This window comes from Pteropus medius, unplaced genomic scaffold, assembly GCF_902729225.1.
Source record: "Pteropus medius unplaced genomic scaffold, Ma_sr-lr_union100, whole genome shotgun sequence".
NCBI lineage: Eukaryota > Metazoa > Chordata > Mammalia > Chiroptera > Pteropodidae > Pteropus > Pteropus medius.
Genome location: NW_024345481.1, coordinates 672,451 through 937,626, shown reverse-complemented (window position 1 = coordinate 937,626; position 265,176 = coordinate 672,451). Strand labels below are relative to the sequence as shown.

Here is a 265,176-nt window from a genome sequence, read left to right as displayed (position 1 = left end):
AGTCTTAACTATAGGCAGCGCCCAGCTTAAATTCCTTAAATTCCGATACAGATGGGTATTCTTCAGACTGTTCCCCGATGCCCTGGTGCCGGGGGGGGTTGGAGGGCGGGCAGCGAAGTTTCTGGGCTTTCTACCTTCAGTCAGCCTCCACAGCTTCTTGTTTATTTTTGTTTGGAATTTTCTTCTCAATTGTGTTTGAGAAATAGATTGCTGCTTAAAAAAAAAGTTTATATATCACTCTACTGTCGAGATAATAAGTAATAGTTTCATGCTAATTTCTTGGAAACTAATGGAGGCTGCTTGCCTCAACTGCACCCCAGGCTTAACGGCGGATGTGTGTTAACGTGTGAAGATGCAGAGTGACACTTTTTGACGTGATACTTCCAAACAGTGATTTCAAAAATACTACCAGACCCAATCGACACACGTCCCTTTTTATAAGAAGCATTTTATAACATCACTGCAATTATCAAATGAAAACCAATGACGATAAAACCTACCTTTGCATATAAAAGTGTCATCCCCAAATTGACTATTCTAAAATGAAGTTAATAGGGAATGTAACCGTCCTCTATACACATATATCAATTTAAGGTCCTCATTGAAATATAAATATATAAGTATCTTATAATGGAATAATTATTTTAATGTGTAAATGCTCTAGCATTGTTATATTACACAATGTAGTGAAATAACTTGTATCTCTATGTAAAATCACCATGAACGTGGTGTTTATAAATGCAGACCAATACAGGCCAGCTATGTTGATAGCTCGACACCAGAAACAGATTGATGTCAGCAATATGATTTTCTAAAATGCAGCCAATTCTTAATAGAAACCTAGACAAAACAGAGGTTTATACTAGCAACACACATGGAGTGCTTATTGGGTACCTGGCATTGTTCTAAATACAGCTTTATGAGGTGGGTGCCACTGTCACTCACATGTCACGCACCAGGAGTTATCCAAGGGTATGCAGCTGATAACAGCAGAGCTGGGATTAAATTTGAAGCAATCAAGCTCAGGTGTCCTTGTTATAACCACTTTGCTGGGCAGGCTTCTCTCAACAGATAGAACGCTCTAATCGCATTCCTAAAAAATCCAATGCATGTTAAAACTGGGCTAAGAATTCCCTGTGTGTTTATAGATAAAATAAGATTCAGAGCCTCAAGTAATTACCTAGGTTTCCATCCATGTGAATATATTATGAGGAAATTGAAAGTCGTGCTTACGGGGACCTCTTCGTTGTGAGGGGTCTTACCCGTGGGGCTTACGTGGCCCCCCTCGTCGTTGGCACCTTAAAAGCCCTCACATTTCCAAAACTGCCCGTAGGGAGCGGGACCATAGCTTTGAGACCAAGTGATTTAAAAAAAAACCCTGTATCATCATTAAGTAGCGTTCGTTCAGTCTTTAAGTATTTATCCATTTCCTCTCTCTGTGTCTCTCTCCTTAGTTCTCTCCTCACTAAACTGGAGGTTTTAGATTCAGCTTTGTGGGTTGTTTTTGTTATTGTTTTCTTCCCCCACTTGAAAGTCAAGCAGTTGTTGGTTCCTCTGGCCCAAAGACCATGAAATATTTCCAAATTTCAGTTTGCTAGCCCTTGGAGAACCCTGTAAGGTATTTACGCACATACCTTTTCATACCCTAAAGAGCTTGAGGAAGTAAATCACATTGACGTTTGTATATTACTGGCAAAGAATAACCATCATGTTGCTTTATTTTGACCACATGGTGTGAATGGGATGGCCATGCAGACCTCATGTGGATGTTTTCACCTAGCGTATCTGGCATTAGTCTTTACAGACAAGTGGTTCCCTTTTTGCTCCCACTTGTGTGAATAGAATCACTGCATCATTTCCTGTGGGGTAAGACTACTGCGAGCTACTTCCTTGGAGATTATGTGGAAGGTAGACACCTTGAAAAGGAATCAGCTACTTCTGGTATGGCCGCTTTTTGGCTTGGAAAATGACATTTGATTTTCTTTTCTGAGTTACTCTGCTGATGTAATTTTTTTTGTACGCTCATGCTAATCACTTGGAAGGTGAGTATTTAAAAATCTGTTGATTAAAAAGTGGCTTAAAGAGCCCACAGAAGCTGACTTTTCTGCTGTTTCTTCAAATTGTGGTGAACTCTAGTAGGACCTAAAGGGACTAAAAAATAAATTTTATAACCTAACCTGTAGGACATGGGATTAAGAAATATTAATCTTCTTATATTCTAAAATTCACTTTATAATTTTCTGGAAATTTCTCAACTGTTAAGTTTTACCTTAGGGGGCTTCTTTATTTTTGGAGAGAATTAATGCTGGAAGTGTGCTAGTTTGATGAAGGTTTAACAAATGTGAGGTTTAACATAAGTAAAAGTAAAGATTATATCAAATTCAGGTTTGCCAGAGTTATTCTCTAGTTTTAGGGATGTGAGGCCTGCCCCCAAACTCTGTGTGTATGTGTGTGTGCGTGTGTGTGCGTAGAAGAGAATCTTCTTACTACAAAAGTCCTTCTGTGATCATGGCCTATGGCTTACTAATTTGGAAATAAGAGATTTGTCCACAATCAACAAAATAACGTCACTCACCAGGAGGCTATCAGGAGTCTTTCAGAACCTTGGGGCACCTACTCTGCTCCCCTTACATTGAAACGCACATGGTGTCCGGTTGTAGGAATGAGATCCTGCTCGTAACCTGATCATCCCTGGGCATACTCTGAAGTTTTATGACAATGTTTATGACGCTTATCTTCTGAGTTGGTCAACTGTTCACACGCTGCCATCTGCCATAGATTTCGGGGATTAAAACATGTGAGGCTACATCTGAAGAAGGTGGGTTTTAATCCTACATTCTTTCCTGGGGCCCCACTGACCACTCAAGAGTCACTGCTCCCAGGAAGACAGTTCATGGCCTGAACGTCCATGTCAGGCTTGCACCAATATCACACACTCTCTCTTTTACCGAGCTACTTGTTTCTCTGAAAAGGTGTGAAACTGAATATGTGGGGGAAAATGAGGATATAAACCTCAGGGTATTTTAAGAAGAAGGGATACGGCCCTCCTGAAATCCAGGTAGCCAGGGAAATAAATATTCTCATCATTTTCTCTCCCTTGGCCCAGAGAATTATAAGCATTCAAATATTTGTGAAGGAATAATTAAAAGGAGAGAAAACAGGAAAAAATCATTTTCCCTGTTCTTTCACAGACTAGACCCATTAAAAGGGATGTAACTTTAATTTTAGGGCGACAGAGACTGGATTTTAAGATATTCTATCACCATGTTGACATATCTTGGTCTGACTATTTTGATTTATTTTAAACACGAAAGCTTTAAAAATTAAGTTTAAAATAATATTGTCTTCGAAGTAAGAAATCATCCTTTTAATTTTGTGGATGTTGGGTTTTGTTTTCTTACTCATATGTACCTGTCATTTCAGCTGAGGCTGTGCCAAGATAAGAGTGGATGGATTTCAGGAATTAGTACTAATTTAGAAGTCTTTGACTTTTGGATATTGGCTTGGAGAAGTTACACACAGCTGGGGGCTCAGCTTTTGAAGTCAGATAATCCAGCTCTCCCACTTTACCACTTTATAAGCTTTGTGACTTGAAGCAAGTTACTTATCTCTCTGCTCCCCAGTTATCTATGAAATGGGGATAATAATAGAATCTACTTCATAGGCTTGCGGGGATTAAAGGAGATAATGTTTGCAAGGCCTGCGCATAGCCTAGCACACAACACTTGATAGATGTTGACTCTTGTTGGAATATACTAGTAGTAGTGTTTATCCATCTCAAACTTTAGTAAATAAGGCATTCAAAGCTGGTCAATAGGGAATCGCTCATTCTTTTGTCCATAACCAGCAAAGTAATGGCATTGTCAAGCTGTCAAAAGGCCTGGAAATGTGGTTTTTAGTGGTACAAATCTGACCTACTCAGAGGTTTTGGCTGAGTCAGAACTCAGGAAATGATAAAAGTCTATAATTGGACACACTCGGAATAATAGAGTATTATTTTCACATTGGCTCGATTTATCTTCTCTCTTTAATCCAACTTTCTTCAACAAAATGATGTATGAAAAGAGCGGAAATCTAAGTATTTCATGGCTGAATGACTTTTGCCTCACACCCGTGGCTTGAAGTGGTACCCTCAAAACTCACTTCTGTGTTTCGATTGGTTAGAAAAAAAGGACTTGTGTAGGATGGTACTTATCTTGAAAATCCTCATGAAAAAGAATACTGACATAAATATAAAATGAATAGATCATGTTGTCTTTGCAGAAACTGAAAATGACACTTCTTGGATGTCTTCCCCAACTAATGCTTTGGTAGGTCCAGGGAGGAATAGGGAGAGAAGCGATGGGAAGGAAAGAGGAACTGGAAAATAGTTGCTGAGTTTGGCTTTCATTTGGTTTATTGAATTGTGCCTGACTTTCAACCATCTGGGCCTGTGCAGTGTATCAGCCAGACTGAGACCAACAGATGCTCAGTGAATGCGGACACAGTAGTCACAAACGTTTCTGGAAAGGCTTTGTGAACAGAGTCTGGTTCTGACTTCCCATGAGCTGCTGTTTATTTATCTGTGCCACGGAAATAGGGTAGAACCACAGCTACACTGTTTAAGGTGGATTTCCCAGCTTTTACCTCATGTGAGCTTTTGTTTGCCTCTCTCCCCTGTTGGGCGGAACCATCCAAATGTGTGGATATTTGGCTGTATTAAAATACAAATCTACATAATCAGCAGGCTGCATAATTCAGCTTAGTAGATTACGAATACCCTAAGGACAGAGGTCATATTTTGTTCCTCCTTATTCCTTCCAGCAAAACTCAATTCTGTTCTGTGCTGTGTGTCTCAGTTGTATTTTGCACTAATTGCCTCTCTCCCTGGATCTTTCTCACTTCCCTGAAGACCTAATGATAACCCCCACATTTGATTTTATCCATCTGTTTATTTCCTAGGAAATAATCTGTTTAATTCCTAGGAAAAAAGACAAACATGGCGGTTTGACTGAATCAGCATTTTCTACTATGTGTGCTCATGACAATGTCAAGTATAGGCAATGGTTGGTTGTGGGCATGCAGATCAGAAGAGCAATAAAAAACAAACGAACAAAAAACTAGACCCTGATTTTTGGAGAAGAAAAGAATTAAACCAAGACCTTTCAAAATGTGCTTCTTTTGCTCTCAGGCATTTAAATGAGTGGAAGAACATTTACCTAATCTCATCTAGAAGCCTGTATTTTACTTGGAAGTGGCAGATTTTCAGATTTCTCCCTCATGAAGGAAGACCACTAAAGCCCCCTTAGAGTATACTCTATTAAATGATGTTAATTGAATTACACTCTTTAGACAACATAAAATACAAATGCCAGAGTGCAAGATTTGGTTTGTGTTAGTTTTAACTAACGACTAGTTAATTTTAGATAATGCTCTTCTCATTACTTAGCATTTAGATCTGGATTCTTAAATCTTGGGGATGGACTTGTCCTTCGAAGTCCCGTCACCAAGGTGACTCCCAAGGTCATCCCTATGAGGCTTTCTTTGACTCTACTCTGGACAGAATTAATTGATCTCTCCTGTTTTTCTATAGCATTGACTCACGCTGCTAGTTAGAAGTTTGGCTGTCCAACTTGGATTATGAGCTTTTCTAAAGCTGTTCTGTGTAACTCACATGGTAGGTAGAGCAAATATTATTGAAGTAACTAGATGGTAAAATTAATGACCGTGCAGTCGGAAAATAATTAGAAAAAAATTTCGAGTTTTCTGTGAAAAAAATTTTATATTAAGGGTTTGTTTTTTTTTTCCCCCAGACTTCTACATATAGAATTTTATTGCATTGGCTCTCATTTCTAAAGAAAAACATTATACCAGGTGTCAGAACTCAATCATATTTATAGGAAGAATGAAACTTGGCCGTCAACAACAGCTTCTCTAGTTACAGAATTACAGTAACTGCTGAGAATATAAGCACTTTCAGAAGTCTATAGAGGACTCATTTAAGACATACAGGCAGTTTCAAATTAGGCATAGAAAAATTAATAGTGGAGAGAAAGCTCCTATAAATTTAGGCAAGATAGAGAACCATTCCAGTTGTACGATGTTTGGTTGAAGGAGAATAATTTGGTCCTGAGAAAACCAAGTGTATAAATACTAAGGCTGTTGACTAGGTAGTGAAATATTGCTAAGAACCTTCATCCCAAGGGGTTGAGTAATGGAACCATTGAGAATATTGTTGCTGTGTTTTAGAGACAACAAACAAGTTTGCTGATACGTAAGAGCCTGAGACATGAGAGTCTAGTTTTAAAATAATGTCCTTTGCTCATTGCTGCATTGGGCTCACGTAAGTCTGGGATTCTACTTTGTTGATATATTATGAAAACAAGCAGAACTTTTGCTCCCTCAGGTACCCTGTACTCAAAAAAAAAAAAAAAAAAAGACGAAGGAACAGGAAACCTTTAACTATGATGCAGTTCAATAAAGAAACAAAAGATTAAATGAAAGAAACATCAGATGATTATATAAAGAAACTCCTTTGTAAATTGCAGTTAATGATAATAACAATACTGGATCTTATGGTTGCTTTTCCCTGATGAATCTGGGTACTTCTATCAAGAGCACTCTTATAGAATTAACTAAAGATGTGCACTACACTTATTTTATGAGAAATGGGATTGAATTCTATTCTTGGAGATGGAAAATACATGGTGCATTCAATGACAACACTCTCTTTTGTCTTCTCTCCTTGCCCGGGGAGCATGTGTCCTCCATGCCCCCCGAGACCCTGCTCCCCTGCCGTGTGCCTTTCTTCCTCTTGCCCCTGTTCACCTTTACTCTCTGACGTGGCCTCTTGCTCTGCTCTTTTGCCTTTGTGTTTTCTTGGTGCAGCTCAAACCACAGTCACTCCTGTTCCCCAGCACATCTCCCACTTTTGGTTCCTGAGATGGGAGAAAATACAGCACATTTATTTGACAACTGGAGGAATAAGCAACAAATAGTCTAGACCTTCAAGCTTCATATCCATAGGCTGTCAATGAGTTCTTCTTTTGGGCAGCGTGAGGAGACGAAAACACTTTTGGCAGGGCTTCTAAGAACAGAGTTGGAGGGTTATCTGATGACATTTCTAAAGTTCAGGAAGGAACAGCTGTCCCTTTGTTGAGCCTTTCTGCTGCTTCTTTGTTTTCCATTTCTTTGATTTCTGCTTTTTATTTTCTCCTTCCTTCTATTTCCTTTGGGTTTATTATGTGGATTATTATTATTATTAGACTTCTTGTATTAGGTTCATGCTGTAACAACCCCAATATCTCAGTGATATGACACACCGAGAGTTTGTGTTACGTAAACAACATGACCTAGAAATGACAATCGTGGCAACAGTAACCGCAAGCGAGTTTGGGAAAGGGATGGGAGAGAACTAATGTCTCTGCCATGTTTCCTAAGTCGGATACTTAGCCCATTAATACACGTTTCCTTTTCTAATATCAACACCTAAGGTTATATAGTTCCCTAGAGACATTACTTTTGCTATAATTCACAAGGTTTAATAGGTAGTCTTTTCATTATCATTTATTTTTCATTAAATTTTCATTAATTTTAATTTTTGATATGATTTATTCTTTCATTATGATTTGTTCTTATGATTCATTAATTTTTGTTAATTTAAATTTTTATTATGATTTATTCTTATTTCTCACACAAGACAGTAGAAGGGCCAACTACTTCTATCTATCAAAAGACTGTAAAGAAAATAAAAAGAAGGCTATAAATTGAGAGAAGATAACAAATCCTATGGATTAGCATCAAGAATATATAAACAACATCACACATTGGCTAGAGAAAGACAAATCAATGTAAAAATAAGCAAAAAGCATTTTACAAAAGGGAATGCAAATGACCCATATGCACACGAAAAGATACATATTATTAGTTATCATGAAACTCTAAATCAAAATCACAGGGAGATACTCTTCGATACCTAATTGGCAAAAATGAAGCCACTAGAAAATAGTAGGAGGATGTACCAGGAGGATCATTAGGACTTCTTCTGCATTGCTGGTGTGAGGTTTAATTAGTATGGCACATTCGTAGTTGGCAGTGTCAGTCAGCTGCGGACACATCTGCTGGTCATGCACGCGGCAAGGGTCTGAGACCTTGCGGGTGCTGAGCAGTTGGGAGGAGGCGCACGAGATTCAGGACTGGTCAGTAATATTCTAGCTCTTGGCTGGGATAGTGAGTACATAGGTATTCATTTTATTATGTTTAAAATGAAATAGAATAAGTAAAAGAAGGACAAGCATGGACCAATGATGATGATGGTGATGATGATGATGATGATGATGATGATGTTTAAAGAATCAAAGATCAAATTATGATATGTTCAATTCTGTGTTCCTGAGTTTGTTTTTCTATAGAAAAGGAAATAGCAGTTGCTTTTCAATTCTGAGAAACCCTTACTTTTCCTTACACTCAGGAAATTAGCTGGTTATTTGAAAAGCTAATTTAAACCTGTTCGGGAGAGAGAAAGAATAAAATCTCCTATAAAAATTCAACTATTACATTTCTAACCAGTTTTATTCATAAGCTATTATTTCAGATATTAAAAAATAATGCACAATACGTTGGATTATAGAAAAAGTTTCTTTTAAAATAAGGCCAAATACAGTAATTGAAAATGTATGTTTCTGATTTCCAAGGCTTACTAGTTTCTTATGTTTTATTAAAAGTGAAATTATTACATATGTATGTTTGTATCCATTGTGAATTACTCACATGGCTACAATGTGCAGCAGTCTCTGCTTATCATGGACCCTGAACTTGACAAACATTCTTGCTTTTCTAACATTCCTTTCCTATTGCCTCAATTAAGTAATGTACACAATAAAACATCTTTCTTTAATTTTCTTTGCAGCAATGCCTACATTATTTTATTAGTTATGTAAAGTTGTACACCCTGTGACTGGCTTTCCTTCTGTAATTTACTTTTCATTGGAAAAAGAGTGAAATGCTTCATGCATTGATATGGACGCTAAAAATGTCAGTCACACAATGTATTTGTCATGGTCACTGCAGGAAACAGATGGCACCCTCTAAAGGGGTCATCGATGAAGTTCTCATGAATGGGTAATTTACAGAAGTGTTAGCAGAATCAGAGATTCCACAAGTGATGATGAGGCCTTCCAGGATCATCAAGAAGGACTGAAGGTTAGGGGAGGGAGAGGTCTCTGGAACTCAGGGAGGATGTGGCAGTTGGAGAGGGGAAGAGATGCCCATTAGGAGCCATGATCTTTTTATTTTTTGCACTGTTTTTTAATTTTTAATAATTTTTATTTCTCAATTATAGTTGACATACAATATTATTTTGGTTTCAGGTGTAGAACATACAATTAGACATTTATATAACTTAGGAAGTAATTATCCCGATAAACCTAGTACCCATCTGATGTACAGTTATTACAGTATTATTGACTATAGTCTTCCCTACACTTTACTTTACATCCGTATGACTATTTTGTATTTACCAATTTGTACTTCTTAATCCCGTCTCCTTTTTCACTCAAGCTCCCAATCCCCCTTGCGTTTAGCAACCATCAATATGTTCTTTGTATTTATGAATTTGTTTCTGTTTGTTTATTTTGTTCTTTAGATCCCGCATATAAGTGAAATCAAATGGCATTTATCTATCTCTATCTGACTTACTCCACTCAGCACAGAATCCTCTAGGTCCATCCATGTTGTTGCAAATGGCAAGATTTTATTCTTTTTTTTTTTTATTACTGAGTAATATTCCATTGTTTATATGTACCACGTATTCTTTATTCATTCATCTATTGATGGTAACTTAAGTTGTTTCCAAATGTTGGCTATTGTAAATAATGCTGCAATGAACATATGGATGCGTAGGTCTTTTCGAGTGAGTATTTTGGATTTCTTCAGACAAATATCCAAAAGTGAAATTACTCAGTCTTTCTTGGTTAAAACAAAGGTTTATAACCTTTGTTTTAAAGCCTATGTTGTCTGGTATAAGTCTTGCTACCCTAGCTTTTTGTTTGTTTGTTTCCATATTCATGAAATATCTTTTTTTATCCTTTTACTTTCTGTATGTGTCTTTCAATCTGAAGTGTGTCTCTTGTAGGTAGCATATGTAAGGAAGGGTCTGATTTTCATATCCATTCAGCTACCCTATGTCTTTTGATTGGAGCATTTAACCTATTTACACTTAAAGTAATTGTTGATATGTAGTTAGTGTCGTTTTATTATTCATATTTTTGATTTTTTTCATCCTTCTTAAAGAAGTACCTCTAAAATATTTTGAGATAGTAGTTTAATGGTGATGAATTACTTTAGATTTTTCTTGTCTGGGAAGCTCTTATCTGTTCCTTGGTTCTAAATGATAGCTTTGCTGGGTAGAGTAATCTTGGTTGTAGGTCCTAGCTTTTCATCACTGAATATTTTACGTCAATCTCTTCCGGCCTGAAAAGTTTCTGTTGAGAAATCAGCTCACAGTATTATAAGAGCTCCCTTGTAGATAATTAACTGCCTTTCTCCTGCCGCTTTTAGGATTCCCTCTTTGTCTTTAAATTTGGACATTTTAAGTATAATGTGTCTTCTTGTGGACCTCTTCTCCTTGATCTTGTTTAGGACTCTCTGCACTTCTTGAGCTTGTATGTCTATTTCCTTTGCCAGGTCAAGGAATTTTTCTGTTGTTATTTCTTCAAATAGGTTTTCAATTTCTTGCTCTTTCTCTTCTCCTTCTTGTCCTGCTATGATGTGAATATTGGTATGCTTGATGTTTTTCCAGAAGCCCCTTAAAGCAGGGGTCCTCTATCCCTGGGCTGCAGACCAGTACCAGTCCATGGTCTGTTAGGAACTAGGCTACACAGCAGGAGTTGACCAGCAAGCAAGGGAGTGAAGCTCCATCTGTATCTGCAGCCGCTCCCCAGTGCTAGCATCACTCTCTCGGCTCTACATCAGATGATCAGGCATTAGATTCTCAGAGGAGCACCAGTCCCTGTGCCACAAAAGTTGGGAACCATTGTCTTAAACTATCTTCATTTTTTTGGATTATTTTTTTCTTATTGCTATTCTGATTGAATGTTTCTGCTACATTATCTTCCAAATCACTGATTCGATGTCTTGCTTCATCTAACCTACTATTGATTCCCTCTAATGTGTTTTTCATTTTAGTTATTGTATTTTTCATTTCTGACTGGTTCTTTTATGTATATTCTATCTCCCTTTTTATGTTTCTCATCTCTTTGTTGAAGTTCTCACTAAGATCAGTGAGTAGTCTCATAACCAGTGTCTTGAACTCTGCATCTGGTAGATTGCTTGTCTCCGTTTTGTCTAGTTCTTTTTCTGGAGCTTTGTTCTGTTCTTTCATTTGGGACATGTTTCTATGTCTCCCCATTTTGGCTGCCTCCTTTTTTTTTTCTATGTATTAAGTAGAGCTGCTATCTCTTAGAGCGGCCTTATTTAGTAGGTATCCTGTGGGGCCTAGTGGAACAGTCTCTCTGGTCACCTGAGCTGAGTGCTCCAGGTGTGTCCCTTGTGTAGGTGACCTCCTGTTGTAGTTGAACTTTGGTTGCTGTTTACATGTCAATGGGAGGGATTGACCCTCAGACTTATTAATTGTGAGGACTGGCCATGACTATAGTGGAAGAGCTATTGTGCAGGGGCTGACCTTACAGAGCAGGATTTCCTTTAGCGGGGCTCTAGTGTCTGCCCAGCCTGCCCTTTGGGTGTGTCATTTGTGAAGGTGGTTGGGAAGTGTTCTGGTGTGGTCCAAAGATGACCAATGGGTATGTTGGTTTGGGGGCCTCTTGGGAGGGGCTCTGTTGCAGGCCATAATCAGTTGCTGCCTGTGCCCTGCTTGGGGCCACTTGATATGAACTACAAAGTGATCCACAGATGATTTTCACTTGTGTTGGGCTTGGAGGTGACTGGGAGAGGCTAAGCTGCAAACTAAGGTTGCCTGCCACTAGTGCCAGGCTTGGGGTTCCTTAGTAAAAGGTACAGGGTACGCCGAGGCCAGGTGCTGCTTGTTTGGCCTTTGTGAACCTTTGAGAGATTTAAGGAAAGTCTGTAGCATGAGCCAAGATAGGCCGTTTGTATGGAAAAGTGCCCAGAAGTGGATTGGGTGGGCCTGCAAGTTGAGTGGGGCAGGGTCTCAAGGAATCACCAAGGCTAGGTTGATGGAGACTCAGATATGGTGGCCAACCACCTCTGCATGCTGGGAGGGGGAGGGCTCAACAAAGGAACAATAGCTTCTGCTAGCATTCTGTCTGGGAGAAATCCTGCCCCTCCAGTCCTTGCCCTGAAGAATCCAGACAATTCAGTTCCTCCTAGTATATCCCTGGCACCTCTCAAACTGCAGTCTCAGCACTGGAGCTCAGAGTGAGTGAATCAGTGAGTGAGTGAGTTCATGCGTGGGCCCTTTAAGTAGAATGCCTGGGACTCCAGCTGCTCTCTATCTCACTCAGCTATAATCTCCACTGGTTTTCACAGCCAGAAATTGTGGAGACTCCTCTTTCCAACACTAGAGACCTGGGCTGAGGAGTCTAGTGCAGCACTGGGACCCCTCACTCCTCTGAGGGGAACTCTGTAGCCAAGATATCCCACCCAATTTTTAACTGCCATAAGTGGACGTGAGACTGGCCCATTACGTATCTCTGCCCCTCCTGCCAGTCTCAATGTGGCTTCTTCTGTGTGTCCTCAGTTGGAGGACTGCTGGTTAATTAGACTTCAGGTGATTCTCAATGATGGTTCTTTTGTAATTTAGTTGTAATTTTGATGTGATTGTGAGAGGAGGCAAGCACAGCTTTTACCTACTCTGTCATCATGACTGGAAGCTACCAGGAGCCATGATCTTTGTTAGAAGATCTCTGACAACCCAGAGCAGGGAGGGAAGAAGGGAGGGAGGGAGAAAGAGAGAGAGAGAGAGACAGAGACAGAGAGAGACAGAGAGAGACAGAAGACAGAGAGACAGAGACAGAGACAGAGAGACAGAGACAGAGACAGAGAGAGATAGAGAGAGAATGAGAATGAATGTGTCCTGACCTTCCTCTCCTTCTTTCCCTCCATTGTCAGACCCCAGCCAGAAGCCAGAGGGCAGGAGAGCCCCCTTCCATGGGGTGGTCTATGAAGAGCAGCTACCTGGGACCCAAAGCCGGGGGCCAGGATATGAGGAGCTTAGGGGAAGTGATGAGATCTTAAGGAAGAAAGAGAAAAAATCTGACACATTCACAGGGCAATTGCTACAGTGGTAAGCACATTTTTAATCATTCTTTTGCAAATGAAATATAATACCTCACCCTCCATGCTTTTATAATTGTCATATTTGTTCAGAGACTTTCTTTTTTTCCTTTAAAATTTTAAGTCTTGATAATTTAGTCCCATTTCAAAAGTGAAGTGTTCCACAGAGGAAACTTGCTCTTGGACCTCGGGGGATGTCCGTTGTCATTTGTGATCCTAGGGGCTGACAGGGGAAAGAATGGTGTAGGAAATGTGTATGCCTTGTTAGGGAAGAGGGACAAAGGAGAGAGAAATGTTAATAATTTTGTGTGAATCTTTGTATTTATGTAATTCATAAGTGCTTTAAATTGCTTTTAAATGGAAGATTTTAGAATTGTTAGTTTTTAACATAGAAAGGTATCTTTGACAAATAACATATGATCTCACCTAAATGTGGAATCTTAAAACTGAGCTCATAGATATAGAGAACAAATTGGTGGTTGCCAGAGGCAGGAGCAGAGGTGAGTGAGTCAAAAACGTACAAACTTCCAGTTATACAATAAGTGAGTCCAGAGATGTAATGCACAGCATAGTGACTACAATTAATACTGTATTGTATATCTGAGAGTTGCTAAGAGAGTGGATTTTAAAAGATCTCATCACAAGAAAAAAATTTGTAACTATGTGAGGTGATGGATGTTAACTAGACTTATTGTGGTGATGATTTCGCAATATAAACAACTATCGAATCGTAATGTTGTGGATTTGAAACTAATATGTTATATGTCAATTATATCTCAATTTAAAAAAAGGATGTCTTTAGAAAATTTAGATATTTCAAGATGGAATAGCCTAGGTGCTCTATTTCATAAACTGAGCTGCTTTTGCATTTTTAAAAAAATCTGAGTGCTTTGAGGGATAAATAAGAGAAGTTGATGGATATAAATAGGATAAAAAATTGATTGAGTCTTTAGTTTGGATGGAGTAGGATTCTTTTTTTCTTCCTCAGGAAAAGAAGAAAGTTCCTAGGCTGTATGTCAACTCAAAGAGTCCATTTGAAAAAGCTGTCGTTTCTGCTACTCCTGCTCCCCTTTCCTGGGAAGATTGTTCTTTTTTGTCACTAGGACAGACACACCCCTTCTGTGTGAATCACCAGGGCCTCTTAGAAATCTAGAACTATATCTGGCACATTCTGGTGGTAGATTCTCTCATAAACATTTCTCGAATTTGATTATTTAGGAAGAGAGGGCTTAGAAATATTACTTTGTGATGTTGATGCACCTTGTGGAAAAATTCACCGGTTCTTCAGGGGTTTGGCAACTAAACAAAGTTTTACTATATATAAATATTTTAAGCCACTGCTTTGTTGAACACTGCCAGATTTCTGGCTTGCTAACCTAGCAGTGACAAGGCTAACATTGTTTTATAATTAGACTTATGGCTTTCTACCTTTTTCAAAGATTATAAGGAAATTCCAGAAACTCTGTGGGTACTGTCATAGCAAGCATTCCAAAAAGCAAGGCAAAACAGAACAAAACGTAGTCTACCATTATTTTATGATGACAGTTACTGTCAGAAGTAGAAGGGCAAGAAAAAAATTTTCATTGAATAGAGTTTATTATTCTGTGGAAAATAACTAAGCCTAATGACTCTCAAGAGGAATACTTAGGAACTTTTGAATAACGACTTTCTGCCATGACCCCATGCATTGTTTCTATCCACTCTGCTGCTCTTCACTCTTTAATCATGAAATGTAATTTCATCTTTGGAATCTCAAAAAAGACATGATAATAAGCCCCAAAGTTATGAGATTATTTTGGAGAAAAAAAAAAAAGCGAAATAATTTTCTTCTGCCCTGGTAATGTAGGTAATGTAAAAGCTTACTTTTGCTCTTTACTCGGCATGTTGGAATAGTTTACAAACTGTCAAGCTTCAGACTTTGGGGCTTTTGACTTTACACTTCTTTTGAAGGAAAAATATTTGCCAAGCACAGTAGTCAACCTACAGGAAGACTTCCAATGCTCTTCATCACCAAGTGTTCATTCCCTGTGTAATTTCCTCCCATGCTGAATAGAGGACCTGTGATATCAACAATGACATTGTGGAAATGACAGTGTGTGACTTTTGAAGTAGATTATAGAAGATGTCCAGGCTTCCACCTTCCTCTCTCTTGGACCACTTAATGTGGGGGAAACCTGCTGCCGTGTTGTGAGGACACTCAAAGAGTCTTATGGAGAGGATCATGTACCAAGACACTGAAGTTTCCTGCAGCACTCAGCATTGACTTGCCAGCCACGTGAGTGAGCCATTTGGGTGGCGGACACTCTATCCTGTCAGTCTTCAGATGGCTGCAGCCCTGGCCAACATCCTGATAGTAACTTTGTATGAGATCCTTGATCACCCACTGACCACCCCCAAATTTCTGACTAATAGAAGCGGGGTGAGAAGAGAAATCTTTATTGTTTTTTTAAATTGTTAAATTTTAGAAGATTTGTTACACAGCAATAGATAACTAATATACCAAGTGATGATTTTTAATGAGGAATCAGAATTAACCACTGAGAATGATCAGAAGAGGACCTGAGATGAGGCACAAGTTTGGATAATGAAGTGTTTCTTTGCTGCCTCATTTCTGCTAGGATTTGGGAAATCAAGGCGATGCAAGGAGCTTGAGCTTGGAGAGGCTGGTTTGTGAGGAGTGCATGAGTTACAGCTGGGCACGAATGAATAAAAGATGAGATAATAAATGGGGTAGGGAGGGAAAATATTTGTTTTTAAAATTCCTACAACCTTATTAATGATGAGGGCTCAGAAGGCAGATGTAGGTGATCAAGGACTAATCCTTGAAGAGTAAAATACCAATATATACTCACTTGAAAAATGCAGAGGTTGGACCTTAAGCAGTTAAGACTAAGTTATTTTTAGGCTGTCACTCATCGCTTGCCTACCCACAGTAAAACCTGAGCATGCATTCCTGAAGAGTTTAGACAAAAATCTTAAGTTCTTCAAGACAGAATTTCAGGTAACTACTACCAACTTTGGAACTGCCACAGATAATCAACCTCTTAAAAGATAGTAGCACTTGAAATAGGATCTGTCAAAATCCTTCTTTGGACTATAGCAAGGAAGGGAGATACTATCGCAAGATCAGACGCAAGAGTTATGAAACCACAGACTTCCACTCACAGTAGTTTGGACTTCAAGTTTCTATGAAGAGCCCTCCTGCTATACTACAATGAAATCTCGCATTAATCACTGTGAAGATATTTTATAAGGCATTGCTGGATTTCTAAGAATGTGTGGGACCTCCTACATTGATCTGATAGAGTCAAAAATGGACAGGAAAGTGTACTTGAGGGCAAATTCTAACATCAGCCCTGGGATGTGAAAACTAAGTCTTGCTCACACAAGATGAAGTCTCACCACTTAGATCTCAAAGGAGGCAAACGTGGCCCACTTACTCACCCAGCTCTCAACAAATGCAAATACTTATCCTCTTCAGAAGAGGCTTGGGGAGACGAAAGAGATGTGGTCAGAAACACATGTGGCTTCAAGGACGTTGTAGTATTCTAGTTTTCAAGTCGCAGGGTGATTGTGTTGATATCATTACTTACATACAATTTGCATACATAATGTAGCATTTTTATTTAAACCAAAATGGAAAAATAAATAAAACGACACAATCTGCCTCCCTGAACTGTCCCCATAAAGAACCCCAGAAAATGGATTTAGGGGTTTGGGCAGGTGAAATTACGCATAGGAGTGGAATTACTTGATTCCAATTGCAGTTTCGAAGTGACCCTGCTGCCCTACTTCCCTTTTAGAGAAAACCAGGACCCCAGAGTTGGGTGAAAGCAGGAATGAGTGTGATAGAGATCTAATGGAGGGCAAATGTCATGAAAACTCCTCGAGTGGAGAAAGTTGGTTGTTGTGAAATTTACTTGAATGGAAAAATGGCATTGGAGAACAGAGGAACCTTGAATTATTAACAATGGGTAATATACTCTTAATCCTTTCCATTCCCCCTCACTTGATAGATTCTTACTTCCCCACAGTTTTCAGAAGAGGTGGTGTATTTGTTTTGTTCTGTTGCATGACAAAAGTAGTAAGAAACCTTGTTTATTCTTCTGCCTCTCATTATCCATTTAAATAGATGTTCTGATTTTATAATTCTGCCTCTTCAGCTGTGACTTTCTAGTGCTTTACATTTTTTTTTTAACACTGTCTTTTCTCATGGAGGCTGCTAGAGTACAGTTCTGAGACCAGAATTTTTTCATCACCTTAAAAATAATCTTTTTCTAATTTGCCTTTCAATGACATACATTGCTCATGAGAATGCAAAAGGACTCAACCCCCGTGGAGGACAGCTTGTCGATATTTAGCATAATTACATCTGCATTAACCTTTGATCCAGCAATCACATTTCTAAGAATTTATTCCAAAGTTAGAAATGGTAAAAATACAAAATGCAACAAATACGCATGATGCCATTCATGGTAACATCAGTTATGATAGTAGAGATTAAGACTGGAGATATCACCATTAATGTCCATCAATAGGAAACCAGTTGAACAAACGCTAGTGTGTCCACATAGCAAAGCTGTCAGTTGTGAGGAAGTGCTCTCTGTCTTGCCAGGGTGTCGCCTTCCTTTGTACTAAGTATCCCAATGTATTGAGTATATGAAAATCAGGTATGCCTTCCTGCTTCCTCTTTCTTTGGTGGGTAGATTCTTACTCATCCTTAAGAAATGATGAATGGGGCCATGGCAGAAAGTCATTGGTCACTGATCATGATGTGCATCTTTTATTTATAGAGTCATTCGGGGACTGAAAAGCTTGAGGTGGAGTTTGTATGTAGTGCAATTTCTCACAGTTAACATATTTTGGTAAATGCAATTTACACCATGTTGCGTTACTGCTGTTATTTATCTAAACAGTAGGAACCAAAGTTTATGAGTATTGGAACACTTGCAGGACATTTGTCCTGTCCAAAATGTCTATGGAGACATTTGTTCTATGCCAAAATGTCCTTGAAATTTGGTCCCATCAAAAATGTCCACACTTAAAGAACATCCTTGGGTAACCTCTCTTGTATGTGGGGATCTCTGACTCTCATGTTTGTGGGGTTCCCATTTATATGTATGCATTAGGTTTGGCTATATTCTCTTGCAAAAAATAGTCCTTGGGTTCAAATAGCCCATAATGTTTATTTCTACTTTTAGCTTTCAGAATTAACATATAAAAAATACTGTTACATTTCTTTGGTTCAATAATTTTGTGTTTCAGCTGTATCGCCAATAATAACCCTTCTTGCCTTGGCAGCCTAGCTGGTAATGGCACATGGGGTTAGATAGGTGGCTCAGGGTTTGACCCTTGCAGAAGAGCGAGATTAACTATGTGGACCAAATGTCTCCATACATGTTTTGGACAGGACCAAATGCCAGCTAATCTATTGGAACTATGCAAAGCTTGGACCACCTGTAGAAAGATTGCAATAGGTTCAATTGCAACTGTCTGGGTGGGTTTTATTTCTTAGTTTTTGTTTCGTACAGGACTAAATGTCCACTAATCTATTGGAACTATATAAAGTGTGGATTACATGTAAAGATTGTAGCGGGTGGCAAGTACAGCTGTCTGGATGGGTTTTATTTCTTAATTTTTGATAATGACAATCATTTAATAAAGCCACCTCCATATGATCATTCTAATGTAAACATTTTTTAAGTTTATTTGCAAAAAGCTATTGTTACAGATAAAGTTAATTACTCTCTGACACAATTTCTCGCCAAACTTGTTCTTTCTCTAGGTCAAAAATGATCCCAATAGCATTTTTCTTCCCATACTCTTAATTTCAAAAACCGAGGTGAAACTTACAGATGTGATCTTGAATTTCGCATTCAACTTTATGTTAACTTATCCCTAAATGCACTTTGCTGCCAGTCATGGCCTTTTAGTTCTAATCTTAGTTTGGACTCAGTCTTTCAAACAGAGCCAGGGTTTTTAGCTTTTGTTTTCCTTCTCCCAGTGCCTGTGAGGGTCTCTTTGTAAACTCCTGTCAGGAGCAGGATCCACAGATTCCAGAGAGAAATATTCGGACCACCCTGTAGGCGGGCCATCTGCCGTTGGCCACACAGATCTGGGGAGCTCATACACCCTTTGGTGGGAACAGAGATTTAGCCTCTTGCTAATTGGTGATGCTTGGTGTGCATTAGTGAGTTTTGCATGTGTCTGGTTGCTTCTCCCTTCTTGTCTGGAAGGATGTCAGAGCCGTGTGGCCCAGGGGTCATGCAAAGCTCAGGGCAGTGAGCCTTCGGGAAGATGCTCTGGTAATTTTCCTCCTTAAAATGCAGAACTTAGAGCAACAATCAAATCTGTAGGAAAGTCAGATTAGATTGTCCCATAGCAAGGATGTTGATGGTAAAAAGAGAAACTTTTCTGAAGAGATTTCATTATAGGCATTGCTGACAATTAACTTGAGAGTTGACTTTAAGTCCCCGGTGTTTTTTGCCCAACCTGCAGAGTGCTGTCCTTCGATCCTTCCAGTCTCTTTGGGGTTTGTGTTTCTTTTGCTTCTCTACTCTCTGGATGATGCAACATGAGCCCTAAACCTGACTAGTTTGGTTCTGATTCTCATTTTTTCCGCTGATTATTGTCAACATGTAAAAATGTTCTCTACTTTACTTGGCTTGCAAAAATTTATGTCAGAAATGTCATGTCAAAAAACAAACAAACAAACATAACTCAGCTGCATTTTAGCTCATTTCAATTTTTGCTGCTCCCTGGTTTTCTTGGCCTCTTAACAACCCATTTAAGACATATTTGAGGCAGTAACAGCGTAATCATTGAAAGGTCATAGGGGAATATTTGGAGCTTCAGAAATTTCCTGAAATTTCCAGAAATTTCCTGAGTTACTAGCTATGTCGCAAACAAAATTGAGAGTAGACGTTTTGCCAAGAATTATAATCCAAATAACCATAATATTATTATAAATATTTTAAAGATCTCTAAATAGACCCAAACAATAGAAAAGCAAAGAGACAAAAAAATAATGGACAGTGCCTGTGTAAAAGAGAAAGTGAACCATGTTGTGGTTCTGACACTATGCCCATTAGTTCAGTCGGTTTATGCAAGGTGTGTATTAGCAACTCTTTATATCAGTTATTTCCAAGTAGCTTACAGAGGCTATTGCATGATGATTTCTTTAGGAATCACATTTTCTATCCTGCATTTTAAATGTCAGAATTAGAATATGGAATCAGAGTCATTTAGTTTTCTAAACAAGACCCCTAAGTATGTCTTAAGCAACAACTGACACATTGGTTTTATAGACGGAAACATAATAAGAGCAATTTGTTTATACTTGGCATAATTAGACATAATTTAGCTCCAGAGGCTATTATTTATGTTTGATGCCAGGGAACATAAGCAATAAAATCTACACATCAAATACAGACCTTATTCTTTAGTTCCATATTACTGCCTTGTTAACTAATTACTGCAAATCTCAACTTATGTATTCAGAGCACAGGAGTAGATTCTCAGAGACCTGGCAACTGGTTTTCATTCTGTCACTGATTCTGCAAGTTTACGCAAGATGTTTAATCTGTGTTTGCATTTCCCTATCTGTTAATAATACACTGTCTTTATCAATTCCATCATTGCATTAACCTCATGTCAGTAGCCACAATTTTCAATAGTCACCAGATTGGATGATGCAGATCATAAAACATTTCCATCATTGCAAGAAGTTCTGTTGAACAGCGCTGGGCCTGGAGGTAGATTTATCTTCAAGTAGAGCTGAATTCTGGGGTTGGAACGAAGACTTCCGGACTCTTGCTTCTTTCTACCTCTCAACTATTTTTCCTATTGTGTTGTTTCCATTTTCAGTCTAGCAAGGTGGCCATAGCAGCTCTAATCTAACGTCTTCATAAATTTAAGTTCAGCATGAAAGAGATTCTCCTCCCGAGAGCTTCTGTATGAATGCTGGTATCACGGCTGATTGGATCAGCTCAAATCACGTGGCATCCTCTGATTGGTTTAGATCTATCACATGCTCTATCTAGCCTTGGAATCTGAAGTGTCAATGGAGCACAAACGAGCTAAAGGCACAAAACAAGCTAACAGAGAGCAAACAGCCCTTTTAATAAACACAAGTAGATACAAAGTCTTGAAGTTTGTAGTATAGTGCCAAACGCTGTACTACAAACAACGAAAAACACTAAAAATAAAATTAGAGGTGTTAAAAAAAAAAAAGGTAGGCAAAGATTAGTTATGCAGACAAAAGAAAACAGGGAGTAGCAATATTAATTTCAGGTAAGATAAATTCCAAGGCAAAAGGATTAGATAAGAGCGTTATTTTAGATAAAAGGTACAAACTATTAGAGAGATTCAATGGTCAAAAACCTGTCTAAGCCCAAGTTCATTAAAACCTCTCTACTGGAAATGTAAAGAGAAATTGACAAATATCCAAATGTCATAGAGGTTAACCCACCTTCCCCAGTCTTTGACAGATCAAATAAAGAAAAGGAAATAAGGATTTAGTTAAGAGCAGTGACATAATTTCAAAATTGAGTTAATAGATATAAATTATTTGCAACATAGAGAATTGACCTTTTCCAAAGTGTTCATTGAAAATGATTAATACACTTGGACATTAAGAATATGTGAATCTATTTTACAAAGCAGAAGTGATACAGCTTACATTCTCTTACTATTTTGTCATAAAATTAGAAGTGAAGAGTGAAAATTTAAACAATAACAAAAATGTGCCAAAGCTCCAAACTTAAAAACAAACGTAAAAAAAAAAAACAAATCCAAGCACCATCCTCAATGGCTCTCGTGTTTGATAGTATTTTTAGCTCATCCCTTTGTTCTCAAGAAATAAAGACTCGTGCAATTTACCTCAGCAAAAGAGGGCTCAGTGCTGAGCATCACAAACTAGAACAGGAACAGAAACGAAGTCAGAACCAGCTCTCCGCTTCTCAGTTAGGACTCCGCTGTCTCCTCCCCCTCCTTCCTCCTGCCCCCACCCCAAACCCTCATACAGCTACGGAAAAGAGTAGTCAGGCTAACGGCAATGTGGCAATATATAATGTGTCACATCTCTTCCCTCAAACGAATGCATCTGCTTTCAGGTGTTTGTGTGTGGCTTAGTTAGGACACGTTAGCATCCCTGGGACCAAGAAACTCCAAGACAGGGACAAATGGGGTTTCTGTGCCTGCGAGGCGGGGCCTGACTCTGGACAGTGGTGAATTTACACTGCGACACAGCTGAGCCAGCCTCTTGGCAGCCAGGGGCTTTTCAGGACGGCACCAAGACAAACAGGCACATCATTTTGTTTGAACTTCTACTGCATTTGGGCATGCCCTTTGTATATGGTTAAAATGCAACTAAGTCTTCATTCTTAAAGATGTAAGCTTGAACTACCTTGAAAATAACCTTCCAGATTGTCAGGTAAACAAGGTATTTTTGTGTTTTGTAAAGTTGATTATGAAAGTAAAAGGAAAAAAAAACCTAATTTTTACGGCAAAGCTCACAAGTATTTTTTTTTTCCGTTTTTCCCCTTCTTTGATATAAAAATCCTGCAACTTTCTGTTCTAAACTTTAGTTTTGAGAGACATATCTTGGCCTTCCTTGTTCATCTAAGGCTGTAACAGAACAAATGAATGAAGAGGCAGCTGTATTCCTGGGCTTGCTTGTTCCAATGACAACATTTGCCACTTGGTGGCAGTGATCAGTTTAGTCCAGACTGAGGAGTCAATGACAAAGTCCTGTGATTTACTTTCTGAATCTTGGAAATCTAATGTGATAAATATGACTCATATAGATTACGCGTGAACTAAGTGACCAGAGTAGTGGCTGTCTTATAAAAGTGACACATGAATTAGAAGCATGTGAAACCCAACAAAAATAATCTCTGACAAATAAGGACCGATGTAGCAGATATCAGATTATAGGAACTATTTTTTGAACATTTCACCCCTCCCCCCCCCAAATCAATATCCACTATCACCAGTGCTGTTCAGTAAATATTTTAGCAATGTTCTTGAGGCCCCACGAGCAGCTCCTGGGGAGGGATCACTCAGAATCAGAGAGGATGGCTTGGGGACATTCACTTGGAGATGAGGAGACCGGCTGGAATTATATTGCAATTCTGCCGAGGATGAATTCTGAAGATGGAGGGAGGTGGCAGGATTGGAGGAAGGGTGTGGAGAAATATTAGAAGGAAAGTTAAAGTAATAAGTTGGTGATTTACTTGTGAGGACCAAGAGGGATCTGGAAAATCTAATGTCTCCCCGACTTGGGCTCAGTTGGTGTCATTCACTGAACATTATTATATCTCTCATTCAGGATGAAGACTAGCTGCTAATGGAGTGTACAAACAGCTGTGTGTTACAAACTCTTAGAATTAGGTGAGAGGACAAAAGTCTACCCCAGTAGACCGCTGGTAGGTTGGCGCCCACATTCTAATCCCTCGAATCTGTGAATATGTTATTTAACGTGGCAAAGAGACTTTGCAGAAGTGATTAAGTTAAGGGTTTTGAAATGAGGATTATCCCGGTGGGCCCAATGCAATCACAAGGGTCTTTATAAGAGAGAGGTAGGAGGTCAGAGTCCACACATCTCCAAAGTGTCCCATCAGGAATGGTACCAGCTTTCCTGTCAAGATTTCAGCTGTGCTTCAAGGACCAGAGCATAGGCTGTCTCCTCTGTAGACAGAAGCTGGTCCATGTAGATCCAACCATTCTTTCCTTCCTTCTCCCACCTCTCATAGTCCTCCTAGTCGACATCGGTCTCATGCATGAATCCTATGCTGCCTTTTATTCTCCTTGTTGGCTGGGTCTCCGAGCTCTCCTCTTGTTCTAGCTACACAGCCCTGTTCCTCGCACCGTGTTTTGCATATCATCGCTTAAGAAACATCTTCTATAAATACACTGAATAGTGTACAAACAGTTAAGGGTTTTCATACTGATTAGTGGAAAAGGTGAAAAGATGTTTAAGGCATAAATTAGAGATGATGCTATAGGTCTTGGGACAATCTATATATTTTTTAAAAAACTTGAGTATTCATATATTTTCATGTATAACACTAAAACTTTTACTTCACTGATTTGCAATGGCTGAGGCTCAGGAAGCTATTTGAGTTATTTGTACACCAACGTATGTTTTACCAACATAGTCCCAAACCAGTAACATAGCTGTGTGGTATGTGTTCAAAGTGAGAACTTAAAATTAATTTACTGCTTTTCAGAGAGGATTGGTTTTGTCTGAACTGAAAGGATTTGACAAATATCTCTTAGTTAAGGTTCACTAGTGAAGCTTAAAGTCTGCCTCTCCCAGAAGGATTGACAACACGAGAGACGGAAACAGCTTAAAAAGAAAGAAAGAAAACTGTAATTATGGCATTTCAGGCATCAGAGAGAGTCAGAGATGTTTTATAGATGGTGGTGGAGTGACTTCTGGCAAAGTACAAATCATAGCTTTTCTGAAAGATGAATTGTGTTCTTGGATCGTAGAGTATAAAATTATAGCCCTCACAAGTAAAGTATATATTAGTTAGGCAAACAGTCGTTCTACTAGTTCTTTGGGATACGAATTTCAGAAACAATCCATCCTCACTTTCAAAGAGCTGACAGTCCATTTAGGCGCCAAACAGGGCAGCTGCATAAGTTGCAGGGCCAAGTTCAAAATAAAAACATGGGACCCTTGTTCATAGATTAAGAATTTTGAAAGGGTAGCACCAGAGCTAAACCAAGCACAGATCCTTCTAAGGACAGGGATGTGAGAAGTCACATGTGGCACATTGCTTATAAACATAATAAAATATGATAATGTTCCTGTAGAGATACATATGAATACTGTGCAAGCAGAGGAGGGAGGAGCTTAGTCTGAGGGCTGAGGAATGCTTCCCCAAAAAGGACAAACAGCTGGGCGAACTGGGGTGATCCAGGCAAGGGAGGCTAAGGGAAAAACAGCTTCCTGCTGCCACCCTCTCCAATCCAACCCGACCACAGCTTCCCACGTAGCTCCTCCGTCTTTAATCCCTCTCATGATTTCTATACACCGTGTGTAGGCTCTTCTTTCTTTGTCAGTTTCAGACGTTATCTATTGACCTCAGGGAGCAAGAGATGAGGATCTGGCTCCCTCATCTCCACCCTCTTGCAATTATAACTAAGTCTTCAGTTTCAGTGCTTCTGTCAGTTGCTTGGGTGACTTTGTAAACAATATGCTTACACTTTAGTTTCTTGCTTATACATCTCCCAATTCCTCAGCTAGTCAGTTAGTACCTTAAAACGCTCCTTCCACTTCCCAGATGCTCCCATGCTCTCCAACAGAAGTGGAACTAACTGTTCCTTGTCTGTGCTGTCCGATAGGGTAGCCCCTGGACACGAGTGATATTGAGCACACTCGAAGTGTGGCTAGCGTGACTGAAGAACTGAACTTTTGAATTTCATTTCATTTTTATTAACTAAAATTTAAAATTCAATAGTTAGCGGCTTCCATATTATGCAGCCCCGCCTACTTTAACTTTTATAACATCAAGGTTTACTTACAGTTTTTTAATTTCATAGGTTTTTCTCCACACTTTGATTCTCGATGTTGAAAATCAGTTGTGAATATTGCAGTTATGACTACATAATTCTTGCTTACTTACAGCCCAACTAACATAGGGTAACCGCATTTTAGTTCTTTTACTGTTTTTATTTTAAATGTTTGGTGTTTTCTAATTACTTTACAATTTTTCTTGCCTTTATTGTCCCTTTAGATTACTTCATATTTTCAAGGATGGTACCACACTCTGTGACCCAATTTCCCCCCAGAAACCTTGCTTCTGGAACCTGCTCCTTTCATGCTCCAGTCTGATGCTTTGCTGTGTAGGCCCTTTGCCTTATCTCATCTTTTCCCCACATTCTTGGCCTGAATCTTCTCTCTTCTGAATTCCACCCATTTCATCGATTTGTTTACTTCTGATTTTGCTAGGGAACATCATCAAGTATCTTCCTAAGAAAGGGTTTGTAAGAGGTCATCCTTCTGAGTCAGTTCCTCTGTGTCTGAAAATAGGCATGCTCCTCTTTCGGAACTAATCTATACCTTAGGATCAGGAAGCTCCTGCCCATGGGCCAAATCTGGATGCTGCCCGTTTTTTGTATGGCTCATAAGTTTAAAAGTTTTTTTTTTTTTTTTAAGTGAATGGAAAAAAAAAATCAAAAGAAGAAGACTATTTCATGACACATGAAAATTATATGCAATTCAAATTCCAGTGACCATAAATAACGTTTTATTGGAACACAGTCTTGTCCATTCCTTTGCGTGTCGTCGATGGCGGCTTTCACGCTATAGTGGTAGAGTTGAGTACTTACACTGTGACTATTTACTACTTAAATATTTACTATCTAATTCTTTACAAAAAAAATTTTCTGACTCCTGTTTTAATTGGTCAGACCAAACACCCAAATTCTCACTATGACCCTGCGTGATCGATCCATAACTATGTTTGGCTTCCCTTTACCTTTCTGACCCCTTCTTCTCTGCTCCAGCCAGACCCACCTCCTCGCTGTTCCTCTGGCGTCCCAGTCAGGCATTTGCTGTCCCCTCTGCCTGCTATGCTCTTTCCTAAGATGTCGGCTGGCTCACTCCACTTCCTTCTGATCATTACTCAGAGGTCACCTTTTCTTTGGGTCCTTCTTTGGCCGTGAGTCTAATTTTCACCCTAGATGCTACATAATTCTTATCTTGCTTTATTTTTTGCCTCCTGGGCACTTATTACTACGTAACACATTAGATGTATGTGGATTTCCTCATTTAGAGAGCGCGGCGTCCTGAGTGGAGCCTGAGAACAGAGGGCTCCCAAGGGGAGGATTTTCCTCTTTGTTCATTTTCTGTTATATGCCCAGTGCCTAGGACAGTCCTGCAAAATATTTGCTGGCTAAATGAATGTAGAACTTTAGTGTGACGACATTAAGGTCCTGCAGAGTTTTGGAGGTTTTGCTTCACTGCCTTCTATTAATGTTCAGTGCTCTTTCAAGAATAATCTGGAGGGCTTCAGTTCCTTGTTTCTGTAGAAGCAAATTTTCTCTATTTGGGAGATTTTATCATTTTCTCTTTGTCTTTTGTGTTTAACAATTTTACATGAACTCGAAATTCTTCATCTTGGACATTCGGTAAAACCTTTTAATCCAAATACTCATGGATTTCACTTAAGGAAAATCTTTTATGTTCTTTCTTTGATGAAGTCATTGAATAATATATTCTGAAAGGTTTACTTGAATTTATCATCCAAAGGTTGCATTAAAATCTTTATTTGGCAACCATATTTCTAATACCCAAGGGTTCTTTCTTGTTCTCAGACTATTTATCTTTCTTAGGCTCTGTTCTTTTCTTTTCTTTTTTTTTATGGATATAACATCTTCATTAACTTCTGTAAGGATAACAATTTAGAAGGCCATCTTTCCTTTTTTCTATAACATTTCATGGGGACTCAACAGGGAGATGGTGTTACCCCAGGACAAGCTAAGCGACACTTTCATACCAGAATATGTCATTTTTACTCTGGAGTGCCCATATCCACATACATTGACTATTTTCTCTGCACAACTTCAATTCCTTTAGAGCAGAATCCTCTATAATATTGCTTGGGTTGGGGTGAAACAGCTGCCTGCAGGATGGTGTGTGTTGGCTGTGTAAAGGCTGGGATGATAGAGATATTTGAAAGAGGGGTCAAGGAGGGGACTAGGTTCTTACAGACTTTCAATTAATCTTCCGACTTTCAGCCTCCTCACTTATTTAAATTTTCTGACTTCCCTTGGCTTTTGGAGTCCCGATTCTCCCAGGATGCTGCATCGCAGATGGCCTGGTTGAATGTCGTGATTCCCTGCTGTCCTTCATCTCTTGCTCCTCCTCCATCATCCCATCTTCCAGAAATCTGTTGAGATCTCTCAAACTCTAATGCTCTTCCTCCATCTTTGCTTTTGTTATTGTGGGTTTATATAGTTTTTATACATTTCCTATCATTTTAATAGAATCTTGGGAGGGAGGATAAGGGGCAAAAAAGAATCTGTGATCAGTTCATCTTGAACCGAAAATCCAGCCACCTTGAGGATTATTTCACTCCTATAAATCAGGTTATTATGCTCCAAGAATTTAAGTGGTTCCAACCCAGGCCCCATAATTATAAATTATATGTCCTTCGAGGATGTCTTTGATCAAGGCATCTAAAAGCCCGATGAGAAACAAGCCCCCGCTATTGATGTCACTAAATAGTTTTAATGTCATCTATTACTTTTGGATGCTCCTAATGCAGAGAACTAGCGGACAACGCAATGGAGGGATAAGATCAAGCAGCACTTTCCAGAAACAGCAGTTTACACAAACAAGAAGCCACTGAGAGAACTTTTACTTTATTTCTGGTCAAAATGTACAGCATCTCCTTTTAATCCTTTCACTCCTCTACAGATTTAATTTAGTTCTTATTTTCTCATGAAATGAATATAAAGAAAATGAGAGGAAGTGTAAGACCAGAGACTGAAGTCATTTTCAAACTATTATTTATTCTACAAAGGAAAGCTTTTAACAACCAGTAACTTTGTTATATATTCTCTCTTTCTTTGCTCCCCCAACAGCATTGTTTATTTTTAACACGGTTTTTATTGACATTCGGATTGTGAGGTATGGGGTGTGTTGGGATGTAGGCTGTGTTTAAACCGTAAATCAAAAATCTTCTGAAAAAGCAGGGACACAAAACAGGTCCTACAGAGGATTTTTACTTTGCTTTTGAAAATGTTGCCCTTAATCTATTGCCAGTTAAACTGCAGAATCAAGCGACGCTGGTTTCTGTCTGCTGTTATCAGCACATCTTCAAATTAAGAAGATCTAAAATCAACTGAATTATTTATTTCTCTACCCAGAATAGCCCGTTTCTCCTTACCTGCAGTGGTTGCAGACTAGGAAACGGGCCATCTCTCTGCCCTGCTCTAAGCAGGCCATGCTTACAAAGGAGTGATCTGCGTTTGTACCTGTGGGGTTGGCGGGGGTGACAGGCAATGAAGCCCCGCCTGCTCATTCTTAGGAAGGAGCAGAGTCATTGAGTGTTAAGAGCTGAAAGGCTAGATGTCAGGAAATTCTTATTCTAAAGGGAAAAATGATTAAGGCGACTATATACTCCCCTGAGAAAAGTCCAACTCTGCGCTTGTTTTAAGACTTTCTTATGCTTGTGGTTAGGTGAGAAGTTTTTTTTATCGAAATTGTTTCAGCCATCTTCCAGATTCTGGCTCATTTTACAGTGTAGTTTAGGCTTTTGCTTATATGTTCATTTGTCTGCTTTCTGGCGATGGAATGATGAGGGTTATTAGGTTATCAGCTCTGAGCAGTGTGCTCTTGGTAACGACTAGCGTGAGCTGTGGTCTAATAGAATGCCTGGATGTAGGTCTCACATATTCTTTTAGTGGGTCGACTATATTTATGATTTTATTCTTAGATGAGTCTTTATTTGTTAATATTTGGCTGGACAGGGGCAACTTGAGTTTAGATAAAATTTTATATGTGAAATATAAATCTGTAACATAGCCCTCTCTGATCCTCACCTCCTGGAATACATGCTTCATATAACCCCCTCCTCTTGAGTGTAGACTGGATCAAGTGACTCGCTTCTAACAAACAGAATGTGGCAAAAGTGATGTGATATCTCTTCTGAGAATAGGTTACAAAAGATTGACTTCTATCTTGCACACACTGTCTTTCTGATAGGAGATCAGCTAAGCTGGGCAAGGGTGAGCTGAGCCGTCAGGTGTTAGAGTAGCTGATTCCAGCAACCAGCCAAAAATGAGAGTTAAGCCTTTGATCACTTACTGTGAGAACATAAGCAAGAGTCTACAGCTAGAGGAAGTGAGGTCTCCCCTTTTTTCGTTTTCTCCATACAATCATGCCCTTGTGGGGAGTCTGATGCATAAGCACCCATGTGAGGTTGTCTCAGTGTTTAGGAATTCCCCAACAAAAGGCTCTGGCAGTTTTATGGACCCCAAAGTGTGTGGGAAGGAGACTAGAAAAAGAAAAGTATTATCTGAGTAGAGGGGAAAAGTGTCTTTAAGGTTTCTTCCTCCTTCCTTCATAAGAGGGCCTCAGCAGAGGCACCTGAAGATGAACTTGGCCCAAAGTCTCAGATAAAGAGATCTAGGAAATCGCTGTGCTTTTGATATCAATGTGCAAAAGAGCACGATGACCAGGCGGCCCTGACGTTGACTGCAACTCTCCTCAGACGCTGCAGGGTGCTGGTTGCCGCCAAGTCTGGTGTGAGGAGGGCGGCTTTCCCCTCGAGGCCCACTGGGGGAAAGCCTTTGTAATGGCCTATGTTCAGGCCTGAAAACCACACATACTATTTTAACTAGAAGCTGGACTCCTCATTCTTATTCTCTTTCACTCTTGCTTTTTTTTTCCCTGATGAAGCCAGCTGCCATGTTGTGAGCTGCCCTAAGGAGAGACCCACATAGTAAGGAACAGAGGGTGGCTTCAGGTCACCAGCTAGCGTTGAACTAAAGCCTTTAGTCCCACAGTCCTTGAGAGACTGAATCCTGCCAACAACTATGTGAGCTTGGAAGAGTATTCCAGTGATGGCTGCGGTCCCAGCTGACCCTTTGACTGTAGCCTTGTGGGAGACTCGTCGTTGGAGAACCCAGCTAAGCTGTGCCCAAATTCCTGACACACAGAAGCTATGAGGTAACAGATGGTAGTTGGTCTAAGCCTCTACGTGTAGGCGGTAACCTGCTTTGCAGCGACAGATAACTAATACACGTCATTGTGACCCACTGACCACGTTTTGGAAAGAGTTCCTTTACAGTGCTGTGTTTCTTTCCTTTGAAAACAGAGTATAAGTATAGTGAGACTGTATTTTTTCCCAAGCAGGTGCAAAGAAACGAGATGCTGGTATTAAAAAGGAAAGGGGAGAATACAGAAATTTACTGGTGATGAGTTCCAGTATCTCTAACCCTCAGTCTGTCATGTTTCTTTTCTAGTGTGTGAAAAACACGTTTTGAAATTAGAGAACTTTTTATGTGTACTGCAAAAGAATGGCAGGCTGACTTATTTTTATCCTAAAACAGTTTTTATAAATTTCCCTGTACCCCCTATTTCATAGTGTATAATGAACTATTAGGAGAAGAGAAAGAAGGGAAATTTGAAAGAAGATTGAGCCTATAAGAGGTTGATGATAAAAAAAGTGGCATCTCCACTAAACACACTGAGAACAGCTCTACAAATGATCTCACCCTCGGTACCTATGAATAAACATCTTAGCCTCCAAAACAGGAAAGCAAAACCACGCAGTGACATATACACGTGTCCTGGAAATGAATGCAGTGGGTTGTGTTTAGTGATCACTGACATCAGACAGATGGTACATACCTGCTTTGCATGTATTAGGTCCTGGACTTTGGAATTAGGGCAGATTCGATAACAATAAGAAGGAAGAACAATGAAATTGGGGAAGTAGAGATGAAACTTCCTCTTCTTTCGAAAGAGCTTTACTTTCTGGTCAGCTTCTAATGGTAGTCTTGTGTAGACTGAGCCTCCAGAGCTGCTTAGAGTGGAACCTTCAGCCTTTGCCTCAGAGTATTATGAGTTTTCTGAATTCAGCGATAAAGAGCCCGTTGTTGGATTTATTGTCTTTTTATTGCATGTAAGTAAAATCACTCGCTGGTTGATGTATGAGACGTCCTTGCTTGGCATTTCAAAATGATAAGGCAACTGGTACCCTTGCAGTCTCTTTAGAACAGTGAGTTCTAAAACATGACACTTGAGATACAGTGTTTGTGCAGCTCTTCATAAACCTGCTGTTGTGAAGTCCAGGGCTAAAGGCATTCTTTAAAGCTGTTAGAGCCTTGAAGAAGAGAGTTAAGTGCTTGCTTTGCTTTTCTCTGTTTCTTAAATGGATGTTGTATTGATAGCCCCTTGGATTGCAGACCGTGGAAAAGAACAATTCACTGTTTGTTTGGGTCCTGTAGAATTCATGTGGGGCAACACTCTGTGGCCACCCTTTTTTGAGAAAGTGTGAACCCCCTTTTGTATGCAGGCAGCTGGAGGGGATTTTGCTTGTAGATAAAAGTCACAGACTTGACAAAGTTTTCTGTATGAAAATGAGAAATTAGGTGACATCGGTTCAGAGATTTTTTTCCTCAGGGCGCCTACAGCATTTGTTTGTTTGCTTGCTTGCTTGTGTATATATGTGAAAAGAGTCAGAGTTATAACCCACTGAGGCATCTTTGACTATAATCATGAACTATTATTAGTTTCTCTGGCCCATAGGGTATGTCTCTTCTACTGTCCCCGGCATTGTATTGTCACACAAAGATTCTGATTCCTCTACAGCTATTTATTTTACATAGAAAATAGAAATAGAAAGAACACAGATCTCCTCTTGCTCACATCATACAAGTGAGGAGGAAAAGGACTTCAGTTTGCCTATTTGTTGGTGTATGCATTCTTTCATGTATTTTTAAATTTCCTTTCTTTCCTCTTTTTATATATCAGTGTCATTTCTGGAGAGGGTCCATGTGTGAACTATTGCATGCCAGCTGCATTAGGCAAATACACATCGTCTGAGCATGGAAACAGGAAGTTCTTTCCTGTGGTAGCTTGCTGTGGCAATAAGAGATAAGAAATTACTTCACGAGTATTGCCTGAGACTTTCCTTTTGACTCGCGTATCCTTCTTAAACAGCTCACTTCTGCTTTCCATCCCGCGTGGAGGCTAGGCAGTGTGAGTGGGCAACCCGAGCACAGGTTGACAATTTGCAAGCAGGTTCATATGAGAAATGGTGTTGGAGAGTAACAAAAAATCCTAAAGCTTTTTGAAAAAAAAAAAATCCTGCAAATGGAGGAAATACTGTATTTAGAGCACTCAGAATGGTGCCTGCCACGTAGTATGCTCTCAGCGGATACTTGTTGAATGAATGAATAATTGAGATTGTTTCTTAAAATTAATGTGGTAGGGTAGCTTTTCCTTTATCTCTGTTGCCCAGACGCTTAAGGGAATGCGGGTTGGAGAAGCTCAGAGTGAAGCAAGAGAGGAGGAGAACATGAAGGTGGGAAGAAATGAAAGGGATGATGAGAAGCCCTAAGGGTGGCAGTATGGTGGTGAAGGTGGAGGTGGAATGGAGTTGAAATTGAGGGTGAACGTGATGGTGAAGGTGGTGGTGGTGGTGGTGGAGGTGGTGGCAGAGGTGACGGTGTTAGAAGCGGTGGTGACAAAGGTGTTGGAGAAGCAGAGATGATGATGGGGAGAGGACTGTGCTGGAGTCAGGAGAAAGCATAGTTTTGGAGTTAGACGCATCCATTTATAATCTATTTACCACTCCCAGCTCTATGACCTCTGAGCCTGTAAAGCAGTGATTATAATCAACTGATCTTCTTGTGTTATTATACGAGGGTTAGAAATAGTAGAAATATGATTATTTAGTGACTACCACCTATTGGATGTTCATTCGATGGCAGTTATCAATATATTTTCTTTAGTTTTCAAATCACACTGACGCAATTCAAAATTTAACTATCAATTTATCTTTTCTTCTTTCTTTCTTTCTTTCTTTTTTTTGGTATTATCTAAAGTTTACAAAATGAGCATAATTTTTTAAAAAGAATCATTTGGTAAAAATAAATGTTATAAACCTAGTTATCAGGACAGTTAAGCCCATAGTGGTATATCTATGTAAAGGAATACCATTAATAAAATGATGTTTATGGAAATATTATTTGTACTAATGCTAAGTAAGAAAAGCAGGAACCCAGCATTTTCAACTATGTAAAAAATACTGCAGAGAAGCAAGATTGAGGTAACTATGTTAAAAATGTTAATATATAATCAGTGGATTTATAGCTGATACTTATATTTCTCTTTATACTTTCCTATTTAAAAAAATATTTAATCAATGGCACATATCTGGACTGCCTTAATAATCTGAAAACAAAATAAAGTTGAATTAAAATAAACGAACTAAAATTTAACCACCTTTTAATTTTCCACCAAAAATATAACAAAAGTAGTTTTTTAGTTATAGTATGTTAACGTTCATTGCAGTCTAAGAAATGACATGATGTATGTTATTTTATCTTTGGGGGATCCCTTTTGAAATTAAGACTAGTACAGAATCATGTGGCAGCTCAAAAGAAAAAACATGCGAATGAGGTCTCATCTGGGGCTGACTGGTCTAATTACTTCCTAGAATCACATGAACATGGGTTATTTCTCTGATGATGTGTAACTGCCTCTATACCTAGATTGGTTGACTTTCTAGCAAGTTCAACCATGAATTTAATAGTTCATAATTTTCAATTAAGTCTAGATTTGCCAGTAGAAGAATAATAAAATTTTTAGGAAGTGTTCACTTATTTTTATCATCTTGGTAAACATGGGGAGAGATCAGAAAAACCATTTTTGTGGAGTTAGTAAATAATTCTTGTTGTTAAGACCTTGTCATCCTACCCAAGAGTCCCAGCCTGTCGTCATGAGGGAGTCTCAATACCTCTAAGCCAAAAATCAAATAGTTTGGCTTATATGTATTGAAACGAATCTCCTGTCTTTGTTTCAGATATGATTAAGTGAGGGACGGTTGGCAGAGAAAGAGGCAAAAAATAAACAAATGTGAGCAGAAGACGGGCCTCCTAAACTGACACAGGTGTTAAAATAGAAGTGGTCGAAAGTGAAAAATTAGCTAGCTTAAACTCACCCTAAGATTACTAGAATGTGGATGAACGCTTTCAAAAAGGTCTGAATAATAAAAAAGAAAAGACCAGCTCTTTGATGAAAATTTGTTAAGATCAGAAATGAAAGAATTAATTAAAACAGAGAACAAACCTTATTCCCAGTGGTAAAAACCAAATAACCTAATGTGGAATATGAATTAAACTAGAAACATCAGCTCAATAGACTTTTGAATAGATAGTCCATAGCATTTTCTGAATATTTCACATGTGGAGCATTGAATAAAAACCAATGATACCATTGAATACTTGCTGTCTTCCAGGCACTGTAATCAGCACTTTTATTTTTACATGAATAATTCTCAAAACAGTCCTGAGAAAGCGTGCTATCATTACTTCCATGAAGCTGAATCTCAGAGAGGTCAAGGGCCCTTTGTAAAACCAGCCCACTCTGCAGGGGCAGAGATAAGATTTAAACCCAGATCTTGGTGTGTCTCTGAGCCTGCGGCCTAACTATTATCTAGAGGGCACTATGTTTTCATTTAGGTTAAAGATTTTCTTATACAAGATAGTGATTTGAGGCCCAGAATTGAGAGACAAAGGATGAGTATGAGCAGGTTTGCTTTCTACTTTGAAATCTCCTTGAGCGAAGTTCCTTTGTATTTCCTTATTGAAGAGACAGTGGAAAGGAAATTTTTTCTTATTTTCAAGAAGCTACCTGTGCCCTGACAGGATTGCACACGTGCGGCTGTCAATATAGCCTTCAGGTGGCCCGGCGGTGTTCCATAGGGTGTGCTTCTCAACCAGCGGAACAAAAGGGGCCTGGAGGTAAGTGGCATTCATGGCAAGTTGGAGAACATCAGAGCAAAGCAAGAAAGGAGGAGACTATGAAGATGGGAAGAGATAAAATAGATGATAAGAAGCCCTAAGGGTGGTAGTAAGGGTGGTGAAGGTGGAGGTGGAGGTGGAGGTCATGGTGGAAATGGTGGCGATGGAGGTGGTCGTTGTGGAGTTGGAACGGATGGTGGAGGTGATAGTGGACCGTCCATCCCTGGAGAGTTCAGAACCTCAGCCAAGATACACAATAGCTCTCTCACCCTACTGGTGCCCTTTCATAGCCATATGCTAATAAATATGAAAACATCCAGTTTCTATGTTGAGTGTCAATGGACCCACATCGATGGCCTTGGTAATAGGCTCTAGTTACTGGAGGGAGCAGCGTAGCCCTAGAGGTTAGGAAACGGGCATGCTCTGCCTGTGGCATATAATAGCCATGTGCTACCAAGAAAGGCTCTTAACTTCTTAATTTTTTCATCTATAAAAGCTGAGATAAAAATACACAACCAGTATGTCTTGCCACTGAGATTAAGTGTCAAGACTTCGAAGAAAGTAAAAATATTATAAATGACTGGGGCTTTCTGTCTCTGTTCATATTCCATTTTCTTACCAGGTAGAAATTCAGTTGGCATAGAAGAGCTTTACCTGCAGGCGAAGATGAAATTGAGTGTTGTAGGCGGTGTTATGTGTTGACTCGTGCCTCCTCCCCAAATGCTGAAGTCCTAACCACCAGAACTTCAGAATGTGACTTTATTTAACAATACAGTAGTTGTGGATGTAGTTAGTTAAATTAGGATGAGGTCATAATGGAGCGAGTCTCTACTCCAATGTGGCCGATATGAGGACAGACACACAAGGAGAATGCCATGTGATGATGAAGATAGAAACTGGAGTTATGCAGCTCTAGCCAATAAATACCAAGGAATTGCCAGCCCCACCAGAAGCCTAGGAGAAGGCAAGGAAGGGTTCTCTCCTACAGGTTTCAGAGGGAGCACGGCTCTCCCAACACTTTGATTTCAGACCTCCGGTCTCCAGAACTGTGAGAGAATACATTCCTGTGGTTTTAAGCCACTCAGTGTGTGGCATTTTGTTACTGCAGCCCTAAGAAAGTAATACAGAGAGTGAAAAATAAATCATTTAAAATGCTAGTAATAGACTCATCTATACCACTGACAAGCACTTTTAGGGACCAAATCCAATATGACTCATTTCTCTGACTTTAACCTGTGGCACTGGGGCTTAAACAGTAGAGTCACTTCATTGAATAGGGATGAATAACAACACTAAATGATGAAACACATTTACAAAATGAAAATCAGGCTATTGTGAAATCTATAAAAAGGCATCCTGTCATAAATGGAGTCTAGCTAGGGATTCCAGATTATTATCATACTGATGTGGTCATTTGCTGGATATGGAACATTAGTGTCTATTGGGGGAAATAGTTACTTCTTCAAGTTGTATATTGAAAGAAAAGTCCAAATATTCTGAGTTGGAAAATGATGCAATGTGATGACACTCTGGCATAAATATAAACTCTAAGGCTCCAATCGAAGCATATAGCAAATGGAAACTACCCAGTTAATAGAAACCTAGGTCACTTCAGTGGTTTCATCTATAATTGTTGATTCTTCTGATGGATAAGGTTAGTCTGGTACCTGCATACCTATTTTAATGACAGCATAAACAGCCAGGATTTCAAGCATATTCTTAGGTTTCTCTGCACCATAAGAATCTCTTAAATCCCCCTTTCAATAGAATTTAAATTACCCCAGTTCCTATTACCATAATTATCTCTAGAAAACAGCATTCTTCTAGCAGGAAAACATCATTGTAGTAAAGATAATTCATTTAATTTGCTCAAAACTAAAAACACCTTTTTTCTCCTCTTAATTGATCCACATTCAATTTCCTTTAGATTTGCTATTAATTTATATAATCTCTTTCAAAATTTCAGTAGAAATTTGTGACTAGATAGATTCTTTTAAATTTGAACAGAGTAGGATTCCTTTTTTTCCTATCATAAAGGAAAATGCTTTCTCAGGAGTCTTGTGCACTGATCTATAATGTCAGAGAGGAATACAACATTTAACTATTTATAGGCACATTTACTTATTGGTACTGAACCTTGGTCTAAAATAGGAAAATACAGACCCCTTGGAAAGAAAGAAATGAATCTGACTCAAAATTTTTCCCAGGAGCTTCAATTTAATAGTGTTCACGTCTATCGACTATAATTTGGTGTCAGGTGTCATGATTCACCCAGAAGACATTTGGCTACACTTCCGCTAAGTCATATTTTCAGGAAGAATCCTTTAATTATTTTCAAAAACTGAGCAGATGGCTATGAACATGTAAACCATACGTTTTTGGCTATTTGTTTATGATTATTCTGTTCGGACAGCTCAGAGTATGGAACAATGTTGGGCAAGTTTGCCATAGTTTTTTATGGTCTGATGACCATATGCAGTCTCATTACTTTTTTGAACATGTTTGGAGATTCTGCTACTTTAGCAAAGTAATGGTTACATCAGAAATATTTTCTTAATCTATTAAAGTGCATGTCAGTTATAACAACCTTGTTCTTTCTACCTGTTAAAAGCCTGAAGCAAAGTATGCTAAAGGCCTTTTCTCTTGGTTCCTCATTGGACCCAGAGAATTCTGCCTCTCTTACCATCCTGACCAAACAGGCAAAGAATTGTTTCTTTCAGTTCTGAGTGTGAATGTTAATCATATAATATGATGCATGCCCATTTTTGAATATTTAACATTCAACAAATTATTGAATACCAAATATTTTCTAGGTATTTCATTGCAAGAGAACAAATAACATCACCCTTTAAGATTTCTTATAATCATATGAACTGATTCATTTACAGCCATGCTCTCAAAGAGAAGGACCTGAACTTGAACTCAGTCAAACATGGCCAAGGTTTTCCAGCTAGAGCTGGATTTCACCCTAGAACACAAGCGACTAAGATTTCTTGCACTTGGATTTTCAACTTGATTAATCAACTGGAGCTGCTTTTGCGTAGGTAACAGAGACTGAAGAGGGAATTGTCGAGCAAGGTTTGAGCTAGGTACTAGAAGACTATTTAGTTTTATTTTGTGAACACTCATAAACATTCCGAAGTTGCCTTGACGGGAACACCAGCTATTCTGAGCCCAGATGCCAGCAAGAAAAGACACCAAAGCATTCGTCAAAGCTGAGTAAGTGAGCAGAGCATTGTGGCTCAGCGAATCCCTCCAAAGTGACTTTGATTTCAAGTTTTTGTGTTCCCGGTAGTAGCAGAATCCTAGACGTGGGGTATGGGTATGGTCATTTCCGCTTTGCATTAAATACTTACTCCTGTGTGCTCTGCATTGGGAGCAAATTAGCAAGGGAGTCTCCTCTCAATCCTGGACCGAGTTCAGGCTCCAAGCACTACTGCCTACTCCCCACAGGCTCGTGTTTCTTGCCATATGGACATGAGCCTTTTGCCAACGGATGGAGGCCCCTGGCCAGTGAGGTGTCCTGAACAATGCTTGGAACATTCTGGGCGGGGAGAGCCACTGAGGCAAGCTTCGGGTGAAGGTAGAAAAGAGAGTTCAAGAGGGCTCCTTGTTTCTGATTGTAATCTCTCAAACAGGCTGCATTGCTTTCTATGTCCCCAGTGACTGTGTAGCACATGTAGTTAGTGCTACTGTTATTACTGAGAGTTAACATATACTGTCCTCTCACTGTCTGCCGGGGAAGATATGAAAGGCTGTCTGTTCATTGTCTAATTTCTTAATCAAATAGCTCTTAAGCAACGCTGTTATTAACTAGCTCTCCTTTTACTGATAAAGAAACAGGCTCAGAGAGTTTAAGAACCTGGCTCAAGGTCACACAGTAAGTTGTATAGTCAGGATCCTAACCCTGCAATTTCATTCTGGAATCAGAAGTTAAACCTGGGCTTGTTTGACCTGAGAGTCCAATAATATACGGCTGCCTTGAGGACATAAGAAAAAGGATGCCACATGGCATCTTATTTTTAGATAAGGCTGCTTTGTGCATGTCCACCTTTCTTCCCCTTCCTGCAGCTGAGAGTGTGTATTTACTCCAACTCCATTTAGTCCAGAGGAAGCTTGTTTGAGTGAATAATAAAATGTTAGGAGTGCTTGTCACGGATCTGCCTGAGCAATGAGGAAATTCTCATTCCTAAAGACATTTCCAGATCAATGCTGAGCAGGATTGGGGCAGAGAGATGGGACATTTGCTTCTAGGTATTCAGATTTAAAAGGAGAAGCAAATGGAGATTAAAAAAAAAAAGGAAGGCAGGATTTTGAGAGAATGTGTTCAAATATCTCCATTCATTCTTTCTATTTTATTATGAGGCTAGAAAAAGTTCTTAAAAAAAGAAAAGATTGGTAAGAAAGAATCTCTTTAGGCAAATACTTTGAACTTGAATTCAACCTCCTACTAAATTTACATTATCAACTATCTTGTTTTTTACTGCCTAAGTTTTTCAAAATAATTTTTTTCTTTAGTCCACATATAATGCATGCTTATTGCCAATAATGCATAGCAGCAAGGAGAAGATACTTTTAATACTTATTTATTTTTCTTTATAGATGTGTGTATTTAACAAAAATGAGATAAATGCATCCTTTGACATAGTAAATCATGTTCCTAACACATTACATATTTTAGATACACTACTTTACCATATAGGAGTGCAGTAGCCAAATTTTGTGAATGGACAATGGTGAATCAGAGAGCTTTTTCTTCATGATAACTGACCCTAAAAAGGTTCAGATATTCAGAATGAACAAATACTGCAAGGAATTGACAAATTTAACAAGTTTTCAACTAAAAAAAAAATAATGGTTAGCAGTCATGTAAAACAAAGAAAGCAGAAGACAACAAAAGAGCAAAATGGAGCAGAGGGAGGACCCCGGTGTAAATTTGAGTAGACAAGTTTTGGGGATGTCGTAGCAGGTGGCAGTAGCTATCTTTTGGAAGGAGGGTTATCCTTAATTGACTCGTTTTTTTGCAACTTTGTTTTTGTGACTGGAGGTCCTGAAGACTAGTTTAGAGCCCTGATTCCATGTGTTTTTAAGCCTGTTGGTATCATCACTCATGTGAATTTTTGAGTTACTGGACCATAGTGATATTAAAAGCTAATTTCTTAAACATAAATATTCTCTTATGTTTTCTGAAAAAGTTACCCCAATTTGTATTAGGCATTGTGGAAAACATAAACTAAATATTAAAAAATGAGAGTTTCTAAAACACTTTACTAACGTAGGGGCAACCAAACCTACACATGAAACATTAAACAAAATGACCCCAAATGATACATGATTATCCTAATGAACGGAGTAGAGAGTAAGTACTGTAAAAGCTGGAGACAACATGATCCAGCAGACTTTAATGGTGGTAGAAGAAGTTGAACATAATATGAAAGCGGGGCTAGATTGCAGGTGGTTGGAGAGAAGAGAGATGACTACTGAGTCAGGAGGAAAAATTTGAAGAGAGCCTTCCCCCTGGAGCCAAGACAAAATGGCACTCGCGCTCCTGTACACCGGACAGCTGTATAATGCGAAGAGTCTTGGACCACGAGCCACAAGCTTTGTTCTTCCAGATACTAAGTAGCTGAACTTGGGGTTGTTACTTCCTCACGTCTCAGTTTCTCTCTTTGGGAAATGGGTAGCATCATCGTTTTATATGTCTCTAAGAGTTATCAGGGTCTCCAGTGGGATGATGTGCGTAAATATGCTTTGCAAACTGAAAAAGGAGGCTATAAATATCACTCGTGATGGTGACTTACCAGACATATGGACAGAAGAAAAGCACAAATCCAGAGCAGAGAAGGACAGTAGAGGAGTTATAACACGCTTCAAGCTAATATGAGTATTTTAAAGGCAGAGTGAGTACAGGATTGGGTCAAATGTGGCGGGAGAAAGGGACAGGCAGAGCGCTGACAGGTTGAGGTCACTGCCCTGTCTCCCCTGTTTGATCAATATGGGGAAATGAGTGGGGGGGGGGATGGTGAGAAGACTTGAGAAGAAAAGATTTGACAGGGAAATGGGATGCTTTGGAGAAAAAGTTTGATAATAGGGGTGGGTGTTCATACATTTGTATTTACCCTAATGATAGAACTTTCTTGAGTCTTATGGGCAAACATAATGTCAGGTCTTTTAACATGTTTTCTCCACTAATTAAATGAGAGGGAAAAGTAATTTCTTCTTCTTTTCTCTTTATTTCACTTATTTTTCTTTTGTATCCCTAGAAGCATGATACAATGCTCAACAAATAGGTGAAATAGTTTTGAGAAAATACTATAAATCCAACAGTGTAGTAGCTAGATCTTGGGCAGTGGTCCTAGGCTTACACATTATACTTCTCTTTTTAGATCAAGGCATAGAGGTGTTATAACTTATTAAGGATTAATATAATCAACTCAAAATGACTTATGATGAGAATCAGAAAAAGCATGAATGAATCTGCACAGTCTATAAAGGTACATTTCAACTTTTGTATTTGTATCTTTCCTTTCCTAAACATTTTATAAATTTTAACAATTAGTGTCATCTTCCCTTGTGTGTTGAACCTTCTGGTGGACACAAAGAAAAAAAACAAAAGTCATACGGCAGGAAGAAGGAGAAAAAGCAGAGAGCTTGAGGATTCACACACTCTATACAAGGCTCAATTGACAGAGCCTGGCAAATTTCCTGCCTTTTTTGCTCCATTATACTCTATTCATTCTGCTTGCAAAGGCTCCACTTTGGTTATATCTAGGGCCTTTCCCAGGGCCTGTCTTCTTGGATTCAGCATCCCTTTCCGTATTGATCACATCCCCAAATTAACCCTTCTATAGACTTCAAGACTCGGCTTTCTGCTTTGCCTCAGTGACCTGTATCCATCTCTCTCAGATTTCTCCTTAAACCTTTGAACTACAGCATCGTATGTGACTGACTTCTTGGCTCTCTGTCTTGCTGTCTCTAGAGTTTCTCTCTTGGGAAGTTCCCTGACCTTGATTCTTTTCAACTGTTATCCCACAATATGATTTGAACACTCATCTTTCCAGTTTTGATTTGACTCTGGTTCCTCACTCAGTTTCCTGCTGTTAGCAAGGTTTTCCCCTCATTTGTCCCGAGATTATTGCAATTCACCCTTATTTAAAATTGAATTATTTCCCAGTCTCCTCTGGATGTTTTCCTTCTATTCTTTTGAGAGTTCATGGAGAGTTGATCAAAACAAATGAATTTGGTTAGGTAGAATTGAAAAAACTATTAGGTTTTTTTTCCCTCCCTCATTGAGGGATTAACATTGCTTTATATAATCACTCTGTGCATTGATATCAAATACTTGTTCTTGGGTCCAGGTAGATTTGTTGTCTAATACTTCCCGTCCTGGTCAAGCTGGTCATTCAGGTAAGAAAAGCTTTCTTCATTTTCCACTTCTGTTCACCCCAATCAGTCTTGGTAGTGGCCAAATCTCAGGTTTCTGTACCTTTTCTTCTTGCTCACCTGGGCATGTTGGTCCAAACCCCCTGCCTTATATTCTGCCTTCCCTCTGAGCATGTGTCCTGTGTCCTGGTGTAAAGGAGAGTTTCTGCGAATCTTTTGCTTACTTAAACGTCATTGCATGCTCTGTGGCTTTTGGTGTGACAAAACCTCAGGCTTAGCCATCTTTCTATCATGCAGACATTTCCATTGAAAGTCTGCTCTCTGTTCTCTTGAGGAGTCTAGAGAAGTTTTACCTATCAACATTTCAGTGTCTATATCTTACAAGTGGGAAAATAAGACGCTGTTTTCTCAAAAGTCCTTTTCTAGCTGTTTGTTTGTTTTTGTTCTTTGAAAAAGGGACTTTCTTCTAAATCCTGAATGCCCATTCACATGGAACCTCTGACTATGACTGCTTACAATCAATCTACCGAGTACATTTGTGCATTTTCTTTTATCGATACAAAGACTTTGTGCTGTTTGTGTTTGGGGCAGATAGTGAGTGATACATGCATTGAGGAAACTGAGGCTCAGAATGGTTAAGTGCCTGTCCGAGGCCACATTACTCGTGAATGGCTGAACTGAGGCTTTATTCTAGTTTACTATCTCTTACAGAAGTTTTTTCCCCTTTACAGCATTCCGTTGCTTGACCTTTACCAGTAAGTTTGTCTCTATTGATTTATCATCTAGGTAAAGTTTGAATTCGAGTCTAATCTTTTTCTGTTCCTTAGTGTCTCCCAGCCTGAGACATCCCATCGGGCACATATTCTTAGTCTTACAGTTGAATGGGTCGGGAAGCCTGTACTCACCTGTCTTGGATGCCTGATGCCACTGCTGATTCCATAGAATCAGATGCCAAACCTATTTTAGTGAGGTAGGACTTGAGACTTTATTTTCTCCAACTCTGCCTCTGTATGGAAAGGGACCTGAGGTCCAAAAAGACTTTGTGATTTTTCCAAATGTGTACAACTTGTTAGAGGTCATGCTCAGTTCCCCATCTAGATTTTCTAAGTCCAAGACCCTTTATACTGTTAAATCTGGGTTAAAGTGAACACATTCTTGGGAAGGAAAGACATTTCGGTTGTTATGAGCTACTGACACCACTGCGTGTGAATTAGCCAGTCAGAACTTTCTGAAAGCTGATTCAGACTGCCAAGCCATCTGGCCCCCCTGTCTCACCACTTCAAGCTGATAAGCACCTAACTAATCTAGACTCTCTAACTATTAGCTGCCCAACAACAAAGACGGCATCACTGGTTTTTGAAGATTCTTTCAACTTTTCTCATCTAAAACGTCTTTCTATATAATGAGGTATTGCCCTCTGTGTATAAAGATGGGAGTGATTTACTTGATTTCATCCTTCCTCTCTCTTAATACTTTTTTCTGTCAAGGCTTTAAAGGCATGCACAAGATGCTAAGATCGAGGGTGCAGTCTGTGGCTGAGGAAAAAAATCTAAATGAATTGGCTTGTGTGAGGATCCAATCCATGACTTTAGTTTCAGTAACATGCTGAAGACTATAGGGAAATGAAGTTGATCTAGCTTTGGGGGCTTCGAGTAAAAGACAGGCCTGTGTTTGCACAGGCAGCAGTAAGTGCCGGCTTTTCCATTAGATCAAGTTCCTTTCAAGTCTTCCAAACTGCAATCCTCTCCAGGGTCTCCACTAGGCTTGCTTCAAGATCAGCTGAACATCGAGATGCTGTAAGACATTTGAGGGACCTCTTGGTCACACATATGTTTACTGACAACTTGTCCTGACCCTGTAATGCACCTCTTTTACAACAGATTCCCTACCCAGTCTCCCTTTTTCTCTCGAGTCTCCCTCATTAAGAGATAACTTCTTTAAGGCTCAGAAGGTATTTGTTCTGACTTCCTATCTGGTGGTTTCTCCAGTGATTTAGAAGTCTGCAGAAGATGGGGAAGGGGGAGGATGCTCTTCATTGGCACAGAAGACATGGGGATTCAAGCAGAACAAAATGCTTGAGTCTCAAGTTCCATTTACCAAAGAAGAGAATCTCTTTAAAGTTTTTCAAGATTTGTTTAATAAAAATGTTTTTAAACACACACACACACACACACACACAATGACCAATTTTAACTTCCTGATGTATTAAACTTAGACCCTCAGATAAATATTTGTCGTTCCTGGGCTTTCACCAGAAGATAAATTTGCCTCATAAAAAGTTACTAATAGGTCAAATGTCTCACATGGTATGAGTCATGGTCCCTGATTTTTCACTGGCATTTATTCTACATAGCGAGATTGTAGCAGGCTTTTCTTGGGGGGAACTGTACCTTTTAAATATGGAAACAAAAGATTCCTTTGTAAAGGCTCACATTTAGCTGGTAGACTGTAGAAAATGCCGTGTCAAACTTCAGGACTAAACAATGCTATCAGTGCCTCCTGGAAGCCTTGAAAGCCATGTGTAGTGATAAAAGTCAAGATGTAAGCAGAAGTTAAAAAGACTCAGTTCCATGGCTGAACAAATTTGTGAGGGGCATTGTAAGAGAAAATTCTTAGACTGGTTCAGAAGTTGCAGCTAATACAAGTTTCTTGGGCAGAGTGTTAGTTGAAAGAGAGGCTATAATTTTAAAAGTCCTCTTGGCATCCAAAAGGAAGGTAGTTTCCTAACAGCTTTTGATTGGGAGGTGTGGTTTGAATTGGAGATCCTTTGTCTCATGCTTAAAAAGCATTGGATTCTGCATTTGTTGTTATTGGTTATCGTTGTGTTCTATCAGAGAGGATTGTCCTTATGAGGAAGTAATCTGGTGGGTAATATTGCATTTCGATTGTTCTAAACTCACACATACTTAGTCTTTTCATTTTCTTCTTGCCAGGGGAGGAGAGTGTGCTCCTTGTGACTGAGGTATGTTGCGCTGTAATTCTCACATATGGAAGCTTCAGGTTAGTTGTGAGCTAAATAGAAGTTTTTATAGCATGAATTCCGGAGTGGGGCCAGGAAGGACTCTGAATTTACTGAGAGGAAAACGAAGATTCAGAACTGAAACTTGTCCTGATTTGAGCTCAGATTATAATCTCCCCTGATGTCAGGAGATCTATTTTTTTCATCATTTGTTTCCTCAGTCTTTCGTAACAAAGACCGGTACTGAACTTTCTTAACACAGATCTGTTTCGTGGACAAATGAGTAGGACTCCATGAAAAAATAATCTATTTTCATTTTTGCATGCCTGATCTAAGAAATCATGACAGAGTTATTTATGTGAATAGTTACTTAAAAATATTACTCTTAGTTGATTTTTAAAATGGTAATTTTTAACCTTTCCCCCCTGTTTCCTGGAAAAATTAGAACATAAACTAACTTTGTGTGTGTGTGTGTGTGTGTGTGTGTGTGTGTGAGTCTGTTGTCTAGGATTATTTCTCTGTGCCATCTTCTAAGACTTATGCTTAGTAATCTTGAAAAAGAATTCGAAATACTTTTCTTATCATTCATAATGCAACGGTTAGTGTTTTAGGTTGAGTTGCACTCTGTATCACATTAATCAATCATAGTGCATATATTGGAATTCAGTAATAGCTGACTATTATTTATTTGGCTGTGTTCCAAAGCCATGACATTAAATGCTTAAATTGCTTAATTTTTCTAAAGTGAGACCAAGAATCTAAAATAATAAAGTAAAATAGAATAAGGTAAAATATCACCTGGTCTTAAGTCTTAGATTTTTGACATTAGAACATGAAGGCTGAAGAGAATTTGGGTCTTAAATGAAGTCTCAGGGCTAACTCGTGGCAGAGAGAAGGAAGAAAGAGAGGTTCAAAAGTTAAGCAAAATTCTTCATTGAAGGATTTCTTAGGGCTGCTAATATGCTAATGTAATATAATATTGTAATATTGCAATGGTAACATGCATTGTAAATATCCAACATGGGAAAGTTTTTAATTATGGGGAATTTTAATAAGCAACATTTCCCAATTTATTGGCCAAGTAAGCCCTTTCCGACAGAGTGTTGAGCAAGTCTAGTGCTCATCATACTTTAAAAATATTGTTCTTTAGCCTACCCAAAGATTCTTTAACCAACTATTGTGTATTTTATAAGTGAAACAAAGGCTTAACAGCTATAAATTTACATCTTCTTTGGGTAGTTGTTCCTTGGATGCAATAGAGATAAGAACTTAAGACACTGATGAGAATTATATGTATATGAGTGACAGTAAAAATTTTGGGGGTTGTTTTTGTCCTGAATCTTCAGGACATAAGTTAGATTTGATTCCTGAAATAATTAAATGGTAAGGGAGAGAGAGGCTTAATTCTCAATAGGTAAATCATAAAAAAAAAAAAAAAAAGGCAGAGCGATAGAAACATTTTGTTTCAAGAACAAAATTTTTAATTATATGAATATAATTAAGGCATGAACCATGAACCTCTTTTTGCTTCTTCTTATTCAACAAGGCCTATGCAAATTATGATGATGACAATTGTCAGTTCCAAATAACGTGTTTCTATAGTTACTATTTTACATAAAACTAAATATATTCACTTATATTAAAAAAAAGTCACATCCAACAAAAACATCATCAGGTTACTGTCAAGACTGTACAGACGGAATAGCATTCGTTTGAGACTTTTATTATTCTCCCCCCAGGAGTGCGTTAGAGCTGTGAGGACAGAGATTTATATTGGTCACCCGAGCTGTATTCTCAGCACTTAAAATAGTGATTGGCACAAAGTAGATGCTCAGTACATATCTGTTGACTAACGTACTTTAGTTTATTTTATCAACTAGTTATTTTTTATTGAAAAGGTAATGCAGACATACATTTACATTTTTAAACTTTGTATAAGAACACGCGATGGAAAATTATGTTTACTCCTCACTCAAGATGTCCAGGTTCCCACCAGCGAAGCAACCAGTTTGTACAATGTTCTTCTGGAATGTTCTGTGCACATTTAAACATGTATACATATATATGTATATATAAATGTGCATATATACATACATAGTTATTTTTACAAAGGTAGAGACCCACAATGTATATTGTTCAGCATTTTAATTTTTTTCCACTTAAATATCTGTCTTAATGACATGTATCTTAAGAATTGTCTTCTGGTAAATGAAATATATCTCATTGATATTTTACTTTTCATCTCTTTAGGACTGAGGTTGACTATATTTTCATATGTTTTAAACCATTCGTGTTTCCCTTCTATGAATTGCCTCTAAATTCTTTGTTGAGTTTTCTATTGGTTTAATGGTCTTTTATAACTGATTTGTAAGAGGTCTTTATTTATTAAGGAAATGAGCTCATTGTTATATGTTGAAATATTTTTCCCAGTTGATCATTTGTCTTTTGATTTTGTATGGTATTTTTTCTGTGCAGAGAAAAACTTTTTTAATGTAGTCACATTCACTAATCTTTCTGGAATTTGGGTTTTGTGTATTGCTTAGAAAAGCCTTTTTATCTCCTCAAATAAATAAATTTTCCTATATTTACTTCTTATAATTCTATTATTTTATATATTAAAATCTTCGATTCACCTAAAATTTATTTTAATGAGAGACAGCTTTATTAGATGTTTTTTACATGGCTAGTTAGTTGAATAAGCCACATCGCTCTTATTGATTTCAAATGTCAACTGTTTCATATTCTAAATTTCAATGTATTTAAATATTCATTAAAAAATTAATTTTGTTATTATGGAAAATTTCAAACTTAAAAGCAGATAGTGAATAGTGAGGAAGATGACTCTATAGGTAAGATTTTGACATTTTTGGCTTTAGCTAAGACTAGAAACTCATTTCTTTCAACCTAACAGCTTCACACGTCTAAATTGAAAATATCAAGATTGTTTTATTTAACACCATTTCTCCACATTGATACCAACAAAATAAAAAAGAAAAGACAAAAAAAACCACCTCCAAAAGGAATACTTAAAAATTACTTTAAAAAGGTAATTTTTAAATGATGAAACAGTGATGACTGCAAGGGACAAAATATCAAACAATATAATTTTATTTCCTTTCTTGCTGTCCTACTGTTATTCTGTGCTCCATGATCTTAGGGATTCTTATAACCACCTGGAAAAAGTTGACTTACTAAAGACAATGTCAACAGAAATTATTTAGTCAATTTTCTAAGAGCTTAAATGGATTTCTAATTTTTTTTTTTTTTTAGTATATTTATAGACAGAAGCTATTGCTTGGATGATAGTACACATTAGTATATTTTGTTATTTTGTGGTTCTGGCAATCTTTTTATTTTTATCTTATTCATTTTTCAGTATATACCTAGCTGGATTTGGTGAACCGAAGGCATAGCCAATGTCAAAATATACTGTGTTAAAAATATAATCATTGTCAGAAATGAGAAAACAAGCCACAGACTTAGGAAAAATATTTGCAAAAGATATATTTGATAAGGTACTGTTATCTAAAATATACAAGAAACTCTTAAAGCTCAATGAAAAGAAAATAAACAACACAATTAAAAAATCAGCAAGAGAGCTGAATATCCCCCTCACCAAAGATACAGATGACATATAAGCATATGAAAGATGCTCAACATTTTATGTTGTTAGTGGAATGAAAATTAAAACAATGAGATACCACTACACACATACATTGCTGATGGGAATGCAGAATAGCACAGCCAGTTTTGGAAGGCAGTTTGGTGATTTGTTACAAAACTGAACATGTCCTTACTATACTATCCTTCAATTGCACTCCTTGGTATTTACCCAAAGGAGTTGAAAACTTATGTCCACACAAAAATCTGTACAACAGATGTTTACAGCAACTTTATTCACAATCGCCAAAACTTGGAAGCAACCAAGATGTCCTTTACATGGGAATGGATAAAGAAATGAGCTGTTGAGCCATGAAAAACATGGAGGAAATTCACATGAATATTATTAAGTGCAAGAAGCCAATCGGAGATGCCTATAGACTTCATGATTCAAACTATGCGACATTCTGGAAAAGACAAAACTCTGGAGACAGGAAAAAGATCAGTGGTTGTCAGGGGTTGGGGCGAGGGAAGGATGAATAGGCAGACCACAGTGGATTTTTAGGGTAATGAAAATATTCTTTATGTTACTATACCGGTGGATGTATGCTGTTATAGATTTGTCAAAACTCAGAATAGAATGTACAACACCAAGAGTGAATCATAAGGTAAACTACGGACTTTAGGTTCATGGTAACAATGTACTGCTCCGAAGCAGGAGAGGCCGTATGTGCGTGGGAGCTCTGTACTTTCTGCTCAATTTTGCTGTGAACCTAAAATTGCTCTAACAAACAAAGTCTATTAAAAACGTAATCAGTGAGATTGCATTGGTCTTGATATTATGGTCTTCTTATTGGCAAAATTATTTTAAAGAAAAATTAGGAAATTTGGTAGCTGTCACATAATAGTGATTGAATAAAAGATTGCTGTATAATGTATTTCATGATAGACTATATCAGAAATCTCAGTTCTTCACAAGATTCTCTATGGAATCGGAGAACCCATTTTATGACAGAAATTGCCACGAAGCATCTGCATATACTCAGGATTAGTAAGTACTATTAAAAACAACAGGTATAGCCACCTGATCAGAGGTTCGACTTGGCTGTCTTCCCCTGCTCAAAAAACATTTCGCATAAATGAAGCCATATTACTGCTATGTTTATAATCCTCCACCTAAGCACATTTCAAAAACTTGATCTGAGCCTATAGGATACATGTGGTCTGGCCCGAGCCTGCCTCTGACTTGTCTTTTAACTCTCTCACTCACCCCGTTTTAGTCACGCTAACTTTCTTTTTGTTTCTCAAATTGATGTAGGCTAATCTCATAGTAAGATGTTACCACCCCCAAGAAAAGTTTTATGGAGGTAAATGATGTTTAATAAATACAACACTTTAAAGTGTACAGTTTGATAAGTTTTGACATATGTCTATAATCATGAAGCTATCATCACAGCCAAGAAAACGTAGTCCCTCTCTTCAACCTATCCCTACTTCCCACATCCTCAGGCAATCACTGTTCTGATTTTTTATGACTGTAGATTATTTTGTATTTTCTAGGATTTTTATGTATTCTTTTTTGTCTGGCTTATTTCACTCATAATTATATTAAGACTCATCCATGTTGTTACATGTAGCAATATTCTATTTAATTTATTTATACAATGGAGCAATATTCCATAATATGGATATGCTATCATTTGCTTATCCATTCATCTAAACAATATTAAGCCTTATGATCCATGGACATGACGTATCTTTCCATTTATTTAGGTCTGCTTTAGGTCTTTGTTCAGCAATGCTTGTCAGTGTAGAGATCTTGCATGCTTTTGTTAAAGTTATCCCTAAATATTGTTTGGTGGTATTATGAAGGGAATTGCTTTTAAATATTATTTTCAAATTAAGTTTTTGCTTCACTCAGAAATGTAATTAAATTTTTATATTAATCTTCTATCCTGTTAGGATTTTCTACATGGATTCTTAGAATTTCCTAAATAATGTTTTGGTTTTTAAAAAATAATTTTTAAGCTTTTCTTTCTTTCTTTTTTTTTTTTACTGAGGAAAAAAAGCCGCCTTTAATATTTTGAAGCTGGCCTGGCTTCAGTAAGTTTTTCTTTAGAAGAGCGTTTTACTTCTTCTTTTTCAAGTCTTTAAGTCTTTTAATTTTGTTTCTTCTTAACTTATTGCACTGGCTAGTACTTCCAATACAAGGATAAATAGAAATAGTGAGATAAGACATTCTTCACTTTGTTCCCAACTATAGGGAAGTGTTTAATGTTTTATCATAAATATAGTGTTATTTGGAAGGTTTTTAGTAGATGGCCTTTTATTGAAGTTCCCTTCTACTACCTGCAAGCCTTGAATTTTCTTTATTTGTATGCTTGTTTTAAATCGTGAATGGATATTGAATTTTGGCAAATGCACTTCCCACATCTATTGAAATGATCATATGTTTTTCTCCATTTATTCAGCTAATATAGTGATTGATTTTTATTGATTTTCAAATGTTAAAGTCCCCCTAGTCATTATATAATGTCCTTCTTACATATCACAGGACTCAATTAGCCAGTAGTTTCGTAGAGAATTTTTATATCTTCATGTGCCCATTGAAAAGCCCAGCACTGGCCAAGGTGATGGAATGCTCAGTGCTGTCTCTTGGGGCCCAGGAGTGAAACCAACTTTCCTGGGAACAGGTTGGGCTGAGAGTCGGGAAGAGAAGATTTACCACGACAAACCAGGGAATGTTGCCTAAGAAAGGGAAACCGACACAGGAATCATACGTCCACTTCGTTGTCAGACCGTGTTTTACAGACTTTGACCATTGTGCTCCTCCTCCATAATACTCGTTTTCTTCATGTATCATGTATGTTATTATTCAATTAACTTTTTTTTATTGTTATTTATGCCTATGGCACCTGGTCTTCCTATGTGGTCTCCCATCCAAGTACTAACCAGGCCTGACCCTGCTTAGCTTCCGAGATCAGATGAGATCAGGCTTGTGCAGGGTGGCCTGGCTGTAGACCATGGACCGTGACTCCACTGGGGCACGAACCCAGGACCTTCTGCATGTAGAGCAGACGTGCTAACCACTACAATATGGAACCACGTCCAAACACTTTTTTTTTTTTTTTTTTACACACCTACAGCACCTCTGGTCTTTGTGGTCTCCATCCAAGTACTAACCAGGCCTGACCTTGCTTAGCTTCCGAGATCAGACAGGATCAGGCGTGTTGTTCAGGGTGGCATGGCTGTAGTCAATTATTATTTTTCGCCACTTTTTTTTTTTTTTTTTTTTTTGTATTTAGAGCTTTATTTTAAAACAAATATATTTATATCAGTGCTGTAAAAAAAAGAATTTTTGCATCTATGTTCATGAGGATACTTATCTACAAATTTCTTTTCTTGTAATGTCTACGTCAGGTTATGCTGTTATAAAAAGAGTTGGAGAGTATTCCTTCTCTGCCTTTGGAAAGGTTTTGTAAGTTTCCTTGGGGCTTTTTGGTGTGTATTATGTTTTAATTCTCCAAAAATTGAGAAAAAATGAGATGTACATATTATTCGTTTTCCTGAAATGTTTATCTACTATGTATGTTCATGAGTGAAAAACTGCATCAACTGTAGGTTTTATTTATCCACATATTGTAATTACCTTCTTCTAAAACTAGCATAGATATTTGACGTATCAGAACAGTAGACCAAAGCTAACACTCGTTCATGTATGTGTGTGTGTGTATAATTTGTTTTAGAAAATACATAGTATCCAGGAAGTTCTTCTCTAAGTATACAATGTGATAGCTGGATTTGAGCAACTTTTCTTATTAGTTCTTAAAAATGAATGTCCAAAAACAGTATGTCTAAAAACTACTGTTATTCTTTTTAATCGCTGTGACAGGAGTTAAGAATATTAAAAATTGTTCAAATTCTCATATTCACCAAAAGCTTTAGGAGAGTCAGGTTTCTAGGCATCTTGAAAATAGAGCTTTTCCTCAGAGCTGATGCAGCCAGTTGGACCCATTTTAGTCTCATCAACTTTTATTTTATCCAATCGCATTCTCTGCAGAGTGTAATGAGCTGTGAAGTAGCCAAAAGATAATCAGAGAAAAGAAAAAAAATCAAGATCTTGAGTTAGACCTAAATTGGAAAAAGTCTCACAATAGCTGAAAAGAATTCTGTCTTTTAGTTTTGTTTCTTTGATACACATGAAGTATGGTCAGCTTCTAGGATTTATAATTTGCTCAGCATTCATTTTCGTTTTCTTTAAAATTTTTCTTTGTTATCGCCTATGATAATAACAAATAAAAAGGCGATTTGTGGATTGAAAACCCAAACAACAGAAGGAACGTCTTTTTGAAGACAGTACTCTTATGGTATAACTATGCTTCATATTTCTGGAAGAATGTATGAATTTAAAATATTATTGACTTAGAGGAGGAATGAGAACCAATGTTTGTGCCGTGATTTGAAATTTTGGGAACTTAGGAATGATCACCTCTTGAAAACCAAGGATTTTCTGGTTTTGTATTTGAGAAGCCCATGCTTGAAGCTGTGCACTGGGACGCTGTTTGTATCAGCAGGCCCTTTCTTCAAACGCAGTCTTGCTGACCTTGGAGTTATCACACCCGAAGCCAGTTGTTGCTTTTGGAGTTTTTGTTTTTGTTTTTCTTTTTAATTTAAAAATAGGATATTTTGCCCTTCATATCTGGATTTAATTCTGTGCTTCTCACACACTGATAAAAAGAAGACATGACCCATACTTTGATTTAGCTTGGAAAGTAATGATTGACAGCAAGAGAGAACCCCGAAGCCAGAGGAAGGGACTTGAGAAGGAAGTAGTGCCTGAGAGGGGCCATCTTACATCTGTTTTCTTTACAGAGAAATGTCTCAAGACCAGAGTAGGAAAAATGTTTTGGACAAATATATTAAAAGAATGCTTAGTAGGTACATTTTCCCATCATGTTATGATGAGAAACAGATGTAGATGCTGTTAAATCATATCAAGTATGAACTGCCTGTGTACCCCATGTGTATGTGTAAATATTTAACTAGAAAAACAGTCACATAAGAACTACTCTGGAGTAATCTTGGAAGCAGGAAGCCACAAATTATAGGTCTGAAATTTACCATGCATGGCTTATGAGTCCAGATAAGTAAAACCAAATGAAGAAACAATTAAAGTTTTATAAATAGTTCATGTTTTTTTTTGGTAGGGGGAGGGAAGAGAAAGGATTAGAGAGAATTGTCATATACTTCAAATACAATCAGTACGTTTAATTTTAACCAGAGCACTAAGAATCACATAATAGGAATTTAGTTATACATTGGAATCTGGGGTATATTATCAACTTACATAGGAAAAATTACTGTGGAGACATAGCTTATCCTTAATTACGTTCTAAAGTCAGCACGCAAGAAAAAAATCATATGTAGTCAGACTTATCCTTGAATGTCTCCCAGGAAGGCATCCTGTTGAAGACAGACACTCATAGTCCTAACAGCTAGCGTTGGAACAGATCCCCACATCTTCTGTAGGTTCTGGATGATGAGGTTGGCTTTAGTTTATGAGCCAAATGATGGGGGGTGGGAAGAAAGATAATTATTGACATCAGCAGCGTGTTATATGGAATTATGTATCTTTAAAACCAGAAGCATGCTGTGATTCTAGTCATGTGGAAATGAAAACAGATTTGTGCCTCCATCTCACCCATAATCTTGGGTTTACACTCCTTGAGGAGAAGAGTAGAATGAATTTGCTCTAATTTATTGCTTTATTTGTTTGCAGGTTTAATTTTCATTTCATGAAAATAATATTGTCTCATTACCTCTCATGCTTCAAGTTATTGACATATAGTCTCCATATAGTGAAAGGCACAGGTCATAAGTCCTATAATTCTATGAGTTTTGACAAATGCATGTAGTCACATAACCACACTGTTACCAAGCTACAGAGTATTTTCCTTCATGCCCCGTTACAGTCAATCCCGCCACCCTCGCCTCTCACCAGAGGCAACCGTTGCTCGGATTTCTTTCTCCAAAGGTTAGTTTTGTCGGTTCCAAATCTTCATATCAGTGGCATCATATGGCATGTACTCATATGGATTTGGCTCCTTTTGTTTGGCATAATGTGTGTGAGATTAATTTATGTGGTTGCATGTAGCAATAGCAGTTCGTTTCTGAATAGCAGTTCATAGTGCTGTCTATCCTATCATATGAATATATCACAATTTGTTTACCTCTTTTCCTGTTGATAGATGTTTTGGGTTGTTTCCAGTTTGAGGCAACAAAATTACTATGAATATTCATGTGCAAGTCTCTGTGTGGATATGTTTTCTTTTCTCTTGAATAAATACTGCAGAGTAGGACTGGTAGTCATAGGGTATTAATATTTCACTTTATAAGAAACTGTCAAACATTAGAAAAAAAATGGTTGTAGCTTTTTACATTCCCATCAGTAATGTATGAGAGCTGTGGTTGCTCCACATCTCACCAACATCTTTTAAATTTTTGTCATTATTGTAGTATCTCATTGTGGTTTTGTTGCATTTTCCTAATGATTCACTAATTGGACACTATTTTATGTGCTTATCGTCCATTTGTGGATCTTTTGTGAAGTATCTGTTCAGATCATTTGCCCACTTTTAATTGGCCTATTTGTCCTTTTATTATTGGATTGGAATAATTCTTTAAATGTTCTGGACATAGGTCTTTTGACAGATATATGTTTTGTGAATATTTTATCCTAGTCTGTGGTTTATTTTATTAATGTCATTTTTGATAAACAGACTTCTTTTTTTTTTTTTTAACTTAATGTTTTCTGTGTCCTGGGTATGAAATCTTTGCCTAGCTCAAGATTTTGAAAATATTCCTTTATATTTATATTATATTCTGGAAGCTTGATAGTTTTAACTTTTATGTTTAGTTCTATGAAGTAGGAATTGAGGTTAATTTTTCTTATATGGACAACCACTTGTTCCAGCAGTATTATTGAAAAGTCTTTTCTTTCTGCATCAATTTGCTTTGGTGCTTTTGTTAAAAATCAATTGACATATATTTCTCAATTCTCTCCTTTCTTTCATTGCCAATTTGCATATTGTTATACAAATATCACGCTGTCTTAATAGTTATAACTTTACTGTAGCTCTATTTTAATATTTGTTTTGTAGTTTTTAGTGTAGAGGCGTTAGATATCTTTTGTTAGATTTATCGGTATATACTTTGTGCTTTTTGATGCTATTGTAAAGGGCCTTATTTTTAAATAAAATTTTCCATTTGTTCATTACTATTATATAGAAATAAACACTATTTGTATATTGACATTGTTTCTTCAGGCCTTGCAAAATTCTCATATTAGTTGAGTAGTTGTTTTGCAGATTTCTTTGGATTTTTCTGTGTACATAACCATGTTTTCTTTTTTAAAATTTATACTTTCTATTTATTCTTCTTGCATTATTACACTAACTATATCCACTAAAACAGTTTTGAATAGAAATGGTGAGGGTGAACATCCTGGTGTTGTTTCTGATCTTAACTGGTCAGTGGTCAGTCTTCCACCAAGTGTGTTATTAGCTATTTTTTTGTTCGTGTAATTGTTCAGATCGAAGAAATTTTCTTCATTAATAATTTGCTGACAGTCTTCCATTTTATCATGAATGGGTGTTGAGTTTTGTCAAATGCCTTTTCTGAATCTATGAAGGTGATCATATAATCATTCTCTTTTATTTCATCAATGTGCAGAAATTATAGTTGTTAGTTTTCAAAGTGAAAACAAACTTGAATTCCTGGGATATATTATACTTTTGTATATTTGTGAGTTGTATTTGTTAATATTCTAAGCAGACTTTTGTGTTTATGTGCATGTGGGAGATTTGTGTATAATATTCTTTTTCCATAATTTCCTTCTCTGTTTTGCTAATGAGGTTATGCTAGCCTCATAAAAATAGCTTAGAAGCATTTCCTCTACCCTTTTCTGGAAAATATAGTTAATAATTCTGTCTACATCACAGAGTGATTTTGAGAATTGATTGAATAAATGTATATTAAAATCTTTAAAACACATGTGATATAGTATACAGAAAGAAAATACTATTTTTATCATTTTTGTTAGTTATATTAGTATTCCACATAAGCATTCTATTTAATGAATTTCTGTATTCTAACATTTCCAAGCTGTGGCAACATCCTTTATTTATTTATTTGATATACTTAAATGGAAAACAGCATATTTAGCTCCGGGATAATAAGAAAATATGATCTGCTTTTTATAGAGTTTCTTCATAATTATGAATAGACACATTACAAAATCCAAAGTTTGTTCTGAAATATCAAAAATGTCTCCAATATGGTTTTGTATTAAAATTTAAATGTGCTCTAATTCTTCAAATTGGTAGTCCAAGTATGGGGGGTTTTATGGTAATTATCCACCAACACATTGTCATAATGCCTCATACTCTTTCTCTCATTTGATGGAAAGTAAAGTTCATACTAGCTGTATGGGTAGAATATATGTATTTGATTATATGCACATCTTCTGAAAATATTCTAGAATCATACTGATTCTTTCAAAAAGATAATACTTAAAGTAAAACTATTCATAAGCCAATATACCTATCAATTTTGACCTGCAACCCACTCTTATTTCAATAAAACAAAAAGTATTGTGTTAGAGATCGTGGAGTAATTTTCACAGGGGGTGATGAGGTGGAGACGGTCGTGTTGGCGCCTCACGTGTGAAATACGAATGCATGCTTATTGTTCTGAAATTATTTCTTTCTTCACCTAGAGACACCTTTGAATCAGGTAACAATCTGTTTTCTCACCTAAGGTTCACGAGTGGAGGCACGAGAAGGAGAAAGGCAGGGACCCGCCAAAGGGCAAGTGGGTGGCGCTTCGGTTTAATGCAGGATGGGCAACCCCGTCAGCGTTTTACTCAGGGCCACCGACATTAATGTTAAGAATTTACACGTTTTAATCTTGATTCTATGTTTCTATATTTTGCTTTTCATTAATTTCCCAATAAATATTTACTTTAAAAACTTTAAATGGACTCTGTCTTTCCTATCTGAAGACAGATAAGGCAATCAATATCCTATGGCCAAGTACAGGAGCCCGGGGGACCGAATACCGGCTCTCCAGCTTGGTAGAGAGCTATATGATTGACACAGATAAAATATGGGACTTAGGACAGTGTCATCATCACTGGTGGAGACTAGCCTATTCCCATCCGTGATCCTTGCCACAAGGAAATTGATAAGCCTCGGCCCCTTGTTCTTCACCATGACTTATGTTTTATAGTATAATTACATTTGGAATAAAGATCTTATCATTGATCTCCACACAGGGATTCTGGGCTACTTGTAACTCAGTTTATTCATGTTAATAAAAAAAGCTGTTATTAGAGAAAACCCTTGGCTTTGTAGTATTTAGAAGATTTTCAGATTTCTAAGGATTTCTTAGAATTTTATCTCTGCACCTTTTATGGGCCCTCTCTTTTCCTAGGGAAATGTCATGTCACAGGAATGCTTAGTTCCATGTCCCACAGAAGTGTTGTACAAATATTTACCAAACAACACGACTGTTAAGAGCTTGGGGTATAAGCAAAACCATGTGCTGCTTCTGTTCTTCCGAAGCTTTCTGTCTGATGTGGAGACATGTGTTAATGAAATTACAGACTCTTAAAGGCATAGTTACAAAGTAGGTGAGGCCTGCAGGGAGAAGAACCCTAAGACTGTTAGGTATAAGAAGTATTTTTAAGGATTTCTTTTATAGACTTGCTTTTATCTCATTTTGTCTTTTATAATACTGAAAGCAGCTTTTCAGGATGTATTTTTCATGTAAAGAGTTGAGATCAACTGGTGAGATGATCAACACATATAAGAATTAGAACGACAGCAATTAGTATATTTCTGATATTATATTTCCTTAATAGACATTAAAGGAAAAATAACATTTCCTTTAATGTTAGAAGAGGCAAAGAATTCTGAGGATACTAAGACTAGAGAGAGAAACACAAGAGAAAGGAAAGATTTAAAAAAGTGAGATGTTGAAATATTTTCCAGGTAGCTAGATCTGATCTTTGACTAGTTTGTCCTTAGTATCTCTGTTGGCACTACGCATGGAGGTATATTGATATATTCCTTTGTATTTCTATTTATTGGATCAAACTTATATGTACATTACCATCTCATTCACCTTTCCACCGTGCTGAGCATTCTTTTGGAAGAACAATTGGGCAACATGTCATAATATCTGATTTGATTCTTCTACTGTCATTTACCTAGGCAAGTTCTCCTGACTTTGCTGTTTCTCTAGCTCTAAAATGAGCTGATAATACTCCAGGAATTTGTTTTTATGGTCAAAATAAAATCAGATTAACTTTGTATAGAGTATACAAATGTAAGTGATGTGATTATTAGCACAGGAACAAGAGTCACTTCCTTCTAGATGTCAGAGAAAAGACTGAGGTGAGGTGGCAGAAGCATCCTTGGGGGTTTCAGCTCCTTGGGGCTTTCTGTCTCTTTCATATGTGCACACATACAATTACACATCATTTTGGAACTTATTTGCTTACATCATAAAACAAAAAAACATTAACTGGGAAAGGGTTGGGCTTTAAAGGGACTAGATTTAACTCAAAATACCTTAATAGATAAAATACTATAGACAAATAATAGCGGAAACTGTTTCAAATGTTCAATAGAGCAGAATTTTTGGAGGCACAATTTATACAGTGTTAATTTAAAATACAATCTATTCTTTAGATTCCCTAAAACATGTGTGTGGCATTGATTTGTTGTCATCAGGTAAATAAAAATGCATACTTAAAAGAAATTTAACTAATTTCGTTGAATAATAAGTTATTTTTATATTTAGAAATTAATATATCAATTTATTGATAATATGAAACTAGAGAAAATAAAGAGATGACAGATTAGGGGACAGAGTAGATGGTGGTGCTATTTATTGAGATGAGGACGAAGAACACATTTTTAAGGAAAAACGATGAATTCGTTTATTTTATACATTTAGGAAACTTACATGCAAATGGGGGATTGGGCTATTGGATGAATATTTGCAACTCTCAGAATGAACTTCTGGTTTGAAATGTGAGTTTGGGACCCATCGACACTGGTGATCGTTAAATAAAATGCAGTCTGAGAAAGTAAGAACATGAGCAGGATCCCAGCAAACACCACATTTAAGGGATTAAAGGAGGCAGGAGGGAGCATGGCGTCTGCAGAGAGATGACAGGAAGGTGGAAAGCAGAGTCCCAAAAACCAAGGAAGAGGAGACATGGAGACAGCATGCCATGCTGTGGGGAGGTTAGTTAACATAGAAACTGAAGGTGCGCATTGAATTCAGCAGTGGGAAAATGCCTTCTGGCTTTGACATCAGCTTTCTGACACAGCTGTGAACCTGAAGTCCACTTGCAGTTCTTTGAGAACCAGGTTCATGGTGGTGAGAATTGGGGCAAAAAAAAAAAAAGCAAATTCCTTTCAAGAAGCTTGACCGGAGGGAAGGTTAAAAACAAGCAGTGACTAAACATTACTTGGGCAGAAGGAATTTTTTTAGAGGTAGGTGGGATTTAAAAATGGTTATGTGTCGAGAAGAAAAAGAGTGGGAAGTGATATGTAATATTTAATAAATGTTAGCTTATTTTTCTTTTTTTTGGAAATCATATTATTTGATAGAGATAGTATCTTTTAGCATGCATTAAACTGCTTCCCCATACATCTCTTTACAAAACTTTCCTCATCTAAGATGACTGGATATACTTGTAAGGCAGGCAGTTCCTCATTTCTTAAAAAATAAATGTACATGTTTACACTTTTAAAATGAGAACTAAGAAGAACTTCGTAACCCATTTCTAATGGCTCATCCCTATGTCTACCTGAAAACAAATTAAAACATTCAAAAGTATTATGGATACTTATTGATAATCTAGAAATTACATGTGCATATTACTTCCTCCTTGTGTAATGATAGAGGCTAATACATTTATAATTCTTTCATTAATGCATTTTCTCAGGAAGTCTGAAATTAATATAAAGTATGCTTTATTTTTGGTTGTGTATAAAAATCACCGCTTTGGGAAGGAAGGCTGACTTCAGGATATGTTTTATAAAAAAGAATGAATTAAGTGATAAAACATTAAATTTGGGACCCCCATTAAAATATTTCAGAAAGAAATATAAACACATTCATCATACGTTCTGGCCCCTTCTCATTTTATTCTTTCCATAATTCATCTCTTTCCATAATTCGCTACTCTTTCCTTTCATACCTCTCCCCCTAAAAATGCCCAAGCTTCTGGAGAGCTGTTTATACTTAAGAAGTGGTGATTTTGAGGAACTCCCCTACCTTTCTCCTTTTCAATGGTGAGATCCTTACAAGAAGCTTTTTGTTTGCTTGCTTGTGATATTTGTTAGTGGTTTGGTATGAGGGCGGTGAGCTGGAAAGAGTAACTCTATATCTCATAGTTTAATAGTGCGGTATTTAACACTTAGATGGAATTTAACGCTGTCAGCGGACATTAATTTTTACTCACTGTTTTCGAAGAGTGTTTGAAACAATCAAGATGTGGTAAATGCTTATTTAGATTCTATTCACATTATTAATTATTAAATGTAGATCTGTAAAAGAGTTACCTACTAATTTGTGTGATTTTTATTGTAATTTGGTGAAAGAGATTACTTGGGAGGGGCGTGATATTAAGGATAATGGAAGAAGAAGATATAGTTCTGGAGGATTGCTATGGGCTGAATTGCGTCCCCCAAAATTACACATGTTGAAGACCTAACCCCTAGGATCTCAGAATGTGACTGTATTTGGAGATAGGGCCTTTAAAGAGGTAATTAAGTTAAAATGGGGCTGTTAGAATGGGCCCTAAACCAAACCTGCAGTACCTTGATCTTAGATTTTGGCTTCTAGAACTGGGAGAAAATAAATTTCTGTTGTTAAGTCACCTAGTCAGTGGTATTTTATTACAGCAGCCCTAGCAAACTAATACAACTATCCGTGTGAAATAACATAAAAAGTCACATTTTATGTAGTGTCTATAGGTGGAGGGAACAGTGAGATATAGAAATAAAGTGAGATTTGGGGTGAGTGGTGGGGTTAAACAAACCTATTCTTAAGAACTGAGTTTGGCATTGAGTAGAAGTATGACTCTGATCAAATAAGTTATTTGACCTTTCTGAGTGTCAGATTTGTCCTTCATAAAACAGGCTCATTGTGAAGATCATTGTGAGCACATGTGAAAGCACCTGGCATAGAGCTTGGTATTAATTATTAGGGTAGTCCTCAGTATATGGCATATATATTATACACTATGTCTAGTATATAGTTCAGTGTAGTCCTTAGTATTACTACAGCCCATCGTCCATAATATCATCCTCCTGCCTCTTCCTTGGCCGTGTAAGTGCTGAGAGGAGCTGATAAAGTTAGGTGTCTGAGAGCTTTCTGACAGAAGAATGTCACGAGCCATCTCTGGGTCTTAGTTTCGTGACTGCAAAGAAATGAGGAAATTGCATGGGACTCTAACACCAGGTCATTTTAAACTCTAAACTGTTATATTTTTAAAGAATTGAAGAAAACAAGTTTGGATGGAAAAGTGAGGAAGGAAATTCTGGATAAAAGGCACAGTCTATGCTACAGTGTTATGACATAATGAGAAAAATGAGCACTGATGAGGTTAATTTGGCTGTCATGGAGAATTAGGGTGTCGGAAAGGAGAAAGAAGTTGGGGATGGTTTGACTGGTTGAAAAGGGAAGCTAGAGATAGAGAACCATTGTTGATTTTTTAAAACTAGCAAGATGTAATTTTTGTGAAAGATTATTCTGTGCAAGATGTGCAGGATGGATGGGTGCAGAAAGAGGCAGAAGGCAGAAATGTAGGGAGAAGCGTAAGGATAGGTGGGCCTGGTGATTGTCGTGGAGATGGGAAAATGCCTGGTGCAAGAAGGCACGGTAGAAATTCCTAAGGGGGTGGGTATTTAGGTAAAGGATAAGGGAGCCCAAATAACTGGCAGGCAAGTGTGGTGAACCAGGCCATTTAGGTACAGCTGGCTTTTTCGCCCAAGAAAGACACCCGACTGGGTAAACGTAGAGATGGAGAGGGTTGCGTGGACAGCCAGGAGGCATGAGCCTTCTCGCTTGTCTTCTTATGATTTGAAACAGACAGACTATTTTAGACATAGATTGTCTCTGTGCAGAAATGCAGATGAGTATTTTTTCTTTTCCGAATTGAAGGTACAGTGAGGAATTTCCCCGGTTGTTGGGCTTTCCTGAGCATGGTGCTCGGAGGTCAGAGGGAAACTCAGTAGGTTATTGTAGATGGAGTTGGTCGTCTTGGCCTCTTTTCTTTCAAGATTTTTGGCTTCTAATCCACAGTTTTACTCTACCAGATTAGGAATCTTCTAAGATAAGCAAACTTTTATTCAGGCTATCTAGATAGTGACTCATTCTTTCGTTCATTTCTTAAATGTTTGCTAATATCCTAGGTAGCGGTCCCCAACCTTTTTGGCACCAAAGATGAGTGCTCCTATGAGAATCTAATGCCCGATGATCTGAGGTGGAGCTGAGGCAGTGATGCTAGCGCTGGGGAGCGGCTGCAAATACAGATGAAGCTTAGCTCACTAGCCCGTCGCTCACCTTCTGCTCACCCAGTTCCTGACAGGCCACAGACCGGTACCGGTCCAGGGCCCAGGGGTAGGGGACCTCTATCCTACGTCATGGGCTGAGTTGAGAATGCAAAGATGAATGACATACTCCTCTCCCACTGGCCCCCTCCTCTCCCCCCAAAATTCTGGTGTAACAGCTGACAGATATGTACATAAACATGTTCTTAAGACAATTTGATATGCTATCATACAGCTGCATTCAAAATCTTACGGGGACTTAGAAAGAGTTTCTAAAGCTGTTGGCAGCTGATCAACAATGCCTCTCCAAAGATGATAATTCTATATTTTGAAGGTGATCTATATGTTTGGATGTTTCAGAGTCAATAAATAGAAAAATAAAAGAACTTAGGAATAAATGGGAAACAAATAATTATTCAGCATCTACTAAGTGCCCAACACTAGCTAGGTAAATTCATGGAAATTATGTCTTTTAATCCTTATAAACACCCTGAGTCCTAAGTTATGTTATATTCTCTTTATAAATGAAAAAGCTGAGACTTGAGACAACAGTGACTAGTTGGAGGCAGAAGCAGAATTTCAATGTGTCCACAGTCCTTCCACCACATTGTGTGGTTACAACTAAATGAGACAAATAAAGCATGGGTGAAAGAGGAAGCGGGGAAAATTGGTTTTTCTGCCTCTGTGAAAATGAGTGTATGACTCAGAGATTTCTGACAGCAGGACTAGTGGTTTGTGTACTCAAGATCTGTAAATATTTAGTTTCTGGATTCAGGAGATTTTAACTCAACAACACAGCTTGCTGTCAGCCAAAAACTGGGGTAAGCATTTCTTTGAGTTGATATATAAACATACCTATGAAAGCAATAAGGCCTCTCTGGAAGATATCCATAGAAAACCAACTATCATTGGATCTCATTTATTTGAAAATTATCTGTGCTAAAAACCCACACATTTCACACACAGCGCAGAAGCAACAAATGCATAAAATTCTGTGAACACTTAAATGGATGTCATAAACAACAAATAATAAATCTTATATGCCATACCTTTTATTCCAAAATGCCTTCAAATCCTCAATCTATACATTATTGCATATCTGGTTTCCAAATCTATTGGAAGATAAAAGAAACTCTTCATTAGAATTACTGAAAACTGTTAGAAGTGATATCTGACAAGAAGGGTTAGACAAAAAAACAGAAAAAGTAGCTGTAGGAACTCAAAGACATCAGAGGCAATTCAGATTACAGTCCAAGACCCTCGGTGGCTCCCGGGTCTTATCCTCATAATATGCCCATGCAAGAAAATGGATGTTTTCAATGTTATCAATATAAGATTAAAATCATTTCAGGCTAGTTTTCTAAGTGTGTAGGCAGTCTACGGTATATTTATAATTCATTCAGTTGTCCAAAATAACTGACATGAAAGAAATGTCATTGCTTAAAAGGATAAGAACTCAGTCATCTGAAAAACCTATCAGTTATACAAAGCGGTATACATTCGGGAGATCGTAGAAGAACTGGTGCCTTATCGTTTAACTATGAACTCCAATATCCAGCTATAGTTGTCATTGGAATAGGGGCAGGTGGCCCAGGGATCATATCCTCCCACTGGCCTGAGGAAGAGAGAGGAGAAACTCTGCCACTTAGAGACCCACCTCTCTCCCTTCTTCCTACTGCAGTTGTAGCCCGGGGTGGTGGCAGTGAGAAAATTGGTCCTTACTCTTCTCCTGGTCTTAGGTCGATGAACTTGGGAATTAGGGATACAGGCCTTTGCCCATGGCCTTCTCGGACTGGTCTCATCATAGTATACTGTTCCCCCCAACACACCCACCCACACACACTCCTTTGTACCAGGTCCTAATTGCAAATGTCACAGCACTAACTAAAAATAATTTTTAAGTGCATGTTACATAATCATACTGACAGCCTTTCGTTTTACTTCCTTATTCTTGCCCTATTCCAATTGCGCTCAAAGTGCCAAAGTGTCTGACAAAAATTTAAAAACAAAAAAAAGTCTGACACACAGGAAGCAAAGAAATAAAAGGAGGAGGCTTGGATAATTTGCAAAATAGAGAATGAATCTTTCCATGCTTGAGTCAAATGTGCTGCTTCTTCATAGACATTTTACATAATTTAGAATATTAAGTCAATTGCTTTTTTCTCTCTCAGTGATGGGTTCGCTGACCCAAAATTTCACAAAGCTGTTAAATGCCTTTTCAGAAGTTGCAAATGCAGACTTAAGAAATAGACTTGTATGCGGACTTATTGTGACCTTATATTGTCCAAGGAACCAGAAGATTCATGCAGCTTCTTATATTCCCTTTATTTAAAAGAGAATGCCAATCAAGAGAAATCACCACTCCCAAGTCATAGCATAGATCTCAGTAAGACATTTGCAAATGCTCCGTAAAATGCTACTTAGAGTTTTACCTTCTGTTGTAACCTGGTCACCCTTAGCAATCTGAAGAAGCCTACAGACCCTTTTCCAGAATAATGTTTTAAAATGTATTAAACAAAATGTAAGGGATTGCAAAGAAACCAAATATATAAACATATGATAATCAGAAAATTTGTGATATTCTAGTGTATGTGCTTCTTAATGCATTAAATGACCTTGTAGCAGCAAGTCTAGTGACATTTGAACGGTGACGATGAGTGTAAATGACATTTGGAAATAGTGGCAATAACCATAATGGGAGATGAGAACACCTGGGATTTCTATGGGAAACAAATCATAGATATGCTAATACTTCTGTGTTTTTTTGCCAATACTTACATTCGAAGGAAATGTTAAATTTTAGTTAGAGATCAGTGAATATGAAGATATATTTTTCCCATTAGAGGGTACAGACTCCTTGATCTCTGTCCATAGTCTCCTTGCTGGGTCCTTGAGCCTGAAGTTAGGAACTCCTAGAATAAGGAAATCATTTTCATAGGATTATGAGCATGAGTGAGAGAAAAACTAAGTTTCTTCAAGTAAATATTTGTATAAATTTCAAATGCAGTTATGAACATTTATATTTTTAATTTTTAAATGTTTCTATTTGAGATGGAATGTCATTCATTTATTCATTTATATTCTTACTCATTACCTGCCTTGTTTTTGCAGGGACTTGAGGCAACTTGCATTCATATATACTGCAAAAAATAATAAAATTATAAGTAAATGGATGAGAAAAAAAGGAACAAAAATTAATATGAAAAGTAAGAGGTGTTTAGGAATGAAGTTACTATACGACGTGTATGTGGGAAGATTCGAGACCTTTACTAGAATACGATGACAAATTTGATTCTAAGTTTATGATTCAGTGCAAAGAATCAGTTGTAGACTCATGATCACATTTTCCGTAAAATGAAATGAGATGCCCAGATCTCTCTCTACAGAAATGAGAGAGAATTTTCTTCCACAGGCCTTGCCTATTAGGACTGCCTTAATCAGCTCATGCTGCTATAGCAAAATACCATAGACCAGATGGCTTAAGCAACAGACATTTATTTTTTACAGCTTTGGGAAGTCCCAGATCATGGTGCCAGCACAGTTGGGTTCTGGTGAGGGCTCTCTTCCTGGCTTGCAGACAGCCGTCTTCTGGCTGTGTCCTCATAGTGACATCTCTTGTGTCTCTTCTCTGAGGTCACTAAGCCCATTGTGAGGTTTCTACTCCTGTGACCTATCACCTCTGGAAGGCCCATCTCCAAATACCTTCATGTGGTGGGGCAGGGTTTCCACATATGAATTTGGTGGTGAGGGGGAGGGGGGTGGGCAATACACTGCAATCCAGAGCAGTGATACACTGCGTAACACTTTTAAAAACTTCATTTGTTTCCTGGGGCTATCTCTTATAATTTCTCAGTGTAAATGACATAGGTTTCTGCTGGCCTAGCTTAATACAGACATAGATTTAAAAATATCTAGTGTAAATTTTTTAACCTTTAGGAAGTATAAAGTATTATCATTTATTTTTATTTATTTTTTTAGTACCACCTCCTTGGAAGTGTAAGTTATTAATTTTTACATGTCATGGACCAATTTGAAACTCTAATGAAAGCTATACATGCACTCACATTAAATTCTATCTATAGTTTCAAGGAATCAAGACTTTCTGAAGTCTCAGCACTCTGAGTAGTAAATACTTCTGGGATATAGGGTAATAGATATGCCTTTAAACATATTATATAAATATTGTTTATTGTAACTGAGCATTTGATATGAACTGAGACTCGGACTTAAAGCTCATGGCAAGCGTGGGAATACAGTTATTCTACGCTGCAGATTAAACAAATGCTTTACAAGCTTGGAGAACAGGAAGACTGAAGGAACACTTAATAAAGTACAACGCTAATATTTCAAAGTGGGAGGGGTGCCTGGATCAGACAGCTGCAACACCTGTGCCCGAGATTCTCATGCCTCTTGGAGGACGTCGCAAATCTCTGTCTACCACAATCGCATGGCCCCGGGAGACCACGGTCCAAATGCGCACATATCACTCACCCACCCCAGCCCCATCATTTGCCATAGCCCAGCTGAGGCTAAGCCGTAATGTGAGGAATCAGGAATAAGAGAGTAGATCCAGATTTTGTGGGACTCAAAGCTTATACAACTTGGAGAGTCTTTTTTAGACAAAGTTATGCAGAATTATAAAGAGCGTTGTAAGAAACTTAATATTTAAAAGACATGGTAGAAGTGACAATACACTTCAAATTTTAAAAAGCTGACAAAATACCAGAAACAGCATATTAGTCGGAAAAATAAGATAATTTTAAAATTAACTGCTTGACATAGCTTTACAATATTATTCCCTTACATTTTTAGCTGCATGATATTTGGTTACCTCTTTATATGATCATGATTTTGTAAAGTCATTTTCTCTAGAGAACATAGAAAGATAATCTAGTCTGTCCTCTAGCATAAATTGATTTAAATTGTTTTTCATTTTTATTGATTGCTTAGAAAAACTTCTTTTGGCTTCCCAGTTTACTACTGGCAATGTAAATTTTCAGGATTTCTCTCTCAGATTTCTTTTATCTATGGGCTTTAAAATTTGGAAGGATTGTCCCCAAACTTACTTCTTGTTCTGTACATTAGAAACTTTGTCTCCCTCTGCTTCCTGTAGACACAGGGAGACACAAGACCTGTTCATATTGTAATGTGACCTCTGGCCCTGAGCTGTCATATCACCCCACCAGGTGAATTGTCCAGTAGGCACAGAATGTTACTGGAACTTCTCACAATGCTTAAACAGCTAGTAATAACTTAACTACACAAAGTAGAGACTGCAAGCAACATAAATATATCCCATTAACTACAAAACAAGTATATCCATCTGTAGATATGCCTGCTCTCAGAACTCATGCCAAACTTGGTGCTTTGGTCTCTCCCAGCCTACTTCCAGGGCTGCCTCCATCACTGGCAGCTATCCCTACAGGGCCTCGATAGCGCCCCCTAGTAAGCTTCCCGGGAGTACGGGCTTGGAAGAGCAAAGCCGAGATAGGAGGAGGAAAATTTCTCTTACCAAGTATCAGAGTTCAAGTTTTTCCAAGTTTGTTAACCCTGGGAATGTACACTCTCTTCTGGAAATATCCATTTCCCACTCGCAAGCTGTGGTCTTACAACAGACCCAGATAAGACACAGAACTCAGAGTACACTAGCCTAAAATTAGCACGAGAAAAGGCTACTTGGACCAGTTTGGGATCTATTTCCATTCACAGATGAAAGAGTGTTTAAGTCCATAGACACATAGACCACACTCTGTGATCACAATAATATGAACTTGGAAAATTTAAACTCAGCACGTGGAATATTTTTACTGATTAAGATAACTTTCTGGTGAACGCCCCAAGATCTTTGGTTGCAAAATATATGCTTTGGTAAGTCGCTGAAGTAGCTTGTCAGATTTACGGATTACTAGTCAGTTAAATGTGGTGCTAAACCTAACAAAGATGCTTGCTTTGGGTTTAGAATAGTTGGTTTGTATCTGTTCTTTACAGGGGGCTGGTATCAGGCGGCTTCTCCATCAAAGCCACTTCTAGAAACAATGAAAGCTATTGTTTTTGAATACAAGAATTCTAATTTTATTACCTATGGAAAGGAAGTGTCTTTCAATTTCATCCAAGAGAAGAGTAATATGCTAACTAAGGCATATGAAATGTCTGCCTCTTCGAAGCCCATGGGAAGTTCAGTGTTTATGTGTTTGACTAATACATATATTAGTCTATATATAGGGGTATCTACTTTGTCAAAGAAAAAAAATTCACTTCTCTCAATACCTATGTTCGAATTAATTAAAAATAAATATTTTCAGAGGCTCAGTTAGGAATCGGAGGAAATGGGAATACTCTCTACATTTAACCTAAAATTTTTCTCTGCTTTGACTTTACCGGTAAAGAGTCAAATCTGCATTTTATTTTTAATGGAGACAGAAGGGAGCTGTCCTTCCTTCTGGGAGAGAACACACAACACCATACACATTAGAGGGAGAAATGCCCTCCTTCGTGCATAGAAAACGAGCTTCCGGTGGGGGACGGGAAGCGGTAATGTTTATGTTAGCTTCAATGGGTTGATAACAAATTCTAAAAATGTGTCTTCCTTTTAAAAGCAATAATCAACTGATGACTTTCCTAGATTATTCAGGCATGGCATGACTGAATTTTATAAAAATAGAATAGTATAGATTGACAATTTGCAAAATAATTATTTTTCTTCAAATTTCATAACCTTTCCTTAGATTGAACCCGCGCCCTGAGTCCAAGCTGACGCCAGTAAGTGCGCAGTTGCCCACCTGAGCCAGACTCTCCAGAAACCCTCTCCTAGTCTCTTCTCCCACCTGCATAGAACCCAGCCTGTTTTGGGACACAGAGTAGATACCCAATTTCATAATGCACTTGTGGGAGGACTGATTATTAAAGGTTTTAGGAGGCTAACCATTGAAAACAACATTTTAAGTCACGAATGATTCACAACCTTCCTGTAAAAGTAATAGTATTTCCTGAGAGCTTCTGAGACGAGTACGGTGACAAATAGAAACACTGGCGTCCTTTCTTCCCTTGACTACACACATGTCGTGTGTGTGCGTGCGTGCTGCTGATGTTGGTAAACTTAATGGAAATTACTCATTCTCTATTGAGAGGAGAAGAGATCCTTAACAGTTCTTTATTCTTTAAAGAAAGATTGCTCTCCATTTCCTTTGCTTTCTTTGGGTTTGTGTCATTTTTTTTTTTAGTTGAATTCGTTGGGCACAGTTTGTTTCTTATATGAACAAAAAATATACTTTTGATTTGAGATTATGAAACTGACTATAAAAACTCATGAAATGCTTGGGACGTTAATATTAAGCTGCTGGCTTAAATTGAGTTTAAGTTACTATTAAGAAGTTCTCTGCAACCAATTCTAAAAACAGCTTTGGGGGACAATTTGAGAAGTTCAATCACAGTGATGCATATATCAAGTATCTTTACATTGTATTTTAAATGTCTTTAAATTTTTTTCTGAGAAAATGTTTTTTACAGTTCTCCAAAATTGAGCAAGATAATCCCAAATCCTATGTTTTCCTATTAGCAGTGAATTTTGAATTAAACAATCTTTGCAATCTGCCATTTACGTAGCTCATTCTCTAAAAGAACACAAATGTTAAACAATGAAATATTAGAGGTCGCCCCAGTCATTGAGCCTCAAAAGTATTACTGGTCTTGTTCTCAAAGGCACTTCTGTGTTTTATGTGCTGGTCTTCAAACCCTGAAAATGTACATGTGAACTTTCACATTATTCTGCACCCTAGGGCCTCCTGCTCAACAACTGAGATAAGAAAAAAATGCTCTTCAGAGCATTACGGCTCATTAGAGTGCTGTCCAAAATCTCACACATGCCTGATAAAGTTAGTGGAATGTCAGGGCCTCTGCTGTGATTAAAGGATCTAAATGTGACTTGTTAAGTAGCTCAAATATTAGCTCTAATCCCCATGTGTGCAGAGCTCTAAGATCAGGCCTTGTAGACACAAAGATGCAGGTATCGAATACCCTGTTACACTACAAATTTTCCAAATGAGTAGAAGAAAACTGAGCAGGAAACACACAAAGTAAGAGTGGATATCTCTGGATTTCAGAGTTATGGGTGAATTTTTTTCTTTTGTTAATTATTTCTTTTGCAATTTACCTTTATGACAATGTAAATATGGATTTTTTAATGTCAAAAATGACTTTATTTTCTAAAAAGTAGAATAGATGCTGTAGTTATTGGCAGAGCCACCTTGGAGTAAGAACACGATGAATGAAGGTCCTGAATGTATCCTGTCCCTTCCAACATTGCTCAATAATAGGCACCATTGTTGGATACGAATATCAACCTTGGCTTTAAAGATACGCTCATGGTAGGGGTGGTAAACCAGGAGGCTGTGCTGTGCAAGAAAGAGCATAGAACTAGAAATATAGTGACTTTATACCAACGAGGAAGAGAAGGGGAAAGCTTCATTGTGTAATATACATTTAATACCAGCATCCAATTCACCCCTTCCTCCCACCACTGGGAGGTTAGGGGGAGGGGAGCTGTCAGCCTCTTTCTCTTTAATGTGCTTTGCTTTCCCAAACCACTGACATTAATATTCATGTAAATAGTATTTTATGTAGAATACACATTTTGGTCAAAGAAAGGTAGAAAAAGAGAGTTTTCCTAGGTGTAGGTGGTTGACACAAATGAATGTTCATTTGTGGTTGTTTCTAGGGTATGAAGTGGAGATTTAGGGGGTGCTAATAAGGTTAAAAGTGATATTGGCCTCTGGGAGAAACAGAGCAGGGAGTGACAAAACCGAGAAGTGAATTTTGTTCTTAATAGTCTCCTGTCTTTATGTCCTCTTCTGTGGCAGCTGCCCTCCCCCACGTCCCTCTGCCTGGCTTTATGCAGGCCTCTGGTTGGGTAAACTTCCTGCAATAACACGCCATACACCGCTTACACCAAATGCCTTCTTTTTTTCATTTTCCTTTTCTTCCCTTAGCTTTCTCCCTGTGTTTCCTTTCATCTTTATTATGTATATGTAGAGTTTGCATCATATAAAGAATCAAAATGCTGAAAAGTTTGAAAGGCATGAATTTTTGCCTCCTTCATATAGTTAATAATTTGGAACGTGGTATTTTGAACTGTGTCAGGATGAGCATCTGCTAACACAATCTGCAACACTAAGCTGCATCCAACCAACTAATTGCCAGTGTGCATGTGCGACACAAAGCAGGATCACCTCCTGTCTGCTGGAGAGAGCTCAGTGAACCCCCTAGATGCTTCAGAAAGTTCAAGGATACAGAGGCAAGGCCAGGTGACTTGCACATGGTCCAAGATCCCTGGGGAAGAGAAACTAAACTTTTCTGCAGTGTAGACATTACAGACCGACTATGGATTGGAGTCCCCCAAATGGAGCTGGACTGGAAGGAGAGCCCTGGGAAAAGCTAAGATGAGCAAAGAGGTCTGGCAAGGTGGGAGGTGGCATGGCTGTGGGTACAGAGGTTGTTGATACAGACATTCCCACCAAGTTCCTCTTCTAGAGTGTCTGTGGGTTCTGGAGGGAAAGCTATGGTCATACAGAAGCAGGTGTCCCTGTGGAGGGACCTCATTAAGGTACTGGTCAGAAACAGGTGTGTATGGGAGTGTCTAGAGGAAGTTGGGGGCAGCACAGGCAGCCTCCTATGAGCAGTGGATGGCAGTTGTCCAAAGAGCAGAGGATGCCAGCTGTAATAGCAGATTTCATGGCAGCTGTCTTCATCTGTAAAATGGGGAAAAAAGAGGACCAACTTCATAGGGTTGTTGTGAAAACTAAATGATTAGTGTGTGTATGGCATTTGGCCCATGATGGCACAAATTAAGTCATAATCAGAGGCTAATAAATGTTATCTATTGTTATTTTCATCATTGTTATTTTTGTGAGATCCTTTCTCTCTGCTCGTACTTATTTTCAAGAAGTTAGATAGTTTGATTTTATGTGATTCAATGAAATGAATTTTGGCCATGTTTTTGATTTTAAGCAGAAAAGTTGCTCCTCAAGATGTATTTGAAAAGAGTTAGATTAAACATTAAGTAGATTGAATTTGAGCAAAGTTTTAAAAATAATTGCGACATCTCAAAGTTGGATTTTTACTGAATAAAAAAAAATTGGACTCTAGTGTCATTTTTTGCTCTAGGAAGAGTGTAAGAATAACACTTGGTAGAGGTTAATATAATATTGAAAGTAGTAATTTTAACAGTTTTGAACTAATTTTCAAAGACGTAATTGAAATAATTTTCAATAGACATCAGTCTTTATTTCTTAGCAAATTACAGTGATTAAATTAACTGCAGGAAGCATCTCATTTGAAGATAATAGGAGTCTGTTGAGGATTGGTAGGGAAAAATGAATGATACATGTTCTATTCAAGACTTCACTGCTGAAACATTTTTCATCACTCTTTCTGTCTGCTATAATTTATATAGTCAAGGCATAATCATCAAATGCAGCTTCCTTTACTGTATTTGGGATAAAAAACTAATTTAAATGAAGAATGAGAATAATGCTTTTCCTAAGATTAAAGTATAGATTTTTATTTTAAGGGGGTGCGTAATATGCCAATTCAAAAGAAAATGATGTTACACTTATAGAACTCTGTGAAAGTTGAAAAGAAAGTTTTGTTCCTTCTTTGGGTATTTTCAGGATTATATCTCTGCTTCTTTATGAAATTGAACAGTGGACAAGGATGATAATGTTACACTATTTATTTCAGACATTTGAAATTACTCTTTTTTTGAAATGAGATATTCAAATTGCTGAGTGTTAGGGAAATTGTGCGTGGATGAAAAACGTAAATGGATCTTGATCTGCCATCTCAGCTTGGGGCTTTTTGGAGGTGGTAAAGTGGTTTTTATCAGAGGAAGATAGCATCGTATTTCTTCAAGATCTCTCTAAACTCAAAATGATTTAGATAGTACATCTGAGTCTGAATACTAGAAAAGCATCTGCAGTCACCTTTAGTTGGACATGGAGATATAACTTTTTAAATTTTAGTGTAACTATGAAAGTTGTCTGGTTTTTACTCCATCAGTACTCTTGATTTACAGAATGGGAAAAGCTGTTTCTGTTCTTTCTGGATGGAATGTCTACCTAGAGGTTCATGCTATTGCTTATACATCAATTACATATACTGATAACCAAACTTTTCTTGACTTGATTCTAAATTAAACAATACTGAGATTGTAAGGTTCAAGGCAAAAAGAAAAAATAATTTAAAACTAGCTAATTTAATACTCAGAAATTTTCATACAAATACTAATTATTGCATCATGAAACAATGTTGTTTTCACTGCTTCGGGAAGTAGAAAGAAGTGACATAAAATCTTGTATGGAGAGAAAGGAAGAGCTGCTGTATTACTAGATATACCAAATGCAAAGGCATAGACATGAACGAAAGCCAATGACTTGGCACTCAGTACACCTCACATTCACTTACTTTTACATTATTCCTGGTTTTACTATTATAATTTCAAATTGTTATAGTTGGAAAATGTTTAGATATGACATTACCTTGTAATTTAACATACAAAACTAGAACTGTAAGGAATAAATTTTGGACAATATGGAGTGCAGGTTGTAGAAGAGAAAAATGCCTAGATTTATTTGACATGAAAATGGAGGGCTTCTTACTCTAGTATGATATTTACAGTATTTCTATACTTAAATTTTGGCCACAGAAGTAGTCTTACTGGTTATGTAAACTTGGATAAATTTCCATTGAAAAAGAAAAGATAATTAAAAATATCTATCTCATAGGGTTGTGCAAATTGAATAAATTAATCCTTGTCAAAGCATTTTGTAAAGTGCAAACTGTAACACTAAATTTACTCTATAAGGAGGCAATCGGTTAGTGTTATTAGCTGATTGAAATAAAATATCAACCCAACTTATTTTGTGCTTTTTCAAATATGTAAAAAGAAGGAAAGCGTTCCAATTTCACATTGTGTACTTCTGCCGAAAATGTCTAACCTAGTCTAATTGTGAGGGAACAATTTGACAAATCTAATTTGAGGAACATTATGCAAAGCAACTGGCCAGGATTCTACAAAAATGTCAGTTGTCAAAGACAAAAGGAACTGTATACACATGCCAATATATGCAATGATCCTTAATTGGATCCTGAATTTAAAATAAAATATAAATCCCCTAGACTTAAATGAACATTATTGAGGTAACTGGAAGAAATTGAACTGAATATTAGATAATTATACCATTTAAAATTTTCCAAGTGTGATCATTATTGTGTAATTATAGTAGGATATTTGTTTTTAGAATGTTCATACTAAAGTATTTATGAGTGAAACATCTTTATGTCTACAAGTAACTCTCAAGTGGTTTGGCATTATCTATCATCTGTCTGTCTATCTGTCTGACTGTCTGTCTATCTATCTATCTATCTATCTATCTATCTATCATCTATCTATCTATCTATCATCTATCTATATCTTTCCATCATCCATCCTCTATCTATATTCCATCATTCATCTCTTTCAGAGAACAAAAGCAAAGAGAGTAATTCTTAATTTATTCTATCAGGCCAGCATTACCCCTAAACCAAAACCAGACAGACATTACATAAAAGAAAACTAAAGACCAATATCTCTCATGAATATAAATGCAAAAATCCTTAACAGATATTAGCAAGTCAAATCCAAAAATGTATAAAAAGAAGTATGCACTATGACCAAGTGAGATTTATCTCAGGTATGCAAGGCTGATTCGACATTTGATAATCAATTAATATAATTCATTACATCAACAGACTACAAAATAAAATCATGTGATCATATTAAAAGATAAGGAAAAAACTTTTGACAAAAATCCAATACGCATTCATGATAAAAACTCAAAAAAACTAGGAAGAGAGAGGAAGTTTCTCAAATTTATAAAGGCAACCTACAAAAAACCTACAGCTAACATCATATTTGATAAAAAACTTGAAGCTTTCCTTCTAAGATAGAGTACAAGGCAAAGATGTCTTCTCACTATACCTTTTCAACATGCTAGAAGTTCTAGTTAATTCAATAAGGCAAGAAAAGGAAATAAAAAGTACAGGTTGGGAAGAAAAACATAAAACTCTCTTTGTCTGCAGATGATATGATTATCTATGAAGAAAATCTGAATGATCAATAAAAAACTCCTGAAACTAATAAACTATTATAACATGTTTTCAAGATACAAGGTAAATATACAAAAGTCAATTGCCTTCTTCTATATCAACAATAAACAAGTGGACTTTGAAATACAAAACACAATATATTTATACTAGTGCCCCCTCAAATGAAATTCTTAGGTATAAATCTAACAAAATATATACAAGGTCTATATGAAAAAAACTACACAACTTTGATGAATAAAATCAAAGAACTAAATAAATGAAGAGATATTTTATGTTCATGGATAGGAAGCCTCAACATCGTCAAGATGTCAATTCTTCCCAACTTGACCTACAGATTCAATACAATCCCAATTAAAATCCCAGCAATTTATTATATGATATTGATAAATTGATTATAAAGTTTATATGAAGAGGCTAAAGACCCTGAAGAGCCAACATAATATTGAAGGAGAATAACAAAGTTGGAAGACTGATGTCACCCAATTTCGAGACTTACGACAGAGCTCCAGTAATCAAGACAGTGTGGTGTTGGCAAAAGAACAGACAAATAGTTAAATGAAACCGAATCAAGAGCCTGGAAATAGACCCCTATAAATACAGTCGATTGATCTTCGACAAAAGGCAAAGGCAATACAATAGGGCAAAGATAGTCTCTTCAAGAAATGATGCTGGAACAACTGGACACCCATATGCAAAAAAAAATTAATCTAGACAGACTTCACACTCTTCACAAAAATGGATGAGAGACCTAAATGTAAAACACAAAACTAAAACACTGAGAAGATAATATAGGAGAAAACCTAGATGACCTGGGTATGGTGATGCTTTTTTAGGTGCAACACCAAAGACATGATCAATGAAAGAATAATTGATAAAATTAAAATTAAAATTAAAAACTGCTCTGCAAAAGACAATACAATGACAATGAGAAGACAAACCATGGACTGGGAGAAAATATTTGCAAAAGACACATCTGATAAAGGACTGTTATCCAAAATATACAAAGAATGCTTAAAACTCAACAATAAGAAACCAAACAACCCAATTAAAAATGGGCCAAATAACACACATCACTGAAGAAGATACACAGATGGCAAATAGCATACAAAAGGATGCTCCATATTGTATGTCACCAGGGAAATGCAAATTGAAACAAAACTATATAATACCATGAAACATCTATTAGAATGGCCAAAATTTGGAACACTGACAATTCAAAATACCACTGAGGATGTGGAACAAAAGGAGCTCTCACTCATTGCTGGTGGGAAGATAAAATGGTACAGCTACTTTAGCATATAGTTAATTCATACTCTTACTTTATGGTCCCACAATCATGCTTAGTATTTATGCAGAGGAGTCGAAAACTTATGTTCACGTACAGATCTGCACATGGAGGCTTAACAGCAGCTGTATTCATAATTGCCAAAACTTGGAAGAAACCAAGATGTCCTTCAGTAGTTGAATGGATAATCTGTTGTACATCCAGACAATGGAATATTATTTAGTGCTAAAAGGAAATTAGTTATTAAGCTATGATAAAAACAAAAACAAAAACAAAAACAAAAACAAAAAAACAACAACCTATATGACGTTCTGGAAAAGACAAAACTTTGGAGGAACTAAAAAGATCAGTGACCGCCCCGGGGCAGGGGTGAGGGTAGGGAAAGATGAATAGGCAGAGCCCTGAGGATTTTTAGGATGGAGAAAATACTACATATGGTATTATAATGATGGCTATATGTCATCATGCTTTTGTCCATACATGTATTATGTACAACACCAAAAGTGAACCCAAAGGTAAACTATGGACTTTGAGTAATTATTATGTGTCTGTGTAGCTTCATCTTTGGTAAACATACCATTCGGGTGAGTAATGTTTATAACGAGGGAGGCTATGCATGTGTAGGGGAAGGGGATACATGGGAGATATCTCTAACTTCCTCTCAATTTTATTGTAATCTTAAAATTGCTTTGAAAAATAGTCTTTAAAAAAAAGAATCTGTTTTTTAAACATATGGTTTAAGTGGAGTTGTTATTGCTTATGGGAAACATTTTCCCATGGCAAAATTCCAAGAAAACAGATGGAAGTTCTAAATCCATGTGCATGTCTTTCTAGGTATAGGCACACCTCAGAGATGTTGCGTGTTCAGTCCCAGACCACCATAAAGTGACTATTGCAATAAAGCGAGTCACACAAATTTTTTTGTTTCCTGGTGCATGTGAAAGTTATGCTTACACTATCCCGTAGTTTGTTAAGTTTGCAAATAGCATTATGTCTAAAAAACAATGTACATACTTTAATTGAAAAATACTTTATTGCTAAAAAATGCTAACCTTCATCTGAGCCTGTTAGAAAAATGGTGCCAATAGATTTCCTCAGGGCAGGGGTGCCGCAGACCTTCAATTCATAAAAAAACGCAATGTCCGTGAAGCACGATAAAGCGAAACATGGTAAAGCGAAACACGGTAAAGCGAAGTATGTCTGTATTTAAAAGCAAAGTAAAAATGTATTTTGAGGCGTGTTCAAAGGGATTCTAACGTTATTTTCACGTTATCTTTTAGAAAACATTTAATTCCAGGAGATCTCAGTTTTGTGATTTCCTGCTAGTTCACTACACAGGTCTTCTTTCCTATGATAGAATTCTCTGCCTCATTCTCCAGGAGTGACACTGGATATTTATTACCCTGGCCAAGTTATTATTATTTTTTGCCTCTATTTGGGTTTGACGTGGTAGGATTCTGATTTCTCCTGTGCAGTCGAGTCCAGGTAGAAATCTCATGATCCCCTTTCCTGTCTTTTTTCTTGTACAGATCAGAAGCAACAGAACTGGAAGAAAGAAGCTCATAGCTTTTTGGTATGTAATTGAAAAATTCTTCAAAATTAATTTGTTAATGATATTTATGGTCCCAAGGGCCTGTACTCCACTTTGTTATCCTAATTTGTGAACCAAATTATAATACAATTTTGGTATATTGATCACTTTGTTAGGGTCAATGCAGAGGGAAGCTAATAGTATTGATAAATAACCAACTACATTCAGTCCTCTGGATTCTCCTTGAAAATAGATTCTTGGAAAATAGATACTTTTCAGCGGAAGAGTTGTTTAGTAAAGCGATTTATTTATGAAATTATTTTTTTTTAACCTCGTCAGTGGTTAGGAATATATCATAACTATCGAAGTATCGTAGAACTATAATTATGTGAAAAATCTATTTTGCAAGCAATTGTGTTTTTAGATGCCCAATAGTAAATTGAATGCTTTAGAAATGAGACATTTATTGATCTAAATTTACTAATAATCAAAATAAAACATTTATATTTAACATTATAGTATAAAAGTAAAATAAAGATATTTCTGCTTTTAAAATTCAAAACATGGTCTAGGAGTTCTCTATATGTGTGTAATTCTTTTCATTATTCTTTTGATTTTCTATTTATAAAATGATTTAAAAAGAATTATATGTTTTAGCTCCTGACTGGGACATACATTTCTTGTTGGGTTTAACTCCTTTTAAAGATGAAATACAACCCTAAAGTTGCTGGGGAATGCAAGGGAAACATTCTTTTCACAGCTGTCTGGGAAGGACACAACCTTTTATGACCCAATGGATATAACTGAAATTCTGGTAAAATTTCTAGAAACATTAGTGTATTAATTTAAGTACTGTTTTTCTCTATGAGCCAAATAATAATAATCATGATTTTTTCCCAGAATATACTTCTTACTACTGTTAATTTTCTTGAAACAGTCATTGAAACATTATTACTGCTGACCATTAGTCACCATCATTCTTTTTGGTGACCATTGACCTTCTGCAGTAATTAAAACCCATGGTCCTTGTCGTCCAACTCACTGACAAAAAAAAATTAGTTTTGGTGCATATCACGGCTGTTCAGAAACAAACTCCTATTGTTTCCACATGTGTGAACTAAAAGTACATGTTTATTGATGAGATAGATGTATGACTCAGTCAATAAGGCTCCCGTGTTACTTACCGTAGTAAAGAATACTTTTTTTGCCATCGCATTTGACGCTTCATCAAGGAATTTTGAGTCATATTTGTCATTGAAGATTTACAAAGCTGGTTACCCTAAGATGTTGACAAAAATGGGTGGATTTTACCATCCTGAAAAGTTGTCAAGTACTATTTCTAATAAAATATTCTGATCCTCAGACTAGGTGTGTTTTGAGGGAACCCTGCATTGGTTGAACGACTGGATTAGATAAACTCTATGTTCTCTTGTAATATAAAACTTGATACATCTTATAGAGAATGGTAATTAATTATGCCACTCAAATTAGGTAATTCGAGTCTTGTTAAGCATAGAAATTCTTGCCTCAAACAGACTCAGGGACATAGCATAGTGGTAAAGAGGGCAGGGACTGAACTCGGATGGCCTGGGTTTAAATCTTGTCTCTGACGCTAGCCGTGTGACTTTGGTCACATTACTTAACTCTTAAGTGGCTCACTTTCCTCACTTGTTAAATGGAGACCCTAATAGTACTTCATGAACCTGGTGCAAGGGTCTAATGAGTTAATATGAGTGGAGCTCTTAGAACAATAATTGGTATATAGTTAGGCACTCAATAAATGTTAGTTATGATGGCGATGAATGAATGCTACAGTCATCAGCTGAGGCATCTGTGTATCTGGGAGATTTTATGCATTTGGCACTAATCCTCCTAATTTGTGGCCTTTAAGAATGTGTTGCACCTGGAAATGATTTGTAGAAATTCCCAAGAACTTATTTCTTCAGAGATCCTTCATATTGTCTTGGTTCCACCCAAAGCCAACATGAAGGCAGAACTTGACTCTTCTGCTTTCTACCTACACTTCTACCACCCTGCTTCCCTCCATTTTCAGGGATCCGTCTCTCATCTTCCTCTCATCGCCTCATGCAGGCCTTTCTGCACACACTCAAATGCTCTGGATCTCAATAAAGGGCTTGTTATAGTATTTTTAAAGCAAAGCTAGATGGTTACCCAAGAGAAAGTCTAGAACCAGCTACTAGGACAACCAAATGTTCTCCAACTTAATGCAAAAGCATATTGATAATTTCCAACTTTACCACTGTCATTAAGCAATAGTAAAAGACTACTGCCTACATAGTCACTCTGAGATAAGCATCGTTTTCAGCCCATGTGCAGGTAGTGGGAGTCAACAGTATATATTTAGTTCTCATTCATGTGTGCCTAAATTTCTGGTTCCATGGTTATTTTGAGTTCTGCACAGAGTTATGTTTTCTTTTATATTTAAAAATTTTTTTTACAGTTTACAATCTGCACCTTTTAAAGTGTACAGCCAGTGGCATTAAGTACATTTGTGTTGTTATGCAACCATCGGCCCCATCCGTCCCATAACTTTCCATCCCGGAGAACTGAAATTTTAAACCCGTTAAACAATAAGTCTCCATCTATCCCTCCCCACTGTCCCTGGAAACCACCATTATACTTCCTGCCTTTATGATTTTGACTATTTGAGGTACTTCATATAAGTGGGATTATACAATGTTTGTCTTTTTGTGATTGATTTATTTCATTTAGCACAATGTCCTTATTTCATTTAGCACAATGTATTTCACCTAGACAAACAAATTACACAATGTTTTTTTTTGTGACTGATTTATTTCATTTAGCACATGTTACAACATATTGTAGACTTTCCTTCTTTTTTAAAGCTGTATAATATTCTGTTGTATGTATATGCCACATTTTGCCTCTCCATTCATCCATCGACTGCCAACTCGGGTTACTTTCACGTCTTAGCTATTGTGAATAATGCTGCCATGAACTTGGAGGTACAAATATCTATATGAGACTCTGCTTTCAATACTGTTGGGTTTATACCCAGAGTGAAATTGATAGATCATATGGTAATTCTACTTTTATTTTTTTGTGGAACCATTATACTGTTTATCACAGCAGCTGTACCTGATTTCATTTTCACCAATAATCTTACAGAATTCTGAAGTACAGAATGCTTGTCTAATTATTTTGACATATTCCTACCGGGCAGTGAATATTGTGAATTTTCACATGAATACATTTTGAAAACAAGGTTATATTTTTCCTATTCTTTTTTTCTTGCTGTGCCTATGGGAGTTATGTTCTAAGACCTACTTAATGTTAATTTATGTCACCAGGTGATTCAGAGTGTCACTGGACTTTTTCCAGAACGGAAACAGGTGGGGCCAAGTCTCATACCTCTGATGGAAAAACAACCTGCACTCTAAGGATTTCTTGGCTCGTTTTAAAATAAGCCCTATGTTAAAATCCTGTGTGCTGGCAGAGAAGGAATAAATGACCACATATGTTTTCTTCTTGACTCATAATTTTTTTTTTTTTTTTTTTTTTTGCCTAAAATATACCAAAGTGAACAGAAATGGGGACAACTGGATTACACAGAGAGAATTGGCTAGCTGAAGAAATACTTATTTAGACGTTCTCTGAGACAGAATCTGAAAGCTTTTCAAATTTTCAAGAGGGCAGGTTAACATTTGAGCTATTATTTTTTTCTGGTTCATAATATTTGTGTTTTCTTAAATTTTGGTTTGAAAATGTAAATATAGCTTTCTAAGGGCAGAATCTAAAGCTGATAGGTGTTAGCCGAAAATCTCGAATTATTTTGAGGTTATTTCCACAAATTTTGGGGGCACTTTTCCAGAAAAGTTTCTGCATTTGTTGTTTATAGACAGTGTGAGAAGGGAGGAGGAATAAACTTACTTTAAAAGCAAAAGTTTTGTTGTTGACAGATATCTCACTTTCTCTTAGTTTATTAAACTCAGTAGAAACAACATCTTTCCTAATAAAATTACCATCCAACTACAGAGTTCCAAAAAAGGAACTAACTACCTAGTGTATATATCAGTTTACTTTCCACAAGAAACATTTAAACATAACTTTAAAAGAATTTTTAGAAAAGACTTTTATTCATGATTAGTGAGGCACAAGGAGCTCTTGTCAGTCTAGGCCAGGCTATGCTGTGGCAGCAAATTAACCCTAACATCTCAGTGGCTTAACACAATGAGCTTTTATTTCTTATTCACACTATATGTCCAATGCTGGTTGACATGAGAAGGGGAAGTCTTGTCTGCTCCATATAATTACTCAGGGGTGCAAGCTGACTGAAGCTTCACCACCTTGTGACAACACCACGGCAAAGGGCAGCTTCTGGATCTGCCATGACAGGGGAAGAGAGTGTGGAATGCTCAAACTCTTCTCCAGACTGGAAATTTTGCACAGCCCATTGACCAAACTAATCCTGTGGCTGATCCCTGGGGGCTGAGAGAGGAGAGAAAAACTACCTGATGTCTTCTTTGATGAACTTTCCTGGAAATTCCTGCATTAGGCATCTCTATAAAACAACTTTCTTTCCTAAATCAGTCACTTTTATAATTTCTTATAATTATAAGGTTTTTCTCTGTATATAAGTTATTTTAATCTTTTAAAATTAATTTCACATTTTTTAATTGCTAACTGTAGGTAGGAATAAATAAAAGAAGGTTTACTTAGAAGGAACTCTTGAGAGTATAGATATAATCAACAATAGACGAATATCTGGAAAAATGTCTTTCATACGTCTATCTATCTATAGACTTTATTTGTATTATCAATAGCATTTTATTATTTCTTTCTCTTTTCAATAAAACCATCACTTGAAATTAATGTATCTCCAAATACAGTGAGGATGGATTGCAGAATCAATTCATGAGATATCAAACTAGAAAACAAGCTATGCTTAATCTAATTGCTTTTTGGTAGTGAGATTTATTTCAGACATATAGACTATGTTTTTATTATTAATTTCTATAATTAATGCATTATAGTCAGAAAACATAATCTTATTAAATTAATTTTATGAAATTCATCAAACTTCTCTTTGTATACTACTTTGTCAGTTTTTGACAATGTGCTATGTGTGCTGGAAATGAGCATACGCAGTCTGTTTCTCGAGTATAGACTTCTGTGTATCAGAATTTACTAATTTGTGCCATTTGGGTCATCCCCCTTTCTGTTCACTTATTGTCTGCTTAAGCTACTGATTTCCGAGAGATGTGTGCTATAATCTTCAACTATAATTGCTGAGTTATTTATTTCTCTTTCCAGTTTCGTGAGGTATCGTTGCTTGATATATTTTGAGGCAATATATTTATATGTTTATGAAGATTATATTTTCTGGCTTTATTTTTTGTTATTAATCTAGAATAGCTTTATTATTTTATATATATAATATATATATTTAACATGAATTTTATATTTTCAGATATTAAAATTGTTACCACAGCCTTAGCAGATATTGCCAGATTTCCAAAATGGCTGCCCTAATTTACACTCTCACCAGCAGAGTTTGAGAGTTTTCCTTGGTATCGTCAGCCTTTTAAAATTTGACAATTTTGGTGGGTGTTTAATGGTATTTATTTGCAATTGCCTTGCATGTCCCTCATGGTTAACGAGGTCAAGCACTTTTTCATATGTATGTTGGCTAATTGATATTCTCCTTTGTGAAATGGCTCTTTAGTCTTTTCTCATTTTTCTCTTGGATTTTTTGCCTGTTTCTTATCGATTTATAGTTCTTTAAACATTCTGGTATGTAGCCTTACATAGGTTATATGTATTGCACATATCTTTTCTCATTCGTTTGCTTGCTTTTACAATCCCTATTATTGTCTTTTAGTGAATAGAAATTCTTACTTTTAGTGTGTTCTAACTAATCGAGCTTTCCATTTATGGTTAGAGCTAATGAGAAATGACTATTTCCTATAAATGGGACTGAGACAATTGGTTATTAATTTAAAAACTGAAACTTGACTCTTATTTGAAATCATAGTAAAAAATTAATTACAAGTAGATTATAGATGTAATATGAAAGGCTAAAAAACCCCCTGAAAGTTCTAGAAGAAAAGGTAGGATAATATCCTTATGATCATAGGATGATAAAATTAACAGCAAAGAAAAAGCACTTGCCAGTCATCTTTACAATCTGGAGTCTTTCTATTAGTGAACACTACATCCTTCCATTTATTTAGATCTTTTAATTTCTTTCAATAATATTTTATAGATTTCTTCATAGAAATATTACACATATTTTGTTGGATTCATTCCAATGTATTTGGAATTTTATGATGTTGCTAATATGTATCTTCCTAAAAATTTTATTTTCATGCTATTTGTTGCTAGTATATAGAAACATTGATTTTTACCTATTGACCTGGCATCTAGCAACCTTTCTATGTCCAGTTTTTAGTTTTAATAATTCATGTATAGATTATTTTCTACATGTAAAATCATATCATCTGAAAATATTGACAGTCTTTATCTTTTAATCATTATAATTCTTACTAGTTTTTAATAAGCACTTCTGATATAATGTCATTATAATAAGCATTATTAGTTTATAATAAGTACCTTTGGTTTATCAAAAGAAAATTTTCAACATTTCACCAACAAATGTGTGATAGAAGTAAGAACCACCTTACTTCCTGAAAATGGAGGAGTAAGGACTTCTTTGTTTGGCTCCCAAGAGGAATTTGAGAAGGGCTTGACTTGGCAATTCATCTCTGATGCACGTGATTTCAGCTGGAATGGTTGAAACAGGAGCATTTACTTCCAGGATCACTTGTACATCCTCAAGTCTGGAGCCTTGGTGCTCCTTGGCTTCTTCGCACGACACTTCATTCCCCTGGGGCTGTCCACATGGCTTGGCTTTTACAGTGTGGCAGCCTCAGAGTAAATGGACTTTGTAAGTGTCATCTGACTTCTCTTGGCACGAGCGTTCCTCTTTCTGAGCTAAAATTTCATGAGGTCATAGAAATTGCAATTAAACATATCCATTTAATTAAAAAACAATTTGTAATATAAACATAACCAAATTCCACGAGTATGAAGTATAACAAAATAGATGATTTCTTATTTTTGTGAAGATCAACTTTTGAGGTTAGATGAAGTTATCTAGGGCAGTGGGAGGGGAGCAGGTGCGTGTATGAGCTGAATGTGAAAAGGTAGGCATAACACAGTGTGTAGGTGAAGTGTGAGTAGGAAAGGATGAAATGAAGAGAGTGGGTTGGCCGCAGGAAGTTGGGCAGACCACAGGAAGCTGGCTGGAAAAAAAAAGGTCTTTGCCTCCACTTAATTAAAAGCAAGAATAAAATAACCCAAAGACAAATGGAAAATCTCACACACAAAGTCTATAATGGGATGGAAACAACAACAGAAAAAATAAGCACACATGTGTTCAGAGAAAGGTGAACCAAAGTGGCTGGCCAATTGCGATCTACTCAGTAATTTTTGTATTACTTCTCAGGACTTTATGCAGTAAGAGAGTCTAATTAAAAAAGAGCAAAAAATTGTTTTAGAAATAAATACAAAGTATTGTTTTAAAACTTAGATTTCTGAGTTTATCATTCTAGTAGTTAAAAATATGCTCTATTGAAATCAAACGAGTGCTAAACTAGAGAGTCAAAAGGATATTTGTCTTCAGCCTCAAGCTAAATAGTGTATTTACATTTTTGTCCACCAGGTGTCTCTTTGCTTACGTGTTATGATTCCAGAGAGCTATTCCTGAAGACAGTAGTTTACATGGATTGTGTCAACAAATGTCTCAATTTTGGAGTACTTAAGAATGGCTTTAACTTATGTGTTCCTCCTAAAGAATGAATAGATAAGTTTTGGATACATTTCTCACTTTGACTTTAGAAATTTTGGAGACTTTAACCCAGAATTGTCAGTAGACACAAAATTTAGGTACTTGCGTGAGGATTGTTAGCGGGCTGATACTGATAGAAGCTTTAGATTTAACCACCTGCCCATTGAGGGTTCCAACCAGGAAGTCAGCCCCACATTATTTCTGGATGAAGCCTCAACAAGGATGCTCAATTCCAAAATAAGCTGCGTTTGGCTCTCCAGTGTCTCTTCTAGGAGCTCTATACCTTGGTGCTCAGACTCTTCAAAATCATCCTATGGCTTCTGGTCTGCAGTACAAGGTATCAATTACTGTCAGTCACAGACGGCCCCTCTGAATTGTCGACATTTGGTAATAGTTTACTCACTTTAGCTTGTGTTAAAGCGGAGGCTGTTTCAATACAAGTCGACATATCTATTAGGTGCCTACTATACACCTGGCCTGGAGCATCTATCACAATTATTGGATTCTTTCATTTCATAAGAATGTAATGGGATTTACTGAGAAACTAAGCGTGCTGCTCAGGAGAAGTTGAAAAGGCAAAAGTTATTATAAGAGACAACTTATAATAGGTAATGTTACTTTAGAGTTGATGTGAAGACTGAAAACAGTTTGCAAAAATTCAAAAATTCTGCCAAATATCATTATAAGAGCCTCCAGAGAAGTCACCCTATTCTTGATAAAGGCAGCTCTTCCCCTTTATGCACAGCAGGTTAGCTCCTTTTGGTCTCTACCTCTCTTGTCTGAATAGGCCTGAGGCACTTACTACCTTTGCAAAATTATAAGGCCCATTAAAGTGTTATGTCTCAAGGAAGGAGCTAACCAGACATAAGAGGAATTTTAGCTCCAACTCCAGAGCAATGGGTGCAAACAGGAGTCAGCTTTTATGATAGATTTTTTTTTTTTTCTGGCTTCCTTCCCGTGGCAGAGGCCACTTCTACCTGAGGAATGCCTGTTCACTTTGGCGGAAAGTGTGTTTGGTGGGAGATTGTTTCGCAAAGCTGAGTTAAAGTGATTGGCTGCCTCAGAACGACACATACACAGTCTGGCTTTCCTAAGCAGAAAATACGATTATTATTCATGTGGTGAAATTTGGGGATGTGAATTTAAGAACGGTAAGGGCCATCTGAATTTGCTGTTCTTGTCTGGATTAGTTTGGAGCACTGCATCTGCTCTCACCCCCACAGGCTAGAGTGAAGACAACTAGGCAATCAGGTGTCACATAGGGGCTGCCAGTGTAGGGAGCCAGGGTGTATTCCTGAGACAGACTGTGGTGAACTTTATAATGGATGCTTTGCCAGGGGCTACCAATACTCCCTGTGACCTCATCACTGGCCAAGATGTGTAGCTTCTTGGGGCTAGTACTAACCTTCGAGAAGGCTCTTTGTGTTCTGATCACAAATCCCTTAAATCATCCCTAAGCGTGCAGCTAGTTTGGATCATAGCATGACTGGCTCCTAGAAGTTTCTTGGGTCTTTTACTGAGCTTGGAGAGGAGACAGGTGAACAAGGCATGCAGGTTTTACCTGCGCTGGTGCACAAGGCTGCTGCTAGTGTGCGTGTGTGTGTGTGTGTGCATGCGAGCACGCTTCAGGTATGTGCAAGTATGTTTTGCAGGATCCCGGTCTATGTAATAATTTGAATACCCCAAAGCCAGATTATTAGCCTGATTCTGGAGGGATGGTGGAACCAATCACTCACGGGGCTGGCATAGTGGAATTTAAGACAACCATGGGAACAGAATCAACTGTGTAGAGAGGCTGGTGCTCCTCGAGCAGCTGGTCGACTCCAAGCTCTGGTGAAGAGAGAATGCCTCGGTCGGGAGCAACCACACAGAGTGCACATATACGGGGCCACGCTGTGGCCCGGGAGAGGAATCCGCGAGGCTTGTTTGCCTGAGCTCAAGGGAGTGCTGTGCATGTAGGCATGTGAACCATAATTTCGAATTTCCGGTTCTGGAAGTCTGCAGAAGGGCGGGAGATCTCTCCAGTCCCGAGATGCAAGGGAGCTTCATGCCTCTCAGACGGGCATGGCCAACAGCCATTTGTGTTTGGTACACAGGAGGGAAAAACGGGAAATTGTGTGAGATCTCTTGCAGTTTGCCACCTGCTTGTTACTCTGGTAAAATGTTTTGGGAGCAGAGATTGGGATTATTGGCTGAAAGAGGGTTCCCCCAGCCCCTACATTGTTTGGAGTTTTATGTCTGAGCTTTGCATGTCAGGACTGACAGCTTACGTGGAATTGCAAGAAAGAAAAGTAAGGAGGAGGCCTGCCATCTCCTCAGCTGATGTATCACAGTGTTTAGAAGTGTTGAAAATAATTTTAATCACCATAGTTTCCGTTTTTTAAAAAGCTATGGCTCTTAGAGCCATCTGTCAGTTCATCAACGTGGAGAAACAGCAGAAAAGAATGCAGCGAAATGAGTGGAAAACTTGATAAAAGAAGGGAATATAAATGAAAAAGAAAGAATGAGCATATTTTAAAGCAATAGGGAATGAACTTGAATCAACGTGACAGTAGAGCTCAAATTAAAAAGAAAAAAATTTGAAATAATTTGCATAAAGTCATTTTTCCTTTCATAAATTTTCTGGACAAGATAACAACCATGGACTGTTCCGCTCCTTATGTCACTGTAGGTATGGTCACCAGGTCACCTCGCATTTTACTTGCTTCTCTCCTGCTCTGCCTTGACAAGAGAAATCTTCTGATTGGCAAAACTAATGGATTATTTCATGTCCTTTGTTTTTCTTTATGAGCAAAGATGAATTTTCTCTCCCGCTTCCCATGGCATTACATGGTAGACTATCATTTAACAGAAGATGCTTGCTTACAGTTATCATTGCTAGTTAAGTGTACAGTTTGTTGCCACATGTATTATGTGCTTTTTGGTGACTGAAACTTCTGCCTCAAGAATGACCAGCGTTTTCTGTTTCCTCTTTAGCTCTAGTTTCTGCATTAAGGATAATTCACATTGTTTGTCTGTGATCATGGACTTTCTAGAAATCCATTTGTTGCTCTAAGGATGTCTTGTCAAATGCTAGCATTATAATTTTAAAGGATAAGTGTGTTATGAATTAACCTGTAGGTTTTAAAATTTTTAGTTCAGAGTTATGTTTTTCATATAAAGCTCTGTGAGAAAGAGAATAAATCTAGCCTATAGTTTATTTCAATTGGAAAAATTATCTTGAAATCACAATAAATTGTCTTCTTTAAAAAAAAAAAAAAACCCATTAAAGCGTTGAAGCATTGATACTTTATTTTGCTACATCAGCCCAAAGGTTATAATGTCTATTGGAGAATAATCAAGGCAGGTACTTTTGCATCAGTTGAACCTATAACTCTGTTTAGTGAGTTTGTTTTTGTTCATAAAAGATAATTGTACTAGCATTTACCTTCTTAATCAATAGAGCATTTGTTTCATATTGATATTCTTGGTTTATTTTCTGGTTTTAAAATGATACGAGATCATATTTCTGACTTAACTAACTTACCAAACAGATACTAAAATAATTTCGAGAATAAATTTGCATTTTGTTTGTGCCTAGAACAAAACAGAATGATTCTCCGCCAGCGTCTTAGTTCGGGATGCTAACAAAATTCCATAAAGTAGGTGGCTCATCAACAACAAGAATTTATTTCTCACAGTTCTGGAGGCTGGAAGTCCAAGGTCAAGGTGTCAGCATTGTCAGGTTGTGGTGAGGACCCTCTTTTGGGTTGTGGACTGTTGATTTTTCCTTATATCCTCACATGGAGGAAAGAGTTCTCTGGCATCGTCTTAGGAGGGCTCCCATTTATGAGGGCTCCAACCTTGACCTAATTGCTTTCCCAAAGCCCAGCCACCTAACAGCATCACACTGGGGATTAGATTCAACATATAAATTTTGTGAAGGACACACACATTTAGTCTGTGACAACCAGTATATGTTAAGGAAATTATCTTTATGTTAAAGAAAATCTCTTTTTTGCAATTAACTTTATTATTCATTTGATAATGAAATGTGTTTTCTACTTCTCAATGACAGAGTTTATCAGGAATATATTTGATATCATTTCACAACTTAAAATTAATGACCTCATTGTTTTGGCTAAGTCTCATGGTGCATCATGTTAAGAAACTGTTCTTTAAAGATAACTGTGTCCAATTTGACTGAGAAAGTGATTTCCTTAAACTCTGAAACAAGGCACCAAAACTGTCGCTGGGAGAATAGATTGGGGAGCTTAATCAACCTCAAAGTGTGAAAGCGATTTTATTTGATGAAACCTGTTGTTGCATTTGCTCAAACCCTCCAGTTACGTGCTAATTCCATTAGGAAGAAGAGTTTTCTATAAAAAAGCTATTTCTAAGTAATTGTTCCCATTCTAGGTAATTGTTACCACTCATCGTGCACAGTGCCCTGCATATTCTCCGTATGATAGTTCATTTAATTCTCACAAAAACCCTATGAGTTGGTTGTTATTATTTCTGCTTAACAGAGGAGGCATCTGCTATTCAGAGAAATGAAGTGATTTTTATAAGTTTCCACATTTAACAAGTGACAAAATGAAATCTGTTTGACAGATCTGTGCATGCAGTAGCTTAAAAATATTTCTTTTTGGTCGTGTGGGGTTTGGAAACCCTCCTTATACTTTAAATTGTCACCTAAGGTTTTTATCATATGTTTAAATCATTGTGAAAGATGTAATTTCTGGCATGTTATAAATCTTGACGGTAAAAATGGTTATACTTCTCTTGAAATATATACAATAAAACATCGTATTAATAATGTGTCCCATTATTTTTTTTAAAAAGTAATATTTGGAGTTTTTTTAAATGGAGAATTTCCATTTTACTGTCCCATTGGTTTTTATCCAATTAGATATTTTTATGCTTAAAAATATTTTATGGATTATAATGCATTTCACAAAAAATACATATTTAAATTGAAATTAATTTTTAAAATTTGGGGTGACATAATTATTTATGCCATAAAATATTTTATTTTGAAGAAGTTATCATTACAATTATTATTGATACATAATTTAAAAAACAACATGAATAAGTTACATATTTTGACAATGATGATTATACAATATTTCATTACTTAATGAGATAGATGAGACTTTCTTATTATGTAACATGTACATGGATATTATTTATTGCTAGAATGAGAGTTCAGAAATAATTTTAATCTTATTCTTGATTTTTATGTACGTAATCACTTAAGACTATTTTTCACATAAATAAATGGGAATGTAACACTTTTTAAACTCCTTCCAAATATATACCAAATACCACGTTGTGATCAACCACAACAACTACTTTTAATGATTAACAGACGATTAAAATAGAGTTTTCTTTAATTTTGTTAAAATCAAAGAATTGGAAACCTCTTGATTAATAAAACTTCTTTTTGTTACCCTATCATTAGGCTCTTATATATTTTAATTCCTGAGAATTATGCAAAAATTTTTATCAAGACATATCAAATAACTACTACTTCTTCTTTGAACTCTTTCACTTAAAGTCACCTGGCTTACACTGATATTCTCAGAATAGCTTGAAACTATGGAAAAATTATTACTTTCAAAACATCTTTTCCAGCATCATTATTATTTTTCATAAACTGCTTTTATTGTATGCTTTATAAATATTTGAATCAACATCTTGGAGTATATATTTAATTTATCAATATATAGATACCATCTGCCCTGTAACATGATTAGCTAAGTTGGTTCTCATTGCCCAAATAATAAGAAAATGTATTTACCTGAGTCCCCAGGACCACTATTTCACTTTCTAATCCTTCTGAATTATGGGTACATGCTTTGTATGGAAGAGGATAAACAAGAATTGAGCTTAAGTTATTTTGATGTTTCTTATGCCCCAAATTATCTTTGAATGATTTTGGTGACACTGTAGATTTCATATATGTCAACTACTTCAAGAAATAAGTACTGAAACTCCAAAATCATCAAGTAAACACTCACAGACAGCTCCCATGAAGATACATCTGTCCCCAGGTCCCCTCACTTATTCCTCCCTTCCCTGAACCACTGATTGCATGGTATTTTTTTCCCGCTTTGCTCTTTGACTGAGGGAAATATGACATCAACACAATTTTATTTCCATATCCTGTATATTGAGAAGGAGATTTCTAATGGGATATTCATGACAACACTTCCTACTGAACAAAAATAATTGGAATTCATTGGTTTTCTTTATGAAAATTCATCTATGGTTTAGTGCTTTTGTTGTTTGTATTATTAGTTCGATTACTAAACATATATTTATTGAGTCACCCTGTATACAAAGACTGGGGATACAGCAATAAACAAGTGAACAACATATGACGATAAATGCCTGCTCTCGGGTAACTCATGCTATAGCGAGGAGCCAGATGTTAAAGGATCAATAGTAAAATTAATAATTTGATAAAATTATGGAAATTTCTATGAAGAAAAGATAAAGTGCTATCAGAACACATAAAATGAGATTGATCTCACATAGATCAGAGAAAGCTTTCTTTACTAAATGACATTTGGTCTAAGGGCTAAAAGATTAGACGATCTAAGCCATCTTGGGTGAGGGCTGTTGAAGAAGTGCATTCACAGAAGTTCTGAAATTGGTAGAAACATGTTTAAGAAATTTGAAAAAGCCAGTGAGTCAGGGAGATCAAAGAAAGAGACATGGAAATGATCCAAGATGGGGCTGGAGAGGAGACTGAGGCCAGATAGTACAAAGCCTTCCTTGTAGGAGATGTTCATGATTTTGGTCTTTATCTCAAGGCTCGATGGTCATTGTAGAGATTTAAGAAGAGATGAGTAGTCACATGTGCATTGAACAAACTTCACTCTGGGCAAAACTGAAAGCTGGGACATCAGCTGGATGTTCTTGCAGTGATCTAAGAGGGAGGTACTACTGGTGCCTTGGACCAATGGGCATAGACAGTGTGAACACACTGAAGAGATAGGAAGTAAAGAGGCACAATATATACAAAAGAAATATTCTTCAAGATCCAAAGAAGGCTTAATATCAATGACCAGAGCAGTGTATTGTCAATAAATATAATGCCTAGGGGAAGAATTAAAGATAATTTTTTCCCTTTGTCTTTTGTGAATTCTATGCTTGTTTTACTAGTAAAAAGCTGACTAAGTAAAGGGATTCAGAATTCTACTGAAATAACGTTGTCGGAAGCTGTAATCTATTAGTTTAAAATATCATTTTACCAACTCTTGCCTAAGCTGCGACCTTTATGGGCTCAGCCCTGGGGCAAGAAGAAGACTAGATCTTGGTCTTTACCTTTGGCATTTTCATTATCTAACCACAGAGATCTGTCCACAGCATCATGGTACAATACCACAGACATTAAGGAGTTAGTTATGAACAACATCCTATTGGGGAGCCAGGATGGTACTATGACGGTTAAGAGAGCAGGCTCTGGAGTTTGTGTTTGAATTCAGAAAAATCCATTTACTAACTTCCTTCTCTAAATTGCCTAATTTGTCTCATCTAAGACATGGGACTAGTAATAGATCATTCATAAGGTGGTTCCAACAATGATATGGTATGATACATGAAAATCAATTCTCCAGGCACATAGTAACTGCTTAATAAATGCAATAAACTTAGCTGTCATATTGTTATAGGGGAGGGGCCAATTAGCCATCTGGGTAGAGTCAGGAAAGATTACACAGCAATGCTTTATATCATATTTAAAGGGTATGTATAGTTGACCTTTAATAAATGCTTGATTAAGGAATAAATATATTTTTGTGTGTATGCCAATCTTAAAAAGTTAAAAATAGAATCATGTTGTTGTTTTATTTTGTACTTTTTGTATTACTACTGAAGTTAAACATTAGCCATGTGTATTTTTACTTTTGGAATTTTTCTTTACTCAGTCTATTAGTTTGCTTATTATTTTCTATTGGTGTGTAAGAACTCTTTATAGAATGAATCATATGTATTAAAGGTATATGTAGATATTTTTACCAGCTTGTGATTTGATTTTTTAATTTAAGTTTTAGTGTATTTTTTAAATAAATAAGTTAGTAATTAAGTAAATTATCAATCTTTTTAAGTGTGTTTTTCTTTTTGCCATTTTACAATTGAATGTTTTATTCATATCTATGTAATATAAATATGACATCTTTGACATTAAAAAGGGGTATCCATTCTTCAAAAGTTGGGAACCACTGGTATATGAAATAAAGTCACATGGGGTATGGATCTGCATTTGTGGTGTCACTGGGAAGAGATTGAAAGGCTCTGTGCTTTGAGGACAGTTTCAGTGGCTGGTGGATGTCTAACAAGTTTCTTGCCTGTTAAAGTCTGAAAATATGACATTCTTTTCTTTTTGTTTTCATCTGCTTTTCTTGAAACCACAAAGTGTCTTGTTTTTCAGGTAATCCACTACAAAGTGTAATACATCAAAAGAGATTCATTTTCATCTTAAAGTTGGGACTTCTGAGGCAGAGGAATTAGTTACATTTTTGAAATTGTTTAGTTAATATTGTCAGAATAATAGCAATGGATCCAATAGTTCCACACATTACATTGCATCATTCATCATGAAGAGAAAAATATTTTTACTTTTCAAAGATTATGTTTATGTATAATACAATAATACATACATAAGTAATATACATGTCTTGTAGACTCGAAAGAATACTGACTAATGCATCAATGAAATTCTGGCTTATTTTATGAAATCAATTTTAAACAGTTGGCTCATTGAGTTCTGCATTAAAAGGTCATTTAATGCATTGTTTTTATTGTGAAATTCATTAATTGAAATAGAAATTCTCTCCCCGACATTCGGGTCAAGGAGATGTATGCTTTTATGAACATTTGAATCCCACGTTTAACTGAAGTCTTTTTTTCTCTTCTAGCTTTCATTTCTACCAATTTGATAACATACATGGCTACAGATAGCAATGTTCTCGTAAGTACCCTCTGGAACGCTCTGAACTTTATATATTGATTGTTAGTTTGATGAATGCGTGAGAAGCTAGACAAATTGATCTTATGTTTGGCTAGCTATTTATTGTCCTCCATTTGATTAGCTACAACGGAATTAGATGATCCTTTGTTAATTTTTAAGGTTTTCTTATGGTCACTAAGCATTTTTTAAGACTCCTAGCTATTTGCTTTTAAATATCAAGAAACATAATCGTGATTTTAATATACTGTACATAAATTATTTGTGTATCTTAAGTTAACTACGGTACTAGTAAAGCCTCTCATGCAATCTCTGTGGTAACAAATTCTGTTAATTATTACACTGAAATTGTAGGTTCTTTTTAAAATAATTTTATAATCATAAATTTTCCTACATTAGGTTAAGTCAAGTGTATTATCTCAATTAGAGGAGGAAACTTATACAGGGAAAATTGAGAAGTTGATATGAGCAACATGACATTTTTAATAGAAAGGGTTGTAGGGTAGTGTGAGATTATATGGTGTTCATCTTCTGGCAAAGCCCATGACCACATGATGGATACATAGGTTAGAGTTTTGGAGTAGAGCCCAAAGCAGAATCAGAAGTAAGGTGTTGAGAGGATATAGTATAGATTTCCTGTCATACAGGGAACGTGGACAATGCTTTCCTGACGCAAATTAGAACACGAATGTCAAGGAAGATTGTAGTAATAGTGATGGGGAGATTGAGTGAACTAGACAGCTCCCGGAAAGGACACCTTACTAAAAAGCAGGGCAGATGGTAAATTCTCTGCTTACTTTAACAATTTAGTATTCCAGAAATAGAGAAGGCAACGGGAACACTTGAATTCTGATGCTAATTTTAAATGAGGAGGGATAGCTTGCTAGCGATGAAAAATCATGGAAACTTTGGGAGACAGGACTGCAGAAAACTAAAAATGAAAACGCAAATTATAGTTAGTTATGTACCCTAGGAAATTTGTCATCTAAAACTTGCAGAAAAGGAAGTGTGATCTCTTGGACACAAATAGGTGGGGGTTGTTTGATAATAGAAATGTGAATAATCACAGTGAAGATAAAGAACAACTAAGATAATAAATGTGGCTGTAACGGGAGACCTTTTTTGCTAAAATTAGATATAAAAACATACGTACAGGATGTTAAAGGAAGCTCCTACAGTCAAGGGCAAAAGCAAATGGATATCACAGATCTATAAAAACAGAGTCAGGAGGACTAAAGTTCAGAGCATCCAAAGTTTTAGAAAAAATTTTAAGAAGAAAAATCCTTGTGATTATAAGTACATGTGTTTGTGTTATATAGAAAAAAGAAATGAAAAGGAAGAGTTAAGATTATTGGATCCTTGAGAAATGTAATGCAGTGTTTAATTCTTACATTGCTTCTTTTTTTTCCACTTAAAAGATGTAGTCTTCCAACTGGAAGGAGTTCATCTGATATGCTTAAGAAGAAATGGAGATTAAAATAATAAGAGAGTACCTGAGCACTTTAAATTAATAAATTCATTCACTCATTCACTCATTCACTCATTCATTCATTCATTCAGACATTCATTTAGTGTTTACTGATTAACTCTCCTGATCTTAACATGTATCAGTCACTATACTAGGTAAGAACTGGAGATATAATTGTGACTTGAAACAAGTTAAAATCTCTACATCTGAAAAAAAAAGCATAATGCTGGGTATGGAAACAAAGATTGCAGGTGTGATTACCTAAGGACGAACATATCATCCATGTAAACCCAGCCCAGAGCCATTACCACTGTAACACGTAACCTGCTTCCCCTCAGACCTGGGCACAAGTGGATTCTGTTCTTGTTGGTGGGAACTCTGGCTACTTATGGGTCATTCTCGCTTACTGTTATTTTTTCTCACAGACGTGAGTCTGGGCAGTATTGCTTAATGTCTCTTAAGCATTTCTTCCAGCTGCTTTTCAGTGGTTACCCTACTTTATTTTTCCATTCAGAAAATTAGTTCAATTTTCTGCTGTCATTTGTTCTCTAAGTAAAATGTAGCACAAGAGACCTATTTTTATGCTAGGTAGTTTCAGTAGGCTTGACACATTTGACCTAATCACATCCCGAAGTATTCTTCATTTCCACTAAAGTAACATTTATTGAGCTATATGTGCTGAGAACTGCTTGGTGCTGGGGTTTGAAGATGAGGTGCTTATCATCTGGTGGGGGAAGGGCAATACTTTTAAGGCTCTTTTGTTGATTCTGATCTGATAGTTATCGTTGAGGTTGGTATGGCAAATGGTGCCAATAAAATTGCTCAAGAAACTAGATTCTAAGCATTTGAAATTTTCTTATGTGTGTGGTAGACGAGTGTTGTTCTTTTTTCTTAAGCTGAGTTGTTTGCTATTTGATACTATTCTCTCCTCTGAAGGCAAACAGAATTTTCAAAGCTAGAACTTCACATGGAATCGAAGGTATTAACTCACCAAGTTCTCTTGATTTTACCTCCTAACTGTTTCTCAGTCTTCACAGACACAATACTCACCCTTTCTTATGCCCCCTGGGCTTTTAGTCTCTGCTCCCGCCCCCTTCCAATCCACTTACCACACAGCAGCCAGAGTGAATTTTTCTAAATACAGACCTGATTATGCCACTCACCTGCTGACATCTGTTCAATGGCCTCTGATTGGCTTTCAGATAAACTTTACACTTTCAAACATAACTTACAAGGCCCTGAATGAATGCTATTCGGTATGCTGGACATCATTATCTCCTTAAAGGCCGTGGTTGATCCCTACCTGCTGGGTCACACCTGCATGCTATATCAGAGTCTCTTATGTTCAGGTCTTTATCTTTCAGGTCTTTGTTTTTATCAACTCATGGGGTGCCTTCCCTGGCTCCCCCATTCTGTAACAGGCTACATTACACTACTTATGTGCAGAGAACTTCATTATCTTTAATTTTCTGTCTTCTGTGTTTGACTTGAAGCTGTGTGGGAGCTTGCTTGCCATTGAATCTCTAATCCTTGACATCAAGTAATTGTGGTTGAATACCCATAATTTAACACATTTTTTGGCCTGAAAGAAAGAATTAGCCTAATCACCTTTAGAATCTGAATCATAGCTTGTTGGGAGATTGTCAACATAATAATTAGATTGGTATAATCCCTGAACATCTCTAAGAATCCATTTGTGTAGTTCTTGATATTTATAAGGCTTTCTGTACATCACACTGTGGTGATAACAAAGTATTAAGTGCTAAATCAGTTTTGCTTAGTTTTGTTTTATGATTAGTTTTTCACATAAATAAAACACGTTAATTAATAAAGAGAATAAATAAATGGCAGCTAGCATGTATGAATCTAAAGGCTTGATTAAGAAAGTTCTCTGGCCTCAGAATTTAGCAATGATGTTTTAGCTAAGAAAGGAAAACAATCTTAATTTAGAGATGACAAGGCTCAGAGGGAATGTGACGTATTCTCTCTTTTACATTGTACATAATTTTTTACCTAAAGCTTCTGAGGTTTCTTACTTTTAGCGATGGCTCTTGTGAAGAAGAAATGTCAAAATTATGTTCAATCAAGACTTCATGAGAGTGTTTTCTCAAGAACTCTTTTAAATAAAATTCCTTCGTTAAATATTGCCTGAAAATAAAATGTCAAGTGAACACTTTTTCCGGAAATGAAAGTCTCTGCATATAAATCATGGTTACTTTGCCCAGTTTTCAGGCTGAGGAGGACAAGCTCACTGAATGTGAATGGACATTTATTTTTGGCACTGTGGTTATCTGCTCTTTCCTGGGCTGTCTGTCATCTTGGGAATAATTGGTCTAAGTGCAAACTAGTACGTGTGATTTCTTCACAAGAAAGTTCTGCATTCATTACTCGCAGAATATGTATTGCCTAGTCTTGATGGGTACTGTGTACAATGAACAGCCCAGATATGAATCTGAACCCCATGAGAACCTGTCCCCCCTCCCCTCCCCCCGACTCCATCTCTGTTCCCAAGATGTGTGTCTCAGTGATGCGGCGATATTCAGTATTGAAGGGAGGAATATATTTTTCACATTCTTGATCTCCTAAAAAGAGCTGAAATTTTGGCAGCTTGTGTTTTAGGCTATATCAACATAATTCCATTTTGAAATATTTGTGTTGATGCTGCTGTGCATGAGCCTGACACATGGATCCAACTCAGGATGGTGTTTAACAATCCATTGTTCAAAGTAGGGCTTAAATTGGAGAAGTACATGACAGCTGTCTGGGGACTAGATTACTGAGAAGTTTGTTAGCTGCCACCAGAAAACTTCTGTCCCTTCTCTCAGCCCTCTGCCTGGACCCTGTGCATTCCTAGTTTTGGGTTCTAGGTTTTTAGTATTCAGAGGATAAGGTTAAAACAGGATACTAGAGAAAGCTCCTTGGTGTTTGAGGAAATAGTATTTTAGACAGAAGCAGAGATTCGTTCAGCACAAGTCCATTTTTTCTTCAAGGAAATACCAAGGGTTTACTTTCCAGGTGGGTTCAAATTTAGTGTCAGTCAATCTCAGGGGCTTTCCTCTATATATGTGTTGCTTTAGAACTGAGAAAGGTGTTGGGTCAACTTTTATGTTGCTTAACTCTGTCAATGTTATTTACTACTGAATACTAGTTATTTACTAGTTATTTTCAGCTCTAAGTAATCAAGCGGTAGATGGCTTTCAAGATATGGTTAAATCTCTTGTGCCAGGCACAACTAGTAAGTCATCACAGGAAGTAAGAATTGATATGAGACACAATTAATCTTTTGGTAATATTCACTGAGCTCCCTCTGTGTTAGGCATTGGGCTACCTGCTAGATTTTGAAGTAATGACATGTTTATGGATATCAATTCTGTCCTGACATCTGGGCCAATCATTGAATCTAAACAGAGTTATCGTTATTCAACTACATAGCTGATAAAAGAAATCTGATAAACTTAAAGAAGCAATATGAACGAGATAGTGATTGAGTAAAAGCATGGGACGGGGGGTGGGGCAGGGAGAGGGCCTCTCTGGGATTACAGGTTCTGGGTTGGACCGTTGGATGAATAGTGTTATCACCATGTATGTACCACACAGATGTATAAACAAATAAATGACAACATCCATTTCAGAGGTATTGGCAAAGCATTGTGGGATGACAGAGGACAAAAGAAATAGAGTAACATAAGGGTTAAACAATAGGCTGAAGAGTCTGACTGGCCTGGGTCCCAGGCTTGGCTTTGCTACTAGTTATGTGTCATCTGAACGGAAGTTACTTAACCACACCAAGATGAAGTTCCTCATTTGTGAAAAGGAAGATAGAAATGGTGACTACTATGAGGATCTTCATTCAGGTGATAATATGAATCAATTATTACAGTGACTATAAATAAATCAGCACTGAGTGAATATAGGATTATTATAAGAGCTAATTGCTTCCTTAAGCCAGAGAAGGCTTCATGGTGGAGGTGGCACTTGACTTTGGGTCTAAAAGGGTGAGTAACCACTAACAAGATGAAAAACGAGGGAAGAGAATAATGTATTCAAAAGTATGGAGTTGTTCAAATGCCGGACATTTCTGCAGAATAGAAAAAAGCTGACGATTCTAGAAGAGGAAATGAACAGATGTCTTATTGGCATATTGAGGCTACTATGGGAAGATACTCACTTGTCATCTGGATTGTGATTTCAAGATGGAATCTTATAATTGAAATGACTGACTTCCATTCAATAATGGTCCTGTGAGTTCACACTTTGATATCCTACTTTGCGGCAAAAATAGAACAATAATAGACAAAGAGAAACGTAGAAAACCAAAACAGCCTAGTTAGGCTCAAAAATATAGTTATAATCTCTGTGGATCAGAAATGAATCGAGCATGGACAAAGCAATGAGCCCAATGAGCACCTCTCTGATGGCAGGAAGCAGTTTGCCTCTTGTCCCAGGTTAAGTAATGCTCCACTAATGTAAAGAGAGCTACTTCTTGAAGATACTGGTAAATGAGCTCCCCCGTCCCCCTGCCATGTGTGAAATGGCTAAAGCTGAAAGGAGAAAACAGTCATCAAACCACAGCCTGAAGTGACATAATTAGCTGCCTAAGGGCTTAGAGGGGAGAAGATAGGACACAGCCTCAAAATCAGGAACAGAACCTAGTGGCCAGCTAGATCAGTGACTGAACATGCGAGGTTCTCCATGATCACCTCAGGACATAACCGTAGGACTGATAACACATCCAGTGGAGGCGGCCTCCAGATTGATAAAGAGGGAGCCATAGGCACAATAGGTGAAAGGGAAGTGGGGAAAAGGAGGCTGGGAGGGAGGGGGACAGAGAGAGAGAGAGAGAGAGAGAGAGAGAGAACACAAAGTCCTTCTACTCACAATTCTGCAAACTTTAATTCCAACACAGATTTTAAAAATTCTAAGCAAGATAGAATATAGAATAAAAAATTCAAAGATAACTTTATTTTGCACAAAATTAATTTTTAAACCCTGAACATGAAGATTATTGAAAGAGTAGTCTTCAATGCTGTATTTATCTCTTCAATTCCAATTCATTCCCAACCCACCAGAATTTGTCTTCTAGCTCAACTCGATAATGAAACTGTTTTTGCCAGGATTTCTAATGAACGTTTTCTTTCTCTTTTATATTGGCAGCATTTGATGGTTTAGACCCACCTTTCTCTTAAATCACTCCCTTACATCCATGACAGCCCCTTTCTGGATTTTCTTTATTTTTCCATTGCTGTTCTGCCCAGTCTCTTCTTTTACTGCTTCTGGGTGACATACTGCTCTTCCTTTGGATTCTGTCTTCAGTCCTTTGCCATTCTACACATCCGGGCATCTTGTCCGGTTTCAGTATATGTGCTGCCGAAGCAAGCACGAGGGCAGTTTTATACAAACTCAAGACTTTTATTTTCTATACACTGATGATTCCCCATTTTATATTTTTAGTCCAGATTATCTCCCAATTCCTAGATCCTTAAATACTATATATACTGAATATTTCCACTTGTATGCATATGTACGTGTGTACATCAAATTCAATATGTTTACTACTGAATTTAAATATATTTAAAACCGTGCTCTTTCTAGTGCTGTCATTTATCAACTGTTTAAGCTAGAAAACTAGATTTTCCCTGGCACTTCGCTGCTCTTCGCTGTCTATGTTCTAACCTCCTCCTCCTCCCTTCTTCCTCTCCCTGTCTCTCCTCCCTTCTTTTGCTCCTCTCCTGCAACTCCTTCTCTCCTCTTTCTTCTTCCCCTTCTTCCTAGTCTTCCTTCTTTTATTTCTTCTAATTCTCTTCCGTGTAGAACGTGCCATTACATGCACCTTCCCCTCAAACTCTAGTTCTTGCTTCTCTGTCCGACTCTTTATACAACATCAACAATAAAAGCAAATACCTTAGCAGACTACTACTTTGTGGGTTTTATTCTTGAAAGAAGGATTTGCATTTTACCATTTACGTTTGTGACTTTGGGAAAAATACTAAACCTCCATTTGCTTCAATTTTCTCTTCTGTAAAATGGGAATAAAAATAGCACCTAAGCCATAATAGATTGTGACTTCAGTCCCGATATTTGTGAAAAGACTCCAAGTAGTGCCTGGCACATGGTAAACATTACGTAAATATACATATTTCTTAGCCATCGTTGTTTTCTATTATAGTCTATTATTACTAGAATGTCTATCTTCTGTCTCCATTTTCCACTGCTGGAGATTATTAAAAATGTTAATTTATTAAATAATATTTAAGGTAGGTAGTCTTTGAAAAAAAATTAAGCAGTTTTTATGTATTTCCACAGGTAACATTTTAATAATTAAAAACTTTTAAATTCTTTTTAAAAACTTGAGTTTAATTTTCCAGGATGGAAAAAAGATGTCTGTGGGGGAAAGGCATTTATGAGGAAACATTTCCAACAGTTCAATCAACTGGAATTGGCTCGGCTCTAAAGTATTTAGAAATTTTTATGGCTTGGTTAAAGTATTGAAATTGATAACATTGGGTAGGATGCTACAAATCAGGAACATTTATTAGCATATCACAATATAATTTCACTAAGGACAGGATCACTGTAAAGTTTGATATAATGACAAACTATCTTATCGTACATTTTAATATATCATAAGGGTAAATTGTTCCTGTAAGATTTAACAATTATTATATAGATCAGAAATCAACATAATAATTACTCTGTAACCTAGGTGTTAGTGCCATCATTCAACATGAAAGGAAGTCCCTTTGTATATTTTGTACTGGTTCCTTTGTATGTCTACATGTATTTTTGAGTGATTAGTGACCAAACAAATATTTTTCAACAATTTAAAAATTTCTTTTTCAATCTAAATAAAATATATAATTAAAAGAAAAATTTCCCCCAATTTTAGAACTGAGGGCAAATTCAGAATTAAGAGTAATTCTTCAGTTTTACCTACAATATCCCCAAAGGAAGAAAACAGTTGGAGAAAAATATCTCACAAGGCTCTGGATATTTGTTATGAGAACGAGTTATAATTTCCTTATTGAAAAACTGTCTCAAAATGCTCAACTAGGCACTTGGCTTTTTTTTTTTTTTTTTCACTCACCTAGTGAAAAAAACCACATGTAAGCTCTTTTTTGAAACGGACTAGTTGGCGGGTTCCACTTCCTGTTGTGAGGAGTAAGATGTATCTTAAACTCGCTAAAGTTCTCAAGATTGTTTTCATTCTCTCGTGTAAACCAATGTAGGTTTCAAATCATATATATCAAGTGAAACTGAAACTTCCTATACTTTGTTATTTCTATAATATGTAGTCTGTTCCTGGTTTGGGGAAACAGTTTGAACAGCTATATAGATTTTAAAATAATTTGCTTTGGGAGAAGTGCTATCAGAGGAGAGCTGGCTAAACTCCCTAAGGGCTGGTCTCGGGTGACATTGAGACAGAGGCTGCAGCTTGATTCCGGGCTGTCTCTAGGACCAGCCCAAAGGTTGGATAGTGGAGCTGGAGAGCCCCCAGTTCCACTGGGAGTTCATAAGAGATGAATGAGTGCAGGAGATTCACTGGTTCCCAGTCAGGAGAGATGGTGTGAGTGCTGCTTCCCTGTAGATCCACAGCCTTCTGTCCTCTCTTGACTTCCCTCTCTCTTGTTCTTTTTAAAGCTGTTCTCAGCTCTTTTTGTAATGTGATTTTACCTCGTTCATTTGGGGCCGGAATCCTCTAGGAATGCTTCTGAACAATTTCCTTTTCTCCCTGTTGCTCTGGTTCTTAGTTTGTCTTGAGTGCTCCTTGGGGGTCTCCTGGACCCCGATTTTCTCAAATCGTTCCCACTATTTAAATTTACTTACTCTCTTCATTGCTTTTAGTCCTGGCTCTCAGGTAAGTTTTAGCTGTTCGAATAATATACATATTTGGGCTAAAATAGGTACCTATTTATAGGTACTGATTAATTTTACTGATCTCAGATCTCAATTGCATATAAAAAAAAGACCCCAGGAGACCATTAGAGGGAATGGTGGGGATTTTAGATCAAGATGCAAGTCAGCGTAGGAGATATTTGTGAAGCAGAGCTGAGACTAGGACCCTGCTGTGATAACGTGCCTAAATTTTAGCTATGTGTCATATCTATCGAATGTGATATGTCTATACTTGCCAAAAACTTAGGGAAATTATTGATTTTGTTATGACCTTTTTCACAAGGATGATTAATTTCTTCAGGGATAAATAGAATTCTATTTTCACAAGGACGATTAATTTCTTCAGGGATAAATAGAATTCTATTTTCTCAGAAAATAGAATTTAAGCATTTTAATTCCATCTTTGCTGCTGAAGAAAATACAAGTCCTACTTATCCTAAACAAATTACTATGAAATTTTTTGTTTATTAGATATAAAGTATTTGTTTATATCTAACTATAGAATGTTATGTTACATTTAATCATATAAGTAATGTTTTTTAGTTTTCACAGTTTTCATGTACAATCTTGTTAAATATGTCTGATTCCAACCTATAGGATTGGAATTATTATAAATATCTTGATTTTACAAATGAAGAAGTGGTAAATTGACTTTTTCCTGGGTAACACAGCTACTAATTGTGACAGCTATAAGTTGATTTCAGGCCTCTGGATTTAAAAATTCCATCTTATTTCCACTATAACTCTTTAAACATTTGTAGGACCGTATACAATAGCTATTAGATCAATAATTAGATATGTAGAATAGTAGCCAGGTGCAATTAGATATGTAGAATACTAGCTGGCTGCATCTGTGATAACACTGCAAAATATTGTAATAAGATTGCATACCAACTTTTAGAACTGCTTTTCAATTATGTACAGTGTTTTCACATTCTCTACTTGTATAGAATTTTTATAGGATAAAAAATTGTCATTTAAACCTAAGTAGATTCAGCTTAAATATTGTGGAGAAAAAAGTGAAACTACTTTAATCTAAAATGTCTTTACACACATACACACACACACTCACAGAGGGCTATATGAAAACTTTTTTAACTTTTCTATTTTTGCTGATTGTCTGATTTTATATGAATTGTTTAAAATGTATTGTGAAAAACGTTTATTTCATCTATATTGTCTTATACCTGATTTGAGTATTTGAAGAACTATAATAAAATAGAAGATGATAATTAATTTATCTTTCATAAGACGTCAGAAATGTTCACAGATACTTAAGACAAAGAAATCATTTTCAATTTGGCTGTAAATAAAAATTTCCTGATAAGGAGGCTTGATAGTTATACTTCAAGAGACTGCGGAATTCCTGTTTCTGGGATATTTAATTCATGTGGTTGAGGTGTAATTCTATGTGGTTTAGGAGCATGAATCGAGTAGTCCAGGGTGAACCTGTAATAGTGTGAGACTACAACAGTCATCTTCCAGGTTTATTTAAACAATGTCATTTAGAGATTGCAAGAGCAGGGTCTATTTCTTTTCTTCTCTCTCAAAAAATGAAAGGGAAATATTTTATTTTTTAAAGAACTTCAGCGAACGGTGTGCTGCCCTAAGCGATAGTGGGAAAGCTGCCTGTGGGTGGAAACAGGAAGCATTAGTGATAAATGTTGTTACGTTGTTTTTTTTTTTTTTTCAAGTTCAGCTCAATGTCTATTGATTCTAATTAGTACATTTTGTGCCTCAGCCATAGCTTCCCTCTGCTCTGCTTGGAGAGTTTTTTTTAGCTTCCATCCTGCTCATAAACACTGCCACCTCCTCCCTCCTTCTCTCTTTACAAATGTTACAACACAATCAGAAATTCCTCTTTTCTTTCCTTCCTGCATTTCCAGCAGGTTCCCTTGCGTCAGAAGCCGAGAAAGAAAACTCAAGGTAATTAGATCTCTTTTGTTTCTTTATCCCTTTTGGTGTGCGTGTGTGCGTGTGATTTTTCTCCTGGATGCCTTCTTTGGGATCAGCTTTTTTTGCCTGTCTTAATGCTAATTTGAGGAGGTGGACGGCAGATTAACTTTTGGTTATTTTTGGATTGATTTTGAGAAATGATGGCATGCCGTTCATTTGGATTAATCCCTCGTGGTGTGTCAATAGAGCTTAGAAAACCTGGCACTGAGTCGGAAAGTGGCTGATTTTGGTGGGCATTAACCCTTCTCCACCTATTGCATAACTCGTGCTGTTATTATTGCTGAAAGAAGCTATGTTGGTGCGATGGTGTGCCTGCCAGCCTCGGGATTTTAATTTTTTTTAACTTACTCTTGTCAAATATTATTCTTTGACTAACACTTGCATATTAGTCTCACTGTTTCCGGGGTCCTATCTTGTGCCTTCTGAGCACCAAATGAGTATTTAAAAATAAAATAAATTGCTCTTTTTTTTTTTTGCATACATCTTGGTAAAAAAAAATCCAACTCCCAGGAGATAAACAATTAGCAGTTACCTTCCACCCTTTCACATAAATTAGGGTCATCTGTGACCTACCTTCTCTTGTAATTGTTGTAGGTTTTTTCACAATGAGTCGGAGGAGGATATCATGTAAAGACCTGGGGCATGCTGACTGCCAAGGGTGGCTGTATAAGAAGAAGGAAAAAGGAACTTTCCTAAGCAACAAATGGAAGAAGTTCTGGGTGGTTCTGAAGGGGTCATCGCTATATTGGTACAGCAATCAGATGGTGAGTCCACTTTCCTCCTCCCATCCTCAGCTTCTTTAACCAAGGGTGGATTAAAGATCCTTGTGGAACAGGTGATCTCTAGGGGAAAGTTAGTTTTTATTTCTGGGACTTGGAACGAAGCAAATAAATAAGTTCTAGACACTGTTTCTGGTCCGATCGATATGTTGGCTAGTCCACTGTATTTTTACAAAAGAGAAAACCATCCTGCTTGACTGTGGCTGGAGAGGGGAGTCCAAATAGATCTTCTTACTAAAGGAGGCTTCCAGGGTCTATTAGTGTTACTGTTCCATAAGCAATCTAATCCTTCCAGGATTTATGTGCACAGCACTGGATATGGGAACTTTACATTGATTGTGAAGGTCTCTACATAAAAAGAGACTCGCTTTAAGACCTATTCGGGGTGTAAATTAATTCAGCCCACAGCAGCCATTTCCATGTCTCCTGCTTTGCTATCTTCTTTTCCTCTCGCCTTCTTCATCAGGTGGGGGTTGGTTTCGGAGCCGCTGTGAGCCACTGTCGTCTCTCGTTCCTTGGCGTGTGCCGTGATGGCATTGAACGACTGATGCTTGGCCAACACTCAATAAGAGAGTTGTCTGATTTACCCTTTACGGGCACTACACCCTGTGCTCTGCTGCACAGGCTAGTTTTCTCTTGAAAGGACTGGAAATAAAGTTACTGTTAGCAGGTGCGCTAATCTTCCCTGATTTGAAACACTGGGAAAACGACGATGTTGTCGAATATTGAATGAGTGAAAACTTTTCACCTACGAACGCTCTCCACTAAACTGCAAGTAGCCAACTGCTGATCTCAGCTGAGCTTGAGTTTCTCTTTGGGGTGAAGTGAAGATCAGCAACAGATGTCCTTTGATCGATTAAGGGAAAGTTACTCAGGAATAACCTATAAGCCAGAAGAATTTTTTTTTTCACATGACACCATTCTTTTGAAATGACTTGTGTGTGCCCATTATTCAAGCAACAGAGTTTTAGTGCATGTAACTTTATAAATGTAAAATAAGTGCTGTGTATAGTTTGTGGATTAAGTTTTTAATTGATAAATTTACATTCACCAGTTACTAATTCACTAGCACTCATCCTGTAAGGATCTGGTTAAATTGGACCCAAGTCCAACTCCAGGGCATTGTTCCCTGTGCTCCTCTGTACACTCTCTGTCCCCCACCTGTGCTTCTCTGTACATTCTGTCCTCCACCTCTGTCCCCCACCTCTGTCCCCAAGCTTATTGCTTTGGTTTCACCTCGTGCAGGACATGGCACAAAATTCTTCATCAAATGCCACAAAAATATATTCTCTCAAGCCTTTCTTGATTTTTAACAACTTATCAAAAATTTGGGATGTTCACAAAAAAGAATCACCTGGAAGAGTGTGCAGTCTTCCAGCATCTCCTTTCTCTTTTCTTCTGCCCTCCTGGATAGATTCATCTGTCTGGAGTCATCTTTAATTTAGGGATAGTTTTACCTAAATTAAAGCAAATGGGCTGAGGTCTCACCTTCTATCTTAAGAGATTTTTTTCTAAACAAATACAGCTTTCTTCTTAAGAAGAATTAAGGTTAATACAGATTTCAATCTCTTGTTTCCTATTATTTTAGGCTGTTGCTTTTAGGTAGTTGTGGCAAGTGATAGTCTGTATCTTTTATAAAATGAGAGGACTTACTGATATATCTTTTAATAGCTCCTCAGGAATTTTCTGAGCAGCGCTGTTGGAAGGATTGGGTGCTGGTGGAGTATGGCACATTTGTGGGAAGTGACAAAGCTCAGGTATAAACACGACACTAATTTTCTTATGCAATCGAATTATTCAGCAGGTATGTCCTGGGTACTGTCCTTATCTTCATAGAATTTAAAGGAAGACCACTCTGAACCACAGATAGTCACAGATTGGCTTTATTTGGCTTCATCCGCTCATTTGCCTTAAGCTTCTTTTAGAGGAGCAATGAATTACTCTTTGGAGCATTAGGGATCCCATGCTCCCACGGGCAGCAGCAGCGCTGATTGTGACTAGATCAGAAGGAGGAAAAGGAGAGGATGTCAGACACACAGAAGCACCCCTGCTGTCACTTGTAAATGCATAAAGCAATATTCAGTTAGCAAATTGTGTACTTACATAAATTTAGATTAGCAACATTGAATGGAGAATGAATTTACTGTTATCTGGCCACAGAATTATCCTGTTAAATAGGTGTGACCGAAAGACCCTTCCAGCTGCCTAATTCTATGACTCTGTGTTGTGGAGGAATTCTTTCTCCTCCCCCCTCCCCCTCCCCTAACCCCCCCCACCACACATACAACATACATCCTGACGTGTTAATTATATGTTTGTTATGGGGAAAAAAGGCTACTCAATGAATACGTAATTAAAAGTCATATTCTTGCTTTCTGTGTGAATTTCAGCTGTGATCTAAAAGCCAAACACATACCCTCAAGTTAAGAACATTTATTATTTTCTGCCACTCAAGGAATCAGATTCAACAGAGTAGTTCCCAAGGCACCGAAGTGTAATGAGGAAACCTCTTTCCTCTGCACCATTCCCTGTTCTTTCTTATGTGGCCTGATGCTGAGAGATAATGGGCCCTTAACATCACAGCAAGAGCCGCTTCTTACTGTATACCTACTATGTGCCAAGGGATATTCTAGGTACCTTTCAGACATGTTCTCTTTTACTCCTCAAAAACGCCCTCTAAGGTAGTAATTGTCACCATGTTTGCAAGTTGGGAAGAATGAGACTCAGAGAGATTGTATGCATTGCCCCAGGTGACACAAGTCGTAAGTGGGAGAAAACAGATCACCTTCAGCCTTTAGACGCAGCCCAGGATTGTTGCCATATACCACATGACCGCATGCGGGACTGGAATAAATGATGTGATTAGATCACCCTGTTTTCTACCTTCAGGATTCTGAGGGAACGACTCTAGACATGAAATCTAGGGCAATTCTCATGAGAAGATATAAGTGATCTCATGGGATTCCTTTGCCTGTCTCCACTGTTCCCTGACATTGCCCAAGGAGACCACCTCTCAGTGGTTTTTGTAACTGACTCTAGGTGTACTCTTCCTTCATGATGCTTTGCTGCTTCAAATAGCACTACCCAGATTTCCTTGAGAAAAGTCAAGTCCAGACACTCATCTGTCATTTTTCACACCTTATATTATGTGTTTAGAATGTGATACGGTACACAGGAATGCACGCCACGTCTTACAAAAGCAGATTCAAGTTTAACATCCAGAAAAAATTACGCTGTTTAAAATCTTGGCTTTGAAATCCACACAATTGTTTCCCTTTACCCCTAGGACAAGGTACCAATTCATTTCCTGGCTCATGAGTCTCTGACCTGTGTCTCATACTTCCCCAACCTTCAACTGTAGAACTTCTTTTAATTTCTTGTTAACATTGTATACGATGGCTCTTTCTTTAAGCCTGTTCTACATGCTGTTTCTCTGCTCAGAAAATGCTTTGTCTCCACATCCTAAAGTCTTTTTTCCCACCCAATTCCATCAAGCTTATTCCTCCTCAAAACTCAAATTCGAGTTCAAATAGCCCTTCTTCTAGGTGGTCTTACTTTATCCTCTAAATTAAATTAGGCTGCCTCTGTCTGCTCCCATAGTAGTCTATAATTTTCTTATCATTATGCTCATCTTTCTCCTGTGTGCATGTTTGTTAGACTGTCTCTTTTTCATAATTGATAATAATCTCTGTAGGGCAGGACCACGAGTATGTCTTTAGCACCTTGCACTATGTCTGATACTTACTAGGCACCTGATTAATATTTGTCAATTTTACAAATAAACGAGATTCAGAAATCATCACATTTAAATTACCCGTGGGAATTTTGAGAAACGAGACGGCGAGTAAGGGCTGCTTTTGATAGAAAATAATTTTCCAATCAAGAGATTTCCGCTTCTGTTCATAAAAACAGATACAGGAAAAGCTGTAATTTGAGATTTACTAGAAGGACTCTGTGGTCCCAAGTAGGTCCCCTACAACTGCTCCCATTTTGCTAACATCTTCTTAGGGACTATATTATTAAATTCTCTCTAACCATGGCCCCTGGCTGGAAACAGGGTCTATTGGTCAAGTTCACCAGACTTGGGCAGAAATGTTGAAAGAGATGTGGAAAATTTTCTTGGGAAATTCCCTCCACTCCAGCATTTCACCTGGATCCCACGCACAGCTGGGGATGGAAATTTTAGGATCAATATATTTTTTTCCCTGGTGAAGAAGAAGTGATGTTCTGAATTATTGTCTTCCTTCAGACATGTCACTGTGAAAAAGTGACGAGGTAAGTCCTCAGGGTGTTATTTACTCAATAAAACTGTCTTATAGTTTTAGATTTCCCCTTTTGCTATAACTTCTTATTTCTCTTTTCTAAGAATTCCTTATTCAAATCGTGCTCAGTTCCTTGGGAAATCTATTGTGGATTTTATTTATACCCAAGACAGATCATAAAGTAAATATATATTATACAACCTACTTAAAATTAGTGAGGTTCTTAAATGTTTCTATTCAGAGAGCATTTACTCATCTTACTGATAGGTTTTCTTGCATTATCCAGGAGAGTATGTGGACTCTAGAAATACATCAAGGAAACATACATTATGCTGGTATACAACTTGGAGGCACTGTCTAAACAATTCAGATTTTAATTACAGAGCACAGTTTAATATTAGTTACAGATAAAAGAGTTTTAAAAATCTCTTTTTCAGTGAGCCCAACATGAGAAGTTTATCATCCATCCCTTTATTCATCCACCTACCACCCACCTACATGTCCTTCTATTAGTATTTATTGAGGAATTAAAACTAATTTGGGCTAACTATTGTCATTACTATTATAGGTTTAAAAATGTAAGAGCCTACTTTTTCTACTATTTCTTCTATTAAGAACTTATAGACTGGCAGAGGAGAAAATACATTAATGACATTAATGATGTTAATCAAAGAAAAATGAGTGAAAAAAAGGCTCTGAGTCTGAGCAATACAGATGAATTCTGTAAATTGTGGGGATAAGGAACATGTATTGGGGTGAATGTAAGGAAGTTCTGCCACAGTGACTTTTATCCCTTGACGTTTCTCTTTTCTTTCTACCTAGGAAGCTGTGTTTTTCCCTTTTATCATTTTCAAAGCTGCATGATTTCCTTCAAAGAGGCAAGCTTTTTTTACTAGATAAATATAGTTTTCACCAATCAAAAAACATTTTTTATGTGGTTTGAAGTGAATTTAGAAAGGGGTCAGGAAGCAGATTCTCTTAAGATCAGCCTTGGGAGGCAGTTTTTTTGGGGGGATGGAGTGGGCTGGGATAAACTTTAGAGTGGGGTGGGGCATGGGCATTCCAGTCTGGGGATGAATGTGAATTAAGGAATGACAGTATAAATGAGCCAAAGTCAATCCATTGTGCTAGGAGTTATATTCAATTCTCATTAGAATCTAGCAAGATAGATTTTATTATTCTCATTTTTCAAGGGAGCTTGCTGAAGCTCAGGGAATTTAAGCAACTTGCTCAAAGTCTCATAAGGAAGAAATGGCAGAGCTGGGATTAAAAACATGACCCACCGGTGCCAAAGCCATGTTCCATCCCCTGGGCCGCATGGTGTCCCTATTTAGAGATGAGCCAGGACCAGTATATGAGGGCTGTGAACGCACAGTGCATGGATGTGGACTCGATCTGGTGGGGAGTCAGGAGCCACTGCATAGTCTCGATCAGAATATGATCTATTGAAATGGGCGTGTGAAGGTATTAACCCAGCAAGTAATTCACGGGATGGACTGGAGAATAAAGGCACTTTCAGGAGGCCAGTTAAGAGAGGATGACACGATACGGGCATCAAGTCCTGAACTCCTGGACTAGATTGGAAACAGTGAAAATTTGGGACACACTACACAAAAGGAAAAGGTCAAATATAGTGAGCGCTTGGACATAGGACACAAAACGTTTGAGGCTAAAACAGGAATGAGTCCCAGTTCTGGAGCCTGGGGAAACTGGTTAAATGATATGAGAACTGAAGGAGGAAAAGTTTGTGGCTAAAATGTGGAATTTTATTCAGACTCATTGTTATTGACTTTTTTGGTTTATTTTATGTATAAAATTACGAGAAACTGGTATTGCTTAGCGGTTAGGTAATTAATTGATGCTCTTTGTGCTATTGCATTAACAGTACAAGTGAGCTTTGGGGCCCCCTGGGCGTCCTGTAAAAAGATGAATCACTTAACTCTTTATTTCATAAAAACTTCCAGTAAACTGGTGAGGTTTGTAGATTAAAACTGGGTGTAATATATGTGATGCAGGCTTTTCATTTCTCTGCGAATCCAACCTGACTGCCCCAATGCGCTCGTGTTTCTTCCTCACGGTCTGAGTTGTGCCATGTGTTCATGGATTCGAGTAATCATGTGTTGGTCTTTAGCTGCCTATGTACTTCACGTGAACTTCAGAAGATCGTGGATTTGGAAAGGATTTTTTCTGGGAATCAGTTTTATGAGAATCTCTGCAGCAAATATCTTATCAGTTTTTAGATAAGGAAGAATTTATCTTCACAGAAAATGATACTCAAAAGCCAAAATTTCTCTTTTCATGAGACGACCGTTCTGAAAGTTTCAGTAAATATAGAATGCCTTTTTTCCAGTATAAGAAAAGTAAAAAATGAGTTAACTCTCCCTTGGAAAAAGATATTTAAGTCTTCAGTACCATTCATTAGTGACCACCTATTAGAATATATTTTGAAAAATATCTGAGTGAGTTTACCCTATATTGAAAAAAATAACTATAGAAATTTATGAATACTTCAATCAGAGGTTATTGTATTCCTTTTTTTTTTTTTAACTCACTACACTGTAAATACCTGAGGGAATATTTTTTACTTCTCTGGTTTAAATTTTATCTCTAGAGCTTAGAACTAGTAGGCACAGAGTAGGCACCACTATTTTTTTTTAGCTAATTACTTATTACATTACTTATCAATTAAGTATATAAATCAATTAATCAAAACATTATTGAGAACCTGACATGTTCCCAGAGTTCTACCCAAATGCTTTATGAATTATGGGCTTTTAATTTATTTGAACTTCATATTCATTGTTTTAGTCAACAATCAACTTCTGAGTGTATCCCAAACAAAAATCTCAATATTTTAAAATGTTTCTTCAGAGAAGATGATTCAAACCAATTATGTAAAATTGATGAATTCTTTGCAATAGGTGTCCCTAGAGTTTGTATTGGAAAAGAGAATGAGAAGCTGCAATATTGACAGGATGACATAGGGCAAAATATGATGTTTCGGTAGCTGTCAGTGAGCAGTTCACCTGAAGATAATGACTAATGGATGAAAGGGGTAAACACGATTGTTTAGGGACCTCCTGACTGAGGCCTTTTTGAATTCAACTACTTCCTTCATTATGATTTCTTATAGGAGATCTTTAAAATGAACATTTGGTTTCATCTATTTATTGTCTATGATGCTCTATCTCCGTGTCCTAACATTTATTGTCCTTGTTAGGTCCCAGAATGTATTTCGAACATAGTGGTTTCCCACCATAGCTTTATGATCCGGTAACTCTGTAGTTGGGAACAGGCAGTTTTTAATAACTTCTCATTGCTAAATTCCTCTAATGTGGCAACAATTGCTTATGTTGCCAATAGTGTTTTCCTTTCAATTCTTTCCAAACTTTTCAAGGTCAGTTGTGGCACGACTATGAAATCCCTCATGTCTTTTGTCTTGTTCTCAGGAGGCAGTGATATGCCTCAGCACTGCTGCTGTGGACGAGGATGCCGGAGTTAATGACGTAGGTTGGGCTACTATGTCACAGGACAGTCCTCTGAGCACACGCAGTGACGAAACACCCATTCAGGGAGAGTAGCACTGTCCTCTTTTCTCACGTGGGCAGAGGCACAGTGCTTTAGCTGGTGTTTCTGCAACCTCTGCTTTATCTTTTCTTGATAGCATCCATCTTCTTGCTACTTGAAATTTTAAATTAATTTTAAAATGCTTTAAAATATTATACGACACTGTGTTCATTTAGAAAAACTAGAAAATACACCTGAATAAAATTTTAAAAAAGGCCAATGGGGAGGCAAGCGGACAGAAAGAAAGAAAGATCATTTATTTATTTAAATGAATCATGATCTTATCACCTTGATGTGATCATGGTAAACATTTTGTTGTGTGTTTCCAAACATTTTTCTGCGTTTTCCAAAAATAAAACAATACTATGCATAATATTGTAACTCGATTTTCATGCTAAGTAGTCATTATCAATATATTTCCATGTCAATACAAATATATCCATAGCATCATTTCTAGTGGCTGTATTACATATGGATATATCATAGTTTATATATCGGTCCATAGAATTTAAATCAGAAGTGCCTTTTATTCAAAAATCTTTTAAAATAGCTAACAGGAGATAGAATACATAAGTACACATATACTAACAAATATAAAGTGATGCATATTCAACTTATGTGTATGTATAAATATGTGTGTTTGTATAACTATTACTATATGTGTATAAATATTAATATATGTGATTAAATATATTGTTCTGTGTGTATACATATGTCTATGTATATATATGAGTATATAACAGTTATTCTTTTAAGTAAGTGGACAAGAAGGTGGATTTCGTCGGCATGGTATTAGGGAGAAACGTCACCTTATGAAATTTTATGAAATCATATGCCCCTAGGTCAGTGATGTAACTCTCTATGCATCCATTTTCTTACAAGTACACTCTGACTGAGAACATTATCTCTACAAAATTCAGAGTGACTTTGAGAAAATCACATACATCTTAAACCAATATAAAAACATCGAATGACTACATACAAAGAAAGGCAATTTTGTATATGCTTTAGATGAAATATGCTTAAATGATATTGTGATTTTAGGGTGCAGAAGAATTGTGCTAAAGAATCTCATTGGCAACAGCGGCCTATCCTGGGCTGGAGACTCTAAAAGTATGTGCAAAGGATGATTTTTAAGGCATAAAACAGAGGAGTGAACTAAAAGGCCCTGGAGGATTCTTCAGCACAGTAGCTGCCATCCTGGAGGAAGAATTCAGGCAATTCATGATTTAGTGATGAAGCTGTGTGCACATTTCCCAAGCAATAGCATTGAGAAGTGGCCCATGGGATCGGCTGAACTTTTGGCTAGATTTGAGGATTTTCCTGAGAAGTCATTATTCGAAGATTTATCATCCCTCTAGAACAAGCTCTTTTAAGGGCCAAAGGCCCAGCTGCTTCTACAGACAAGCTAACTGATAAACTCATCTGTCATCATGCTGCTGTGTTTAGTCTCCCATAGAGCATGTTTCCAGAATATTTCGAAAGGGAGCTATGCAGTAGAAAGTTTGAAAAATAGATATTGGATTTTTTTTTAAAGGAGTCAGAATTTCACAGAATCTGTTTGAAATGATGTCTTCAAAAAAGACACAAGGAAATGACATGCTATTGTCAAAGATACCCCTCGGTTCCGAATTAGGACAGGTTCTCCCCTGATGCTGCAGCCACGTAATGCCTTAGACAACTGCCCTCTATGTGTTAAACAGAACTGTGAAGTGGTAGCTGTAGATGACGCTCATTAACAGCACGTTAACCACTATTTTCATACCTCGAAGCTGATGAAACTCACTATGGCAAATGCAGTTTCATCCTTTACTGGCAAATAATGGTTTTTGGAGTAGTGTCTTTAAAACTTTTTTAAATTTATTTTTTATATTTAGAAAAGTCGTCGTGAAAAACACATAACATGAAATTTCCTATGTTAACCATTTTTAAGGGCACAGTTCAGTGGCATTAAGTACATTCACATTATTGTGCAACCTTCTCTAGAATTCTTCATTTTATAAAAGTGAAACTCTGCACTCAAATAATAACTCTCCATTCCCCCTTCCCTTAGCCCCTGGCAATGTCCATTCTACTTTCTGTGTCATGAACTTGGCTACTAAGTTCCTCATATAAATGGAATCACATTTATTCATCTTTTTGTGATGAACTTAGCATGAGGTCTGCTAGGTTCATTCATGTTGCAGCAAGTGTCAGAATTTCCTTTCTTTTTAAGGCTGATTGATAAATTCATTGTATATACATATAAACCACATCTTGTTTATTCGTATCTGTTGGGTCGTGTCTGTCTGCCTTTTGGTTGTTGTGAATAATATGGCTCTGAACATGGGTGTACAAAAATGTTTTTGGTGCCCAGTGCTCAATTTTTTTGGTTTTGTATTTAGAAGTAGAATTACTGGATAGTCTGATAATTCAATTTTTAATTTTACCCCTTTTCATCATTGCTGTACCATTTTACCTTCCCACCAACTGTACACAGGGGTTCCAATTTTTCTACATCCTCAACGACACCTGTTCTTTTCTTTTCTTTTCTTTTTTTTTTTTTGATAGTGTCTATTCTAATGGGTGTGAGGTGGTACTTAATTGTGGTTTTGATTTGCATTTCCGTGTTGATTATTGCCCTTGAGCATCTTTTCAAGTGTGTTTTGATCATTTATATGTCTTATTTGGAGAAACGTCTTTTTCTGTTTTTGAATCAAGTTGTTTGGTTGTGGTTGAATGGTATCTTATTAGCACACATGACACTCATGAAAATATTTTGAAGAGATTTGAAGATTCCTGAAGTATGGGAAGATTTAAGTACAGGAAGTATACTTAAGTAAGTATAGGAAGATTTAATATATAAACTGTGAAGGCAAGATTATATGCTTTACTGACTAACTATGGTTTTAAAAGAACGAACCTTATTCTTTATTTCTCTTAAATTTCTAATATTGAAATTGAATGTACCAGATTTTTACTTTTCTTAAATGGGGTTCCTTTATTTACTCTTCACCTGCTTGTGCTCTAACCATGAATGGTAGATGAAATTTATTAGATAGAAAGACATGTATTCTATTCTGAAATAGCGAGATTTAATTAACTTTCTTCTTATTGATTGAAAACTTTCCAACCCTTCCTATTTAGTGCTTTCTTCCTCTTTTTTTTTTTTTTTTTTTGACACATTGCTGAAGAGACCAACGCTATGTAGGTGAAAATTACTTCTAGGGTTTTAAAGCTTCTAAAAGAACAGGTGAGAGGTAAAGTTGGACAGGGTCATATCACGAATGGCTTTTATGTGCTAAGAGAACAATAACACAAGATGCTTTTATGTTGTGAAGTTTCAATCTTAATTTTTTTTTGAGAATATTTCGGAAGGCAATGACTATCTTTGCAGCACACTACCAGAAGGTTCCCTTGTAGCTTAATTTCATTTAAAATATGAATCCATCGAGAGAGAATGGCAGAATGTAAGTAAGAATGGCTTGCTGGGAGAGCTGATTTTCAAACCATAGAATAGGATGCCAGTCCCTTCTTAGTCACTACTTAAATATGACCTAATGCGATAGTAAGGTAGTCATCTTTGGGTGATTTTTAGGAGGAAATGGAGAAGACTTATGGTGTCAAGCAGCTAGGATGTTCATGAATAGGAACCATGAGAAGAAACATCTTCTTTGAATGGAATGGTGTCTTGGTTTAGGTTTCCCAGAAGAGGATTTGAGTGCCAGTAGATTATTTGGGAAGTGACACTGGAAATACTTGGAAAGGGAATGAGGAAATGAAAAGAGGTAGAGAGTTTGCTAAGAAAGCTCTCCTCAGCAAGAGAATTATGACTGTGGGTAACAAGTTTCATTCTGCTGGGGGAACTCTGAGAGCCTGTGAAATGCATGCACCTCAGAGATTTCCTCCCAAGGGTCAAGGAATCTGGGGTGTATAGTCACCAAGTCCCACTGGTCATTGCTTGAGGGCAGATCCTGGTGACAATAATTCTTTAGCACCTCGGCACAGGTGGGGAAGTAGAATCTGGCGGCCAGGGAAGCCCTCCAGAGAGAGATGGAGGTGTTGTCAGTGGGAAGTCTGGCTAGTGTTCCCTGGGTGGTCAGGCTGAAGGGGACCTGTCTGGGTCACGGGCAGCATCTGCCACAAGTGGTCTGCTTCCCTCAGGGTCCATTTCCTCTCCTCCTTATTGGAGTCTCAACATCTTTAGAACTGTCATAATCATCGCAAATCAACACTTTCTGTCCATTTTTATGATTAATGTCAGGAATCTATAGGTTCTGTAGGAAATAATTGGGCCTTTCTGTTTATTAGTCAAAAATATTTACCAAGTGTTTTTGATGTAGAATATCTATTTCTAGACATTTGTGAGAAGAAGGTATCTTTCAGTCAAAATCTCATTATATTCATAGGGTAATCTTAGCTAAACCCAAATGTAACAATACTTTAATAAATAATATAATTTAGATAATGTAAGAAGGACATAGTAATCTCGTGAGCATTGTTGTTCTCCAAAAAATTTAAAGTATTTTCTCCAGTGATTAATCCGATACAAAAAAGATAAGGAAGGCTGAGACACCCAAAAAGCTATTCAGAGGACTCGGCTGGCAATGAACAGAGTAAAAAAGCTTATGTTACTTTACCTTTGTCTTTCTGGGTTATTCCTTCTCTTTTGTTTCTTTTTTATTCCTTTTCCCAGTTCCTATCAGATAACGACATGACAAAATCTTAATTTTTTTTATAGCTTTAACAATTTTATAGTATTACGTACATCTATGTAAACTCTAATTAGCCTCGAGATGCTGGTTATACCTGGTTTGCCACTGTGTGGACACTGACCCGTTATGTGTTTTGCTTAAGGTCACACAGTAGGTGACTTGCATCACGCTATTCTCACAGCAAACCCAGGGTTCTTTCTTCTGTGCCATCCACTGACTGCAGATTCTCTTCTATTAGTTCCTGGTTGAGACTAAAGAAGTTCGTCAGTCCCATGTTTAGAATGATTGAACTGATTTCTGGGTTCTGGTCTGAGTTTTCCATTTCATAATGACAATCTAGTTTGGTGTCTAGGTTGGAAACTGATCCATTTCATAAATTCTGGCACTTGGATATGATTAGTTTTCCTCTAAAGGCTAAAATGGTGGTTCCTTGATGACCTGTACTTGGTGCTCAATAAATGCTACCTGTTATTAGATGTTACTCAAGATTATTATATTCCTTAAAAGGACTTCAGGCATTCTCACACCAGGTCAGCTCCTGATGTCTAGAAGAAAAAAAAAATCATTTTTTCTTGCTTCCCTTGCATGGCTTGTACAGCCCAGTGCTAAATAGGCTCAGCGTTCTGCCTACAGACCCAGGTGACACTTAGAAGGTAATCTTCATATTTCCTTTCCCAAAAGGAAGAGGGAGATGAATGGCTCATCAGAGCAAAGCAGTATTGTGGAGTCTAGTGTATAGGGAGGAGGGAGAAGTTGGAGTTCATGCAATATTTTGGGGGGGAGGGAAGAGTGGGGAAAAACTACCAAGTTTTCTTAGAGTCAAAGAAATATGTTTCCACTGAGAATAGAGAGGTAATTATACTTTTTATTTTTAACCATGAAATACATAATAATTTCCTCTGTTATACTTCATTTGTGGTACTTCATTAATAATAACAATTTCACCATTGGACTGTATTCCACTAACTATTTATAGTCCAAATTCTGTGCTCTAAGGTCTCTTGGAGTCATTATTATTTGTGTGGGGTCTCATCACCATGCTTTTATTCAGTTAGGCTCATTTGTTTCTATTAGTCTTTTAATTTTAGGAATTGCTTCTTCTTTTTTTTTTTTTTTTGGTTCGTTTTAGTGTGTGTGAGTGTTTTAAAATATAAATCATTTATCCAATCCCAAAGTCAACACTTTATAACAAGTTACATCCAGCTAGGTCTTACTTTCATCCTTATTCTTCTTCCCTCTTTCCTTCCTCCATTTATGTTTATGTTTATTTTATTTTTTCATTTTTTTTTTTTTACAGATACTGGAAAGTATGTACACTGAAGCATGTCCTATTTCTCTTACACAAAATTAGCATTCTATACCTATTATACAGGACCTTACCTTCTCTCTTATTGTCTCAATGACTCTATATGTATATACGTATAAATGTCATTTTTTTGTGGTTATTCAGTGCATGTGGATGCCATAGTTTATTCAACAGTCCCCAGATAATAGGCATTTGGATTCCTTATAGTCTTTTCTTGTTACAAATAATTTTGCAAAGCACATGTTATTACACCTAATTATATTTAAGACAAGTCCTAGGAGTGGGATTTCTGGGTTGAAGGGTCCATTCGTTTTGTAGGTTCTGCTGGGTTTCTTTCCATTGGGTTCCATTTTGCTTTCCCACCAGCAGTGTCTGAGAGTGACTTTCCCTGTAGAACTTGAACTTTAACAGTTTATTTTACATTTTCTTCTCTTTTATTTCAGTTTATTTTAGGCTGGTATTTTAGAGACTATAATTCAGATTCTCTAGTGGTCACAAGTCTGTGCGTAGCAGTAGAATTTAGTGACAACTTTTCCAAGGTGACATAAGAATGAGCAGCTGTGCTTAGAGTTTACGCTTGCCTGTTACTGATGTGATGAGGGTTTCGGGGTAGAACTGAGCAAACCACAGATTTATTTGGAGAAATGAAGTTTGCAGCTACTCCTGACTTATTCATTGGGTCACATCAATTAAATTTTTTATAAGTAATTTTAAAAATGTTAATTTATATTCACACATAAATACAAAAGCGTATTATAAAAAATATTTTTTTAAACTATTTTTTTCCTCTCAAATTTAAGATGCTATTCATTTAAGGCCCTGTAATTTGTTCAATAATAAGTTTTTTGTGGAAATGCTACAGTGAAAATCCACGTAGATTTTAAGGTACATTTTGATTTCAGAATTATTAAAGTGTAAAAAAAGCAGTTTTCTTAGAATCAAGGAAATATGGTTCCCCTGAGAATAGAGAGATAATTATACTTTTTATTTTTAACCATGAAATATATAATAATTTCCCGTTTTCTTCATTTGTTGCTGGTTTGGTCTTCTTTGACCTAGTTAGCCTCTGGAACACATATGTCAGTGTTATCTTTCTTTGTCTGCCCCTCTACCTTTCTGACATATGTAGATACTGAAGAAGTAATTTTGTCTCTTTTGCAAAGTATTTGTAGTGTGAGGAAGCCAAACTAATCAACAGCAATGGACACTTAGTTTTGTACTTAAATATTAAAATTTGATGTCCTATTTTAATTAATTTAAAAAATACGCGTGCACTGTGGCAAATTCCATATAAAATATATTTGTCTCTAAAATTCCTGTAGTTTAAAATTGAAGCCATAGTTAAGCTGAAACCAAAGACTATAAGAAATATTAAACTAATTTTGTGTCTAAAGTTTGAATAAGTCATATCGAGTTATAAGTGGAATTATTGGAGATTTTGATATTTTACCTTCTTTCAAGTCTCACTGATAGCCAAATGAGAGGGATTTCATTCACGGTTCTTTATTCCCCAAACTTTCCATGCATCATAAAAACAGTTTTATTTATTTTACATGTCATACAATTCACCCTATTCAAATTTACAATTCAATACTTTTTTGTAAATTTACTGAGTGATGAAACCATTAAAACAAATCAGTTTTAAATAATTTTTATCCTATTAATAAAATCCTTTGTGCACATATACAGTTACATTCCATTCCTACGCCCAGCTCCAGGCAAGCACCTTTTTACTATTTGTCTGCATAGATTTGCCTTTTCTCTGCGTGTCATATAAAGGAACCATACAGTAATATGTGGTTTCTTGTATCTGACTTTCACTTAGCATGATGTTTTCAAGGTTATCCATGTCCATAGTTCACGAAATGGTGTGCCTTTGTATGAATATACCACTCTCTTTGCCGGCTGGTGGATATGTGGCTTGTTTCCAGTTTTTGGCTATTGTGAATAATGCTGCTATACAAAGCCACTCCTAGCATGGATGTATGCCTTCATTTCTCTTGTGGAGATACCTGGGAATGGAACTGACGGGTTGTATGGTAATTATATGTTTATATTTTTCAGAGACTGTCAAACTCTATTTTCCAAAGTGGTTTCTGCATCTGTTTTAGCGCTCATTGTCATTTAGCACTTTATTGTCAGAAGAAAAAGACAATGTTTCTTATCATTCATTCATTCATAAAACTCATTCCTTTATTTCGCATGTATTGAACATTTACCTTGTCCCAAGTATTGATGATATAACTTTAAATGACAAAAGTGTTTTCTCCAAGGGGCTCACAGTCTGTTAGAGAAACAGACAAATAACCAGATAACCAAGTGCATTAAGAGAATTATGGAAGTGAGGCCCATCCCGGGTGCTAGGTGCCAAGAGGAGGGTCCCTATCCCAGGATCAGGGTGATGGGGGAAGTTTTAAAGATGGTCGTGCCTAAGTTGGTGTCTGGAGCGGTATCTAGGGGAGTGAGGTAGGAAGTGCATTATACGTCTAGGAGCAGAAGGCAGGCTGCCCTGTTTGTAGTCAGAATCCCCTACCCTGATCAACTTTACTTTTTTCTATAGCAGTTCCCGCCTATGTATTGACATGCTGAACTATTGTCTCTTTCCCCCTTGAGAGTAAAAATCTGTTTCGTTCACTGATATATCCCCAATCTCTCACACACTGCCTGACACAAAGAAGCTACTCAAATGAATGTGTAACACTAACAGTTTTGATAAAAATGAGTGTTTAGTGCTGCCTAATGACAGTGATTGCAGGTGAGACTCCAGTGAGACAAATGAAATCAGAGTTGCTGGGAAAATTGGATGCACTGATTGGTGAGGAGGAACACCTCTGAGATTGTAGAACATCATAGCACAAAATCAATAGCATTATCTCACTTCAGGATTTAAGGCTAGGTAAAACGAGTTTGCCTGATGGCCAAAGGATGGTTTGATATCTCTGGCAAGAGAACATATTTCTTTATGACATTAGGATGCAAAGGGAAGTTTGCAGGTACCAACACAGAACTTTCAAGTAACTTTTCAGAAAGTTAGAAATCCTCGAAGTGGAAGGATACCATTCGAGAAAGTTATTTTGGTTAATGAAGCCAGGAATAAGGGATCTGAGAGGAGTAGGAGGAAGGAAGGAGGGGGAAGAGGCAAAAAATGTCATTCTATCTTTTTTGAGAGATTTTGGCAAGTCAAACAAGGACAATTTTTGGCACAATTCTCTGTGATTGTCTTCAGAACAGTGGAAAAATGCCTTTGCTCATAAAAGAAAGATTTACCGGGAAAATACTAAGGTGTCTTCTACTCAAACTTATTTAGGCTCTTAGTTGAGGGAATTTCAGCCATTTCTGATATACAGAAAAGGAATTCACCCAAATGGAGATTTATGCCTTATCTTTTATATTGATTTTAAAAAATATATATTAACAAAGGCATACATTTGTGGTTCATTTTTATTTATTGATTTTTGTATTGTTATCACTTGAGATGGGCTTTTTGCTATTGAAAATAAATTTCCTAGAGACTGATAATGCTACAAATTAGGTGTCATTTCTGGTTTAGCTCAATGGGAGTATGTTCATCATTTTAATTTTTTGTTCGTGTGTTTTGGTTCAGTTAGGAGCAGGGACACCAGAGTAGATGAGATTGTGAAATCAGCAGGACTTGATTATGAAGAGTCTCTTTTTATATTCTGCGAAGGCGTGTGGACTTCATCCAAGGGTAGCTGGGAACCACGCAGGATTTTACTGAAAGAAATGATGTGAAGAATGTTCATGGAGTAAAGATTTGCCATTACTACAATTTGGACACTAACTTAGAGGAAAGGATGAAATTAGAGGGAGGGAGGATGGTTTAGGAGACTTTTTCAGTAATTCGGGAGAGAGTTAATGGTGATTTGAAGGAAGTGGTAGGTAATGGATGGATTGAAGAGCTGCAGTAGAGGCAGTGATGACACAGCTTCGTGATTACTGGCACGGATGCTGAGAAGGAAATGTAAGAGGCAAAAATGTCTTCTATGTTTTCTTTTTTTCTGACAACTAGATAGAAAGTAATATCATTTATTGAAGTAGAGAACACAAGAGTAAGAGGAATAGACATTTTATGGAGTAAGATAATGAGTTTTGTGTTGGAAATGCCATTCTTAGGGAGTGTCTGGTGTAACAAAATACCAAGGATTGGATGGCTTAACCAACAAACAGTGCTCACTGTTCTGGAGGCAGAGAAGTCCAAGTTCAAAGTGCTGGCAGATTCTGTGTCTGATGAGGGCTCTCTTTCTGGTTTGCAAACAGCTGTCTTTTTGCTGTATCCTCACCTGGAGGTGAGAGGGGGCTCTGGTCTCTTCTTCTTATAAAGGCACTCATGATAGCGGCTTCACCCTCATGAACTTTTCTAAACTCAGTTACTTCCCAAAGGTTGTGCCTCCAAATACCATCGCATTAGGGATTAGGGCTTCAGCATATGAATTTGGAGTGGTGGAGGAGGGACACAAACAATCAGTTTCCAACAGGGAGCCCATGGGATACCCATGTGAATACCTTTACTAGGCAGTCGGGTTCCTGAGACAGGATCTCTGGGGTTGAATCCTAGTTTGAGGTATGGATTTTAGATATATGTACAAAGGTGAAACATGCAGCCATGGGAGTGTGTCTGCTCTCCCACAGAGAGTACCGAAATGAGGAGAAACAAGTCTATGGTCAGAAATCTGGGGAACACTGACATTTAAGAAACATACAGGAGAAGAAGATCTCATGGAAGAGAGTGAGGAGTGGTCAGAGGAGAAGGGGAGCAGCAGGAATGTGTCGTCAGAAAAATAAGACATGAGGCATTTCAGGATGGAGGGAGTGGACTATAGCATCATTTACCAGAGTTCGATTAATTGAGGGCTCAGAAGAGTAGATGGGATTTAGCAGCGTTGTTGTCACTGGGGTTCATGGTAACTATAGCTTCTGTGGACCAGTGGGTGTACACATGAATGGATGAAGTAGAAACAAGTGGTGAATATAATGATTTTTTATTCTAATACAATTACAGAAATTTATATAAAAATACTTTAGCCGGACATAATCTTTTCCCTGCTGAGGTCAAATGAACAATAGATTAACCATTTTAAAGTGAGAAATTCAGTGACATTTAGTACACCCATAACGTTGTACAACTACTATATCTAGTACCAAAACATTTTCATTACACCAAAAGGAAAACCCATATGCTTTAAGCGGTTGCTCCCCATTCCCCACTCCACTAAGCCCCTGGCAACCACAAATCTGTGTTCTGTCTCTATAGATTTACCTATTCCGGATTTTTCATTTAAATGGAATCATACAATATGTGATGTTTTGTGTCTGGCTTCTTTCATTTTGCGTATCGTTCTCGAGGTTTATCCACACTGTAGCATATATCAGTGCTTCATTCGTGTTTATGGCTGATGATAATCCATTACATGGATAGGTCATAATTTATGTATCTACTCCTTTGTTGATGAACTATTTCTACCTTTTGGCTTTTGCAAATAATGATGCTGCGAGCATGCAAGTACACGTATTTATTTATGACCTGTTTTCAGTTATTTCGGGCATATATCTAGGAGTGGAATTGCTGGGGCCTAACATAGTTTTAGAAAACTATACTTTTATATAATGCTAACTGAGAATCCACAGGACACATTGTACATTGTAGAAAATGTTGGCCTATATAGTCTATATGTTCTTTAAGTACTTCACATTCTCTTTGAGATAGGATTGGTGAAACCACCATCCAGCAAACAGTCCAGCAAGAGATGGTTAAGTTTAATGGAAAAAAAATACATATCTATTATAAAAATACATATATAGAAATAATTTTTAAGAAGGAAGTACCCTTTATATTCATTTATTTAAAATTTAATTTTCGATTACAACTACAGTTGACATACAGTATTATATTAGTTTCAGGTTGCAACATAGCGATTAGACATTTATGTAACTTTTGATGTGATCACCCTGATAAGTCTAGCACCCATCTAGAAAGTGCCCTACAGAACTGAGTTTTGGATCTGACAAGAAGAAAGAATTTCAAGTGAAGAGTTTGAATAAATTAACTCGTGTAGCAGAGAAAAGGGGAAACAGGCACAAAGTTGTGTGTTTTGGTTTAATTTTTCTGAAGAAAAGAGTGCAGGTTGAACTCTAGTTGGCAACAAGGCGAAGAGATGCAGAACCCCGTGGTGCTACTTTAATAGCTAGCTGACTTTTGAGATTGTATTTTCAAAATCAATTTTTACTCCTCTGCCAATAACCACTGACTCATTTTTTGAATGTTTAATCTTGTGGTCTGTGTTTCTCCACTCAGACACCAGTGTGTCTAGGAGAAGATTGAGTTCTATACGTGACAAGCAATCTAGCCTCCTTGTGGCTTAGTTAAATTTTCCTTCTGCAGTCTTTCCTTTGTAGAAAGAACTCTTAGGAATCAATTATGGGACTGAGATTTTCTCAAATATGACTCTGATTTAATTCCCAAAGAACTACCTACAGACTTGGGAGAAGTAATAACTTTGGTTGAGTGTCCATTAAGTGTTTTATGTACCTGAGCAAATTTAAGTCTTATAACAACCCAGTACATGGGATATACACCTGGAATGACTAACGCCAAAGTCAAGCCTCTGTCCAGCATATATTAGAGTGCCTATTACGTGCCATCTTATGTGTTTGTGGCTTACTCGTGTAGTAGGATGAGAATGATGCTGGGGATGCTTGCAAGCCCAGCAGGAAGCAAAGCTCTGATGGGTTAGCTCTGATGTTTCCCAGGAAGACAGAAAGAGGTGGGGGAGGTCCTTTACATGCCACACCTAAGCTGTGTCATATACTTCTCAAGGAAAGATTCTGGATGACTTATCAGGAGAATATTAGTTTCTCTTATAGAATGTATATCTGGGATAAGTCCATTGTTGATTCAGGGAGGTATCTTTTAATTCTCCATTTCATCTATACTATCTCTATTCAATATTTGTGATCTCAATAAACTAACCGCTAGGGTTAACATATTTATTCACATAAGTGGTATGTATGTGTTTCAGGCCGAAAAAGCTGATGGATTTGTCAACTTGCCCGATTTCACTGTGGAGAGAGCATCTGAATGCAAAAAAAAGCAGTAAGTTGTCTATCATTTTCCAAGAAACTCTGAGCCAGGATAATTATCCCTTCATAATGTTCCTTGAGTGATGTGGCAATTTGGAAGTTAATGAAGGTGACACTCAAATGTCCTAGAACTTTGAGCTTTATGGGTTGACACCCTAAACAGTAATAGGAGCTTTTAACTTCTTGTTTTTTGGAATTTCATTTTGTGGAGCAGATGGATTTTAAAACCCCATGGAGCCTTGGCATGGCATGTTGTTGACAACTGTGTCTGTGATGTAATTAAAAATAAACTCTCTTCCAGGATTGGCAGAGAGATCAGATGTCAAGGTTTTGTCCTTGTAAAGAGAATGGCTGGTTAAATAGGATTCTTCGGAGCTGTAGATTATGATGGCAAGACTAGTTTCTTTATCTTAGTTTATGGAATTGTCAGTAACACCCTTGAAATTGAATTCTCTTGAGATGTCTTAGACTTGGGGATTATTCATCAGTGTAATTTAAGTCCAAAAAATTGGAGAACTGACAAGAACCAAAAAAGTCACCAGCCCATTATCCATGTTTAACTGAGAAGGGAACGATGCAGAGAGTCTGGACTTGGCTTTGAATCATGGGAGGGCTAGCTCTGGACCAGGTATCCACGTGTTCTCCTAGTGATAGTATCCGACTGCATTTTGTATATGTCTCTTCTTCACCTTTTTTTTTTTACTCTTTTTTTTTCTACTGTTGACATCTTTTTTTCCTGTTATACCGGAAAAGGGCATTTTTTTCTATTGAGTTATGTTGCTAGTAGCAGCAATTGATTCGTTTATTTCTAAGAAAATTAACTGATACTAGCTTTAAATCTTTGCCACTCTGGTGTGGTTGTGCATACCTAGTGATGCATGAGGTTAGGTGATTTTTGTGGTTTTGACCAAACTAGTTATTTGTAAAATTCTTGCCCAGACTGTAGGACTTTCAGACTAAATGGTAAAGGGGAAACACTTTATTTGTTGTCTTTAATGTTTTATACTTTTACTTGAAACTAAAAATCTGCCTTATATTTTTCTTTCCTAGAGGGTTGTCACAGTGCGGACAACCTATATTTTTCTGTAAATAAGTTATTGTACATAGTTGACTGAATTAATACTTTTCTTAATGTTGCTGATCTGAGTATTTTGAAGTGACATCTCTATCACTCTAAATTTTAATTTATTGTCTCTTTATAGCAAAACAGTAAGCAAATGAAAATAAAATAATATTCCTGTATGTCTTAAACAGAAACTATTGATCGATTGAGACTCAATTCTGTTCTGGATATCCTAACATGATAAATTAAACTTCTGCTCTTTACGTAAAATAGAGATTAGACAGTAGGAATTTAATGTAACTAAATTATTTTTGTAAATTTACAAAGAAAGCAGATGAATTCATTATGCTTATGTTTGACTGATTTATTTTCAAACCCATCGATAATTATAAATACTAATTCCTTATGTGTCTATGCTTTTTCCCCTTCAAGCGCTTTTAAGATCAGCCACCCACAGATCAAGACCTTTTATTTTGCAGCTGAGAATATGCAGGAAATGAATGTGTAAGTAGAGGAAATCGCTAAATCCAATCTTTATGGGAATAAACTTACTTTGGTCTGGTATTTGAATTTTAAGCATATGTTCATATTTATTGTTTTATTTATTTCTACTGCTTTAAAGATTAATCTCTTTAGTACCTATAATGTCTTCTTGGCTTCTTCTCTAGTATTTAGAAGCATTTTAGAGAACTACCCATATCAAAATGGCTATTTTAGGAAGAAGTAATGAGACTCTTCCAAGGAAACCACTAAATTGAGAAATGAATAGACAAAAGTCATTATAAAAAATGTTAAAATGAGAATCTGCATCCCTGGGAGCAAAGCTTGAAAGTATTATGAAACCAATCAAACAGCTTTCAGAATCCTACATGAAAAATATCTCTACATGTAGCATTTCATATGTGCTGTATGATTGTTCTGTTGATTTCCGTGTTTATCACCTCTCCATTTTCAATGCCAAACATTTTGCAAAATATCCTTGCTCAAAGTATATCTAACACAAATTTTATATCCCCAAATTTCTGTTTCTTCTTTGCTCTGTTTAAATAAGTGGAATATATGCATAGAGTACTACCTGTCCCACTCCATCCCCTACTGGTTTAGATCATGGTGTGATATGTGTGATATACACATACACATACGTATATATATATACATATGTATACACACATATAATATATATACATATATACACATATAATATATGTATATTATATTAAATTACACTGATGAATATAATATATGTATATTGTGTGTGTGTGTGTGTGTGTGTGTGCGCGCGCGTGTGTGTGTATGGTACTTGAAGCATCAGGGGCATTCTATTTAATTTAAGCTCTATTTTCAGAATTCATAATGTCTCTTATTACCTTACATAACTGATTAAAAATATGTCTATGGAACACCTACTATGTGTCCCATTGTGGCAGATCTTGGGCAATAGAAACAAAGAATACAGACATAATCCTCCATAGAGTTTATGACTTTATTTTATTTATTTATATGTAAGGATTTTCTTATCCATTTTCCCTATATAATATCTCTTTGTCCTCCTGCTTTAGATACCTAAAGAAAAAAGAAGCTGCTTTTCGTCAAACACATGTGCGCTCCTGAGTACATGTGTACGCACACACACACAAATAGCCTCTTATAAAATATCCCGTCAGCAGACCCGTCGAGCTAAAAGCATTTTCATCAGTTCCCTGCACGTATCTCCCCACCACAATCCTTCACGTGAGGGCAGATGGCTCTCTACCACAGAAGGTTGGGAAACTCAGTGTTAGGAATAACAAGGCAAAGAATCCAGACTGTCTTTCAAACAAGTGTTTTATTTACTCGGACAAAGAAAGAAGTGGTTTCCCTTTCTGATTTTAATCCCCACCCCGCTTGGCTTTCTAAAGCATCTGAGAAAAATTAGAGCAGACACATAAAAGGAGAGGATTTAAACAACTTCACATTCAGAGCTCTTTATTTCTTTTTTTTTTTATTTGCATTGGAAACTACATCCTATCGATTAGCAAGCCTTAGGTGTGTGAGAGGTGCGTGGAGGGCCCAGCAGTACTTGGAGCCCTTAAGATAGTGAGGGCCAGTCTGGAGCTGAGCCATCAATTAATCTCAAATGGTCTTTCCTGTTCTTTAATGGTCATGAAAAAGTGCGGCCCCACCACCCCCTCCACCAACTCCCCGAGAGCCTCTTGCTGTCTCTGGCTTTTCTCAGTGTCTTGTATCTCTGGCTTCCTTCCTGTCTACATCCTCCCGACCCATCCTGCAGCTGGTTCTTTCAAAGAAGTTTTGTTCTTTCCCACAAGAGAAGAGTGAGACCTGGTTTACCAGAGGATCAGTTACTGCTAAGTGCTTTGCTACCTGGCGAATTCTCCTCCTACACAGTAAAATATATTTGTAAACCAGTAAAAGTGGTTTCAACCAGATTTGCTCTCTAAATTACACATCAGAATTATTTTGTTCCCTGCTCACTCTCTTCTACAGTTTTTGTTTATGTCTTCATTCCTTTTCTCTTCAGTTCTCACGTTCTCTCTTTGTAAGGATCTATCTAATGGCAAGTAGAATTGCATGAGTATAAACTACAGATAGGACATATACACGCTACCTGGTTGACTGTTAAATCAGAGCCTTTTGTAGTTATCAAAGCTAATGTTTTATTGTCTATGCTGTGAAGATCTGTTAATTTTACTTGAAATTATGTTAGTATTTATCTTTCCAGCTTACGAACAAGATGTAAATTGATATTCGAATGTCAGATGTCTTGACCCCAGTGTTTTGAATGACTTTTATCTTGAAAATTGTCCATCTGGCCACTCATAGATAAATGGCTCATTTTGTCTGTGCCCGAATATATCATTATTTCTTTTATATATAATATTGTTAGTAAGTTTTATTATTCTGAACATAATTTTTTGAATGGCTAACAGTGCAGAATCTCTTTGGGCCTCCAGGTTCACTTCTTCCTTCTCCCACGAGATTATGCATGTGATATTTAAAGATTTGTTCTGCAATATCATCTGAAGAGCTTTCTTTCATACTGATGTGGCTGGTTTAAGCCAGGAAATCATGTATCTGGGTGTTTCTTAGTGAGATGCAAAGATGCCGGGGAAGGAGGGAGTGAGTGGCGTTTGGCAAGACTGGTCCTGGATGGTGACGTTTCTCTTAGGGATGATGAAGGGAAAGGTAATTAAGTTTAATAGAAATGCCATGTGTTCTGCAGGGACCCTCAAGTAACTAAGGGTTATGAAAGAACTAGTCTCTAAGTGAAGGCTGGTGGTGGCTACGTTTCTCAGATGGTGTTGATATGTTCTTGAAACTGTACATCGATTTCTTCACACTTGTGCGTCTCCAACACACGTTCACATCAAGTCAATATACAACAAACTCCCAGGAAACATCTGTCATCTTCTTCTATGTAAATATGTCTTTTCGTGCATTCATTTATTTAGTCACAGACATATTTTTTATTGCCTTGATGTTAAAAAATAAAAACATTCTTAGCAAAGGAGGTAGTTTAAGCCAGTGAGTTTAGAAGGAAAACAGTTAAACGAGATTCAAATCGATTGCCACTTTTTCACAGGTAGTGACTAATGGCAGCATTCAAAAGGACATGGGTTTTGGGTAAGGAAGGGCTAAGAAGAATCTTATTTTTAGTCTCTGCTCTTCCATTTTGCTGTGTTTCCATATTTTCATGTTCTTGAAAAGAACTTAGAAATGCCTCTTCTTGTTTCAGGTACTCTTGATTGAAAAGGTTTTATCTTGGTATATTAAATTTTTTTTTTGTCTATTTCATTTTAGATGTTTTTTTGGGGGAGGGAAGGTCAGTTTATACAATTATGAAATCAGGTATAAATTAAAGATTAATTTATATTGGTCTTTTAAAAATGAATCATTGAATTCATTGTGCTTTGCCTCATAAGTGTTTAAAAATGTACTTTTAAATGTTTTAATTAAGTAATATATAACATATTCTTGTAAAAAATTATATAATACAGAAGTATGCAAAGTGAAAACCTTCCCATACCTTCAATTTGACCTTCTAATTCAACTTCTCTCTGTAAGATTAACCACTTTTAACAGTATCCTGTACATCCTTCCTGATGCTTCCTTTGTATACCAATTCATGCACATACGTAAATATAAAGTTTTTGAAGTACATTGAATCAGGCTAACCATGTTGTTTTTACTTGCTTTTTTTCACTTAACAGTATGTTAGGATATTTCCAGGTCATTACAAGGCACCCATATCTCAGTCTTTTCATTAGCTTCATTACAACATGGTGATGATGGATTCAGTACCATACTTTATATTTTTCTATTGATTGACAATTATATTGTATTAAAGTTTTTTTTTTTCCCATGCCATGGCAAGACCTGTTGAATTAACATTCTTCCACATTTATTGGTTTACATGAATGTGTTTTTGTAGGAAAGATACTTAGAACTGTTGGGTGAAAGGGATGGATATTTAAATTTTTAATAGTATCATCGAATTGCCTGCTTAAAATTGGCTGTATTGGTTTTCATTTTCAGCTCAACAAAGGATAGAGAATGATTTTTCCTAAATTCTAGAAATCATGGATATTTAAGATTTTTGCCAATCTAATGGAATAAAATATTTTTCTGTGTTTGAATATGCATTTCTAAAATATGATTGAAGCTGAGAATTTTGTTCCATATATTTATCAGTCATTTGTATTTTTTTGTAATTTCCAGGGGTTTTTTGTTTGTTTGTTTGTTTGTTTATTATTCTATTGTATCTTGGTGAACATTTTCTAGTTCCTATGGAAAGATCTGGACCCAAATATTGATCTAGAAATCTCGTTTTTATCAAGGCGTTGATGGGAATTTCTTGAAAGAGGCTACAGCTCATCTTTTTATTGTAGGAAGTCCATTTATTTATTTTTAAAGATCTAATTTATTGCATATTTTCTGTTAAAAAATACAGCAAGACCATGGCAGGTTGAGAGTTAGATAAAAATTATGATTACTAATTTGTTGGCAACTGTAGACTTGGGAATATGCAATATTTATTTCGTGGTGGGAGTGCAGCATGCTGAATAATTCATGAAGCATTATGAGCCTAGAAGAAATGAAAAGTGTAAGTGAATCAATAAGTGCATAGCATTATTATTATTATTATTATTATTATTATTATTATTATTATTATTATTTTGTTGATATTGGTAGATTTAGGCCACTACTAAATGCTCTGGTTTCTCAAAAAATATATATAATATGGAATTCTTTTTAAATAAGAAGACTGCAAAGAAGTGAAAAATAAATCACATAGATTACCACCCCCCCCAAATAATATTTTCCCTTTCAATAGAAGGTTATATAGCTAGGAATATATGAAATAGACATATTTTGTATCTTTTAAAAATTTGTGTTATAAAATATGTTCTTAACTAAACCCTTGAGAAAAAACTACAGTAGCCTGAACTCATACGCCAAGTTTGACTTCCTAATGGTTTGTCTAGTTCTGTTTTTGTTATTAATGTTTAGTTGGCATTCATTGCCAATGAAATGGTAAATCAATAGAAGACATGACATTGTCAATTTTTAATTTACATAAAATTCTTCAAGGAATTAAAAATGTCTCCAGCTTGGGAATACCCATCAAGCACTAGCTAAATATTTTACTGATTAATATAAAAATCCTGGCTTAAAAATGTGTCATCTCTATTTTTTTGTGTGTGTGTGAAATAAACTCACATTTTAAAAATTAAAAGGATAAACTTGAATGGTCAAGTTGTGAAATTCAACGATAGCTTGATTGTTGCTATAAATTTCAAATGAATAACAACATAAGATATATTTATTCATATATTTAGAATATCCAAAGTAGTTGCCTCTATTAGCCAACTGGATAACAGTACACATTTCTTATCTTACAAAGAATGCCTTAAGTAAGAAAAATACTGTGAAACCAAATACTGTCAATGTTATTGACACCTCTCTTAGGTGTCAATAACATAAACTTACTCCGTTTCTGGAAATGTTTAGACCGACTGCAGAATTATGAATTAATTGCATTATAAAGTCTGGCAGAAGACCTCTCTCAGCGCCTAGAGGACAGGTAAATAGGTAGGGGATAGATCTCGTTGGTTAAACGTTTATTTTCTATTTAAACTTTAGGTGGTTAAACAAGCTTGGATTAGCTGTCATCCACCGTGAATCCACTACAAAGGATGAAGGTATGTTCTCTTTTAAATTTCCAGCAAGAATGTTAGAATAGGATGAGAAAATGATGTCAAGTTCTGTGCATAGTCTTGTCCTAATGAAACATACTTTGGCATTTAAAATTATCTGAAAATATGTAGAGACATACTCATACAGACTCACTAGCATGGAATAGAGCTTCTGGTGCTGGCTATGAATGCTTTTTGCACTTCGCCCACACCACACGTTAGCAGCTGTGGGCTTTGCTGACGTCTCAAACAATTGCCAATGCAAATGTTTTATTGCCCCACTTACTGGATTCTTACTCAGAGGTATCATCTCATCATGATCTAGACAGATAACTTTCATCCCACTATTTCCTCTCTGATATTTTAGTATTTCCACCAGCTGTGTGCTAAGAATAATTACCCTAAGTAGTATTAGGAACCTAAAGGTCAGATTGGGACACAGGCCATACTTTTAGCGTTCAGGGCTCAACAGCTATCGGAGTCTGATTCTTAATGATGCAAGTCATTAATATTGAGAAGGAAGCTTTAGGTTCCAGGGTTACAGAGCTGATACCATTTCTGAAATGCTCACACCCGGGACTTGGAACTAGGAAGTCATATCTTTGGATAACAAAATCATCATACTTAAATTTAGAAAAGGAAAAGTGGCAATTTCATTTTAAGCCACGAAGAACTATAGCACAGTGCTGTGAAATCAGTGTCCTAACCATCTCCATGCTCTTCTTTTCCATAAAATTAGTACCTATTGTATATTTGAGATACATTTATAGATTGTGAAGAAAAAAAGAAAACTACACAAAACCCTTCTCCTTCCCCTGGTAAGTAAGGGCTTCCATGACATGGCCTCAAGGAACCTTCCAGCTTCATATTTTTTTTTTTTACCATATCTCTTAGAGAACCCCATATACTTAGCTCATTCTGTGCTCTTGGCTTGGTACCCACATCGCTCTGTGTGCACCAGTGTTTACTTATCCTACCAACTTCAGCTCATTATGATTTCCTTTATCCAAATGAATCATTACTGATTTTATACTCCCTTAGTGTATGACTCACACTCCCTGAGGAATTATTTTATTTTGCCTGAGCTATGGTTAGTTCCCTTCTTGCGTGTTAGGCTCTCCTTGAGGGCAGAAGCCCTGATATGGCCATTTGTTTTCCCTTCTTATGTAAACCCTTTGCACCAGGTATCTCACTAGATAAGTATTTTCTGAATTGGATTGGAATAGCAGCAGCCAGGTGGGAAAAACCTCTGCTCACGTGTTATGGAATAAGTGTTGATGGCGTTGAGACATTAAGCATTTTCATTTTTGTTATAGAATGCTACAGCGAGAGTGAACAGGAAGATCCTGACGTAGCTGTGGAGACGGCACACCCTCCTCACTCTGCAGGGACTCTGTCTCCTTTGGTATGTGCTGACATAAATAGCCTGTTGTTCATCGATCAAATATGTGGACGTCATTCCTTCCAAATGGGTTGAAGCTACTTTGACTGATCAATTTTTAGAACAGGCTAACTTAGGGTACTTGCCAAAGAGCAAGTGCAACTCAGAGTGCTGATTTTGAGCCTTCTTCGTAGCAACTCACTGGTATGAAATACTCAGAGTATTTGTGCATGACCCACAGAAGTATCTTGCTCAGAGGATTCATGGTTATGCAATGGGCTGCTAGGTGATAGGTCAGTGCTTGCATTTGACTCATCTTATAATGTTTATTTATACTCTACTTGTTCTCAGAAAGAATTGAAAGTGCCTTGTCTAGGTGCACATGCTACAACAATGTAAAATAAATGTAAAGGGGATAAAGGTAATAGCGTAAAGAGAAAATTAGAGTCAGAAAGAGCAGGAAGCCAGGAATGGGGTTAGTGCATTAAATCTGCACGTGGAATGATTCTGCATATTCACTAGAGAAAAGTCCAAGTTTATTTCTTAGCTTTGGAAACATCCAGAGTAAGTTCAGATTATTAATGGATGTTAAGACTATGTAGAGTTGCTTTATATTTGGATGCTCATTATAGCATTGGCCCCTGGAAGGAGTCAAGCAGAGGACTTTGGGGAAGTTGGTTTTTGTGGTTTGTATACCTACCATGTATGTACCAAGACTTATGTAGGTGCTTTAATGACATAATCATTTACTCCCCCGAACAACCCTGAGAAGTAGTATCTCTGCATCTCACTGATTGCTAACGAGGCCGAACATCTTTTCATGTTCATCGGCCATTTGGATATTCTGTCTTGTGAAGTCTTGTGAAGTCTGTGAAGCCTTCTGTACATTTTTAGTTGTCATTATTATTGTTTTGGATTTATAGGATTTCTTTATTTATTAATCTATACATTATTCTTTGGCAGTTAAAAGTGAGGAAAATCTTCTTTCCCACTCTACGGCTTTTATTTTTTTAAAACTTTATTTCATGGTTTCTTCCTGTAAATATTTATTTATTTATTTATTTATTTATTTATTTATTTATTTATTTATTTTTAGGTAAGGCAACCCTTAATTGACCTCAGATTGCAAGGTCCTTGTCAGCTTATAATCCCTTATTTTTTTTTTATCTTTTATGCCTACAGCACCTGGTCTTTCTAGGTGGTCTCCAATCCAAGTACTAACCAGGCTCGACTCTGCTTACCTTCCAAGATCAGATGGGATCGGGCTTGTTCAGGGTAGCATGGCCGTAGACAAAAATAGATATTCTTGATGTCGATGTGTCAGATTTATCCTTCACTTCCACTGTGGTTAGTGCCTTTGCTTTTTGTTTATTTCGAATTGTTTCCTAACCCCAGGTCACAAGGAAGTAGATATTACTATCCTCATTTCATGGATAAAGAAACTGAGGTTCGGAGAGGTGAAATGTTCTGGTCACATACCCAGTTCTTATTGGATTCCCCTTTATAGCTCCTAAAGAAGTCAAGTAGATTTTCGATAGATGTTCCTTCTTGATTTAATAGAGAAGCATATGTTTTTGTTTAATTTCTCTCTGTGTCTCTCTGTCTCTCTGTCTCTCTGTCTCTCTGTCTCTCTGTCTCTCTCTCCCTCTCTGTCTTTCTCTCTCTCCCCCTCTGTCTGTCTGTGTCTGTCTGTCTGTCTTTTCTTTCTTTCTGTTTTTGTCTTTCCTATTTTAACCTGTAACATACAAAGATTTGAATTGTTCTCCCTCCTTTCTTCCCTCCCTCGTCCATTGTGCCCCAAAATATGACTTTTTAAAAAATTTATTTTAGTTCTAAAATACTGTGATTTTCTGTTTTGTAATGGCAAACTAGTGTCACAGGTTACTAATAGCATTGCCAGATACCTGGGACTACACTTGATGAAAGTAAAAGCAACTGAATTGTCTTCTTAGACAAAGGATCATGGCTCAGTAGTACAATGACAGTCTTACCTGATGTTACAGTAGAAGCTCAGTGAATGCTCTTTCAAAACAAATAACTAAAGAGTGCTTATGAGACCAGAAGTTATGTCAAAGAAGTGGGAGGATTCTTTAGAATTCAAATGTTATTTCTTAGAGTTCTATGTTGAGCATTTTTTTGGAAGGCCACAAGGCTAACATTTTTTTCTGAAGAAATACTTTAGAAATAGATAAATATTGAACAATTAGATTTTATTTTTCTTAGAAACAGAATATGTTCCTTGTACTTGCATATTTCCCAGGCAGATTTTGTTTTTGTTTCCTCTTGTTTTTGAAAAACAGACATGCAAGACACTTGCTTAAAATGACATTTAAGCTTTTTATTTAAACAGACAAAATTCAAAAAAGTCATGGTAACTTTTATGCAGAGTGTGAATCAAGTTGTTGCTTTGGCTCAATCTGGCATAGGTTAGCCATGGCTGAGTGACATAAAACTATGTGAAAAAAAAATTTATCCCCCCCACCCCCCACAAAGTTCTTACTTAAAAAAACATCTTGTGGGCAATGAACTTTCATTTTGGAATGATGACCTCAAAAGTATAAAATCACACTATTCAGGAAAATTATCTCAAAAAATTTTAAATCTTGACCTAGAAATTTAATTTAATATCTAATCATTCTAGTGGCTGTAGAGTAAAGATAGGCAGTAAGATTTGAGCATCAGACCAATTTGGATCTCTACTTCTGATGGCTGAAACCCTGAGTGAACAAGACGTTTTTGTTTACATTCCTTCTTCTTGAGAAAGCTTTGCAGGATTGATAGTGGACAGGACATCCATTTATTCACAGAGAAATTAGAAATGGGAGATTTTTGAGAGGCTTAGTAAAAAAAACTCAAAATAGATAGGAGTCTGTAGGTCTTACTTTGGAAGATCATTTGTAGAAATCACTATCCATGATTCTTTAAAACTCGCAAAAGAGCAAAAAAGGAACCAATGTCATTCACATTTAAAACCTGATATTATAAGTTACAAAGTGATTTAAGAGCTATAAAGATCGTTAAAAATCTGTTCTACATATTTTTTCTCTAAATTTAATGTTTAAAAATTATTGTCCGAAAACTTGATTTATGCTTATATACTTATTAATTTATTTAATAAAAATTTTTGAGAGCCATTGTTCTAAATACTTGGGATACATCAGTGAACAAAAAAGACAATAATTCATTTCTTTGTGGAACCAAACTTCTAGTTGAGAGAGACTTATAATGAACAAACAACATAAGTAAAATATCTGCTATGTAAGTAGAATAAGTAGAATATGTCAGGGTGAGTGAGGGGATGGGGAGTGCTGGAGGTCAAGTTGCAGCCATAAATAAGGGAAGCAGGGCAGGCCTGAGGGAGAGCTGAGGTCTGAGAAAAACTTGAGAACAGTTAGAGTCAAATCTCCTTGGTGCATTCAGGATGATGCAAGGAAGCCAGTGTGGCTGCAGCAGCATGAATAAAGCTGAGAGTAGCAGGAAATGAAATTACAAGGTAGTGGTGGTCATGCCATACTGTGAGCCAGGTAAGGACTTTGATGTTTTGAGTTATTTAGAGTACGTCGGGCAAGTTTGAGGACAGGAGCGATGGGATGTGATCAATTTCCATTTTGAAAGGACCATTTGAGCTGCTGTGTTGGGGAGACCTTGGGAGGTGGGGCTAAGTATAGAAGCAAAGAAATCTAAGAGAGGGTGTGCTATGATCTAGTGTGAGAGATGGTGGTGATTTAGGGCAGGGCATAGTTGGGAAATGGAATGATCATATTTTTAATAGAATTGGAAGGTAGAGCACCCATAGATGGATCAGATATGAGAGAAACTGAGAAGATAAATATTTGTAATCCTAGTTTCAAGACACTCATGCAGACCATTTTCACATGACAGTCCTCAAATTTTGATACATTTCAGAAGTACAATTCCTTTATATCCAAATGATGGGAAAAAAATCAGCTAAAGCAAACCGAAAGAAGCGATAAATAAAAAGAAAAAACCCCTGCAAACTGTGGCCCATTGGCCAGTGGCAAGGGAGGAAGTCTCTTAAACACGAGAAGTGGTAAAATCAATTTTAGAAGTTAAAATTTAATCCTAGTAAGGATGAATCTTGCACAGCTGTTTACTGAAGGCCACTTGATCTTCTGATACATGTACTGTGTAAAATAATAGAAGTGCTTGCAAGTGAGATAGTTGTATTGGAGATGATCAGTGACGACCCATTTAAGGAAAAGGTAGAGAGAAAAATTCATGCCCCCTCTTCAAGATGCAAAAAAGTATCATAAACTCCGTGGTTGAACACCGAGCTGATTTTAAGATTATGCTAAAATTAGCCTTTGTGTTCTTGCCTCTTACTTTACCAGTTCATCCCCTCACCCCACTCTTCTAGCAGTTGGTCACTAGATGTGGTGACTGTCCCACAACCTTTCATTCTCACTGCCACTGTCCTAGTTGGTGCCCGCATTAACTTTGGCCTGGGTTATTGAAATAGCAGGCTTTTTTTTTTTTTTCCTTTCTGTGTCTCTAATTTCTCTCCTCTTAAAAACCACTTCCAAATTAGTCTTCCTAAAGTATAGTTCTGATAATTTTGGTTCACCTGAGCAAGACCTTTCAGTGAACTCTCGTTGTTTATCGAATTAATTCTGGACTCACTGGCTTGGTATTCAAGGCCCTTGGGCTCACTTTAGACTGCCATTGTGGTTGTTACTGATTCTACCTTTGTCATCAGCCCGACAAACTGCCTGTCATTTCCTCGAAGCTCTTCAGACTTTCCTTCTTTTGGGCCTAGAATTATTAAGTTTTTCCACTTGTAGGAACCACTCGCCACCCTCCTCCCTTCAATTCTGCTTTCTTAATATCTTTCGAGACTGGTTCAAATGTTACGTCCTTCATTCAAGGTCCCCTAGGCCTGTAAGGCAGGATAATCCTGCCCTCTCCCGAAGTCTTCGCGTTCTTATAGTACGTCGTTTTTTTGACACCTTTTTCATGTTGTTGTCATTTGCCTTGTATTACAGATTTTGTTTATCTGATTTATTTCTCTAATTATTAAATTCTTAAAGTCAGAGGCAGTGTCTAATATCTTTTTCTTTACCCATAACATTTATGGCTGTGTCTAACACATATTTGGAACACAATAAATATTTATAATGGACTGATAAATGGGAGAGTGGGTGATTATTGTGACTTTATCCCCAACTTCTACAGATTTATTACTCTGCAAATATTTCCCCAGGTGAATTAGGAGTTACTACTTTACATTTGTCTGGTACTTTCATGTCTCTATGAGAAGGATGGTCCCATTTGACTCTCCCAAAAATTCTACATGAGTTTTACAAGTGAGGAAGCCAGGTTCTAGAGAAGTAAATTTAACTGTCCTAAGTATCATTTGCAAGCTTAAGCTTACATTTTATTAAGATATTCTTTTATGTTATTTCATTTGCTCCTCTCAGTAAATCTGAGTCAGTCAGTCAGGTAGCTAATGAGTATTTTTGTGCATGGACCACGTACCAGGTAATGCTGTGGATAAGTGATGCTGGACTGAAATAGACAATGTCTCTTCCCGTGCGCATCTTAAGTTCTAAAGTGAGGAAGAAGCACAATAAATCTGTGATTCCAAGAAAATAATCTCTAGCACTGATAAGTGGTGTGAAGAAAAAAAAAATAGGGCATTGATTCTAGGGAGAGGCCAGCGTTGAGAATGGGAAGATATTGTTTTGCCTACCACTGCCAGGGAAGAATCTGCTGAGGAAGGGATATTTGAATTGAGACCAAAATGATGGGAAGAAGGCGGCCAACAAACAATCCAGGGAAAGAGCCTTTCAGGCAGAAGGAATGAGAGATTTGCTCAATGAACAGAAAGAAGACTAATGTGACGAGAAAAAAGAGAAGGTAGGCAGAAGGAGATGCTTCTGGAGGGGTAGCTAGGGGTCCATGTAGGCCTTCTCAGCTATTAAAGGCTATGGCTTTTTTTTTTTTTTTCATATGATGTAAGGGAAATTATTAGAGGATTTTCAGGAAGGGAATATTGTCATCTGTTTCATGTTTTAGAAATACTGTAACTGTTGTTTGGAAGGGAGAATGGACTGGGGTGGGGAGCAGGGTGGGAAATCAGTAGAATAAGACTTGGAGGTAGAGTGACTTCTCCAAGGTCAGGGTTGGAGTGAGGAGTGAGTCTTTTGATAGTTTATTGCCCAAGGTCATGCTGAAGGTCAGGCAGAGAGTAGGGAGTATACTATACAAGGTCATCGAATTTTTAGGGCAATTCTTCTACTAGCATGTGGTAGAAATACAAACAATACTTTCTAGGGCTTACCAGCAATGGGCTGGTTTGTTTTTATTAATATAGCTAATAAAAGGAAAGAAAAGCTGTGCATGTTCCTTTTTTTAAAATTAGTTTTATTATGTTTGGTCTTAAATTATTCTTTTATCTTCCATTTTTATATGCTTTGACTAATATAGCTTAAGATTTATATACTGACTCATTTCTTCCCAATTACAGGCTTTTGGTGGCCATTTAAAATTATTTTTCTCCATGTCAAACTTCTGTTTTTAAAACAATAAAGAAATAGGGTTTGTAGCTAATTAGCATTTGAACTATGCTTCTTCAACGAATAGAAGTGTTTCATACAGAAAATGGGAGAAAGTCATATTGAATTTTTAATGTAGTCATATACATAGTTTCTTCATTAACACTAAGATCTTTAAAATGCCTCTAATTTTCTCATTAAAAAATAAAATATTTAAATCCCAAATGTTCTGAAATGCATGAAACCATCTACAATTATCAATCTCTAATAAATAAAACAATAATTTTGTTTGAGATCATGAGAACAGTTTATGAGAATCTTTGCAGCCAGTACCAGCCACTTTTAGATCCAAGGATTAGGATAAATCATCCATAGCAACGTACAGGGAATTTCAGGGTGCTCTTCAGTAAGAGGTTGAACTACTCGGGGCTGTTTTTCTTCACACCACTGGCTCTCTAGTTTGCTCTTTCTTGGCCTTAATTTGTGACCAACTGTGTGTCAGGCACAGATACAACAAACGGAAATGCAAAAAATGATTAAAAACAGCCTGTTCTCAACTTTCCAACAAAAATAAACAAATCAATCAGCAATTACAGTATCAGTTGACGATTAAAATAATAGTCCACTTGGTATGCTAGAAGTAAACTCAGGAGCACCAGTCAAAGGTCCCTGTCTCACCCTGAAGCCCCCAGAGAAGATTTCTGGGAGGAGTGGTCCCTGAACCGACACTGGAAGAATGGACTTGTGTTGACCACACAGGGGTGAGACTGTCACACCTTTCTACCTTCATTTGACTTGCAATGGGGAGTTTTATGAGTATCTTACATGGATGGTTCACAGAAGGCAATGAGCTAAAAGTTCTTTGTTTAACATGTAGCTGTTCATAGCTACAGAATGGTAACAGCGAACCATGATTTGGCACCACACTACCCATTAAACACGTTCCCATATTGAATAATCGTGCTCCAGTTCCATTTGGTTTGTATTTTGTCAATCTCTCTTCTAATGAAAACTCTCTCTGACCTGATACACATAGTCTTTTTCTCATTTCTTTTTTCCTTCTCTACAGTTTTTCTCCTCATTCCTCCTCTTCCTTCTCTTTCCCCTTCCACCTACCCTTCTCCTCCACCTTCTTATTCTTCTCCTTTTTTCTGGCTCACTTTTCTTTTCTTTATTTAAAAATCAAATTTATACATATTCTATGATGCTAGGAAAAAATGGATTGAAATGATTTGCACTGTTTTTGAGTATTACCACAAACAGGAATCCAAAAAATGGATTGAAATGATTTGCACTGTTTTTGAGTATTACCACAAACAGGAATCCAATTCTGATGTGCATGTAACCTGTCTTTCCTTAGGTGTTTAAACAGAATTTTCAGGTTCAGAGGCTTATGGAATGTGCTGCAGCAACTGTGTGTAGTTTTCTGCTCAAACAGCCCATTTGTTAATTTGCTGTAATCAAATTAGAGAGTATCAGCAGGGGCAACAGGAAATGCTTGTGCTTGGTCTCTTTTCAGAAAAGGAAGCTAGCTGATCACATGGAAGCCAAGCGATTTACCAAAATAGCTCACTATAGAAGAATGTGTCAGGACTGGGTCTGAATGGGTATTTTTGTTAATATTTCTTTTGTAGGTTCTGTATTGTGTAAACTGTTCCTGGCATTTGTTTGGACAGTTTGGGGAGGGGGTGTGCATTTTTTCCTTTAGATAACTGGGGTTTTATTTAGTGAATTATAGGTCTTTCTTTGATCTCTTAGTTATTAAATGGTTGGAGTGTTTTAAGGCAACTGGTTCCCAAGCTCAATGACACATTCCTGAATGGAAAGCTTTCATGTCTTTGCAAATATACTATTATTTAGAAGATTTGTGTGATGAGTTAGTATTTTAACTGGATATTTCAAAGTCATGCTACTAAAAAGTGGATTTATTTATTATTGAACAATTCATGTCTAGTATGCAGCAACTGGGCATGCATTGGTTACATACTGGCTTTTTCCAACAGAACTCAGAGCTTAGAACTTACAAAATTCTTGGGAATAATTGGTTTGAAACAAAGTCAGCCATTCTGAGTTAGTTGTAATGATCTTGAGGTTTTTCAGGAGAAAACCCTAGTTTACCCTTTGGCTTCTTCCTTCTGGCAGTTCCCTCCCTCCCACATCCTTGGAGTTTTGGAAGCTTGAAAGTAACAGGAGTATTCCGTAGGATGATATAATGAAACTGAACCATAAAATGCCTTCTCTGTCTCATCTGCCCTTGGAGACATTGGGCAACTCAGAAAGCACAGGTTTCTAGATTTTTGGATTTTACTCACCAATAAAATGAAAAATGGAGGACAACATATTATTGCCAAGTCATTATTTTGCTATATAGGATATTAAAAACAAAACAACTCCAAAAAGACAAAAGCAAGTATCTACCATCACCATTTTCCAAATATATTTTCACATCAAAATGTAACAAAGATAAAATCTCAGAAGTCTGCGATTTCAAGACAAATGAAGTCTTTCCCAAGAGAAGACTATTGGTACCGCGTTGATGTCTTCTCCATCAATGCATCAGGATTGGTGAAACTTTTGCCAAGGATTGCCATTTATCCTTAAACTGTATGTTACAATCTGCTTTAGGAAGCTCCTAGATTATCAACCTACTTTTCATAGTCCGTGGCGCAGTTTTTGATTTCTTTTTCATTAATCAGGAGCCTGAGAATGTATCCTTGTCTTCTCTGGTGAAAGTTTCTTAAAGTTTTTAAAATATCAAAGAGAAATGACAACATTATTTAACCTATGTAGTTATGAGCGATATTGGTGACGTACGAAGAAATATGTGAAACATATTTGAGGATTGAAATAGATGCGCTTTGCCCCACATCACTGGTCTCCACTCACTTAATATGATTTTGCTTCCTATCTGGCTCTAGCTTTTGCTTTTTCTCTTAATTACCTTTCTTAAGAGTTTTTGCTCAATCAGTGAGAATTCAGTGATAGATTGCAATCTACTTTTTGTTCAAACAATCTTTCAGTTTTCCAAAGAACTCTCCCAAGAGGACTTTTAAATTTCTGGAGAACACTGAAGAATAGGGTAAATCATGCTATGGAGATCTTTCAGATCCTAGAACAGTGAATTCAGAGTGACACAGATTGGTTTTTAGAAAATGGTATCATAATGTCTGTCATACAGATACCTAATATGTTTTTCTTTTGACTCTCTTATTACTGGCCACTTTTTGAAACACTGGGGTACCTTTATTGAATACGAAAAGTGGAGAATGCTGGTTTAATCATGATTTATTTTATTCTTTTTGGATTTTATCTATGCAAAATAGGCACAGCAGGCGTCTTCATCTTCCCTGAAATCGAGTGAAACGTCGTGTTCTTTCTCTTCCCTGGAAAGTACAATAAAGACATCCAGCAGTTTGACCTCCTTATCTAAAGAAAGACAGTCTTGGATCAACATGGTTAACAGTTCATCCACTGCTGAAGATGTGGGACAATCAATAGCAATCGCTGTGCAGCTTCACTCACCTGCACCCTCGGAGGCAAACAGTTGCAAGGCCCTGGAAAACAGCTTTGCCATGTCGGAAAGTGGATTTTTGAACTCTTTATCGAGCGATGACACGTCCTCACTGAGTAGCAACCTAGACCATCTTAGTGTCCCAGACAAGCCTACTGGATCAAAGACGATGGACAGAGGTAAACCAAGAAATTGTTTACTCTTCTTTAGAGAATGACTATTTGGTGTGGTTGTGGAACTCTAATGTTAACTTGTGAAAAGAGTGTTAAAAGTCATGAATGATGATGCAGTAATTGGACGGTCAGGTGCACCTAAGCCCAGGGGCTACCTCTATAGAGGAGTTTGCATGTGGGAAGCCAGCTTCGAGGCCAATCATGACCTCTTATAAGCGTCACTAACCAAATGCTTATGACTATGAGAAAGTATCATACGCTGATATTTTTTCACCAATCTGAGGAAGGGCTTGTCTCTTTTTGGCTCCATGTGCTATGCTCTGGAGCTTGTGGGGATATTTATGATGTAACCTCCATGGTTCCAAACAAATTTAGAGCAACCATCTTTCCTGGGCCATGACCACGGATGAAGTTTGGTTGGCCCAGCTAGCGGGTTCCTGAAGGTGCCTGTGAGGTTAACAGGGAGACAGACAATTGACATACACTTTGGAGAAAGCACAGAGCTTTTAAACACAAAATAGAGCACAGTGTATGTTTCTGAAAAACAAAAAGAAAAACAAAAACACCCACATTTTAAGTCTTAGCAAAGGAAAGAGTTAATAGAGTCTAAAAATTAATTAATAACGTGAGCTTTCTTAGTACTCTGTGATAGTTGGTCCTTATCTTCTATTCAGACTAACTTTTCTTTTATTATTAGTTTCAATCATGATGTCTCTTTTCTGATGGTCTGTGCCTTATTCATTCTAGTGTAGAACAAGCTCACCTGATATGAGATACTGAGCAATGAGAAGATGATGAGTTTGGTTTGTGTCTTTTCAGGGTGCTGTTGAGAGAAAGCTGACTAGCTATATTCCCATGATCCTTAGTCAGAGTGGTAAAGTTTTTTTAAGTTCTCAAATCTTCAGATGTACCTTATTAATTTAGTATTTGATATCAGAGTAATTTAGGCAAAGGATTACAATTGCGAATCCAGTTGTGTGTGGTGTGTGTGTGTGTGTGTGTGTGAGAATGTGTGTACAGTATTTTAAAGAATCTGAATACCGAGGCTGAGAACTCATTCTCCAAGTCACCGCAGTTGTCACCACTCCCTGTGGCCTTACCTGAAGAAGTTTCACGCAGTCGAGTTATCTGCCTGGCTTCTGATGGCATTTTTTGCTTGACACCCCTAACTCGGGCCAACAATTTACTTTACATTTTAAAAAAGTAGAGTGAATGAAGTTATTGGCAAACCAATCTATTTCTATTGGTGAATGATATATAATACGGAGGGCAATGGAAGTAATGCCACTGAGGGATATGGAGGCGTCAAGTTCTGAGTGAGGAATGGAAAATGGTAGACGCATGCTGGCCTCCGGTGTGTGAAGTGCTGTTATGGAGAAGAATGGCCTTCATTTGCATCTGCTCGGAAGTACGAAATTGAGGCCAGTGGTACAACTAAAAAGAAGGTAGTTTTAGGTTCAGCATAGAAAACTTCCTTTGAACATTGAAAACATTCAGAAAGGAAGGAATGCACTCCTTGTCATTGGAGATGTTTACTCACTCTGAGACAATCATTTTCATTGGCTATTAATCGCATATTGCATATTGATCATAACCTTTGTTCTCACAAAGACACACTGAAGAGAGAGTTTAAATATCTCAAACTCGATGGCCTCTAACTTCATCCTTAGAAAATCTTTCCAGATATAGGACTGGTAACATTAGAGAAAGTAATCGAAAGTACCACATCTCTTCTTTCCCCGCTAAAAACTCATAGTCATTGGGCCGTAAGGTAGAACAGTTTCATACATATACCCATACTCACACCCACACCCGCAGCACACCAGGATGAAGATGGCTTTGAAAGCAAAATAGAGAATAAGATTCCATTTGCATTTCTTTCCCAAGGGATAACTCTGCAGATTGAAAGTTTCGTCTAGGATGACTAATTTGAGAGTCATAGGAAGTTGTGTGCAGTTCTTACCCTTGTCTAAATGTCACTCTTGGGATGCATGCATTGCAGAGCCTGGCTGGGTACTTGCAGTGCTTTCAACCTAAGAAGGAAGACACCTTGTATTTTCAAATTTTGAGTTAACTGCAGAGTGCCCAATAGAATCTGTATGCTTCTTTGAACAGCTTGATGTGAAGCTATTTCTCTCAGTAGAAATAAAGAGAAAATAAAAGCATTCTTCTCTCACTGATTTGTTGGCAGTTACCATATGATACAAATTTTTTGCTGGTGATTTTCTTCTGCTGCTGAGGATTTGGTTAAATTCCCAGAGGAGCTAAAACTACATAAAGTCATTGCTATGGAAACAGCTACCCAGTCTTTGCTTGTATTTCTGATGACTTGCTATGGAGAATCAGATTGTGTATTTTGCTTTTTTAACCTATTTGTATTGGAGAAGAAAGTAGCTTTTTATTTTTCTGACGTTTAAAATTTACTTTTTTCTGCCAATTAGAAAAAGAAATAAAAGCCTTGAATTTCCTGTGACCGAAATATCATTCAGGATGTTTTCATGACAGGGACTGATAGAAGTTTCAATATGGCCCAAATCAGGAGTTAAGATTTTAAATTAAGCCCCAGGCTCAAGATTTGTTTGCTAGAGAAAGAAACTATTTCAGAAAAGATGCTTAAAGATTAATAACTGAGCCCTGACACAAGCAAATAGCATGAAATATAGCCTGCTTTTTATTTCGACAATGAGAGACATATTTTGGAGTTTGTATACAATTAAAATGTGGTTGCTAGAATTCTATGCTGAATCTAAATATCCTTTTAGGCGTTTCTACTCTGCTGTGTAAACTATTAAAAAATTCAGAATGTTAATTGCCTTTCCACATTGGTGGTTTCAGAGTTCCAGAGCCCCAGAGCTCCCTGGATTCTTCAGTCTCTCTATAAGGCATTGGGGAAAAGGGGTGATTGGGGTTAATGAAATGTTCATCTCAGTTTTTCTCTATGCTATACCTTTTTTTTTTTAAAGAGATTATTTGGCCCATGACTTATGCTTTTGTGATGATCACTCACATTATATGTCTCTACTTAAATATGATAACAACATGGAGAAAATTTCACTATACTTACTCCCTAAATGGAGCGACTATACCCTGGATGGTGAATAGCTAATAAGCACTAATAAGATGAAACCCAATTTATTCAAATATATTTTTCAAGTACAGGTATAGACAATTAATCTGGGAATCATGTTGAATAAAAAGCGTTTTTAGTGAAGAGACAAGCACACTAGAGCATGCATGACATCTCAGGCAGTGGCATAAAGGAGCCAGATTTGGGGATTTAACAAATATTACAAAAATTTTTATACAATCTGAGTGCAAAAAGTACAGATGCTGTATTATTTTAGCTAGCTACTTCAGAGATTGCTATAGGAATTGCGTGGCATGTCTCTTTAGGAAGAAAATAATAAAAAGAAAAAGTTGAATACTGAATTCCATTCAATTTAGCATTATTTTTATTTTTGAGTACCTAATATCTATTCAAGTACATTGTGGTAATAGGGATACAGAGATGAGCAAGATACAATTTCTAGTCTAAAACATTTTAACATCTAATAGGGAGAGTGGGAGGAATAAGATGCACTTAACCAAAGAAAGCAGAGTAAAATAAATGCTACCAGGAGATATAAAGTACTGGAGGCATTTAAAAGTGTGCAGGGACTCAAAATGTGGACGATTGCAGCAAAGTGATCTAAGATGTGATCTAAGTGAGTGGTTCTGTGTGTAGAGAGAGGAGACGTGGGGAAGATAGAAGTTTGGATGATGTTGAAAACTGAGCTAGTCGTTAATTTATTTCAATAGATGATGGATGACCATTTCCAACCAGAGTAATCATAAATTGAGCTATACTTCAGAAAAATTATGTTAACTTTCGAATGTAGAGTAGAAGAGAATAAGAGGAGATTTATTCTCTTAAAAATAAGGAATTAGAAGAGTTTGGAAGCTTTTATAATAGCTGCGGTGGCAGTGGAAATAGAAATTAAAGGAGAGACTTGGAGAGTTCTTTAGTATGCTTATCAAGGTGAAGACTGATCTTGACCTTTGTATCTCTATCACTTAATTTAGTCCCTAGAAAATTTCCTATTGATTTATGTTTTTGAGCTATAATTTGAAAAGTGATCTGAAAATGAGACTATTTACTCCTAGGAAAACCTCGGATCTATAATTAATAATCTCAGTCACTGATGACCCAAACATCTACTTCCTCTGCTCCAGGTGAGGTGGCTAAAGATCTCTAGAAGATGGCATGAAGTAATACTGATTATCTGTAAATTTGTACAATATAATTAGTTCATTTTTAGTTGTCAGACCTTTCTCTCATCTTTTTCATCCTTACTTCATATTACTTTTCCTGAAGCTAAGGGTTATGAATGGGAGATGGAGGGAAGTCACTAAGGCAAGGGTTTTGAAGATGATGACAAGCATAATCTAGATTTTGGAGGTATGTAATCTCAGAGGGACATCAACAGATTGGAAGATATAAGGGGTTTAAGGAATTGGAGGTCACAACTAAAGATATGTAGATTCAGAAGAGAGAGAATAGGAAAAAGAAGATCCTTGTACTCAGAGAGAAGTAAATTTACAGGTGAAGGTTTTAGATGTTTAACAATCTGAAGAGTTGGGGCGAAGGTATTTAAAATGGTCTGCTCTGGGTGTCAGATAAACTAGGCATACCTCTGCTCGTGGGCACAGGAGTTCTGTCAGAACACTGAGTTCATTCCAGACCGAACCCGCAACTGTCATGAAAAAAGCAAGGCTTTGCAATCAGTCATATTTGACATTCCTTTAAATGCTATGCTACAAGAACAGTGTTTTATCAAAATTTTTGACCAAATTTTTTTTTGTTTATGTAGAATATAGAAAACAACATTGGGAGACAAAATAAAGACTATTTTCATATTTGATAGTAAAGCCATTTCTAGATCAGTGGAACCTGAGCCAAAGGGAGGGGCCATAGGTTTATCCCCTTGTTGGTCTGGCAGCAATGCAGAAGTTCCTACTGTGTATATGTGGCCAAGTGGACATGGGTGGTTTTAAACGTTACCAAATGGTCTTCAATTTTTTTTTCATTTTTATAGCTTCCTGCTTTTGAGTCAATGCTTGGCTTTCTAGTTTTGTATGTGTGTGTGTGACTCTTTTCATATTTATACACTTCAGCATTTTTTTGTTTCATGGGGAGCAGAGTGGGCAGGGGATGCATAAGAAGAACTGATCAGATAACTCAATAGCAGATGGTTTATGTGGCAACTAGTGAGTCCTGTAAGGGGTTTGGATTTTGTTCCAAGTGCAATGGGGTGTTTTCAGAGAAATCGAAGTTGAGGAGTGTTATGGTGTGTTTTACATTTCTAAAAGATTATGTCACTATGTAGAGAATGGATATTAGGAAGTTGAAGTAGAACAGTTGTGTAGCTATTGAATGAGCCAACAGTGACATGATGATGGTCTGGACTAAATTCGTAGCGATGGGAAGGGGTGTGGGAAAATATACAAATTTGGGGCACAGTTAAGGATAAAATATAAGAATGTAAGATTCATAAATGTTCTTGTCTGTTTTAGTCTATTTCTAGGCTCTCAGATATACTGCCTAAACACACAGTGGACGGTCAAAAAATATTAGATGGATAAGTCGAATAAATGGATGGATCAAATGTGAAAGAAAGAGAGAAATCAAAGATAAGCCAAAAGTTTTTTAGCACATTCGGTCCTCTATAGCATTAAATATAATTGCAACTCTATAGGATTATTATCATTTCCTGGGAAAAGATTTCCTAGTAGAGATTTAATGGCCATATTTAAATACATAACTCTAAATATATACCTCAGGTCCTTGCATAATGTCATTTTATTCAATGTCATGTGAATAAAATGACATTATTATGTTATGTTGACGAGATGCCATAGGAACTTAACTCTTGTTTATATCAATTAGCCTATGGTAAAATTGGTCTCATTATATGTTGTTTACTAGCAGTTTCATGAACCTATCAATAATGTTGAGTGAGGACTTACTGTACATTGAGGATTTTCTGTAAGGCAAAAATAACGATGTTATGCAAATGATTATAGATCACAGTAGACTATAATAGAAATAAGGAAAAGAGAGCTCCATCTTAAAAAGGCAAGGGCATTAATCTGTTCCAAACCTTCGTTTTCTGCTTAGTGAAATCGAGATAGGGTCACTTCTTCCTTCCTCTTGCCTGACTGCTCTTGTCCTGTAGTGTCCTCCCTTCCCTAACCCACCCTTCTTCTGAATCTTCCATGTCTATATGTTGTTCTGACTTGTCTCCATTGTGGAGTCACATGGTTGATGAAGCCAAGGTTGACTATTTATCTATAGTGCATGGTATTTTTATTCTTGATTTTAGGCAATTTTCCAGTTTTTTTCCTATTTATTTCCCATTCAGCTTTCATCTCATAAATATATTTTTAGAAGAAAAAAATCCTGACCATATGCTTGTGTGTGTGTGTTTGTGTGTCTGTGTGTGTACATGCCAGTGTTTTTTGTTTTCCTAGGATGTGGGCAGATATAGAAACTTTATGTCTATATTATATATTTCAGCAAATCCTGGGTGCTCATATGATTAGAAGAATACATTTTAAAAACAAATGGAACATTTGTTTTGAGAATGTAAAGCTATGTATCAGATGCTTGGGCAATGGACTCAACCTAAGATTATTTCAAAAAATGACTGCCACCGAGGCAATGATAATAAAATAAAAGAACAACAATAAAGATCATCCAATAGAGAGTAGGTTTGTTATCAATAAAAGCAATAATATAGTAGAAGAGTATTGAGTTGCCTTACTTAATAGAAACATCAAACACCCAAGAGAAAATAGATAGATGACTCAGTAGAGAATGTAAAGCAAATATGGAAAAATAAGGAAAATTAAAGTGAATCTATTGTTTTCTCAGACTTACAAGAGTATGGGTAAAAATACCAGCTTTATACTTGGATGTTCTCTCTGACTTTCAATCTGTTTTTTTCTCTTATAGAATTTTTTTACTTGCTATATATTTTTCAATCACATCTTTCCCAGCTAGCATTCTTCCAACATTGCATTCTCTGTTTTTAAGCACTTATACCTTTGTTATATATAGGGCCACAGCCTCTCAACCTTGACTCTCACCTTCTGCTCCCGATTTGAACTAGTTATTATCCTCAGGTGCCCAGTTCAAACATCCAAGCAGAGAATCTGATCATCTGAACTGTGCCCTAGGCTGCTGGCCAGCTCATGAATTTCCTGTCCAAGAGTCTGGTGCCCTGTGGCCCTGTGAGAAGAGAGTTTGACATATTAAACATGGGCACCTCAAAAGCAGATGCTCTGGGTGGAGATTTTTCTCTTGGAAGACAAGAGGAGTGGGAACAGGCATCTGAGCACTGGCCTGGCCAGTCCAACCAGCTGCCATCTCAGTGGCTATAGATCGTCTGATTTGAAACCTTTTTCATTGAACTTCATTCAAAATGTTTAAAGCGGTGAGCTTTGGTCAGAACCTAGTTTGTCTCTTTGTGACTTTGGTCGACATTTTTAATCTATGTCTTGACATTCTTTCCTTCACATCAAGGTTAATAACACTTTCCTCATAGGGTTGTTACCAAGATAATGACCTAAGGTTGATACAGTAGTTAACATGGCGCATGTCACATAGTCAAAACTCAATAATGTCCACCAGCAGCAAGGGCAGCAGACACAGGCAGTCTCTCTCAAAATTATACTGTGCTAATGTTCTTGTGTCGGTTATATCCTTACCCTTAAGATGAGTTATCCAGATTTATCTTAGTTGTATCAATTAAATTTGTCTGTCATTATGATACAAGTTTTTTGCTGTGTAGTAGAGTTGTCAGAGTCACTATTTAGAGAAAGCCTGTACAACGCTTTTGATCAGTTGACATCAGGTGCTGTATTAAATAACATTTGTCAAGACTGAAAGGCCGCACTGAACGTCCAAATAACTATGTAGTTATTTCTTCTCTTTGTAACAAGCGCCTTCCCTGGTCTTTCCTTTCTCAAGCACTTAGAACATTGCTCAGAAAACAGGGAATTCTGTTTCTACCTAAACCTTTCCAAGTGTTTCATGTTTGGGAACTAACATTATTTCCTTTGAACATCATTTAGACTTTTCCAATCTCTAAAAGTTTTGCTTTTAAATTCGAATATGAAATATGGTGTACGAACTCTCTTGTCTCCCGAAGCCAGCATTTATGTTCTAAAGAGAAAATAAGAACCGCTTTCTAGAAAGCACAAGGAAACACCAAAAATAAGATAGTGGGGGAGGCAAAGTTAAAAATACAACATTTAAAGAGAGAATCTGCATACAATGTTCTTGACAGCCAAATTCTGGGCCTACTGGAACATGCCTGTTCCGTCAGAAGCAAACAATAGGCTGGAATACGTAGGAGGATGAGAAAGGAATAGCACAGCCATTTGGCATAATCTTGGAAAGGAGCGAACTTCTAACCATTAGTTCAAAACATTGTTTTGTCTCATTTGCTAATGTCACCAAAAAAGATCTTGTTAAAAAAAAAAAAAATACCGTGTCTTTCTTGTGTAGGAAATGTTAGATTGCTGACCTGAATTTCGAGAAAGTTTACTAATCCCACCCCTTAAGATGGCCTAACAGATGTAAATAGTCATCAGCATTTACTTCAAAATCATGTCAAGTCCACATAGGAGATAGCGATGCTATAGAGCAGGGATCCTGGAATACTCCTTTGAGCAAAGCCATAAGTACATTTTTTTTTTTTAAATCAAATGTGGCACAGAGAAAATAGATGCTGCTTTTTGGACAAGTCCCAACTTTTTTATTGTGACTCCTGTCCCTTTTTTTCCCCAATGAGCTGAGGCTGGTGTTTCATGACAAATTGATGGCAAACAGTCTAGCCTTGCTACTCAAAGTGTGGGCCATGGACCAGCAGTTCTGGCATCACCTAGCAGCTTATTAAAAATTTAGAATCTCAGCACCATCCTAGACTTTCTGAGGTAGAATCTGCATTTTAACAAGATCTCTAGGTGATTTTCGCCTAGAGTTTGAGAAGACTGGTTTAGAAGCCCATGGACAGTACAGTGTGGAAATAAACTTTTATTCTTAAGTCCATCACCAATTTACATTTGGGAAAGATTACCTACTGTTTTCCAAGAATCTCTATTTTTTTCTCATCCATAAAATAAAAGCAGTTTTCATCTTTTTTGACAAAGCACTTAGGCTTGATGAGATAGTCTATAAAGTGCCTTCTGTAGGGAAAGGAATTAGAGTCTTGATATTTTATGTAAGACTAAAATACACTCCTGAGAGAAAGGATAACAATTGCATTAGAAATAGTTGACTGTCTGACAAAATTCATTTATTTTGTATCAGAAGACAAAAGAGGTGGAAATAATTAACTTGGCTTCTGTTTCCAATGAGAGAGAAACCAATGATTTTTTTCTACCAGTTTTTTTTTTTCTCTTTTGACAATCTGGTAAGAGAAATAATCTTGTGTTTTCTAAAATGAAATTATAATTTAGATAAATATTTACATAAAAATATGAAAGAGAATTTTACAATATTTATGGAGAAGCTCCTTAAAGGTACAGGGATAGCCCTATAGGGTTAACAAGCCAGCATTAGTCTCTGTGCAGCAATCCGGAGGGACTCTCTCTTTGCCTTGGGCTCAGATTCAAGTTGTGTTTCTTGTATGTTTACATCCTTCGGGTCTCCCTGCCCCTCCGCCCCCCCCCACCACCCCGTGAAGACCTAAGCACCAGCCATTAGCATCAGTAAAAACAATATAAAGCCCTTGCCTAAGTGTGGACATGGTTGGATCACAGGAATGTCTCCCAAGTATCTAACAATAGGTTATAAAACAAAAGAGCCAATAAAGGTATTTTTCTTGACTCCTCGCATTATTATTTTATTGTCCTTATGTTTGTGGGTGATTCTGGAATCAGGTTCTTAGAGGTCAGGCATAGAGGCTTTCAGTTTCCTGTTTCCTCTAAGGAGAAATGATGATGGAGAGGCAAGGACGTAGTGGCGATTTGCCTTTTATTTCCCCATATTTTCCCAACTGTTTTAACTTTATCTGAACATACTATTATCTCCACATTCTAAAAGAATCCAAATAGAGAGTGTTTGATATTTGAACATTATTTGGTCATATTTTAGGCAAATTCTGTATTAACTTTCAGTAATCTTAATAGGTCCACTTTACTTGGTGTCAGTTTTAAAGTTACACATACAAACGCACATGCACACACAAAAAACTACATTCTCATTGTTAATAGCCCAAAGTTTAAGTCAGGGGAAGGAATATGTGTGAGGGAGGGAGATAACCTCTGATATTTTTAACAAAAGATAATATATAGCTATATAAATATATTAAACAATTATGAAATTATCCTAAAGGCAGTCCTAGTTATTTTTCATTTAAGGAATGTACTTTAAGACACATTATTTCAAGATTCTAAAGTTTATTTCACCTTTACCAATTTAACATCTATTGACTTAAATACACATTCTTAGTATAATCATTTTACTCTGACATAATTACAAACTAATGTATTAGTCAAAAGTAATTTTATTTTTGATCATAATCTTTAGTAGTGCAATTAAGCACAGAGAAATTTAAAAAATCATTCTGTTTATCTTCTTTGTTATATATTTGTTTGATTTCCATTTTGAAATTTGTTAAATATGTATTATTTAACTTTAAAAATACTGTGGTATTGGAAAATCTCAAAAAAAAATACTGTGGTGTTGAAAGCTGTGTAGTTAGGCTTTATTCGAAGTAGAGCTCCACCTGCTTAGCTATTAAAAAAGGACAAAAATTACTGTATCCTTGTGTGTCTGAAAACTCTCAAAGTCCTTAATCATAATGTTCCCTCTAAGACTCAAATGTATTTTCATAAGACATTCTAATGTCTCCAGCTTAACTCCAGGACTTTTACCATGCTTAATATTTCTGCTGTGTATGATAATCAGTTACCTTGATAATCTCTTAAAAAACTGTTTTTTTGTTTGTTTGTTTGTTCGGTTGTTTTTTTTTACAGCTTGAGATAGAATTCATATACCATAAAACTCAATTATAAAAATGTACGTACAGTTCGGTGGTCTCAGTATCTTCATGGAGTTGTTCAGCTATTGCCACAATCTAATTTGAGAACATTTAAGAATTAATAGTGCAAGCATACAAGACACACACACACACACACACACACACACACACACACAAAACAAAATTCATATGCTTTAGCTGTCATTCCCCATTCTTCTTCTAAGTCAACCAGTAATCTATTCTTCGTCTCTATAGATTTTCCTGTTCTGGACATTTCATATAAATGGGCTCATATATGTGGTCTTCTGTGATTGGCTTCTTTTACTTAGCACAATGTTTTCAAGGTTAATGAATGTTGTAGTATGTCCAGTACTTGATTTCTTTAAATTAATGAATAATATTTCATTGTGTGCATATGCTACATCTTGTTTATCAATTCATCAGTTGATGAACATTTAGACTGCTCCAGACTTTTGTCTATGTGAATAATGCTGCTATGAACATTCGCATACAAGTTTTTAATTCTCTTGAATATATACTTAGGAGTAGGATTGCTGGGTAGTAAAATAGCTTTATGTTTAGCATTTTGAGCAATTGCCAAACTGTTTTCTAAAGTGGCAGCTCCATTTTACATTGCCACCAACAATGTATAAAGGTTCCAGTTTCTTCATATCTTCATCCACACTTATTATTTTCTGTCTTTTTGATTTTAGCCAACTTGATAGGTGTGAAGTAGTATCTCATTGTGGTTTTGGTTTGCATTTCTCTGATGACTAGTGATGTTGAACATTTTTTAATGTGCTTATTGACAAAACCCCACTATTGATATCTGCACACAGCCTGAGTGAAAAAGTCTAATTGTTTTTCAAATGTAGTTTGGAATATTTTCACTCTTTTTTTTGATATTTTTGGTAGAGAGAAAAGTTTACTGACCAATACTTCAAGTCAGTTGCAAAGTTAGTCTGACATCTTTGCTTTCCATTTAATGAAAGAGTATTGGGCATACCTATTGTGACTTCTTGGCAGTAAATGAAGGAAAACTAATCATTACTTAAAGATTTCTAATCTTACAAAAGTAAACTGTAAAGTAAGTGAAATTTGCTTGATTTTGATGCTCCTAGCCTACTAGTGCATGCTTTTCTCTACTGTTTGGAGAGGCCCATTTTTAGTGCATCCTAATGCCATATTTTTGTATGGTCCTCTATCAAGCTTGTTTTCAGGACAGAAAGTGAAATGCACAGACACTAAGGAGTATGTGGTGGAAAAAGAAATCTCAGTGTGTATCTTTTCCAAGATTATCTTCACGGAATGAAGGAATAAAGGGCTGCAGTTCTTAGTGAGAAATTAAAGCAATCAAGAGATGAAGATTTTCTTTGGGTAACCTTCTGTGTCATCTGAGGCCCTTCCAATTGCATGTGACTTAAACCACCCCAGAGCATCTTACCAAAGGCAATATTTTGGATCCCATAAGCTGAGAGAACTCCAGTGCTATCAGCAAGATGCATGTCTCAGCTCTGTCCGATGTATTGGCTCCATTCTCACTATTCTTAGGATGATTCCTGGCATCTTCCAGCTCACATCATGATACCACTCAGTTTAGGAAAGAAGAGAGATTGCTTCTCTGTTATCCTAAAGTCTTGGAACTGAAGTCCTTGGCCCAAATTAGCCTGATCTGAAACCCATGCTCATTCCTAAATAAGTGACTGTGGCCTGTATGATGGAACTGCTATTGGATCAGCCTAGCATATGCGGTCTCCTGGATCTTGGGTAGAGTCGCTTCAGTGAAAGTACTTGGGCCGAGGCTGGCGAGGCACGGTCAGGAAGGGGAATAGAAGTAGTGTGAGGAATGATCATGATCCACTCAAAGCCACAGACCACAGGCAGTTTCTATCTCCCAAAGAACAGCTCTATGAAGGACATTAGAAAGTCAGGGGCAGTGGTTCTCAAGCTTGAGGGTGTGTATTAATTTGTTTGGGTTTGCCTGTCCATCACTGTATTTTAGAAGCAGATAACTTATTTGTTTTCACAGATTTACAGATGGAGAGGAATTTTGCCATAAGATGAATCATTCCCTGAGTCTCACCAATACCAGATTTAGATGATATTTGGATTAGATTTTGGACTTAGAGCTGATATTGGAATGGATTAAGACTTTTGGAGATGTTGGGATGGTGTGAATGTATTTTGCATGTGAGAAAGACATGAATTTTGGCAGGCTGGATGGTGGACTATTGTGGTTCAGTTGCGTTCTTCAAAAATTCCTATGCTGAAGTCCTAACTCCCAGTACCTCAGAATATAACCTTATTAGAAATTGAATAGTTGCAGGTATAATTAGTTAAGATGAGGTCAGTAGAGTGAGCCCTAAACTGGTATGACTGGTATTCTTTTATAAAAGGGGGATATTTGGACAGAGACATGCGCACAGGAAAAACAACATCTGACGATTGGAGTTACGCTACCATAAACCAAGGAGCTACCAGAAGCTAGGAGAGAGGCCTGGAACAGATCATTTTTTAGTGCTTTCAGAAGGAACATGGCTCTGTTGTAACAAAGTGCCAAACACTGAGTGGCTTAGTCAACAAAAATTCATTGTCTCACAGTTCTGGAAGTCTGAGATCAAAGTGTCAGCAGGGCCTTGTTTTAGGACTACAGTGTCTAATGCTCTCACCTGGACTTTAAGTGGGTTTATTGTTATTGCTTTTTTTTTTTATTTTAATAGAAGAAACAAAAGCGCCTGAAGATGATGAAATGGAGAAGCTCTACAAATCATTAGAGCAAGCTAGCCTATCTCCTCTTGGGGACCGACGACCTTCAACCAAAAAGGAGTTGAGAAAGTCCTTCGTGAAACGGTGCAAAAATCCGTCCATAAATGAGAAACTCCACAAAATCCGAACCTTGAATAGCACATTAAAGGTAAAAAAAAAAAAAAAAAAAATTCAAACTGTGGATAAACTCTGTGGATGTGGGGCAAGGAGTAGCTAGTTCTGCAGAGAGATTCCTGCCAACCACGAATTCATGGAGGGGAAGGCAGTAAAAGCAAATCCAGTCTCTGTGGGGGTGAAATGAATCTTGATGTTCTTAAAGCCCTAGAACATTCTCGCAGTAGCACCAATGCACTTGTCTACAATAGGCCTTGCTCTCGTGTCAAATTTCAAATGTTAGTCTCCTAGAAGGGAAGGCCCATGTATAATTTGTTTTTTGTACACTTTTACCTGATATGGTCGATGTTGGTGAGAGCTTAAGATTGTCACCTCATGAGAATGAACAGTAATATTAATAAGATCTTGAGATTTCACCTGATTTATCAGAGGGTGTTGTTCTGTACTATATTCAGAAGAAATTCTTTAGATTTCAAATACAGCAAAACCTCAGTGACGCCCAGCTGTAGGCCCTGTGGCCAAGATGCACCATGAGAGCCAGGCAGTGGAAAATACATACTTTGTGGTAATAGATCAGCAGATATTTTCACAATAGGAACTGAAGGGCAGTGGACAGGATGTACTGAAGCTACTTTCGGGGCCTCCTCTAACTAAAATGTTTCTTTATAACAAAAGCATCCTGCTTTCACATTTAGATTGTAGCATGAACAGGAGGAGGTCACAATACTTTACAAAATAGTCCTGAATTAGCAGAAGATTTATAGATTCTGAAAAGCCTTGATAGATCCTGCGATTTAATTCTGGTTTGTACATTGTCCTTTTGCATCAAGAATTTGAGTCTCTTTCCAGGAATAAATATCAGCAAGGCTACAAAGCCATGGCTAAGTGACTCTTAGATGTCCCGGTTAGTCAATGGAAGACCTAAGCACCCTACAAGGCTGCAAAAATGAGGCTGAAAAATGAAAGGCAAAGGGGTTTTTTAATTATACAAAGAAAATCCAAATGCGGAGAAATTTCCTTACATTTAATGATGGAAAAACAGCACTAGCACTTGTTTCAAAGGCAATATACTACATTTCACAGTATGTACAGAATTCATAAATATTTCTGGTCTTTCCTTTTTATGTTTATTTATTTTATTAAATCCATTGGGGTGACATTAGTTAATAAAATCAAATAAGTTGCAAGTGTACAATTCAACAATACATCATATGTATGTCGCATTGTGTGTTCACCATCTAAAGTTAAATTTCCTTCCATCACCAAATATTTGACCCTCTTTACCCTTATTTGGTCTTTCAATGAAATATGCCACAGTATCTTGGGATGTTACTCTTATTCGTGATGACTGATATAAGTGAGTATCTTTTTTATTGAACAAATATTTCCTGAATCTTACTATGTACCAGGCCCTATTCTAGGGTGCTGGAACCATTGAGTGGACCCCCATCGACAATGGGAACCTAGAGGAAAACAGAATGCACTGTGATGGGTGTGGTAGTCGGTACAGGCTCGGGGTCGCTTTGGTAGTTTCATGGAGGAAAGCGGCTGCTCACCTGAGGCCATTAGGGCCAGTGCCATGGAGGTGCTGACAACTGGCGGATGAGTAAGAGGAGAGGAATCTCTGGGTAAGAAGGAAGGGCATTCGAGGAAGCAGACCTGGCCCGGGTACACGTGCATCAGTGGACAGTGTGCTGTAGTCCGCGTTGGGAGAAACAGGAAATGGAGGCTTATCAGGGGGTAGGCAGGGCAGGCCATTTCTAGATAGAGAATAATTGTGTTCTAGGCTTTCCACAGAACAGTCTCAGGGTTCTAGGCCATCAGAGGACCGTGCCCTGGCCTGGCCGCTGGGAGGCCAGGTTGGCACAAAGAATTCAAAGTTTCTACCAGCTCATGTTGTTTGTTCTCTGGACCTCTTCCTTTCCATGCACTGTGACCGTGGAATTGAATTCAGCTCTTTCTTTTCTCACCGGGTATTAATTATCTATTGCCAGGTAACAAAATATCCCAAACTTAGCAACTACAAACAATAAACACTGACTATTCCGCAGTGTCTGCCGGTCAGGAACCTGGGCGCAGTTTGGTTAGGTGCTTCCCGCCCCCAGGTCTCCCGCAGGGCTGTAATGCAGGCGTCAGCCCGAGCTGCGCATCCCTCCCCTGGCTGAAGATGTACTTCCAGGCGCTCTCACGCAGGCGTTGTCAGGATTCAGTTCCTTGCAGGTTGCTGGACTGAGGGTCTCCGTTGTTTGCTTCTGTTGGTGCAAGTCCAGTTCCTGTGAGCCTCTTCCTGGGGCAGCTCCGAGAATGGAAGCCGGCTTCCCTGAGAGTGAGTAAGACAAAGCGAGCGAGCGAGCAAGACGGATTCCACCCCAGTCGCGGTTGCGACATCACGTTACATTTACAGTATCCTATTCATTAGAAGCAAGTCGCTAGGTCGACTTGTATTCGCAGAGAAGGATTTCCCAAGGGCAGGAGTACCAGGGAGCAAGGGACACAGGGGGCCACACCCTGGGGAAGAGCTGCTGTCTCTCTTCGTTCCTGAAAGAAGCCCCTTCCACAGATCCCCTAGGTCTCACAAAGGTGTGATGCTGGGGCTGCTGGACCGTCAGCGATGTCATGTGGGCCCGTGAACCTCATCAGAAGGAAGGAAAACATGGTGATGTGGAAATGGGCTTTACTGGAAAAAAAAAAAGCACATTAACCTATATGTTGCAGGGAGGTTATTTGGTACATGTCTGTTTATTCATGTCGAAAGACTATAAGAATTATTTTAACTACCTTTAATTTAATAATTTAATTTTAATAGTTTTTAAAATTCAAAGCAGTCAGGATGGTGATTGCCTTTGTGGAGGACAGGAGGATATGGCTGTCCCCAGGGACAGCTTCTGAGAGGCTGGGTAAGGGTCCTTTTTTGTCCTTGGTGGTGGTTACAGAGAGGTGTTTACTTTGTGATGATTTATCAAGCACAAATCTTATTATATATGCTTAAAGCGTGTTACATTGCGATATCAATATTTATTTAAAAAATACTTCAAAGCTGGAGTGTGGGCCCGCAAAGACAACAGAGTTTAATGCAGAAACAAGGAAACCGTTTTAACAATAATGTTTATATTAGCGAAGAACACAGTCCATCAATAAAGAACTATTCCCACACTGGGACTGTATTGAGACAAATGCTCTTTGTGGAAATTCTTCTAGGAAGTCGAGCAAACTGTCATGTCATCCTCAAAGTGTAGATCTTTAGGAATTTCTGATAGTGCAGCATCCATTAACTTTTGGCTAAGTCTGCCTTTATTTTAGAATGAATGATTCATGGGTCCGCCTAAAACTTTCAGGGCTTCCCTGGCCTTTGTCGAGGAACAAACCCTCTTTCTCCCAGTTGCTTTGGTAGAGCACATTTCCGGTGCTGAGGTCTTGGGTCAAGCCACGTACTGCATATTTGGAGTGAAAATATAAAAGGATAGCATTCTCTCTTTCATGGTATTTTTTGGAAGCCCTACTAAGCTCTGTCTGCCCGCCGGAAAGTCAGGAGGACTTTGTAAAAGTGATTCCAAGCATTCGGCGAGCCTCCTGCACCACAGGGAGAGCAGGGCTGGCGGGTGATGCTGCTGACCCCAGGGTGCTGGGTCTAGGGGGAGCTGAGAGGTTCTGTTCTCTTATGAATTTCCTTTCTCTTGATTCACGCTTACAGTTCTTTTCTTTTAATCATGAAAGAATTAACACAGACTTGTGCCAAATGGTAAGAAATTTGAATTGTTTAGAGCTCAAACCATGTGTGAAGTGTTAGCCTAAAGTGGAACAGACCCTTTTCTAAGATCTTTTATTAGATTTAGAGGGGTAGTTAGTTCAATTTTGCCTTAAAAAAATCGATTTTCCAAATTTTGTTAATCCGCAAACATCTTAGTTATTTCAATAAAATATTAGAATCTTGCTCTGAGCAGATGCCAGAATTTCTTAAGAACAAAGTAAAAATTCTTAAATAATTTCATATGAATAGCACTATGGTGATAAAGCATGAAAGCTTTATTATTATTATTATTATTATTATTATTACTATGATTTTGAAAATACTAGTTTTTGAAAGGTAGATGTTGAGAACTCAGAGAGAAGAAAGAAAATTCTCTGGGCCCAGCTTGACTTTCTACCAACAATCCTTCCTGGTTACCTGTCTAACCTCCTTTCCTCTGCTTCTAGGTCCTGGTCAGCCTACCTGTTATCCTTTTTTAAGTTATTTTCCTACTTGTTTTCTTACTTGGGTTTCTTGAGATCCAAATGTATCCTTTGCTCTCCATCTATAACACATTCTTGCTCTCTCGATTCAAAATTATAAATCTCATCATTCAGACTACTGTATATGGATATATTTCCTTCGAAATACATATTATTCTGACCAATTTAGAAATAAGAAAAGAAGAAAAAAAGAAAACGTAACAAAACACCCCAAACAAAATGTAAGTTAAAGCTAACTATAGAGTACAAACAATACGTTTGTGTGCCATTAATATTTGTGATCACTTATGACCAGATACCTGATTTGGATGAGATACATGTTGCCAATTCTAGAATCCCTAAAGTTATATGCAAATGTCTGTACCTAAATAGATGGATAGATAGATATCTAGATATATATTACATATATATATATAACATTTTTATTTGTTTATGAAGAGGATTTCCTCAGACTCTAAATAGGGTTCATGATGCAAAAGAAATTAAAAAGCAAATAGATAATTCGTTCATTCATTCATTTCTTATTTCATGTTCTTATTTTCTTCAACGAGTAGACCCGCGTCTACCATGCGTCAGTCATTTTTTCAGGTACTTGGGTATGTGGCAGTGGGTATATCAGATGAAATTACCTGCCCTCGTGAAGCTTACATTTAGGTAAAGGAAAAAATAAACAAAATATTTAGTATACTTAGTATGCTAAGTAATGATAGATTTGCTAGATGATAGAAGAGAAGGGGGAAAAAGAATGCTGAGGGATTGAGTTTTAATTAGGGTAGAGATGAAATCCTCTTTGAAAGATGTAATTTGAGTAAAATCTGCAAAAGGAAAGAGAATGAGCCTTGAGGCAGGCTATCTGAAGTAGAATGTTCCAGGTGTGCGAACATACAACCTCCTCGGGGAGGATTGGGGGGTTACTCCAACAAGTTTGCTGCAAGCAGAGGTCAGTATGGCTGAGGCAACAGCAATGGGGGTGGGGGTGGGGTGAGCAGAGGGGCAAAGGGGGATCATTTCATATGGTGCCTCATTTCATATGGGGGCTGGGGAGGGCATGTAGAGAACAACAGAAACTTAGTTTTGGACATTTTAGACATGGTATATTTGAGATGCCTGTTAGGTGTCCAGATGGAGCTGCTGAAGAGGAAGTTTAGATAAACAAGTTCATTTGTGACCCTCTCAGTATACAGGGAGAGTGGCAGAGATTCCATGAGATTACCAAGAGCATGAATGTAGCCAGAACAGAGAGGAGGCTAAAGGCTGGAGCTCTGGGGTGTCCCAGTGTTACAGAGACTGGGCCACATGGAGGAGCCTGTGAAGAAGACTGAGAATAAGTGGCCGTCGTGGGATGAGGAAACTCAGGAGAATGCGTCACAGAAGCCACATGATGAACGTGTTCAAAAAAGAGTCATCGACAATTTTAGATGCTGTTGAAGACGAATAATTGATTATTGAATTTAACAACATGGAGGTCATCGACGGCCTTCACAAGAGCAGTTTTGGTAGAATGTGGGGGGCACAAGACTAGTGGGAATGGGTCTGTGAAAGAATAGGGACAGGGACCTTGGAGACAATGAGGAAAGGGAGAATCAAGGGGAGATGGGAAATGGATGAGTTGCACAAAAGGGAAGAAATGCTGGAATGAATTTCTTGAGTGTGAGGGGGTGATAGTACACAAGTGGAGAGACTGGTCTTTGCTAGGAGCGCAGACATTTTCTCCAAATGAACAGGAAGGAAAGCAGCAATATATTCATGCAGATATAAGTAGTGGACAACAGGAACTTAGGAGAAGTATTCTGATTGTTGCAATTTCCTCAAAACAAAAAAATACATCAGCTACGAGGGAGGATGGGAGCAAGATATGGATAAAGACAAGAAGTTCTGAAATAGTCCTTTGGAAGAGTGAGAGAGGAAAGGGATGAGGAAATATGCTTACTGGATAGTCGTGAAAGCCCACTTACTGGCAGCGCTCATGAATTGGAACTGTGGCCAGTGAGCATGGTTGTGAATTTTTAGCTACACACATGCCTTCCATGGGGTAGGCAGAGAGATTAGCTCAATAATAGATATGTGTTGAATGCCTACCTGGCACTCAGCACTGTGTGAGGGGTGAAGAATACAGGGATGAATACAATATGTTCAGTCGCCTTCCTTAAGGAGCTTTAGAATTGCTGGTATAACAAGTCCATGAATATTTAAGCATAGCCCAGTAAATTCTAAGAGGGCAGGAGAGTACTGAAAAAGCTTCTAAGTTCAACTTGGAGGTTCAGAGAAGATTTTCTGTACAACACAATGCCTGAAGTGAGTATAGATTTATGAGTTCCAGTAAAACCTGTTAAAGAAAGATTAGAAAGTGTTCCATGTGAAAGCAACCTTAGGAATTAGAGTTCATCTGGTGAAGACACATGAGGAAGATTCTTCATGTGACACAGCATCGTGGAGGTGTGAACTAGCATTGTGGGTGGGTGGGGGGAGTGAATTAGCATCAACGCTATTAGAGTGGAAAGAAAGAAGAAAGTGGAGAATCAACAATATGGAGTTCAAGTCCACGGAACCTTGGACAGGAAGGGGAATGACTGAAGGGACCTCCATTTTTGGTGGACCCCTGCACTGCCATGTGCGGGATGGGTTTAAAGCAGGGACTGGAGGCAGGGACTCACTTAGGAGGCTCTGGCAGCAGGTCAAGTTGGCATATTGGACCTTATATTCCTAAATCGGGATTAAGGTCATAGGGATTGAGGGAACAAGAAAGATCTGAGGTAAAATTGTCAGGACAAAATGATCCTTTTCTTTTTTTTTTTTTTTAAATGAGGAAGCTGTTGCATTTTATTTTTATTCTGTTTCTTGACTACAGAAAACTCCCCTAACTTGAGCCCAACATTTCAGAAATGTGCGTCATTGTTTACAGAGGAGGCGAGGTGAAATAATATGAATAGATTGTTTACTCCATTAGTATCATTGTAGTACATGCTGTTTTCATGGAAAGTTAGTAGTCTTTGAATGAAAAGATGGTCTATATATTTATTAAATGTGTGTGATTTATTAAAATTTAAGATAATAAAAAATACACGAAATATTTTGTATTATCTTATTTCTTAGGGGAAATAATAAGTCTCAATTTTACTTCGTGAAGCTTGGATGAGCAATGAGATGATTATACAATTGTGAGTTCTAGGAGGAATAATATTCGCACCGAGATAGATGTATTAGTGGTGTGGGATAACAGATTGATCAGGGAAGAGCAACGCAGAAGACCTTGGCTATAGGTCTAGTTCTTTCGCTGGGTAAGATACTTAACTTCTTTGTGGCTAGCGTATTTAAATGGATGTCCTGCCATATTATTCAGGGTTGTTGTAGGGATTTCATTATTAACGTGTAAAAACAGTTTGATAATTTTATGATGACTGACTATGTGCATTTACTTGTAAAAGGGCTGAAGGTGGTTTATTAAAACTAAGAGACTCACAACACACCCCGACTTTTTTGTTTCTACTTGGACAGTGTAAAGAACATGACCTAGCCATGATTAACCAGTTGCTGGATGATCCGAAGCTGACAGCCACAAAGTACAGGGAGTGGAAGGTCATGAACACTCTGCTGATTCAGGACATCTATCACCAGCAGCAGGACCCCATGGCTGCCCCGGAAGGGCCCCCGCAGGGCCGTGAGAGCCCGCCTTCCTCCACCTCCGTCGAAAATTCTATTTGAGAACAAGCCAGAGTTCTCTCCCCTCCTGACCCCTAGCAACACTTCAAGATGCTGCAAGAGCTTACATTTTTCCTTAAAAGGAAAACTGAGACCGGTTCCTCAAGCATCAGATCCCTCTCTAAAGAGGCAGCTCGGGCGAGAACCAGAACCGATCACAGCAGGACTCCTGCTTCTGGTCATAGGGCTTCGTCAAGACTGGAGTGATTGAGTCTAGCCGAAGGGTTCTCAGTGTTCCTGCCGGGAGCTCACGGGTATGCCAGGCTCTAGATGCCATGTGAGAACTCTATCTTCTATTCCTTGCTCTCAAGAGAATTACGATGTTTTGTGGACAAAAGATCACTTTTTTTTTTTTTTAACCAGGGATACTTATTCATAGAACTATTTAGTTTTCCAAAAGAAGAATGTACATATTCTACCTGGTTGAGTAGCTGAGTTATCCAAATTATTATTATTATTTTTTTTGAGTGGAGAAATGTTTTCTACAGCAGCAACTGGAGCAGGACAAACGTGTTTGTGGCACCGAGATCTCCTGCTAACGGTCCAGAATGGTGGCGCTTTTTCCACGAGTTGAGAAGTTATTTCCTAGCGAGTGACGTGTGGGAGAGCGCAGGGAGGAGTCATTCTATCTTGCACTCGCTCAAAGGACAGCTTGATAGTTTCACACTTTACCCAGGTGGGGGTGGGATCTGATTAATTCTTCCTTTCCACTGAACAGCTAACAGAAGACTATTCTCATTACACTTGGAGGCTTCTACTTCCTCTAGGCTTTTCGGAACCATCATATGAGATGTAAGATGTCCAGGAAGGAATGTTCGCTGCTTTTGTCCTTTGGGGGCGGTGCCTATGCACAGTATACACATATCTGGGTTCCCCAGGATATTTAATGACAAGGTGATTCTGTTATTTGAATTGTTTTAATATCTCTACTCCCCCCAAAAAACAAATCCAACAAAAAACAACAAAAGAGTTAAAACACGATTTCTTTATTTTTGTACATTTATGTATCATTTTGTGTTCTATGTGAATAGCTATCTATAATATGTTTGTTATTTAAATATATTTATAGGTCAAATTACTAGTGTCTTAAAAGATGATATACTATTACATGTTTTGCTCAGTATATATTCTCAAAGGATATATGTTTTGCTTGAGAGAAATAGAAATATTATTGATTATTGATTAATTGGAGTTATTATGTTGCACTATAATGTTTGAGGAATGCTCAGGAAATCTCAGATAAATATGGGGCATGCAATAATAAGCTTTCATTTTCTGGTGTCTCCCTCGACCCCGCCCCAGAGGGCTTGGATTTCTCTGTTTTAAGTCACTCTTTTAACTAGAAAAGGACTTTCATCTCACAGTATCTCTTCTAGTAAATAAACTTTAAGCTTTACACTATTTATGCCCACAAATTCTAAACCAGATGAAACACAATCAATGTCGTCTTTTGTGTACAGACTAATAGAAATTTTGGGATCTGTTAAAAGAACTAATTTTACTAGGCAAGCAATATGAAAGTCTTCACTTACTAAACATCATGAATATTTCTCACCATAAGAATAATCACAACTCACCAAAAACCTATTTTGGCCCTACCCTTAGCAAATTGTCAACATAACTCAGTTTTCTTTTAGAGTCTAAGTGTGGCTTGACATTCAAATAGAAATAACCCTCTGAATTTCGTATGCAAACTAAGTGGAAATAGTTGTTGAATATTTCCTCAAGCTTTACTAAGAAATTTTAATGCTTTGCAAACGAAAAACAACCTTAACTTAGGAAAGAAAAAAAAAGAAAAAGGAAGAAAGTTGTCGTACTATAAGCTTCTGTGAGATAAGAGGCCATGTAAGTCAGTTTGGCCCAGCAAACACAGATAGAAAGTACTGGATGAGGCCATTGGCCACATGGAAGAGGGCACCTCACCAGTGGGAGTGGACTGTTGGCACAGGAGAGAAATAAAGATTCAGGTCCTCAGATTGGACCTGCAAGCTTCTGTATCAGAGGCCAGTGCTTTTGTCTCTGCATTCTAGAAATGATCGTTGATTCTTGCTGTATTTAGCAGCTGTTATAAGGTTGATTGTACAGAATTCATAATGTAAAAAAAAAAAAAATGTTGAGGGAAGGAGAAAGAATAATGGGGGAAATAATAATGGAGTAGGATGTAATGTTCTTTTACTTTTTTTTCTGGTTTGCGACACCAACCTATAAATTTCAAAATGATTTTTCCTAAATTGAAGTATTCCGAAAGCTTTTGACTAGGGCTTATAAATAACATTTCAATGCTTTCCTTCGGCTTTTTATTAATGCATATTTAACTGACTTTTTAGTGTAAATTCCTTTAGAACCACTCAAAGGCAAAATCTGTCCAGAGATTACTTAAGCCTTCCAGTTATTTTTCAAAGTCAAGTGAATCTAGAAGTGTTTGCTTTGTTAAAGTAGTTTCCTTGTAGAATCTCTCCAAATGAAGAGTACACCGAACCGCACAACTTTGCGCTCTGCTCTCCTAGACGCAAACCTCCCTCTCGTCAGCTCTTTCCCCTCTGCAGATGCTTTTGCTTTGTGTTATGTTGTGTTGAGCAGGAGAGGGTGCTTCTGTGAGTTCCCAGCTTCAGCTGTGGCCTCTTCCTTGCAGTTTATTCCTGGGGTTTGAGTTATCTCAAAGGGATTTAGGGTCGGGTCGTTTTATCAGGTGATCTACCCACTCCTGTAGACATGGGGTCTGAGGGCTGTGGAATGACCTAGAGCCACGGCCCCTCAGAAGGGAAGTAGACAATCTCTGAGCCTAACCAGGTCCAAACCTGTGGCACCGGCTGTGGACTGCGACTTGTACTGGATTCCTCTTCGGGCTTGTGGGGAGGATCACTTCTCTCTATCCGTTGGTCTGGAGACCCAGTCTGGTGTCTGGTGTGATGCCCTTACTGGTTGGTCCATTGCAGCACATGCTGAATTGGATGGCCCCACGTTTGAAGGGCATATTTTGGTTTTAATAATTCTTATTTCTGCTTTAACCTCAGCATAGTATCAAAGGCATAGAAAGAATCATGAAACATATTATTACAAAGACTCCGGGAAGCCTAGGAAAGAGTTTGTGTTCGGAGTCAGATTTCAATGTGAAACCAATGCCTTATATTTACATAGCACTTTGTAGCTTGCAAGTTGGTGTTTCAGGCTCTCCCTTCTACCTCCCCAGTGGTCTTTGTGGGGTGATTGTGGATTATCGCTACTCTTTTTAATGGAAGAAGAAAACAAACTCTGAAAAGTGAGGCACATGGTGGTACAGCCAGGACTTGAACTTGTACCTCCCTCTCAACTTACCTTGAGCAGTTGCTGTTAGGACCCAGCCGTTTGACTTGGAGTGTGCGTGCCATTCTGCTGAAATGGGCACAAGGGGTGGCTTTTGCAAAGTCATCCATTTGAAATCTGAGGAGGCCTCTTTTCCTTGAGCACAGTCCCTCCGTCATGGCCTAATAGGTTTCTGTCCCTCCTGCAGTGACCTGCTGACTGTGAGTATGGGTTTAACCTAATTATTCTGCTTCCTTTCCTTCCTCCTGAAAAGTATGATGTTTGTTAGGTGATGCAAGATCCATAGATGAAAGAGATATGTTTAAAGAAATAGAGTGCATTTATTTTGTTTTTCTTTCCAAAAGTATCAGAGATGTCATAGACCCAGCTTAGTGACTTAGGGGTCAGGCTCTTAATTTCCTCTCTCAATTTCTTCTCATGTAATCATGATAATTTCCTCAGATAGCCTTTAAATCACAAACACTGAGGTGTAAAAGGAAAATACCCTTTTAAGTCTTTTAAAGAAAGGTGACATTAAAAGGTAATATTTTGATAAAGCCACACAGAAGATTTAGTGAGTAATTTAAGTACAGAGAATGACATTTCAAAAGTCACTATATATTGAAAAGCTGCCATATCCAAGTGAAGTTTCAGGTTGAATCTCTTCTTCAGTCTAATAGAATATGATATTCGATTGGGTTGTTTTTCTCCATTTATTTCCTTTCCAATTTTTTACATTATTATTTCATAAGAGAAATCAAGTCCTAGAAATGTGAGGTGACTGCCCCCCTAGGCTTTTGTAATAGATAACTGAAAAAAAAGAAGATTTGGAACAGCTACATGTTTTTCTATACTGTGAGTCGGGAAGCAATTTCCTAGTCTCTTCTGCACGTTTTTTCTGCATACTACCACAGACCACAGAGAAAACGTTAGACATGGATTCTACATTAAAAAAAAAAAAAAATAGTTCTTCCATTTTTTTACAATAGGGAGACTTAACTGTTCTGTACTGATATTTCTTTACCTTAAGTCCAAAGGGGAAGCATGCCGCATGGAGACACTTAGTATCCCATAATAAAAGCCAGAATTTTAAATCACCGTATATTTTAATGTGCTTGCATGCTGGAGATGTGACTTTTAGCACTGCATGGCGTTTGGGGGGCAAGATGTTAATGCGGAAATGATACCTTCACTTTCATTGTGCTTTTATTCTCTGTCACCTACTCTCTTGAACTAAACTGAACAAAAAAACGTGTCATGGCTCATTTCTCCTGCTTTATGTTTTTTGAGGTTGACTTGTAAGATAAAAATAAAAACAAGGTAAAATATATCTAGTAAAATGACATGGAAAAAATGGAAATATACTGTTGGTGTTCATTTTCTGCCCTATAATACGTGTCCTCAAAGAAAAAAATCCAGAGTGTCTGATGGCCAGGCTTTTATCTTCTTTCTGCAAGGGATATAGTGCCCTCTGGTGGCACTCACAAAATAATTTATTCTAGATTACTGATGTTTTTATTTCTAAATAAAAGATCTAATTCTGTTGAGAAATCCATTTCAACAATAATTGATGTGGTCTTCTCTAATGGTCCTCAGCTTACAAGTTTGTTAGTGTAGAGATATTTCTATTTTTCAATGTTTTTATTGGTCTATAAAATTTGACTTGCATATTCCCACATTTTGTTTAGAGATTTAAAAAAATTCACAGGTGATAAAAGTTACAACCTGTGGCTCATAAGTTCCTTGAAATGCATAAAATTTTTCTGTGAAAACTGAACAAAGAAAATATTGAAATAGCATAATAAATTGCCTTTATTTTGGATTCACTGGTTAGAGGAAGTTAGCCTGGATTTGAACTTGATTCATACCTCCTCCATTAATGTCTACACAAACAACGTATTATTTTTTTCCTCTCTCTCCCCCAGTTTTCACTTTACATGCTGAGCTTCATCCTCTTTTCTCCATCCTGCAGCCACCAAGTATGTCAAGACTCCTACACGGACGCAGTAAAAATTATCCTAGACCACAGGGATTAGCAAAAGGCATAGGTATTGTGTATTCCTGATTTCTAGAACAATCTTGTATTAGTTTCCTATTGCTGCTGTAACAAATGACCACGAATTTAGTAGTTTAAAAAAATATGCTTTCTGATAAGTGTGGCGGTCATAAGTCTGATGCAGGTTTGCTTGGGCTAAAATCAAGGCGACAGCAGGATGGTGCTCCTTCTGGTGGCTCCAGGGGAGAACATATTTCCTTGCCCGCTCTAGGTCACCTCTTGGCCCCTTTCCTCCATCTTTAAAGTCAACAATGTCGTAATTCTCTACACCTTTCTTCTCTAGTCACGCCTTCCTCAGACTCTTAAAGACCCTTATGATTATATTGGGCCCACCTGGATAATCCAGGAAACTCTATTTTAAGGTCAACTGACTGGCAATATGAGTTCAACCTGTGACCTGAATTCCCCTTGCCCTTCATCCCCGTCTGTGACATATGCACAGTTTCCAAGGCGTAGAACATGGCCATTATTCTGCCTATCACAAAAGTCCGTTTCAAATATCCTGCTTAGTCCCCCTGAACCATCAATATCTCCCAGAAATTTCAAGATTTCCAAGTTTTAACTACATGCATGAAAGTCCTTCGTCATACCATGTGACTTGAATTTGATTTCCTCAAAATATGAATCACCATAAGAGAGGTAATTCCACCTTTATGAGGAAAAAATGCAAAAAAACAAACAAAAACCAACCCCCTCCAAAAAAATTTTTCTAGCTTTTAAAATCATACTTACACAAGTATAACAGGTCCACGATTTTAATAATCAGATCAGGTTTTACAATATCTGCATTTAAAGGCAAAGCACTAGAAAGTCACTTTTGAGAATCAAGTACCGTAAGCAAAGGATAATTTAGGCCTAAACTCTGTGCCATGTCAAATTGATTGAGGGATTTGGCCGAGTCACAGCCTCCTCTCCCATGAAAGAGGGAGGGTAAAATTTCCGTAGGTCCCAGCTCTTGTAAATCACAATCTGGGCATTACTTTTGTCTTTTCTCTTTAAAAAACCAACACACCTGTATTTCTAGGTAATTCCTTCATATGGTCTGTTAATGTTTCCAGTCACATATTTTAGGAAGTCATAAATACTCTGCCGAGAGTGAAGTTTCTGCTGAGCACGTCTTGGCAGTTCTGCCCAGAGGGAAGGGACAAAATTGCCAGGCGAGCAGGGTGCCCAGATATCTAGCCAGTTATGATCTTAGTGACAAAGTTGCTGTTGCGGATGCTGTGGAAGCCTGCCCAGATATGTTCACCTGGCCAGAGCTTTTATTCTCCATTTACAATGAGCTCATGCAGCTAACAGCATCACCCCCCCCCTTTTTTTTTTTCATAAAATTGTACTCAGCTAAATAAGAGTCACTTAGCCAGGAGGTTATGCTCTCCATCCCCAACCAGGGTGGCCTTGTTGAATGACTGGCTGAGACCAGATGGCAGCACTTAACAGTCACAAACAAAATAGTGGGCGGTGAGCAGAATGGCGTCCTGGGGCTTGTGCTGGCCATGAATCTTTGGAGACTGCTAATAGAAAATGATGTTCCCAGAGATGGGATCCATGAGAAGCCAACAATAAATACATTTTTTTTTCCCAAGGGAAATTGGATACAGGGTCAAATTGTTACTGATTTCCAGGAACCACCCCCAAATCTTATGAACTACCCTGTGTTCGGATAGGGTAGGGGCATATACATGTCAAGAGATAAATGGTCCATGTCCTCTGGTTTTTAAGTATATAATTGGAATGGCCATACTTAGCAGCTGGAAGTATGTTCATGTTGGTTCTTTAACCAGTAATAACTATTATAATAAGAGAGGCCACATAGAAGTGCTGCCTCCTTCAGGAAAGATAGTAAATACAAGCCAATATTATACCCAAGGGGAATGGTAGAGAGCATTGTCACCCTGAAAGACTTTCAGGTACGAGGGTAATGGTCCCCACTTGTGCCCATGAAATTTGCCAGTTTGGCTCCTGAACTAGATTCTTGCAAATGTAACCAAGTTATAAGCCCAATTATACATGCCGTGTTCGACGTATTTTTACCAGAACAGATCACAGCCTCAAGTATGTAGACTTCAGCTAGATAACTGCATTATTTTCCAATGTCTATTGTGAAAGAGGATCAGAGGCAGTTTATATTTATATGCAATAGATGATAATAACATTTATAATCTTGCCCCAGGTCTCTGCTATGTGACACAGTATAGTCAGAAGTGATCCAGACCATTTGAACATTCCATAGAATATCATATTGGTCCATTATATCAATGTTATCATATAACAAGCAATAGGAGCTTGATAAATGAGAAGTGACAAGTGCTCTGGGGGCTACAATTAGATATAGGAACTCCAGAAAATGAAAGATAAATTCTACAAAGTTTCCTGCCAAATATGTGAAATATTTGGGGTCCAATTTCCTGGAGAAAGCTAGAATATCTCATTCAAAGGACAACGTATTATGTGTTGCACTTCTATCAGTAAGGAAGACGCATCTTGCGTGGTGGGCATGTTCAAGTTTTCAAGGCAACATATTCTATACTGGGGAAGATTGTTCTGACTTCATTGATTGAATGACAAGGAAAGCTCCCAGTGTTGAGCGGGGCCCATAAAAAGAATGAGTTCTGCAGCAAGAATGGACTGTGGTACAAGCAGTTCTGTTGCTTGGGCCATATGACTTAGATCCCATGGTAGTAGAGATATATACAATATAGAAAGAAACAATATAGAGTCTATGACAATCTCCTGTATGAGAGTCATAGCATTGATCTCTAGGGTTCTGGACCAAGACCATCCTATCTGTAGCAGAGAAAGAAATCATCATTAAAAAATAGCTCCAGGTATGCAGATACGAACTATCGTAGAGCGTTTACCTGTGGGGTATCAGCTTACTTTGCAGCCAGAGCTAACCATCAGGAAGTGGGTAGTGTTAGACATAAGTTTATGGTGGTCCAGAAGCAATTCACTGTAAAATGGAAGTGGTACATCCAAGATTGAGCTCATGCAGCTCGAGTAGGCACAAGAAAATTGCACAAACACATGACTCAGACACCTATGCTGCTTTCCTGCATTATTACCTTGACTTCAGGGGGGTCTTCTCATTGTCAGAGGAAGAAAATGCCTGAACTTAATTCATTAATGGCTGGACTGTTATATGATTTTAAACCCAAATTAGACTGCTACTGACAGTCTCACCTATGTGTGAGGATGTCAGCCTCTGTCACTGACCACCCCAGGGCTTGCACAATGAGTGCACAGAGAAATCGTGGTGGCAGAGATGGAGGCTAACCATGGGCCCACAACCTGTGCTTCCTTACCAAGGTCGAAAGCTACTGCTGCTGCTGGACGTCTTGTCCACTGGTAACAAAAACCAGTGCAGAGTCCCAAGCAGGCATCATGCTTTCAAGAGACCAAGCGGCCACTTGCTGGCCAGTTGACTGGGTTGAACACCTGCCATCTGCGAAAAGGCAATGTTTCATCCTGACAAAGATTGACAAGGACGCACATATGGATTTGCCTTTCTTGCCTATAGTAGCTCAGCCAGCACTACCATTCAAGGGCTCACAGAATGCCTAGTCTATGCATGGACTCCCACACAATGCTTGTTATGGACTAAACATTTGTGTCCACCAAAAGTCGTATGTTGAAGTCTAATTCAAAAGGTGATGGTATTTGGGAGTGGGGCCTTCGGTAATTATGTCATGAAGGTGGGGTCCTCACAAATGTGATTAGTGACATTATAAGAGGCCGGAGAGCCAGCTTACTCTCCTTCCTTCATGTGAAGATACAACAAGAAGTCAGGAGTCTGCAATCCAAAAGAGGACTCTCTCCAGAACCCCAGCATGCCGGCAGCCTGATCTCAATTGCCAGCCTCCAGAACTGTGAGATATAAATTTCTGTTGTTCATAAGCCACCCAGTTTATGGTATTTTGTTATAGCAGCCTGAGTTAAGACATTCATTTTAGACAAGCAGCCCACTGTATGGCCTAGGAAGTGAGGCAGTGGGCATGTGTGGTTCCATTGTGTTCTGTAGATTCAGAAGCCACTGGCATGAAAGAACTTTGGAGAGATCCTTTTAAGGTGCAGTTGAGGCACCTGCTGGTAGAAGGTGCCCTGTAAGGTTAGAGTGCCATCCTTCAGAATATAATGTACTTTTAAAAACACAGTGGTCATTATATGGTGCCCTGTCACAGCCTAAATTACATAGATCGTGGAACCGAGGGGTGAACATAAGGCTAGCCCAGCTCACCATCACTCCGAGTGATCCACTTGGGAATTCGTGTTTCCTATCTCTATAACTTCAGGCTCTGTGGGTCTGGGGGTCCTGCTTTTACCTGGGACAGGGTAAGAATCCCAATAAACCTAAAACTATAGCTGCCACCTAGTTATTTTGGGTTTCTCATGCTTGGAGACCAGCAGTCATTGAAAGGATCTACCACACTGGAAGGGATTACTGACCATGATAATTACTAGGGGATAGGATCGCTGCTACATGATGGGAGAGGGAAAAATATGTTTGGCAAGAAACAATCCACTGGAGTATCTGTTGATATTCTCATGCCCTGTTTTAACTTGCTCTGTAAAAGCGCCATGTGGCAACTGGCTTGATAAGTGTATGCTAACCAGGTGCTCGGAGAGCTCAGAGATGTCTGTCTGGGGCATCAGAGAGCAGAAGTGTGAGTGAGGCAGAAAGAATCTAGACTATGTGGTGGAGGAGGGAGATGATGTGTCATGAGGCCATAGAACCAATTACAGAGTGGGACTAGAGTCCATCACCCTAACTTGCCTCTTGGAAGCTTGCTCAGAAATTGTGACTGTTCCTCTATATAGTAAACTTAATATGAAAATGAAGAGGATCTGATAGCACAAGACAGGGACTCTGTTTGATGTCAATAGTACACTGATCAAATCCTATTCCAGGCAGATGGACAGAAACCCTGGCAAATGTTGGCTTCTAACCACAACTGTCTCCTTCTCCAAGACTGGCCTTTGCCTGAATGACAGCTGTCTCTCTGGAGAAGCTGTCCTCCTGCTCCACCCCTCCCACAGCAACCAGTGATCAATAACACATTTACACAGGGTACAAAAGTTCATTTCACTTGTCTTAAGATAGGAACAACTTTGTGATGCAATGTGTACTCTAGGGTGGCCCTTGAGGTCAGATCGGAGCTAGTTTCTATCCAGATCACTTCGCTAGTTAGCCTTCTCCTCCAACCCTTTGCTGCTCGCCCATGCCCCTCCTCCGAGGGCACTCCTCAACACATCACTCCCACGAAAATCCCCACATTGGGCAGTTTCCGTGACCCACCTCTCTGCATGGCTCTTGCACTTGGAAAACTCTTTTGTTCCATGCTGCATAACAGCATCCTGGGAAGCATAGCACACTGAGGATGATTTTATATTTCTCCTTGCTCAATAGTTTGTCAGTCCTGAGAATGAGCCCAGAATGAAAAGGCTCTTTTCTTCACATTCCTAATCCATTACCTGAATGTATCATCCAATCCATAAGTGAAGTCAAATTTATTCATTAGTAATCACATAACGCATCTCGATTTTACACATTATGCACAAAATTCTCCATTTCACACCTCCAAAACTTTGGCTGGAATTTAAGTGTCTACTCTTATATTCACCCACCATTACAAACTATTGATCAGAGTAGATCGTGTGAGATTTTCTTTACCTACACATCCACACTAAAGAAATATCACTCTAGAAATGCACTGTCTTGGAGAGATGCCTCATCCTAATATTGCCAGTATTAACCCCTTATCAGGAGTAAGGTTTGCAAAAAACGTTCTCTCATTTCATATGTTTTTGTCTTCACTCAATTATTTCTTTTGCTGTGCAGAACTTATAATTTTTATATAATCCTATTTGTCTTTTTTTGCTTTAATTGCTTTACTTTTGGGATCTTAGCCAAGAATCAGCACTTAGACTAATAATGTCAAGAGGCTTTTTCCCTATGTTTTTTTTTGTTGTTGGTTTTGCAGTTACAAGTCTTATGTGAGGTCTTTAATCCATTTCGAGTTGATTTGTGTTTGTGGTGTGAGGTAAGGGGCCAGTTTCATTCTTCTTCATGCATATATCCAGTTCTCCAAACACCCTTTATTGAAAAGACTACCCTTTCCCCATTGTGTGTTTTTGGCACCTTTGTTGAAGATCAACTGACACTAAATGCATAGATTTATTTCTGGGGTCTTTACTGTGTTCCCTTGGTCTATATGTCTATTCTTACGCCCAATACATATCAGGTAGTGTGATGTCCCCAGCTTTGTTCTTTTTCGCTCAAGATTGCTTTGACTCGTCAGGATCTTTTGTAATTGCATATAACATTTAGTATTGTTTTTTATGTTTCTGTGGAAAATGTCATTGGAATCTCGAAAGGGATTGCATTGAATCTGTAGTTAGCTTTAGGTAGTCTGGACATATTAACGATACTAATTTTTCTAATCCATGAACACGGGATATATTCTATTTATTTGTGCCTTTAATTTCTTTCATTAATATTTTATAGTTTTAAGTCTACAGCCATCCTACCGTGAATAAGCTCGATCCCGTCTGATCTTGGAAGCTAAGCAGGGTGAGGTCTGTTTAGTACTTGGATGGGAGACCACCTAGGAAGACCAGGTGCTGTAGGCATAAAAAAATAATAATAAAAAAATAAGGGATTGTAAACTGGCAAGATCCTTGCAATCTGTGAGGTCAACCATGGGTTGCCTCGCCTAAAAAAAAGAAAAAAAATATATTTTAGAGTTTTAAGTACAGATCTTTTACCTTCTGGGTTAGATTTATTCCTAAGTATTTTATTGTTCTGATATTATTGTAAATGGGATTATTTTCTTAATTTCTTTTACAGATAATTTATTGTTAGCATATGCTGTGAATGCTACTGATTTTTCAATGTCATATCCTGCAATTTTAGTGATTTCATTCATTAGTTCTAATAGTTTTTTGGTGGAGTCTTTAGAATTTTTTGCCTATAAAATCATGTCATCTGCAAACAGAGGCTATTTCACTTTTGTTCTTTCCAATTTGAATGCCTTTTATTTCTTTTTCTTACCCAGGGCTAACTGGTAGAAGCCACAAAGCTATCTGTGGTTGGTCCCTGCCTGTGCTGGACCTGAAGGCATGTGGGAGAGTCCATATGGCAAACCAAGGCTGGCTGCCAGGAACACCTGGCCTGGGGCAGCTCAGCAAAAGTCCCAGGGCACCTCCAGGCCTGAGGCTGCCTGCTGACTGCTGGGAAGTGTCAGCAGCTGAAAGAACCTTGGGGTGTGTGAGTTGGATGGGGTGGATTTCCAGGAAGTCAAGGGACAAGTGGTATTTCCCAGGTTAGTGCAAACTCAGATTTGTTGCCAGTGCTGAGCCTATGGCCACTTGCAAAAGTCTCAGATCATACTGAGGCCAGCTGCTGTCTGTCTGGGGCCTGCAGACCTCTGAGATTTGTTCAGGAAATACTGCATCTTGGGCCAGGGCTGGTTGCCCACCACCGAAAGTGTCTCCTAGGTGCTGGAGCTGAGGCCTGTTAATTACTGTCAAAAAGAACCTCTTGCTGGGAGTGTGGGATGGGGCTGGTTGTCCCGCAATGAAATTGCCACAGGTGATTTGCCATTTGGGTGGGGCGGTGTCTCAGGGAGTCACGGGGTGGAACGTGGATCTCACTGGCCAATGTGGATTCAGATTTGGCCGTGTAGGGGGAGGGCTCAATACAAGGAAGATGGCGCCCACCTGCAGGCTGCACAGGAGGAGGGCTCAACAAAATGGCAGTGGCCACTGTTCCTCCAGCCCTCGTCTTGAAGCTACATAACTCAATCTTTTCCTGTATGTCTCTGGAACTTCCCGAGGTGCTGTCCCTTCACCTTCGCTGGAGCCCAAGGTGAGTGCCTGAGAGCCAGTGCGTCTGTGTGCCGGTCCTTTAAGGGGTCATCTGTGTTTTCAGCTGTCTTCCATCTTACTGGGTTAGTTGGAATCCCCACTGATTTTTACAGCCAGATTTTGTGGAGACTCCTCTTTCAGGCACTGGAATTCTGGGCTTGGAGCGCTGGTGCGGGGTTGGAGCCCTCACTTTTTCAGGGAGACCTTCAGTGCTGATGCACACAGGTGTAGAACCAACCTGCTTTGTGTCTCCACCTCTCCTATAAGTCTCAATGTGGCATCTACTTTATATCTTTAGTTATAGGAGTTCTGGTCAACTAGTCTTCAGATGGTTCTCCAAGTTGACTGTTCCATAATTTAGTTGCAATGTTAATGCTGTCATGGGAGGAGGCATGCTCAGTGTTTCCCTACTCTGCCATCTTGACCGGAACTCTCCTCTCTTAATTTTCTGTCTGAATGATCTATCCATTGTTGAAAGTTGAGTATTGAAGTCCCCATACTATTATTGTATTGCTGTCTATTTCTCCCTTCAATTCTGTTAATATTTGCTTTATATATTAAGGTGTTCTAGGATTGGGTACATTTATTTATAGTTTTTATGTCTTCTTGATGAATTGACTCTTTTGTTATTATATAATGCCTCGTCCATGAGGGTGAGCCTGGAGCCTGGGTCCATGAGGGCTAACCTAATGCTTGGGCAAGTGATAAGGGGCTGGCACAGCACAAAAGTCCATTTGGGTGGCTCTGGACTCTAATTCCACTGGATCCTGGGACTACAAGTTTGGATTGGAGGCCATCAGTGCTGGCCTAGCACTATGGAGATCATTTTAGCTCAAGGGTAGTCCTGGAGCCTGGACTGCAGGCACCAGCTTGGAGCCTGGAGCTGTGGGGCTGTCCTGGAACCAGGGTTCACTGGGATGGGCCTGGTACTTGGGTCCATGGTCAGGATTGTTGTTTACTTTACTCTCCTTCCTCCATGTGTAGGGTATCTCTGTGCGGCATTGCTCATGTTTGGGAAAAGAGTGAAGTGGATAATGTAAAACTATCCTTCCTACCATTTGAAAACATCTTTTCTTATTTCTATGTTTCACCCATGTCGGTAATTTCTCATCTGAATTCATTATCTCTCATGAAGGTATTTCCAAGAGTGAATAATTGTTTAAATTAATGTTTTTTTTCACGAGGATGATTACTGAGTACTAGAAATATCTGATATCACTCTCGTTGCTGAGATTTTGATAGGAATTTCATTAAACCTGTGTATTGATTTGGTGAGAATTGACACCTTTACTATGTTGAGACTTCTAACCTATGAAAAGGTATGTCTCCCCAGTTAGTTTTCTTTGATCAATGTTTCGTAATTTTTTAGCATAAAATTCTTGTACATTTTTCTTAGATCGACACCTGAGTATTTTATTGTTTGAGTGATTACAGATGGTATTTTATTTTTAATTTTAGTGTCCATCATAAGTATATAAAAATATAATTGATTTCTTTGGTATGTATGTTTATTCTAAATCCTGTGATTTTGTTGAAATCCTTTGTTTCAGATTTTTTAAAAAAAATTTCCTTGGAAGTTTTTACACAGATAATCATGTCATTTGTAAACAGGAAATTTCATTTTTTTCTTTCTGATCTGTAAGACTTTTATTTCTCTCTCTTGTTTTATTGCACTGGCTATTATGTTGAAAAAGGGTGGTTAGAGTGGTCATATTTGCCTTGCTCCCAATCTTAGAGGGAAAGCATCCCACCTTTCACTATTAAGCATGGTGTTGACTATAGGTTTTGTATAGATATTCCTTATCAAGTTGAGCAAGTTCCTATCTATTTTTATTTTTCTGAGAGTTTTATCATGAGTGGGTATTGAATTTTGTCAAGTGTATTTTCTGTATCAGTTGATATAACCATGTGACTTTTCTTTAGCTTGTTCATATGGTGGATTTCTTGATCGATTTTTGAATATTGAATTAACCTTTATCCCTGGAATAAATTGAACTTGGTCTTGGTGCATACTTCCTTTTGTGTATTGCTGAACTTTATTTGCTAATATTTTAAGAATTTTCACATCAATGTTTATGAAGAATATTGTTTTTTTTTTTTCCTTTTCTGTCCTTATCTGGTTTTTGTGTCAGTGTAATAGCAGTTTCAGAAAGCAAATTGCAAAGTGTTCTTTCTTCTTCTGTTTCTGGAAGAGATTGTATAGAATTGGTGTTAATTCTTTAAAAGTTTGGTATAATTCTCCGGTGAAACTATCCGAGCTTGGATATATCTCTTTTGGGAATTTTAAAATAGCAAATTTTGTTTACTTAATACTTATAAGATATACAAATTAGCTACTTCATACTGGGTAAGTTGTGGTTCTTTGTGATTTTTGAGGAATTGGTTCATTTCATCTAAGTTGCCAAATTTATTTCCGTGGAGTTGTTTGTAATGTCTCCTTATTATTCTTTTGATGTCTGCAGTGTCTGTACTGATAACATCTGTTTCATTTCTGATATTGGTAATTTATGTCGTCTCTCTCTTTTTTGTCAGTCTTGCTAGACGTTTGTCAATTTTATTTATCTTTTCAGAGAACCACCTTTTTATTTTGTTAACTTGCTCTATTGTTTTTCTGTTTTCCATTTTTAGTTGTGTTTTGTGAAAGGAATAGGGAAAAGTACGTCTATTTCATTTTCATGAAAACAGCTGATGAGCGCTTACTAGTAGGATGTCAGGCCCTCCCAGACTCAAGTGCAATTCATTTGCCTCTTCAAAGGAAGCTCCCAGTGGTTTATTCAAAATCCTCTTCCCAGTGGGTTATGCAAGAGAAGGCAATTTAAAATCTTAAAAATCACTATTTTCTTATTAATATTTACCTTCTGTCCTGAAGAAGATAAATTCATCATCAAGTGTGTACCGCAGACAATAACTATAATAAATGTAGATGAAGAAGAGAAGACTGGGTGCTGGAATATTCAAGGAGGGCTTCATGGAGGAGGTAAGGTTTGAGCTGGATTTTGAGGTATTGATATAGATAGTCCTATAGCAAGGACTAATCTCTCAAAGGACTAGGTGTGCTAGTCTGAGATACAAAGGGACAGCATGAAGTCAGAAAAATTAATGTAACATAAGCAGTTTGGCTTTCTGTAGAAAAGGAATCAACATAATATTGACTCTTTTTATTGACTATGTATCATACCTGTGCATTTATGTGAATATGTATATGTACATATTAGTGACCAAGTCTTTTGCTATATTGGAGATAAGACTGTCTTTCTGTCTGGAGGTCTTCTGGGCAGAGAATGTATTGGGAATTCAAAACCACATCCTGATTGGTAAAGAACCTAGGAGACTTATGACAAAGAACTGGTCCACAATTAGGGTTGAAATAAGGTCACGTCTATTTGATGGATTTGGGGACCTCAGATGAGGCTTGAGTATGGAGAAGAATCACAGAGCCCATGGACTGTAAGACAGAGAAGGCCAAAGGTTTGAGGGGACACATCCCAGGGTCAGAATGAGTTTGGTGGGGCTGCCGTTCCAGCTCCCAAGCACCCTGGGAAGGAGAAATCCATGGTGCTGTAGGTGCCATGGGTCCGGGTGGGAACTTCTTGTGTAAAATTTGGTCAGGAGAGGCACCAGGCAAAGCAGCAACGGTGTCCGTAGACTGGGAAGTTTGCAGCGCTGTAGCTCTGGTGCAGGAACTTCAGATAAGGGACTGCCAGGAATTCACCATCCTGCCCTGTTCAAGGGAATAACAAGAGAGGGGATTAAATGGAAATGACCTGGGGGCCATAGCACTGAGACTTAGAGGGAAGGGGCTGACCATTTAGCATATTCAGGCTTACTAGCTGGTAAAGACTATGACTTATGACGATACGTATTTCCCATGTATTGTGTGTAAGGCAGTGTGCTTTATATGCATTATTTTTTTATGTGAAGTAGGTTTTATTCATTTTGGTAGATGCTTTGTCCAAAATTGTACATCCAGTAAGGGCTAGAGGTGGAATAAATTTGATTCCAGTTTGGCTTTGACTCCATTACTGAATCTCTGACCAAACTGTAGGTCTAGTACTCAAAACCTGGGGCCATCCAAGGGTCACCTGTTCATTCTGGCTTCTACAGTATCTACCATTGTCCTATAATTGGGATTTGACAAGTCACGATTGATTTGACCACATTGGAGCAGCCGCTGAACCGCTAGAGTGTGGCAAAGGGGAAACAATCCACAGAAAGTTTGCAGAAAGGGTGCCCTCTCCCAGAAGGCAGTCCAAAGGGTGATGGGTGTAGAGGTGGCACCCATTGTGGGCTGAGCTATTAAATCTATGTTGAATAGTTTCTAGGAGCTTTCTGTGTGATTCTTGGGAGGACCACTTGTAAGCAGCTCCTCATAAATAAATGGCTGAACTTTATATTATTTTAAAGGCTGATGATAAAATAAATCATAGGTCTGGGAAAAGAGTGAGCCTGAATGTTGAGTTCTTAAAATCTCACTTCCTCTGGGGAAGATCAAAGCTGCGGTTCTTTTGTTGTGATAATGATGGACTGTCAGTGTCTGTCTGCTAAGTTCTGCTCACTGAATAAATGCTGGTAATTGCTAATTGCTTTCAGAAGAAAACTGACTCATAGCCTGTGAGTGACTTGCATATCAATGTTTCAGGCCTTTTGTGCTGGTTTTCTGTTGAGAGCGGGAACATGTTACTGGAGCCTGCACTGTCGCTTCTTTATCCTCTTGAGGGGTTGGCCAGTTCAAGCGACTTTTGATAAGAATGATCATCCCTGGAAAATTTCAAATGTGGGGCGTGGGATCATGCTCCCTGTTTCTGGCCATTTTGGTCTGCAGATCTCTTCTTTCGTTTCATATACAGTGGAGAAGATGAAAAGCATTTGGTACATTTCTACAAGCAAGGTGTTACAGGCTGATATTAGTGACTACCTCCACTTGCCAGGATCTTTAAGTGTCTTTCACTCTGATTACTTCTCTGAAAATATATTCATCTACCACAGATTTATGGCCATGTGAGACCCAACTGCAGCCATAGAGACACCCTTTCTTTCCAGAAAGACAGTTCTGAATTAAAAGGAGCCCAGTGTCTCCTATGTTAAAGGTTCTTTCTGACTTGCCAGTGACCAGATCACATTGAGTCAACATGACCAGAGTGATTATAGACAGCACCACCAAAGGGCCATTGCTATTGACTGCTGTCTTTCTTCAATGCAGTCATTTAGGTCTTTGCATATTTTCTGGTTTTTAGTTTGAAAGAAACTTTAAAGGCAAGAGATGGTAAGGGGAGAACTCAATGAGTTCGAGATGCACCTTAAAGGGCAACTATTTTTAAGTTCCCAAAGGGAGAAATAGACCCTGCCCTTGACCTCTCCGATGTGATTCAAGGTACACATTTGATTCTCTTCCCATCTTTTGTGCTGGTTTCCAATACTTGCTACACAAGTCAGAAATGTTCAATTCCAGGACACTGATCTTGGCTGTCTCCCCTTCATCCAAACACATAGGCAGAGTACCTTCGCATTCGGTGTGTTTGACCCAGAAGGCATGCGTGTGAAGCTTACCTGAGGATCTTTAAAAAAGTCCTGATGACCAGGTCCCACCTCCAGACACTTAACTGACTTAACTATCTGAAGCGGGGCCTAGGCATTGGTATTTTTTATTTTAAAACAATCAGATGATTTAAATGAATAACTGGGGTGAGAATCACTTCTATACAAAGGCTTTTTAAAATGTTAATTTGAGGGTAAAGGGGGTCAAATATATGGTGACAGAAGGAAATTTAACTGGATGGTAAACACAGTGCGATATACATATGATGTATTATTGAATTGTACACTTAAAACATATATAATTTCATTAATCAATGTCTTCCCAATAAATTTAATTAAAAATGTTAACGTGTTTTTTTTTTTACTGAAAGTTTTCTGTATATTGTCTAATTTAATCCTCTTGTCAGTTATTAGTGATTTTGCAGATACAGAAATGGGCTCAGAGAGGTTTAAGGTTTATCCCTTTAACCATAAAATAGTTAATCTTACACAAGGCATGCCATAGAAAATAAGCATATTCAGAGATAACTCTTATTTTTTGAAATAGTAAATATACTTCTTTCTTATTCTTTCTTTTTGGCCAGTGTACATAGCTGTAATCTTATTTTTACCAGAAGCCCACCTCTAAGCTTTATTTTTCTAATCCTGGACTTTTATTATATTTCTTTGCATGTCATCTATATGCTTGGGAAGTAGTTTTGTAAGGAAGTACTATAATGTGGAAGTTAAGAGCATAGCTTTGAAATAACTTACTACCTGGGTTACTTGGAAAACGTAATCTCTCCATGTTGATGTCCTCATCTGTAAAAAAGGATGCTAGTAGTACAAGCTTGATAAATTTGCTGTGAAGCATAAATGAGATAATTGTAAATCACTTAGTAAAACAACTGTAAATAGTTTGCACTTGATGAGTGCTCATAATATCCTTATTATCATTAAAAGGGTTATAAAGTGAGTGTTTTTCAAAGGCACTTCATATTCCCAACTAGTAGTGGGGATTTTTTTTTTTGGCAGGTAGGTGTGGGCAGCTACCTACTATTCTGCTTGCCTCACTCTTTCTCCTTTTCATTGTAGGTGAATAGGTTGAAATCCCTTCAATGTCCAGTTGCATCCACATGGGTAGACTATGGAAAGCAGCTACCAGTTTCCACTGCACTCTCCATGCATTCGAATTTAAGGGGCTATAAATTTTTGTTGCGTTGGCATTTCAGAATGTGGTTTGGCCACTGTTTGTGGAGTTGCTGGATCATTGAGGAAAGAGGGCTCAGGACGGGGGCTGAGGTGCTGAAGGCTTAGATGGGATATGAGGTTCCCCCAGCCATTCCAGGGAAGGAGTATAAGGGGAGGCATGAGACTTTTAGATGAGCTCAGCCTGCAGAATCGCTTGGCTGTATCAAACATCAGTGTCTACATTATTCAACTGAAATTCGATACCACTGTTTTACTAGAAGAGCCAAGGATAGCTGAATATCAGAAGTTCCCATAGGGGTTTCTCGCATTCCTACTTCTCTCCTTCTACCTTAGGCAGAGTATTCTTCATATTAAATATTTAGCCTTGGAATGGAGCACTGGTGAAGTCAAGAGTGGGACAAGAGGGAAAATGGTGACACCGAGATGAAAAGGTGGCAGGCCAGGACAATAGCACTAGTGACAGTTGGGACACAGACGGGATTCTGTACATGATCCCTACGATATGGCTTCTCACTCTTTTATGACAGCCAAGACCCAGAGATTCATTCAGTCATTTCCAGATGACCAGCCAGGACATTCTGGATTACTGTCTCAGGCTTTCTGGATGGGCGGAGCTAAATTATGTCTTTATAGGCCCTAAATACTTGAAAGATAATGGTTCTCCTACCCTCCCTGTGCAAATCAAAATAGTGAAAATACTCAACACTGAAAATAGAAAGTCCAGTGCGGATTTGAGTTTTTCTATTATGATTATGTGAATGCTTCTTTAGGGAATATTAATATCAAAATTCTTTCAATTTTCCCTGTCTTGGTGTTTTTAGTGTGCCTGCTTTGATTTTCCTCTAAGAAAGTGCATGCCTAGTTTTGATGGGAAAGCTCGAGCACTGCTGTCAATATCAGGCTGCACCAGGAAAATTCTGAATGAAGCTGGCACTACCACCTTCATTCCTCAGAGCCTCTGTGTCTCCCCGCCAAGGCTGAGAGGGACTAGAGGCCAGGATATGAGGCCCAGGTGGCTCAGAGAGGCTGCACACTGCCTTTTGCATGCTGGCCATGAAGCCTGTCACCAGGGAGAAGATAGAATTTAAAAAAGAACTGAAGTTCCCCCTGGATCTGGACAGAGATTAAATCGATCAATATTCCCCAGGATGAGTGCACCAACCTAGTAAGGAAAGATATCTATTCTCATAGACTTCTAGTTATTCTGGTCTATTTTGCTTTTGCAAAAGACATCGGCAATTAATTCCAAGATACACACAATGAACAAAGCCTTCTTGGGATGTAGATAGTAGACTTGACCCACAGACATGGTCAAAAGCTCAGGTGGCCACCAGACAGCCCTCATAAGCCCCATGGGTGAAAAATAAAAAAAGGGGGGGCTCTTAGATCTATCTCTTCTCAGTATGAAATCTAATTTAAATAGTTTCTGTCACCTATTTTTGATAAGTGGGTTAAATGTTATTCTCATTTCTTCTTCTCAAAGAGGTTTTGACTCTTATCCTAAAAATGCACATGAATTTTTAATAAGCCACTCAGCCAGACCGTTTCTGGAAGAGAACTGACTGTACTTTTGCAGGACTGCCTGACTGCTCCTACTATCTGGGTCAGAAGTTGGAGGGGATAAAGTGTGAGTCATGGCTGAATATATCTTATCAAGTTGCTGTTTTGTGTGTTTCATTGTACATAGTGTGGTTCTGGATGTATTGTGTCTCCAGCACTTTCAGTGCTGAGTGTTCCCTGTCTCGGTCTGGGGTTAGAGGGGAAGGGAGGGATGATACAGGGTAGTGGGTGGGTAAATCAGGCTCAACTCTAGTACCAGAGTCACTGTATCTGCTCTCCTCATCTCGACATCCCAGAGAACTACGTGTCTTCCAGGCAGACATACACTGATTCAGAGAGGATGGCACTTTTCTGCCTCTCAACCCAAGGCTTAGACTTAATGTTGGTACATCAGAAAGGAGAAATGGCCGCCGTGTTTACTCTAACACATGAGGAGTCCTTCTTCTACTACCCTTAGGCTTAAAATAAGTTTCTTCTCTGCTTTGGGGTCCCAGAAGGAATAACTCATTTCCCTGCACCTGAGTATGAACATAACCCTACCACAAAGTAGGTATCTGGGAATTTAGGTGGATAGGTTTGGGATGGATGCTGCTTCCTGGTGAGCATTCAAAAATACAGAGCTAATCATCTGACATTTTTGCTTAAAGATCTCCGATAGTTCCCCACTGTTCACTGAATAAAGCACATGGACCTTAAATAACATTCAAGCCCTTTAGAATTTGGCTTCAGCCAAACTTAAAGTTTCTTCCATTACTCAGCTCTCAAACTCTGTTACCCAGTCACGGGCTATTCCCAGCAGACCAACTTTTTTTTTTATTAAACGTTAAACACAATCCCTTTGGCATTTTTTTGTGGAAATCAACAAGTTGATTCTAAAATTTGTATGGAAATGTGAAAGGCCAAGAATAGCAGTCAATCTTGAGGACAAAGAACAAAGCCTTCTGCTGCTAGATACTCAAAGCACTGCAAAGTTAGGATATTTAAAACAGTGTTGATGAACCAGTGGAACAGATTAAACAGAATCAGACCCACACATATAAGGTTGCTTGAATTATAGCGTAGGTGTAATGCAATGCAGAGGAGAAGATTCTTTTGTTGGATATAAAAGACATTTTCAGTGAATGGTGCTGGGTCAATTGAACGTCCATATGGAAAGAACAATGAATATTGTTCCTACTTCATATCGTATGTGTAAATAATTTTCAGGTGGATATAGAATGTGAAAAGTAAAAGCTTCTAGAATAAAACACAGGCTAAAATTTTCTTTGATTTATAGTAGGCAAAGATGTCTTAAACAAGACTATAAACCACTATCATTGATAAATTAGATTATATTAAGGTTAGAACTTTCATTCATTCAGGTATGCCTGTAAAAGAGTAAAAGATCTAGCCATAGAGCTAGAAAGATACTTTTAAAATATGTATTAAAAGTTTATATTAAAGTATATATTTAATATACAAATAGATCTACATTTATCCAATAAAAGACATATTCATAGAATGTAAAGAACTATAAGTCAATAGAAGGTGACTTACAATCCAATAAAGAATAGGTGAAACTTATATAGTCATTTCACAAGAGAATTTCCAAATGCCAAAGAGGATATCATCAACATAAGAAATGTTCAAACCTGTAGAGAATATTTGTAACAATTCACTTGAGCCAAACTGATGACATTGCTGAGAAGCAAGATCTCAAGTGCTCCAGAGTGACAGGTTTTCAGTTTCTTTTATACATTTAGAATTAAGGAGGGAAGGTAAGGAAGATGACATGAAGGTGGGAGAAAGCAAGCCAGGGATTGGATTTAGGACAATTAACAAATTATGAGGGCGGTTATGCTTCCAAGGGGTCTGAAAAAGAGGCTTTTCGAAGATGTGTCAACCTAGGTGCACAGAGACATGCCCAGGGCCTCCTTAAGGCAAAGATAAGCCTTTTACTAAAATTATATGCCTGACATGGCATGACTACCCACCATGACCTGCCCAGTTAGGAATTTATGATCAGATTACCTTATGAGGTTACTTTTGGTCACTGGACTCGTCAAATTTAGAATAGAGCTCCTTTCTTATCCACAATATGATAAGATGCTCAACATATTTACTACCAGAGAAATACAAAATAACTCAGAGTAAGATATTAGTATATACCACCAAAATGTCTAAAATGGTTAAAAACTGAAAATATCAGCTGTTGTCAAGGACGCATAGAACTAGAACTTGCTCTCACACCACTGGAAGAAGGGTAAACTTGTGAAGCCACCTTAGACAACCATTTAGTATTATTTACTAAGTACTTCCCTTCCCAGCTATGTACCCAAGAGAGACGCATGTGTATGTGGATCAGAAGATAAGAACAGGTTAGCATTGTTTGTGATAATCTAAGACAAGAAACAACTTAACTGTCTGTGAATAGCAGAATGAATGAACACATCATGGTATATTCACACAAAGTATGAAGGCTTTTGGATGTCATGTGAAGTGATGGGACTTTAATTGTTAGGTAGGAGAGCACCATATAGAGGTCTTGAGCAGAACAAAGCTGTGCAGCAGGAAGTTGCATCTGGTAGTGCTAGGCAGAGAAGATATTTGTGTGTATTGGGATTCGGACATAGTTTTTCTTTCCAAAGGTTTCATGTTTATAACTCTTTTCAATATGTAATCTGGAGTTATCCAGTGTTATCTTGAAATAGCTGTTTTCTTAACCAAAGTGATTTTGCATCAGTCAAGAAATCATACCTAACAATTTACACTATGCTCTAAATTTTACTCTATTGAACTTCTTGTTGCTTGCAAAGAACTCAACTGCTTAAGGTATCAAATTTATTTTTTAAAAGTAGACTGGAAGTGAATGTAGCTACATTTATTTTCAACTATAGACTTTACAGCAGAGGATTTTTTCCCTCTGTATGGTTTGATTGGCCGTTCTAGCTGAAGGAGTCATGGTTGTCAAGTTTCAGGGACAAAAAATGGAAATAACTTATGAAATGAAAAGCCAACTCCATTCACTTTGAAGTGCTTATTCAGTATGGAAGTCACCTGTTAGCCCAATTCTTAGGCTCCTTACCTACATTGCAACATTTACCTGGAGAATATTCTTTTAAAACAGGTCAGTGGTCATGTGTGAATGAGAAAGACAAGAGAAAAATCTAGATTTATATCACTATCAGGTATTCTTTATTATGTATATCACTGTATATTACATGCAAGAAAATCACAATACAACCTAAAGTGTTTATGTATTCTGGCACGACAAGAGTAATACAATTCAAAGTTTATATTTTTACATACAATTATCTTGAACAGTTAAATAAGAATAATGTAAAAATAATTCAGTGATATGCTCATTATTGGATGTACGAGTCAACGTTTTGATCTGCGCATGAGACCATTGTGATTTGGCAGGTTATTCTTTTGGAAGCTACCGCTGATTATCCTGTTCTACCTGGATATGTGCACAACGTATGAAATGATAGCTTAGTCTTTACTGTGCATGAAAATGTTTTTCAACAGTAAAAAAAAATAATTATGATGGGGCTAACACACGAATTAAAACCAAAAGTAAAAATCCAAAGGAAAAAACCTAAGGCAAAATTACTAGATCATGAAAATGAAAAGAAAGTTGTATTTTTAAATGTCCCTTTTTGCGTGTTACCACAGCCAACAATATATTCATTTGTTTCTATTTTTCTAGCAGTGGCACATAGGTGAAATACTGTACAGATATTTAGGCGAATATTTTTGACTTATAGTTGTAAAGGCAGATGTGGGAGAATATCTGAAAATAAACACAGGCCGCATGTTGTGCTCATTGTTAAATCTATTGATTTCATACTGTTTCGAAAGATGTACTTATTATGCTTTCATTGATTTAGATACAAAATCTGTAAAACATAAACTATTCTAGACCTTTTTTTAGGTTACTGGTGATGGGCATTTCTACATGCTTTTTAGATATCTGACCTCTGCAGAGAAGCTGAATCCATATGCAGAGCAGCAGATCTGTATTTTTCCTTCCATCCACAACACTTTCAAAGAAAATGATGGATTCAGCTATTCTCTTGGACCCCTAATGGGAGCCATTAGAATGACATCGATAGGTAGAGTTGATTGCTTATGTTAGGTTTGACTTTAAGTTATAGAAAAAGAAAGTAACAATTCTGCTGCCATTTCTGTTGCTGGGGAAAATGTAGTTTGTGGGCAAGAATCTGTTTAAAAATATTTGAACTAAGTCAACCACAGAGAATCTCAATGAAACATATTCTTTATAATATTTTCAAAAATCATGAAAACCTTATGGATATTTTTTTAAACTAAGTATTTTAGTTACCTGAATTTCAAATGTAATTAAAAATATAAAACACAACTCTATTTTAATGGAAATTATCTTTGGAAAGCAAAAATGTGTCATTATTGTTACAAAAATTTAACGACAAATGACAGAGCACCTAATGTTTAGATTCACACTTTTTAAAACTTGTCTCTTTGCTACATTTTAATAGAGTAGATTTTTCTATTTCTTTTTTTTAAAGCTCCACTTGCAAAATGGTTTCTTTTTTTTCATTTAACATAATAAAATGTAAATGACAAGATCACATGTCATTTTAAGTTTCCATAATTATTAAGTAGATTAAAAGGTCAGAAAATAAATTGCCAAAGGAAGGATGAGTTAGTGAAAACTGGCATTTCTTCTTTAATTCCCCCCAAATTAATGGGAATTTATATGCCTATATAAATATGTACATAAGTTTATATAAACTTGTATAAAGGGAAGATATATAAACTGCTATTTCTAATTCTTATTAAGTTAATAGGAATTTATATTCTGTTAGTAATAGAGCAGAATTTTTTTGATAGGAATATTAAATTATAAATCATAGCATTAAATTTTATGAATTTAGGATTTATGATCATTCAGACTTTTCAGTGAAATTTATGTTTTGAGTATAGATAATAATATAATTTGAAGTTCAAATTAAGATTTAAAAGAGAAGGTACAGTTGAAAGCATTTTCTAATTTTCATTTTATTTCCAGAGTATAAATGTAAATAATGAGTTTGCAAGTAATTTATTGATTATGAATTTTCAAATAAGGAGCTAAGACCTTGATAAATTTTATTGATTATTTTCTATTTTGATCACAATTACCATATAATTTCCAAGGCTCCATTTTGCTATGGTGTGTGTGTGTGTGTGTGTGTGTGTGTGTGTGTGTGTGTGTGTGTGTGTGTGTGTGTGTTGGTGACAGTTATTTTTAACTATGTAATGCAAACACCTGAATGATAACAGAAACTTCAACCAAACCGGCCATTTAAAAAATCACAGGGTCCCCTGATTCTTGAGAGACTATTTCCAACAATCTGGGAAGTCACATGTTCATCAGGCTATGAACTAAGTAAATATGTTTGAGAACATGTACAGTACTATTCTTCAAATGAATGTAGATGCTCTTATGAGAAAACGCACATCTGAAAGTGTTATTGACTTTTTAGGTTTTCCATTATGGATTTTCTCAAATAGTGGGCACTCAAACTCATATTTGAATGTAAAAGTCTCTAATATTAAATAATGTTGATGTGAACTTCTTAGACTTTAAAATATTATAAAATACAGATACAGGTAAAAACTATTCTCTTTTAATATAATAGAGTCAAATTGACTTATGTTTGTAGATCCAACTAACATTAATTTCCTATTTTTACAATGATATCTGTGCATTATGCAAATACAGAGTTAGAGGAAACATTGAGTTTTTTCCACTTATGTCACAGAGAGCATGGCTCTTACCAGACAGGTGACATTTATCGGGTTCTCCTCTTCTCTCCTGCAGCTCTGTATGGACTATAAGGTAGTCTTTTCCTCCACAGTGTCTTTAATTGCTCAGTTTCCAGCTGTCTCTAAGTGAGAAGCTAGCCAATTAGAGAACAATCAGCATGATCACTTTAGTGATCTTCAAGATCAATAAGAAACTAACTGAATTGATTTCCCAACTTCTTTCTGGAAGCTTACTTTAAAAGAGATATATTTTTTTATGTGCCTATCCATGCATATGGACCGAGCTACATCCTGGTGCATTTACCTTCAGTAGACTGGCCCAATTCTTAGATTTCACTGGAATTTTATTGCAGTGAACATTACTTAAAATGAATGGCACATCAATCATTATTAGGAATTATATTATGTCGTTTGGTTTATGAATTTGGTTATGATAAGATTCAGTTCCTCTTAGAGGAGAAAGGATTTCATAACAAACGTGAAAAAAGGAATCATGTAATCAGGATTATTTCCACCTCCCTCCCCCCACAATGGATGAAGTTTATTATCAATAAACAAACAAGTAAACAAATGAAAGTCATTGGGCAGTTGTTCACATAAACGCACTTTTCTTATTGTTGTTATTTTCTCCCAATTCACGTAGAAGGTATGTGATTGATTCACAGGCAGCAAGGGGATCCTAAGAACACTTGCCAGATTCTACAACTTATAATATTGATATTATAAATCCTGAAAATAGTCTAATGTTATTTGAACCTAATTTATATAGATGGTATAACTTACATGAAAAATACCCAGTTGGGTAAGAGACCTATTGGTTTTCTCCATTCCCTTGAGAAATAAGAGCCATGAATTTCCATAAAGCAAATGAGTTTCAAGTTAAGACAGCAGTGATCAGTAGCAGCTTCCCACTGAGCCAGAGCACTGGGTGAGCCTGGGGGCAGATGGGAACAAATCATTTCGCAGCCAAAGAGAGTAACAGGAAGGCCTTGTTATTTTTCTGTTTTCTGAACAGACCCCTGCAGAGGCAGGCAAAGGCAATAGGAATCAAGCTTACCACCTGCAGAGATGCAGGAGAACAAGAATAGGCTGGGTTTCTTGTACTAGTCAGGATATTGTGCATGGAATTCTGACTGATTCTAAAGTCAAAATGATGTAGAGAAGGAGGCCATTATTTGGTGAAATAGAGAGTGTAGGTTGCCCACCATGATGTCAAGCCATGAGCAAAACTTCGTATGTCTCCATTTTTTACTGTATTCAGGTGATGATGACCCCATACATGGTCATTTCAAAGGGAAGTATATTCCGCAGAGAACATAGAGGAGCATGTGTCTGTGATGACAAACATTCCAGGGAGAAGTGAAAAATCTTGACCAGCGACAACAAAAACCCCCACACAACCAACTAACTAACCAACCAATCAACAAAAAAACTTCAAAGAGTAAACAAATAGTGGATAGACATTCTGAAATTCACAACTGACTGCTTTATCCAATTGCTTTATAAATGGGAACTCTTCTCTTTTGGAAGTCTCTAGTAAGTGGACTCCTTAGACTGATGTCCACTGATTTCAAAGCATGTCTTGACCATGGCAAGAAAAGAGTCATACACACTGCTAGGAAGACGATAGAATTTAATCCTGCATCTCAATGTTATGCCATATAATGGAAACCATGCAAAGTGCATTTTATTATTTCGAGAAGGTAAGAACTCTAATATGTCACTCAAAAAGCAGTGGGATTGTCACAGGTTTACCTCTGGTCGACGATCCTTTGAGGGCTTTATCAAAACTGTGACTGGGAATATCAGTGGAAGTCAAATCTACTCAGGCCCTTGCATGCTAGAAGAGGCAGCAGCTGATCTGTAGGCTTGATTATTTTGGTGTCACAGCAGTGTGGGCGGTGACATTGCAGCCGTAACTGAATACGGAATGTGAAAAGTATCTCTGCAACCCAGAAGCTCATCTCCGAAGGAAGCAGAGATAGGAGAGCCTATGAGACCTATGAATTTGCAGATATCATGTACTGTGCAGGCACTTCTGCCTCCTCAGAACAAGGGAAAACGATTGCTGTTCTCCTCAGAGGTTCGTCAGCTTCGTACTCCACTGTGGATGGTGAAATCACAGTCATCGGGTCAGACAAATGTCCTCTCCTTTCCCTTTTCTCTAGTATTTGTTGATTAAAATAGTTCTACTGTGCTCGAATTTATGAAGCTCACTCATGTTGTTCATCGTGTGTGACTGTTCAATTTTACCCAGGCTCGTAGGAGAATAGTTGTCCCTCTCTTCCTTTTTATATCTCCCTTGGTTTTTACAACTTCTCCTCTCATTTCCATTTGGTATTTTGTAATCCTGTGTAGTCACTGAGAATTTTCTAACGTTAGTGGGTAATGCTAATTAAATCAAACATTTATGTATTTGAAGCAAAACAACAGAAATTTCTTTTAAGAGACTTGAAAGCAAATATGATAACCTGTTCTGAAGATTTAGATTCTTTCAAAAGTCACATTTCCAGGTAAGAAGAATAAAGATATAGGCAATGCTCAAAACCCCTTTTCCTGGAAGATTTTTGTTGCTAAATATTTCTATTCTAGTGCATGTGACAAAACTAAGATGAATTTTCCTCATTGCCTCTAAAAGGACTTCTGTGTTCCTTCTCTGAAATCATAAAACAAACACATACTTTTCTTTGTAAACAATGTATGTATTACTAAGAATGGGATACTAAAATTGGAATTTAAATAATAAAGCTTTTTCTCAATTGCACTGGTTTAGATTTATGCACATGATTGTGGGCCGAGAAGCAAATTATATTTGATTCATGAAGTAGCTTTTAAGGACAAGAAATCATTGGGATGTGTAATCATTGAGATGCACAGGCAGAGGCAAATTCAGTTATTGCAAAATGGTGAGCATTCCTCTTCATGAGATATACTTAATATTACTATTCTCTCAAAACCTAAACTGAAGACACACCATCTGAAAAATGTAAACATATCTATGCTTACGCTGAAAACTTGCTTACATAAAATATGATTCATATCAGACAATTTTTATACTAACATGAGATTGTTTTGCATTGTTTCCATGACTACAGAAGTTTTCTTGAAACAGCTGTAACTCTACTTCAACATGGCTGCTTGCACTCAAATATGGTTTCAGTAGGTCTTGTTTCTGAACGAATAGATGCTATAGAATCTTTGTAACTTTGAATGGATTGCATATATTTGAATACCTGCTCTATAAGACAGGAGAGCACTTTTTAGATCTAATCATTCTGTATAAAGAGTAATACTGCCAACTAAGTTCTCTGAGTGGCAGTGAAGTGTGATGCCAAGTAACTCAAATAATAGAATCATAAAAAAGAGTGGGCTCTCTCTTTCCTTCCTTACACTATGTTGGTTCTACTTGAGTTTTAACTCATTTTTTCCCCCCAAAGAAATAATAAAACTTTCGTATCATCTCAGACCCAGTAGTACATTCTGGGAACATCTTAATATATTGCCATAGAATTTTGTTCTGTCTTCAAGAATATGGGGGTCTCTTTTGGATGTGAACAGAACAAATACCTCTAAGTTTCTGGAGGTTGGGAGAGAAGAGCTCACTCCTCCTGTACCATATGAGATCACAGGGCTGTCCTTTCTCAGTATGGGGTCTGGGGCATTGCTAAACATTAGTTCCCAAGTTGGTTGGCTATGAAATGCTAACTTGAAGCTCTCTCAAAATTCAGAGGCAGCAGCAACTCTCTCAATTTCTTCTGTAGCTTCATATAGTTTAATTCCAAGTGCAGATTTTCATGGAGTTACCATTTACTACACGTAACGCAAAGTGAGTTGAAAAAGTATATTATTAAATTTTTATGAAATGTGTGATGGGAAGAACGCCAGAAAATTGATTTTTCTCTGAATACGTGCCCAGGGTCTAGAATCATCTTTTCATATATTTAAGTCAAGAGATGCTTTCAAAGGTTGATATATTTAATTTAATGATTTTCGAGCTCTTAAAATTTCTTTTAATTGCATATGCAGCTATTCAATGTTATGTGAAAAGTACTTTGTTATTATAGGATGCACTTTCAATTCTCCCTTAGCCCACTTTTCATGTTCCTAACATCTCAATGACAATAGTCCTTATGTTTGTAACCTGAGTGCCTAGAATACAGTAATATTGGTTAAATTAAATTGAACTTTTCCCATATGCTGCTCTCTTTAATAAATATTATGGCATTACATGACAAGAACGTGAATATTTGCCACACACTATAGTACACTAAGTATGTGGGTTTGCTTAATTCTTCAACAGTAATGTATATAATTCTTTGAAGTTTTAGTATTTCGATTTCAGTAGAAAACAATGACTGTGGGTTGTAATTATTTCTAGTTAAATTTAACTGTCTCTCCGATGGATGTCTCAAAGTTAGACCCTTTAATTGACTTGTCAATTTAGGCCCTAAAGTCCTAATGACAGGGGTCTTAAATAAAATCTGGATGCCACATTCTGTGACTATGAATCCTATAGCACCTCACATAGAGAAAATACAATGGTTAGGCCAAGGCACCGATGAAGGTCCACGTTTGTGCCCATCCCTTCTCCTAGCCCGAGCAATATGGCCTGTGAGAAAAAATTATGTTGAGGATCTAGGCAAGAATCCTGATGCTTCGACAATGGCCGTAAGGATTCTTTAAGACACCTATTTTCTGTTGGCGGATATTTCCATGAAGGGGATAGCGTTTCTGGCTGTATAGCCACAGCAGGGGCATGGGTGGGCAGTGGAGGAGCCGAGAGGCTGAGGCTATCATGTCCTCTCAGTTTGCTTTGGCTAAGACTCTCTGAAGTTTGAGAAAACCCAAGAGGTAATAATAGCAGCTTCTGCAGTACTGTTAGCTGAAGCTGGAAGAATCGCTCATGGGCCACCTCATCTTGGTAATTGCCAGCATTACCAAAAGAACCTTGTTTTAGCTTTTGAACGTATAAATATATTTGATTTCAGTAAGAACTTTGAATGCTTTGGGGGCTTTGTGATAAATGTGGTCAGGGAGAATCTTTTCTTTGCATCTCAGTTTTATTTCTCTAGGCTTTGTATCTGTGCTTCTGAATTTCAACTTTTGCTTAGATCCTGAAAGTACATTCTGAGAAAAGGCTGGAAGTAGAATTTTGTTAGCATCTTTTAGGTAATATTAAATAAGCTAAGTGTGCCATTTCAATAATGAAATTTGCAAGTGAATGAATGTCAGTTTTAGCAACACATGTCATATTATCTAAGGAAGTGACTATCCTCTTACCAACTCAAAGCTATTTTATTAAAGGGTTTATTTTTAAACTGCCAACTGACTATTTCAATGTTGAAAAGTATTTTCAATGGCTAAATTAAGAGTCCTGCTTCTTTTGATGGCACCGTTGGAATGCCATTCTATCATAGAAGATTCTGGTTGAAGAGCTTTCCGCCTTCCCAAGGAGATTACTCTCAGGCTTTTGTGCCAAGGGCTATCTGAGAGAGGTGGTTCCCAGTGAGAACTAACACACACACACACACACACACACACTCACAAACTCTCTCTCTCTCTCTCTCTCTCTTCTCTCTCTCTCTCTCTCCAATGTTGATAGTTTTCATTTATCACTACAAATATGGGGCATTTGCTACATGGTAGGCCAAGCTTTTTATGTACATTATTTCACTGGGTCCTGACCACAGCCCAATAAGATTACTATTACTGGCCCTACTTTTAATGCTAAGTAGCATCCTACTTTTGATGCTAAGAGAGCTTGAATATGTTACTCAAAGCCACAAAGCCAAAAAATACTAAAATGTGTGCTCAGATGTGGATCCAGATGACCTTGAAGCTCAAACTTTTAGCCTCTTCACTAAACCCTTTTATTTGACATCATCAAATTGTTAATGAGGATCCAGAATATTACAGCAAAAGGTTTAAAATGAAAGTGCGAGCAAATACCCAATGGGGGTATTGGCAATAAATTGACTCACTTTTGGCCCAGCTGTCTCATCTCCCCTCTTCTTTCCTTTCTAGTGATTGGCAAAGAAAGAAAAATGTAGGAGCAAAGTAACAGTGAAGGTCAAGACTAAAAGAGAAAGCACTGCCTACTTGGGATTAGAATCTCTACAGCACGTAATTAGATGAAGAAGTGAAACTTTCACTTCACATGTATAGTCTACATTACTGGGCCACCAGACTAGGAAGAGAGCCCATTCATATGGACAAGGGTGAAATAGGAAGGAAGAACAAAGCAGACCATTACATTTTCTTTATCTTTAGATTTTATAAGAAACTTGAGCTCATCTGGCCTACTCAAGGCTGCTACTTCTCATTTGCCAAGGAATTGCAAGGTTGTTCTAGCAAATTTATGACAAAAAATGGTTTTGAATGGAAAATATTGAAAACACATTTATTATTTACTTTAGAATGTCTTAATAGAGAGCTGCCATTAGGCTGAAATAACAATTGTTGAAAAATGGCCTTATGAACAGCAAACAGCACTACCATGTCCCTTGAGAGAAATCATGTTATTATAGCCCACGAAAAACAAAATTTTCCTCCCCAGTAACTTGTATGCAAATATTTCATTTTCCCCTAGTGTGTATCATTTGAATTATCCCTTTTACTTGTGTGCGTGTATGTGTGTCTGTGTGTACACACACACACAAATGTATTTATTTAACATTCTAAATCTTTTTAAGGCCCTGGTGTTAATTATTTTGATCAGAAAATGCAAAAAAAAAATAATGCATATCAATTCTGGAATATAATATTTGAGAAATGGAGATTATTAGAGGCAAATACAAGACTTCACAGAAGAAAATATTAAACTACTTATCTTGGATTTTTTTTCTCATCCAATGGATACATGGGTTGGGTCTGTATAACTACAGCCAGTCAGATCTGAGACAGTAAATTCAGTTATTCTGATCCACAGCGTTTGCTTTCCTGAAATACTACCTTTGGATGTCTGATGTGTATTTGTGCCTTGTTAGGTTGAAGAACAAATACTAATTTGAGACTACTGAGAGCCTGTAGACTCAAGAATACTCTTATAAGGAAAGCTGGCACCAGTTTTATACTTATGTCTTCATGGATAACTGCAATGTACTTTATTCATTTAATCAATGCAGACAAAAGTTCAAAATGGGGAGCTTTTTGTCATTGGCCAGCTGACTTGACTGCCTGCCTTTATAGATCAAACAAAATGGGTGATTGCCAAACCTCTACTGTATTTTATACCGAAGAAAACCAGTCAAAGAGGAGAATTGTCTGAGAAACTACTTAGAAGACTGACATTTTACAAAAAAAAACTTGACATTTAGAAAAGATAAAATAGACCAACTTATTGGTGAAGATATTGTATAAACACAGTCTTCTGGAAAATATGCTTGAGTCATTGTTAATATTTCATGTCCAAGTAACTACACAGAATTGAAAAGCAGATCACTTATTTTTTTTCTTATGGTCATTTGAATCTTTCTGTTTTGAGATTAAGCTTATTAAATCCATATTTTTAAATAGTTTAAACTGTTCTGAAGGTAAACAAAATCATCCGTCTATTTATCAGTCTGATTCAAAAAGCATAAGTATTCTGAGCAGAGTTAACAAAGGAAAATAACATGTAAAGGGAGCATGCAGTATGAAAAAAATCTATTGAGAAATGAAGGGTATATTTTAATGCTTGACTTCCTGCATGAAAAAATGACGAGTTCATTGACCCACTGTTACCTTTTGTGAACGCTTAGATGGCAGCGAGAGAACTGCAGTTAAAACGGGGAGAAAAACGAAAGCCTAAGAAGGGAAAAATCTCCCATCATGACTCTCAGGAAGCACTTGCTATGCACAAGAATCAACCTTTCTACAGCTGACGTATGACTGTGTTTCAGATTACCTTCCATGTTAATCTCTTCCCTCACAATAATGGAGCTAGGTAAGAAATGTCATTCTTTTAAAAAATACAAAACCAAGAAATAAAGGTGGAAATGAAGTCTTAAGCAGGAGATAATTTTAAGGTTAACATTAAGGGTGAAAAGAAGAGCAAAATATTCCCTTACAGAAGACTAGAAAGTCTTGGATGTCCACACAAGGTGCTTTTATCAGAGGTAGCATTTACTTTACATGTACTGTGGTCAATTTAACAATCTATGGTTTTTCTTTGATGAGGCCATAAATATTTGCTTGAAATAAAGATTACATACAGTAGGTTTATCTCCCATGATGACCTCAGTTTACATACCATAGCCTGTTGCAGTCCCATTGGGCGTCTTCCTTGTGATTATGTGCACAAGCTGAACTAATTAGTGTGGTATAGTTATTCCCTTCCAAGGCTTAATTTAGTCTGGATGTCCCTCTATTATGCAGAGTGAAGTGGCCAGAGAGGAAAGAGTTTTGATGACTCAGAGCAGGCACTTTCCATACATCCTTGCAGTGACCTGCTTCCACATAAGATGGTGGCTTCTAAGTTCAGTTGAGGGTCTGAATGGCATGAGACCCAGTTAGGGCAATGGAGCAGTTTCTGCTTCTAGATTTTCTAGCTGAAAGAAAAAAAGAAAGAACAAGGACAGTGAGTGTTTCAGATTGGGTTACAGCACACATTTATTGGGCATCTTCTGTGTGTCAGAACTATATTGAGAGCCTTTGCGTATACCTTCTTCTGCAAGCTTCAGAGTTTTCCCTAAATGTGAATATGCCTCTTAAAAGAGGGATTTCCCAACATAGAGACCGATGTGATGATCAACAAAGACATGCATTCCGGACATCAGGCTACAGTGGGCCCCAAGGGGGCAGGTGGTTGTGCAGGCACAGGTAGCTCCATGTGCTTCATTAGAACTGGATGCCTTCATGGAGATGAGTCTCCCTCCAACAAAGGAACTAGGAAGCCACGTGGTGGCCTGAGAGCAAATAGCTGCCTCAGAACCTCTACTGTCTGACCCTGCACTTCTGGATCCTGATTTGAAAGCCTTTAACAATAACGTGAAGAGTCTTCTTTTCCAGGAGACTTCAGAAGCCTTGTCCCGTAAGGAGGGTGCAGTGGGGATAGGGGAGAAAGGTAAGGGTGGGAAAAACATAAACTATTATGTCTCCTTTTGATATCCATGCTCAAATGTACCAGGCTCTCTTGAGGAATGAGGCTCACTCATTCAATTAGTCAGATTTAAAACAGTAAAATGGGGAAGGAAGTAACTTTGACCTTTGGGTGGAGCTGCTTGGACCCCCGTTATGTGCCCCTTCTGCTGTTCTTGGGGCTGAACGTGTAATTGGAATCGATAGTTTACATGCTTGTCCTGTGAATGCTCATATTGCCCAAGGGAGATGTTCTGATCTGGAAGAGCCACCTGAAGAGAGGTGACGGTGGGACGTGCGTATACCCGATCACAGCTCAGCTTCTGGTTCCCTTCCGATATGATAGCCCTGTGTGGCCAGTGAAAAATGCTGAAGGAATCTGGAGTCTCATGGAGGATAATTGTCAACTGAATTCAGTTTTTGCCCCTGCAGTTCGAGCTCTTCCAGACATTGTGACTAGCACTGAATCAGTTGCCCATGATGGCACCCAGGACGCCATCTTAGACTTTGGTCATGCCTTTTCTCCATCCCTTTGGCACTCGAAGATTAAGATCCTTCACCTGGCTTAGCTTCCAAAAACATGGTTACTGTGCAGCCATGGTAATGTTGGATTCTTCTGCTTTTTGCCACCAGTAGGTGGGCCAAACCACAGAACAAGCCTCTCTTTTTTTTTTGCAAGTAACTTGTTTCTACTACATTAATGATATTACGTCAACCAGCCCCAATAAAGTTAGCAGATGCTAACTCAGCATGAAGACCCAGGAGTGCTCATTAATTCTGATAAGATTCAGAGACCAGCCACCCAAGTCAAAATTTGGGGAGCACGTGAGCTACTGCTTAATAGTGGGTTCTAGAAACAGTAAAAAAAAAAAAAAAAAAAAATGTTCTTTGTGTTACGACTCTCCAAGGCTGGAAAGACCGAAACTTAATTGCATAGTTGGGTTTTGGAGACAATACGTGCCTTATCTATGTACCTGTTTTGTTGAGGCTACAGGTTAATCAGAAAATCTGCCAAATTTCGCAAGAGACCTAAGCGACAGGCGACCCTGGAGGCAGTGCAACAGGCCGTCCCAACAGCCCAGCCCTAGGGCCCTTCAAACTACAGATTTCTGTTAGAAAAGGCAGCCTCCATTAGGGGTGGCCTTTGGCGCTTCCCTGACACCAATCCCTTCTTCAGCTGGGGAAGGGATACCTTCAACCTTGGAGGTGCGGGGACGGGACATTGATTAACACGATCCTTATCTCTAAACGCCAACCCTGTAACAGGCAAAACAATCACATGGTCCACTGAGACAAGCAGTCGCTCTGGCTGCCAGGCCAGTCTTCTGGGAGCATCACTTCGATCTGTACACCGTGGGATCAGAGACTCGCATGGGCTTGGCTGGCCCTTAGTTCCTCTATGTGCCTACTGTTATCAAAGGCAGCAGCTCCTAAATGTGAAGCCCTTGTCCATGTGAAAATGCAAAGATAGGTGCAGTCTTGTTTCAGGTAAGCTCACACCAATTCCTATGACACCTGAGTGCCCTTGGGTTATGCCATGCATGGCTATCAAGGCTACAACTACTCGGTGACCATGCCCATATGGATTATCCAAATTAATGTAACAGTGATCAAAATTAAGTTTGTCAACAAACTCCAGATGGAGCCTGTCCCCTTCAAATGTATGTTTGCAAGTGGGACAGCGTGGGACACAGGATTTGTCTCCACTGGGCATGGGGTCTGCAATTTGGCTCATCTTTGGCTCCTGCAATTGTTGGCTATAATACTGCTCCTTGGATCGCATCCCCTTTGTTAGGCCCCCAGGTAAGTAAGGAGGGCTGTCCTACCTGAGGGATACATGGATTCCTGTTTCCATACAGCAGTGTGAGTACTGTTTCCTGGCATCAGAGTCCACCTTCTAGAGGCAGGTCAGCACATTTTTGCTGACCGAGCTGAACTGCGAGTAACTATCTTTGACTATGAGTTGTTTCTGTAGTCACACAGTCAGTTAAGAACCTTCACTGCTGACTGCATGAGGCCCATGGCGTGACCATTTTGTGATTGCTCGCTCCCTCTCCCAAGGGAGAAGGCTCGGTCTGCTTACTACAAAACATGCTGAACCCTTAGGTCTGGGCTCCTGAACTGCAGGGCCATCCATGATGTACATGGCAACAGTCTGAGCCCATTGTGTCACACCATGGGACATGTGGGCAAGGAAGCCAGCACTCCCCATGGCGATGCCCCTACTGTTTGCCGAGCCGTCAGTAGTAAACTGCTTTCTCTGGTCCATTGAGTCACATTGTTTATTCTTGGCACCCATGGAGTCCTGGACAGCTGCCCTGCTTCCTTGCTGAGACCTCTTCTTTAGAAGCTTGTAACTTCCTGCCTCTTTTTAAGGCTAGTTTTTTGCCTATTTTGAAGAATAAAGTTTTGAAAATCTCTTAGATTCCAATCGAAGTTTATTTAAAGCACTTTTAATCTCTATGCAACAATCGAGAGGGAATTTAAGAGATTGTCTTTTCCAACTTCATCCATCTACAGAAGGAGGCAGAGGTCTTTGGAAGTGAAGGGACATGCCACACGGAATTGGTGAGGAAAGCTGGCTTAATATTTTTATTTTTGCTTTTTGCAGCCACTCTCTCTCATTTCCATTTTCTCTTTCCCATTTGTGATGCCATTTAAGTTGCAATTGAAGTCAATAACAGCCTTGGGTACTTTTGAAGCTGATCATAGTTTCTGTCAGTAATAGGCTTCGAAATCTCATTTGTTACAAAAAACATAAAAGCAGAGCCACACAAAATACATTTGGGCTTGGGGACTCAGAGGCAAAGTTCTCCATTTACCTAAATCATAGGAACTTGTCCCTTCTTCCATGCTCATTGCCAGAATCGGACAAATTGGGGTGTATGTATAACAAGGGGTCAAATTTCAGTAAAGGAGAATTCAAGGAGAGGTGAAATAATCTGATAGTTCAAAGAATCCAGACTCAATATGCCATATGCTTCCTCTTGCTTTTAATATGGGTTTATTTTTACAATACATTTTTTATTTCATAAAAGGAAGCTTTGGTGGTTACTTTTGATGTCCACTAGAAGATGCCTGCCCCCAGAGTCTGCATGGGGTAATCAGTCAGACCCAGAAATGAGTCTTAATTCGTTGTCAGTCGAAAAAGGCTGGGAACATCCTGCTTATGACGAGATCCCCTAAGTGTCTGGTGGCCTGGGATAACAAGCTCACCCAGTCGGTGGTCAGGTGACACCGGAATCTCTGTCCCCTAACTTCTGGACTTGTGTTCTTTTACAAGAAAGTTTGCAATTATTCAGCCTTTGGTACGCTTCTCACAGTTGAGTATAGATGACTTTTAAAAGAAAGCTATTTTTCTCAAGGATGATTCATTCAAAACAAAAGGATGTGTCAATTATAAGGCTTATTCTTAGCAATGTGTAGTTTAAGTCAGTGAAAACATATCTGAAAGCTACAGAGACTTTTTCCCCTTTAGGATTGTAACTAGAAAGTGGCAAGCTTCAAAACAAAGCAAAACAAGAGTGAAAACCCAAACAAAACACAGCCTGCTCTGTTTTCAGATATGAAGTTGCAGATCTTGTTTGTATTTAGACTACATATTTTAAATGAGTGAGAATAAGAGATCAACAATTTTAGAACACTGGTGACTGCCTGGAATTATGGGATGTTGCCATTTATTGCAGTAAAACACTGAATCGTGAATAGATTTGTGACTGAGACTAATGGTCTCCAGCGGGCTTTTTGAAGCTACTTAGTGAAACCTTCATTTTGTGAGATGTTACAAGGTATCCCTTGAAAACTTGGGCCTGTTCCCAGATAAGTTTGAGAACTTCAGCTTAAAAAACAAAATGAAAATATATAGTGATAGATATATGCAGTACACGCACACACAGTAGGACTTTTCAAAGCCTTAAAATGCTAACATACAGTATGAGTCCTCATGGCCAAAAATAAGATAGGCACTATTTCCTAACGGTTGTCTAAAGTGCTATTTTTTTTATTGATCCACATTAACACTTCACTATAGGAACTATATGAACCTGGTAGAATTTATGAAAACTAAAAACATCATTCGGAGAGTCATCGTCTTTGATTCCCTACATATCAAATCTCGACACCTGAGTCGAGCAACATCCCTGCCATGCAGGCAAAATGCCGATGCTTAAACATTTAAGGCTACTTTGACAAGGAAATTCTTGAATTTCAAAGCTTAGAAAGTTCTTTCTTTGGTTGTATTGAAATCCCTTTTCCTGTAGCTTCCACTCTTTGGCTTTAATGAGTAGAGTTGTATTAGATAAGTCGAATTCCTTACTCACTTCTCTTTAAGTATGTGAAGATAACTACCTTGTCTTGAGTTTTCTATTTCCTAGGGTAATCATGTGTTCTTATTTCAAACACTTGTCATATTGAAGAATTTTAATTCACCTTCTTGGTTGCTCATCTCTGAATACTACCTAATTTGCTTATTTCATTTTTGAAGTCTATCGTCTGTTAAAATGGAGCTAACATTTTTTTGGTTCTAGACACTAGATTTCTGTTGATGTAGTCGAGCTATAATTGCTTAAGTTTTTGCCTACTCTTCTAGTATGTTTGGTTCATTTTCTTATTAGATTATTTGGCATTCCTCCATTGATCGAAAGCTTAAGATGGGAATCAAAGTTTATAAATCTACCCGGTATACTATTATATCCAAAGCATAATTCAACATAGTATAGCATTACAGAAATTAACAAGAGCTTGTCAAATCTCTTGTTAAAAACACTATTGATAGGGGGTTTACTTGATTCCCTGTCCCACAATCCTCTAAGGAAAAAAAAACTTTTTTAGTTTTGTCATAATTAATTCTTGGAGAATTTATCTTGCCTCCTAGAGATTACTGCTTCCTTTCTAAGTACTCTCAAAATACATTTTAATAATCTGATCTGGGTTCTAAAAACAATCAGTGCAAAGGTAAATATTCTGTGTGGTTTTTAGTTGCTACAAAGTTCCCATTAAAATTAAAACTCTTTCTTTCCCCTAGTTTTTTTAGGACTACTCCCATTCCTCTTTGCTTCCGAAGTTATGATTTGTTTCATTAACTATGTTTCATTTAAAAGTTCTCTTAATGTTTTAAGATCACCAGGCGATTTGGCCTCATTCAGAGCTTCCCACCGATGAAGATCATTTTCTCTGAAAGAGAAGCTTAAAATAAAATTATTTGAAGAACTGTACTTTCCTTGTCTTTTATTAATACTGTCTTATACTTTGCATCTGGCTAGCAGTACAGAAGAAAGCTTTCTTTTAAGAAATCAGTGTGATGTTTCCAAGGAGATTTAGACTAAAGTCAGGACACCTGGGTATAGCTCCAGATCTCAGGCATGACTTTAAAGACATCACAACTAATTTGGATCTCGATGTTTCTTCATCTGTTAAACATGGTTCGTCAGGTTAGGTTAGTGAGTCTCAGCTGAATTTTTTTTTTGGGGGGTGCAAAATCTAGAGACATTTTGACTGTCACAGCTAGGAGTGGATGGACCCTACTGACATCTAACAGGTAGAGGCCAGGGGTCTGCTCAACATCCTACAATTCACATCCCCCACAACATACATTATCTGGCCCAAAATGTCACTAGTGCCAAAGTTGAGAAGCCCTGAGTTAAATCAATCTTATGATGATTCCTTTGGCACCGTTATTTTATTCCTTTTCATTTTTCTTTACAAGAACTATAATTCAGTTTCTTGGGGAAAATGGGTGGGGAGAGGAGGTAAGAATAGTAAGTCCTCACTAAGTGGCTTGGACTAGCAATATTAGCCAGTTGCCTGATGCTGTGCTGTGTGCTTTGCATGAACACTCATCCATCACATTCACATGAAAACCGTTAGCGACTGTAGTTATCACCGTTCTGATAGATGAGGAAATTAAAATATGGAGAATTTCAGAAACTTGCCCAGGACATTTTAGCTGGTCAGTGGTAGAATCTGGATAAATAAATGAGCCACCTAAGTTTTTAGAATTTTATATTATACCTGCTATTCTAATCTAAATATAAACTTTCCTTTTATCAGATGCATTTTTTTAATTTAAATTACATATACTAGAGTTTATATCAAATATAATTATGACTTTTTCTTTAGTCACAAACATTGTCTTAAACTCCACTTGAAAACTAAGTATTTGAAAATACTTTGCTGTCATCTTTTATATTTAGAAAAAAAGCAGAGACAGATGGGTGCTAATCAGGGAGACTACGTCATAAATTATATAAATGTATAACCATTGTGCTGTATACATGAAACTAACACAAAAATCATAAAAAACGTTTCTGGTCCACAGTTTCCCTATTTATGGAATCAGGAGGTTTGAATTAGATGGCAGTGGCATTCCATTTCAGATCCAATATTCTAAGAACTGAGTATTTTGCATCTGCTCGATAAATCCAATTGCATTGTTGGGATTTAAATATTGATATTTACTTAATTATAGTCTAATCATTTGGAAGTTTATTTGTCCCATTGAATTTCTGAAATAACTATAAAAATTCTCAGTTACAGTGTGTGTTAACCAAACTGCAAACGTCCATTTGTAGCATTTTAGGGTTTTATGAATGACATGTATATATCTCTTCTATTTCCAAAGAGTAGCTCAAAGAAAACATTTTTTTAAAGTTGATGTTTTGAATTTGAATGAGCCCACATAAAACTATATTTGGGGTCTTATGAACATAAAGATGTTTAACTGGCCGAGAAGAAGAAAGAACAGCAAAAGTGAGATATTCTTGCTATGTTGGTTAAATAGGTGATTGCCTTGTCAAATATGTAGTGAACATGTTCCATTTTATATCTGATGGTCACTGCATTTTTTTATTGCCAAGGATTGCTTTGGTGTTATTAAAATTTTGAAGTTTAAGATATTTTTATTTCTTAATGTCATTTTCCATAGGCTTTGCTTTGTTGCTTTTCGATTTGATGTGCTAGAGGTACCTATTTCATCACACACACAAAAATTATTAATTTCTTATACTTTAAGGCACTTAGATGTACTATTTAGAAATTCTGGATCATATATATATTTATATATTATGTATTACATATTACACATTACATATTCTATATTATACATTACATTTTTATATATTAAATATTTATAATATAATATATAAATATATAGATAAATTATATTTTATATATAAATATGATTACATGTATATTTTCTGGATCATTTATATATGTATATGTGTATTTTTCTCTTAATCATAAAGATTTGATAATATAGGTAAAAAACAGACAGGGCTTGATAGATTTTATAGATTTCTATTATCCCCAGAATTTCTGGTGTCTATATGGTAAACAGAATAGTAAAAAGAATGAAGCTGATTTTGGACAAAAAATGTGCTCTGTGGATCAGTTCTTATTCCTTTCTTCCTTTTTCCTTCCTTCTTTCCTTCCTAATAGACACTATTTTACATATACAAATGGCCTGAATAACTTTAATATATATTCATTCTTATCCTGAAAGTGCCATTATTTTAAATTGTTATGAAACTTCTGATGTTATTTGATACTTGATGATTATTTTATATAAGATAAATAAAGATTGACACCTTCCCAAACACTAACTCAGTAAGTGAGATGTTTTTCATGATAAATCAATACAAAATGGCAATTCACCTCTTAAGTTTAGCCAAATAGAAGGACATCTCATTTTAAATTTGTTTTTTAAAGAAAAATATGTTGCTATATTTTATCAGTTAGTTACACTCATTAAGACAACAATCCCAAGAAAATGCTATAATAATGATATTAGTTCATCCAATCATTAAAACTCAGAGTCCCTAAAAGATCAGAAAATTCAGTCAGAAACAACTCAAGCTAATTCACGTATCAACACCCACTGTACATTTTTGTTATACAGAATAACTTTCTGGTTGAACCCATTTATGGGTGAGTTGAAAAAACTGAGTTTTTGCAAGATGAAGAGGTGTGCTCCTTCATATATTGGTCAGGCACAGAGTGACAGCTAGAACATTTACCTTACTCCCTGTCCCCTCTGGCACTACCACCCCACTAAGCTGCCTTCTCTAGTAGGACAAATGTGACTGCAGTTAAGATCATAAAGGTCAACTTATGGAAATATCAAATGAACCTCTCTGGCATGAATAAAAAATTTAACTTGTAAAAAAGCAAATGCTTTCCTTTAGTGAGAGTCAATATGACTTTAATGATGGCAAAAGATTTTTAGTTCAAATAATTTGAGCTAGATAATGGTAATCAAAATCCTCATTATTAAATTTTTAATTCCTCATGTTATTCGTTAATCCATTCAAATGCTCTTCTTTACAACAGACACACAAATACTCTATGAATACATCTAAACAAACTTGCATAGAGACCTTACAATATTCAAACTATCAGTATACAAAGGCTAAAATTTAGTTTTAAGAGCCACCACCGAGAATAGTGTACACTAGCCTGGAGGAACAGTAGGGCACATTGATTATGAGCCTACATTATAAGAGTGAATTCAACATGTTCATTTCTCAGCCATTATTTTTTAATTATGAACTTGAGCTAGCTAATTCCTTAAACATTGGTTTCCTCAACTGTAGAGTAGACATAATGACTCATACTTCCTGGGATTAAATAAGATCCTGGACATAAACTGGTTACTAAATGTTATTACTAGTAATCTTAAAGCCAATTTTTTTCTGAGAATAAACTTATTTCCGATTAAAAAATAGTTTTTTTTCTCCCAGCTACTTTATAGAAACATACCATATCCTGATATTTATAAAAGACTTTTTTTTTTAATTTTAAGCCAAGATATACTCTAGAATCACACATGCATAAAGAGGCACATCTATACTCTGCATGTGTGTGTGTACATGCACACACACACTTATAACTGGAACTATTTCCTTTTTAAACCATAGAATTGAAAGAATAGCCATTTTGGTTTTCTTTACAAAATGTGGTCAAGCTCTGTAATTTTGGGAGATATTCTCGCTTGGGGCTTTTGTCATGGAATTGAAATGCTTTCCTTCTCAAATTAGCTCTCCACAGATGTCTTGTTAAAAAAAAAAATCAAGATCCAGTTTTTGAGGGTGATATTGTTGATTTTAAAAATCAGGCTTCTGCTTTTTAGTTTAGCTGATGATAGTATAGTTTTGTAGTTAGTACAAATGCAAAGTATCTCCTAATTTCTTGACCTGTTACTTTGATTAATACGTAAAGAAAGTGCTTTAAAAATCGTAACCAAAGGGTTTGGAAATGGACTTGCCATATTAATGCGAAGGAGTTAGCAGGTGGTGCTGTGTTAGCTTTATCATTATTGTATTACTTTCTCCTATGAATCTCACTGATAGGCATATTAAAAGTTAAGGCCTTCTCCAAGAATAACTACATTATTTTGCTAAACACAAGGTTCATTCAGTAAAAAAACTTTATATCAATCAGCTTCACAGAAATGATTACCCACGTTAGACAATACAATAACTTCAGTAGTGTTTGGATAAAATTATAGTTTAAATCAGAGTTTTCAGTTTAGTGTTTTATTCAAAATGCAGATTCTTGGACCATACTGTGACCCAGTGAACCAGAATTTCTTAGAAAAGTTCTTCAGAACTTACATTTTTCTGGAGCTCATTATAAAGCTTGAGAAACTCTGGCTGAGACCATACAATTATAGTTGGGTACAAGATGGCATTATGTGGGAATGCAGAGGAAAGCTTTGGATTAATATTAGAAGCCTGGATGTTTTTATCTGAGTTCTGCCTCTTACTGGTGGTTTGATCTTGTTAATCATTTAACCTCTTTGCACATTATAAAATTATATTTACCCATCAGGGTTGTTATAGGAAGCCGATGTGGTCGTGCACATGAACATACTTTTTAATCTGTATGCTGTGATGCAAATGTAAGATAGCATTATTATAGTTATAGTTAACACAGATCTTAAATAATCATCCAACTATTCTAATGAAGTTGTTTCTTTCCTATATAATGTTAAACATTTGAAAAATAATCTAGGTGTCAAAGCAGAAAATGCATTATGAAATGCGATCAGGGTGGAAACCAAACAGTAAAGATCAGCATCTCCAGTCTGAGTTGGACTGAGTAGATCTGAACATGTGGGGAGTGTTTTCAGGCAAAGTGGAGTCCAATAATGCAATAGTGGAGTACTATGTGCATAGAGGAATTAAACTGCCTTGAGAACACATGGAAAATGAATGCCTATGCCTGAGTCTACATCACAAAAATCTAGTAGCCATAAAGATGATTGGTTGAAAAATCAGGCATGAAGTGCTACAGCTGGAGCAGCAGCTGAGTCCTGGAATGCACAAAAGAACATGGGACCCTTTTTTCCCCCATACTTAGGGCACTGAGTCCAGTTCTTGGCTTCCTCATCAATAGTCTTTGTTAAAACCAAATGATAAGACAGTACGAGTGTAAGAAGTTGTTTGAAAAGTATAACTTCTGATCAGAGGACTAAAGGCTAGAGAAGAGAAAATAAAGAACCCCTCTCGTGAGTATTTTCTAGTTTCTGAAATGACATCAGTGTTATTCAGTCATTTAGGTTGCCAATCAAAAAAGGGGTTATTGCCACTACCCTTCGTAACTCTTGAAATATCATGAGCCTTCTGATCATTTGGTCAGTCGACAGATATTTCCAGACTACTTTGTATTGTGCCAGACACTGCATTAGGTAGATACTGGAGGCATCCCTTGGGAAGCTATGGCTTGCCTGTCTCATGCATCGTATGCCTCTGGTACGGTGAGCAAAAGTGGCCATAGTTCCTTCCCTCCCTGTATCCACACCCCCTTTACAATGTGACAGCAGCTACTATCATCAATAGATTGGAGTCTATTTTCCACCCCTTGAATATAGAACCTGGCCCACCATTCAAACATGCCTGGCTAACGAACAAACTGGAAGATGAGGATCCATGTGGAGCTGGCCTTTCTTGCTGTGGTTATCCTAGATCAGTCAGTTAAAAGCTGATCTGGAAGCTGCTGCTGACCACAGAGTGAGCTCAGCTCAAACGAGAAGAACTTTGCAGTCCAAATTACTAAACTATAGAATCACAAACTAAAAAGTGGTTGCTTTAAGCTACTAAATTTTGGAATGACTTGTTACACAGCAATGACTGACGGAGTAGGCTTTAACTATATAAGCATGATCCAAAGTTAATTTTGGGCACCACATTTTCTCAGAGGGCTTATCAAATTACCTTGATAACTGCCAAATCTCCACTCCACTTTGCGCTGTATGGACATGGTCTCAGTGTACAGCTGTCAGAATACAGACACCCTGGGAAGGTTTGATATTGGATCTCTGATCTGCAGAATATGAAGTTGACTAATGTGCTTGAGGTGTGACATATATAGTATACTATATTTCTTGGAGAAAACACAAATACATAGGCAGGACATAAACACCTACAACAATACAACTTCAAACAAACAGTTAAAAACTTAATGCCAATCCAATTAGCTTTGTTTCCTAGCATGATGGCTCATGATGTTCAACAACAACAACCAAACTGTTCATCATATTCTGAATTTGCACAACTCATCAACTATGTCCTATAGACACAGCTGTAAAGCCTCTGATTGTTCCTTCAGATAATTTTCTTACTTTGATATATTTTTGAAACTATGAGCAAAGGCTGATGTATTGTTCCAGGTGTGTGTGTGTGTAACTGCCTTGATTCTAACGATCACATTAGTGGAAATTAGCAAAAGGATCTTTGATTTATCTTAATTTTCAAATATGTCAGAGTGTCTTTTCCTCTCTTCCTGGCAGCCACGCTTCTTTGTCCAGCTCTCCCAGCTGGGCATTTTGGGAAAGCAGCCAATGCCGGGGCTAATGTGTTTCTGCTGTTATCTGACACCGATGCTGCTTCACAGAGGCAGCAATGAAGATAAGCCCTAATTGGATGTATTTTTAAAGCAAACCTTTTAGTTACTTAGAACAGAGATTCCCTGATTAGCTTCCTTTCTTCCCTCTCTGGCTGTGCAAGAACCACACTAATGTGAAAATGCTGGATTTGGAAGGAAGTCAAGGACACTGTCGGGGACAACTGAAGGACAATCATGCTGAACTCAGAAACGCTCCAGCAGACAGGCTGGAAGCTGTATTTCTAGGAGAGAGCAAGGTGAATTAAGGATGCTCAGAGAATGTGACAAGAGACCAGGATACACTACCAACTGCCACACCCTAAAGTGCCTGGAAGGAAAGGGAAGATATGGGTGGGCACTGAAGGAGAAGGAACCAGGGCTTTATAATGGAGCCACCACATGCTCCAGCCGAAGTATTTTGCTTCAATGCAAAGTATTTTAACCTTAGTTCAGAAGCGGGGTTTTTAAATTGCATTTTTTTTTTTTACTATATTATCCTCAGATTGGACTAAATCTATTTAAATCCCCACCCTCTTAAAGTTATGAGCTTTTGATAGTTGCTGAGAAGAGCTGCTTAGTAAAAGGAGCAGGTTTAGAGGACTTGATGTGGAAAAAAATAAAGTAGGATAGAAAAACATGTCTTTCTGGCTTTTATTTCTGAAATGGGTTTTGGACTGAGACATAATAAGTGAATTTCCCTTTGCTTGGAAGTGGGTCGGCCACCATGACCTCATGTTCTCTAGGGGGTGCGAGTTCCCGTGTTCATTTTAGCATTATTATCAGGGCTATGAGGGTTAATGCCCGCTATGGGCCACATTAGTTGTGTGGTCAATTAGAAAGGGTGAGTCTGGGCTGGGCTGAGTGGCGGTAATGGGGTAACAGGGGGCAGGGAGGTGGGGCATGATGGAGAGACAACAGAGAGGAAGCAGCTGCACTCTGTCGTAGCTAATTCTCTCTCTGGCTCCTTGACTTCATTTCCTAGTCATTTTTATGGGACCATTTGTCCCCATAAGACTACCCTCTGTCCTAGGAAATTTATCTAAGGTTATGACTCAAGAATTTACTGCACAAGTAGTTTGAATTTGAGTTCTGTGTTTTAAATTACAAAGGCTACAATTTTTGGATACTGGCACCATTATTTGAAAGTTTACTTAAGGTAATATTAATAATTAAGTGATATATTTGCTATACTTTACAGATCATACTCCAAATTTTGCAAACCAATGACTTAACAAGGCAATAGGAACTTAGAGAAAGTTTTTCCTCTTTCTTCCTTTTTGATGTCTTGTGCAATTATAATAGTGTGTGTAAATCTTGAATCTTTCACACAAGCCCTCATCTATACTCTTCTGCACATAGGAATGCATCTTCTATCAAATTGTCACTCCTCACGGTATTAGCCCCAACTGCTATGATAACTGTTATAACACTAATTTAGTTCTAGTAAGTAATATATTTGACGTTTACTCTTGAATTCATGTATAAAAATTTACAAGCCAATGGTTTTAATCAAATTTGGATTGGCCATTTTTTGTCTTTTCTCTTTTGCTATCACACTGATTTGCTGAGAATATCTTGTATCCTTCACCACAGTCAGCAAAGTGCTGACCCTTTCTCTTTAACCACAGAACCAGAGCAAGACTGGCTTTTGACAAGTGACAGGGATGTTGGAGTGGTATGCATAAAATACATAACATTGCTGGGAAAAACGAGAAGAATTCTAGATCAGGACCACTCCCAAAATGTGCTAAGCCATTAATTTTGCGAAGAAGAAAAGTCTGTGAAGATAGTGATTTTCAGAAGCTTTACAGATTTCTAGTTGGCGTATCTCTAAATCTAAATGAATACATACAAATATGTAGAGCTCAGTTTACGTAATAAACACCTCTCTGGCACTATGTTCACAATTTGCTCTCTTCCTCTTTTATCTGATCTCCTAATGGATTAAAATCTGGGATTGGTGCAAAGCTCTATAATCTTTATGACATCCTCAACAGGTATACCCAGTTCTAGAAGCTGCCTACCTGGTGGTTAGTCCTATCCACTGTATGGGCCGTGGAGGGGTGGTCTCTAGTGTTCTGACGAATTCGAGTGGAGTTTTGCTGCTCAATGGCGGAGGAAGTTGGGATACAGAACTCTCTGAAGCATCGTTTGAAGTTTTCGTCCAGAAATGCATAAAGGACTGGGTTCAGGCAGCTGTTTGTGTAACCAAGAGCAATGCAGAAATGCCAGGATACAGTCTGAAAGGTAGTTTCTGGGATTGTTATCAAGGCTTTAATGATGACGTAAATGTGAATGGGAGTCCAGCAGACAATGAACACAGCTACAACCACCAGCACCATCCTGGTGATTCTCCGCAGGTTCCTGTCCTTTTCTTTGGAGCCAGAGAGCATACGGACACTCTTGAGACGTAAGATCATCAGTCCATAGCACACTGTAATGATGAGGACAGGCATGATGAAGGCAAAGATGAAAACACAGATTTTCAGCAGGTTTTCCCAATACCAGGTTGGGTGAGAGAATGTTAGTGTGCAATCTATGGAACCTAGATGAAAAGAATTATAAGGAAGAATTAGCAGCAACATTAATTATGTCATTAGGGATTAACACTGCTGTTTTGCTTACTAATTTATAGCCTTGACCTAAGTACATAGGCCAGCAAAGAAAGATTTAAAGAAACTGTAGGAGAAACTCAGCTCTCTGTTGATATTCAGGGAGAGCTAGTTTTATTTTATTTTTTTAAATATCTCATTTTGCTGTCCACTTTGATTGTATTAGGCTTTCATGCAGTCAACAATTATGAACCTCTCACTATGAGCTACTTCCCCTATGGGGTCTATGTTGATATAAAAAAATATAATCATGGTCCAAAGTCTACAAGACGTTTCAGCTAATGGATGTTTTCACTTCACTTTTTGATGGGTAAGGTTCATCATTCTGATATGAGGTCTGGAAATATAAATTTGCCACATAGGCAGCCACATTAAATTGTGAAACAAGCCTCCACTTAATGTTTTTGGGTTTAAGCTCTAATTATTCTTGGGAGAGCTATGTTCTTATTTTCCCATCATTTTGATGAACAGCAGAGAAATCAGGAACTAACAGATTATATTCTCTTTAAAATGTTTAGCAAGATTAAAATTATAGGGAAAAAAATTCCTATTTCAAAATATTCAAAGACATTTTGCTATGAAGAATCATTAAAATTACAGTTCAACTAAGACATCGGAGCACACCATAAATTCTGCTTGGCTCCTGACTTCACCAACACATTGATCCATAAACTCTCCACCCTCAGGGCTGCAGCATTGCTCACCATGCCTGTATTTGGTCGTTGCCATGAACATTACAGGTAGACCAATGGCCGAGGAGAGGATCCAGTTGCAGACGTTGATGATTTTGGCATTGCGGGGAGTACGGAAATCCAGGGCCTTGACCGGATGACAGACTGCGATGTAGCGATCGACACTCATGGTACAGAGGGTGAATATGCTGGTGAACATATTATAGTAATCTATGGAGATCACTATCTTGCAGAGGATGGTTCCAAACGGCCATGTTCCCATTAGATAATTGACACTCTGGAACGGCAGGGTACTGGTTGCTAAGGCATCTGCCAGAGCAAGGTTGAAGATATAGATGTTGGTGGCAGTCTTCATTTTGGTGTATCTAAGAGATGAAGGAGGAGCAGCAGAAAAGTCAGGAAGAGACAGCAGTGTGAAATATTGATGAGCTTTCAATAATAAAATAAATGCAAGGATTAGTGGAAAGCATTTAAGATTAGATGTGGAAGAACTCTTTCTAGTACTAGAGTGGCTATTTATAATCATGTGCCTATGGGCTGAATATGTAATTTCTCTACCTATCAGTTTTCTTATCCATAAAATAGTTATAACGATAGCTGCCATACTGAGTTTTTATTTATTTGTTTGTGCCAGGCACGGTGATAGGTGTAATAAGCACAGGGAAAGCTCAGTCAAGTATCCAGACGCTGGATAATAAGTTATATTAATTCCAAATACATTAAAAATCAGATATGTAGTTAAAATTGCGGAGCAATTTTACATATGAAAGGGTACATATGTATATGTATGTATACATATACATGCACATATACATGCACACACACACACACACACACACACACACGTCGTTAAGGGGGCATAGAGATGAAGAAAGGGGACTAGAAGGGGTAGCATAAGGAAAGAAGGAAGGCATCCTGGGAGCGTAGATGCACAAGTTGGTAGGAGAAGGTCACTCCAGGAAGAGAGAATCCAAACACGGGCAGAGAATTGAAATGGCATGAGGTGTGTTTGGTCCTGCTAAAGGGTGAAATCTCACCTGGGAGTGACAATAAATCTGATGGAGGAAGAATACAGAGGCCAGTTCATAGAGGCACTTGTATGCCATGGTCAGAAGATTAGACTTTATCCAAACAGTGATGGGGAAGCTATGGTTGTTTGTTTTGTTTTTATTGTTTAATAGCTTTACTGAGGTGTATAATTAAAGTGCATGATTTAATAAGTTTTGACATATGTACACATTTATGAGACCATCATCATACTCAAGATCAGAGATTAGTAAACTACGGCCTTCAGACTCAATTGGGTTGCTGCCTGTTTTTGTAGATACTTGTATTGGGACACATTCACACCCATTTAATTACTTCTTGTCTATCGGCAGTTTTGATGATATAATGGCAGTGTTGAGTAGTTGTGACTAAGACCTTACTGTCTGCAATGCCTGAAATATTTACTACCTTGCTCTTTACAGGAAAAAAAAAAAGCCAGCTCTTGATCAGGATAACAAATATGTCAATCACCCTAAAAGTTTCCTCATGCAGCTCCACCTTGTCCCCACCCCCACTGTTCCCTGGGCAGTCACTAATCTTGATTTGTTCTCTGTAATTATAGATCAGTTTGCATTTTCTAAAATTTTATATAAATAGATTTATTCAGTATGTCCTCTATTTTACATAGCTTCTTTCACTCGGCATAATTATTTTGAGATTTTGAGACTCATCCACATTGTTGCATGTTTCAATAATTCATTTTTTTTTATTGCTGAGTGGTATTCCATTGTATGAATATGCTGTAACTTGTTTACCTATTCATCCATTAATAAAAATTAGGTCACATCCTGTTTTTAGATATTATAAATTAGGTGTAATGAATATTCATATACAAGGCTTTGCATGGACATATATTTTTCTTTCTCCTTGGTAAGTGTCTAGAAGTGTTCTATGTCTTTAAAGCTGTAGGAATCAGGACTACCCAGTGGAATAGACAAGCAGGTACTGACAACACTAATAAATTTTATCTCATGGTAGAAGAACATATTGTAAATGTATCATCAAATTGTCAAACACGTTTGACATTCTGCATCTACTTATGCTAATTCTAGTAATGGTGCCTCAGTTTCCCTCTGGGAACCACTCATTTCCCACTCCCAGTCCATCTGCTTTGCAGTGGGCTCCATTACCAGTTCAGGGCATAAAGATGTAAAGCAACTGGGACCATGGAGAATGGTTAGCAATGTTTCAATGTCTCACGTTTCACCTAGAGTCAATGGGATTATTTGGGGACTTCTGGGGAAAGAGTACATTATTTTTCCCATAGGACTCAAACCTGAGAGGATGTAAAGAATGTAGTTGCTGGAAGAGCCTGTCTGAAAATGGATCCAACCCAAAGAGTGTAGATTTGACCGAGCGAGAGAGAAACCTGTACTTGATGCCAGGTCTTTCCTGGATTTTTATTACATGGCACAATACATTCTTTTTAATCTACGGTTATATTCCCTGTTTTTCAGTCACATGATGTTAAGAGTCTAACAACCAAGATGGCTGTTGGTTGGAGGAGATAGTATTACAGACTCATTTGCTTAGGGCCTTAAACCAGTGCTGCAGGAGAGTTTATTTGGTTTCAATAAGCCAAGAAGCTGAGTTATAAAGGAGGATTTCATAAACCCCCTCAGGTCTAATATGCTTGATCTGTTTCTTAACTTCAAATATTCTGGTGCCTGATTTAGTCTAATTGTAGAAGTTACATAACTGCTAGAAAGGCTCCTCCTTTTCAGATTTGGACTTTTTTTGACTTGCTTTAGACGTTTCACTTAAAGGAGTTTAAAGGGAAAAGGTAGAGCCATTTAACTTAATGAGATAAACCAATTTGCTTTTTGTAAGGACTCTAAATGGGGCAAACAGAAAAAGATAATTTAGACAAGATCCTCCAAAGTACAAAAACAAAATGAAAAATGTGATTTTTAAAATTTTAGAGTAACTGACCTTGAGGCTCAAGAAGTTTAAAAAATTTTGATGTTGTTTATAAGCAGAAATTTCTTCCTCCATGCAGAATAAAAGCACTTTTTCTAGGTACGCCACTGATTATAGACTGGTGTGATGTAAAGGCCCACTCAACTGCATTTGTCACTTTCCCACCCCAGGGAACTTCCGTTTCACATCTTATCTCTAATAGAGTGTTTTATGTTAAATAATCAGGTTCTTTACTGTCAGGTTTATGACTCATCATACTTCTAACCTTTTCATCAGGCTCATCCTAACAGTAGATACTTACTGATGTATGTTTATTTCAGTTAAAAAACAAAATCATTTCTTCTCCCAGAATGAGATGTTTGTGAAACAAAATTAGGTTAAGATTCTACATCAGAAAAGGAAGAGTGAATATTTATCTATAAAAGCTGTTTCAATTTTATTTATCTATAAAAGCTATTCCTGTAAAACAGCATTTTACAGGAACAATGCTGTTTAATTATTCTCAGTTTATACAAAGAGTCTTCTTCTAAAGAGAACCAGTATTCTTATCCCAATTACTCACACTTTGAATCACAGCAACAGTAGAGGGTTCAGCAATCTCCTAAATATGTAAAAGAGGATTATACAAAAGTAGAGGTTTGAGAATTCAAATTGCTTCTAGCGTATCTCCTAACACTATAATCTAAAGGGACAGTCGAATCAGAGAAGAAGCCAGGCAGTCCAGCAAACGTGAGCTTTTCATTCTGTTCTGTTCTGGTGCAATGGTATGTAAGTTGCTCCAGAAAACTTCCATGAACCACCGGAGTTGTAGGAGTTGTAGGAATATGCAAAGCAGAGCTAGCAAACGTGCCAAAGAGGGAGCTGAAGAAAGCATTATTTTTGTTATTCAGTTTACCCGAGTTGGTATGAGCAGAACATTTAGATATTAACACAGAATCCTTTTTCCATCCTTTATACCTATTACTTATTTCTTGCTGTGCCATGAATGAGGTTAGTAGCAAAGTGGGCCTAGGGAAATGGGAAGGATGTTTAGTACATCCTTGGAATATCTCCCTTAGACTCACAGAGTGGTCTTGACATTGACTGGTCCTGCTTTGTCCACTGAGTTGGGGTTTTTCCTATAGTCAGTGGCCCAAGATATTATTTTCTTTCTAATGACTCCATTGAAATTTTCTTAATATGTATTTATTTAAGTTCATTCTGGGTGATTGAGGAGTTTATTTGATGTATGAATCCAAATGAATCACTATGCAATTATTATTATTATTTTAAAATTTATTCTGAGAACCTTGAATGCTTGGCTCATTAGAGTGATTACACGGAGCTTCCAAATGCTGTGTTGGGGAATTCCAAATTCTGGGTTCCATACACAACTTTTATTTATAAATGTCCTTCCTTTTTTGAGGTTATAAAATAATTCCTATCCATCTTCACACCGATTCATCATGCCATTTTTCCAACTATTACTACTTACCAAAACATCATTAATTTTAACCAACTTGCCCTAAATGAAGCCATACCAAATACTCATGCATACTGATGGGCTTTGAAAACATTTTTTTTGTTATTTTGTTTTTAAGTTAATTCTTGAAGTGATGACTCTATCTCTGTCCAGAAATAAAACTGACCAAGGGAGCTGGAAAAGAGGAAGAGCACATTCCAGAACACAGCTTGTCAGTTCTCTACCTCGTCTCGCCCTTCACGTTTCTCAACCACCTTTTCTAGGAGTTCACAATAGAGCCTTGGGGTGTACAGAAGACTTTGCCTCTTTTCGGGCTGATTTCTGTGTCTGCACGTTTTTATCAAACGAAGTTTTTCTTCTTTTTTCTCTCTTTTGCTCATATCAGTGAAGAAAAAAAAGCCAGCTAATTTAGTAAGGATTCAATGAGCATCTTTTATATATGTTGTGGGTCCCAGGTCTGGCTGTGATCCAGGCTCGCGGCTAGGGATAGGACTCTGGATTTAAAATGTTACATTAATGTAGAAGGGTGCCTGTGCCTAGCTTATGTAAGTGTGACTCAGCTTATTGTTTATTACGCATATGTGGCAGAATGCCACTATTGTTCTCTGACGTGTATAAAGCCCATGCGATCCCCTAGCACAGAAGCTTGTGCTCCCCTCAATAAAGCTGGCACATGCCATTTCGTTCTCATGTCAGCTCCTCGTGTGTTCTTTCAACTGGGCATCTCACCACCGAAACCTTCCCTTCTTGATCAGCTCAGCACTGACATATGTTCAGCACTGTGCTTGGAAAGATAGCTTTTTTTTTGCATCTGCCATGACTTTTATGTCCACTTGCCCCCATGTAAAGAAATCTACATTTTTAATGGAGAGAAAAATGCCCCAGAGTGTCATCTTTTAATATCCATGATTAATTGGATAAATCCAACAACATAAAGGTACTTGTCCTACATTTCAGATTGTTATTTAGATTAAGAAAGTTATAAGTACTTACTTGAATTTTGCCTTTATTATCCACTCCATCCTGATATCCTAGGCAAGCATGTGTGTGTGTGTACATGTTTGTGCATGTGTGTATGTATGAGAGGGAGGGAGGGAAGGAGGGAGGAAGTGAGAGAGAGAGAGAGAGAAAGAGCGCGCGAGAGCGAGAGCGCGCGAGAGCGAGAGCGCGCGCACGCGAGAGCGCACAACAAAAATCAAAATAAAATCCAGGGATAATTCATTAGGTATTAACACAGAAAGAGACCACATATCAGTTGGTTATTTTCTGTCGTGTTTGCCATTTGCTTAGTAAATGAGGGAACAAAGGATTTCTCACTTTGCTATAAAATGTTCTAAAACATTTCATTTATATTTTTTTCAAAGTGGTTTCATGTGGTCAGTGATAAAATTTCCAGTGAACTTATACTAGCAAAGGAAAGAGTAGTAACCTCAGACCTGAGTGCGATGGGCAGGAAAGTAACTATTCCTTGCCAGTTTGCCTCAAAAGAGAAGACAGAGAGAGGCTTATAGGAAATTAAACCAAGATGCACCTCCGTCCAGTGGTCAGCCGGCTCTTTCTGTCTCTGTGTAGCCAGAGTTTAATGACATCAGAGTCTTTTGGGTTAAGTGTTGCTCTCTCTTCATCCACACTCATTTCATTTTTTTTTTTGTTGTTCTCTCTTTATATTCTCCTAATTTCTTTCACCTCCATGTCCCTTTAATAGCAATTCATGAGAAGAGCATCTTTCAGACAGAACAAGGAAAAATTCTGCTCTCCTGAAGAAACAGATGAACTTTGTAAAAAGAAAATGTGAAATGAATAAATGATCGTACTTTCATGTTTTTACTTGCTGCCAGGGAAGCTCAGAGTAAATTTATGTCTCCTCTTAAGAATCGTGTAGAATTCTAATGGCATTAGTATCGAACATATGTCTATAGTACTAATTTCCCTGCTAATCTCATTATTTTCTTCTCTTTTGGTTACCTATTTCCCTATTTTCTTCTTTACCTCTTGCATTTTATTTTATGCATTTTCGTAAGGCTCTTTAAATCCTCTTTTTGGAATTGTAAACTGAGGTGGAGGATAGAGTGAGAATACGTCCATGCCCCACTCCTCTGGGTGAAGGATTGGAAATGAAAGGCGGGGTGCTTTAATTATGGACAAGAGACTTCGCTTAACCATTTTCAGATTACGCTTTTTGGAAGTGTTTACTTCTTGCTTTATTTTGATCATTTTACTTCAGGAAAAGAATAGAATGTGTCTTATCAGAAGTTTATATTTAAAAAATCATGTTTTGCTTCCTTGATTCCTGTATTCTGTAATAATACATATGTAGTATAGAAATATAGAAATATATGACTCTGCTGAATCCTCTGATGTATTTAAACCATTACAGTAGGATGAAAAATTCTTATTTGTGAGTTTAGACTTTTGATTGTAGGTATATAGATTATTCATCTCTTTAGACCAGATGATTTCAAAAACAGCATCAGAACATCTAAGGAGCTAGAGCTTTTTGGTTCATAGATAACTACATTTTGCTTTTATTATAAAGACTTATTTTTTAGAACTTAGAAGTATCTTTGCTTTCAAATTTGAAAGTTCTAAGAGAAAAGGAAATTTCTTCTGTTTAGGATCTGGGAATTTTGTATATAAAAAAATAATCAAGTATGCATTACCATTAACTTCAAATAATGGTGCATCCCTAAGTATTTCTTTACTACTGAAAGAACAAAAGAGAAGAATGACTTCAAAATATGTTAAAGTAATTTTACCAATATTCATATTAGAAAATTGCATATGTTGTAATTAAAACATTTAGAGGGCATAGTCAGTAAAATTATTACCTATAGTACTTAGTACAAGAAATATAAGGCTTCATCTATACTTTTGATGCTGTGCATATAATCAATCAATATAAGTAAAACATGAGAGAAAGCATGAACAGAAATTTAAAAGAAATAAAAATAGAATTAAATGATCCATTCAGCACAGAACCCCACACAAGATGGGCACCAGTAAATACTTATCGAATGGAATTGTATATAGGAAGAAGGGTTTGGGTTATTTTATTTTTTTGTGGTAGATGAAACAAACTTTTAAAAATGAAATCATAAGCTTTTAAAGTAAAAGCTTATTTTACTGAAAGAACAAAAGAGAAGAATGGTACATTATGGTACATTTGCCTTGTCAATGTACCATTAAATTAAAGAGAACTTTGGACACAGAAGGTCATGATATGATGAGAAGTAAGATCTGAAAGGGACTTTCAAGACTACATTGTCTGATCACCTTGCTTTATGATGGAAAAAACCTGGGCACAGAGAGGTATATAAATGTTTGATATATTTCCCGCCCCTCTTTTTCTAGGCTCCATGTAAAACTAATATGTGTCTCCTATACTATATGCTGGGCCGCGTGTATTTCTGAAAGTGTATTTCTGATAATGTAGTTTGTCCTAGAAATATCTGGCTTGCTATCTAGCTAAAATAAGGCAAGGATGTAAACTCTTTCATCTTCTTTTTAAAGATGACCATGCTGGGAGCATATTGGAAATTCTGAGACATATTTTCAGTATATTAATGTTGTAACAGAATCATGTTTTTAAATTAAATTTATTGGTTAATAAAATTATATAGGTTTCAAGTGTACAATTCTATAATACATCATCTGTATAGGTCTTAAATTACCATCAGTATAGATTGTGATTTCCATCCTGCAAGTGGATGAGAGTGTCTGTGGTGTGATACAAAATGTGACAGTCATTGAAGGCAGGGAAGAAAGTTCCAGAAAAGGAGGGAAGAATAGAGGGAGAGAAAAAGCAAGAGAAGAGAGAGGACATGACTGTGTTATACAGTACACACCACAATGTGAGTGTGAGAGAAATGAGGTTTAAAATGTCAGAGGCAAAAGCAAGTCTGTGGAAAAGTCTTATAATCACCAGACATGCAGTTTTATCAATATCTAATCAAAGCAGTTCTTTTCTATCATGACTATATTTGATTATATAGTGTAAAATGCAATTACTCATGGACTCTAACTCTTTTATGGCAATTGTTTAAAATAGAACTTACAAGAATTCTTATTTTTAAAAGCATCAATTTGTACCAGTATTATAGCCATGAGTATGTCTATATGTGACATCACATATTTTATGCATCCTAACCTGTTGGACCACATCTTACTTACATGATACATATTTTCCTGATAAATCTTAAAGCTCTTGTGAAAAAGAAACTTGATGGAAATATCCCCAAATTTGATAATCTTCAAAATTTACATGACAATTCCAGTATCAATTTGCAAAACTGAAATAAAATTTTCTGAAGTCTCGATAAAAATAAATGAATTCTGATCATCTATGCTGGAGGAAAAATTAAATTATTTTCTATGTTTCCATAGAAAATAATAATGCAAATTTTTTTTTTATCAAAGATGAGGCATTCAGGAAACATAGAGCCTAAAATTTGGAAAAGCATTACAGAAGTATGGCAGGGAGTTGACTAATAAATTATTTTTCTGGATTTTGTGATGTTTGTAGTATTATTCATCAGCTTTCAGAAATCTGTATTTTCAATGATTTTTAACCTGATTATTTGCTTTAATTTCTAATTTTTATTTGTAATTTTATATCATTTTCTTAAAGCACCAAGTGTATGAGCTTTGAGCCCCAGCCCCACATATTGTGACCCCAGCCTTGCCCACCAGTCAGCTCTGACTCACAAGGGCTCTGCTTGAGATTCAACCCCATGATCTCTCTGGCTTCTGCCACACAATTAACTAGTGGGCTCACTTAGAATGTGCAGCAGGGCGCCTCTGAAGGGCACAGTATTTCACAGCTCCGATCATTTCTTACACCCCTTTTTGGGTCTCCCCCATGAACTTCAAGACCATCTCATTCCTCTCTCTGCCTAGTTCTGCCTTGACACCATTTCTACTCCACCGTAACTATCCAACGGTACCATGAGGAGTTTTGTGAGGTCTCTCAGAATTTCAGCTGGGTATAAGGTCAAAGCTCTCGTTATCTTATATTCATAATTATACATTTGACTTATATCCCCATGAAGAGTTTCACTCTGGAGCGAATGAGTGAGGTGGGCAAGTGGTAACGGCAGAGCTATACGTGAAGAGTTGAACTCTATTGTTTTTTCTCTCCTTTCACATAGCCTGCCTCCAGCCCAGAAAGCTCTCTCTTTGTGTGGCAGGAAATCACTATTTTCAATAACTTTTCTTTTCTAACTTATGATTTGTGGTATAAACTGTATTCTCACAGTCCTTTAGGCTGAGCTTTTCATAATCAAGACCAACATTTTAGAATTCCTTCAGAACATTTTCTTTTTTCATATATCTCATCTTGGATTTTTTCTCTTCATTAAATTTATTTGGGTGACTTTGGCTAATAAGATTATATAGATTTCAAGTGCACAATTCAACAATATATCATCCGTATATTGCATTGTGTGTTCACCACCCAAAGTCAAATCATCTTGCATTTTAAAACTAATGGAACTCTATAAGGGAACATATAGTCAATATATATTTTTTAAATCCTCCTTGGATTCTTTTGTAACCTCCTTTTCCTTGGGACAATAAAGCTCAATTCCATAGTCTTGTTTGAAATATACAAGAACCATAAGATAAAATGGAATCATTAAAAGGAAAAATATGCATTAGATAGTTATTTATTTGTTTGTTTGTTTGTTTGTTTATTTTTAGGCAAGGCAACCCTTGGTTGACCTCACAGATTGCAAGAAACTTGTCAGCTTACGCTCCGTTATTTTTTATTTTTTACGCCTACAGCACCTGATCTTCCTAGGTGGTCTCCCATCCAAATACTAACCAGGCCCAACCCTGCTTAGCTTCCAAGATCAGATGGGATTGGGCTTGTTCAGGGTGGCATGGCCGTAGACTCTGGATAGTAATTTAGTATATTATTTTGTTAAATGCTTGTTCACTATCTGGTGAAGAAATTAAATAATCAGTTGGGATATGGAGTCTAGGAGTGAAGAAGGCTGGAGGTGTGAATTTGGGAGTAATTAACATATGGGTTAATAACATATCCTATAAAGACTGGGATAGTGGAGGAACCCTTAGAGGAAAGCACACGTAGGGAAGAGGAAAGAGCCCAGGGTTAAGCCCTAATAAGCCTAGAGGAAGAAAGGGGTAGTCAGGGAATTAAAGGAATCCAGAGCTGGGGTTAAGGAAACCCAGGGAGAGGAGAATATCATGGTCTGTAGCAGTCAAATTTGCTGAATGTTGCACAGAGAGTAAAATGAGGACAGATATATGTCCGTTTAGCAAACTGCACATTATTAATGGTCTTGATAAGTGCTGTGGAGTGGGGGAGGGGTTAGAAAATAAACATGGGTTCCAAAGTAAATGGGGCATGAGAGAGGTGGACGATGTACAAAACACTTTAGAGATGTTTTGCTATGAAGAGAAACAGAATGTGAGTTCAGAAAGAATTTTTAAAAATTGGATTGATCTGATACACTCGAGAATGAATGTATGTGTGCATGCTATTGAGTCATGTAGCAACGAAGAATTAATGAAGTAGGGGAAAGAGAGGACACTTGTGTGAGCAGTGTCCTTGAAAAACTGAAGGAAGGTGGTTATTACTAGGAACAAGATTAAAAAGAGGGGTACAAGACAGAAAAGTTTTGCAGGTTAGGGACTTTTCTGCTTGCTTATATTTTTTTCAGTGAAATCCCTCTCTTGACCTCATTTCCCATTTTGTGATTTCCATTTCTGTGTTTTGTTTCAGCAAAGCTTCTAGAGAGGATCCACAGTAACGGCCTTTAATTCTATTGCATATGCACACAATAGTTCTTAAATGAATGAATGAAATAAAAGCTGTGGACATTGAGGAAAGAATGTGATAGAGTAAGGAATGTGGGAAGTCTGGTAGAGAGGAAAGGAGAAAAATAAATTTAGCAAAGAAACATCTGTCTGGCAGTGTTAAGTGCTCATTCGAGATTTCCAGTTTAGAAAACAAGTGTTTAGGGCAATAGATTAGACAGCTCAATTTTGAAGGAGGGCCACCAGATTCAGAACCTGGAGAATTAAGGGGTCCCGGTCTGAAAGCAGTGGGGATTCTTAAAGGAGAGGTTTTGGAGTTCTTGATGATGACTGGTTCTAGGGTATGACTATGGAAGGCAGAATAAAATATCACTAGTGATCCCAATTCAAACACTGTCTCTTACATGATGTCTCTTGATCCATTCCTGTGGGTGTGATCTCTTTAGACCAGCGGTCTCCAACCTTTTTGGCACCAGGGACGGGTTCTCCTATGAGAATCTAACACCTGATGATCTGAGGTGGAGCTGAGGTGGTGAAGCTAATGCTGGGGAGTGGCTGCAAATACAGATGAAGCTTCGCTTGCTCACCAGCTACTTTTTCTGTATCTGATGATTCATTTTGTCTTAGCTCTCAGTTGGACGAAACATTATCAGGGAAAGTAGGAGTGATGTTTAACAGGGACCTTTATATATCCACATTGCCTACCAAGAATTTCTCTATCGTTTTCATAAATTTATGTATGGCTCTCCATTGACTTATTGTTTTAATTTGTGTTCTTTAACATAGATGGATCTTGAGATTATCATGCTAAGTGAAATAAATCAGACAGAAAAAATTGAGCACCATATGATTGTACTCATATGTGGGATATAAAACTGAAAGCAGCAAACAAACAAGACAAACAACTCAGACATAGACAATGGTTTACTGGTTACCAGAGGGAAAGCTGGGGAAGGGAGGTAAATAAGGGTAAAGAGGGTCAAATATATGGTGATAGAAGGAGATTTAACCGGAGTGGTGAACACACAATGCAATATAGAGATGATGTTTTATAAAATTGTACACTCGAAACCCATATAATTTTGTTAATCATTGTCACCCCAATAATTTTAATTAAAAGAAGATCAAGAAAGAAATACTAACATGAAAAAATATATTTTCTAACAGTTGTTTTAGAGGTTGGAGCTAGGAATGGAATCCTGTGATTGTTCTCAATCAGTCATCCTGAAAATGAAACATTGTATAGTATTTACCTTGAACAAGTTTTTAATTTGAGTATTGAATAAAAGCAAATCTTGCATTATTAATGAACTTGAGAATAAATTCCAACCTTTTGCAGATGAAATCTTAGTGCTCTCCAATATACATGATGATTGTATTAAAATTATCTGTTTTATATTTTGGTCTGTAAGCTTCTGGAGTATAGACCATTCTCAATCTGTACTGTACTGGCTGCTTGCCTGAGTGACGTGATGAATTCTCTTGCCCTGATGCCTGCATCTATGTATCTCTTTAAATAAGACAATCTTGTTCATCTTATATTCTTAAGGGATTCCACCCTGCTACACACACTACCACAGGAATAAATTCTACTTTCCCATCCCATGTCACCTTACTACTTTCCACATTGATCCTCATTTTTATCTCTCTCCTATCACCAGAGAAGAAGAGGGGATGCCATGTAACAATGATGAGTTTGAGTAGTAATGAGAAAGGACAAAGCCTCTGACAGCTTTCAGGGAGCTAGCCTAGTTGCATAATTCTTTAGAGCATCAACCTCAGGTGAGGACTTTCCATGACTGTGATGCAACAAGACAAAAACAAAAACAAGACGACTTCATAACCAAGCCTGAACAAAGATAAAACCGAATTACCTGAACCATAAAGATGCCAAACGTCTCCCTCTCCTGGTTAGCATTAAGTGACCGCTGCTGCTCATTCAATGACAACTCTAGACCTTCTCTGTTAATTCTGCTTCCAAGATAAATCACTGATGCCCATACTTCAAATTACTCTTGCTTTGAGACAGCACCCTAACCAGTCAGACCTCTGCTCACTTGAATCCTCTCCTTAATCACCAAACATGAACTACAGTCCCTGTGGTGGTCTGTCTCCCTTGCTGCTGCAAGCTTAATAAGCCTAATTTTTATTGGCTCCAAGTCTATTCCTGGTGGCTTTCCCCTGGCGAGCACTAATAGCAGAGTGTACTTGGATCAGGAGGTTGTACCAGCAGCAGCAGGCCAACAGCAATCAGCAATTGGAGGGAACAATTAGGAATTTTCCAGGGAGGTCCACAGATGGGTACAGGCCACTTGAAGGGCATCGTAGCTGCAACAGCTGCCTGCACCATTAGAATCTTGGCAAATGTATTCACTCGATGTCTATCGGTAGCAGGCAGAACCCAGTCTTGATAAAGCTGGGAGGCTATGAAAGGTTGTATTGGATATCATTTTACCTGTTCTTTTTGAGGGGGTTGCTCCCCTCTTTCAGAGCACATGATCACACATTCCAGTCTTTCAAGTCCTAGTTGAATGTGGTCTTTAGAGCTGTACGTCATTAAAGTAGAGACCTGCTTGCTCGATTGTAATCAAGTGGTTTCTATTTATTGGGCTTATCTTCAGAGTCTTCTAGAGATATTTTTATTTTAACATCTAAGTGCAAGGGGTTAAGGACCAAAAAGCCTACCTTTTCAGGTAGGGACATTCCTGGTGATTCTTGAGTCATACAGACTGTTTACTGAATCTAAAGAGCAAGGATGGTCCCATTAAACTGCTATGAAACTACAGAGAAGTGAGTAACTTAAATTACCTTGATTTTATGAATTTCCTCCCAATTTGGCCTATTAATTAAGTTAGGGTAAAACACTCTCACACAGTCTAGTATGAAAAACATCAGGTTTGGAGTTAAGACACATAAGTCTTGGCACTGTTTTGTGACTGTGATCAAGTGACTGAACTTTACTTTCCATGATTGTAAAGAGGTGATTATATTACCACTAAAAATCACTATTAGAACAAATTAAATGACCCTGGTTATAGATGCTATTTTTTTGAGGGTTATCACAATGACCAACATTTACTGAATGTTGATTTTCTGCCAAACTTCGCTGTAAGTAGTTTACTTGGGTTTTCTCATACCGATTTATGAGTTGCATATTATCACTTCTTTTGTAGATGAATAAACTGAGGTTCATGGAGATTAAATAACTTGCTCAAAAATAACAGTGCAGAGGCAGAATGTAAATCCATATCTGTTTGTTATAGTTGCAATGCTATTACATTGCACTGCTATGACAAGCACCATGTAATATAAGCTATCTGTATGATAAATAATACCTTTTATAAAGTATCGTAAGGCTTACAAATACTTCTACATACATTTGTGTAACCCGATGCTCATAAAAATCCTAGTAGTAACTACAAAACTGTGGTTATGTCCCTATTTTAAAGAGAACTGAAGTTTAGAATAGTCTTCAAAGACAAAAATGTTTCACATTGTAAATTTGAAACATCTAGCTGTTTGTTGCTATGCAAGCAAAATATCTGGATAATTTAATTTTTCATGTGGTCTTTATGTGTGTATGTGTCCTATAGATATAACCATTAGCAATGTTTAATAATAACACAACATGTTGGAGAGAATTATGTATATCAGCATCCTGTGAAGGGAGTTGGAATAATGTTTACATTACTTTTGAGTTTCACAACAGAGATTTTTAATTAACATCCATGAAGACTTAATTTTAAATTTTATTTGTCAAAACTGTGGATGAGCCTTCCCTGTTTATCCTTTTAATGTGTCATAGCACCTTTCGATATCTAAATATTTTAGAATTCAATTAATTCCAGCAAGAGTAGCTGCCCAAAACCTTTAGAACCAATTGAAGGAAGAATGAAGGCACTGCAGTTAGTTTCTGTAGAGCTTGGCTTATATAAATTGTATATTTGTGACAAGTGTTTCCCTCTAAGAATTATACAATTTCTTATAACTACCATGCTGACGTGGGATTTTTCTAGGAACAGAAAGCAGTTTATTGAGATTTTTTTTCTGAGTAATTTTAGGCAGAGAGGTTTTTGGAAGGTATTTTCTTTCCCCTGTGGAGAATTCAATAACACTTGTTAGGAGAAAATATGATTCATGAATAAACCTGTAATTTGCGGAAGCAAGTAAGTCCCATTGGTTTTTAAAATATGAAATTTTAGTGTTACGGTGAAGTAAGGGTTATTAAATCAATTAGAATTGTTTTCCAACTTGAAGTAGACTCATTGGTACTGATAACGTTTTGAGTCGCAAATTAATGTATGTAACTGTATTTTAACAGGAAACCTCCAAGCGTGACCTGGATTTGTATTTTAGTGAAAAAGTCCTGTAATACAACATTTTATTGCCTTTCAGGATCACCTACTACTTTTGAAATTTTATCCCTTTTTATTTTCATATTGTTATGTGAAAATAACAACAATATGAAAATAAAATTATACCATTGCACATCCATTTTTAAAAATTATACCATTGCACATCCATTTTTAAAAATCTGAAGGATATAAAAAGTAAAATACAAAATACCATAACCTTAACATGTAGAGACAAACTGACATTTTTTGTTTAATATTCTAACTTTGTGATCAGAGTTATACATTTCACATTTCTCCTAGCTAAAGGTAAAAATTATCTTGGACTTTATATACAAAATCGAACTTCTAAAGAAGTATAGGCACGTTCTTGATTTTCATAAAATTCATTTCCATTTTCATAATTACTTCTTTTCACCATAAAATCCCCTCAGTGTCAACAGTGAGTCAAATATACATTTATGGAACACCTTTTTTATTCTAATTTTTGCCTAGTGCTATGCTAGGCAATGGATCTCAGTGGAGACAAGTCCCTCTTCCCTTGGAGAGAATTTATTTCTAGCAAGAAACCAGAAAGAAGTGTTTTTAAAACAGCGTGTTGGGGGGAAAGGTAGGGCGCTGATGATATGGTAATGTTGAAAGGAATACTTAACCTGCATTTAGGTGTTAGGAAAGTTGCAATTATCGAAAATTTATTTTGTTATGTGGAGAGTACCCACAAAAATATTAGATTTGCTTTTCAGGGTCACGTGGCTAGTCCATGCTGCTGAGGAAGGATTTTGTATCTCATGGTGGCAGGAAAGGCTTAATAGAAAGCCCCAAACAAGCCTGTTATCTGTTTTTCAGAAATAAATAAAAATATAGTTTTTTCAACTAGTCTATCATATATTTGCTTTCCGAGACTATAAACCTCTGTTAAGTACATTTAAATTGGAAAATTTTACTACTCATTTTACTGAGAGCAATTATGAAATTATTATTGCCAGTTTGTTTTTTGCTCTGTGAGGTAAACTTCTTTTTCTTGACCTAAACTTCATATTTTTAAGTGTCTGTCAAATGGTTGTCTGTAGTAGAGACCAACAAAGTTCCTTTAATCATCGAGTATGACTCTTGTGTGATAACGTTATGATGAATCTGGATTCCTTAGTCACACATTGTCTTGCGATTTCTTTCTTCCCATTTTCTGGGGAAAGAACTCCACTTGTATTTTTTCCCTGATGTTATGACTTTTGTCACCTCATCTTCCTTCTCCTGAGGAGGTGTATGTCTAGTGGTTTTCCAGGGGCCAAAAGAAAAATCTCATCGCAAAGAATTCTTCCAATGTTTGTCAGTTTTCAGTCAATCATGTTGATGTAAGAAGTAGAATTTCATTCATTGGTAATCTCCTTGGATACATCCTGTTCTCCAATCTGCCTCTAAGGCATGGACTATGGAATGAACTGGAATACAGTCTATGGGAAGAATTTGTCACAGCAGTTGAATATGCTAGGTTTCCATACTTTTCATAAGTGACTCTGTGAGCTGTTTGAGAAGCAAAGAGTTATAAATGGGTGAGAGCCATGAGTAGAAGGGAAGATTTTTAGCACTTCTGGCATCAAATCACTTTATTTAAGTTCTGTGGTATAACACTGCCATGCCTGTTACTTTTAATTGGCAGTAGTTCCAGCTAACTTGTCCCCCATCTGTCCATCTGGTGTTTCACTGGTTAAGGAGACAAGGGCATGAAGCAGGATACCTTTCTTCGAATTTAATTAGATGGATCTTTAAAAAAATCCTTGAGTAAAGGTGTATGTTTTCTTCCAGATTGATTCTTCTCAGATTATTCCAGATTCATTTTTTCTCGATCACGATTATCTCCTCATAGCTCCTCTCCCATTTGGAGTCCTTGTTACAATGCATTGATCTTCTCTACTTGAATTGTGGAAAATAACCATGGGAAATATGTCGACTGCCAAATTAACAGTAGCTATCCTTTTCATAGGAATTTTACTTTTTGGAATTCTAGGTTTCTTTCAACCATTAACTCTCAGAAGAAGAATGATCTAAAAGTTGTTATATTCACAAACTAAGATTGGAACACTGAAATACAGAGGACTGAGATAACTTAATATAATAGTATAATCAATTCTAGGTACTGAAAGATTTCAGGTACACTATGTCCTATGATCATTTGTTATTTTGTTAAGTTCAGAGAAACGAATGGAAAAAAAAAGACAGTCTCTGTCCTCAAGAAGCTTACATTCTCCAAATTAAAATTTTCCTTTTTCTAAAAAGTATAAGGATCACTGATGTAAATGGAAATATGAAAATAGCATGGTACTTGGCTCAATAATAGATCTAGAAAGCCTAGTTCAATCTGTACCTCTCATCAATAGGTCTGGCACACTGGCTATTTCTTGATCAGTTTGTTGATATAAATTATTAGCATACACTGGTCACGACATACAGTTATGCTGTTGGAGGATAAAGTATGAGCACACCTGTAGATCACAACTGAGTTTTTATAATTAGAAGTTCCACAATTAATTAGTGGGTTCTATTTTTCCATGTTGGTAGGTAAACTCAGAGACAGATCTAGTTAGTCCAGAGATATAAGTTCAGTTCATCACGTCACAGTTCGATATGAAGGAAAAACTCCAAATTTAAAACTGTAAGGTGATAAATTTCCTGATTCTTTCATTCTTATTTTAATGGGGGTACAACCTATCAATAAAGAAAAAGTTATGAACAGCTTGTCAATTAGGAAACATTCTCGGAAGTAAGATATAGAAGCTACAATAATAGGCCAATCGGCAATCCTGATGAAGCATCCACAACTGGCTTGAAAATAAAAATCTCACCTCGATGCAATTAAACATAACAGTTTTGAAAAACCTGAAGTATTAGGGTCCCATAGATCTTGATTCATGTCTTAGTATCATAATTTAATATCTGAACAAATTTAGGCTTATTCCTTAAATTTTCTGAGTTCTATTTTCCTTTTTCATAAAACTTGGAAAATATTAGTACCATTCTTAAATGGTTGGTATAAGGAGGATAATTTTAAAATGTATTCAAGAATTGTTAGTATGGAGTCTAGCATATAGTAACTTCCAATAAATGATAGCTAAGATGATGATAATGATGGTCATGCTTCTAATAGGTTTCAAATTTAATGAGGCAGACACTATTCTCCAGCAATACATAGGTTACATGTTTATATTTATAAAAGTGGTACTTTTGTTTTGCTTGCACTAATATCTCTAGCATGATTTCTCATCTGTGCTAAAGATAACTGATCACCCTCACCTGTAATTGTTCTGAAAACACAACTATTTTCCTTGACCAATTATCTCCCTCCAAAATATTTTAATTTCTTAAATTCCACATTTTCATCTATTTTAACTAGAATTTTGACCAGTCCATTATGTTTCCAATGTCAACTTAACTTCAAAAACTGTGTGAACAAAATGTCTCAGCAATGCCAAAGCATGGTTTCTATTTTTGTACTAGAGTTAGAGTAGATTTTTTTGACAGAGTAGAGGAGATATATATGTAAAATATATTTTAAAAGGCAATTAAAGCAAATGTATGTAGACAGGCATCTTCATCCATTCATGCTTTGTGTTTCTAAATTGTGTAGAAAATAACACAACTCTTTTGTGGAAATTATCACTGATGTTTATATGTTAAAATTTTTTTATTATATTTACTTTTCAATTAGAGTTGACATTCAATATTATTTTATATTAGTTTCAGGTGTACAGCGTAGTGATTAGACATTTATATAATTTATGAAGTGATACTCTCGATTAGTCTAGTACCTACCTGGCATTATACATAATTATTACAATATTATTGACTATGTTTCCTGCTGTACTTTATACTCCTGTTTATATGTTTTAGTATATGCTTTATGGTATTGACTCATGTACCAATGTCTTTTGTGAAAATGTGACGTATTTGTAGGCAGAAAACTTCATTCAGAGTGATGCTCTTTTTTCAAAATATGGCAGCAATTTCTCCTTTGATTCTTATATTCTAAATTCTATTTAAAGGACAGTGATTTTAAAGAACAGAAGTTTCAGGTTTTATATCTAGTTTGTACTTTCCGCTGCCTGTGTTCATGTGACAGGGTATTCAGAAGTAGACTGGCCATGACTTCAGTGCAGTGGCACACTAATAAATGACCCAGAGCACTGATTCTTGATATTTTTTTCCTTTGAATCCCATTTATTCAAGACTTTACAATTTCACTGCATTATCCTTACTATTTATAAAATGTTTACAATATCTGCTTTGAGAAATACTTGTGAATTAATGAAAGAATTCTCTTTCATTGTTTTATGAAAATTAACCCAGGCCCTCAGCATTCATTTTTCTCTACATCGTCTCTGAGACATAAATAATATCTTTAACAAATTTTAGAAAATTGAATGGAGACAAATCAGAAGTTATCCTATTGCTGGGCTTATAGATGGAGGAAGGTGAACCACAGCGATGGTAATAAACCTTGTAAACAGTATTTTTCAGATAGTGTGGTTAAAGAGTGCTAAGATAGTTGTTATAGTCCAATCCTTGGCATTTATCAGCTGGCGAAATGGTTTAATTTTCTTCTCTACTAGGCTGTACTTTTGGAGAGAGGTAGGTAAGACTGTATCTGTTTTGCTCACTAATGTATCTGGAGTTCCTAGGAAAGTGCTTTGTACATAATTAGTGTTCAACAAACACAGAAAATAAATGAGCCCCAGTTTCATCTTCTTTAATATTAGTTTGATGAACAATCTCTCTATCTATACTCAAAAACGTTTTATGAAAATCAAATTACTCAATGTAATGAAAACAATCTGAAGTCTTATAAAATGCGAAGGCATTATCTTTACTCCTTAGATGCATGTTTTGTTTATTTTTACAAAGAATATAATAAGCTTCCTTTTGTCATCAGAAGGAAAGACTGTTTGAATGATCTCAATTAATGTCTACTAATGGGACCCCTTATTTTAGTGGCCTTGGAGCACCACCATCAGCAGAAGCTTGCTTATGTTTAATTTCATTCAACCCATGTGGTTTCCTTTTCAGGATGATGGGGCCCAGTAAGTATAAAATTATAACATTGCTAATAATTTCCCTTGTTCTTCTTGGCAGGCACAATCAGGTTCTGATGTTCAGGTTTTACTGCCAGCAGCATTTTTCAATTAACATTTAATACTCCCCCACACTATACTTAAACTTTCACTGGCACTGAACCCAGTGTTTCTGTAAAAAAAAAAAATGCTCAGAAGCAAAGAAGGCTTTCTCTTTCATTAATCTCCTTATTCTGCAGTTTCTATACCTGGCATACTCTCACTCTAAGCCTAAAGGATGTTATTTTCTACCTTGTACTTGCTGTATTTACAGAAGTTACTACTCTGATTTAGGAAATTGACAAACATTGCTTTGCAAGTCCTGGAAAAATCCATTATGAAAGTGTTAGGAATAGATAGACATACAGACTCACTGTATCATCAATTCATTCTCCATGAAGAGCTCCATCTTTTTGACCAATTTTACTATGATTAGTGTGATTGTGATAATAGAAGCCAAGAGTCTTCACAGAGATGGCATTTAATTGATTGATTGACTGATTGATTGATTTTTAGGGACAGCATTTCAAATGCCTAAATTTCCAAAGCTAGTGTTCAGAGAATATCATTATTATGTTATTTCTTCTAATTCAAATAAACTGCTCTACTGGGTAAAAAGGAGTTTCCATACAAGCAGTCAGCATTTAGACTTAGATTCTGTTTTAGATGCTTTGACTATAACACCAACTTAAATGTGAAACATTTAAGTAACAAAATACTATCCCCCTCCCCCGCCCCAAAAACTATTGGTTTGTGTCTTTTCTCTCTATTGAGTTTATTAGGCAATATAAGAGGAACTTATCAACAGTGAGCCAGGTAAGTTGCACTTATGTGTCCTTAGAATTCTTTTCACATCATGGGTTCCAACAAGATGATTTCAGAATTATCCAGTGCATTGGGAATGAGTTGACTGCAGTAAAGAATGATAGGGACAAGCCCACAAAACCTTGCTTTGCCTCTGCAAAAATTGTGATTCCAAAAGGGTAAACTGTATTTCAGAATATTATAACAGATAATGTATTTGGCCTATCAGAAAGCAAAAGCACTAGGTGGATGTTGAGATCCCACCTGCTGATGGTGGGCCCAGTGGGAGGGAAGATAAATTCTCCGTGGGAGAGGAGCAGATAACAAGACTTCCTACTTCAATACAGCACTTTCAGGGTTTTTACCACACACTTCCGTAGATCTTATCTATTTTGGACCTAAAATCCATGGGAGATTAAATGTGGTTATTATTCCTTCAGTGCAAGTTAACTAATGAGATTTTGGGAGGTTACGTGACTATAACTCGTAAAAGGCAGAGATTCAAACGTGAGTCTTCTTGTTCCAAGTTTACCACTCCATTCACTCCATTACACCTACCATGAAGAGAGATGACTGGCTAATTTTAAGGAAATTTTTTAAATATCTTAAGCTTTAGTTATTTTGAGAGAGAATTTAATTTACTGCTTATTCTAGAAACAGCTTCCTGAAGTTCAGATAAGTAAAATCTGAGGACAGACTTCTTAAACCTCCTTGCCAACTTGGACTCATTTTTCTTATCCACAAAATGGATAGACTGGTCCAGATTCGTTAGAATCACCTAGGGAGGTACCTCCCTCTGCCCAGGAGCTACCTCCAGAGATTCTGATTCAATTAACCTTAGGAGGAGGTGGGTTTTCATATTCTTAAAAGGCTTTCCAGTTGATTCTAATGTGCAGCCAAGATTGAAAGGCACCGAAATGGAAAATCTTGGAGGCTTTCTCTTTCCATGCATCTAAGCATGTTGCAAGGACTTATGCAAGAGCTCTGACGTTCCCTAAGTTAATTGGAAGGAAACTCACATTTTATTATTCATTTTATTCTGTCTGGGTCTCTGGCTAGAATTTAGATCCAGTTGTCATGTAAGAGGTTCTGGGAAGTGTAGCATTCTTCAGTCGGATACTATATTATCCAGTTAAAACTCTCCTTAACTTGATTCTCCTTGCAAACTTATAACCCGGTAGCCATCTGGCTCATCTAAAGAATTCCCGTACATGCCAGAAAGTTTTCTCTGAGCACCACTGATGAAAGAATCCATCATTTAGAGACAGATGGGGACTGAATTAAAAATGTGAAATCAGGCAGGGAGGAGATTTGCAGTGAGTCTTGAGGAAGTCATTGAGCAAAACCATGGATGTGAAGCCAAAGGATGACAAACACCACAGGTCACCTTGGCCTGCTGAAGTTGAGCTGGACAGTTTGAGCTCTAAAACACTAGGAATAACATTTTTCAAAGAGACACGTGAGAGCTGCAGAAAACAAAATTTCAAAAAATGAGCATATTATGTAAGTCAGAAAAAAGAGAAAAATATCCAAGCAATGAGCTTTTCTGCTCAGAGGGGCATAAAGAAAGAGAGGTTGAGTAAAATGGAGCTCCCAGTCACTGTCTGGGCTCATGGGGTGGGTGCAGAGTGGCTGCTATGCAGGCATAGGTGTCTTTGAGAACAAATTTTATATTTGCTAAGAAGTTAATATAAATCTGCAAATGACAGTTTCAGTTTTTTTTCTGAAAGGTTCAAGTGATTGAAGATGAAAATACCATGAGAAAGTCTAGAAAACTGCACAAATTTAAGATAACTGCAAAGCATATCCAATAGAGGGAAATGTTTAGAAATTTCCCTCTATTTTCTAAGCATTTACTCTTTAATCAGTGACTAAGGGCAGTAATGAATACTGCAAATCATCCGATCAAATGAAGAGTAAGGGGTTGAAGATGGGAATCCAGGGTGAAATAGAGACTATCCTGTGTGATTACTATTTTAACCCAACATCAAAATCAGTTTCAGAAAAGTAGGAACTTCTTATCCACAGATAATAATAAATGACTACTCTTCTTGTCTGTGCTAAGCTTTATATCTATATTGCTATTTTCTCATGTTGAAAAACAATGCCGAGTTGTTTATTTTTACAAAATGCTTTGTCTTCGTCTATTAAACAACATGCTATCAAAATTGCCAAAGACGGTGATATGTTCTTATTTCATGACCACTGGAAGAACATAAATTTTGTTTAGCACATTCTGCACCAGAGTTTAGCAAATGATAGTTTATGGGCCAAATCTGGTCCACTGTGTCTTTTTACAACCTGTCAGCCAAGAATTGTTTTACATTTTTTTTATATATAATAGAAAATATTATTTTTCTGATAATTAAATGTATGGATTTCTCTTTAAAGTAAACTAAAAGAGTAGGAAAAATTATTTAAAAATACTAGTTAGAAATTGAATTATTTTGTCATTATCATTAATGAGAAATGTTTCAGGAGCTGAATTTTTATATGTCTGCCTTTTATATTTTCATAAGGTTGGCATTATGGTAGGATAATTACAAAAATATGTTTATAGAAGTCTCAGTGACTTTATAAACATAACTACCCTGAATAATGAGAATCAACTGTTCTCTTTTTATTTTTACACTTTAAATTTTTTTACTTTCTATATTAAAATTAGATGAGTAACAATCTGTTTCTTATTCAAAGTTCGTGTATATGTATCTATAGATATATGTGTCTATATATTTGCATTTATCACTTGCTGACATCAATCCACTGGTACAGATCAGTTTTCATGTCTCAAGTCATAAAAACTAATTATGCATGAAAAATGCAGTGAGTTGAGTGAATTGTCTGAATTAGAATTACATTTGAATATTCTGAGATAAATTTGAAATGTTGAACACGTTGAATTACACAATATTTTAAAGACATACAGTTCTGTTGCCCAACTTTGAAATGCTGAATTTCTTTGCTAACACAGAGAGATAGTTATAGTCAAGTCTTCAAGGATTATCAAGTGATGGTTTGTAAAGCCATGAGAAAAGGAACACATTTTTTGCAATAGTAGCAAATATTTAAGGGAAGTTGGTTGTAGGATTACTGTGAGGAGGTTGCAAAGAGGAGTGGATTTAAGTTGGAACTTGAAGAATAAGAAAGATTTTGAAAGTAAAAGCAGAGAGATGGTAGGGAGAAATAGAAGAAGTAAAAAAGTGAAGAAGAAATGAATGTGTTGTATATTTGAAGACAGTGAATAGATCAGATTTGTTTAATTTATTCAAACATTAAATTACACGAATACTTTTTAGAAAATCTGAATGATTACTAGTTGAATCAATTTAGGACGCTTACTTATATGCAACTGATAAGCTACCACATGACTGAATTAAAAAGCCATTTGTAATTGACAATTTTCTCGCCTGGACAGAAACTGATAACCAGAACAGAATGATCTCTCTGATTAGAGAGAACTCATCAAATGTTCCATTATATGTAGGCGCCTTACCTGTCCTATGCATTGGTTGATAAATATTCGCTGGATTCGATTTGGTGAAACCACTACCTCTCTGCATCATTTTTTGGAATGCAACATCCAGGATACGATTAATTTCCAAAGGCAAAATATTAAAGTGATCCCCCCATGAATTAAAAGGAGAGATCAGGGTTTCAGTTGAATCTGAGAAGTCTGAGTTGAGGTCAAAATCCTTTGTGAGATCTTTGAGGCCCCATCATAGGCAGTTACGAAGGCTTTACCTGGCAGGCCTCTAAAGGGAAAGCTGCTCTCCAACCAGGCTTCATAAGCAGTGTGGAGAAAGTTGTAGTCAAGGGCTCATGCCCCACCCCCCACCTTCATCAACCATGCTCTTATGTGTATACGTGCATTCCTAGCCCAAATCCATCCATCTGGAGGCCTCCTTATTGAGGAGTCATTGGCAAGGCCCTTCCCTGGTGCCCCTACTGAGACTTCTTTATCAGGGGTAAATTCTCCCTACTCTGACTCAGTACTTTCCCACTCCTAGCCTTTCCCCCTTCCTTCCCCCTAACCCTTGGGTCTGGAAACAGCAGGATTCTTTTGTTTGAGGCTCTCTGTGCAGTAAGATCTTCCTTTCTCCATCCCCCACATCTGTGTTCTTATATGTGACCTGGTGGCTTTCTGTAGGGAAAATGAAATATTGGGAGAAATGAAACATTGGGGAGCTGGCACCATTTCCTGTTTGACCTCTTGCTTATACCATCACAATAAGCGAATAAAGGCTTAATTGTGACTTTCAGTTGGGCTCATTTTCTTAATTGACCACTCCAACATCTGGCAGTTCCGTGTTTTCTCTCTCTGACAGAAACCATTTCAGCTCATTTAGAACCCAAGGGGGTGAAATGGAATTGGAACCAAGATTATTTAATTTTGGAGATGATTATTTTTGCCCTAGATAGAATAGATGGAAAAATTATAGAGAAACTGTCCTTGAAGTTGCCATAAGAAATCTTAGTACTAGAAGAGATTTAAGAGTTTTAGTCTAATTCACACATTTTACAGATGAAGAGAATGAGGCACAGAAGAGTTTGAAGCTGAGCCCCGATTGATACTGGGTTCCTGAGCCAAGGCAAAGCTTTTCTTCCATGCTACTCTTCCATTCTGAATTTTATCTTGTTCAAGGACCTTCATCCTGAAGAATTGGTTGGGGAAAGAAATAAGGTGACTTGAAGTGAAACAGGGTGGCTAAGGAAAGGAAATGTTATGATAAGATTATTATAGAACGCTTCTTGTCTATGACATTTCTTGCATCTGTTGTTGTTTCTGGACACTTTTGGAGACCTTAAAATTTTCTTGACCTTTGTTATTATAAGTACTCTTATTATGCAACTTGGAATCAGTGGAGTAGGGTAGTTCTTGTCTTCAAATAATCTTTTAGAAGGCACAGGAGGCTTTATTTCCTTTACGTAGCAGAGACTACTGCTGCCATCATCTTGAACCCAAGAAGTAAACTGAATACTATACGAGTGTTGCCTATTCCCCATCCATTAAGCAAAATGTACTAAATCCTGAGGCAAGTGAAAACGAATGAAGGGAAAAAGCTGAGTTTAGAGCTCTCTAGGTTGTTCTAGTTGAGCTTGCAAATTAGAATTTTTCTTAAGAATTTATAATCATTAAGAAAAATTTATACTCAAGGAGTCTGTAAAGTTTTATTTATTAATCATATTTTATGTGCCAACACATAGTGGCCAATTAAAAAATAACAGGAATGATGAGCTTTGCAGAGTCTGAGACAAGAGCTTGCGTGAAGGCGAATCGTTTTGGAAAGTCATTGCAGAAACTAGAAGTGGGGAACAGGATTGGGGAAGTAGAAGAGTAAAACAGGAAAGGAGGAAAAGCATATCTGTGAAGCAGTCGCAGTGTGAACCGGTCCTTCCAGTGTGCCCGTGGTCTGTACACAAGTGCACCTAATGGGAGAGGGAAGCAGAGGGGACCACTGTCCATGAGCCCCCATTTCCCTGGTCAAGGTTGCTCCATGGGGTGGTACTCGAGGCTGATCCCCATGGAGGGCTTCAGTGTCAGAGAAAGTCCAGGACAAAATGCAAGGAATAGAGATACAGCTAAGGTGAAATGTCACCAAGTTACATCTGGATGAAATCGATTGCCATCCAGGTCAGTAAAGTAAAAAGTGAGCTGAAGCATGAGAGGCGGGGTACAAGAAGGGTCTGAAACATTATGAAAACCATTGTTTTAAAATATTGCCTAAGGGAGCTGTAGAAATTCCATGCAGGGCATTGGGAAAAACAGTGGAGGGTGAGGTAGGCGTGGCAGTTGAGCAGTGCTTTTGGGTGATTAATCCTGAACCAATTCTCTTTGATCTGTTTTTTATATTGGCTTCCAAGTTCTTGAAGTAAGTGTTTACATCTAAAAACAAGTTTGGAGATTACTGTCATAAATCATTATTTCAGTTAAATAGATATTAAACTTGGCAAAGGTTAAAGATATAAAATTCTCGTATTTTTAAATTTCAAACAATATTTAGTCTTGATGTTTATCATTAATGTATTTTATTTTATTTTTATTAAATTTATTGGAGTGACATAGCTTAATATAAGCTATAGGTTTCAAGTGTACAATTTTATAATACATCATCTGTGTATTGCATTGTGTGTTCACCACCCAAAGTTAAATTTTCTTCCATCACCATGTATTTGGCTCCTTTTACCCTTATCTACCTCCTCGCTTCCCCTTTTCCCTCTGGCAACCACTAAACTGTTGTCTGTGTCTATGAGTGTTTGTTTGTTTGTCTGGTTCATTTGTTGCTTTCAGTGTTATATCTCATATATGAGTGAAATCATATGGTTTTTAATTTTTTCTGTTTGACTTATTTTGCATCGCATGATTATCTCAAGATCTGCCCTCCCCAAATTTGAAAACATTTATTTGTAAAGATATATGCACCCCAATGTTCATTGCAGCACTATTCATGGTGGCCAAGACATGTAAACAACTGAATTGTCCTTTGATAAATGATTGGATAAAGAAGATGTGGTACATATAAACAATGGAATATTACTCAGCCATAAGAAAAGAAAATATACTGCGATTTGTGACAACATGGATGGATCTTGAGATAATCATTAATATATTTTTGAAACAAAATTTCATATTGTTGTATGCTATTCATTGAAGTGAGTTTATCTTTTTCTGCTGACTGAAACAACTTGATTTCAATTAATACCTAAAGTGTAATACTAGAAGAAATAATATTTTCAACTTTTATATGTAAGGGGTCCTCCAAAATGTTCAAAATTCCAAAGTAAATATTGTCAACATTTATCATTTGAATGACATTTTGAAGTAGAAAACCATTATTTTTATTTCCCTTTTAGAAGTAGAGAAATTATGCCTGGATAATATTCATGAACAGATTACTTGTTGCAGCAGTTACTGAAAAAAAAATTTATAAATATTGTATGTAAATATTAACAACATATAAATTAATTTTGGAAAACACTTACAAAGAAATATTTATAGTAATTTAAGGCATATTTGGAAATAATTTAAAAATATTCAGGAGAGTTAATGGCCGAATTTTTGTTTGTTTGTTTTTATGTTGTTTTGTTTGACATCTTGTTTCTGTCATTGATCTGCTAGAACTAGAACAACTCTGGGTAAATAGTGAAACTATGTGTATTAATATTAATGTAAAATATAATATTTAATATATACAGTTTGGAGAACATGTTTAAAGATTATACTTTGTGGAAATACATGAAATAAAGGTTTAAAAATATGCTTGTGAATAATGACCACCAAATTTACAATAATGATAGTTTCTGGTCAGGGAGTATAAAGGGAGAAGAGAGATGGCTTCTTATGCATATTATATATAATATTTTTTGTATATTCTATATTGTGCATTTGTAATTATATATTATATATTACATTATATATTATATAATACATAATTATATCTAATGATGTATTATATATTGTTATATAGGCATAAATATATCTCATGTATGGTATGTTCTATATACTATATATATATTTTTAGAGGTATATATAATTATTCTAATTAGATATATAATTTTTAAAGGTGAAGCATATTATTCTCTATATATTCCTTTATATTGGAAAAATTTCTTAAAATATAAACTCATTCTTTTAAGAAAGAAAGGAGAGAAGGAAAAGAAACTCAATGATAACTCTATGCAAATGACAAAGACACAGTTTACAAATAGGAAATTAAAAGCAATTTGGTGTTCTCAGGACACACCGAGGAAGAGATGTTCCTAACAGAATTAGCGTCTGTATGGGAAAGAGCAGTTAAAGTTCAAGTTGTAATAGTTGATACTAGAAGCTCTCCATTGCGAAGTGAAAGGCATACAGTTAAATTCTTATGTTTTGATGGTAAACCATTAAGAACAGAATTTTTGTTTAGTAGTTTTTTTCATTTTAAATTCATTCTCTAAGATATTTTATAGTTTAAAAAATAAAATGAGCTTTATAAATATTTGAGCTTTTTAAATGAACTATCAATGTTTTTATTGTATAAAAATTACTAGTGATCATATCAACAGCATATGCATTCAAATTAATTTGTTTATATATATGTATTTATATATGAATTTATTATATCTACAAATATATACATATATATCCTTAAATTAAACAAGACATTATTATTCCTTATTTTCTCAGCTACTTACATCTGAATTAAATGAAAAAGCTTATAGCTCTGTTTCAGTTAGGCATGACTGATCATTTTGTAGTTTAAACCTTATTCGAATATTTAGTATATAGAGCAGGAGTAAGCTAATAGTTCTGGTTTTAAAATCAGAAATACTTTTTAGTGAAAGAAAAATGACAGTTACACTTTGCCTATATTTAAATGCTCTCCCCGATCACTAGTCAAATTAAGAAATAATCTTAAAAATGAAAGCAATATTTGGCACTCTTCATTGGAACTTTACTTGTAAGAACGGTACACACGGCCCACAGAGATCTAACAGTTTCTAACCCTCTACTTTTTTCTAACAGTGTCTGCATAGACTACACCCATGAGTGCATGAACAAATCATTTTGGGCAAAAAATAATCTCACATAATAAGCACATCTAGAACTATATCAGTTTTTACAATTATGATTAATTCTGTACTTTGGCCAAATATTTTCAATAAGCAAAACATTCCTGGTAACTATAACTTTGTGTATTATTTGGATTGATTTTTTAAAAAAATTCTTCACAATAATATACTATCATTCTGTTTAAAATGATTGCTACATTTTGTAATATTTTTATTACCATATTTCTCAGAATCTTTGTGGTAATTTTTATAATACTATTATACTCCAAGTATTTTTTTTCTTTAAAACCAAGAAAAAGGTTTCAGGTAATGAATAGTTATAACATTCCATGAGTTAAACACTTGGATTTGAAATCTTTAGATCATATGACAGTGTCTCTTTCCCTCCCTTATGTTTCTTAGGTCAGCACCATGTAAGAATTGTACTCGTTACACTATTTAATGGTGTTGTTGATGAAGGTATGATGATGATGGAGTTGAGACACAACAGGAAAGCATTAATCACAGCATCTGTATTTCCAGTTATTGTTGTTGCTGTTTTTGTTGCCATGGTCATCTGTGTCTCAAGAGTCACTCAGTGTATTAAGACAATAAACCTTATCTTGATCTGGTTAGAAAACTGAAACTATTTGACCATTCAAAAGTATTTGTTGAATTTTAAATAACAGCAGAAAGTGAGTGTTTTATCTCAAACTTTACTAGATGCAGCATTATACTCATCTTTTTAACAAGGACAATAATATCCCTGGACCGATCATTTTTTAGTGAAAACACCACAGTCTGGAAATAATCCAATTATATTCTCAGCTAAATAGACATGCTTTCTTGAATCCCCAGATATTTTCCTCATCACTCCATTGGTCACTGAATTGTCTGTTTTTCTGTTTCACAGTTGTATACCTAGAGGATTACCTGACCTTAGATTAAACACCCAACTTGCCACAGGTTGGTTTTTGCGGTGACCTTTGAAATCATACTAGCATTTTGGTAGAACTTTCAGTACAGAGAAGTAAAGCATATATCATGTTCTCAAGTAGGGTAAAATGTCACCTCCTTTTCCACATCATCAGGAGGTCAGAAGTAATGCCTTTAAAACAAACTCAACTAACCAACAATCTCTGAAACCCTGGAATAGGACCAATTTGCTTATTTCACAGCCAGCTGCTGCTCTATTGGTTCTCTCTTTATAGAAGGGCATAAACCGGAGGGGGAAAAATGGTAAAGGAAAATACCAAGAGAAGCAATAAAAGGAAATAAAATATGTTTCAGATAGCAGGATTTCTAGATGATTTAGTAATTTCTATTCATCCTTTGTTCTCCAGGATTCCAGACATAAAATTGGAGAAGTTTATTATTTCCATATTATTACTGCTAAGTAAACCTACAGTCAATCTTTTAGTTGAATTAACTTAAATAATGATTTACCACTCTAATAAACAGAAAATTATATTGGCTAAGAGAGATTTAGGGATATTGAACTAATGAACTAACTGTCCTTGGAAAAATATTTATATTTTCTGTGCCTCAGTTTACTCACATAGCATAGATAATCTCTAGGGTCCCTTCCAGTCCTATAAGTTTAAGATTCCATAAATATCCTTAGGAAAAATGAGAAACATATTTTCCCTTCATAATACAGGCCTTTAATTATGAGTTTTATTATAACTGCAAAATGAGACTTAGTTTTTATCTTTGATGTGAATCTTTGTAGTGTATTACATAAAGTAAATACTTATAAAAATAAATTCTTCCATTGATTCTCTTCTTGCATTATCTTCTGTTGTTAGCCTTCTTCTCAATAGATGGTGCTGTTTTCTCAGAGACACCACTTAATTATATTTTTCATCAAAAGATCAGGGAAATTAGTATTACCCTTTAATAATCATTAATTATAGAAATCAGACATATCAGTAGAAAGAATCAATTAAAGGCAACTTGCAGCACCTTGATAATGAAATCATAATGGGGAAAAGGGGTTATTAAATAGTTAAAGAGTCCCATCAAGACCTGCAATGTTTGGTGAATAGACGAAGCAAATATTGTGGCTAAACATGAAAATTCCATGTTCACTAGACATAGAACAGATAGAACCCCTAGCAGGAAGAAAATCATAATCGGGAGCCATTTTAAAGTGTTAAAATCTTTATCTACTTTAACAAAAATGATTATATAGTATTCCATGTTAATATGCAAGATTTGAATATACATATCAACACTAACACAACCTACATCAAAGTCAGTTAATACTGAGAGCTTGCACACACTTTGCCAAGTAAACCTAGAGCATCTGGAAAACAGAAAATGGGCCACAAACTCTTGAAATAATTTCCCTGGACAAAGACACTTCTTATTTTTTAAGAGCAACCATTACAACTTCATATATAGCTAATAATCCAGAATTGTGCTGATTTTGGTCACTTCTAACTGATTTCCCCTTTTGGAGGCATTGAAACACGGTCACATCCTGTACTTCTCATGAACCACCCTGCCTATTCCAAATTCAGTTCATGACTCCCACAGCAGATTTGCAGCTGGTTTCTACAAACTGGTCTAGGCAACACAACTATTATATTTGTTACAATAAAGCAACACTGTGGAGAGACACCAGGAAAATGTCCTCTATGAGTGTGGCCTTAGGATGCAAGGAAAAGTGGGATAAGGGCTAATATGACAGGGAAGGGGGAGCGGCACTTGGTATGGCAAAGTATACAGAAACCAGCAGGAGTAGGAATTATTGCTAAGCTTCATCTCCAAAAAGACTGGAGACCTGGCCCCCAATTGAAGGAAATGAACTAGAATTCCTCTTCCATTATTCACAAATTACTGTTCCCACAGCTTCTGCAAAAGGTATTGTGGGGCACCGTGCCCAAGAGCCCTTTCAGTTCAGTATGAAAGAGCTCTAAGATAGAGCTTAAAAAATTTTTTTTAAATATTTTATTTGATTTTATTTTTGCCAGAGCTTTATAGCTTTTACCAAAGCAATGCAACTTCTCTGTTGCTGAAATGTTGGATTCTTCTTTTTCAATTGGGGGGCAGAGGTAGAAAGCAGGTTTTGGCACTCAACTAGCAACCCTCTATTCACTGTCACCCCATATTCTGCCCTGTTTACTCCTTTTATCCTCCTGCCAAACACTCTGCCTGGGGGCTCAGGTGTTCCTTTATGCCCCCATTAGCCACTGAAATCACTGCTCCGAGCCCTAGTGCCTTTCTTACCTGATAATCACGTACATGACCAGGAAGTTTCCGAAGAGACCCACCACACACACGATGGAGTAGAGGGCCATGATGGTGATGGCCGTGATCATGGAAGGACTGCTGGTCGGAGGGCACAAGCTGGCACTCCCGCCCACCTCGGAGCGGTTCGGACCGCAGGGGTCGGACAGGTTGCCATCTAAGTGGGAGAAGTTGACCCAGGAACCAGGGCTAGGCGCTGGAGAGCAACTTGAAGAGTGCGTGAAGGGGTCAGTGCAGTTGCTGCCGTTCCTGGGGACGGTGCCGCTGTCCATGGTGCTGATGGCTGGCTGGGACCACGTTGCGAGGTAACTGCGAGCACCCAGACTTTTAAGGTTCCACGCGCCTCAGCCGCTTGCTCTCGCCGCTGCCACAGCTCCTGCTCTTTCTTACAGAGACCAATCCTGGCAGAGCCGGAGAGGAGCGTCAGGCAGAAGGGGAGAACTGAGCATCTGACATCCTCTGCTGGTAGCCCCCTCCCACCTTAGTAGTACAGAGGCACATCACCAACCCCACTCCGCTGGGGGGAGCGGGGAGGGCTGCGCGGGATCCAGAGGCCGGAGGGGAGGGAGGAGAGAGAAGGGGTGAATTTTGCCCAAAGCGATTCAACGAGTTGTTCTCCCCACACGGCACTCATCTTCGCAAACACCTCTAAGGAGGGGCAGAATGGGGACGAGAGTTAGAGGGAAGGGGTGAGGAGTGAGATAGACAGAATTTTTGGCAGCAGTGAAGCATAAGAAAGGGGACTGACATCACTCTTTTTTCCAGCGCCGTTTTCTCCGTATAATTTGACAGGAAATATTGGCCTCTGGCAACCCAAGCAACCTTTACACCTCAACGCTTTTCTACCCCTACTGCCTACCCCAGTCATTTGGGGCAGGAGACACAAATTTCTCTTCTTGCCTCAGTCCCGCACATCTGTGAAAAGGTAACTGTGTTTTTCATATATCAGTAAATGAGAATTTCCAACTCTTCAAACCTACCTGAAACAAGTGATTCTCCAAAAAAGAAATGAGAGACGTAAACTTTTGTAGAAGAAACCTATTCCCTTGACTCTCTATCCCCCCAATTTCTCCTAGAGTAAGAAGCTTTAGTTGCATCTAATTTTTATCTGTGAGGAGAAGAGGCACAAGAGCTGGTTACAGAAATCAGGCAGTTGCAGCATCCAGGAAAGTCAACAAAAGTTAATGTTTATCCTGCACATTTTAAATCTCATGGAACCATTCGAAATTATTAATTATCCGTTTTATCTCCAAACTTCCTACATTGATGTGTGTTTACTAGTAGAATATTGTCAAAACCAAAAACGACAACAACAACAACAACAAAAACATTTACATTAATTCAGTCTGAATTATAGTATAGAGATTCCAGGAGGAACCATTAAGACATCTGGAACTGGAGTGGCCCACACAAGGTTGAGGAATACTGATATATTTTTAAATGTGCTACCTCACTTTAAGTCCATAAATACTTCTGTTTTATAAATAAATTAGTAAATCAACCAGTGATAAGAGTTGTTATTTTTTGTGTGTGTGTAAAATTAACACTAATTTTGAAGTAATTCTTATTTTTATACATGTGTATATTTGTGTATGTATACATTTTATATGTAAAGATTGGCAATAAATACCCACAAAAGAGTGATACTCTTGGAGAACATGGAGTGGGTTGGTGAGGGAGATTGGAAGGAATGTTTAATTCCAATATTATTTTAATCACTTTCTTGTAAAAGGGTAACTCATAGATAATCTCTGCTAATCTTAGGTTATTTTTGCCAGTGTTCAGTATTATTTTATCCTTTTACATTATAGTATATATTTTCATATATTTATACTTTCAGCAATAAAAGTTTACAGAAGTCTCCTAGAGACTACTAAAAATACCTTACCACATTTTGTTCTATGAACAAATATATCAATTCACTCAGGTTGAGCTGAAATCTGTCTGCCATGTTTCAGTCTTTTCAAGACACACAGAACCAATATAAGTGACCTCAGTCTATTTTTATTATTTACCAGAACTGTAATAAGTTTTAGACTCTCATATTTTTATGAACAGGCTCAGAAAAGACTGAAAAGAGAATTGCTGGGGAGCAATAGAAAATGAGAACAGACTTTGATCCCAGAAATGTGTTCTTTATGGGAAAAAATTCTCTTCTATGTTGACACATGGGTGCCAGCAGCCGAATTTTAAACAATAGTCGGAAGAAATTATGGAATCTTTGGGTCGTGGTATGAAAAACATTATTTCACATGGTGAATAGTTCAGTACTTTTCACATTGTGTGTGATTATAAATATGACTATTTGATCAATTGATTAAACAGATGACTAATTTGACTAAATGGTGAAGTGAGTAGATGACAAAGGACACAGCACAGCTGTTTAGTAATAGCACTTCCACTTAAGTGGTCTGGTTTGATTTTTAAACAACTTAGGTATGGTGTATTGAGTAGAAACTATTTTCATTTTATTAATTCAAAATCTGAAGCTCAAATTATTTTAACAACTTAACAATGGCCACCTATATGGAAAATAGTAAAATGGAGACTTTAGGAAGGTAGATGTTAGGGAGGCATTATGATTCCCTCAATCCCTTCCCAGAATGTATGAATACAAATAAGACATTTTTCTGAGAGCCCCCTGTATGCCACACATAGAGCTGGGTGCCTTACCTGGAATAACCCCCTATGAGATAGGTACTACATGAATCTCGCTATCCGAGTGGGTAAACTAGGCACTGTGAGAAGGTGGAGTGACTTCGGAGATTGTTCTCTTTTGCCACTACATTCTGACATTGATCTCGTATACACCTGTGCACCAATGCCATTAAATGCCTAGAGGAGATGCTGTCCAACCTAAACACCTGGGTATATCCACAGGGCCAAACATATTATGACTGCATAAATTCCTGGGTAGAGTTTTGGCTATGGCAAATAAATAAGATTCGCTCATCATTTATTTAACAAATATTTATTGGGCAAAATCTATGTGCCAGGCACTGGAACCAGATTCTAGGTTAAAATAGTGAACAAGATCCCAAAGTTAGGAGTTTTTGAGGAGTATATATATATATATAGAGAGAGAGAGAGAGAGAGAGAGAAATATTATTTTATGATATAATGTCAAATATTGATAAGTACTAAAGAAAAAAATGTCAATTTTATGTCAAAATCAGATTGACAGTCTAATGAGGAACCAAACTAAGATGTATACTGGGTTATTTGTAGTTGATTATATAAATGAGGTCAAAGTCATTCAGAGAAAACACCTCAACCATATTTTTATTTCCTTACATCATTATCAACTACTGGGTTTTTATTTCTGAAGAACTTTTCTTTTTTAGCTGATAATCTGATTTCCAGTGGATCAGCTCTCCATCAGATTCAGTCTCCTCTACTGTATCACAGAGTGCCTATCGCAGTAAAAATATAGTCCACACATATTGTGTTTTCACACATGCCAAAATATGTTATATTTGACTAACTATAACATTTAACATTAAGTAAAATGTAACTTAATGTTATGTTACAAATGTTATTGGAATTTCCAGACTTGAAAATGACTTTCAGCATAAATTCTTCAAATTCAGTTCTAAACTTATTAAAAAGTTTTATCAGCAAAAAATGTTTAAATTTTTAGCATGCAGTATATGAAGTGAAATACATTCTTAAAAAGTTTAGCTACTCTCTGCCCACCAACTTTTTCTCTTTTTCTCTGACTTAAAGGTAATTATTTTAAAAAATTTTGTTTGCTTCATACATTTTTTATCATAAATAAATGCATATAAATATTAATAGCACCCCTCTTCCATTCTTAGATATTTGTTAGCACATAATGCATTATTTTTCCCTCATGACTTTCTTTTACTTTTGGCATGTTAATTTTTTGATCTGCTACTTAATAAGTTTTCCTGGAGATAGCACATAGTGATATGTAGAGATATTATTCATTCCTTTTTATAGCTATAATTGACCCCTTTGAGTGGATGTACCATAACTTATTCAACCAATCTGTTTTAGTGAACATTCGAGTTGTTTTTACACTTTTTCTACAACAAATATTAATGCCATGAATAGCCTTGTGCTTTCATACTTTTTGTCAATATGTTTTTAGATAGATCCCTGGACTTATTTTGGGGTCAAGAGTAAATGCATCTGTAATTTTGCTAGATACTATTAAATTCTTCTCCCTTGGAATTTTATATTTTGTAACTATAACAAATATATGACCACCTGATTCTTCACTGATTTAACAACAAAGCGTAGTTTTAACCTTTTGGATTTTTGTCAATCTAGTAGATAAGAAATGCTATGTCAGTGGGGTTTTGATTTGTGCTTCTCTTATCAGTGGGTTGAACATCTTTCCTTCAAGTTAAGAGCCATTTACCTTCAGTTTTCTATTTCATTAAAAAAATAGAGTATTGGTCTTTTTCTTTTTTGTTTTAGGAGCTCTTTATATATTAGGGATGTTAACATTTTAGTTAATATTTTTTTCCCAGTCTGTCATTTGTCTTTTTTGTTTGCTCGTTGTGTCTTTTGCCATGCAAAAAAATATATATATTTTTATTTAATGTATTCAGATTTACCCATAGTTTCTTGTATTATTTCTGGACGTTGAGTAATAGTTAGTCAAATTCTATGCCCACCCCTGTGCCCCAGATTATAAAAGAATTTAGCCATGTTAACTTCTACTACTAGTATGTTTTATCTTTTACAATATGTTTTTTGATCCTTTTGAAATTTATTCTCATTTATGGTGAAAGGAGTAGATCTAATTTTTATCTTTTTTCCCCCATATGACTATCCAGTTATTGTAATTCCACTTACTAAAAAGTTCATCTTTCCCCTCAGACTTAAGATGCCACTTTTATTGTATTCATAATGAATTTTTATATATAAAACTAAGTTTATTTCTGAATAATTTATTCTGTTCCATTAGTCTCTCTGCCCTTTCATGCAACTGGATTCTACATTGTTGTGAGACTTTATAGTATATTTTAATAACTGATAGGACTAGCTACTGCCCTGCTTTTTTCCAATATTGTCGTGTGTGTGTGTGTTTTCAAGTAAACCTTATTGCTAACTTGTCTGCTTCTAGAAAAAAAAGCGAATGGTTTTTCAGTGGTATTGTATTACATATCTAAATTATCTTAGGGAAAACTGATTTATTTATGATGTTGATTCCTCCTATCTTAAGTACATGGTCTACCTTTTTATTTGTTTATGTTTACTTTTGTATCATTTAAGAGTATTTTATAGATTCCTTATAGAGTTGTGGATATTGGTAAAGTTTAGCCTTGGTATTTTATATTATTGTTATTATTATTTTTTTTGCTGTTGCAAATGTGATGGTTTTTCCATTATATCTTCTATTTGGTTATGTTTATAAAATGTAGGATATTGCTTCATGTGTATTAACTTTTTATACTTGCTACTTTATTAAATTTCCTTATTGTTTAATGAGAAATTTTTTATTTTAGGGAATTTTAATTCATTTTTGTATGGGGTTACCTATTTTAAATGATAGCAATGGGGAAATTACTTCACTCTAAAACACAAAATTCAAGAAAATTTTTCAGAAATGCATGCGGGACATAAAATAAAAGACATCTGCGTTCAATGAGTCTAGGAATAATACATCAAAGACCAGAGCTTACAGTGAAGTTTTGCTTAGCTGGACCATTTTCTAAATTCAACATAAGCAAGTTGTAAATTGCCTTACCTTAAATAGCCATTAAATTTCCTTTAAGGTATTATTATTACATATGTAGTTTTGTATATATTTGTATATATAATCTCATATGTAGAACTGACCTCTTATTGTCTATAAGTATTTCTCAATGGTTTTCACTGTTCCAATTTTCATGACAACCATTAGCCGACCTAACATTTGTCAATTGTAGTAACTCCTTAAATATCAAGTTATGTTTTGTCTTTTCTCATAACCTTTAAATGGTTTCTCATCTTACTTAGAGAAAAACCAAATTTCTTTCAAGGACTGCAAGGCCAATTCACCTTCCTCTACCATCTTTGTAAGTTAATTTTCTACCCATCTCCCCTCATTTCCTCTGTACTGCCACGTTGCCATTGCACTTGAAATATTTCTCCCAGACATCCCATTGGCTCACCCTTTCTCCTTCTTAAAGTGTCTGATTAATTGGATCAAATAGATAACCCCTTTCTCGATCACTCTTTTCAAGGAACCTCTACACTGTGGTAGACGCAGCATTGACACCATTTTTCACCCCTCCCTGGATATTTATCCTTTACTATTAACTCTTCAGTTCTCTCTCCCAATGGGTGGGGTGACCTACCCTGTTCTTTGAGCCTAATTTTGGTAACATGACTTTCTTCAACTAGTAGAATGAATTAGAGCGACAGCATATCAATTCCACATCTAGCTCTCAAGAAGCCTTGACTGTTTCCATTTGCTCTCCTACATCTCTTTCAAGGGCCTGGAACCTGCTCACACTGACCTGCTGGAGGCTGAGAAACATGTGGATTAGAGTTCAACTGCCCCAATCACCTCAGCTGAGATTGACCTTGATCATCCTATAGTCAGCCAACCCCAGCCAAGATCAGCATAGTTGACACACATACAATTAATATTTACTGCTGAATGCCACAGTTTTGAGATAATAGCTAATAGACACACCACTGCCACTTTATTTTACTGCATAGCACTAAGCCTTACTTGGTACTTAACATTATATATTTTACTTGTGTATTTATTGTTTTCCACCATTCAATATTAATTCCGCACTGGTGATTTAAATTAAATGCACATACTGCCTCTCAAGTCTCCTTAGAATTTCATACATTATTCTTTGAAAGTGTCCTGGCTACAACTCTTTTTGTTTTGTTTTGTTTTGTTTTGTTTTTTCCTCTTTACTATTGGCTGACTTACAGAAGCAGGAATCAAAGTGTTTGGTGCTCAAGTATAATGTCCACTTGAAAACTCGCCTTCCCTCTTTTGCAGACCAAAATGATTAAAGATATTGAGTAATAATCATTACTAAAAAAAAGTCACCCGTATTTCATTTATTTTTGGAAATAGTTTACAGAGCCTAGTTTTATTTTTGAACATCGTTGAGAAGGAATAAGTTTAAAGGCAGAAAAAAAGTCTTTAGTAAGTTGAAATATATTTGAAAACATAGACTGATCTTGAGCAAAGTTCTGCCTTTAAAAGTGAAACTCCAGGCTAGGCTCTCACGAGCTAGATTGTAGTATTATTTGCCACTTTAACTCTTTGGAAGTATGTTACCTAAGAAGAGCAGTGGCAATCAGATGTCATCATAAATGGCACTATTGTGCCAACTGTGGGAGCTTTTGCAAATTTATATTTTCAGCTTAAGTCAACTCAACAGCTATTAGAGAGAGAGATGTTTCCAATGATGATTTGACCAGAGAGTGACGACCAAACTACAGTTCCTGTCTGAGCACTGTAACTCAATAACATATGTTATAGAAAGTTTTCATTACAATGACAATTATAAGACAAATGTTTCTTTCTGTTGATTTTTACTTGCTTGAGATTATTCAGAAATTTGTCAAATATTCAAACCCCAGCTTTATAAAAATCCTAGCTTTTTACATTTTTATTATTTAGCTCACATTAAGCCATGTTTTGAAGCAATGATTGTAAATACTCAGTTTTATTGATGTTACTGAGTCGATAGCATCACATAAGTGCTAAATATGCAAATAGTTCTCCTCTTCATCTGTGTTCTTGAGACAATGACTCCACGGCCTAAGGAAAGGAACTAAAAGAGATATTTAAGTTTTTACATTTGGAATTGGAAGTCCAATATCTTAAATTATTTTGTCGATAGTTGAAGTATGGGTTATGCTATTTGGAAGGTTGTTTCATCTTGACTCTCAAAGTATCACTGTTTTTAGTTCTGAATAAACATTTTTCCCCCTATTTTAGAATTTAAATCCCATTTCTCTGCAAACATTGCTGTAAAATAGTTTTAATAGCACCATTTGTATTAAGTCCATCCATAAATAAATAAATGGGCTTATTTTGTTCTCCATTCCAACGACTACCAAAGGATTTTTTTGAAAAGTCTACACATGATTACAGTGGAAAACTAAAACAATTATAAAAGTTATTGTGGTCAGAATATTTTTACTTTTAATTTTAATATCCGGATAACTGAGACATGTATTTTTTTAACTTTATTTTATTATTAGTTTCAAGTATACAGTACATTGGTTAGACATTTATATAGTTTATGAAACGATCCCGCTCATTGCTCTATCCTCCCTCTGGCTCTCCATCTAGCCATTACATTAATGCTAACTGCATTCCCTATGCAGTGCTCCCCATCCCTGTGACCATCTATCAACCACTAATTATTACTTCTTTAATCCTTCACCTCTTTTTTTCCCTCCCCTCAACCCCGTTCCCTCTGGCTGTCACCAGATTGTCCTCTATATTTGCGAGTCTGTTTTTGATTAGTTCGTTCTTTTTGTTTCTCAGATTCTGCTTATAAGTGAAATCACATGATATTTATCTTTCTCTTTCTGACTAATTTCACACAGCATAATAACCTCTATGTCCATCCATGTCACTGTGAATGGTAGGATTTCATTTTTTTAATGGTGGAGTAATATTCTATTGTATTTTTTAAATTCATATTGCTTGGCCTCAAATTGTTTGTGTGACCACGTGAGAATGCACACACATGCACACCAGTAAGCATGCATTCATGAGGTAGTTTAGATTGAAAAATGACACTTTTGTGAAACTTTTCATTTGTTGAAGCTCTTTTCTCCTCTCTTTTGCCTTTAGATGATTTTTCTAAATACTTAATTCCCACAGCTAGAAGGCCTAGATTTTCCTATGTTTTCCAAGCTTCCAAATGCACAATAAAATTAAGATGTAATTAATTCTCAAAATTGCTAATTAGTCTTTTTGTGTTTGCCATCCTTTATTTGTGTGCCCTTCCATCATGGAGACAAGGCAGAATGCATATATTCAAAAGATGAGCAAGTAGCTCTTACTCCTGCCTTTTCAGCAAATTCAGTGGAAACTGCTTCTACAACAAAACAAGTCAGCCCCATCTTCCCTGGACCATGCTATTTCAGTAATGTGCCTTGTACTGTTGTTTTTCTGTCACAGTATGAGAGTATATCAGAATTTTATTCTCCAGGTTTCCGGGAAAGATTTTGATGGTGTACAAGGGCTAGTCCTTTTCATAAAATGACATTTATTGCACGTAACAACCACAAGAACAAGACGCTGCAATTATGTAAAAGTCAGGAGGGCTTTTCTATCATCTCAGAACAACCCAGTTCTGCCATATCCACTTGACGGGATTCTCTTGTTCATAAGAAAAAGGGGCAATTAGAGCAGGTAAAGTCATTACTGCACACTGAGTGGAGAAGCTCTCCTGACCCAGCTGCTCCTTCTTGTTCGCTTTCCCTTTTCCCAGGGAGTTATTAGAACTCAGACTTAGTGCAAGCTTACAATACTGTGACAGATCACACATCCCCTAAGCTCTGTGGAGTATTCTCCAAATGAATCTGGCAGCCTTCCCAGCTTTGGTGCTGATGGGTTTAGTCATTATCCTTCTCTTTACAGGAAGACAAAGACTTATTGGAGGTGGGTGGGAAAAGCCTGAATAACAAACAAATATATAAGCAGTGATAGATCAAATATATTTTTATCAG

At 37.1% G+C, this 265,176-nt stretch overlaps 2 protein-coding genes, 1 non-coding gene and 3 pseudogenes across 12 annotated transcripts; 2 read left to right on the top strand and 4 right to left on the bottom strand.

The window, feature by feature from the left end:
• Nucleotides 1–45,528: 45,528 nt before the first annotated feature.
• IPCEF1 (interaction protein for cytohesin exchange factors 1) lies at nt 45,529–175,383 on the top strand. Of its 6 annotated transcripts, XM_039873848.1 has the most exons (12): nt 45,529–46,069; nt 80,254–80,297; nt 96,993–97,045; nt 108,290–108,329; nt 108,954–109,123; nt 130,005–130,078; nt 131,561–131,632; nt 137,270–137,328; nt 138,639–138,727; nt 148,542–148,908; nt 162,653–162,846; nt 170,538–175,383. In XM_039873848.1, exons 3-12 carry the CDS (start codon nt 97,022–97,024, stop codon nt 170,742–170,744), a joined length of 1,296 nt encoding a protein of 431 aa, XP_039729782.1. In that variant the 5' UTR covers nt 45,529–46,069; nt 80,254–80,297; nt 96,993–97,021; the 3' UTR covers nt 170,745–175,383. The 6 variants fall into 6 exon arrangements, with proteins under 6 accessions (XP_039729782.1, XP_039729783.1, XP_039729781.1 ...); XM_039873849.1 differs by lacking the exon at nt 45,529–46,069 and having other exon boundaries at nt 108,293–108,329; XM_039873847.1 differs by lacking the exons at nt 45,529–46,069; nt 80,254–80,297; nt 96,993–97,045 and adding an exon at nt 105,730–106,072 and having other exon boundaries at nt 108,293–108,329.
• On the bottom strand, nt 52,570–52,688 carry LOC120611471 (uncharacterized; annotated as a pseudogene).
• On the bottom strand, nt 108,983–256,220 carry OPRM1 (opioid receptor mu 1). 5 transcript variants are annotated; one of them, XM_039873851.1, is made up of 4 exons: nt 255,478–255,785; nt 222,257–222,609; nt 220,965–221,485; nt 108,983–109,021 (listed from the first exon to the last, which is right to left on the bottom strand). In XM_039873851.1, exons 1-4 carry the CDS (start codon nt 255,768–255,770, stop codon nt 108,983–108,985), a joined length of 1,206 nt encoding a protein of 401 aa, XP_039729785.1. In that variant the 5' UTR covers nt 255,771–255,785. The 5 variants fall into 5 exon arrangements, with proteins under 5 accessions (XP_039729785.1, XP_039729787.1, XP_039729788.1 ...); XM_039873853.1 differs by lacking the exon at nt 108,983–109,021 and adding an exon at nt 206,278–206,531 and having other exon boundaries at nt 255,478–256,220; XM_039873850.1 differs by lacking the exon at nt 108,983–109,021 and adding an exon at nt 218,335–218,379.
• On the bottom strand, nt 139,877–139,995 carry LOC120611481 (uncharacterized; annotated as a pseudogene).
• On the top strand, nt 182,591–182,709 carry LOC120611468 (uncharacterized; annotated as a pseudogene).
• Nucleotides 232,446–232,564, bottom strand: LOC120611465 (5S ribosomal RNA). Its single transcript, XR_005655214.1, has one exon. It is a non-coding gene; the product is annotated as a 5S ribosomal RNA (ribosomal RNA).
• Nucleotides 256,221–265,176: the final 8,956 nt, after the last annotated feature.

Bases quoted from the DNA above. Each gene is read 5' to 3' on its own strand.
- IPCEF1 (XM_039873844.1), top strand. From the start codon at position 106,213: ATGCTTCTGAACAATTTCCTTTTCTCCCTGTTGCTCTGGTTCTTAGTT. The intron at 108,330-108,953 runs GTAATTAGATCT...TAATTGTTGTAG, and splicing joins GCCGAGAAAGAAAACTCAAG to GTTTTTTCACAATGAGTCGG. The intron at 148,909-162,652 runs GTAAACCAAGAA...TTATTTTAATAG, and splicing joins ATCAAAGACGATGGACAGAG to AAGAAACAAAAGCGCCTGAA.
- OPRM1 (XM_039873852.1), bottom strand. From the start codon at position 255,770: ATGGACAGCGGCACCGTCCCCAGGAACGGCAGCAACTGCACTGACCCC. The intron at 221,486-222,256 runs GTGAGCAATGCT...CTTTTCATCTAG, and splicing joins AACGACCAAATACAGGCATG to GTTCCATAGATTGCACACTA. The intron at 220,640-220,964 runs GTAGGCAGCTTC...CGTTTTTCCCAG, and splicing joins TGGATAGGACTAACCACCAG to CAATGTTATGTATTTTATGC.